Source organism: Fringilla coelebs (genome assembly GCF_963513975.1).
Source record: "Fringilla coelebs genome assembly, chromosome: 1".
Lineage (NCBI taxonomy): Eukaryota > Metazoa > Chordata > Aves > Passeriformes > Fringillidae > Fringilla > Fringilla coelebs.
Window position 1 is genome coordinate 12,081,505 of NC_140028.1, and position 288,358 is coordinate 12,369,862.

At 41.0% G+C, this 288,358-nt stretch overlaps 4 protein-coding genes across 4 annotated transcripts in view; 1 reads left to right on the plus strand and 3 right to left on the minus strand.

The window, feature by feature from the left end:
* Positions 1–12,243: 12,243 nt before the first annotated feature.
* On the minus strand, positions 12,244–18,469 carry TRIB1 (tribbles pseudokinase 1). Its single transcript, XM_084216380.1, has 3 exons — positions 17,130–18,469; positions 16,444–16,736; positions 12,244–14,446 (listed from the first exon to the last, which is right to left on the minus strand). Exons 1-3 carry the CDS (start codon positions 17,433–17,435, stop codon positions 13,978–13,980), a joined length of 1,068 nt encoding a protein of 355 aa, XP_084072506.1. The 5' UTR covers positions 17,436–18,469; the 3' UTR covers positions 12,244–13,977.
* Positions 18,470–26,764: 8,295 nt separating this feature from the next.
* On the minus strand, positions 26,765–152,770 carry NSMCE2 (NSE2 (MMS21) homolog, SMC5-SMC6 complex SUMO ligase; the record flags this gene model as incomplete). Its single annotated transcript, XM_084220714.1, is given in 8 exon segments — positions 26,765–27,174; positions 30,348–30,454; positions 30,756–30,841; positions 92,833–92,986; positions 126,082–126,188; positions 148,953–149,100; positions 152,567–152,746; positions 152,750–152,770. Coding segments are annotated over 8 exon segments (924 nt in total). The 3' UTR covers positions 26,765–27,053.
* An 11-nt stretch (positions 152,771–152,781) lies between these two features.
* Positions 152,782–178,836, plus strand: WASHC5 (WASH complex subunit 5). The gene is made up of 29 exons (XM_084220727.1): positions 152,782–152,884; positions 153,717–154,017; positions 156,507–156,652; positions 157,704–157,788; positions 158,061–158,161; positions 159,073–159,265; positions 159,817–159,969; positions 162,464–162,577; positions 163,666–163,837; positions 164,624–164,751; positions 165,063–165,192; positions 166,017–166,129; positions 166,765–166,931; positions 167,568–167,643; positions 168,366–168,476; positions 168,591–168,731; positions 170,145–170,225; positions 170,890–170,991; positions 171,580–171,759; positions 172,168–172,292; positions 172,677–172,839; positions 173,544–173,646; positions 173,757–173,836; positions 175,154–175,257; positions 175,715–175,844; positions 175,952–176,048; positions 176,451–176,604; positions 177,231–177,318; positions 178,396–178,836. The coding sequence occupies exons 2-29, from the start codon at positions 153,832–153,834 to the stop codon at positions 178,450–178,452; spliced, it is 3,480 nt and encodes a 1,159-aa protein (XP_084076853.1). The 5' UTR covers positions 152,782–152,884; positions 153,717–153,831; the 3' UTR covers positions 178,453–178,836.
* Positions 178,837–282,133: 103,297 nt separating this feature from the next.
* Positions 282,134–288,358, minus strand: part of SQLE (squalene epoxidase) — a gene marked incomplete at its 5' end in the record, with an annotated part of 13,835 nt that continues 7,610 nt past the window's right edge. The window contains 7 exons of the mRNA XM_084202127.1: positions 282,134–282,343; positions 283,131–283,218; positions 283,675–283,771; positions 284,561–284,703; positions 285,273–285,368; positions 285,988–286,159; positions 286,944–287,057. Coding sequence (XP_084058253.1) covers positions 282,151–282,343; positions 283,131–283,218; positions 283,675–283,771; positions 284,561–284,703; positions 285,273–285,368; positions 285,988–286,159; positions 286,944–287,057 — 903 coding nt within the window. The 3' untranslated portion in view covers positions 282,134–282,150. The remainder of the gene's footprint in view (positions 282,344–283,130; positions 283,219–283,674; positions 283,772–284,560; positions 284,704–285,272; positions 285,369–285,987; positions 286,160–286,943; positions 287,058–288,358) is intronic.

Consider the following 288,358-nt stretch of genomic DNA (forward strand, 5'->3'; position numbering starts at 1 on the left):
AGTTGGGGCTGTTCAGCCTGGAGAGAAGGATACCCTCTGAAGACCTTGCAGCACCTACCAGTACCTACAGGAGCTACAAGAGAGCATGCAGTGATAGGATGAGGGAGAATGGTTTTAAACTGAAAGAGGGTATGTATGGACAGAAGGAAGAAATCCTTTACTGTAAGGGTGGTGAGACAGTGGAACATGTTGCCCAGAAATGTTATGAGTGCCCCATCCCTGGCAGTGTTCAAGGCCAGATTGGATGGAGCTTTGAGCTGCCTGGTCTGTTGGGAAGTCACCCTGCCTGTGTTGGAACCAGAGGATATTTTAAGGTCCCTTACAACCCAAACCATTCTGTGGTTCTATGATTCCATTATTTTATTACCCTTTTACCAGACCCTCTCAGGACTCAGAGTGTGAGGTGCACAGGTCCTTCATGCATGCACGCATCCAACAGCATTTTTGCTTTGCTTTGTGCCTGCAGCCTGTAATGCTGCTCTCAGGTTACATCTGAGTGGGGAAAGCCCAACATAGCAGCTGCCTGATCCCAATCTTCAGTTAGTATTTATCCAACAATTCCTCCTGGAGAGATTCTCCACTGGCAAACAATTTCCCTCATGTCTTTTTCCCTTACACCTGTTTTGAGGCTGAGAACATTCAGAAGGCAATCCTGATCCCAATCTATATTGTAATCCTTTAGCCCAGCACAGGATGGTGTGAGCAATCTGTTTGCTGACAGTCATAATACCTGGAGGATGATTGTGTGCCTGAGGTTACCCTGTCATGTGCAGTGCTGTTGTGTCACAGGCCAGGGGGTAGGAAAGGGAGTAAAAGGCTAAAAGTAAAAAGCTCCTACACAAATCCAAGATTTTCACTAATCCTGAAGCCCTCCCATTGTCTGCTCGTGCTTGAAAGCCCAATTAATGAGTCCTAGGGTGCTCCTTTGTGTTCATTAGACTGGGTGCACCCTCAGAGTCATGCAAGCACATTCCTTGCTACCCCTTTTCCTCCCTTCCCCAAACTGAATAACCCAGGAGGCTGAGCTGCAGGCACTTACTGAAACAAGGGGAAGCAGGAGCAAAGTGGCCAGTGGCCTGGCATCACTCACACAACTGTAAAATAGAACCAGCATTCCAGGCACTCCTGGTGTCACCTGGAAAATTCCCACCCTCAGTTGCTTCAGTCCCAGGTCTCCCCTCCACACTTCCACTCTTCCTCCCCCTGCCAAAGCACTGATGAGTTCTCGAGCACGTCTTGTGCCAACACACACCCTAACACAATGCAACATTTCCAGAGCCAGAGCATCTCATGGTGCTGAATAGCTGAATATGGGTGTTCCCATGCCTCTTAAACCTCCATGAGCTGGCTTTACTTTCAGAAATGGCCATGCTTCTCTTATTTTCAGTCATTTGCAAGTGAAGCTGCAGCTGAAGAGCCCAGAGGATGTCTCATTGCTGAAAGTAGGCTTTGAAGATGTTTTTGGGAGCAAAAAGAGATTCAAACCCTAAGTCTAAATCTCAGAAGCTGTTTTGAAGTACTAAGGAGCCATCCAGATTTATCTGCAGTGAAGGGAAGGGAGTTTGAACCAAAACTAATCAAAGCTCTTAAAAGGATTAAAACCCACTCCTACTTAACACCCTGCCACTGGCCATCATGCTGATTTTATTCTAAACCCAAAAGAAATTATTCATGTTTGTGCCCAGGGGAAATAAAACCAGTTCTCCCTGAAAATATGCCTGGATTTTCCTGATGGGCTGTGACCAGATTTTGGTAGTGGGAGGCTTCAAGGATGGCTGCTGTAAGAAGCTACCAGAAATTTTTCCAATGTCTCGCAGAGCCAGCGCCAGACAGCTCCAGGATGGACTCGCTGCTGGCCAAAGCCGAGCCTTCAGAAATGAAAGACCTCTGTGACAACATATTTAAGAAGGAAATGAAGTTACTGTGCAGATGTAATTGCAGCCAGAGACGAGCAAGGTGAGAACATGTGAGAGAAACAGCTCTGCAGACAGCCAGGTCAGTGCAGAAGGAGGGACAGGAGGTGCTCCAGGCGCCAGAGCTGAGATTCTGCTGCAGCCCGTGGTGCAGCCCGTGGTGAGGGTGCCTCTGCAGCCATGGAGGACCACGGGGATGCAGAGATCCACCTGCAGCCCGTGCAGGAGACCTAGGCTGAAACAGGGGGATGCCCGAAAAAGAGCTGTGACCCTGTGGGAAACCCATGGCCTGTGGGCAGGGACCTGGGGAGCCACGGGGAGAAGAGTCACCCTGGAGCAGGCTTCCTGGTACAGCCTGTGACCAGGTGGGGGACCCGTGCTGAAGCAGCTTGTCCCTGAAGGACTGCACCCAGTAGAAGAGTGACCCACCTTGCAGCAGTCTGTGAAGAGCTGCAGCCCAAGGGGAGATTCACACTGGAGAAGTTTGTGGAGGACTGACTCCCGTGGGGGGCCCCATGCTGGAGCAGGGGAGTGACTCTCCCTGAGTAGTGACAGAAACAACCTGTGATGAAACTACCATAACACCCATTCCCATCTCCCCATGCCACTGAGGGGGAGGAGGGAGAACTTGGGATGGAGGTAGGGATGGGGATAAGGTGTTTCTAAGGTTTATTTTACTTCTCATTATCTTGCTCTGATTTTGTTAGTAGTACATTCAGTTAATACCTCCAATTTGAGTCTGTTTTGCCTAAGATGGTATTTGGTGAGTGATCTCTTCCAGTACTTCCATGGGCACAACAGGGCTGCAGTGACTTCTCAGTGCTGAGCTTGTCCTTCCTGTCACAGCAGCCACAGCCAGACACCCATCCCCACTGCCCAGGCTGGACAGGGAGCCATGGGACTGCACAGTGCAGGTTTACAAGTCAGGGTCTGAAACGTGAAACAAAACATCATCAAACTCCAGCAGTGCTGGCATCTCCTGTGCTCTACTCTATATTAACAAGTAGTAGCACAGTAAATTCCAAGATGCAATGGAGTAATTAAAACAATAAAATCTTTAAGATTGAGATTATGCCTTTTATTGTCCACCCACAAGGTGAACAGAAAAAGAGATCTTTATATCTGTATCAGCTCTTCAAAAGAGATTCCTGAAAACAGCCTAGGAAACAGCACCCTTTCCTGGCATAGAAACAAGGAGGGACAGAAAGGACAGAAAGTTCAGTCCTCTGCAAGGCTGTAATCCTGTCCTGCTCCTTCCCATCTCCTTATCTCATGCCCTGGTTCCCCCAAAGCCTCCCCAATAACCCTTCCACACTGGGATTCATTAGATCTGAGATGAGCAATTCTTGCATTTTGCACGTGGCTGAATTTCACTCCAGTGAGTAAAAAAAAACAAAACCCAGCAGCTGAATTTGGTAAAAGGAACTTCCCATCTGTGTGTCAAGTATGGGAAGAGTCATAACTTCTGCCCTCAGCTCATATGGCTCTGCCCTGGACAGAGAGCCCAGAGCTGTGCTTTACTTTGCACAAAATGCTGATGCCAACAAATACCATAGTAGTGGAAGTAGCTTTGACAAAACCCTGCTGCTAGCACAGCCCTTCTGAACCCCAGCTGCCTTTTCTTTTTTTTCCTTTTTTTTTTTTTTTAATTGTTTTGAAAGTTAATTGTTGAGCCTCACAAAAAAAGTAAGAAATTGGAGTTAGGCAACTATGCCAAGGTTAAATTGGGTCAAATCCTGAAATCTTGACTTCAGGCCAGACTCTACAATTCCCACTGATTTATACAGGAATGTTGCATGCACTGGAGAATTTCTCCCTGGTTTGCTCCAAGGGCTCTGCTGGGTGAAGGCTGACTTTGAATCTCTAGGTTTGACCCCGTAGAATGGCATCACAGAGTGCAGGCCAAGCCTGATTTGCTTCAGATTACAGTGGTTGTGTTGTAATTTATGCCAGAGCAAAACTCCTGAGTATACACTGAATGTAGCTGCCTTATGTCAGAGCAAAATTTCTAGATAGACCCTTACGATCTGGGTGGGGATTTTCTGCATGTGGGATCTGTGGAACTAGATACCCCAAGCATGGAAACTGGATCATCCCTGCAGAAGGCTTGGGGGAGCTTGCCAGGGTTTAGTTGCAGCTCTCTGCTTGCTCAGAGGCATCTGGTTTGAGTGAAGCCTCTTGAACTCCCACCAGTGGGGACCCACAAGGGCTCACAGCAGAGAGCTCCGTGCCCTGCTGGTCACTCCTATCCCTGGCTGTCTTTGCTTCCATAACTCCTTGGCATTTTTTAACATTTTGCTAGCAAAGGAGGAGAAACTGGGATTGGAGAGGGCTCTATTGGTACCGTGCTGTGTGTCCTTGTCACCAGGAGCATCCTCAGCTGGCCCATAAAGGAAAGACCCAGCTCCCTCATGCTGCCCAGCATAGTAACAGATATGAGATGAAAAGGTATTTTTGCATGATTTCTGAGCATGTATTTTCTATACACACTCAGTGTGACTTATTTCTCCTTCTTTTGAACAGCTGCAGCAGTCTGGATAAGGCTGTATCACTATCCACATACATTTTTTTTATTTGGTTGATTGCTTCTCAATTTAACTCCTTCCTATTAGATCTTTAAATGAAGAATTTCTCCCATTGTTTTTGAGGACAACCCACATCCCTTGGTAGCTGCAAACATATGTAAGAAAAATGCATTATCCAGTCCATTGGTAGCTTATCCTGTTGGGTGTTTTATGTGATGATCACTGGAAGAATTCACAGTGCTGAACTGTACATTTTCTGTGTTTGGCATGTGGCGAGACTAAATAATCCTGTCTGTTACAAAGTCACTCATGCTAGTTGTTTCCAAATGAATCAATAACCCTTTTAAAGCCACAGCTCTGAGACCATCTACTGCTGTGATCCATCCACCTCTGGCATTTGAACTGCCTACAGTCATACCCAGCATCTGTTACTCTATGCAAGTCATCCCATTGACTCCAAGTGGAGCTGGGGGTGTTCAGGGCTTTGTGTTTAAGTGGCAAACCATGGACACGCTTCCACTCCTCTGGTGCTGGGAGTCCATTGCAGCTGGCATGCTTTCCAAAATGATTCATCCTGACCTTTGCTCGAGACATACAATGGCTTCCTAGCAAAGATGAACCAGATTTCTGGAAGAAACACTTTAAAACCATAGTGGAAATTTTCTAGAAATAATTAAATGCAATAATTTGCAAGGGTCAAAAGCTCTGGACACCTGATTCCTGGAAAAGCAGTGAGGAGGGAGGGGGCAGCTGGACCATCGCTCTGCTGACCCAGTGCCCAAGGAAGATTAGCACCTGGGTAAAAGGCAGGTGGCAGGTGCTGGAGACAGCAAGACTGAGGTCAAAGTGATGGGAAAAAGAGATAAAAAGATTGTATTGCTTCTCTAGAGGCCTCTACACAGCACAAAATAATGCAATGATTTCTGTGGGTAAGGACCTTAAGTGTCATCTTGTTCCAACCCCTCTGACATGGGCAGGGAAACCTTCCATTAGACCAGGTTGCTCAGAGCCCCATCCAACCTGGCCTTGAACACTGCCAGGGATAGGGCATGCACAGTTTCTCTGAGCAACCTGTTCCAGTGCTTCTCAAGCTTCACCGTAAAGGTTTTCTCCCAAATTTTTAATCTAAATCTACCCTTCTTCAGTTTAGAACCATTCCCCCTTCTCCCATCACTACACTCCACAACAGAGTCCCTTCTCAATATTTCCTGTAAGCCCCCTTTAGGTAGAGGAAGATGCTGCAAGGTTTCTCCAGAACCCTCTCTTCTGCAGGCTGAACAGCCCCAGCTCTCTCAGCCTGGAAAAGTGCTCCAGCCCTCTGGTCATTTTCAGGACCATCTCTGGAATATCTCAGCAGGTCCATGCCCCTCTTATGTTGGGGGCCCCAAAGCTGAATATGGTATTTCAGGTGGGGTCTCACAAGGGCACAGGGGAATGCATGTGGCTCTGATCAATCTCTGTCTGCCTTCTTGCTGTGGAGACTCTCAGCAGCTCGGGGTGTGTGTGCTGGGAGCCCCCAGCAGCTCCTTCAGCTCTGAGATTGCAGATGCTGAAGGCAGGCACTGAGCCACCTGGACAAACCCAGCCTGTGGAGGTTCCATTGAACCTCTGGCTATGAGGTGGGAGGCCCGGTTAGCATCAAACCCATTCCTGCATGTCACAGGTGCAGGGATTTTGCCAAGGGAGGATGTCAGCTGTAATAAGCAATCTCTTCTATCAGCACACAGCCTGAGCTCCCTGCACCACTCTGCCTGTCACTGGGTGAGGCCTTTTCCTCTCAGGCTCTGACTCATGCCCACATGCGTGAGCAGGATGTGCATCACGGGCCAGCCCCAGGTCAGCGGCTCAGCCCACGGCGCCCTGCAGAGCAGCCCTGCCAGGACCAGAGCCATGCCCAGGGCTGGGGACAAGCTGCATGCCACTGCAGCACCTTCTCTGCAGCACACCTGGACATCCCAGGACGGACCATCTCCTGCTGGGGCTAATACTGGCCATCCTGTCTGTCTGCAGGCAGCAAGGCTTGCCCGAGGAGCCTGCAGGCAGGAGGGTACCTCCTATCTGGGGTCCAGACCTCATCCTGACACAACAAAAGCACTTTCTCTGCAAAGCCCCCCCTGCTCCTTGCTGGAGATCGCTCAGGGCTTTGGCCGCAGTTGGCACACAGACGTGCAGAGCCTTGGCCACAGCACAGCACGTAAAGGTGCTCCCTCTCCACTCAAAACACAAATCCTGCTTTTCCCCATGTGCCCAGAGAGAAAGAAGAAGAGAAGATTGGGAAAAACATTACTAAGTCAGGAAATCATTCTGGAGGAGGGGCAGCAGTTCCTCTAACCTTGCACATGGGGAAAGAAAACTATTTGCTGACTTTGCCTTATTTTTTAATTTATTGTTTTGCCAGCTGCTCAGATGAAAGGACAAAACTGCCTGCTGTAATGAGGCAGCCAGTCAAGCATGTCTTTGCAGCATGAAGCATCTGGCTGGGACACTAGTAACGAGCAGGGAATAGTCCAAAGGGTTCATGGGACACATCCTTTCAAATCTCTCTTTGAATAGAGAAACTGGACATTTGCTTGTTTTTGCTCACCTGAAAATCCAAAATCTCCTGGAGATCAGTGCCTTCAGCAGACAGAGCCCTTACATATCAAGGATCACAAGACTCATGATGAAAAATCCCATGAGTTTGCTGATTAAGCCTTTCTGCCCACTGGGCTCAAGTCCTCACCACTCTGGGGGCTGTGGCTGCCTCAGAAGGCTCCTGACCTGCACAGAGCCTAGTGTCACCTCCAGTCCCCATGGGGACTGAGGGCAGCAAAAAGATCCTCCAAAACTGGGCCAGCTGCTCCTCTTTAGTCATTCCTGTTATATTGTTGTTGTTTGAAACACATTCCCCTTCCAAGCACGGTAATTTATTGAAGCAGTGCCAAGATCTGCTGTGGAATTCATTGCTGCAGGATTTTGAGACCTCAAGGTAGAGATAGAGTCAAAGCAAAGGCCAAGCAAGGCTTCCAATGATAGGATGGTCCTTGGAGGACGCTTAAATACCAAGGTGGGTATCAGTGGGCCACAGTGTCATAGAATCATGCAATGCTTTGGGTTGGAAGGGACCTTAAAGACCATCCAGTTCCAAACCCCTCACTGTGGGCAGGCACACCTTCCACTAGACCATGTGGCTCAAAGCTAATCCAGCCTGGCCTTGGACATTGCCAGGGTTGGGGCATCCTCAGCTTCTCTGGACAGCCTGTTCCAGTGTCTCACTACACTCACAGTGAAGAATTTCTTCCCAACCTAAGCCAACCCCTTTCAGTTTAAAACTGCTACCGCTTGTCCTATCACTACAGTCCCTGAAAAGGAGTTCGTCTCCATCTTTTCTGTAGGTCCCCTTCAGGCACTGTGTCCCTGTGCTGCAGGGAAACAGCACAGGAGGTGCCTGCTGGACACCAGCCACAGTCCCATGCACATCTGTAGGCATCAGGCGAGGGCACATGCTTCTCCTGGGGCCAGATGGATCTGACAGCATCCTGCCTTCCCCCAGATCCAGGCAACTTGGGCACAGGCAGGAGGGTGGGGAGGAGCAGGGCTCCCCACCATACTCGTCAGCCAGCAACTTCATAAATGCACCAGGTGGGTTCTGCACTTTCACCTGATGTTTGAGGATTGTTGCCCCCGCCCTGCTTAGCAACAGAGGCTGCTGGCTGAACTTTGTGAGCCTAACTCTGCTGCCATTAGTCACTGGGGGAAATGCTCACACCATGCATCCCACTGCCCATCTGCAAAGTCATTCTCACTGTGTGTGCAAGTCTTGCCCCAAATTATGTGAGTATTTTGTCTCCAGTTGTTAGTGCTGCAAAGGAAACTGGTGGTATTTGAGCCTCAGTGAGGCTATGAATCTGACAAGTTGAGACTTGACAGGGATGTTATCACAGGGCCCAACAATGGCTTTACACTCAATTACATTTATGGTTTCTTCAATTCATCTAAATGTTTATGGCTTTTTCACTACCAGGAAGTTAAGGAAATTTTTTTTAAAAATCATGAAAAGGAAAATAAATTTCTGCAATGAACAATTTGCTGGTGCAAGGCTCTGAGACAGGAAAGAAAATGAGCAACTATCTTGGGTGGTGGGGAAGAGTCATTTTCTGTGGTGACCAGAGCTATATTTGATTTCTTAGGCAATGTCAGCTTTTGCATGCTACATTCTTTGGCTAATTGCCAGCACGATGTGTAATACTTTAGCCACACTGTTGTTACTTAATCCTTTCCTAATCTGCAATTTGCGCAAGAGGAGTAAAATCTAAGCAAAGCCACTGAGAACATCTCCACTAATAATTTATCAAACTCAACTTTTGTTGTTGGCAGGAGACGGCAGCTGATGGAGGTGAATGTTTTCCCACAACAGCGCCGTATCATAAACACAGGGCAGCTGATTCACGCCACACTTATTTTCTGTCATCCACCCTTCGTGTCACCCTGATATTTCTTCGAATGATAAGCCTGTGTGTGTGTGTGCTCACAACACACCGCCGAGGCCCCAGTTTCATCTCTTTGTGCAAATTACACATTAATTAACCATTAATAACAGTGGGAGTTGCAGGCAGAAATCCACACCCGCCGTGATGAGACCGTGCCCTTGGTGAGCAAGTGCCTTATTAATCACCTGCAGCTCAGCTGGAGCTCCTGCACAGCCCTGCGAGACAAACGCCCCGCAGAGGGAAGCGCCCAGGCGCTCGCCAGCCCTAATCCTGCCTTAAAGAAAAGCCTTACCTCTTGCTCTATGAATTTTATTTATTTTGGTCCTCTGGGCAGTGCTTGCTGTTGTTAGAAACATGATTGCTTCATACAGTTATGTTAATGTTTGCATTTGACAGAATGTAATTGATACTTCGGCCGCTCCAGTTTCAAAGCCAAATTAGGAAATGAAGTGCTGCACATTAGCTTGTTTAGCTGGTTAAATACTGTAAATAAATACATGCAGGGCAATGAAAACTAATGAGTTTTCTTTAAGGCATTTTCTAAATAGCTGGCTTCACAAAGAGAAGAAAAAGATGCTGCTGTGAACTCATATCCTGAAGGATTTCTCATTTTGCTGCAACAGAAGTTGATCCTGTCTGAAATCTGAACACTGGATTTCACTCGGAAAAAAGGATTTTGCAAGTTATGGAGGAATCATGGCAAGAACTGTTGCAAATTTCACGGTACTTTTATCAACAATACTTCTGTGACATTGCATTTAACAAAGCCATTTTTTGCAAGGGATTAATTCAGACCGTGGTTATATGTCAAGTTATTCTTCTCAATGCTCACTAGAAAAACATCTTTGTAAGAAGTATTTGTGCTGCTAAATCTGTGCACTGCCATAAGGCTGAATGTTAGGTTTTTTTCCTGACAGAATGCAACAGCATGAAAAAAGTAAGGGAAAAAAATTTGGTTTTCTATCAAGAGATAATCTGTTGAGAATTGCTTGACAGAGTGCACTCAGCACTACTGGAATAATAAGTGTTTCTCAAGTTATCTGTCAGGCCTGCCCTCAGTGCGTTAAAGGAGAACTAGAGGAGAGTATTGCACTGGCGCTGTGATCCAGCCACGGGCAATGAATTTTCCTCTTGTACATCTATAAAATAACCCTGTTCTTTCACCCCTTTGCTTTCATAAATACTACACTGATGCAGAAGTGCCTTTGCCTAACTTTAAGGTGTCCTACTAGAATGAGGGCACTGTTTAGCATAGGTAGAGGTGAACCTCTACCAGTCCTTTTTGACTGCAAATAACCTCAGCAGTATCACCTCCTTGGCAGAGATGCTGACCTTAAACCGGAGCTTGCTGAGCTGGCTGTTTTACCTGGCACTTTCAGAGGAAGCTGGTTTACAAATTCTGCTGTGCTACTTCAAAAGAAAATTATTGAACTGGTGCCTAAAATGCAGCTGAAGTATTGAGAGTTGATAAAAATACATATTTAGGATGTAAGATCTATCCTGACTGGAAGGCAGTTCAATGCTGGCTTAGGACGGAGACCAGGATGTTGTGAAAAACCTCAACTTTTCCTGTGTTTTTAGCAACAACAGAGGACTGAAGTCTCACAGCACTTTTCAGAGAGGGCAATTTCAAGGTGAAAATGGTGACCTGGTCTGCAAAATACCTAAGAGATTTATGTGGTCCTCAGCCAAAAGGACCATTTAAAAATAGACAAACTATGACTCTCTCAAAAAGAAATGTGTGCATTGCATAAATCAAAGTTCTCACACCCACCATCAAAGTTTAATCACTTAATATGCTGGTTCTTTCAACACGTTCTGAAACTTTGTATACAATAATACAAACGATGGGGTAACGAAGCAATAGCAATTTATTCTGCTGTACAAACGGATGTTGCATTATAATCCCTAAAGCAATACAGAGGCTGTTTGCAGATGTTACTACAATTTGGCGTTTATTTTAATTGCTCTGCAGCACAGCTCATGTGAAACAAAGTCACAGGATGACCTACACGTTCACCTACTGAGGGTGACTTAACTGCAAGAGGGAGAAAAAAGTGTTTTGAAAGTTTTCGAGGTTTCACTTAAACACGAACGTCCTGCAGCTGTTTTGAAAAGATGCATCAGGGCTTCTGTCCAAGCCTGAAAGCATGGTAGGGCAGGGGGTAATTTAATCAGCCAGGCTATGCAGTGCACATATTTTTACAAGTCTTGCAAGAATGACATCAGTAAAGTAACTTGAGATATTTTGGTGTCTGACATTCACTCAGCAAGTGCTAAGAAAATATGCTTACTGCACAGATCACTGGCTTCACAGAGTGGGAGTCAAGGTAACTCATGAAAGTCAGCACACTTGGCTTTATCACTGACCAGGTCCTTATTCCCTCCTTTTCACTTTCCACTCCCCTTCTAAAAGTAAAACTGGTTTTTAAGTTGCTCCTGCTCAAGGAGCTGCCTAGAAGCAGTTGCTCCACTAAACAGATTTCAAGCAAAAGGACAAAGTTAAACATGAGGCAAAGTATAAATAAAAATCAAGACTCTCTTCCTCCTCCTTTCCACTTGTGAGCGATGATCTCACCGCTCCGGGTGGATTGCAAGGGTGGCTTGATCTCTTTCAGGAAAGCACATTCTCTAACCTTGATACTGCAGCTATTTATACTTCTCTCTTCTCACCACAAAGAAAAGCAGCTCTAATAGTCTTTCCCTTCATTTTAATGAGAGCACTGTGCTGCCTCCCAGCAGCAGGGTCAAGCCTCTGCCCACAAGCTCTAGTTCCCTGTAACACCAATGCTTTTGCTTACTGCCTCTCCTTCTGGCTGCTCACTTTTAGACATCTGAGATCGGATTTTCCACTGGCTGAAGCATCACATTGCCAGGCACACAGGTGCAGGATGACAGCCCTGCTGTGCCACAGCATCTTCTGCTCACAGGGCATAGAGGGAAACAAATGCATGGGATGAAAGACGAGAGGGTTTCAAAAATTCAGAGGCAGAGCTCTAAAACACCTCTCTCCCTTAAGAGTAGGATATCCCATTTCACATAACCCTGGGGACATCCCAAGCCCTTTCCACCTCACAAGAGGCAGGATCCATCCCCTGTTCCCACTCTCCCTGGGGATTCAATCTCAGGCTGAGTTGAGGGACTTCAGGCTAAGGCATGATGGAATGCATATATAGACCACAGAGGAGCTGATAGTCTCTGAGGCTAAACCCCATTTTTTCAGATTAAACCAGACACACTGACCTGCATCCTCCTGAGATACTGCAAGAATTGGGGACAAACATTATGAAACCAAGTTTATTAAAACTTTCTACAAGTCAGACTTTATCATCCAGGTTTCCACAGACATATACATATGTACAAATTGGACATAGTGTTTTTAGCTTTTCTGGCAGAATTTTCTACCAATATATACAAATGTACTGTTTTTCATAGAAGGGTTAAACTGTATCACAGATACAAATGTCAAGCAATCATGAGAGGTTTAGTGCAACGGAGAGCTGGAGCGCTCTGCTCTTAATGCTCATGATTCTGTCAAGTTAGTATTGCCTACAATAATTCACATTAAACTGCTCTTCGACACCTCTTATTAAGACAAAGTACAACAAAACAAGAAAACAAAACCCCAAACAGTAAGGTATGTACAAAGTACACAGTCCATGAGGTATACATTGTATTCTTGCAATGCATGGTGGGACTGCAGCTTGCCAGGGTTAACCCTTAAAATTACTTCACTCAAACTGGGTGGTGTTGGGAACGTGCATCACCCACCTCATGGCCATTTTAGAAGCCGCACTCTTGCCTAAGGTGAATGGACATCTCTGCATAAACCACTGGACACACGTGAAACTGAGCAGGAATTTTAGGCAGGACTAAGCTTTACTTACCCCCAACCCAGGAAGCTAATGATTCAGATATATTCATTATTCATACATATTGGAAAGACTATGAATAATCATGCAAAATAAAAACAAAACAAATTTAAAAAAAAAAAAAAAAGAAAAAAAAAGGCTGGGAAGGCTGGAGGCAAACAGCATACCTGAATAATCAACTAAGGGTGTACGGAGATTTTACTCTTAAGACTAACTTTTTGTGGGGGTGGAGAGGGAAAGAGGAGGTGATGTGGTATTTTAAAGAGTTAAGCCTGTTGAAAAACATAGCCATGTTTACAGGTACTGTACAAGACACCCCTTACCCTTTCCCAGGGGAAGGTGCCCCAGCCGATAGTGTTACAGTTTGGTAAACGGATACATTTTGGCACTCGGAGCTAACGAGACCTGCTACTTGACAAGCTCGCTGAGGGCATGAAGTTATATAGGCTACACTGTGGTAACACGAGGCTTAAGTCTATTTAAAATGCTTTCCTGGACAGTGAATGGATTCAGAAGGGATCCAGCTGGGAGATCCACTGGTTTCTGCTTCAGAAAGAGCCACAGCAGTGATTTGTCTTACGGGTGGATCTAGGAGCTTCATGCCTCTGAAAGCAGGATCAGCAAGAGGAGCAGCAGCGAGCAGAGAGCTGGCCGTGGTGGGTGAAGACCTCCTTCCCTCATTAATGTGTGCTTACAGTCAGAGAGCTGCTTTGTGAGCTGGTTTCTGGGGCACGCCGAGTCGATTCCCCTTTTAACCACTTCTGTCAGATTTGATCAGGCAGAGGTGCACCATGTGCCCCTCTGCACCTACACATCGCGGCCAGGGCTCCACACCTCTGCAGCCACTGCAGGAAAGTGGAAGGAGCTGCCTTTCCATCCCACACCTTGCCAGATGTAAGACTGCAGCCGAGATGCGACCAGTTACACCGGAGGAGAATGCGGGAGGCAGAAGAGCCAGACAGTTCTCACAAGGCTGCACAAGTCCTCTGGGGCTGGTGGGACTGACCAGCAGAGCAAGAGGATGGAACTCTGAGTACACTTAAGGAGTGGAGACCTCCAGGGTGGCATTCATTTAGACAAGGTCACTTTTCTGACCATACTGGCACTTTAAGATGCTGTTGAATTTGCAGAAGTGGAGAAATGAAACCCTACAAAGATGCCGAAGGTAAGAACTGACGAGGTTTTTGAGATTTCGGGGTTAGCAGAAGAAGGAACTAATATCATCACTGTCTCCATGATATTCTGGGACAATCTGATCTGAAGTTCCCGTCTCCTGGTCTGTATATCCAGGCTCCAAGACTGCCTCGAACCAAGGGTGAAGCAAGATCTCTGGAGCAGTGAGTCTTTCGGAAGGCTCCCGCCGCAGGAGGCTGCGGATGAGGCAGCGGGCTTTGGGGGAGACGTGGTCAGGAATACAGAACTGTCCACGCCGGATTTTGGAAAACAGAGTGCTAGGGTCCGAGTCATGGAAGGGATAGCGTCCCACCAGCAGGGTATAAAGCATCACTCCCAAACTCCACACGTCGGCCGATTTTCCAGAGTAAGTCCCCGTCGTGTTTAGGATCTCGGGACTGACGTACGCCGGGCAGCCGTGCTTGTCCGAGAGTGCATCGTCTTCACCTTTGATGATGTGTGTGTCTTCCAGGCTCTCTAGACGCAGCTGAGTCCTAGGGAGGGCAGGAGAGCAAGCCACAGGTGAGAAATAGCAACAGTAGTCGTGAGCAAGCACAGCAAGCCCCAGCCATGGCCCCATTCTCTCTCGCATTGGCACTGAGAAAGGAAACACCTCAACTTGCAGCAGAGAAGTTGCCCAGACACCCGGGAATGTGTAATGAAGTGCTGCTGTGTGCATTGGGCCAGCATTCAGTGACGCTCATGTTTTTTTATTAACTGGAGATTTTAACAACACAGAGGACTCTTGAGGAACACCAAGTCTCCGCTACCCTACCCACGCAGGTTGCAGTGCCCCTGCAGGGGGTTAATTGGTGACATGGCACTTTACAGCCACTGTGTGCCGTTCAGGCTTTGAGCAAACAGCATCCAGCTGTGCGATTCCACAAACCACAAAGCTCCCCTCTGCACTGGGGATCATTGCCTTCCCTAAGCTTTTTTTTTTTTTCTTGATTTTTTTTTCCCATTTTAGTTCATAATTTATTCTTTTTTGCCTTTTGGAGCCACCATCTCCAGGTGGAGATGGGTCCACACCAACCTCCTATTTTGGAGGGTAAGGGAAGCTCCTGTCGGCAGGGAAGCCACCAGCCAGCCCTGGAAGGGCTCTGCACTGCCTGGCAGCCTGCTGGGGTGTAGATATGTTGGCTTCAGCCTGTCCTCAGCCTGACCTCGGCAAATACCCATTGGTTCTGCAAACGGAAAATATGACTCAACGAGAACCGTGGGCCCGGGATTGGCTGCGGGAGCCCTGAAACTGCACCTGTGCGAGAGCCCGCGTCGCCTGCCATTGCTTAACCCTCTTCTTGCCAAATGTGATGCACATGACATCGCCTGTGCAACACGTTATTTCCAAATGAGCGAGACTGTGTGCAACGTAACATTTCAACAAATGTTTCATCTTCTTATGGGAGGGAAAAGCTGCAATAGTTTCCTTCAAAGGAATAGCTTTCTTTACGTGTCAACATATGGCTGTTTCAGAGGAGCAGTGCCGGTTAATTTTCTTATCACATTCGTAAAAGATATCCTGAAGAATCATTAGCCCAGTTTAACAAAAACAAAATCCCTTTTCTTTTGCATCAGCAGTATCACCTTATATTTTTATGATATTAAGCACAACTCCATTACAGCTTTTACTTAGTTTTTTAACATTCCTTGGGATAAGCAGCTAGTCAGGAGTCAGTTTTGCTGTATTTCTGACTCTGCCACGTGTGGTGAAGCAAACACTCCAGGGGAATACTGAATTATTTCCCTAATCTAAATTTAACAACTAGATTCTATGATCTCCTCTATGAACCTAGGCTTTAGGCTAAGTTTTACTAAAGTGATTTTCTTTGATGCAGGATTCCCAAAACATTATTTAACCATGTCCACCACCCTCCTGTGTGTGCCCAGGATCCACAGGCATGGGGGGCACGGGAAGCCCGGCAGTGGAGGGGGCATAAAAGCCTCGAAGGGCTCAGCAGCATCACTCTCATCAGCAGAGTGGTTCAGCAAGGAGACCGTACCCAAGTGCTGGGGCTCCGCTGTGGGTCACAAGGCAACTCTCCCGAGGGACCAGAGCTCCAGCTCCTCACACCTCCTGCTCCCCCAGCTGGGCTGCTTCCTCCCGCCGGCACAACACCTCAGCCTCCCCTCTCCCTCTCTGCCTTTTATTCATTTGACACTGAATGAGTGGCACACATGACATCTTCTGGCGCTAACGAGCATCTGAACTATCATCCCTTTGTCTGCCAGCGGGTTTCACTGAACTTCTGCTGAATGAGAGGAAGCTCCCCGCGAGCTTCCTCCCTTTCATCAGTCAAGATCTAAGAGGGAGTGCGCCCCGGTTAGATCCGTGACCTACTACACACACGTGATGAGGACCTACTCGGATTGCTCGCAGGTGATGCGGCTGACGGGGCTGTTTCCACTCCCTGGGACGCTTTTTGTGTCTCTGGATGCGGCATTCCTCCCTCCCCACTCACCCCAGGGCTGGCTGCTGACAGCCACTTACCTTTCTTCATTAGAGAAGACAAATTTCCTGAGCTTGAGGTCACCAAGTACGATGGCTGACTGGTGGCAGTGAGCTACAGCGGAGACAATCTGCTTGAACAGCCGGGCAGCCTCCTCTTCCCTCAATCTCTTGCAGCTCCTCACGTAGGAGTGCATGTCCCCAAAGTCCTTTTCAAAGAACACATAGGCCTTGGTGTCCCCGAGAATGACTTCGACAACCCCGGTGATGTTTCTGTGTGACGGCAGCTGAATGTAAGGTCGGATCTTGTCCTGGTAGTGTTTGAGGGGGAACACCTGTATAGAGGAAATTAAACCCAAATTCATTCTCAAGGGCGTTGAAAGCTGCAGCTCGCGTAGCAACTCTCCCCAAACAATGACGAGAGAGCTGGAGGGGAGCCAGGGCTCGGCAAGACCGGCAGAAGCGGCTACCGAGACCCTTCCTGTTCGTTGTATACTGAAAGGCTGGGGGGGAAACTAAAATAAACCACCATTCCCACAGCCTCTGGGGGGAAGGCGCTCCGAGGTAAGCCGGAGTCCCGGATCACTCGCAGGCGTGCAAACGCCGCCGGGGGCTGGCCGGGCGTTCCCAGCCGTGCAGCAGCGGGAGGATGTTCGGCAGGGCTGTCCCCGGGCCGGGCGCCGGGCGCGCCGGCAGGACCCGCTCCCCACCCGCGCACTCCCGCTCACCTTGCAGCGAAGCTCCCGGCCCGAGCTGACGCTCAGCGCCCTGGACACCTGCTCCCGCTCGGCCAGCGGCAGCAGCAGGTACGAGGCGATCAGGCTGGGACCCGCCGCGCCGCCGCCACCGGCGGGAGAAGCGGGGGCACACGGCGACCCGGGAGCGCTCAGGCAGTCCGGGGGGCCGCATTCGGCGAGCCGAGGGCACTTGGCGGCCGGCGCTTCCTCGGCGGGGCCGTCGTGCAGGGGCTGGAGGCGCTTGGCCGGGGCGCTGCGGCAGCGGGCGGCCGGCAGCAGGGACGCGGGGCGGCTCATGGGGGGAGCGGAGCGGGCGCGGAGCTACAGGCGGGCGCTGCGCGCTGGGCGCATCCCTTCGCTCTCCCCGCCGAAACCTCGGGCCGTGTCCACCATCTGCTGCCGAGTCCGCGCTAAAGTAGTTGGAGGCTTTTAAAAAAAAATTAAAAAAAAAAAAAAAAAGGTGATTCTCCTCCTCCTCCCGGCCCTGACGCACGGGGAAATGGGAGGAGGGAGGCTGGACACGCCTGCTCCGCTCCGCCCGCTGCTCTCCGCGCCCCGGCCCCGTCGCGCAGCCGGGCGGGGCGGCGGGGGAGCCGCCGCGGGACTTGAAGGGGCCGGGCGGGGCGGCGGGGACCCCCTTCGACCTTAAATAATTACGTCGAGAAAGCGAGGCCACCTTCCTTTCCAGGATCTTCTCGTCCATCCAATTGCAGGTTCCCAGCCCCAGTTCTTACTTTTCACTAATCACTAAATAACCATCCCTCACCCCAAGGTTTGCATCACAGCGCTGTTGTGTGAGCATAAGCGTTTACTCATAAGCGTAGACGTAACGTGCACCATCAGAAATACTTGGCACTGGGTGTTTCCCATGTTAAAACTATATCTGCTGTCCGAAAAAGGAATAGCTCGGAGAGCCAGGCAGCAGCCAGCAGCTGCAGTGACCTGCGAGGAGCAGACTGAGAGGAGCTCCACACAGCTCAATAGCATGGCTTAAAGGAGTAGTAAATAGACTGTCAGCCGGGATTGGTAGTAAATGGAAAAGAAAAAAAAATAGAAGAAAAGAAAGAGAGACAAAACCAGACAACAAATCATCCCTGGGAAAAAAAAAAAAAAAAAAAGCAGACAGCTGTAGTTTTGACAAGAATGCTTCAGAAGGAAACCCTCCAGTTTTCTGTTTATATATATGCAAATTTTCTGTAATTTAGCGCTGAAGCTTCCCTAATATTAACACAGGGACCCTGAGTTTTGTTATTCAGTATATTCTGTTTTGGTTTTCCCAATCCAGGGGAAGAGGCAGAGAGGGCCAAGGATGGGCCCCCCAGCTCTGTGATGCCACGTGTGCAGGTATTTGCTCAGATTCCTGATAGATAACTGCACAGCAACCCCATGCATGCCTTCAGCTACTTCTAGTGTATTTTAAGAAACACATGAAACTCTGGTGCGGGATGACTCATAGCATAGCAGTCCCATTAATGCATTTAAACATAAAACGCATATGCCATAAAGGGATATCCCAGGGCCTGCATTTCTTTCTTTTTTTTTTTCCCCCCAGAAATAAAATTCCGTTAATGCCTGCAGATTGTTTCTGAGTGATTCACCACAACTCTCAAAGCACGCTATTTTATTTGGTTCCTCTTATAGGTAAAACACATGCAAGTATCTATCAGACCTTTTGTTTTACTTCTCCCTTCCTGGAAGTTTAATGATTGGAATGCTGCTGCTGTTTGAATTTAGCTGGTAGGATGCCACATGTGTGGGCTGCTTCCTGCATCTGAGACAGCACAAGGTGCAGGGTGGGGGTAAGGGTATCAGTACCTTTGAGGACAGGGGAAGGGTGCAGACAAAACAGCAATGGACCTGCATACAGGTTCTCATGGGCATTCGTAGTGTGCACTGGTGTCCCCTGTAGCTCTCTCAGAACTGAGATGCAGTGTGAGCAGGAATGAAGGTGTCAAGTGTTCCCACCCTACCAAAGACCGCCCTCTCTCAGCTCCTGTGTCAGATCACTGTCCCTGCTGAGGAGAAGGGCTGTACCGTGGATCTGCTGCATACATTGTTGGAAGCTGTGTCCTTCATCTGCCCAGCCTCCCATCCATTTAAAACCTCTAGGTCCACACCACAGGGACACAGTGGCACCTGAGCACAGTGCTTGGTTCAAGCTACTGGTAGCCAAATGGGGGATGGCACCCACTGGTCCTGAGAAAGGGGAAAAAGCACCTCTTGTCATCCTGGCTCCCCCAAAAACACCTGGCACGTGAGGAGAGCAGAGGTACACGCAGCATTGTACCTCACAGTCCTGCCACATTCCCCTGGTGCATGGGCAGCCTTTCCTCACAGGGATTCCAGCAATTTCATGCTCTGTATGTCTGTCTCTGCTAACTGGAGCCCTAAAACGGGGTGTGCAGTCCCCAAAGGCCAGGAAAAGATAACCCCTGGGGCATTCATCCCAGAAGTACTGGTGGGTGCCCTCTTCTAGTTGGACTGTATATACTGAACTACAGTTGACTGTCTATGTGTGACTGAGACAAAAGCTTACACCTACCAGGTCTTTGAAAAATGGGTAAAGTTCTTGACAGAAGGAAACTTTTGTTGCTTCTTCAAAATGCCTGGCATGCTTTCAGGTACTCAAAGCCTTAATGCTATGGCTGAACATATAGTAGCAATTATTACTCAAGTTAGTATTATGTTTTGGGTACAGAACATAGGAAAAGGTCCACATCCTGACTCCCCTCCATACCCACCTGAAATGAAAATTCATTTCAAGATGCAGAGCAGAGAAGTTATTCCCACTTAGGCTTTTCTGGTTTTTCTAATTTTGGCCAATCCCCAAAATGGCAAAAAAAAAAAAAAAAAAAGCAATGACCAGCATGGCATGCTCTTTTGCTCTTTCTCAAAGGGCTGAAACTTGTCCTCCTTGCCCATCTCTGCCAGTGCTTGCATGCAGCCCTGGTGTGGTTAGGAACCAGTGCTGAGAACAGGAGGATTCCCGGAGAAATTTGTGAAAAACTGTTGCAACATTTCAGTATTATAAGATTTTTGCAGAAAATGGAGCTACCACACTTGACAGCAGCCCTGTGTTTGTTGCCATCACACCACTGGCTTTTAAGCATGCAGGCTTATCTCCTGCACTAGTCTCCTCCTGAATTCAAAAGCTATCTTTTGGGGTCTTCCTTTTATTCCCTGCATAAGCCTTCATCATTCCATCTCCCCCTTCCCCAGAAAAGTCTTTTCAGGTTCTACCTGCTTAGCATGTGTGATGAATGCTGTCATGGTAATTCCCAGTTGTGCCTGTGGTGAATTTGAGCCTGAATAGCTTTACAGCCCTTCAAAATGAACCAGGGCAATGTTACACATCTCCAGTGGACAGCACTGAAAAACATTGTGGAGCACAGATCAGTGCACAATTACAGACCTAATGCTGGGATAAAACATGGACTCTGTGGATGAGTCCTGCTATCCAAGTGCCAGAAAAAATAAACTGCTGTGAGCCAGAAGAATACAAGGAACCAACACTCAGATGTTCCAAAGGGACTTGGTACCTGTGAGATGGGCAGGGATGACCTTTGGAAGTAGAGTTCAGTAGGCTTCATGCTTGGCAAAGGATAGCAGTGTGCAACAGGCATCATCCCAATACTACCAAAGTCTGAGGAGCTCTCAGTCAAAGGACATTGCAAAATCATTACAAAAAGTAGATCCTGCCTTGGAAAAGGCCAGTCAAAGCAAGCAGGACTGCTGGCTGTCTCCTCACTTCCTGGAGTCCCAGCTGCTAGGCTGGGATCTGGGCCTGCAGCAGAAGAAAGAGCCCGTGGGATGTGTATCACAGAACGGGCACGTCCTAGCAGAGGGAAGGGTCTTACCCAGCACAGATTTGCCAGAACTGTGGCAAGGTGAATATTGCTCTTCATATATTTTTTCTCTTTTTTGAAACAGACAAGCAGCTTAGTGCATCTGTGAGATGAAGACTGAAAAATCCAGAATTCCTGGTGCTCAGGCATTGATCCTCTCATTCTTCTTATTTTATTCAAGGGAATTTTTGTTACGTGGTTTTCAAGCATCTACCTGCTTTGCCCTCAGCCAGTGCTTACCCTCGCCTGAGCAGCTGCTTTTCCTTAGATGCTCACAAAATTATCACTGTTGCTCCAGTTCTCTGACCCTTTATCTCTGTAACTAGAGCAGCCAGAGGCAATGAGAATTGTGTAACCATCTCCCCACTTCCCAAATGCTTGGGACAGGTCTGGTAACTTTGATAGTATGTCTCATGGGACACACAGAATAAATCTCTATTAGATTAGGGCACTTATAAATAAACTGGCTGCTTGCTACAGAAAAAAATGAAAAGGTCTTTATTTTAGTTACCAGATGAGAGAGGCAAGGAACACAAATATTTTGGCGAATATTAAACTATTGGTAAACGATGAAAAATCAGTATCTTTATTTTTAAAGTTATCTCAAGACATGTAATGAAAATTGAACTACTGCCAGATTGCAAGCTAACAATTTAAAACCAGCATGTCATCTATAATCTAATGGTGTACAGAATTACCCTGCACAGATGGGGCTCAAAGAGTAGTCGTATGGCCAGGTGATAAAGAACTAAAAGTAATGTTTTTTATAGCAGAACAGCATCTGTGATAACCCACAGCCATCCTCAGACACTGTGGAACTTGGCGGCAGATTCACCGCTGAGATATAAAACACATGACGAGCACGTAGTGACATCGAAAGGAGTGCAATGTAATGGTGTTCAGATGTCTCCCCTCAAGCCCACACAAAAGCTGCTCTCAGGGCTGCTGTAGCTCAGAACTCTCAATAATTCCCTTTTGATAAGCCTGTTGTTATCAAATCCAAGGAGTCTTATGAGCAGCACCTCCTGACTTTGTTGCTTTGCTAACTGGAGAGCATGAAGGCTTCTTCTGTTGCCTGAAAGACGTGTGAAGGTTCAGGTTTTAGACCTCAAATCCTGTTTTTACTTCAGAAGTCGATTGCACAAGCGGACAGTGAATGAGTGTCTCCGTTTCCCTTGCGGTCAGAGAAGATCCTATTCATACTGAGTTTACAAGCAAACACTTCCTTTGGTAAGCTTCCCATGCAATTCAATTCATGTGCGTGCTTTCAGGCTCTGTCTTTGGGTCTGGACTAACATCAGAACAAGCAAGAGAGGCAGGCTCTCTTCTCAGCCCACCACAGCCTTTTCTGCAGTGCTTTGAAATGATGAAACACTCTGTGTTTTCTGCACACTGCTGCAGTCCTGTCAAGTCACTGCGATTATTCATGCATCAAGAGGCTAAGCACATACATGGGTATCTACTGGATGATGTACACCCATTCCAGAATTTTACTTGCTTAACAATCAATCTAATGTTTTTGCTCTTTATAGCTACTGGCTGGGAGCCTAGAATCTGCTGGCACCTACACACAGGATTCTCCTCTGAGCATTCTGTGACCACGTCAGGTGTTTGAGATATTATGTACTAACAATAAGTACTTTATGACCAGCAAATAAATTATTATTTATGGAAGACTTGGAATTTGCCATCAGTACTACTCTGTACCTGTAGTGAGGAGCCATCAGCTTAAGGCTTTGGCTGTAGTAACAGAAATGTAAGAATGTCCTTGGGATATTCTTACATTTTCCGTTCCAGGAAGCCCTTTTCTAAGCGCATCTTCTTCACTGTATAATAAAGCACTATCCATTAGGCAAATGTTTAGTTACTGGACACAGCAGGATCCATACATTAAGATTTTTAAGGAAGGTGAAGATTAAGATTCACCTGAAATGGCAGTGAAACTTAATAAAGTTGCACAGTGAATTCTAAGCTAGTTCTGGCCACAATACTAGAGCTATTCTTGAGAAAAATGTCATGAGGTACTTGTGACCACAGGTAGGTAAGACCTTTGTCATCAGCCACTCATGAGGAAACATGAGTATCCAAGAGGACATTGTCTAAAATAAGGCAGTGTGTTGGCCTTGGCTGTTGAGTCATCAGTATCACTTCCTGCAGCCCCTGCTTTTGCTCCGGGTATTTCTCAAGGGAGCACTGACTTAGTCTTTTTGATTCTTCTAGAATGAATAAGATCACAGCTCCAGAGCAGTAATGATGAATATGTCCTTGATTCAGAGGAATGTGCACTCCTTTTAGCAGGAGTGTGCTAAATCTTCCATGAGATGCCTGCCTGATTAGCTTTTATCTTTATTCCTCATGGCTTCACTGATTTGAAAACTTCAGACTCTCTAGTTGTAAAATGGAGAATTCACAGGAAGAATCTGTTCAAGTGAGAGAGCAAGCTTAAGTGAGCAAGTGCTAATGGCTTGTGCCTCAGGGTACTACTGAAAGCTGTTGTATGTGGATCTCTCTTGCCTTTAATTCACTATTTGCCTAGACATTTCTTTAAACCTTCAAAATACTACGTGGAACTCCTTTAGCAGACACAGATTCTCACCAGTTTTCAGTGACAAATCCTTCTCAGCTACCCTGAGGTTTGCTGCATTTGTAAAGCACACCTTACGGGGGAAAAGAAAATAAAAAACCAACCACCTGACCTCTGAATTTCTTTTTAAAAATATTGCAAAATTTCTGACGTCAGACAAGGAGACACAAATTACCCTGTGAACTGTTAACATATGCCTGTTTACATATGATATCTTATAGCCAAAGCAGATTAAGATTTGAAGGTTTAACTGCTGTTGAGTTTCCACTATGTGAATCATACAGATCATACAGCTTATTCATCACAGGCACTTATTTTTACTCTTTAACTCTTTCAAGCTACTTCTTCCCAGAGTGGAGTTTAGGGGGAACGTGGGATGCACAACAAAAACCCCGAACTTTGCAAATGAAAGAGCAAAGAGCTGCCATTAGCTGCAGCCACCCCAGTGAATCAGTAGTGGTTTGTATCTTGCACCAGGTGAGCTGACAGGCACAGAAGCCTTCCCCAGCTGCCACTGTTAGTCTGTCCTTCCACCTAGTTAAGAGCCAGCTGCAATGGATGCTGATGGCCAACCCTGGAATCTTTCCATTTAAGGAGGAAAATTACTTTTAAGAACCAACAGGAGAGAAACTGGCCATGACAAAATCAACAGGATGGCTCAAGTTCCAGGTTCAAAGAAAAAAAAAAAAAACATTCATCATACTAGGATGCTATGTTATAGTTTAAATTCAGAAATGCCAAACGTTTTGGTGAAAACTTCATTGATTTCAGTAAACACAGGCAGTTTATTCTAGCACTTGAATCTGTGGTGCATCACTGATTCTAATGGGACTCCAGTACTCTCACTAGCAACACTGGCACGAGTATCGGTCTTTTTCTGGGTAACATGGCCATATTTCAAAAGAGGCATCTCTGCTGATAAAAGAAAGAAACCTACCTCTATTAAAATACACATGCCTATTCACCTCAGATGTGATTGTTATTAAAGCTAGGCAGGCCAGTGCTGCCACAAATCAGTCCATTTCTTTCAGGTGAAACCAAGAAGGATTTCAGAACTGCACTTGCTGTTCAAGTTCTCTGCTGTTCACTTCATTTGCTGTTCAGCTTCTCTGATTCACTGACACTGCCTGGCTCAAGCTAGCAAAGGAGAGAAGGAAGATGATGTAGTTTGAAGCAGGAATATGAACATCTAAAAATACCTTTCCTCTTGGAGTGGCCGTAAGTGACTTGTTTGACTATTTGTTCTTTTCATTCAAAGTGTTGCTTCAGATTTGTTTGGTTTTTTTTCTCCCAGCTGCATCATCTTAAGCAGGCAGTCCACCTTATTACCTGTGGATTAGCTAACAGAGGCTGAGTGCAGAACTGTGATGGGTCAAGCCTCTTTTTCACGTAGGACAACAAGGTGTAACCAAGACAGCAATCTCCCTCACAGCATTACTCACTGCAACATGAGGGCAACGAACCATATCAGGAAATGCAGCAATCCAAGGCTGTACTGGTACAAATGCCACAGGTAGCAAAAAAACCTGCTGCCACCAGTTTGTTGGTAGGAATCTGGGTATAATTTACCATTTATAATGTTATATGTTATTGGAAGGCACACTCAGACACCAACACAAGCTTAATTTGAGGTGCAACACTTGTGGCCATGGAAAATGTATGTACATCTTTGCATCTAACAACTTGGGAGGCTGGTTATCACTAGGGATTGAATTAGATCCAAGAGGGCAGTCTTAATGTACCTCTGCCAGAAACTGCAGAGCTTGTTTAACCAATGCAAGTTTCTGACTATTCTACTTAGAAATGGTTCAAGAATAAATTTAACCACAAACTTAAAGATGAAACAAAGAGGACATTCCCTCCCCCTCCCTGTTTTTTTCTTGAAAAATGCTCTTGTTAACATCCTCCTATGTGGTATTTAACTGAAAAACAGTGACCCACCTTAAAAACTACAGGTTTGAGCCCTGAGGTGTTTTAAAATGGACCTGATTTTACACACAAAAATACAAACAAGTGCATACTGCTCAACCACCCCCCAGTCCCTTTCAGCTACTTCAGCTGGGCTTCCATGGCAGAAGCACCCACACTCGCTGCAGAGCTGGGAAAGGATGGACCTCAGGGGTTAGACCACATAATGAAAATTAGCCAGCCAATTCCCATGAAGTGTTTTGAACACAAAAGCCCAGTGCAAGTAATAATGGTTCAGTTCTCTTTTTCAGCTATGAAATCAGCTTGCAGATTAATATTCTTCAATTACAAAATAACAATTTTCAGCTTGAAGTGGTTTGTGCTCTTAAGTGCAATTGGGGTTAATAATGGTCTATGAAAGGAGAGCTGTTAGCAAACAGTAACCCAGAGTGAAAACCTTAGCACACGGCTACCTCAGCTACATTTTACATTAAATGTCAGATTATAAATTCAGAAAAATTACACAGCAAAACACAATCTAGCCCACTAAGGATCCCAAAGCTCAAAGAAACCTGTGTTTTCTGCTTACATATGCTAAGAGATAATTGTCATCTGACTGCCAAGGCAGCTTCTTTTACCTGTGGCTATTTTTAACTCATGTATATATATGCCTTATCTGCCTGATGTGTTCAGATCAATTTAGGCAATAAATAGTGTCACAAAGTTTAAGTTCTTTACTGGATCTGTGCCCAAAAGCATAGATATCTGAAGCTTACATAGAAAGATTAACTGTTTTTCAACCCAAGGCATAGGGTTACAATATATTTGTACTATCTGAAATTTAGTTATTGGAATACCTCTGTAAATAATTGGAGTCTTCTAGCCTACAATATTAAGGTAAAGCCTTCTGGGACTCCCATATGAAAAGAGCCTGTATTAAATGCTTCTGAGTTTCAAAAGAAAAACCTAAGTCAGGGCAGAGAGTTCAAAATTATAAAAAACAAGGCCAAATCCTCAAAGCTGAGTGGTTGTTCTCTGTGGCCACAAATAAGGTATAAGTGTGCAACACTTTCTGCAAATTCATCTCCAAGGTTTGTGTTAAAACATGGGTAAGGTGCCAAGCACTGAAAATCCTTGGTCACAGTGCCCTACTCCAACCATGCCCAGTAGTTAGAGAGACAGTAACAGAACTATCTGCAATACAGAGCAAAGCACTCATTATTGCATGCTGGCAGGATCTGCATCTCTAATACGCTGAAGAAACTAGCACACTGAAAAGGAAGTTTAAATGCTGCAAAACATACTTTATTTACCAAAAGCAAGCTTTTAGAAATTCAGGAAGGTAGAAAAAACCCAAACAAGTTTAACTGGAATTCCTTATATTCCCGAGTTCAAAAAATGCTTTCAGTTACAGTGGAGACCTTCAACTTTGGCTATAAATGAAACATTTAACAATGATTTACCTATAAATGAAACACTTAACAAATAGCAATCAGTCATACAGCCTATTTAGAATTAGCAACTTATCTCACAAGACCTCTAATAACAAATTTTCTTTTTGTCAGTAGCATATCCAGCTCACGTGTCCAGTGTTGACCAGCTTTGTTTTTTCTGACTGTCAATCAGTCTTTTAAGTATTTCATCTCGTACAAGATCTGATCCTTTTACATCAACATGGCTACAGCCCATTTTAGGGCATCTGTTAAAAAGAAAAGAGAGACTCCATTAAATTGGAAGAATTGTATTTGTCAGATATAGGTTTTTGCATAACACCTGCTAGTTTGGGGTTTTTTTCACTATTTCTCTCAGTTCCTTGTTACCTCTTGTCCTCTTCACCAGCTCTATGTGGGGAAAAATAAATCTGTCTCAACTGGTGAGAATCATCAGCTGAAGGAAGGAAAGAAGGTGCACAGTGAGAGATGGAGCCTTTAACCTGTAGATCACTCTCTTGCTGCAAGCACACAAACTGCCTTCATCAGCAATGATATCAGCACTGCATGGACACCTTTCTGTGTTGCTTTCTCTCTCTGCAGTCCTCTAAAAACTGCAGGTAGATACTGCTTACCTTACTAAACTGCAGTGGAGAAATATAATCTTCACTGGCAGATAAGTAGGGAAATTATTTTCTCGGGAAACAAAAAGGAGTGAGTCTTGCCATGACTGACTCATGAATCAGTGGACTATCTTGCTGGTGTAAAAATCAACTTGACTTTTTATGAGCTGTGAAAGCTCAGAAAGGAGAAATGGGGCCAAATTAACAGCCTCTAGATGATAATCAAATACAAAATTTCTTACAACTACTTGAAACAGCCAGATAAAGACAGTAGGGTAAAAGATATTCGGGACCAAAGGTCATTCTCCTTTGGTGGCAGCCCAAACATACACAGATGGTATCTATAGCAAGAAGTAGCACTTTTCCTGAAATTTTTCCTCTCTTAAAGTAACATTTGTCTGAGGTGCTGAACTTATTTACACTCAGTACTCATAACTTTTACTCCAGATTCGTCCACAGGTTACTGTGTTTGTCATAGATCAGTCATTTAATTGCTCTGTGCCTCAGTTTTCCCATTTATCACCTTAATACAGCAATAGCTTGCCAGATTAATGAATAACAAGGGCTCCAAAAGCTTCCCACATTTCCTGTAAGCATAAAGTATTAGTATGTCCTTCCAGGCAGTGGAAAATAGTGAGCAAACCAAGAGACGTAAGAGTTGCCTCAAGGAGTGTGTGACAAGTCTGTCAGCACGGGCTGTGTGTACGTCAGCTGAAGGGCTGGCAGGCAGGCACTGCACTGCCAAGGGCACTGAAGGCATCCTGGGGATTCCAGCTGGGAAGTGCTTGTGAGGAAACAGCCACTCTGTGTCTGCAGAGTGAGCAACAGCCCCGACTCCAGAGCCAGGCTCGCGAGGATCCTGCCCTGCTCTGCCAGGACACCTGCTCCCACAGGAATACCCCTGGCAGAGCACAGCCCAGCAGCCACGCCATCAGACTGGGATACCGAACAGGGAACTTGCTGCAATAGCTGGCCTGTCTTCCCACCACAGCACATGATGGGCTTGCAAAGTAACTTCATTTTCATGAGAAAGTTTAAAATTAGAGTAGGTTGGTCAGGCTGGGCAGAGAAAACCAAGGAGTCCTTCTTAATTTAGTTACAGTGAAGCTGTGGTATTGCTGTGTGTGTGCTTTTCTAGCACTGGAATAACTGCTGTAAAAATGGTAAGGCTGCCAGCTAAAAGCTCAATATTAAGAACTGCCAGTGTTCAGACTGCACAAATCATTTTGGTTGGGGGATAAGGGAGCTTTTAAAGCTGGGTGTTGTACAGCTGATATGATTTTTTTAACTCCAGAGTTTCTCCCATTTCACAAAAGGTAAAGTCAAATTCAGTCATGTGACCCTATTTGTTTTTCAGCAGAGCCGAAACTTTTGATCCACTACAACAATTTATCCTAAAGTGACATTGTTCTGATGGATTTAACAACATGGAGAAATATTTAGATACGAACATCCTAAATTCAGTATCAGAAAAAGTATTCTTCTTGGCCTGTTGAGCACATGCTTTTTAGCCTCTCCCTATCCTCCAGAACACTCACTTTCTTCCAGCTTGAGAGCTATTACCAAATTCCTTTATCCAGCCAAGTCTCTGTCCATCCATGTTGCTAGTTTTGTTGTTATTCCCAGTATATTGCACCCATTCCAGATTTTTCTCTACATTTTTTAACACAAGCAAGTTGCTTCCATCTAGTTCTTCAAGCTGTCGTGACACTGAGATAGTGGCTGGGCATCCCAACTGATGCTTGGTTTTATTGCAGTGCTTTCCTGTAGCAGGGAAGGAGCATGGAATAAAAACTCCAGCTCCCCCTTTGCAACCCTCATGGAGGACTGTGTAGAGCAGAACAGAAATACCAGAGCAACAGATGGAGGAAATAAGTTGCCTGTGGCATTATCTTCAGGGAAATCAGGTTGCTGGTCCCTAACAGACCTTCCTAAGCAACCTGCACATTTATTAAGAAGTCCACAACTGGTAAGTTTCCATGAAGTCATCAGCCCCAAAGCAGGAGGGTCTAGCATAAGTGGTGTAAAAACAAAGGTGAAATCAATGATGACATTGTATGTCCTCTCAACTTGCTCCAAAAAGCACTAGTGTTCAAGCTTCTTCTTTTTCTACTTTTTTCTGTTTTTTTTATTAAAATCATTATCATTTTCAAATTTATTGTGTAGAATTTGAGGTTTAAAAATTCATCTGTTACATCTCTTCAATCAAAAAAAATTTAAAAAAATACGTCCCATGTGGAAAAGTGACAGACTATTTTGGTGATATAAGGAAATAATTATTTAACTGCATCATGGTAGGAACTGCACTGCACTATCTGATCTCATTCTTAAATTCTCTTCTACCTAAAATGTTGTGGTTTAATATTTCTCATTTTAACATTCTGTTGTTAAAATGTGTGCTGTATTCTGAGCTGTATCAGAATATAACTGCCAAAGAAGGTGCACGGAGGAAATTTTTTTTCATTTACTTCAAGGCTTGCTACATAAGCAGTGGGAACAAATCAGCAACTAAATTTTAGGAAACTGAGGTCTCTCTTTGTTGGTCATGGCTATATAAAATCTCTTTACTTCTGTTGTGCAGCTACAAGTAGCTGTAACTTCCCCACACAATTCCTGCATATTTCTTACACACTGTTTTCATCAAAAAGAAAAGCACCTTCATGTGTCTAGTACTAATGAGGAGGCTGTGACTTGGGCAGATGCTGAAGTTTTACTTCCTGCAGCCTTTCCAATCCAAATACATTCCCTAGAACAAGTGAAGTAAAATTCCACTTACACAGCAAAGCAAATAGCCTTTCCACACATTCTTTTTAGCTTACCGGAGTATTTTCTTTTTCTGCTTTTGAGTCTGGATCATTTCTAGAATGGCATCTTCTTCATAAATATGTCCACAGACCTTGTTCCTCACTGGCCTCTTCATTGTGACCTGTAATCAGTAAGGATTGATTTAAAGCAGCTGACAATGCCCATGAAAATGTTTCTTCTGAGATTTTATGTGAAACAGCAGGAAGTCTGCCACTCATACATGGCATTCCAGTCAAATCTGAGGTCTTGCTTGGTAAATTGCATTCCCACTTACATGGGTTTCCTTCCCAAGCAGTATTGCTCTTTTCTGAAAATGCTTAAAATTTATAATATTGTAGTTATATATAATGTCATAATAAACACACCAATGAAGAATATGAAATAACTATTTCCCTGTCAATTACTGTAGCAGTGATACATACCTGTGTAATGGGACAAATAAAGTTCATCTGACTCCGAGTCACAGCTATATCTTCATCAATTTGTTCAATGGCGTCATTAACATGATCTGATTTATGAGAAAGTAGAATGGGAAAAAAAGAAGAAAGTGTTTCTTATTTAATGTAGATTGCCAATACTTAAAATAAGCTAATAAAATCCAACATTTGCCAAGCACTATCTCACAGTGATATCTAAAATACCACAGTATGTTTCTGCACCACTCCATGAACAAGACACTGCAAAAAATACTGTACTAGAATGTCTTTTAAAAAATGTGGATTTTTATATTGTAACCACTCTCTGTGTGTGTGTGTGTGTGTGTGTGTGTGTGTGGCTATTTACAGGCAATGCCAGAAAGAAAGGTTGGGAAGGAGAGCAGGCTGGCCTGAAGACATGCAAAACCTTTGGTATTCACTATTCAAGTTCACCAAAACCCAGTTACACACAGATGAATCCCCAGAACCTAACAAAAGATGCCGTGGAGCAGATCTGGCAGTCCTACCCTCAATATCAGTTTGTATTTGAGTGTCATAAATGGGCTTGCTGTATAGCCTGTACATACTGTACACACTTTAAAAGGAATTTGTACTGTTTATCATAATGCATCATTTATAAAGTGATGCTGTTGTATTTTGATAAGACTATAATTAGTGAAAAACAAAAGCCAAAAAGTGTCACAGTCAACAGAACTGTTATTGAAGTAATCTGAAAAAGGAGAGGCAGAACAAAATTTCTGACAATTCCCAGAAAACACCCAGTGGCCCAATGCCAGGGAATAAAGGGCAGACAAATGAGAATAAATCCATCTAGAGTGGGAGGAGCTGCCAGTCTCCACCTTTACCAAAAGAAGAAAGCAAGATATAAGGAACTCTGTGCACCCAGGGGCACACCAACTAGTGTTCCATGCAGAAGTTAGTTAGCCAAAGTCAAAAGCTGAGATACAGGAGCAGCTAAGGAAGAGACAAATATGTGTGTGTATATATATATATATATATATATATATATATATATTTAGAGAGAGAGCTAAGTATAGCCTTAATGAATTACATACATGTTGTTTTATCTTCTAGCTCCTCTGTTATTGTAGATCTAGGCTTTTAGTTGAATGCATTTGTTTATCTTTGAATCTTATCTGGTAATAACAGCAAACTTAACACCTGCCATAGCTTTCCATTCCTTTGGGGTAGTTCTGCAATGCCTTTGCAGAGGCAGAGAAGGGCCCTGGGGTGCAGTCCTCAAGGTGTCCCAAGCAAAGGGAACGTTTTTCTTTCTAGCTGCACAAGCTGCACCCCAAGGGAGGAGTGAGAAACACCAGTGAACAGAGAGAGTTTAGAATTACTTCATGATTTGCCTTCTACAGTGCCTCAGCCTAGGTTCCCTGCGCTGCTGTTGCACACTATCAGCCAATCTTTGCCTCCCTGGTATTCAGTCTTCCACATCTATTAAGGACCAGTGTTTCCTAACTTATGGTCAGTCCTGCATGCCTGTGTGATACCATCACCTTCCGGATGATACCGGCAGACATCACCCATGGAACAACCAACACCTCTCACACCCAGCCTAGGCTCAGCTCGCTGCCCTGGGAGCCAGCACAGCCCAGCCTGGGGGACTCCTGGCATTGATGTTGCAGCCATTGCTCCACCACAGCACCTCTTGGTATGCCAAGCCTATTTCCAGACCTTCCTCCTTAACAGAGCTTGCCTTTCTTTCCATTTCAATATTCCATGTATTTAGGAATGTTTCTGACCCAGGTGCTCTTACCCCAGGTATTGGAGCTGGAACTAGATGACCTTTAAGGTCCCTTCCAACCCAAACCATCTTATGATTCTACTCCTGTGAATACCACAGGAATACTCAGGCATTCATCAAGGATATTTCTATGTCTGCTACTAAGGTCTCATGCAATCAACAGGGTGTGGATTCTGGGGGAAAGGAACTCAAATGTCCAATGTCAATCGTAATTTCAAGACTTTAATCTCCAAGAATATTAACATACCTTCATCAGATAGTGACCACTTAACAAAGGCAAACACTTGCAAATAAGAAGGAGAAAGTGGGCACAATTTAACCATAAATACCAAAGCTGCAATGGTATGGACACCAGAAATGCACTTGTGTTAGTCACCAGTTTTCAGAAAAAAACTCTGGGACATATTATTCTTAAATTGCTCATATATATGGCTTATTCTATCATAAGCACATAGTATTTGAGGAAAGCACAACTTTTGCACAACTTTGGAAAAAGGTTTTTTTTAAATAAAGCTTTTGAGATACTAAGCAATGGGTGAAATCCCACTAAGACAGCAAGGCTAAGCAATATTGGAGCTATTGGCAGGCGGCAGCTTTGGAAAGAGCAAATTATCCCAGGCTGGGGTAACTTTTTCCCATACTGGCTTTGGAGGTGATCCAGATGCCTCATGTTTAATGGTTGAAATTTCATGAGTTGAGACCTAATCCTTGTAGGTGGGGTATATTAATCTTCTTGGATTCAAACTGTCCTCTTGCTGCAATCTTATCTTAAACACTTCAGGTTGCACTTCATTTGCAAAGATTTTGTATACAGCCTATCAGAGTGGGGCCCTGGCTTCAAGAGGTGATCACAGCCCAAATGAATCATTATTTAAAATATTTCCTTTTCATAAGCAGCTAATATTTTAAAAAACAAATATGCAAGACTGGGATGATGCAAGTAATACCTCAAGCATGTCAATAGCAAATTACCATAAATCAGATAAACCACCCACAGATTTGTTGTTATTGCTTGATGTTCTACATTACAGGAGAAGAAAGGAAAATCACTTTTTTCAGTGACAGTAAATTTTGCAGACATTACACAAGACACACACACACATCCTAAGCTGGTCAGAAAGATGGTCTAAACTATAAGTCTGTATCTGTAGCCTCATATTGGAAGATGTTTCCATTAAGGTCAAAGGGATTTATTTTACCAAATGAAATGTATGAAAATTTGGAGGATCTAAATTGCAAGTCTGCCTATTCTACAGAAAGAAATAGAAACACTGGATCACACATACTTTAGCTAAGTCAGGTTATATTTTTATAAAATTGAGTTTTCCTTGCAAATTAAAACCAGATGTAGAAAACACTAAGTTATTGTTCCCAAAATTCAGATGTTGCCTTCAGTAACAGAAGTGCATACATCTATTTTGGTAGTCTGAGAGATCACATATTAAATGCCTTAACAGTTTGTAGTTTTCCATTCCAGCCAACTGAAACATGTTATGAGTATTAATAACACATTTTCTATCTCGCTATCTCAGCAATGATGTTTACAGCTGTTGTAATAAAACTGCATTCTTATAAAGGTATCTATTTTTGGTAACACATCATAATGAATTTTGCAACTGCCAACTTTTTTTTTACTTATTCTATTTTAATTAAAAGCTGGTATTAATTTATATCTCTATCACTTTCATCTCTTGATAATATTGTGACTAACATGCCTTTGCTCAGTTTTTACTTACTCTGCTGAGAGAGACTCAGAACTTTTAAGCCAACTTTTAAAAATAGGAAAACCATAGTGCAGAGATATTAACTGCTAGATTGTGAATTATACTAAGCATAGATAATATACATGTTAAAAAAACATGTGAGGAAAAATCCTTTCCACTGTCATTGTTATTTCTGTGACCAAGAGACTGCTGTCTGCTCACTGCTCCCAGTGTCAGCAATGCCCTCTCCCCAATTTCTGTTTCTCTAACCTGGTTCTCACTGAGTACATGTTGCAATGTAAACTCAATTGATTTCTTTCCTTTTATGCTGGGCTGTTCTGCCTTCTCACCTGCCACAGTCAGACACTAATCCTGAGAATCAAAGGGTAATGTTAAGCATGTGGGATTGAGTCTTTGTAAGCCTGAGCCACCAGACAGACAAGGTCTTGGCTCCCAAGAGGGTCTATTGTACTGCTGACTCCATAGAAATAACAGCAACTCATCCAGGCTGGGAAAAATCCTATCTCTCAGAGCTCCAAGAAAAACACGAATGTTATGAGGACAAGTGAGATGCCAAGTGTTCCTGCCAGCAGGGCACAGAATAATGAAAGGTGGGGGAGGTGAAGGACATTGTCACATCCAAGAGTTGTGCTCTAGGAGTCAGAAGACATCTGGGGTGAGGAAAGGCCAGGGCCAAGTCTAAAGGAAGGACCTGACACTGCTGAGAACAGCAGGTAATGCTTGAAAGTGGATCAGCATGCCCATCACTGCTCTGAATTTGGGTTAGCCTTCAGTCCAGAGAAGAGGACCAGAACTGTCCAGTGTCCTTCCCTAGGGATGGATCTGCAGTAAATGCTGTAGGAGTGAAAGAAGAAGGGAAGCAGAGAGTAATACCTTCCTGGCAAACTCTCCAGTCTCTAGCAACTTGTGGCCAAGGACTTCCTGAGTCAGAGGTGGTATCTTCATACTTAATAAGCCCTGGAGTTTTCCTTCAATGAATTTGTCTAAACTTGGAGAGGGGAATTTCGTGCTGGACCTTTCAGCTTGATTAGAGACAGTTATCTTTGCTAGAAAGGTTAGCAACAGTTTAATTTTCCTTGAAAATTACTGCAGAGGCTGCAGGTTACAGTATAATTTGATTTTTAAGAGGGAAAATAAGGTGTGCAAGCTACAGCTGCAGTCAAACAGTTCAAAGGCTTTGTGCTTTTTGCCAGAGGCATGTGATAGTTTAATTTGCCAACCAAGCCAAACTAGGCTTTGCATTGAAGTACATTACAATTTGATTACTTGCTGGTGTTGCAATACAAAGTTGATCTAAGGAAGGTGGCCTCTAACATGTTGCTCCAGATTGCAATTGCAAATTTACTTGCTCCTGCCCAAGCCAAGCAACTTGCTGGTAATTTACTGCCAAGTGCTTTGTATGTGCCCTGTTTGACAGATACTTGTGTAAAAAGCACACAGAGGTGCATTTGGTCAATCCAAAATAAAATAACAATCCTATAAATATAAGCCATTCTTACTTTCCTGGAGTATGAAATACAAATTAGATTAAGGTATTAGCAAATTTTTAGTTCCTTTACATAATATGAAGAAGGAAAGGATCGTGTCTTGCATTAAATATCAATCCTCTAAAAACTCCTTTAACGCCATCAAATTCAAGCACTTTTTTTTTTTTACAGTATTTTTTCCCACTACAGGTCTTTTAAAATACTCTTTCTAAACGGAAATACTGTTCCCATTTTACCCATTCATTACTGGGTAGAGCTGCTTGATGCCAGCTTTCCAGAATGGCCTTTAAAAGAAGAGAAGCTGTGATTTGATGGAAATGTTATTGGACAACTCTTACAGAAATAATGTAAGTGAAGGAGATTGAAAGACACTTGCAGCTAGATACAATTTTCTGTTTAATATATTAATAATAAAATGTGACTACAAATCCTAGGGAAAGGAAAAACAACAAGAATTCCAGAAAACCCTGCGAAATCTCCAACTCACACACTAATCAAAGTGAGAAGAGCCCAACTTTGCTTCTAGATTTTGGGAAATCAGATTGTACCCACTGAAATTCAGTGAGAACTGTGTCTGTAGAACAGAAAGGATTTCTTTGATTATAAACCACACAACTCAAACAATTTGGTAGGCAAACAGAGAGGCAGCTTTCTTGCTCCTTCCGTTATTGCAAAAAAACCCATGAGAAATCCACACTTCAAAGTCCTCGGATGACATTTTAGTGTGGTTTCCTCATTGCTGCTGCTTGGACTCAACCTGAAGAAGCTGCTGGAGGAGATGAAGATTACCTAAAAAGATGTAATGAAGGCACATCAGTAAGCTCAGAGGAGCTACTGTTTCTGGAAAACCTAATTCGTATTTTTCCATCTTAACTACCATCACCCCACGATGACATGTAAACTTAAGAAGCAGGTTAAGTACCAGAGACTTGCTGAAAATAAACCAAACTGATAAACAGTTTAAGTTTCCTGCTTAAATAACCAGGAAACTCTAGGTCTACATGAATGCAGGCCAGGCATGTGACAATGGAGCACAAGTATGAAGGATGCCACAGTATGAGCGAATAGTGAAAACAGGAACATCTTATGAGGAAAAAATATATCGGACACAAACTACTAAATTGTAAATATATGTAAAGAACATTTTTATTACTTGGGCTTTCTCCTGCTCTTCAGAAGAAAAAAGGCTGAGCAATCACTGCTTCATGAAGTGTAATTTAGAAAGGCAATTGCCATGCTTAGAGAGCATAATTTCATGTATCAGAGATGAGAAGAATATCACACACATTTAAAAAATGAAGAAATTCACTCCAGGCACATGAAAGAAAAAGTTGCAAAAGATGCAACCAGGAAAAAAAAAAGCCTACCATTTCATTAGAAGATGAACCACTTTCCATTACTAACATTGTGGTCAGAATCTGGAATGTCACTGATGCAATGCTAACCATCAAATGACATGAACATGTAGGGCTTGCCTACACAGGGAAGTTGTTGCAAAATAAGCGAGGGTGTGAATACAGAATGCATTAACTACTTGGCACTAACTCAGTGTGTGGACACTTATTCTGCACTAGGAGTGCCTTTTGGCTGTTTAGCCTAATCCACTTCCACACTGGACTTGAGGAAGGCACTGTTAGTCTTGGGCTGGAGTAGTGAGAGGACAGCTGTTGGTATCAACAGCAGAGGGGAGGCCCATCCATTTTTGCAGAAGTCCCTAGCAGTCCCTGGATGGTCTACTCTGTAAATTTAACTCGTATTTTTTTCAGAACAGTCCATTGCAAGTATCCTCTACAAGCAGAAATCATGTCTATGACAACTGTCAACAAAAGCTAACATCATGTATCTCCTAACCCCTGTGGCAGGGAGTCACTTTGCCTATTTCAGTATGTCATTTGTGCTTTCTTGTAGACATTCACTTCCAAAAAGGTGAACTGGTGAGGGTTTTTCAGGTGGAACAAGCTTCTGCTAGAATATGCTCCTGAACAGAACTGTTCCAGGATAAAAGACAGAAAATGCAAGAGCAGTGATGGGGCAAGCAGGCCAGGTAGCAGTGGTCCCTAGCAGTCCATCCAACAGGCTGCTATGGAACCAGGGAGCAGAAAACCCCCCAGCCACACCAGATTATCAGACCCCTAGAAAATTATCACTCAGATTGAAATGGCAATCTGTCTCGTCACATTCTCCTCACAAGACTTTTTGACAAAGACTTCTCTGTTTTCCTATTCTAAACAGCTCTCTGAAAACACCTTAGAGTAATGTGCCCTGGTGCCAGGAGAGTTGTGAATACAGACACATGGAGTTTGTCACGTGTTGGGGGCACAGGCAGGAATATTTATAAACTACACCATGAAAGGGATGAGGCTCTAATCCCTGAAGACTAACCTGTTGATTTTGTGATTGGCAAGAATGACACAGGCTCAGCAGCTCTGAAACTGCAGAAAAAGCACAGGAATGAGCAAACTGTCACCTTTGAGAATGGGCAGATTTATAATAGAGAAAACCAGCTCCACTACCCCTTTTACCCAAAGAAAGGAGGGGAGAACAGATGTGCTTCTCTTTACCAGAAGACTGATATAAAATATTGTTCTTGAATAAAGACATGAGTACAAATAAGAAAATGTGAAAACAAAATGGTGGGAACAAAATGCCCTTTTTTCCACCCCATAAATGTTGAAGCACTTGAAAGAAATTTTTAGGTGCTATATTTTATTTTAAAATTAGTCTTAATGAAGACAGCATCTGGAATTTTCCTCTTAGTGATACATTTCAATACTTTACAATGCTTTGTAAAATTCTTACCTACATTCAGAATGAGTTTACTTAATTTTAAAATTTAACATCAAATGAATATAATTCAATGTGCAGTGAAGCACTATATATATTCACATAACCTTTCAAGCTTTATTATTAGGATGCATTAAAAGAGGAGTTGTGTTAATTTCCCAAGTTTTTTAATAGAAATATTTTTTTCTGTATTTTCCATATAAACTTCACCATTCCAGTTGTTCTGAATTCTGCAGCTTTGCACAGCCTGGAACACCTCTGGGACAGCCTGTCACTGCTTCAGACACTGGCTGGGTACTTGATTGGGGCTGCACCTCCTGCTCTGCTCCTGCCTTGGTTACCAGCCCACAGTCCTGACAATCTCCTTAGAAGAGGAATTTTTCTTAAGCAACAAAGCATTTGTAGAAGTACTAACACCCTTCTGCTTCTCTTGAACACAAAGCACTCCAGAAAGAGGTCAATTATACAAGTGTGACCATTTCACTGGTGGAAAACTGAGGCACAGAGCAGGAATACATCCAGAACCACCAGCACCCATTGTCTTTCCCATTAGACCACACTGTCTTACCCCTGAGTAACTAAGGCTACAAACGATTTCCAAATACATTCTTAGTGAATGCATCAGTTCCACACTAACAGCAAAAAATACAACACAGAAAAATCCCAGTATGTTCTAGCAATTGCACAATATCTGGTTGTTTATTCTAAGAACACCAACACTTGCACTGGAGAACACATGGTAATTTTCTAGTAAGTCATATTTATAAAATAATACATCTTTGCTAAGCTACACGAAAAAAGAAAGAAGAAACAATAATTCATATCAAAACAAAATAAGAAATAAAATGGAGTTGTTGTTTAGAGGGGTTTTCAGAGGGACTTACAGCAACTGGCCATTGCTCAATCATAAAACTGCATGGTTTCCATTTAGATTAAAGCAGGGTGACATATTGCCTGTGTGTGTACAAAGACATTCTGCATTAGCAGATCTTCACTGTAATAACCCTCAGTAAAATGTTCCCTAAAAGAAACAAAAAAATGTTCCTAATCCCAGTATATAGAGCATTGTCCAAAACAATGTCATGGTGGTCTTGTGTAGCCAAACATAATGTTGTCATTGGTTTGAGATGATTTTTCTCAACCTGTCCTGTGATGTAAGATTAGGCTTCTTGAGTTGCAGTCAGTAGAAAAAATGCTAGAGCCCTGAGCTATAAATACTCATGGATTATAACTGCAGAAGCCTAGTAGCTTCTGATGGTAATTAGTAGTTAATTTTAAGTCTGATTGATATTTATTTTAAATCTCTTTCTGCAGATTCTTAGGTGCCAAGAGTGCAACTGGCAGAGTGCATCTTCTTTAATGCTACATGCATCAGAAAACTCTTATCATTCTATCACTGTCAATTATATCACAAAACGTGCACTTCTGACTTCACCTTGACATTCTGCGTGGTGCAGATAACAGACAATCTGGAAATGACTGTGCTTTATGGCAAACATGCTGAGATGACTGTGAGGGGCTTAACTAAGGTCCAACACTAGGCAGAGTCTTTTAAACCCTCAAGGTCCCTCTGTGCCTACGCTTTCTTCTCCAGATCAGCTTTAATAGGGGAGCGAACTGGGATAGAGAAAGGACTTGAACAGCCTCAGCACAGATGCACACAGCAGCAGAAACAAGAATGGCAGAGAAGGACAAGCAGAAAAAGGGAATCTAATGTTGAATCGATGGGACAGCAGTTGCAGTGTCACTGGTGCTTTGTAATAGGGGTAATGAGCACACAGCTAAATCACAGGGCACCCTGCACGGTCTTCATCTTTCTAGCAAAGGAGTTAACGTTACACTCGTTATTTAAGTCTCATTACCAGAATGGAATAACATTATAGTTTACTTCTTAAGAACTATTAACTTTTCTTGCACTACTTGGTTGGCACTTCAGCCCTTGTAGAAACACATAAAATCCTTATATGATGCTGAGGAAGATTGAGGGTTTCTTTCTCAAAATAAACAGTTTAATATAAGTGAAACAATCAAACTGCATTAATTACAGAAGGAAACCAAAACTGAATACAAAAGAGCTACTCCAAGGAATCACCTTTTTGTCAGTGCTTCTTTCACATCAGAAATCAAGCAGATTGTAGCCTTACAACCCAGAATTTAGATTAGCTCAGTGTTTCTGGGACTTTCTGGTTTGTAAAGGTAGTTTAAGATTCCTCCTTTTCTATACATTTGTATAGAGCTAGTAAAAATATGGGGGAGCTGGGTTCAGTAACTGGAAGGAATGGAAAACTTTTAAGGACTAAATCAATATATTAAGGGGGATCAGAAGAAAGTTGGAGAGAGACTTTTACCAGGGCCTGCAGCAACAGGACAAGGAGCAGAGCTTTTAAACTGCAAGAGGACAGATTAGGTTGGGTGTGAGGAAGACATTCTTTACTGTGAGTGTGGTGACACACTGGAACAGAAGAAGCTGTGAACGCCCCATGCCTGAAAGTGTTGGACAGGTCTTTGAGCAGCCTGATTTTGCAGAATATATCCATGGGAGAGGGGTTGGAATTAGAGGGTGTCTAAAGGTCTCTTAAACCCAAACCATTTCCCTGATTCCAAGGTTTTATTTACAGATACCAGTTCTGGCAGATAACAGTTCTTTGAAATCAAATACCACCTTGGCATGGCATGCATGCCACCACTAGAACATGTAACCCAATTTAGAACATTATTTATTAGATCAAGAAAATGAAAGGCACTTTTAGTAAAGACCAAAAAGAGAGTCTCTCCTTTAAAAAATGGAACAATAGAAAATTCTAGTCACAGACAAATGGCACAGTTAAGCTCTCCCCATGACAAAACACATTCAGCTTGAACTGAAAAACAGCCAAGATCATACACTTCCTAGAGGTGTCCTGCTAGATTTTTCATTGCAGAGCATATCAAGGTATAGCATCCCATTTCATGTAAAGGAAAACATAAAGTATCAAAAGGACTCTTCAGAGAGCACATACTTGAATAATAACTATTTCTAGCCTGGGAGTACAGGGGAATCTGGAAAACAGAAGCAAGTGCATGCTGGTTTTGTAAACATAGGAAATGATCACTTCCAAACTTTCAGCTGCTTGAGGTGCTGGCCACCCATATATGACAAACCTAGCAGGGAAGAGTCACCGTATTAGTGACACCCACAGGTATGTGGAAAGGGCAGTCATTTAGCAGTAAGCAGAGTTCCTTGGGAAGTGACAGTCTTTGCAATCACACATTCCTGGGTTACTACATTTGGCCTCTGGCTTGTACAGCACAGAGCTTGAAACCAGGAGCTCGATTATCACTGACAATGCTGATCTGGAATTTCAGGAATGGGTTGTAGTGGGTCCCAGGAAGCAAACAGCACTTATGAAGTGAAGAAGCACTCTATGCCTTTGCCAACAGAGAATGTTATGTTGCTCTGAGATGTTGCAAGAGCATGAAAGCAGTGTGGGAAAAGCGCAAACAGAGCTGGTGCAGTAGGAACTACAAACAGAATCACATTATTAACCAGAGAGGCAGGAAGGTGTACGGAAATTCACACCACACAGTGCCTGAAAATTTTCTTTAGCAAATTTTCTTTATTGAACAATTGGACTGTAAGCAGCTAAAGGATAACAAGGTAGTAGGAGACAGTCAGTAAGTTTATTGACAAATCAGATCATGACAAACCGACCTAACCGGCTGCTCTGATAGATGAACTGTCCCTGCTGGACAAGAGAAGTCAGCTCACATACATATCCTGATCTTAAATACAGCTTTTGGTGTTTTCCACATGACAGCCTCCCAAGTAAACTAAAGAAATCAGTATAAATCTTCACCCAGATCCAAGAAGCAACACAATAATTAGACTTTCTTCTGATTACAGTTTCTTTCTTTGCTAAAACAGAACACTGGCGTAACAATCATTACAGCAATGCCTAAAAACCATAATAGAGATTAAACAAGATTGTACAGGACATTATACACATTCATGAAAAGACAATTCTGGCATTGCAGAGCTACAGTCTAAACAATCAGGACAGACAAGGGAAATATTTCACCAGCACTGTCAGAGATGGGAAACTGAGGCAGAAAAAGATTAAGAGCCTGATTTTCAAATGAGCTCAGCCTATTTCTTGCTGAGCTTGCTTGAAATTCTGGCCATAATCAACATCATGGAAATCACTAGATACTGAGCTCCTTTGAAAACCAAACTTCAATATGAAAATTTGGCCCCAGAGGTCTTTTGAAAATCAACATCAAGAGGCTTACCCAAGGTCACCCAGGAAGTCAGTGGCAGGGCTGGGAACTGAACTTACATCTTCTGACTCCCACTCTGGTGCATAACTAATGTCGCCCTGTGTTCTTGTTTTAATTAGCTATGGGGAGATCTCAAACCAGAGAATGCTTTTGAAATGAAAGAAAAGAAAACCCTCACAAGTGCATTCAGTTCCCTTTGAGAAGCATCAGCACAATGGGCTTCCAGCAACTCACAAGCAGGAAGGATTTCTAGCTGCTTTAACAAGTTTCTGTTTTCCTCCGAGAATATGCATTGTTTGTTGTTTACTTTACATATATAAAGGGATTCATTGGTGAACATTTTTTCTCTATTTTTTTTTTTAAATTGCAGTATGCCTGTGACCCATACAAATATTTTTGCAGTGACAAATGAGGATAGAAAAAGGAAGCCTGAAGAGTGCAAAGGCTCCTAAGGATTAGTAGGCAACCTCTGGGGCAAGGAGTGGAGACTTCTGCTATTGCTTATTATTACTACATTTTTCCCTAGGTAGAGAGAGTTGTTTGAAGTGGTTTCCTTGCTAATGCAGTGGCAGAGCAAACTATTTACTTTGCATGTATATGTGGTTGCTTCAGTACCTCTCCTGCTGTTCCTGTGGAACACCTAAGATGCACTGCAGCAGTCCACAAGTGCTTTCTTGAACATCTAGATTGTCCATATTTTCCCTGGCTTTGGCATCATCCATAGGTCTCTAAGCACCTTCCCTGACAAGACTTTGCTGGAGAACTACTGAAGCCATCTCAAGAACAATGAAATATATAAAATTATTGCAAAGGTAGAAAACACGCCAAGTTTGTAACAGCTCCTTTTAGTTCAACACATTTAGCTAAATCCTAGATGTGCAATTATTTTGTCAAAGACAGAATAACAGCTTAGTATTTCTATTCTTATTTTTTCCATTGAAAGCTTCAGCCTACTTTTCTGCAAAAGACTATAGAGGTTGATCTGCCAGAAGAACTCTTCAAAAGGAGAAGTAGGACATTTCCTTAACTCTAACCTTAATATGCTCTCTGTGATCACAGGTGACTCTGCATTTACTGGGAATCTCACTGACAAAAGCCAATAAATTTTGCTCAGTTTTCCTCAGGCAGAAAGCTAATCAGTAGATGGAAATGGAAACTATGGCTCATGCTGATGGCTGGAGATCTCATCAAAGAAGAGCTGCATGGTACAGTATTCCTAGATTTCTCTCAAAAGAAGAAAAATGTCTTTCTTCTTTTCAACCTTCATTCTTTCTGTACCTCTTCAGTGCTATTTTCAAATCTGCTGTATCCTTTGGGATATGTTTCACTTAGGTTTAGAACAGAATCTTACTTCTCTGTCAAAAGCACCTTCTACTTTTCTTCTTTGTAATTTTCACTGCTACAAGTTTATGTGTCCAGCTGCAAAGCTGTGCAAGTTTAAAACCAACTTTATCTAGAGAAGCCAAGAAACACTTCACTAAAGACAAAGCAATAGTTATGGGAAGCAAACAGATGGTGGAGTGAGAGTGATTGTGTACAAGCAGTATGTTTGTTTCTACAGATTAGCTGGGCATACAGCTTTTACTTATAGAGCATTTTTAGTTTCTTTTAATCAGCAAAAAGATATTATTAGGGTTAGCTTAGTGCTGGTTCAGGGACTGTGTTTCTACAACAGAAGTCATTGAAGGGGGAGTTTGAGGGAAGGCAAATATATTTTACAGGGCTCCCTTTCTGCTGGAGAGTGTCTCATGAAGGGGGGGGCATGAGAGAAAGCAAAGGGACACTGGAGTAAACAAGTGAGGCTGAGAGCCAAGGCTCGCAGCGGTGCCCCAGCAGAGGGGAAGTGGGTGATGCCTTGGAGCACCAGCACAGCCAGGTGTGGCTGCAGTCGGGAGGTCCTCACAGGCAAAGTGCTCCCAGAGCCTGCTCCTTCCTATCTGTCAGGTTCTTTTTTGCCATCTTATCTGTCTCTTGTTTTACTCCACACCCTCCTCGTCTAATATGGCTTTCTCATTGTCTCCTCTCACTTATCTTGGATCGCAAGATTCTGGGGGAGGGAACACATCTTTATATAGTAAACAGGCAGTGCTGTTATGCCACTATATACAGAATTAATAATAACTCATGCAGTTTATAAAGTGAAACTTTTCAAAAAAGCTCAATTGTCTAGAAGAGGGGATCTCTCCAGTTAATGGAAAATATTCCTGAAAATCTTGGCATTTAGGGTTAAATTGCATGCTTAAACAAACCACGACCACTGCTGAACACGCAGGCTGCACATTCTGGAATGCTGATTGAACAGGCTTATGTGGGATCATCCAAAAACCTTTGCAAGCTGATAAATCTGAATAATTAAGCTCTCCCTCATTACAGGTCTCCAGAGCACACTAATCAGGTCTCCACAAGAGTAAAGTTCACTCTGGAAACAGGAATACATCTTTGACTATTTTTCTGTTTTGATTGGCTGGATTTGGTAAACTGAGGCTGCATTTCAGATATTGGGGTTGACCATATACACTGTTGTATGCTGCCATATAAGTTATGCATTCTGCTGTCTGCACACTGACCCAGCAATAGATCTAAGAATATACATGTCTTTTATCTCTTTTTACTTTTGACAAGCAATAATTTCCAAGGGCCTTATGAGATACTTTCTCCTCCTCCAAGAGAATTACAAATAGAGAGGGTTCTTTTCATTTTGGTTTAGTTTTGAACTAGGGAATTTGACTCTATATTACAATCCTTACTATGAAGTGAGCTGCACAAGGGCAGTACCAGCAGTCTTGCTAATTGTGTTTCACAGACACCTTGTTGGTCCCTAAACTCACTGAAGGATGGAAATCCCTCTTTACATATACTGCTGTCATGCCCAAAATCTTGAAAAAAAATTTTCTAGTCTGTTGATCATATAAAATTTAGAATTTAAGTAACACTTAGACAAAGAATAAAATGCTTTTGAAGATGCAGGGGAAATTTTATTTGAAATAATTTAATTAGAACCCTGCTCATACTGATCTAAAAGCCTGAAAAAAGGATAAAAAAACTGGTATAAACCAGTAGCATCAGCACCACCCTACTGCACTCTCACTTTAATCCTGCAAACATGTCTGGCATAGGTAGCCACAGGCATCTTTTCTAATATGCAACATCATAAAGATTTAGTTATTGGATCTTTGAATGTTTAAAGCGGGTTAAGGATTATACTATTGTAAAAACAAGTCTCTAACTGGAATCTTAAGTTAGCAGTACAACATTACAAACTTCTTTACAAAAGTCCATTATGTGTGAGATAATACACAGCTTTTTAATGTTCTATGTAAATTTTTTTGAAATAGAGTACTTAACAATATTAGAAACATATATTCAGTATGATTGGAAATGATGGAAACTTTCTTATCAGAGGCCAACAGAAGATTTAATCCACAAGTAGATGGGTGAAAATGCATAGAGTTATTAACACTTGAGAAATCAGAAAACCTTATAATCAAAACATTATTTTACAAATTGATTTAAATACAGAATATGTTCAGGCAGGTCTTCTATTTCAGGCTTGTTATTTCCCTTTGAAACTTAAGAAAAAGAAGAAGCAAAAGAGGACAACAGACATGTCAATGGCTGAACGGGTGGGTCAGTCTTCCTGGGAAATGAATCACACTTTTCATTCAGTTTTAAGAAAGCCTTGCTTTGAGCATGCCTGTAATTACTATTTGTTGCAGCGGCACACCACTCAGCCACGCACTCCAGTTCACAAGGATTAGGTAGTTTTCTGAGGGTTTTCTGAGGTTTTCTCTTTCAGGACACAAATTACAATGTGATTCCTTTTTCCAGCATGCAAATGAAGGCTGGGAGAGCTGATAAAGGAATTTTCGTGTAGGATGGTCAGGAAGGTTCTTATATTAGAACCTCTTATACCATTATAGTAGTCCAACTTGCTAATTGAAAATGCACAGCAATCATCAGTATGGACTGAGATAACCAAATCCTGTGGCCAAAATTAGGTCTGCCTCAGAACTGGTACTACAAGGACACACAAACTAACCCAGATTATGGCATGTCTATATCAGTTGTGATATTTTATACAAGTTTTTATTATTGCCTCGCTTGAGTACCTGCTATGTAAAACTGAAAGAGATTCTTCTGTAGGTGATTCCAGCAAGGGTGCCCAGCCACTGTGTTGGCAGAGAGAGCACCAAGTCAGGTGCTGGAAAGTCTTACACAGTGCCTCAGGAAAGTCAGCTAAGCAAAGGGACCTACAACTGTTTGTAGGGACCTTGTAACTGCTAAAGATTCACAGAGCACATGTTGCTAACAGCACTTTTGATCTCTCATATTTGGGGGTTTGGTGCTTTTTTCTGCAAAAGCGTCCTACCATCAGAGATTTTGAGTTCTAAGGCTTTTTTAGAGTCCAAAACTCTTTCTTTCAAAATACCAGGAGACAATATTGTTTCTTTCAAAATATGCCAGGAACAGAAAGCAATAGCAGCAGTCTTTCCCTTTCTTAGTAACTAAGAAGTAGGAGAAAAGTTCAACTACTCTTGGATAGTTTGCAGCCCTACTAAGGAAAGAGACACTGACATCTGCTGAAGCAGGACCACTGTGCAGCTGAAGCAACAGACTGAAAACCAGAGCCAAAAACCTTGAGAATGACTGTTTGGCTCCAAGAGCAAGGCATTCAGCTGGGAGAGATAAAGTTTTAAGCTTTTTCCTTTGCTTCCTGGGTTTTTTCTAGTCACATGCTGTCTAATGTAAGATGCAGCTCCTCAGTACCTTGAAAGCAGTACCAGTGCCAGTACCTGGCTGCAGACCATAACCACTAATCTTTTAGCACAGATTTGTGTATTCTATGCCAATCCATTTGAAGTGTAGACTTGTGCTCGTTACAATGAAAAAAATTATAACACGGGGAAAAAATAAGAGAAGAGCTACAAAACCTACACTTGCTTAGAAACAAACTGTGGAAAAAATACAGCTGAACTATACCATACTGACCAATGCATTCAAGCAACCTTTTCTCCTTTCTGCAGCTATAAAGGCTGGAACATACTTATTAAAATATATTTTTTTTGTTTTCAGTTTATCTGTGTTTTATATATTCAAAATATATGTCATTTAAGCAAAACTTGAATCACCATCTCATTTTTAAGCAATTATAGTTTCTTTAGAGGCAGCCTGAAAAGAAAAAACCAACATAAAACTTTTCACAGACTATATTTACAGAATTCTGCTGATTTAACATTTTTGTGTCATAGAGAAAATACATGTATTTTATTCTATCACTAGACTTTTGTCAGTGAGTGATTTCAACCAGTCATTGTATTTGAAGTTTATACATGTGTCTTTGCTTTTCTAACCTCCTTCTTTTCACCTGGTCATGTATCTCAATATATAAAGGCTGGGTGGACAGTGGGTTAAGAGCAGCCCAGTTGGGGAAGACTTGGGGGTGTTGGTTGATGTGAAGCTCAACATGACCCTGCAATGTGCACTTGCAGCCCAGAAAGCCAAATATGTTCTGGGCTGTTACAAAAACCCCGTGGGCATCAGGTCGAGGGAGGTGATTCTGCCCCTCTGCTCTGCCCTTGTGAGACCCCACTGGGAGGGCTGTGCCAGCCCTGGGGCCCCTAAGACAGGAGGGACATGGAACTGCTGCAGCAAGTCCAGAGGAGGTCACAAAGATGCTCAGAAGGCTGGAACAACTCTCTCATGGAGACAAGCTAAGAGACTTAAGGTTGTTCAGCCTGGAGAAGAGAAGGGTCAAGGGTGACTCCATAGCACCTTCCAGTACTAAAGGGGCTACAAAAAGGCTGGAGAGGGAACATTTACAAGGGCATGGAGTGACAGGACAAGGTGTAAAGGCTTTGAAATGCAAGAAAGTAGGTTTAGATCAGATGTTATGAAGAAATGCTTAACATGAGGGTGATGAGTCACTGAAACAGGTTACCCAGAGAAGTTGTGGATGCTCCTTTTCAAGTTGGATGTGGCTTTGAGCACCTGGTCTAGTGGAAGGTGTCTCTGCCCATGGCAGTGGAGTTGAAACTAGATGGTCTTTAAGGTCCCTTCCTACCCAACGCATTCTATGATTCTATAATTCTCCCCCTTTCACATATCTCAACAATGAGAAGGACATAGAAAGGGCTGAAATGCAATTTTTAGGCAGAATGTACAACTCAGATTTGCACAATAGCCTACAAAATGAGGAATAAGAAAGAAAAATATTTAAGCTCTCTAGAATTCAACACCAAACATGAATTTGAGAAATCACATTGTCTGCCTGAACCTGAAGGGCTGTTCTGAAACCTGGTGATGCTAATCAGGGATGCCTTTAAAATTTTGACAGTTCTAAGGAAGCCACAGAATCATTTGTTTTGCTTTATTGAACTGTGAGTTTAGTGAGGGAATACCTGTTTTACATTGCTATTCAACAAGCAACTCTTGAATGTAAACTCATGAGAGTCAGAAGACAAAGTGTATAATAGAAAACCTACAGAAAAGAAGAGCAACAGCTTGAAACTTGTCTAACACATCACTTGCAAACTGACTTTTAGGCACCTGAACAAAAATGTCCTCATTCACAGGGTGCTCTTATGCAGAATTTCTTTCACTTGTGCCTCTGCTGAAGTCAGGAGGCCTACTGCCATGTCTAAACACGGGGCCAGTTTGTGCCAGTAAATGCCGTAAGAGTCAATCAGCATCTCCTCTAAGAAATGGTATTGCTGATTACCTCATGCATTGAATGAAACCTTATGGTAAAGCTGGCACTCAGATTAGAACATTAGTTATCCACAAGCTCAAAAGTATCTAGCCATATATTATTTTCCTGTCTTCACACAAAACATTCCAACAAATTCTACATATTAGTGCAATTATTTACACAGCCTCCTTCTGCAGACTTGTGTGAATGACAACAAAATCTTGAAAAGTAAACAGTTACAGTTACCTAAGTATTTTTGGCATGCAAGAGCATATTAACACAAATTACTGATCTCAGATGGCTCAAGATCATTCCTGAAGTCGAAGGGAAAACTACAAAGAAAGTTAAGTATTCCTGCCATATTTCTAAAAGCACAGTTAGAAATGTTTGAACTTCTTCCGAGCTTTTAAATATTTTTGTTCACAACACAAATTAGCATTGTTTGCTCTTAATGATTTTCTCTCAGAGGATTTGCTCTCTGCATCCTGCCAATGGTTCCTGGCAAAGCTCAGTAAGGCCATGGAACAACTTCTCTGCCATTTGTGGAGGCCTGCCAGAAGAGGCCAAACAGAAGTTAAGCCCTGATTTAAACAAGTCTCAGTTTCCGTACAGCTGTGATTAGATCCTTTGGTTACCACCACCATAAATCATATCAGAGAATTATGTTCTGGGGTAGGCAGAGTGAGAAAATGGAAGGGGGGGAGAATCACTATGTATTTTACCTAGTAGATACATGAAGAATTTTAAATGCAGGATAAGAAAAGTGAATTCATTTTTCCTGCTCCATGGTGAAAAGACACTTTTCTACAGTTACAGCAGATACAAAGACTCTCTAATACTCTCTGCCCCTCTAAACTCTCTGCCCTTCTAAAACTATTGAAGTAACATATGATTTTGTAAGGATTCCTGGACCTCCCTTAGACCAGAATAATTTTCAAGAATGATGTTTCATCTGAATTAATTAAACTTTGCACTAACAATGTGAATTATCTCCCTTTCTTCTCAAATTATGATTCCAAAATTTTATACCATTAATCCTTTATTCCCAGCAGATTCATAGTGTGAACTAACCAGAAGAAATCATGGGCAGTATTAGAGTAATTTTCAGAAGATACAATACTGTGAAATTGTAGGGATCCAGACAGTAATTTTCTGAGCCAGCTGCCTGACTGATACGTATGTTTTGATACCAAATCCAGCAAACATGATGTGAGATTAAATTATGCCAAGACACACAGTAAGAATTACAAAGTTAGCAAAATTGTGTTATAAATAATGATTTAAAAAAATATCCCATATCAGATATTTGGCAATGAAAGGGACAACATCATGTCATGGGTTTGACACTCAGCATTTCCACTCAAAAATGGACATGATAAATGCTTAGCAAGAATAATAAAAAAAAAATTATTCATATCTTACTAAGTTATTATTACTTAGGAAGTTAATATTTCCAAGAATTTCCTCACAAGCAGGAACTGAGGTGTCGGAGGTTTCACTTCAAAGATTATTAAAAAAATATTATTTCTGCAGGATTATGGAAAGATGCTTTAATGTACTGAAAACTGGAAAAGAATCAGCAGTAGGGTCCATGATCCCTTCTAGGGATCTTTGTTGGAACCAATTTTAGTCAATATTTTCAGCAATGACACAGAGAAATGAGAAGGTTGTGACATCTCCAAGAGTGAAGAGTCCATTAAACTCAGGGAGCCAAGTGCTGTCCTGATAATGAGGAACTACATTAAAACTTCACAAAAGTAAGTGGTCAAAAAGGTGGCAGAAGAACTTCAGTGGAGACAAATGTACAGTGATTAATCTAGGGAAAAATAATCTAAACCATCTGCACAGTGCTGGACCCAGACCTTGTAATTCCAAATTAGAAAAGAGATCCTGGAGCAGCTCAATGCACAGGACTAGGAAGCCAAGAAGCTGATGTGCATCTCTGGCAGTGGCTTTAGGAACATGGCACTGGGACCTTCCTGCCTGGACATCAAGCACTGGTGTCACCTATTTAGGGAGCTATGTGCAGTTCTGGTTTTTGCAACTCACAGTGGAGTTACAAAAGGTACAGGAAAAGGCCACTAAAACAGTGAAGGAGAGGGGGAAAGTGCTTTATGTGGAGAGACTAAAAATGCTAAAACCTGTAGCTTAGAACCGAGTCTGCAGAGACTGTGAGTGAATAAAAACAGAGAACCAGGCATAGGAGAAGAAAGTGGAAGGGAAGCAGATTTGGGTAACAAGTAAAGTGGCACATGGCAGATGAATTGGGCAAGAATTAGGATGGTAAGATGAAAAATACTGTAGCACTTGGGTTGCAGAATAGGTGGGAGTGACATGCACAAGCACAGGCTGGGCAGGAGAATGTCAGGAAAATCTGGAAAGGGTAGCAGGATGAAATACCCAAGGCTGCAAGAGAAGTTTCTACAAACACATTATGTTTTCCCAAAGTCTGAAATGAAACTTGAAACTCCAGAACCTCAGCACTGGGAAAATCTCTCATTAATGGCTAGTCAGAAAACAACCATAAAATCTTGTTTTGCTGTTATTTCTTAGTCTTAATTGCAGGGAACATCTTATACCTAAATGTTTCACATGCAGGCTCTATACAAATTTATCCTTTCAATCTTTTCTGGATAGTTCCATGTGAATTAAATTGCTTGTAGTAACATATTGAAAAGAAATTTCTTTGACAGTTCTTGACCCCACTCCTCCAGTGGGTTTGCAGGTATCTTCTCCAGAGGTGAAGACCCACCTGCACCATTCTGCTTTATTGCTTGGAATGGAATACAACTATTCAAATTTCTGGCATTTCTTTTCACACACACATACCACCCTCACGCCCCCCTCCTGCATGAAAATAAGTCAAGTTTGCTAGTTTTCATTCTGAGTCAGAGTGAAAAGATGGATTATTTTTTTCTTAACCAATTCTAATCTTAATATATCTGACATGAAAATCAATAAAAAACCACAAAACCCAACAAAACGACAAAACAACCGCCAAATTAAAAGCAATACTTCTTAAGTTTGAGTTCTAAAATTTTCCTCTTTCAAGTCTTGTACACAAGTTTTGTCTTGCTCAGGCTCGACAATACAGATGAAGTGGGGTAGTGGGCTAGCAGAAGGTTGGTAGGTGGAAAAGAAGGGAGGAGTAAGGCATAACAATGAGACATATTTCTTAAGTTTTATAAGGCTATTTCTGTGACATTTCAATGAATCATTTTCTAACACCAGTAAAACTTACAAAATACTCAAGCCTGTTTATTAGCCATTGCAATAATGGATAATAAACCAACAAGGGATTCCTTACATCCCTAAGAGAGAGTTGTCTAAGTCCACATATGCTACTTAGTATACAGTCTTCATGAAAATACAATAGCTTTTGTTCCATTTTAAAAAATTAAAACATTAAGACTAAAAAATTCCCCTCATTTTGAAAATATCTCATTTTTCAGTTGAAACACTCATACCATTTGTGGTGAGCACTCCTTAACCCCTGTAGAAAAATGGGAAGCTCTGCATAATCCTGATAAGATCGGTTTTACAAAAGAATGTGTCTAAACACTGCTTACAAAAATTTCAGTTTACAGGAAAGAAAGGAAATCCCCACTGAAGGAATTGCACAAGATGTAGCAATAACAAGGTATAATGTTATGACATAAGGATCTGTTTTTATTTTGATTTCTGATGACCATATGAACTGCAAAGGCAAGACTTCATCAGGTTGCATCCTGAGCATGTAGCTGGTGTCAGCAGGCAAAAAACTCATTTCAGCCACTTTATACAGACAGGTAAGTTTATTATTCCTACCATTTGTATGAGAAGAAATGGGGACTGAAAAAGAGAAGTAACACTTGTAAGTATAAAATACAAAACTCCAGGCAAAACATTACAGAATCGATCACCTTTTTCCTCTCATGAGAAAACCAGGAACTAGATGAAAACTGTGACACATATAGTTCTATGAACTGCTTACATACTTTTTAATAAAAAATATTCCCAAGTAGAAAATAACACTTTCCTATAACATAAATGGCTGAAAATTTTACTGAAAGCAAAATAAAAGAACCATGAACATTAAAAATGTTGAACTATGTAAATATATTTGGTTTCTCTAGAACATAGAATGTACCCTTTTGACCTCATGTCTACGTAAATAAATGTCCTTCTTCAAGCTATTAATAAGCTAAAAATCTTAAGTTGATTATCCATATCTAAATATAATTCCATTCATACTTATTCATATCTATAGTTTTGCCTTGAATAACAAAATATTTCATAACAGCAAGTGTGATTAAATACTTCCACCTTGAAGTGCTTGAATTATGCAATACTCTTCTGAAACATCTTGCTAGAATACTCCTTGACACCACTTGCATGATTTCCTTTGTATTAAAAACATGCAATTAAAAATGTATTCATCAAAATTTGCTGCCAGTTTTAAGTACCTCAGTGTGTTCACTCAGAAAGACATTATCTACCCAAGTAACCAATATAAACTATTTTCTGTATTTTCCTGAATTATGATTCATTATACTGGGATTTTTTGTGTTAGATTTTTGTAAGTCTTGAAACCTCAAGGAGAGAGTAGGACATGTCATATCAAAAATATTTTTTAACAGGATAACTTCATAAAGTACATAATTTCTTAACAGTTTTTATACACATCATAAAACCCTCGGGCAGCAAGAGAAATCTATCCAGTTCCTACAAAGAGAACTGTATACAAACTCAATTAACTACTTCTTCCTAAGATTTTAATGACTACTCATCTAAAATTCAGTGATGTAAAACATCAAATAGATTTTAGTAATAGCTACACTGTATTCACTACATGAGAGTCCCCCAGTCCTCCATTCCCATTACCACCTAAATATTTCACAATCATTTTGAATAGATGAATGGGAAGAGCTATCTAACTTTGACAAGGCTATCATCTCCAAGAAGGATGCCTTAAGAGCTATCTAATAGTTTTGGCGTTCTAGATGCCTTCGACATAACTTCATGCATCAACTTTTTCCCAACTACCCTCTCAGGTTTTGTTTTGCTTTGGCTTTTTTCATATTAAAAGCTTCTATGGAAGCTTAGTTTTTCTTTTTTTATTAAGGAAATAATTTAACTTCTAGGCTTATTTTCTGACTTATTTTAGTTTATTCCTCTTATTTTACATATCTTATTTATCTTTTCGGAAAAATATATTTGTGTTGTCCTTGTGTAATTATCTTGTATTTTTTGTCTATTTCCTGCACGGACATTTTAAAAAAATAAAACACAATTACATTAGACTACATTAACACTATGAAAAAGAAACTCACTGATTTCTGCACTTTTTTTGAGGAATCTAAATTTGGGAGATTAGTGCTTGTCCATAAATTCTCCAGGAAATTATGAAAAGAAGGAAAGCTAGTGAGCTTCTAATATACATAATTTATGGTTTGGTTTTTAAAAACCAAGTGCATTTGACTTTTGTACTTGAAAATAAATTAAGTTTTTATATTGGTTTTACAAATCTTGAATTGATTTACTTGCATATTCTGAATGACAACAGTGGAGCACATAAATAACACCACCCTCTCCTGAAGATAACCTGTCACGTGCATTATTAAACAGTCCTTTAATTATACAGTTTCATACTCCAAAAAAAATACAACATAGCCTGTGTTATTGTCAGCACAAGAAGGCTGCAGAGCAATAAATAGATCAGTCTAACATTTCATTCTATCATTGTGACTCACTCAGTGTGTGGTTCAGTGTCTCATTCACTAGAGACACCAAAACCAGAATTACACAAAGACCCATTTCCTCCTAGGCTCTTCCAGATGCTGCACTGACTGGTGGGGTGACCTTCAGAAAATAAATTTCCCTTCCACGGTCTGAATTTCATCATTTGAGATGCCTTTGTTGGTAAAACACATGAAGACCTAGTGATTAAAACCAAGGTATTTATGCAGTAGTAATTAAGTAAAAGCCAGCTACCTTGTACATATGGTGCCCACAGAGCCACCAGCACACTCACCAGTCTGGGCACAAGGACCCATGACAGTGACTACTGGCTTTGGTATTACATGACTACCAAAGAAGTTATCTTCTGTACACATGCTGACAAATACCAAATTAGAGTGAGGAAATTCAACATGAGGTAAAGAGGAACACTAAAAGCAATGGACTCCTGAATGCTCATTCATCCTTCACTTTGTGTTCTCAGTGAACCTGCTGATAAGGAACTAATTTTACTGCCATTTTTTTCCTGCTTCCAGCTTCCAAAGAAACTCAAAAATAGACTCAACATATTTAACGTAGTTGTATGTACAATCTAAAGACAAAAATACAAACAGTAGCAGTGAAAGAAAATAACCAACTACTGGGGCTTACTGCTGGTTCTCATCCAAAAAAGCCCAGCTGTGTGTGGACTCAGTGGCAACAGTGATGGACAAAGGTGCAAGAGGGAATAGAGGAGCAGGAACTTCATTGTTGCCACCCACTACATCCTCACAGATGATCTTTTTGCATGAAGATATATTCTATAGTGCTAATACTTTCTGAATCATAAAATGACAAAACTGCTGCTAGAAAAAGGGACTGCTGGATATTTAAGAATATCAAAGAGAGCTGGTATTACAAAAGACTCGGAAAGGATGTGAAACCTCACTTCCAAGTACTTATGAAATAAAGCATGCTTGAAGAAACTTCTGCTAAAAATGAGTAAATAGCACATGATTATGCTTTGCTTCTCTATTTTAATATAAACTCTCCAATCCAAAAAGCTGACTTCAGTTGAGAAATTATTTCTGTGATGCTTAGGGTTCTGCTTTACAGTTTCTTAGAGTATACCTTTGCTTATTTAATTTAGATTTGGACCTTCCATTCACTATTTTCTACCTTCTTTTAAGAATATGACTTCAAAATAAGACTCCAAGTGTGTAATAAAAATTATTTACAAAACCAAAAAAAAAGCCCCTTTATATGAAACTCTCCTCCTTCAACAAATGCAAAGTAATAATCAGAAAAAAAAAACCAAAATAAAATAAAACCAACCCAAACATAAATTAGTAGCAGCTGTCAACAGTACTCTCAAGAAGTGTCTTGAAACAAACATCAATCTTCTTGCAAAGAAATAGGCTGGGACTTAGAAGATCTGGGCATTATCAAGTGTAACATTTGCGTTCGTGCTTTACAGATATTAGGAAGATAACTGAATTTCTCACTGTTCTGTATCTAGACTTAGTTTATTCTGAGTGGGGATTATTTCTTACAAAATACATTTGTGCAGCACCCGGTCTGATGGGATAAGCATCTTAATTAAGATGGATAGAATTTATTCCCGTGAAAACTGTGAATGAATACATAAATATGAATAGCACAGCAATGGGAACAGATTGGTGGGTGGGGATGAACTTGAAAATGTATGCAGTAAGAACAACAAAGCAATCACTCAAGACAATTTGCCTAACTATGCTGACAGAAAAATACAGGTAGGGGGCCTTAGTTTCTACAATTGGAAATACAAATAGGCACATGAACAGTGCAGAACTCAGTGCTACTGACATTGGTCACAGCACTGCTATGGCACAAATACATGCAGCATTCATAGATTTCTGAGAAGTCATGATATTGAATTATGCTCCCCTACTTTTAATGTATGTTTCATCCAACTTTTAAAAAGTATAGCACTGTTTTTCTCTCCATAACCCTCCTGTTCTCTTATTGCAGCAAACATCTACAAATGTCAGTTAAAGGTTCATTTATTTCCTTGCTGATTTCCTGTAAAACTCGTGACTCAGCATGTCATCTGAACCTGTTACTCGGTGTACCGAGAGGACATTGAACACTTTTGCAACCGTGCTCCAGCTGCACACTTTCCACCTCCTTTTTCTGTGAGCAATGCAAAAGTCATCGCTGAGCCTGGGCTGATCATTACCCTGTGACTAAACCGAGCCCTGCATGTGAGAGTGCACGCACACTCTCTGCTGGAGCCATTGGCCTTCTTATTCACTAGAAATGCAGCTACTTCTTCTCTGATCACTACAGCAGAATGCTTTCTTTTCTCAAAATAGTTCTGATGTTCACTACACTCCTGAGGGATTCCCTTGCATCTCTGTCCTGCAATAATTCTTTCTGAATGAGATCAGCTTTAAAAACATAGATATCTTTTCAAAAGCAGCCTAGAATGATTCAGATGTTACCTTTTGAGTACTTATAAGAAATATTTGTAAGATTCTCCTTTTCACATGCTTATGATGAACCCCTTCAATCTGAATGCCTGGCTATTTAGCATCAGAGACCTAGGACTAAAACCATTTCACTCTTAAATCAATCTTTCTCCCATGACTTCCTCTTATTTGGTCTTTGAATTTCTAAAAAGGTTTGTTCTCTGGGTTTACAGAATATCTCTTGTTTCCTAATGTAACTATTTTGGGAAGTTACTTATAAAGGTTTTTGGGGTTTATTTGAGGAGGCATTCAAAAGACATACTTCAGTTTTTGGGTCCAATATTGTATTACTCTGAGTTTCTGCATTTAGGATAAAGAGAGTGCTTCACTCTGCAGGTTTAAACTGAGTCTACTTGAATACTGTAGAGCATATCTCTATCCAAAACAAGAAGATTGTGCTCTCTAATCTGTTTTCTTGGCATGATTTATCACTTTACAAGCCTTTCTTCTGTCTTTTCATTTCCAGTCTAGATCTCTTCATATGGGAAAGTATTTTTGTGCTTTTAATAGGTTTTCCTGCCTGCCTCTGAACTCTAACTGCCTTCTCTTTGAAGATAAAATCTCTCCAGAGGAATACAGCATTCATGATGAGGATTCATAATCTGTATATGATCTCTCAGCTTTCGCTATTCATTTTTAATATGATCCTTTTCCTCTTTCTGTACCATGATGAGCCTGATTTGGGGGATCCAGAAGAGAAAGCACTCATTATTTTGGGCTCTTCTTGTCCCTTTGTCAGTAACAAAAGTTCCTGCTGGAGAGGTTTAGGCTGAAATTATTTCTGCTTCTAAAGAGCTCGGGAGAATGACCCTGCAATGGAGACAGCTTTACCAAGGACCCTAGTGTATTGCTGGGATCAGTTCTTGGGAGGGTCAGAGCTCTCCTCCACAGAGTGGATAACACAAGTGCAGAATAACAAAACCATCTGACTGTAACATCTACTTGACCTTATAAGATGGCTCTGTTTTGAAGTGTATTTTATACTGACTTAAGTAGGAAAATTTCTGGCAGAAAAGAACTTAATTTCTCTTTCTGCAATGCCTTGATTTTCTGTACCACATCCTTTGGAAGAAGAGACTGCTGGCGGCCAAGGAGAAGCCCCTTATTGCATTCCTTGTGCTTGTGCCAGGCTGTGGGACCCAGCTGACACTTCCCAGATGTCCTGTGGGCAGACAGGAGGATTTGAGTTTGATCACACCTCTGCAGACGTGAAGTTCTCTTTTCTGTAGGCATTACCCCTAAACTTATCTGTGCCAGCTTGAACTGATCCAAGGTATGCTTACTTATGCTTACTACTGCTCACAGTGTTTCTACTCTAGACCAAGTATATCTTTTTTTTTTTCATTTACTCAATAAGTTATTTTGTTACGTCTTTTTTTTTTTCGGAATGGACCTCCAAGTCACCTCAAACTGACTCTCTTTCATGACAAAATGTGTTACTTATTTCTGCTTAATTTATCCTCTCCTGGTACATGTTTAATTGCTTTTTGAAATAAAATGCTTCTAGTGTGGCATAGAAAGGAGCTTAATTTTTCCAAATCTGATAAAGACTTTATTAACCACAACAATTTCAGATTTTGTGCCATGGGTCAGGAGACCAGACTAATTCCATATTTCAATAGCACTCTATTGAAATTATTCTCATGCTTAAAAAGTTCAACATTGTTAACCTGTTTACCACCTGAACAGAAATACTTCTAAGGCTTTCTGAAATCTTTATGGGTTCTGGTACCTTAATTCTGAAAATTGTCTCTGTTCATTAGGGCTAAGTTTCACTTGCACAACTTTACTCCTGGTCAGCAGGCATTTTACTGGGGCTCCTTCAGGCCAAAGTTACTGTACAGCAAGTACTCTCCAGGTTTATGTTCTGCTTTAAGGTGTGTAAAAAGACTGTCTAACAGGGGAAATAAAGAAACACTATGGTTAAAAAAAGGATGATTTGAAAGAAAAGGTATTAGCTTGTGACAGAGGAGAAGTGGATTCTGACTCTGTTGAGACACACTTTCTGGAAGCTACTGTACAAATTACTACAATTTACATCCACAAAGAGAATGATATGCCTAACTCCCCGTGAAACTCCTGACAGTTAAGCCCCCCCCCCGCTTTTTTTTTCTTTGAAAGTAAGTCTTCTTTTTCTGGGTCTCCAGTATCCATCTACAAAATAGGCATTACTATAAAACAGCATTCCTTCTGAAGCAGCTCACATATTCCAATTAATATCCACAGTATAGAAATCCTAGACTGTACTGGCTGTGTGTGGTAACTCAAACAGAGAGGAGGAAAAGAGACCTAGAGAAATACATTTCAGTCCCAAAGCTGTACTTGTCTTTAAAATAAACAGTCCCAGTGTTTCAGCAGTCACAGTTTCTCTGACACACGCTGCTGCACTAGGAAGATTCCAGAAGTACGAAAACCTTAGTGACTCTATTAGGATGGAAAAAAACTACCAGCAAGAGTATAGGAACCTATCCTTCCTTTAAAAAAATTAATAGAAAAAAGAAACATTTCTACATTTGAGACAGAGTCAAAGATTTTCTGCCAAAATATTGCTGTCATTAAGTTTTATGCATTTGATTTACTGCTGCTTCCTGCTGTTCCTATTTAAACTCTCCTTTCCAGCAGGCATGTAATCAAAAACATACTGTGTTCCAACAGATTGCTTGTCATGGCTATTTATAGGAAATAATTACTGATAGAAACTTTCAGAGAAAAATAAAGTCGTACACATGCAATTATTTGGAAAATACTAATCAAATTCAGTTGGATCAACACTTCACTACAAGAGCTGAAGCTCAAGGCAGAATTGAGTCACATTTTATTTATTTTTAGCAGCTATTTCACATTGCCTCACTAAGAATCTACAGTGCAGTTGAATCTTAGCATGTCACAGAGATGTGAAGTTGAGAGACATTTTTTCAGCATCAAGTTATCTCATTAGGTATGAAAAAAGTTTTCTCTTTATGAACTCTCACACTGGTGAGAGCAGTTGTCATTTGCTCAATTTATTTACAATCTATTCTAATAAACAGTGTAAAACAGGTCTTAGGTTTGATGACAGCAAAAGTTTTTGAGAAGACATTCCTTGAAGTTCCCAGAGTTTGGAACTTTCATGTTCTGCTCAAAAATAAAATGTGCTTGTTAAAAAGTTCAGTAACATAAAATGGAACAAATCACCATGTATGGTGTTCAACAATCTGCTGAACAGATGGAGATTTAAGGCTGCAAGACTGCAAATTAAAGAGCACCCAAACATTTTCAAGAAACATTAATACAGCAAGCTTGTTGACAGCACCAAAACCCCTTACTTTAAGGCTTTTCAAGACTTAAGCCTCTTGTTTCATGATGAAATTGTCAACTGCATCTTTTCAAGCTAACTGTCTCAGTACACTAAAATTGTAATGAGACAGTGATTTAAGGAGACATGGCAACAGACTGCAGGAGGTCAGATACCATGAGTGCATGTGCCTACAGATAGAGCTAATGAAGGTTTCATGTATTAGATACCCTGATGTGAGGGAAATGGATACCAGCATGAAGAACTCCAAGGAAACTGGCTGCCAGAACCCACTCCATTATTAAGAGATGGTGCAACCCTACAGTTAAACTGTTCCTCTGGTAAGAGTTAGTATAAGGAATCCAAACCCAAGTCACATCCATAAAGGTGCACAGAAACTGGAGAGCAGCTGTGTTGGTCAATCAACAAATTACAGGCAACAGGAACATCCATCTGTCCATCAGAGCTCTGATGCATAAGGTATATGCTGCTATTCTATTACCAGCAAAATAAACCACAAAGTACAAATTGGGTAGTGAGAAAATATACATCCTGGCAATCCAACAGAAGATTTTCTATCAACAGGGCAAGGTCCTAAGAACTTCTGGGATTTTTAGCTTGGCTTTGTGACCTGTGAACACATACTTATTAAATAAACAGGGAGACAAAGAATAAGCTTCCCTCTATCAATGACCTTCACTCAGCAGCACTTTATTTTTTCCAGGGTTGAAAATAAGGCAGGTTTAACACAGCCAGTTGGCAATATCACCCAAGTATTACTCCATGGGAGATGCTGAACTTACAGGTTCTTCTGTGTAAAGAGAGACACGTCTGTATTTCACCAGCATACTGATGAGGCTGCTTTCTAAATTCTGAAGCGATGGCTCTACAAAGCATCATCACAAACTACCTGTGAGACAGAATATGGCCTTAAGGACTGCCACATTTCAAAACAGTTGATGATGACATACAGCTGTCTGCCAGCACCTGCTAAGCCTTTCTCAGAAGTGCATGAAGAGCAAGAAGAATAGCCTCCAACCTATCAGCAATGTCCCTCAGTCACCAAAGCAATAAACCACAATCAAACGTTCTTTTTGCCATTCAGCAGAAACGCGATGATGAGGAAACCTAGATCTGAGAACGAAGAAATTAAAGCAGACAAAGCACCTAGTACAAAATACACAGCAAAGCTGAACTTGGCCTACAGCCTTTGCAAATGTCCTTGACAGGCAAATTCAAACTATTCTTTACTCTTTTTTTCCAAATGGAAGAAATCTTAGTATTGCTGAAGTCAAAAGCTATACTCTCCATTTAACAGTGCCTGTAATTCATCTGCAGGAAATTAACTGCCAGGCTTTAAAGCATTTTTCCTCTTGGGTAATACTTGGAACATTCATCAACTCTGTAGCAGGATCCCAGCATTTCTGTTTAGTTTTCCTCTTGGTAGTTAAACATTGCAGCAGCTTCTATGTTGCTACATTTATTTACATTTTTAATAACCGAATAATAAACTTTCTACTCCCCCTATCTTGACGGCCTGTTTTCAGTCTGAGCCCTTCGTGACTCCTTCATGTTTCTGTGGCTGCTAGTTAAGTGAGAAGCTGCTTTGGATCATTTCGAGCGTTCCGCCACTTTCTGCTCAAGAAACATGATTCTAGGAACAGACAAGGCAGCTGTCAGGAGATTATTTCACAGATGCAATTGGCATAATGTGAAGCCATTTTCAGCTGGCAATAGCTGGAATAAATATGTAATACCACCACAGAAAAACAGCAGGCTTAGGGAAAAAGTGATGATGAAATCAAGAGTAAGCAAGAGCACTGCTGAACAGTGTTTTGGTGTTCATAATGCCCTTCCAGAACTCTGCACATATCTTAGTTCTCTTTAGCTCTAAAGGTCCACCCTCCCTTTCATGAGGCAACAAACACAGAGGCAAGAGGAGATTTAATAGACCAGGACAGGGACTGACGTAAGGCTACCAACAGCTTAGGTCAGTGGCACATCAAGCTGTGCCCATTTAGTGCCTTGTTTTACCTATCAAACTCCACTTTTATAGGGCAATAAAAATATTTCCTTGATTACACAATAGGTGGACATTCAGTTTTGCTGTTTACATCAGGAATTTGCTTATGCTCCAGTTTCGGTTGTGTTAACAATTATGAGACTCACAAGCCAAAGTGTGGAGAACAGAGATTTTAATGTTGAACACTCTCTTATCTTGCCATCCAGAGTCTACACTGCAGAGCGAGTTTGATTACAGACAGGTAACATTTCTCACTAGCATGTTTAATAAGATGAAATATTTCTGGATCACTTTGTGTAGCTGGAAGAGAATAAGTGAGTTTATTATTTGCTACCTTCCAGGTTTATCTGTATTCAGGTAGCACCCAGCTGTGAATAGTGTTTTACCTGAAAGTTTTGCTCATGTTCTCCCAGAGCAATTCCTAATCAAAGGAAACACAATAGAAGAAAGATTCAGCTTATATACAATTCAATTAAGCACTTTTTCTTCAAATAAGAGGTTTATTCACAGTGCTGTAAAAACAGACTGAAAATGCACACTGTATTGTGTGGATACAGAATCCATAGCTAATCCTACACAAATGCACTAAAGTGAAAATTCCAGAATTAACAAACAATGTGCATTTTCTCTTGCACATCACATTCCATAAAGCATTTGTACTGTAAGCTGCTTGGAGCAGAGACCTGACACTGCTAATTAATCTATAAGAACCATGTATGTTAGGGAGCACATTTAAGACTTTTTCTTCTTTTCAAAGTTCAGTAGATCGGATTTGATTTTACAGGTCCACTATGAATTAGCGGCTAAGGAACAGAAAGCAAAATCTCATTTTAAATAATGTAACTGATTACTTGGGGTTTGTTTTTGTGATTTTTAAAAATTTTGTGATTTACCTTAAATTATAGGAAAGCAGTTTTGGGGGTTTGGGTTTAATTTTCAAAAAGGTGTTCACATCTAAAAACCTCAGTCTCTTCCAGCTACACCACCTGCTAGTATCTGGAAGAACATTCAGGATATCCTGAGCTATAGCCAACATTCACAATTTCTACAGTCATTAAGGGATAAAAAACATCTCCTAGAGAAGAAGCTTTTGTTAAATCAAACACTTGGTTGGGGTCTCCAGAAACAAAAATTACTGGAACACCACATTTTGCTGAACTTTGGACTATATATATTTCTTCTTAGAAAGAGATACAACAAAATTACAAACTTCCTTAAAACTCAAGAAGAGGAAATTAAAATCTGCCAGATGCCCAAATTCATAACTAACTTTAAAAGTGAATTTTGAGAACAAATAATCAAAATCATGAACACATTATGCCCTTATTGTTCCTCCCATTCTGCTGACCACACTTGTAATACACTCCAATGCTCTTTTAATACAACTCAAAAGAAGCCAATCCAAAAGGGCAAAAAATTGAAATGCAATGGGGGAAAAAAAAAAAAAAAAAGAGAAGAACCAGACTGGCAAACATATTTTTCAAAATCTGATATTATGTGAGTCTATAAATCAAAATTAGTTGCTGTTGTTTAATAGTTTTCACGAGTTACTTCCATACAAAGAGTATAACATCAATTGAAGTGTTCCAACTACAATATACCTTTGCCCAGATATTTTCTTCTGAGATTGTTAAGAGGATAAAATAGCATGGACCAAATGCAAAATTCTTTGATGTAGAGGTACATCCATGATTGCTTATCTCTTGAAATCAGCCTCTCAGAAATTCAGAGCTTCCATACAGATGTAATTGCAGTAAATCAGACTATTCTAATTTATGATAAGAAAGGGCTCCCACACCTGCAGCTTTGACCACATTCCCTTTACCCTTTCCAATCCACTCCTTCTCAAGCCATTCCAGCATTACCTCTCCCCTGAAACCACTTGTTTGTCAGAACTGCAGCATTTAAGATTCAAAGCCAAACACTCCCTGAGGGAGCTGAATACTCTTTATTCCTATGAATATATATCATTATGAATACAAAACTATCATGAACAAAAGCATTTTTTCAAGAGCAAGCTTTGAGTGTATTTTGCTACAGCAAATAGAGAGCTATTGCAAAGGCAAGTATTTTGAACAATAGGTGTCTGCACTGCACACCTGGGAAGTTCACAGTCAAAATGCAGGCAATTAGCAAGTACAGAATGTAATGTTCCTTTAAAAATCTCAAAATTCTAATCTGGACAATTAAATTTAATGGCTATTTATGTAGATCTGTATGATCAGAATGTGTAAAACACTTGTGAATTTTTCAATTCTGAAAGTTATATTTGTAGTTTAGTACTATTTATAACACCAGTCCTGAAATGCTATTCACTACTGCAGTGCTTTGTGCATCCGTGCTACTTCAAAAAATATTTAAAACTAATATTTCTTTCTTCAAGGATTTCCAAGATAAGACTCCATTCATCAACAGGCTGTATGCCAGTGGCCTTCAGTCTGTGATCTGTGACACTGTAGGGTTCAACCAAACTTATCCTTGTGAGGCTTACTTGTTCTTGAAGGGCCAACACCTATAGTGTGTGAAGATTGCATTTGAAATTGTTAACTACTACGTTAACAAAAGATAAATCCCACCTATATTAGCAGGATGAAGATCTATGGACCAGCCCTCCAAAAAAAAGAGAAGCTCCTTTAAAAGATGCCAAGTATTCTGGATTTCCCTTAATACTCTCTTCATTATTTAGTCCATGCCATCTACTGGATTTACTAGTTTGTCAGGCTGTCTTATAGGGTGGGCGTAGACTTCAGCTTGTCGAAAAAAATTTCACTACCTGTGACTTTTCCTGCTTCAAAAACTGAGAAGACATCACTGTTCTCTGGAAAAGGACTAACTGTAACATTCTCTACTGTTAAAATATGGATAAATTCTGAGCTCTAATCTTTCCAAAGTGCTACAAGATGATAATCACTGGTCATCACAACTGGATGCTGTACCAGCCCCCACTTTGCCTGCAGATACTCAGGTTTCTTTGCCACTTTTCTGTTGCACCTGAAAGGAAAAACCTAAAACACTGTACTGTAAAGAATGCAACAAAAGAGCAGCACTTCAATAAAAAATATTAATTACTAAAGAAAAATATATAAATTTCTTTCATGTCCCCACTAAAGCCATCTGACAAGGCTAGTATCAAATAAATTAAATTGATGGTACTTTGTTCTCAAACATATGCACAAAGAGATCACATTCAGCGGTTTCAGCAGAAATAGCATTTTCAGTAATACAGTAAAATAGGGCTTACAATTTTCATCAATGGTATCAACTTGGACTGAAACTGATTGAATTTCAGTCAAAAAAGTACATCCAGACACCAAAATCACAGAGCCAAGGAAAATGATGCAATTTTACCTCATAATTCTGACAACTTGTTCTTTGGACAGCTCCATTACCCATTTGTGCTAACCAGGGACCTGAAGTTGAGCCCAAGTGTAGGGAACAAATTTTTTGTCTTTCCTATAAGGCCTGTCCATTTTACTCAACATCAGCTTTCTGAAAAGCCAACACATTTGCTTCTGAGCTTAGTAATATTGAGATGTAATCTAGACTAGGCATGAGTCCAGAGAGAAAAAAGGAATATGATCATCTCCCTACCTTAGCTAAGTGGACTACGTGAAGAAAGAAACTTTCTGATCAAAGCGGGATAAGATGGAAGCCTTGAGGAGGAAAGGACAAGATTGGGAAAAGCAGCCTGAGGGGGATGGAATGAATAGAAGACTGGCAGGGAAAGGAAAAGGGAAGTTAGGAAGGGAGTTTCCTTATTCCAAATTTAGAAAAGGAGTGATTTGAGATGACCTATGAAACCTGACGCAAGACTGCAGTCTGCTTTGCATAAACCCTGAAGTCAGTGGGAACTGTGTGCCACGTAACAGCTCTGATAGGATGTCCTAGGTTTCTCAAAAGCTACCCAAAACATTTATGTTAATCTCTCTAAATTTCAGTTTCCCATCTGTCAAGTAGGAATAATAATAATCCTCTCATATGGATAATGTAAAAACAAATTCATTAATGCTTGCAGATACTGTAATAATGAGGATCATTAAAAAGCACAACAGAAATATTAACTCTGCATTAGGAACAGAGTTTAATTACTCTATAGTAAACAACAAGTGGGACTTTTGTTCTCTATGTTTATATCTTAGCAAAATAAAATCTTGGTATTTAAGAACTCACAGACTAAGCAATACCTGTAAGAGCAGTAAGTAAAAGGGACTGACCATATAGCCAAGAATGAAGACAATATTCAATAGTGAACGAGAATTGAGAGGAAAAAGTAAACTGTGATTGTAACTTAAAGGCTATCTGATTGCTTATGTGAGGGAGAAGTAGGAACGGATAAAACAATAATTGAATTCAGAAACTTTTTAAGATTGCAGCTTTCTTAATTGCCTTTTAACTCCAATAATTGCCTTTTAACTCCACATTATGTGTGTGCCTATACTGACGTTCATTCAGGCACTCATGAATCTCCCACACTGACACTGTGTGCACACCTGTATATATATATATATATATATATAAAAAGTAATTTTCAGTTAAACAAAGAAAACACATCCAGAACTAACGTATTCAGTGCTGCTTCATAATTACGTTAACAAATTCACTTGTAGCATAAATTATTCCTGTACAATAGCAGCTTGAAAATATATTTTTCAATTCTTTTGAACTTAGGCTAATCTTAAAATAACAAATGATGAAAGTTCAAACAAAAGCTAATTTTATTTAATGAACTAACCAAGGAGGTATTGTGAAACTATTGTGCAACCAAATGCTAAGCTAATTATTGTGAGAACAAATAACTGTTGCCATAGTTACTGGACAGTGTTTTCCATAATCACTTTTATCTCTTCAATAAATCTTTGTGACGCAACAAATATAAAAAGTTGACTGTAAAATGACTATTATGTTTTGAACACCATTTAGGTATGAGTGATCTGTCATTGTACTTGTGTTCCCATGTTTGTCAGGGGATAACAAAAGACAGGTATTTGCTCAAGTTAACAGGGAAACAATTACAGCTATAGCTTGGCATCTGGACTGCAGTTCATGTTGCTGATTTTTAGCATAGACATTTTCTTTTTTGTATCAAACACATTTGTGTTGGTTTGTTTGTCTTTAGACTGTAAAGTATCAAGAAGGCTGGGTTGTTCTCTCTTTTCCCCCCATTAGTGTGTTATACTTTTATGTTAGTTCACATTAGGTGATGCAGTGAACTCTACAGTAACTGAAAGCTAAAACCAAAATTTGGGTCACAAACAAGTGAACATGAAAGCCAACATCAAAAGCATATATTACTGCTGATTGAAACAAACTCCTCTGCTCTGACTGAATGCTCCTGTAAGGGAGCTCAGTCTGTATTATGCTATAGATTCCACAACTGGCTTCTGCAAAAAGTGTCCTGAACTAATAAATATTCTATGTTTTCCACATTTTTATGTCCACAGTTACACCAGTAGATTCATGACTAAATCTAATGCCTGTAATTAATCCCAGTTTAAAAGGTCTTGAGAAAATACTAGTTTTGACCGGCAAACCCCAGAAAATAAAGACAAGTAGGGATACCACAGAATGGCTATCTATTTGGAATTTTCCAAATTCAACATTTGAGCATAGACATTGAAATGAAATCCCCAATATTAGAAAATAAATGTCTTTAAGACATTTGTATTAAATGGCATTTCTCTGCTTCTCTGATACCCTGAAATTTCATGTAACTCCTGCCATCTTACATAGGATGCTGCAGATAGTCCCACAAACCATATGTGGCTTTAAACAGGTTTCTGTCTTAAATTCATGAGTAATTGATTATCACCTAAAGCTAGCCACAAATTCTAAAATGAAAACATAATGTTGACCAATTTCATATGTTTAATAAAAACATCTTGTGTATTCATACACCTTTGTTTCATGTCCCCAGCATGTTTCTGGTTTTTTGAGGAGTTCCTGGAGGGGAAAGGAACTTCTCAAACATACCACAATCTCATTGTACAAGGTGCTCCAAATTTTCAGCTCCAGAGGCAGGAAATCTGGCCACTACAAGGTCCACAAGATTCAAAGCCGTGTTACATGAGAGGGGCTCTGTTGCCTTTATAGTTTCTCTGACTGTCCCAACAACAGACTGTAGGTGTTCCAGGACTGGGAATATGGCAGCCCAGAGAGGCAGGAGGAGGTCTCACAGGGAGGGGTTGTGTTAGAGCAGTCTTAGGGTTCCTGAAGCTAAAAGTGCAATTCCTGATTGTTTCATAATGTTTACATAAACAAGAACATCACACTTCAAGTGAATACTGGGAAACTGTGTTTTATTTCAGATCAACAACTTGTCCATGTTTTCCCAGCAAGTATTTTCACAATTTTCAATACATAAGAAATCTTCTATTTTAATCAGTTCAGCAAACAAAAATCATATTTTTGGCCATTTTCACCATATCTGTCAAGCACAAGGACAAAAGAGAGGTGGAATTTACAATCCAAAGGAACTTCATTTCTATATTAAGCCAAACAAAAAGTTGCACTGGTTTCTATCAAGTTCAGATCTCTGCAGATTCCACAATGTTCTTTAAACTTTGCGGGTCAAAACACCACCACTGCTCCCTGAGGAAGCAGCACAGTCACAGAGGGGATGACTGGCACAGGCCATCTTCACATTTCACTGATTTTTGCTGTTCCTATTGCCCTCCAAAAGTCTCATGGCACCTGTGCAGCTCAGATCTGAGCCTAGAACTGGGACTCAAAACTCTGTGCCATTTATCTTCCAGTTTCTCAGCTGCATCAGAATCTAATGTATTGCATTAAGACAAGAAACAAGATGCATAAAAAAGCATGTAATCAGATGGTTAACAGAGGAATAGGGTAAGTGAGAAGGCCCAGCATAGAAAACAATCACTTATAAAATAAGATTTGAAAACAGCAAAGGACAAAGAGGAAATCAATTCTACAGTACTACAGTAAAGAATATTTGTAGTAGTCTAAAAGGGACTCTAAGTGCTGAATTTTGGATCACATGTTAATGACTCATGCATTCCTGGATAATTTTTTCCTCCTTTCTAACTTTTTCAGCCCGGTAAGAAGCTTCATTATTAATTTACCTAACTTGAATGCTCAACTTAAAACTAACCTTTAGCATGCTTTTCAGTGTTTCTGTAACAAAATCACCATCTGGACATCACTGCCTGCACTGTCACTTACTAAAACTATTTGTCAGATAGAAAATAAAACACTGTATCTGTTGCAAGGATAACTGTTTAAAGGAGACAACTGGGTTAATTATATTCATATCACCTTGTAACAATGAATTTTTAGAAAGCTAAAAAGCCTTGAACAAATAACCAATAATACATGCTGCTAGTTGCCTAAATAAATTCTCACAGTCCTTACTCATGGCAAATGTGTTTTGTAAACAGAAAGGAAGAATTGTATTGCAAAAATTGTATTCATAGGAATTACAGGACCAACTTATTTTACATCAATTCTATACAGTGATTGAGAACATTCATTGTTTTAGTCCAGGGTATGCTGGAGATGGAGACACTTCCTGTAGCCAATAAAACTTTTTCGGTTTTCTTTTACTATTGTTCAACTTGTTCATTTGACTACAAGACTGTGCAGATCTCATGCTGCAATGGGTTTCAGCTTTGCTGGTATTAAACTGCAAAGTATTCAGTGTATTACACATAAACTTCACGAGGTCAAAAAATCCAGTCTGCACTCCCTGGGCATGGGAGCTCATTTTCTGCTGGGAGCTGTGATGCACTTCTCAAAAAATTTTGATTGTTTTTGCTTCTTAGAACACTTAAGTTCACAAAGCTACACAGACTTACACAGTGCATCTCAGAGACAGCATCTCTTTCTCCATGCATCACATAGACCCTGATTTAACTTTGAGCACCAGCTTGTAGGTGATACTGAAGCTTGTTTCTCCAGTAATGTGACAGAAAAAAATCCTTATGAACCCAGGTGATAGGACTGGATAACCTCTGCCAATACAAGCCACATCATGCTGCCAGACAGCCCTAGGATGCAGCCCTAGGATGCCCATTCAGTGGGCAAAAGAGGTGAAGTCAGGAAGGAAAGTTGAACAGTAGCTGAAAGAAGGAATTCAGACTCCAGTAGCTGAGGAGATTATTAGATCTAGGTCAACAGCCTCACTGGAGTGATTCCTAAACCTTTCTTTCATAACCTCACTTCTAGGATTACAACCCTATTTCGACCGCAACTTTAAATAGTGTTCATACTTACAAATCATATCTCTTTATAGTAATTTTGAAGTTTTCATAACATTTTGTAAAGTCATTCCAAAGCGTTAAACACAGAGAAACAAAATACACAACTCCTAACTCTGCAGACACTTTCATCACTTGTTTAATGGAACTTCCCTTGAATTCTATGAGTGTAAATGAAAAGGGGGACAAGGCCCTGCATCTCTTCGATAAATAGAAAACATTCCTTGTACCAGTCCATAAAATTTACTTTGCAAAAGACTTCTTCTAAAGCTTTTTCACTATTTTACTTATTTCCTTGCCTGATTAGCTTTTAACCAAATGTAGATGTTTTCCCTGACCTATTTTCAAAGCTAACTAATCACTAAATCCCCCAGTTATGCAATCCTGAAGGATTAAACGTTTGTCATGAAAGACTCTGGATTTGTTTAGACTGAATAAATTTCAGTGGTTTACATACAGTTCATTGATTAAACTACATTCATAGAATGCTGGCTCTTGTCACAGGAAGTCTGCCAAAGTAGGTCTATTTAGATGTATATAACTTCTGCTCATAGTTAAACACAAAAAATATTAGCATGTGGTGCACCTTGAAAAAGAATTAGGCTCTTTTTATATATAACAATTGTTCCACCTCTGCAGAAGTACTACCATAATGTAATATCTATATTGCAGTACCACCTGAATGCCAGCCTGGTCACAAAACCCCAGTGTTATGTAAAATTACAATCTTTGCTCCAAAGCAATCAACCTAAAGGGCAGGACAAACCAGGCAGAGGAGATAAACAAGTGGGTTGGTCTGGGGATGGAGGCAAGGACAGGGTAACAAATAATAGGATGCACAGGATTTGCAGCCAGGGAGGAAGAACAATCCCAATGTGCCATCTGCCCACCCATAATTAGATTAGAGGTCTTTTATGCAGTGCAGCAGAGCAGTTTTGAAGAGACACTTGGAGGAGACCTTCTCCTATGTCTTGAAACTTCTCCTGTGCCTAATAAGGTGTCATAAGACAAATTAAATAAAGATGTCCAGGAGATGCCCAAGTGTCATGGACCTAGTGAGGTAAGAGGTCACAGACAGAAAGGGCTAAATCACCACAAAGGTATATTCTGCTTGTTTTTTTAAGGTTTTGCTCACACAGTAAGAACATTCTTTACAAGTCACCTTCATGGTGGTTTAAGCTAACTGGTTTTACTTCTCATTTACAGTGAGCTGGGAACTGCTATTTCCAGTTACACAATCTTAGTTAAAAAGGTAAAACCTCAATTTCTTGGCATTGAACAGTTGCTTTTTACTTCTTAGAACACAGTGAGATCATCTGCAGAGAAATTAAGATGTCTTTATTATAAGTATGAACACCAAGGGAGTGATTTAGAAGAACTAATAACATTTTTTTTTAGGGTATACATTAATGCCTCTAAATGAGGAAGTCAATAGTATTTTTCTTCCTCAGAAATAATGATCCCTGCTTGAGTTTCTGTCGTTTCTTCTAAAACAGTATATCTGTCTGTCTTGGGACAGGAAATCAGAATACATGATCTGCTTTCATCAAATGCTGCTTTCACCTACTGTAGCAATTGCTGTTTTAAACAGCTGAAATAAAATGACCATATACAATTCACCTTCAAACCTTCTAAATATGTAGAGTCAAATTTAATGTGTCTAGATTAGTTCTTCACCTTCAATTCTGAAGTGAAGAACTTGGGATTTTGTTTTCAATTCATTCTGATAAATAAATCACTCTACAATGTGAGCAGGGACTATGCAGTAAATAGCCATGGAATTCAAGTTTAGCAGAAACAGTTAAAGCATTGCAACATATCTACTGAATATAAAATGCAAAAGTAGTACTTTCCATGTTCTTTAAATTTTCTGTAAATGCAGTGTTTTCCACAATTACATGCTCCATTCTTTCTGGAAATGTAAGTAATTTTCAGTTTCTGCTAGGACAGGAAAAACAGCTCACTGAACTTGCGGCCTCAGTATTGCAAAATTCTGTATGGATAAGCCAGCTCTTAAAAAGAAAGTCACACTACTTGTTCACATTATGGGTGGATACCCTGAGTGGCTGCAAAATATGACTGAAACCATTACCCTGCAGATAACCACAGCTTTACAATAGGTACTGACAGCTGCAGATTTGCTGTATTTAAGACAAAATCTGGGGGAAATTCATAGCTGACACAGCTGTGTGCCTGCATTTGTAGCATCCCAAAACAAAAATACTGATCAAGGATGAAAAATAGCTGAGTAAAACTGACAGCAGAAAAAAAAAAGACAATAGAAAATAATGGAAATTAGGGAAATTAAAATTAAGGGAAACTAAGCATGTCTAAGGCCTTGAGGAACAAAAGGAACTAGTGCTAGTACATCTGTCTTGTGCTGGGCAGCCTCTTCATGCTAATGCTCATCAGAATACAGATTAATCAAAACAAGTTTAAAAAAATCACAAGTGGTGGTGAGCAAGAAAATTAATACAAAATCTATTTCCTTGAAAATTAGTTCGCAAAGTAAACAAAGAATACAATATTAATAAAAAAGCAGCAAAGGCTTTTTTTGTGTGTTTTACTTTCCTAACTTTTAAAGCATGTATTTTGATCCTAAAAATTAGGGGGTATTTTTTCCTAAACACATACAGTCACCATACGTTATCAAATCAGATTTATTTACTATTACACAAACTAGACTGCACATAAAACAGCTTTTACTGTAGGCTTCATCCAGAAGAGCCTTGCTCTTGGCTGGATTACCAGCAGAATTAGCAGAAAGTTACAGGACTTGTCATTAGGGATTTCTCAGAGTAACTCCAGGCTGAGGCATGACCCTCCCAGGACCTAAGGACACACCACAGGGGCACTGGGTATCCAGGTCCTCAGCAAGGTCAAACAAGACTGAATGTATAGAGAGGGCTCTGGTTCCAGGCTGTTTCTCAAGGAAAGGATCTTCTACAAAGATGTCAAGCTGGGATCTAGGTGGAAGGCAGTACCACTGTGAGAGCAAAACTTCAGAACACATTTATCAGCCATTGACCAGAAGAGGAGAGACCACAGGGCTGTAAAGCAGGAAGATGAGATACGGGCACTGGAGGGAAGTGAATCCCCAGGATTGGGGGATTGGCACAACACTCAGCAGGAATAAGTGGCAGACACAGCTACAGAAGTGGATGTATACACAGCACATAACATACATATGGTATTTGAAAAACTTCAGGAAAACAGGAAAAATCCTGCTTAGACTGGTATTAATGGTAACTATAAAAGACCTTAAATGCAAGTTTAAAGAATAATGGGGCTGGGTCAAGTTCTACAGTAGATGTGGGCACATGCTTAGCTCGTGTATTCTGCATTCTTCGGTGTTTCTGGACAGACTTTGAATTACTTGATAGTACACTCAAATTTAATGCATGTAACTCCTAACAGCTTTTAAATACATCGGTATTTCCTTTCATGTGTGCCTAAAATACTTATTTCTGAATGTAAAATTCATGTATCTCATCCAAGAAAAGAAAGCCATTTCTACATTTACTCTGAAATCTCAGCAGAATACTGTACTTTGCTAGATTCTGGAGGAAGAGCAATCAAATAGCTTCCAGTTCTACTTTTGAAGAAAAGGTAACTGAGAAGTAAAAATGACTGTCAATGCCAAGAGTTACAACAGGATCTGGGGAAATGACATTGTCAGGGGTTACAAAAGAACGCACACGCACAATGACCAACCAGATGAAAGATGCAATTTCTCAAAAAAAAAAAAAAAAGTCTTAACATTTCTCTGCCATGTTTAAGTCACCAGGTTTAACTTAAATATTAATTTTTACCTGAAATAATGCTGAAACCAAATATTAAGCCAAACATATGTGGAACTTTTGAAGGATCACTGTAGAGTAGGGATGACATTTACTTCAGTGTTGACCAGCATAAAGTCTTGGCATATGTTATGATGGTGTGAAATGCTTGCTGTGACACATATTTCCTGCACTGTCTCCTAAGCTTTAGTCCACGCAATATGCAAGGTTTTCCAGATTAAATTCTAGTGTTCCATATCTGAAACATCCCTTATTATTTAATTATTGTTTATTAATTAAATTCTAGAGGGATGTTATGTTTTCGCATTACAACAGGATTATAAATTTAAAGACAGATATCTAGAAAAAGAGCAGGACAGAAAACATAATTTCAAGTCAGCTCTTTTGTTCAAGACTTTGGTTGTTTATTTTAAAGACAGTATCCTAAAACATTTTTTTGTCTAATGACTGCTTTTCTATTTTAAACCTTAAACAGTCTGTTCCATGAACCACCTGGGAAAAAATGTTTTGAAAAATAGCTAAAAACATCCCTTCATTATAATTCCTGGAAAAATGTGACAGTCATTATCTATAATGAGACTTTCATATTTACAAAGAGTTAATTTAAATATCATGCTGATCTCCCCTCTCCAAGGAGCACTGAATTGATCAGATTTCATTATGTTGCCTGTTATAATGCTGTTATTTCTTGTTATAATGAAGGCAGCACAAAAACCACACCAGAACAGAAGATACACCTGGTAAAACTGAAATGTCATTTTACAAAAATCTTTCCTCTACTCCTCATACTCGGGTCAGACCTGCACTACAAGGCACTGCCTGAACACTGACCAAGCTTTCATGATCCACTCTCAAAGGCTGACTGACCCACAGAGATAATATCAGAGGTTCTATTACTCAGCCACACATCCTAATGAGAAACTTTCCCATTTCTGCACCACAACCACTGGCAGGTTGGCTCACAGACACACCTGTCTATGCCTCATCCAGGCAGGTCAATGGTTTGTACAGATGGTCTGAGACTACCAAGGCAGAGGAGCCAGGGAATGCTGCAGTGCCTTTCGTTTCATCATGGAGCTGTTCTGGGCTTTTATGCAACTGCATCTAAGGAGGTTAAGGAGCTGTAATTAGCACACATCACCTCACTGTCACTGCAGCTAATCAGGCTGAAAAATCCCAAGTGTCTCCACTCCTGAGCAGTCCTGCTTCTTGCAATGGAATTTTCAAGCTCTCTTGCTAATTGCTTACAGTGCTTTCAGACTCTCTGGCACCACGGAAAGCTTCCTTTTGGTGTGGAAATAGGGGGGTGGGGGGGCGAGATTCTCACTATGGAAGTGACCTTTTCTCTCTGCTGGGAATCTCAGCAGAGGCATGGACTCTTCTGAAGACATCCATTGATATAAACAATACAGACCAATTTGAAGCTATATTCATTTAATTCTCACTGAATTTAGGGGTAATCCTGGGCTCTGTCTACACTGTAAAGTGAACAGCTACTAAAAACAACATGTTTTAGGTGTCACATCTGGTACCACACTGCCAGTTGCCAACACAGCTGTGTCTCAGGCTCAAAGCATCCACATCATGATTACAAATAGCTGAGGTTATGTGATCTGCTGGTGAGTTGTGGTTGTTAGATGCTCAAGTCTTCCTTGCAACTCTTCAGATCAGACCACATGATTGACAGCTTGGGGTCAGGATAGCAGCCTCAAGCTTTCCTCATTGAGAGCATCCTCCCAGAGTGCACCAGAGCAAACCCAACATACACAAGGTGGATAATGGGCAAGTCTGTAGCTGAGAATGGGCTTAATAGCTCCTTTGTTATCTTGAACAGCCATTTACTCAAACTTGAGAATCTGTAGCCTATTAAATTGATGCCTGCTCAGTCTAAATGTGACGTTCCCACATCACAGACACAGATTATCTAACACCCAGCTGTCGTAAGTAGCCATCCAACCAGCTGCTCTTTCCTGGTGATGGACAGTGTCTGTTGGTCTTCTCTCTTCCTTGCCTTCCCAGGATCAAAGGTAAAATATTTTTCATTGCAGGTCTGGCCTTGTCAGCCTGCTCTCTTCAGGCTGTAGAATACTGTCTTGATTTATCAGCTTCAGAGTAATTTTTTATTGAAGTAATTTGAAGATTACATGACTGTTTCACAATATGAGGTACAAGTGTACTTGTAGCAGAGTCACTATTTAGGGAATGTCATAAGCATAAAAAAAATTCTAACAGCCAAGAACTAAATACTGTTTAGATGTTTATATCCTTTTCATATCACATCATGTTAACATGATTTTATTTTTGTTTTGTGGCTATCCTTGCAACTGTATAATTTTTAGAAATGAGGTTTCATGAGTTCACCTTGAAAAAAAAGAGCCCCTTATCAACTAAATAACAAATAATTTTGTTGTGTTGCTATGCCAGATGGATGATATATAAGTTGCTACAGGAAAACATACTTTTAATGTCAGTCACTCAGTATAAGAATTAATTTTTTACAATTGGCTGTATTGCCAACATAAATGGAAACCTTAAGTAGACCTGCACATTAGAGATTAATAAAAACATAGAAAACACAAAAGCTTCTAATGTTTTTCTAGAGGACATAGTTTAAAAATGTCAAGGACAAATCCGATATGTAAAAATAGGGTAGTGCCCTATATAGTCATTGAATTTTTTAAGTTAAAAAAAAACAAACAACCCAACAAAAAAACAAGCTAGCAATCTCCCTTTTTATTGAAAGGTCACTGCAATGCAATAGGACTCAGTAAGCAGTTGTGAAATTAAGCCCTCCAGAACCTGGTTGCAGCTTTGGAATGTGACCATTGTTGTGCAATGGAGTTTGTCACCATCATATGAAAACCCAATTGGGAAATACATCTTTTGTTTACCTGCTCATCACAGATAACCATCAACTGATTCACATTCTGTAGTATTTTACTAAGGTCTACTACAATACCCAAACTCCAAACATGATCTTTTTCATTAAACACCTTTATTCAAGAAATTTTAGAATAAATTTCATCCATCCTACACACAGAATGTTTTCTCTTTTTCTGTGTTTCTCTTTAAAGAGGAGGTATGTCAAGAGGCTCACAGCCTCTTAAAAGTTTCTCTGTTCTTGCTGCCTAATTTTACCCGCCTAAAAAAATACAATAATGATGCTGAGCTGGATATTCAGTGGAATATTAATCATGCTGATGTCTCAAGCAGAGGCTTCACCTCTGCTCAGTAGGAACAAGTACCAAAAGCAAATTAGCCCACACGTTGAGACATCTATATAAGCAGAAGTATGAGCACATTGTTCTAATTACAATCTCAGTTCTCTGGAATTCTGGTGAATCTCAGAGCACATCTACACAGGTGTGTGTAAACAGAGCTCCTCTGCCCATTCCCTTGGTTGAACTGATGGAGACTAGTGCTGATTCAGAATTTGTATGGCCACATTTGCATGGCACTGGCCTGGCTAGATGTAGAGACAAGGCAGGCAGAGGAACTCAATATGTCTGCACATGTCTGTAGACACTCATCCTGAGGTGCAGACCTTCCCCATCCTACAGAGGACAACATAATAAAGATGTTAATCAAACTTCTCAATGAGGGAGCTAAAGACATACTCCAAGTTTATATATAAACTAAAAATATGGCTCCAGACTTAGATTTCTAAATGTGGATTTAGGAAATTAGCTTTGCAATATGCAGTGTTGATGCATCAAGTTAACCTTCAGCATCTTAATTTCCTCACATAGCACAATTGATCTGAAATACTAGTTATGCTTTAAAGGAGGAGTTTTAAACTTGTTTAGTGAAAAACCTTTGTCTTCACTCCCATCATCTTTGGTGACTTGACTGCCCCCAGACTAAGGACTCTCATGACTTGGAAGTTCTCTTCATTTGTGATTTGATCTGAAGTTAATCTCAGGGCAAATTTGTCCACTAACATATCACAGATACACCTGCTACAAGAAGTATAAAATGCTTGCCATAGGTTTTAAGTGTGCAAGGAACAAAAACCAGAGGCAATGAAATCTGCTAGACTAATGGCTTTTGAAAAAGGAAAGCACTTGGCAGCTTTAGTTTAGAAATGAGCATTTTAACATTCAGACTCTTTACAAAAGGTGACAGTGATTAACAGTTCAGTGATGCCACTGGATCTTGTATGACTATGCTTGTGAATCAACCTTGGGCAAACTGTAGCCAAAAAGGGCTGTTTTTAAGATTGAAGGCTCACAGGACAACCTTAGTCAAAAAGGTTGTTTCTAATAGGGAAGTCACATAGAAATTGTGCAACAGACAACAGTTTTTTCTGGCCATCTGTAGCTCATGCTGTGCAAGTAATTTAATGGCAAATTTGTTTAGTAATAACTATATTATTCATAACTCCATGGGAATAAGGAATTACACCCTCAGCATCCTATCCATTCATTACATATGAAAGAGTTCCCCAGGTTAGATATACCTGATAAAATCAATTTGAAGGGTGGGGGGGGAAAAGCCTCTACTCTGCTGTTGAAAGAAGTGCAGGACCTGGATATATCCACAGAACCTAATTTGTTAGTCCAAAATTCCTGTCACTTTTCTGTTGACAACTCACAGACACTATGGTGCCAAATACTGCACCTCAAGCACACTTCAAGACTCAGGGAAAGAATGCAGCAAGATCTTCATCCTCACAGCCTGCAGTGGTTAAGTGGGTATGAATTCTCTCACACTCTGCATGATTTACAGCTTTCTATAATGTGTTCTGTTTGCTCTATCATGTGAAAATATTAAAGAAAATAATCTTGGATTCATAACTGAAACAGCAAGTAATTGGAGAACTGAGAATTTTCACCTGTCATTTTAAGATGAACATATACCAGGATGCTGGTTTCACTTTAACAGACTATTTCGTATGTATTTGTGGGGAAAAAAAAAGTTAATACTTTGTAATAAAGTTGTCATTAAGTTCTAGACTATGCTTCCATGTGTCAATCTAGAACTCAGCACATGGTCTTTTGATCTGTCCTAGAGACTTCACTGCCTGGCTCTGTCAGTGTGTGAACATGAACATGGAAACACTGCATAAGGAGGGGAATAATTTGCTATAGCTTAATAGAGACATTACTTACACGACGTGTACAGAGATGCCCAAGAGATATCACGCCTTAGGCAGCTCCAATCTTTCTGATGATCCTCTGAGCAGAAAAACCTCCTACACAGAGCTGTCTTTTAAAAGGCACAGTCTTACTCCTAAATTCTCATGTCTATATTCTGCCTAACATGCCTGGAGGTGGGGCTGAGGCACAGCCTATTCAGGAGCTATGAAGAGATTGCTAAAGAGCATACACCATGAGTAATTACTGAAGCCATTTTAATAACAGGGATTTGAGGGTCACTGTCAAGGAGTTAACACAAAAATAAACCAAAATCCTTTCCCACTTTATGATGTTCCCCAAACTTTATGCTGTATGATGTAACACAATCATTTTTGTATTCTAGGTTTAGGAAAAATAACATGGTATCATTTTTAGTATGAATTGTTAGTCAGGAAAACAAAGAAAAAAATACTTAAAACTTATTTAGTTGAATTTACCGAACAATTTTAAATTTTAAAGAGAAGTCTTCAGTGCAGTGATCACAAATTCATGTTGAAATTAGACAGAAGAGTGCATATCAGGACAATGCTTAGGATGTCACTGTTAAGCTTAATTAATCATTCTTATTTCTCTCTTGAGTCATCATAATGAGATTTTTTAATAGGGAAACCACTTCAAGAGAAATTTTTGAAGTTGATGTTCTAAGAGATTAGACAGAGAAAATGCTTTAGCTTACAAAGATCCTGCACAGCACATATTATTAAATGTACAGATGAATGTAATTTACAGTGTCTATTTCCATAATCTGTAGTTAAAGGAAGAGATACATAGGAAGCTTCTCCATACCAAAGGGTGTGGGATTTTACAGTTGTAGGTGTTTTGAATTTACAGTATTAATATTTTTGTTTGATTTTTAGTACCTCCTCTGATCACATGCAGAAGGTTGAATGCTGGTAGCAAAGATTTTTCTTCAATTATCATAACAATATTTTTAAGTAGGAAAAAAAGGAAAATATTAAAGAATTTCCTTATCTATTGTTCTAAGAAGTGGCTTTTAGTTGGAAATAACACTTAGGTGGAACCAAAATTTTAGCAGAATGAAAGTGATATTTGGCTCTGCCATTTTGGGATCTCATCACATGGTTACTTCAGCAAGTTGCTTTTGGTTTCAGCCCTCTCTCATTACCCCTTCCCATCTGACTGAAATCAGCTGATCTTTTTAGGCATTCCCACAGCCGGCCAACAGACTACTCACTGTCAGATACCCAGCACCATATTTAGGGTGTGCCTTTCACACACAGAGGCCAATAGGAACGCAGTTGCCTCATTTTGTCTGCCCCTTCAGAGCTGTCTGCCCTCCCACCACAAAATCCTTGCCAATTCAAGAGAAAACATTCTCAGCCTACAGGCTTGGCTTTCTGATTCTACATATACCTTTGCCGACAATGTGAATCAATAACAATAATAAAGGTATTTTAATATATTTTAAATATATCTTACATAATCTGAATAAAATGTAATTAACTTTTAACATCATTGCAATGATTTCATTATTGCAGCTAAAAAAATAATTCTCAGAATCCATCTCTTCCAGAATCTCCAAGAAAAATACTCTTTGTTTCACAGTTTTCTGATTAATTCGACTTTGGAAGGAAAATAAACACATTGCTGTGTTCAATATTGTTGCACAAGAGAATTCACAAGAATGAAATGTGTTCAAAGTTCCTAGAAAAAAATGCAGCAATGCAGGCTGCCAACTTGTTCAATGTCAAGCTCTAGGCAGTATAGCAGGACTAGCAGTAAATGACTCATAGTGAGTCACGCTTTAGCTATTTTTGCTTTTAAAGTAATGCCAGGCGCTGTGTTAATATTCAACCCTGAGTAAATTTAGCAATGCAAGAAAACAAGTGTTTCCATGGTTGCTCCTTCACAATGTTTATGGTATATACACAGCCATTAGGCACAGGAATTAAGCCAAATTAAGAATATGGAAATGTTCCTCTTTCATTTACAACTGAATTTTGCCACACTGGCTTTCATGACTCACACAGCTACTAGTTTTTCCAACTCTAACAAAAATGTAAAGCCATAGCTAGCACACCACTGTTATGTTAGTGGTCAATAGCCACTACTTTCCTCTAAATTACAGCTTGTGCTGCGTACACTGCTGAGCTGGAAGCATGATAATGAAGTATTTTTTTCAGGACACGACAGGACTGGCAGGAAGGCCTCACTAGTGAATCTAAGTACATCCATCGTGGGTAAAATGTTCTGTGATACTTCTAAGAAGGAGCTGCCAAAGCCAAAGCCAAAGGGGAGGACTGAAGGGAGGAAGGAGGTTGTGGCATCACCTGAAAAGGGAAAGCAGCTCCAGAAAAAGGAGGAAGGATGTTGATTGAGGCTGGGGAGCAGTTGGGTAAAATAAGAGAAGTGGTGATGACAGAATATGACAGAGCTGGAAAATATCTTTTCATGACATAGCTGTGATATGACAAAACCCATATGCAGGCATGATTTCAGTGCAGCAATCTACACAGCCATGTCTTCTTAGGTGAGTAGGTATTTGTGGAATTCTGGAATATGAGCCCAACGTAGACATATGACAAAACAGATATAGACATCAAAACAAAATTCTTCTGGGGATCAGAAAAGAAGAATTCAATCTGCACTGTAGGAAAAAAAAAGGCCCACAAAAAACCCAAAGCAATAGATGCTGCAGCAAAGGTTAGGTGAATAGCTTACTTTGCCCACACTAATAACAGAGCTGCCAAATGACTACATATGATTGCTAGTTAAACTTTTTTGTTCCCATTTTAATACAGTGATTTATTCATTAGTCTTAAATAGCAGTAATTACTATTTTTATTGTAGAAGCTGATAAAGCAATCAGAAAGCTTTTACATTTTTTCCCTCGAAGGAAACTCTTCAGCTTTTCTGCATGAAGTCTTCCATCCTGCAATAAGCAAGGATTGTTTTTCTGCGTGTTTTCCTATCTGACTATAAACTAGCCACTTAGTTTATACTGGGAGCTCAGATAGATCCTGATGAACAGCCTTCCTGCAAAAACCTCTTTTGATTTCACTAAGTCTCAGATTGACCCTTCAACTTTCAAATAGGAAGTGAGAGAGGGTGGGCCAGATCCAAAGAACTGAAGCAAAATACTAAAGTCCAAAATGATGAAAAAATCTGTTCCATGGCCTCTTAACCCTGAAAGTATCTGTATCCATTAAGTCTCTCCCAGGTTCTCCAGGGATCTGAAGATCTGAGTTCTGTACTTGTCCAGAGCTGCCCCAGCCTGAAGATCTAAGAATACATTGTTTGTCCTGCAACCCCTGGCTCTTGAAAGGAGGCACAGCTCCATTCAGGTGGAAGAAGAGAAGGTGATGATGGAGATGTACAGAACCTAGATTTCCTTCAATTTCTTGCTGCAAGTTAACTATTGGGAGTACACAGTCATGCATTCTCTCCCAGCCCACTTCCACTTCCAACTGCACATGGTGGCATTTTGCTACAACTGAAGGACTGCAGAGTGCCCTCTGCACACCTGCCTGCGGGTTGCTGAAAAGCCTATGAGCAATTATGTGATGTCAGATGTAACCTCCATCCCATCCAGCAGCCTCTGATGATGAGTAATGAAAATTGCTACAGAGGGCACGAGGCAGGGAAAGCCAACAGCAATGTTTTCCTGGTATCGTCCAGTCTCCAGTAATGCATTCAGGGGAGGATTCAGAGAGGAGTCAAACATGTCATCTTCCTCAAAAGGATTTTTTTTAGGTGCCTATTTGTGAATTTATTGGCATCGCTTCCTGGGAAACTGCTGTAGTCACAAGGCTATGGTATAAACCATGAGCACTCTCACCCTCATTCCATTAACTGCTTCTCTCCCTCAACAGGTATTTTTAGTGCCTGTTGGAATACCTGTTAAGCAACTTGTCTTTAATCCTAAAATCATTCACTGCAAGTCTGGTAACACAAATCTACATCCACATTTGAGATGATACAACACGATAAACCTATCCACACTTGTACAGTCAGATGCTATGTCTGAAATCAGAGCTAATAACTGCTGAAAGGTGACAACTTAAACCACTCCTCAGTTGTGACAAAATATCTGAATGCTCCCAGCCTATTTAAGTGTTAATGCCAACAAAGGTGTTTGATTTCTTTGACTTTGTGCTAATGGAGATTGAAAGCAACATCTCTTAGGTTACCCCTGAGAAACAGTACATAGAATTAGCACTTCAGCTCCCCGATAACATCAGTAATCTTTGAGAGCCTGAAATTCTAAATCTACAGATTAGAGCCATGGTCCATTTCCTCTCCAGCTACATAACACAAGCACAGGTGCTCAGAGTCACAGTAAAAGAGATTCATTACCTATGTGTTACTTTAAAGTTGGCACATTTTTAGTCTACTTGTGCAATACTGTGATTGACATACAGATGTAAAGCACTCTGTGCTGACAAACAGATTTGTCACTGAACAAAGCTGTTCAAGCAGGTGTGCCTAGATCTCCTCCTGGGAGCCAAGACACATAACTCAAGGCTCCAGCATCCAGTCTGAGGTCCACAGACCTAAAAGATGGGTGTTGCAGTCCTTTAGTGCTTCTCTAGCTTTATTCCTCCAGTTCAACTTAACATCTAACAGATTTGGGGGAGTGTGAAGATGATCTCCAGTATATTAATGGCATAAAATTCAAGTTGGAAAGAAACCAGGCTCTACTGTGAGTTGAAGAGGGAAATTAAATAATATGGATATCAAAAATTACAGGAAGCAGCCAATGCACATGAACATCTGATATGTTTATTAATCTTGCTGTATACTACTATTTTGTATGTTATTATATGTTGCAAGTATAGATCAGGAAAAAGAAAAATTCCACTGATTTCAGACCTACACTGGCACTTACCAAAGCAAGGTCTACCTCAACCTGCCACACTCTGAAGGACACACCAAAGAGCCACATGGCAAAGTTTCAGGACCCATAAAAGCACCAAGAGTTTTACTTTCTCTGAACTGGAGTATTCTGAAGTCACCATGCAGTGTGATATGCACTGGTGGTTTATTATTTAGTCAGCATTATCTCAGAACTACTTGCCTGTTTCTCCTCAAATGTGTTTTGTCCTAGCAGTCAAATGCATACAAATGCATTACTTGAAGTAGTAGAGTTCTACTTGAATTAGAATTTCCACTGATCCTCGTGCATACTGATGGCACAAAATCCCACCACACAAATGACTGAAATTAACTTACAGAAAGAGTGAAAAAACCTACCATCCCTCCAGATAAATATTCAAGTAACAGAAAAAAAAAAAGTAAATAAAACAAAGTTCTCTCATTTTAAAGCTCCACTAAGCTTTCTTTTTCTCCTTCCTCCTCAATATACTAACTTCAAAATGAGAGCATTTCATTAAAAAACTTTAACACTGAGATGTTTTCCCTTTCCTCTTTCTTTCATTTTTTTCTCCTTGGACTTTTCTTCACCTGTTTTTTTGTGATCACACTTAAATTTTAAACTGTAAGCTCATGGCAAAGGATTGGAATACCCATATCATCTAACTTTAAAACCTTTCTGAATACTGGGCAATAAATGTAATGGCAAGTAAAATTGTACTTAGATGACAGAAGCAGTCCTTGTATTTTCACAGCTCAGATTTGCAAAATAGTATGCATTAATACACCAGGAAAGAAGTGAATAAAAACTCTAAGTGAAATCACAGAAGCCAAATTATTACCAGAAGGCAAATTTCCCATAGAGTATAATACATCTATTTAACATTTCTGAATTTTAGATACAGTCAAGGTTTATTACCTATCCCCAAACTTTTCACTCATCTGAAATTTATAAAATATTTCTGATGCGTTCAAGTATGGTCACAAGACATGAGATTTTATAAGTTTCCATGTTGCATAACTGGATTATCATAGAGTCAAGAAAGACAGGAATTTACTGAATTGAACTAAACTCCATTGAGGAAGAGCATCTCTGTAAGCCAGGGTATAGTGCTGGAACAGGAACAGTGAGCAAAAACTTGATCACAGACTTATTTTGCTTGAAAATTTCTCACCATCTGAGCAAAGTTCTAAGGTTTTTCATCATCCTTCTGAGAGAAACAACAAAGAAAAAATTAATATATTTTAAGATGGCATTTTATTAGATATTGTGATTAAATGCAACATCGAGGGAATAGAAGCAGCATCTAGAAGCTCCCTTCCTGACCTATATATTCATATGAACAGTAAAAATGCCATGCTGGTAGCCATCAATGTGCTCAGTTAAGAGAGAATTATCCCATAGCAGTAACAATAAATTAACCTAAGTATTATCCCTAAGTGTATAATAATAATAAAAAGTTATTTCCATGTAACACTCTATTTCCTTTCTAAATTTTATAGACTCAGTGCTGACCTGAAAGCGAGGCGGATATAAAACCAAGAATTACATCCTGAAAAGACTTTTGCAATGGAATAAAATGTAATTCTTTAAAAAATATATGTATAGGTTAGATGACAGACACAGAAAGAGATAAGAAGATCTTATCCTCAAGCATCTGCTGATTAGAAGGGCAGATATTTATAACAGGAGAGACTTACATCAGATGCTCTTTCTGATTTAGATATGTCCTCCCTAAACTGAGTGCTTTACTATAGGACTAAAAAGTCAGTGTCTCTCAGTATTTCCTTCTGCAGTTGTTGCCATTTTGATACATAGTTAAATACACTGTGGACAGAGAGAGAGGGAGAATGATTCCAGAGTTACAGATCAATCACTTGGTAGGCCCAGAGTCAGTTAAGTTCTGATTTTAAATCACCAAGACTGAAACTCAGGTGTCTTATACTCCAGGTTACTCATAATGGTGAAGAGTTGTTGGAGGGGGTGGGTTGATTCCTCTTTAACTCTGAATTACATGTCAGAGCTCTAAATGCCAAAGCAAGAAACTTCTTATTTCAATCGATTGCATTTGAGAGGCAATCATTTCATCAAAGAAACCCTCACCAGGTCTGTTGGCAATGAATGTTCTTCATTAATCCACTAACACAGTTCTTGCATTTTCAGCAAAAAAAAAAAACACCACTAATTTTTATCCCAGAAAAGTCATCCAGATTGCAGAAGGAAACTTCTGATGGTTTCATTCATTCTGGTCTTCACAAACTAGCAAGGATAGTAGCTGTAATGGTAATTTTGCACTCTGGATATTGTTCTTGGGTACCATTACAGGTCCATTGCTATATTATGTGAGCATCCCATTTATCTAGTTTATTTCTCTAGCTAATCTTTCCAAAAACTGTGACACAGAGTAGTATTGACTTGTTCCATTATCAGGCCCTCATCTCTTAATCCTTCAAAACTACAAGTGGGCTAGCTCACTCCTGAGCAAATCAACTAGTTCTTTCCAGGAAATACCCAGACAGGACAGTCCCAAAAGGAAAAGCCATGCCAAGTTTCTCTTCTCAGGATAGTCCTTATGCCCTACCCACAATCAGCTCTCACTCACACAAATGCCTCTTGACATACTTATTTTACTCTTCTGGGGCTGCAGCTTTCCCCCTCAGCATCATGCCATGAAAACATTACTCTGGCACACTAAAACACACTTAGGTTATTACCTACAGTTCTTTGAACTCAAAAAATCACAAAAACATAATAATGCTGCTTTAGTGCCACTAGAGAAGCAGGGCAATTGAATGTTTTGCACTCAATTGCACATGGCTGCTGTGCTCCACAGGCTACCAGCCCAGAGCAGCAGGATATGAGCCAGCCCAGATCTCCTCTTGCACAGTCCCCAAACACAATACACCCAGAACTGAATTCCAGACTTGGGTGTAAGGTTCAGACCCACAAAGTTTTCAGGGACCTAACTCCCAGTGATCTCTTCTGAAACTAAATGACTTGATCTAAGACAACAAAGTAACAAAGCCAAGACCTAAACCAAAGACTCCTAAACTTCAAATGACCTTCTCAAGTGCGGGATCCTCTTTCATTTCTTTACTAGTCAAGGGGCTGTCTGTAAGGGATTTTATGTAAATGAAAAGTGCATATCCCACACACATCACTGAACTGTCATAACACCAATCCCACTTTCAGCTGGAACTTTCAACTCTTGTGCTGAAGTTGTTTTCTCATAATTAGTCAGTAAGGGGATTTAAAAATATTTTTTCACATTGAAAATATAAGGAAAAATACACTAACATTACTTTTCAGCTGATTCTCTGCCATCACAGCTAAGTATAGGGACAAAATAGGCCAACTAAGAAGTAAACTACAGCTGAAGAGAAACCCAGATCTGCAAATCAGTTATGTGAGTCCATACAAGTAACTTCAACTATTTCCTCAAATTTCACCACTGCTGTGTGGTAAGAAGTAAAATTAACTTGCCTACCTCAAAGTGATGTTGTGAGGATTAACTGGACAAAATTCATCAAGCAATATAATACACAGTATCTTGCTGCAGCTTGTTTTCTTATCCTACTAAAAGCAAATCAAAGACCTTAGTGTTTGCTAGAATCTGTGATAGAGTGTTTTAAAAATTTAAAGATAATTTCTTTCATAGTGACTATTCCAAACTGTATCTAAAAAAACATTTTTTCACACCATTATTTCTCAGCATATGCATAACTTAAAATACACATATCAACAGGGCATATGGCATCTACTTGAACATTAAATTTAAAATCTTCTTCTTTCAAAATATTTCCTTATTAATAATCACTATAAATCCATACTAGCAAAATGATACATACTTTTTCCTTTTAAAGACTCAGACTTCTTTTTTCTTCAATGGAGAATGCAAGAAAGATCCTAACAACTGCAGCATAGCTACTTTCCAAACTACATTACAGTGACTGGTTTCCTGTGACAAAAACTTGCCTAGACTACTATTGAGTCTCAAATTATTTGTCCCCCATCAAAAAAAAAAAAAAAAGAAAAAAAAAAGAAAAAAAACCCCAAACTTTTCTGCATTTGCCAAATCCAGTCTTTAACTGTTTGGCATAACCAGCAATATTGTCATTCACTCAAATCTTATCAATTTCCACAAAATCACTACTGAAACATGCATCTGTTGTGTGTTTGCAGAACCTGCAGTTATCAAGGATTCCAAAGTGCACATTATCAGCTGCTACAAAAGGGCTATGAAATCTGTCATCCTTTGTGCACCAAACGTGACACTAAATAACCTTCAGCAAATACACTCGTGGCAGCTAGGGTCACAGGAGTAGAGATTACACCTTCTGATTAGCTCTCCATACAGAGTATCATACATTTAAACTGATACATGGAGAATAAAGACAGCTCTTAGTTTCATTCTGTGAAGACAAAATTTCTCATATTTTCTGCCAGAAGATAGGTGCCTTTGATATGTGTATATGTATGTGCATAAATATATGCATATATATATATATTCTGGCATGAAATAAAAAGACTCAGTAATACAACTTCAAACAGAAGGTGGGATTTTAAACTTACAGAAGACATAAAATGCAAAGTTACAATTCCTGCATGGTTTAGTTCCTATGGGCTCACTCCTGCAAGGCTCTGTACTGTGGTCATGCTCCAATAAGGAAGTGAAACACACCAGCAATCTCACTCATTTCAAAGGATCTACTCATAAAATTTAATTTATGCAACTTGCTTAAGCATTTTACTTAATCAAAACGAGAGCACTAAGCACTTTGCAGATCTAGGACTCTTATGTCTAAGGACAGCATCAGTCATCAGTCCTGAATTGCTAAGGACTCAAAAAAATTTCCTTACCACACATGCAGTCATTTTGAACTTTCTTGTATTACCAAATTTAGTGAATACTCCTCCAAGTACTTAGTTATTTGGAAGTCACTTAGGGGTACAAGAAATGGTTAAAAAAAGGAATAATCAACCAACAATCTTTCCAACTGCTTACAGTCTAAGAAGGTTTGAGTGGAAAAATGAAACTGTTTTCCATTAAAAATAAGAAGTGGGAATTTAGGAAACTAAGACAGTTCTGAAAACAGACTTCAGAAAAATCACTTGCTGTTCACATAAAACCTGTCTGACAGTGTTTTGACACATATCAGAGGTGAAGATTTTTCACCACTTCATAAACTCTAGCTAAAGTAGCTGCATAATAAAGGCTCACAGATTGAGAGAAAATGTCTGAAAACTGTCTGAACGATGAGCAGAACAGGAACTGCTCTGAGGCATGATCTCATCCTTACTGCCACAGAGATGTACTTGCCCAATTTCATTTCTGCACCTTGGCTGCTGCTGAAGTTCAAAGCTAAGAAGGTCTCCTTCCCACAGAACTGCCAAGCTGAAGGTGACACAGCACCATTCTCCTCCCTGAGTATTAAAGCTACCCCTATGGCACTGCCTGTCACCTGTCAGGTGACAGGGAACAACCAGGCACCTTCTTTTCATCATGTGGCAGCAAATATCCAAAGAGAAAATATATTAGCTTAATTTTCTGTTAATATAAGGTTGTATTTAACTGCTTCACGCTTTGCACCATACCTAAGAACTGTGTTGAGAAAGTTTTTCTCCTCCAAATCTCCGTTAATTTCTAAGTAGCAAGACAATGCAAGAATGTAATATTTCCTTGTTCAGCTGTTCTAGAATACAGATGTCAAACTTTGCATAAAAGATACATAATCATTAATGGTAACTCATCCTAGAAAGGAAATCATTTTAGTATCTACCCTGTCTGCACCTTTGAGATAGAAAAAATTGGAACAAAAAAAACCAACCAACCAAACAAACAAAAATAAAAACCAAAACAAAACAGGAAAGCCCCCCTGAGAAAACCTGGCAGGAGTTTTTATGTTTTATCTAACTGAGCAATAAAACCAAATTCCAGAAAAAAAGCTAAAAACTGAACCTCAGCGGTGTATGTGTTCTTGAAAAAAGCCAGGAATTGTGAACTAAGTTGCACCTGGCAAACAAAATATTAACCAGCAGCTGTTGATGAGGTTATTGATACATGTAACTCACATCCAGCAGTTCTCAAGTGTGTCCCAAAATCTTCAGACACATTATAATGTGCTGTTAAAATGAGGCCAGAATTGTAGGACTCATGCTTTTGAAATCACAACTCATACAGGAGAAGGTAAAGAATACACAGATAACTCGGCTTAAGCATGAATGCTGAAAATTTACCAGGATGACCTTAATTTTGTCTTACAAAATGACCCCACCAAAACCACATGTATATATAGGATGTTTTAAGGTGAATCACCAGCTTATGGAAACTAGTAATATCTTTTACAGATTTTATTAATCTTCAGCTCAGCTGGTATTGCAAGTGAAGCATTTAATAAGACAAATCTGGATTTCAGGCAGCAGTAGCAGAATTATGTCCTCATATTTTTTAAAAAATATTTTCCATTGTGTTTATTTTTGGTTTTTTTTCCAACGGGTTGGCCAGTTAGAACTGAATGTATCACTAGAGCATACACCCCTTCCTCAGGCAATTACAAGGTAGAAAGTAAATTCAAAGTCAGTTATCAAGATTTTTATCTTCTCAGTTACAAACACCTGGAAATTAGAAATTACAACATAATGGTGGGGCAGTAGTAATTTCATGGTTATGCAGGGAGTGAAAATTACACTGTTTTGCGGTCTGCAACTTGGTATGTTCATTCTTAGAGTAGTGCCAAGAGCTTTATTAAACTCAGAGATCAGTGCTAAAATGCATAAAGATGGGAAACAAATATATTAAGCCTTCAAGCTCTAATCCTAGGGAGTCTTGAGATATCAGATCTGAAATTCAACTTGTCAAGCATGTCCTATAAATCTCTATAGGGAAGCAATCCAAACTCCAGTGGGAAAATTCTTTCCACTGGTTTCTTTGGGTTTTGGATAGGGCTTCAAAAAAACCCAGAACTCAAGGAGAGCTACAGGAGAGCACCCAGAATATCATTTTCCACTGGTATAAATCATTAATCTATGACTCCTGAAGTTCCTGAGATACCAGTTTATGTTGAAATCAAAATGTAAGATGGGAGGGAATAGGTACAGGGGTCAAGGGGTCAAGGGACAGCAAGCAGAAAAATATGATTTCAGAACATAATCATGATTAGGGAAGAGCAACACAAGTAGTGTCAGAGCCCATGAACTTTCCCAGTAATCAGGGTCATATTTTAATGACTGCTATATGTGCAGGGCAATAAAAGCAGACAATTTTTTTGCGTTGCATAAATAACCAAACGGTTTACTATTCAACTTTTCTGGTAATTTAAGCACAAATAATTTAAAATTTTAACACTTGAAAAATTACTTGAATTTGGAAAAAATGGATTTTAGTAATCTGCAGTGTTGGACAGTGCGTGCACAGAAGCTATAAACCTGAGAACATGTACAGTAAGCATTTTCCAACAATACAGTTCTACCATTAAAGCAAAGGTCTTCTTAGTGTTGCAACACATCCTATGTTGTGAAACAGGAGCAATTTGTTTAAGTGACAAATGAAAACAGCTTACCTAATCCTTTTAGGAGATCCTATCAGTTAAGAAAATAAATGCAAAAGGTCTTCAAATGAAAAAGCCCACCTTACCAAAAAAAAGTGGTTTTCATTATATTTGTGTTCAAACACAGCAGGAGTTGTAGGAGTCTAAATAAAACTATCAAGGTAACTACACTGGTTTTTTTCTACACAGATATCAATTAAAGTAAGTTTTTAAGTTTTTAAGAATACTCACATCAGTTTGAGCCATAAGTGGCAGTTCTGTATTTCAGGGCAGTTAGTCAGATTTTACTGTTTAGCATTCAAAGAATCATTTTTAAAAAATCAGACTTACATTGTTTCTTCATCTCCTTAAGTTGATCCTTAAAATACATATATTTTTCGTTCCTTTCGAAATCTGAGTCACTGTTCATGCTCTCCATTTCAAGGAATTTTTCTTGTGCCAAGTTTTCTATATCTGGTAAATTTTCTGGTTTTTCTCGTTTTACCTGTAGGGAAGAAGAAATAGAATGTATTCATTATGATACATTTTAATACAAAGCAGAAGACATCAAGCAAAACTTCATTAGCATAATCTCAGTTCCTTTGACTACAGTTAGGCTTCCTGCTCTGAAGCCATAACCTCCAAATAACTCATTTCAGTAAAAGTAAGTATGAAATGTAGATATTAGCTTCTCAGTGTCATTTAACTCATTTTCTGGATATTTCTCACACTAGCAAAAGGGAAAACTGAACCTTGCAGTCAAATTTACCTCTGTGAGTGGTGGAGGTAAACATGTTAACAGGAACCAGTTTAACACTTGATGAGAATGAAACCAAAGTCTACAACCCTGTCCAGAAAGCAAGAAGATAACAGAAAATCCAAAACAACTTTTAAGAGTTTTGCAAAAACCTCCACTCTCATTACTTCAGAATCAGGTTTACAGAAGCCTATAATCTACATGCAAGATTAGTGTGATAACATTAGCAAGAACAGTACAGCTAATGTAAAAGGAAACACCTCAATTTATTTTTGCTGTGTGAACAAGAAGCATTAAGCCACACAAGCAGGCAAAAACACACTATCTTGAAAAGCACTTACAGCAAATACATCTAGAATGACCTGAAGAATAAATACCCAGAAAAGGGAAGTCATCACATAGACAAAATTAAGATATTCTAAGAATGCAAAAAGCACTTTGGGAACCCCCTAGAATCAATAATTGGAGTTCTCTGTTTCTCAAGGCAACATTAAATTCTAGTGAAGTGTAACTTGGACAGTTCTTCATAAGAACTAGCTCAGGGACTGTGCTGTGCAATGAGGATCAGCAACAGCACCAAGTCAGAAAGAAGGTGGACATCTGTCAAATCCTTAATGCTAAGCATTTTCTGAACCAGAAAAAAGCTACTTCTATCCCAAAATAATCATGTCAAATATGACAATCTGAAAAAAAAAACAAGGAGGTAAGCACCATTTCTGCTGAGCCACTCTTCCCCAACCACACATACTAAATTCTGCCCTTCACCAGACCATGACACTATTCATTGTGAAAGACAGGAAAAAAAGGAGCCTACTGAGAAAAAAAAAAAAAACAGTCCACTTCATCAAATCATTTACAGGTTTAAAAGTTTACAGAGACCTTGGACATCCCACAGAATATATTTTTTTTCAGGAGCCAAATAAATAAATGTTCACATAAAAATGGACTTAGCAGATGCATAGAATGAAAAAAAAAATCCAACTTTACTATTGCTTAAGCAATCCATAGAACTATTACTTCTTCCAAAAGCAATGCCAGTTTGGCACATTTACTTTCAGCAGATGCAAGTTGTGGCAAGAAGAAAATTAAGAAAAGAATTTGCACTGCCAGGTGATAGCATGAAGTTTTCAAAGGCACCTCGAGATGAAAGATCACCTACCACAACACCCAGCTGTAAATGGGAAAGACTCAGTAACAGTTTGGTACCAAAGGAGCACAGTGACTATGAAAGACCAACAGCATGTCATCAGAGATGCTTGGACTGCTGCAGGGGCCAGGCAGGAATGTAGAGTCCTTATCCCATGGAACCTGACCAAAGGAGTAAAGGAAAACAGAGCATCCTGAGCCCAGTGCAGTGAGGACAATCATTCACACTCCAATGGTTTGCCTGTGCCAGCATCACAGCACACTGCTGCAAAAGAAGACCTATCACAACCCCAACCAGCATTGTTCAGTACTCAGCTGGAGAAGAAACTTGGCTATCAAGTGTATGCAAGAACAAAAAGGCACTTACTAAATCAAAATTCATTTAAAATGCAAGACATTATAAAAGGATGCTTTGATCAGGACTCATGTAGTGCAAACGTACTCCTTTCTGCAACATCACGCTGATTTTACTGAAATTCTCTCTTTAACATAAAAGTAACATGTAGACACACACAAGAATAGTCCAAATAACAACCCACCACTAAGATCTGCCCTCATGACAAATGAGAGCACTGTAGCCATATAGAAGATCCAGCTGTGTATACTAAAAATAACCCTGAAGTGCTTCTAAGTTGCTGGGACTGACACCAAGAGTAAAATTAATTATGTGGACATTCATCACAGGCATCCATCAGCAGTAAAGACAACGTCAATAATCTTTTCCTCTTCACAGGGACCACATTACACATTGATAGAGTTACATCAGGATCTCTTTATCTTTTTCTTGACTCATGGAAGATTTGAGTGCAGATATGCATCAACATAACATCTTCAATCATACCCTCAGACTGAGAGGTGAAAGGAAGGGCACAGTCAATGTTAGCTCAAACAGTGGTTCTCAACTCCAACTTCCAGAATTAAATTACACATATGAGCAGAAAAAAAAGGTAGGAACTGTAACTCACAGCATTATGTTACCAAAAAGAACATGTTTGAGAAGGTGTATTACATCACTCTGTGCTGGAGCTACCTCACCTCAAGTGCTGTGTGCAGTTTTGGGCACCACAATGCAAGAAAGATATAAATCTGTCAGTGAGCACCCAAAGTGGGGCCACAAAGATGGTGAACAGCTTAAAGGAGGAGCTGTATGAGAAATGGCTGAGGTCAGCCCAGAGAAGAGGAGACTAAGGGGAGAACCTCACTGCAGTCTGTGGCCTCCTCACGAGGGGAAGTGGAGGGGCAAGTACCAACCTCTGCTTTTTGGTGGCCAGCAACAGGACCCAAAGGAGCAGCATAAAACTGTGTCAGGGGGATTTAGGTTGGGTATTAGCAAAAGGTTCTTCACCCAGAGGCTGGCCAGGCACCCGAACAGACTCCCAGGGAAGTGGTCACAGCACCAAGCCTGACAGAGTTCAAGAAGCATTTGAACAATGCTCTCAGACACATGGTGGGATTCTTGGGGGTGTCCTGGGCAGGGCCAGGAGCTGGACTCGATGGCCTTTGTGTCTCTCTTCTAGCTCAGGATGCTCTTATGATTGTATGATATCCACACGAATAACTTTGTCTGTGCCACTGTGGAGCTACAAAAATTTGCATGAAGACATCTCACTAACCTCAAGAGAATGCTTACATAAAACTCTCCCTCAGCACCTCAATCACACAGCTTGCTGCCATAGGTCTATTAAAGTAAGAGTAGCCTGCTATTTGCTAAGGGCAACATGAACAATTCCACCAGCTATCGAGAGAAAAAAAAGTCATTCACACCAGCTAAATTCCCAACTGCAACACATTACTAGATTGTGAGGACAGCCCAGCAATGCAGCACATATGACAAAGGCTCAGACAACCACTTCATACAGAAACCTAGAGTCAGATGTGAGAGATGCTCAAAGAATGCACTTTCTTATGGTTTAACTTCTTTCATGTTCACAATTTAAATTCAGTTTCTGTTCACTTCCACATGATTGCTTTCATTAAAATGATTAGTAGAGACACCATTCCTGACCACACTCAGTGCTGTACCACACACATGCTATTACTGAAATGCCAGGTAGACCTTCTGGAAGGTCAACACATCACAGGTGAATAATAAGGCATGTCCACCCACTATAATAACAAGCAAATACATTTTGCTCTGCACAAGCAATTTCTTTTGGGTGCTGCATATCCTATGCCTCAGAAAGGGTTAGAAGAGGGTTGAGAATGGTCTACACAAGAACATAAATGAAAACAAATGAAAGAAAATGTCCCATCAGTCCTGGATCCTCACAGTGGGACAGAATTACAACATCTTACACACTACATCAGCACAACACCTTTACAGGTTCATTACAGTTTTCTTTAGCTCTTGCCACCCACCCACTCCTACTCTACAGATTCTGGATGGATATAGGAATGATGAGATCAGCATAACAAAATGTCTGAGGGCAATACAAGCATAGGGTATGGCTAAAGGGACGAGGCAAAATTATCAGTGTTCAGGGCAGCAAAGTGGGGTCAGGCTCCTTCTTGGTCTCAGCAGCATGTCAGATAAATGCTTACCAGCAGACCTAAGTCACTGACATGTTCAATTCCTCAGAGTAAGTTACTTCACATGAGAACCATGAAAGACACGTTAAGCAAACAACTGTTGGTTTAGCAGCACTGTCAGCCAAAACCAGCATGCTAAGTAACACCTTGCAGCCATTAGTCAATCCATTGAGAGCTACATTGATTTTGAAATGGGGTGGAGGCATACACACCCTACAAAGCATCCTGGAAATTACATGTAACGATGAACTGGGAGTGTTCAGGACATATGGTGAAAAGAAGTATCAGTCACAACATCTTGTTTACAGCAACAGAAAAAGCAAAAGCATCTGCTGTGCTGTACTAGCAAAGAACCACACAGGTTTCTACACTGGGGTCAGCAACAAGGAAAACAGACATGTTATATATAACATACATATACATACATGATCTACCAGCAATCCTGATAAGAAAACACATTTGCAAACGCTTAACACATAATTGTTTAGGAAAACATAGCTGTAGTTAAACTATCAAAAGATCCATTTACTCATGGCCTCACACCACACCACCTGGTCAGAGCCATACGTGCAAAAGGGTTTCTGTGTTTGACTGGCAGTGCTTATGCAATGAGCCACTTCATGACAGGTCTTCTGCCAATATCTGTCTGTAAGGATACACCTTCCTCTCATGGATTCTTCCATGGAGTCTGTCTATTCTATGCCTAAACTGTTAAAACTATGCCTCCAAAAACCAGGCTTTTTGGAAGGCCAGTTTGCAGAGCCTAAGGGAAGAGTAAATGCAGGGTATTCCAAGGGACAGTCTGGGGAATCTTTATTTCATCAATTACCATAACCACCAAGTCAAAAATAAATTATTCTGTTCCAGACCAATCTCAGAATGAGTAAGGTCAAAGGTAGCATAGACTAAAATTGGACCAGTTTGCGGTATTAGTCTCCATACAGCAAGGGATCAGTGTCTAGAAAGGCACTAATTAGCATAACCCTGCATGCTGCACTGCAGCATTTAATAATTGTCCTGCCCAGTCCCAAAACACTTCACAAACATTAAAGAATTTAGCCTCAAACACCCATTGTGACGTACCATGTATTTTACAAATGGAGAGGCTGTGGCATTAGGAGATTAATAACTTGGCCTAAGGTTGCACAAGGAGACTGCGGCAGAACCCAGAATAAATAAATCCCAGTTCTGTGCTTTGAGCACAAAGCCATCCTTTTACCTTTTCCTTTAGCTGAGGGAAAGTTCAAATTAACATGTGCATTTGGTTCACCCTCTATAAAGAGGCTTGAAACAGCTTCTGGCTGCTTGGCAAACCTTGTGATAAAAGAACAGCATTCTGCCTGTCACAGAAATGCTCCACTGGTCTTTGCATTGCAGTGGTTCAGCATGTGACACACAATGGTTATTTTTTAGCCTTTTTGTTCTTCTCTCTCTCACAGAAGTCCTTTAGCTGCATATTTTTATCCTGTCACTGTTCCAAGGTACTCTTTCTCAGGGCTATCTTTTATGTCCCTGGTATTTGGAAGCTTGGCAGTACCATCCATTTTATTTCTCAGAAATTTCTTGCCATACCTGAACTATGTTGCAGTTTCCTCAAATCTGTGACACAATCTACAAAAGAACTGTCTTTTCATAGAACTCTGAATTCTCACCAGAGTCTTTCAAACCATGCATTATTTGTTCCCTGTAATTTAATTCCTGCAAAATATGAACTTTTGAAGTTTAATTTATGGATATTATTGACATTTGAGTTTTGTGAGGTATAGAAACATTCCTGCTTGCTAATGAACTTTTAAAAGACTTTTAAAAGTCAGCTGACAGGGCAGAATTTCTGCATTTTCCAGATTCTTTGTTGTTTCATTTCTGAAAGGGAGGGTGATTAGTCACTCAGTGCTATAAAGCTCAGAGGTATGTAGTTATTTAGATATTTATATTCTTTTGGGACAGCACAAAAAAGGATATGGTGATGTTTCCATGTTCAGATTAATTTATACTGTATTTACACTACAGCCATGTTCCTGTGCATTTGGTTATCAAACACTGACAGCAGCTGCATCTTTTGAAGAAAAACTTCTTATAGTTCCTGCTGGGACCTAATTTCTTACCTTTGTTAATTTGATTTTGTGAAGGAACTCAATCGATTTTTCAGCCAGCCACCTTCAGGTCCTTCAGGAACAGTGTGCCAGCCTACCACATCCTACAAAGAGCCAGTTCAGAACATGGGAGCCTCACATTTTCTGAACTGACATAACTTCAAAATGTCTGAACCAGACATGGACATAACTAAATCTGCTTATTGCAGAGAACAAATGCCAAGAATTGGCTGAAAACAACAGTAAGAATGTCAAAACAGCTTCTCTGAGCATCTCAAATCATAAAGGAACTATTCTTCCCTTATTTATCTCTCCTATGCAACAAAAGCAAACAGAAATGCATGTCACCTTTCTTTCTTGTTTAACAATTTCTACATCCTATTATTTCATCCTTACCCCACTAAATAATTTATCATTACAAATATGCAGCCTTTCAACACACATATTTATTTTACCTCAGGGTAAGTCAAAGTTTGCTGTGATTATTTATTATAACCAATTTTTTTTTTCACTGAGAGGGAAAATAACATGGGAGCTAAGTAAATTTGTGGGTTGAGTCACCCATACACTTTGTGAATCATGTGAGAACCAACTCTGAGTCACCACTGTAACTGAATCAGGCTGCAAAATTTCAGCTCAACCTAAACAGTCATTTATTATTCTTCAATGGCTAGATACAAACCCTTAGCAAATATCAGATCATTTGTTGATGCACAAATAAAACACTGCACTTGGAAACATCTGCAAGGACAGTCAAATAGTATATCATCATTCAGCAGCAGGAGCTGCAGTGTGAACACAGCTCAGCTGCAGCCAGGATTGCCTAAGGGCCCAGATCTGATTCAGGAGATTCAACACCTCTGTACATCATGGCTGCAGGGCTGGGACTCCAGTTGAGCAACACCTTTGCAGACTATTGTGCAATACCAAGAGAGGCAGATTTGTAAGGGCTGACCCACACTTATGACACATACTGCCTTAATAAACCGGGCCAGCACAACAGAAAATCACTGTCAGCAGGATTCAAGTATCCCAAATACTGCTAAAGTAACAGTATGAAGGTGAGGCAGTGTTGCCGGGGTTCCAAAACAGCACATCAACGAAGTGGTTGCAGCTAGGGTGTCCCCAAAATAAAATTGCCTGTACCTTCCACAGTTTCCTTCCCCTACTTTAAACACAGCTGCACACGTTCAACCCTTAAAAAAAAGTAAGCAGTGAGAGGCACACACTGCTTCCAGGTGTACTGGGGTGTATCCAAGCAAACTCTCTCAACTCCTGGCACTCGACAGTCATTTCAGTAAGGCTATTAATGGACTTTGGCCACCCTGGTTGCTGTCTCCTGTTTAGAAAGGAACCATCTATATAGGGTGGGATTAATGTAAATGAGCACCAGGTGAAGAAACAAAACTGCCTGTGTGCGTGCAAAGTTTACAGTCTGAACAGCATCTCTTGGGATTCCTGTATGTTAGAAGTTTCACCTCAAGCAAAATGCTCTACTCCACATACATTTTAACAGAAAAAAACCACCCATTTGTATTTACCCCAGTTACTGACTGTGGCAGAGAGAAGATGGTGAACACCCTTTTGTTTCTCCCCAAGACCCTTTGTGCAATGCTTTTCAAAGTGCAAAGGGGTAAAAAAAAGCAATGAAAGGAGATTTTATTGAAATACCAGCATTAAAAGTACCTGATACCAACAACATAAAAATGGGTCACAAAATCAGCAGTAAATGTGAGTATTAAAGGTGTGGTTTTCCCAAGGTACCAAAATGAAGAAAGCTCAAGGATATTTAGCACCTTAAGCTTTTCAGCATTTCTGAAAGCCTGTCATTTGCTGTAAGGGTTGCACTAAATATTCTTAATGACTTTAACAAAACAGAAGTCTGTCTTCATCTTGTTTTCTGAATGTTTTATTCTACATATAAACTATGACTATGACAAAGCAAAAACTTTGCTTTGGAAATGCTACACAGTTGGCATTAGTATCTGCATCTTAGTTCAAAGCCACCTTGCTTCATATCCTCCACAATAAAGGGAACCTGAAAAACTGTGAGCAGTGTAAAGAACTGCAATTGAGCACAATAGCAGCAATAGCAATACCTAACTGTAAAGTGGACTGGATGAAATCTGGTAGCTGACTGTAGAATAGGAAGCACAGAAGAAGAGTTTTTAAAAATTCAGGGATATTTGTTTTGCAATCCTCTTGCAGTTCATACACAATATTATGGTTCAAGACATGGTAAAGGAGCAAGGCTATCTTCTTCTCCTCATACCTAAAAGTTCTGCCATAAATAGAGTTTATATGAAAATTAATTTTGGTGCACTAGAGATACACAGCTAAGTGTGTAAGCTAAGATTTTGTGCTAAGTAGTTTTCCCTGAGCACAGATGAAGGCATGTAACAGCAAAACCAACTTAAAATTTTATTCTTATAAAAATGTTGCTTTGTTTTAACAGTGTTTTAGAAACTGTGAGGCAGATGGTGCATCTGTTTTGGCAAGGTTGATTCAGCAAATGCATCAGGCTGCTGAACCAGTTTACCAAGCTGCTGATTAATTCTCATATTTAGCAAATACATTAACATGGATATTAGAGCTATTTTTCTTTCTTTAATATCCCACTCAAACTGATGGGAATTTAGACATTGATTTCAGTGGGAGCAGAAGAAGGCCCTAAGGTGATTTCGGATTAACAACTTGTTTACTCTTGTATGGCTCTGCTTGTTTGACTAAGATCACTAAAACCTATGTTTTCTACAGTATGGAAATAAAGGGCTAAATCCTAAAACAAGTACAGTTTAGGGTTATCTTCAAAAGCTCCTACAAAACACTGATTTATGCCAGATATCTAGCTTATTCCTGTATAAATACAAAGTGTGACTTATCCTTCAAAGACCTTCATACAGCAACCATTTTTGAAATCTGTTATTTTTCCAGAGGGATGTTTTCCATATTCTCTGGGTACCTCCAGTGAAAATCAGACAAGCTTTTTCAATGTTTACCCCTCCTGGAGTTTTTTTTTTCATTCATCTGATGAGATTCTTGTCCTCAGAAAGTTCTTCAGCCCTGACAGTGTTTCTTCTTCATACTCTCCAAAACAGCAATGTGAGTCATGTCGTCATTTTTCATCAGGAGTAAATGTAACCTTTATAGTTCCAAGAAACAGCAATAAGATATCTTAAGTAGAGATTCATGCTTAATTCTAATTGACATTAGTTGAAAAACACAAATCCTGGTTGAAACTTGAAGCCTAGACTCATCAAATTAATATATCTTTATTAATCAGGATGGCAATAATTCCATCAGAGTGAGCTCCACCTTGAACACAGAGCAGTGAATTCAGTGATAGCACAGGGCTGCATTAAGCAAAACAAGCAAAAAACCCAATGAGTGCAACTGGACTGAGCCTCCCAATTTCCTTATAAACTGGGAATACCAACCTTCCTTATACTCAGTCGGTACAAATACCACACTTGTCCCAGTCTGTGGGTGGTGGCAGAATTGCCTTGTATTTTGCACTTCACTACAAATGCTGGGGAGACAAGTCTCTCCTTTGAGCCTTTCTACATACCACATTCTCCATCCATATTAGTGATGTTTACTTATCCAACTTCCTATTGGGACAGCCCTCAATGGAGTTATTAGCCACTAAATCCCAGGCCTTACTTCTAGTCTTATCCTTCTGGATTTACCAGTTCTGGGTGACACCTTGCACCTCTTCCCTTGTCTTGCCAAACACTATGTGCCCTCCTAGTACATGCTCACCTGATTCTTTTCCTTGCACTGCACACTCTGAAATGGCAACATCCCCTTTCTGCTACATAGGTGTAACAGGATATCCCCATTCAGTAATTTTTACAGGTTTCCTGCAGGCAGACAGAGAAGGATGTTTTCAACTGCAATTCTTTTCCTCCTCTTTGCTTATAGGTCCATCTTTGTAATTTAGCTTCAGAAAAAGAACTGGATCAGCAAAATGAGCATTTCAACTTAGCCTTTGCTCCTGGTATGCTAGCTAGATAATGTTGCTGTTCCTCTGTAGTCACCAGTTTTTGCAAAGAGAAGGTGTGCTGTGTGACAGCTTGGATTAATCTTGTTTACATAACCACCCTACACATCCTTCCCATTGACCTTCCAGAATCCTTAGAGTCTATCCACACCTTTCCTGTTATCTATCACAGGATCAAGAGGCTGATTCGTGCCATCAGATAACTGATGATGCCAGTCTCTGTCACTCTACCTGTTTGATTTTCAAAACAACTGTATTTACACTCTCTCTCTCCTGGTCCTCCTACGGTAGGAAAGCTCCTAACATACATTTGGGAAGCTATCTTTAAATCCTCTTCAAAATCCTTGGTTTAGATCATTTTCCTTTATTATGACGCCAAAAAATGCTTTCACAACTGATTGTTTCTGTGCCAGCTGTGTGTCCTGCATGACTCAGCCCAACTTCCTGATTCCAGCACATCCCTTTTGTACAGAGTCTCCAAAACTGGGTCCTCAGAACTTTGACAAAAGCTGAACACTTTTTTTGTGATAGGTCGTTACATTAGTATCTGCATCTTAGTTCAAAGCCACCTTGCTTCATATCCTCCACAATAAAGGGAACCTGAAAAACTGTGAGCAGTGTAAGGAACTGCAATTGAGCACAACAGTAGCAATAGCAATACCTAACTGTAAAGTGGACTGGATGAAATCTGGTAGCTGACTCTAGAATAGGAAGCACAGAAGAAGAGTTTTTAAAAATCCAGGGTTATTTGTTTAGCAATCCTCTTGCAGTTCATACGCAATGCCTTTTCAAAAAGCTAAATGCAAATTATCAATCCAGGTTTAAAGTTATGACTAGAAATTAAATCATATTCCAGCTCTCTAGCATGTACAGGCTCCCCCATTACACACAAGCCCTTGATTTTGTTGTTGGAAGTAATTAAAATCCAACTTTGTCTTCAAAATGTGACAGCAGGGTGAGAAGAAGCAGGAAAAAAAGAGAGCCCTCATCTGCAGTTCTAAGGCTGAAGGAAACAGTTCTGCCTGAGAGTCTGCAGGGCAATAGGAAAAACAGGAGCAGGAACCAGAACAATTCTTAAGTGAAGTACTCTTCAGATACACTGTTAAAGTGCTGTTTGTAAAAGCAAAATAAATTAAAAAGCTTAGCCTTAAATATTGATCTGGATGACAAGAAAAGGTGTTAAGAGTAGAAATCTTATTTGTCTCTCCAAGAACTTACTTACACAGGAGGCCACACCACTACAAGTTTGGACATAATACTGAAGAAGAGAATCAGTACTTTTTTGACTATCAAAAACATTCTCCTTATGCTGTCTGATACTCACAGAAATTTTATGCTGTCCATGATTAGAAACTGTCATTTACCATAAGATTTAAAAGCATAGAAAAGTAATTTTTTCTAAACTTATCTCTGTGTGACTGCAGGTATTTTCTTTCTGTTACTTTTAAATTCAATAGATAGATTTTTTTTTGTCTTATTTCTCAGTTTCTGCAAGGCTATCACATTTGTCCCCCAAGTTCTTTCAGGCTGCTAGCACAAGCCCTCTGCTAGCCAACTCTCTTGGTAACACCTCTCCTGCCATTTGAACTTCTCCCTACATCTTCCTGAATTTACAGCCTTCTTATATTTAGGTTTTGAACTCATTCTTTCTCATATAACTTTGCTTTCCCTTTTTAGATTCTTTTGACACTCATCTCATCACCATTCATGACAGTTTTTAGTATTGCACTTTCATTCCTATAACCCTATCAAACTTGCTTTTCCTTCATTTCTCTGACTCACTGTCTATCACATGCTAAACTGATTCCTGCTTTATTACTAGCCCTAATTATGGGATGCCTCCATTCTTCCTTTTATATATTACATTCTCACCGAACACCTGCTGAGTCACTGGCAAAGGATTTAGGGAGCAGATACAGATGCAGGTTGCCTCCCCTGCACACAGGGGTCACCAGTCTTGCAAGAACAGCAGTTTACACTGAGCTCCTCACAGGGGTCTTGTAGTGCTTTCCCTCCCAAGTGCACCCACTGGTGCCTAGGATTATTTTGCTCTGAGTGCTTCTGCTGCACAGTTTCCACACTGTCAGTGACCTCTTTAAGTTCACCTCATTATAAAGTGAAAATACACCATCCAAAGTGGAGCAGTATAACTCAGTGTAAGTAATTAACCTTGTAACTGCATCTCACACTTCAACAGGAATCTTCCTTATGAGTACATGTCACAGTAAAATATTTAATCTGGTTCTATCCAGTAGTTATTTGCAGTGAGCTGAAATTTCAGTTATATCTCAGCCAATCACTTTATATTTTGGTAAGTGCCTGTAGTATAACTATTATCAATTCCCGTCATAGAATCATTAAGGTTGAAAAAGACCTCCAAGATCAAGTCCAATTCCTGACAATCACCATGTCAAACTAGATCATGGCACTAAGTGCCACATCCAGTTGTTTCTTGAACACTTCCAGGGATGGTGAATCCACCACCTCCTGTTCCAAGGCTTAACCACCCTGTGCAGCCTGTTCCAAGGCTTAACCACCCTTAGGAAGAATTTCTTCCTTCCAGCGAAGAAATTCTTCCTAATATTCAACCTGAACCTCCCCTAGCACAGTTTGAGACCCTATCCTCTTGGACATGGGCAACCATGTCTTTGGTTGCCCATGTGAAGAGGCCAACCACCACCTGGCCACAGCCTCCTTTCAGAGAGGTGTAGAGAGTGGTAAGGTCCCCTCTGAGCCTCCTTTTCTCCAGGCTAAACATTCCCAGCTCCTTCAGCCATTCCTCATATGACTTACTCTCTAGACCCTTCACAGCTCCCCTGTCCTCCTCTGGACTCACTCCAGCACATCAATGTTCTTCCTGAATTGCAGGACCTAGGACTGGACACAGGACTTGAGGTGTGGCCTCACCAGTGCAGGGGGACAATCCCATTCCCCTTAGTTTTTGTCTTCTGCCATGCCATATAGACTGATTATAACATTTATTGCTTCATTAATTTCTCTTCTTCTCTAACCTCAGCAGCCCATCCTCTTGTTCAAGGGATTTTAGTTTTGACAGGATATACAGCTCACCTCTGAAAAATACAAGGCAGTTGATACATGACCTTGTTCGTTAAGTTCATGACATAATTCCTGTGACGAGCAATGAGGAATCTCATCTTGTTATATAAAATACTATATGGAAAAGCATCCAAGAAGAACAGGACAAACAACTCTCCAAGGAAGTTATGGATTGCAATCAGTAAACAAATGCATCATTAACTGGTCAACCATGTCACTGTTTGCATGACAGAATAAGACGTGCCTACTGCAAACCTGGGTAACAAATCTGGGGAAAAAAAAAAAGAACACCCAACTCACTGGCAGAAGAAAAAAAACACTCTTTTGCAGAGTCACTAACTCAAAATGGAATAATTAAAACTCCCACTTCAGAAGCTGCCACTTTGAAGTGGAACTGCAGATCTCTATTTGCATATTAGGAACGCTTGTGTCGATTTCCATGCTCCATCTGGGCGAGAGATTGCAGATGAGGATGACAAGGCTCTGAATTAGGACAAATCAAGTGGATGCAGACTCATGAAATCCTGCAGAGATAATTATCAGTCTCAAGATGATGTAATTAGTATATTAGCATGGTTTCCTCCTTTAGCAGTAAATACATTTTAACAATATTTAATGTCTTTATGTCTCCTATTTAATATGTCAGCCTTGCTTAAACTCCTTTGCATCCTTCTGTTTGGTCTGTTGCACTATTGTAACTCCCTACTTTGTCGCAGACAGCTAACTAAATGCACAGAAAGACTATGTTGTAGCAAAGATGCAAACTGTAGTCTGAAGCTTTAGAGATCTGGCTATCCTAAGAAATCCCCCCCCCCCCCCCCCAAATTAGACATTCAGACCTTGTATAAAATAGATGGAGAAAGTCAGTGTCAAAGAACAGGAATCACAAAAGCCAGCTATCGAAGCAGACTGTCTAAGAGACAGGGAGTTCTACTCCTCTAATGGCAATGGGTGCCTCCTCCACAAACCCTTTCCTTTAGTCACTTGCTTAAGCCAGACAAATTCTTCCTCATAAACAATGATGAGAGAAATCCACATACTATCAGATTTAATATCTCAGCGGTTAAAACAGTCATCAGTAAGGTGACTGACCCGTTTTCAAATCTCTGCTCATCCCATATTAGTTGTCCTAGCCCATAGGCTATTGGGTATTCAGGGGCAAGACATCTCGATCTCTCCTGTTTGAAGTTGTTCCACTTTGTATAACTAATTAAAAGATAATTGCAGCAAGCATTTGAACCTGACTCTCCCACATCCCAGGTTATTGCCTAACCATTCAGCTGTGGATTCAGTTTCTCATTTTGTTTCTTACATCATGTAAGCACTTTTGAAAATCCTGCTCTCCATATTTTACATACAAATATTTACAGAGCAGAAAGTTATTTTCATTTCAGAATTACCACTACAAATATCTCCCATTCTTCTCCTGTACAGTCCCAGCTCTCTTTCTCAGTGGTGAAAACTAGGTGGTTTTTTTGTTTGGTGGTGGCAGGTGTTCCTTTGCAAACCCTTTCTCACCATACAACCCCATTGTGCAAGTACAAAACCAACTTTTTCTGTGGCTCTTGACTTTGATTCCTTGCTTGAAGAAGGCGATGAGAAGCCTCAAGCAGTATTCATAGATAGCTGAATAAAAGGATATTGATATTTCACAATGATTGATGATCACTCCTTGGAGTCTAAAAATATGGTATGTGCTGCAGCAAGCACATGAGGTGATGAGCAGCTCTCTGCCCTAAAGAGCTCACAGAGTAAATGATGGAGCTGGCACAAAAGCAAAGACATGGTATCAACCACACATCGGGAGAAACACAGATTACAAATCCAGCATAATGATGCACAAGTGAAAGCTTGCAAGGTGTTTCAAAATAAGGAGAGCCTGGCAAAACAGGCATTTTGTTCAAGGAATAGAAGGGCATTGTAAGCTAGGGGAAAAGGGCATCAGACTAGGGAAAAAGTACTTCAAGAAGTAGTGCACATGACAAAGTAATTCAAGGAAGGCTGTTCAACTGGTCCACACAAGCAATGCATGTGTACATTTATTTTACAGTTATCCCAGTATAAAACTTGCAGATTCCTTTTATTTCAGCTTACATGCCCTCTATGAGAATTACAAAAAAAAAACCAAAATAAAGGAGAATCCTACCAAAAAAAAAAACCAAAACCAAAGAACACAAACACTTACGAGAAAAGCAAGACTGCAGAGAACACTGATATAACTATTTTAATTCTGTTACTGGCAAAACCACCCCCATAAACAAAGCCCGAGTTTCAAAATGTGAAGTAAATATAGTCTGAGATGAGGGAAAATTTTAGAAATGTTGGGTGAACACTGAGTTAGGAAAAACTATGACTGCAACACCTATTGTGAAATGTTAAATGCAACATAACACAGCAAGCAGATGAAGAACTGATTAAAAAAAAAAAAAAAACACCACATTTTGGCTGTGCAAAGACGTACTGGCTCCTGTATGCTTTCCCAAAATGTTTCTGCAATACAGCATCCTGTTATCAGGTCCAGGTCACAGGAATTCTTCCCCTTAGTGGAGGTTTGTGGTGATACAGGCACAAACTCCCAGAACAAAATGTTAGTCTTTTACAATATTTAATTTTTGTAGAGACTTACACATTTAAATATGCCATTACAAAATTAAATGACTCAGTATAGATGTAATTCAGATGTACCAAAATGTATTAGTCATTCAATAAAAGAGGCACTGAGGATTTACTAAAAATACTTCACAGAACAAAATAACAACACATATTTACTTTACTGAATGGTTGTTGTGAAAAGCATATAAAACTAAATCCTAGATAAACTGCCCTAATTTGCCTACCCTGAAACTAGGAGTTCTAGTTCTTGACCTGAACCAGCACAGCTAACTCACATCCATCTTCCAACCCTTGTTTTGAACAGCAGAGTAAGAGAAGCAATGTGTGATGTGATCCCAAGGCAAACATACTGGGCAGGAACTCACTAACCAGCAGCAGGGAGCTCCCTGCCAGGAGGGAGTCTCACCAGGGACAGCAGTTAACCTCCATCAGCTTCCTATTCATCTAGAGGAGATGGTGTTCCTTAGGGAACACTACCAACGAGGAGCCTTGCCATCAGGGCACAAAACCAAGCAATGCACTTAATATGCCAGGTGGATTGCAGGGAGTGTAAAAGAAACCCCAGGGATGTCACCAAGAGAAGCTGCTCCCAAACAGTGGTGAACACAGCACATTTCACCAGTGGTCACCGCTGCAGTCTTCTTGGTACTTTGTCAACTCCTTGGAAGTGGTGAGGGTACATTCTGCCATCCAGAGCTTGGACTGCTCTGCTGCCCAGTGCTCCTCCCAAACAAAGCAGTCATGGAGCCATGCTTAGATCAAATCCCTGTTCTGCTCAGTGAGGAGCAGCCAAGAGGAGCCAGTGGGCTTCACTTCAGGGGTGCTGCTCAGGAGAGCAGTAGGATCTTTAAAAAAATTTCTCCAAGGTATAAACTTAAGCTCCACTGGAATAAGAATTACAGATGTCTGCTAGAAATACTACACAGGAGAGAAGGAACAGTCCAGGAGGTTCTCAAGTGTGTGGGAGAGAACTTCCTGACAAAACTGTGAGGGAGCCAACAAGGGAAGGCACCAGTTGGACCTGCTGTTGTGGAGAGAGAGGGACTTGTGGGTGATGTCACAGCTGGAGGCTATCCTGGGCATGGGGATCACATGACAAACTATAAAGAAAAGGCAGAGATATTTAATAAGATCTTTGCTTCAGTCTTCAATAATCAGACTGTTTTTTCTCAGGGGACCCAGCCCCCTGAGCTGGAAGAGAGGGACAACGAGCACAATGAAGCCCCCATAATCCAAGGGCAATTGGTCAGTGACCTGCTACAGCACTTGGACACACAAGAGTCCATAGGGCCAGATGGGATCCACCCAAGAGTACTGGGGGAGCTGCTGGAAGAGCTGACCAAGCCACTCTCCATCATTAATCAGCAGTCCTGGCTCAGTGGGGAGGTCTCAGTTGACTGGAAGGTAATCAATATAACACCCATCTACAAGAAGGGCAGCAAGGAGGATCTGAGGAGCTACAGGCTTGTCAGCCTAACTTCAGTGCCAGAGAAGGTTACAGAGCAGAGCACCTTGAGTGCCAACACCTGGCACATAAAGGACAACCAAGGGATCAGGCCCAGACAACATGGGTTTGTGGTGAATGGAGTTAGATCCAGCTGGCAGCTGTTCACAAGTGGTGTTCTCCAGGGCTTGGTATTGAGGCCAGTCCAATTTAATATCTTTATCTATGATCTGGGTGAGGGGATCAAGGGGCACCCTCAGTTAGTTTGCAAATGAATGTCGAGACTGAAGTGCTGGTGCATGTCCAAAGAAGGGCAACAAAGCTGCTGTTGGGCTGGGGGTGTTTAGCCTGGAGAAAAGGAGGCTCAGAGGGGACCTTATTGCTCTCTACAGCTCCCTGAAACAAGGTTGTAGCCAGATGGGGGTTGGTCTCTTCTCCCAAGTAACAAGTGACAGGAGAAGACAAAACAGCCTGTAGTTGCTCCAGGGAAGGTTTAGATTGGATATCAAGAAACATTTCTTCACCAAAAATGTTATCAAGCATTGGAACAGGCTGCCCACTTGGTTGAGTCACTGCTCCTAGAGGTATTTAGAAGACATGTAGATGTGGTACATATGAGTTAGGGGTGGAGTAAGCAGTGTTAGGTTTATGACTGGACTCCAAGCTCTTAAGAGTATTTTCCAACCTTAATGATTCTATGAGTCTGTTCTATGGTTCCAAGCAGAAAGGTATGACTGAAGGACCAAGAAGCAGATAAAAACTTGCATTGTTTGGAAACTGGAATCCCATGACTTCAGGTAACAGGAATACAGCTCTGCTTCCTTTTCCAGCTGTGCCAAGCTAACAGTTTCAGAAACAGCTGGAGTGTTTGGGGACAAAATTCTGAGGGGGTATCTCAAGTCTTTGGACTAGTATCAGTACTAAAGAAAGCACTGGTGTTAGTGGCTTATGATGCTTCTCATGTGAAGCCAAAGAATCCATCCCTATCCATGTGAGTCTGCTGCTTGCCTACAACCTGGATCACTGATGCTGCAGACAAACTCACCCAGCCTCCAAATTCTACCTCTTGCTGCCATCCCCTGTGGGAGAGAAGTAACACAACCAAGGGAAACCCTGAGCAGCTCAAATGGAAGAAAGTGCTCAGAGCAGATACGAGATGGCAGAAATCCCAGTGCTGCTCTCCTCAACCCTTGTAGTCCAGGGAGAGGCTTGGCCAACAGATATAACCAGTAGACTGATGCCTGTCTGCACAGTGCTGTCAGCAGCAAGGCTTTATTTCTTTGACTACTATGTCCCACTCAATGCAAATGGACTGTTAAGAAGATAAAGCCACCTGACAAAAATAGTTCTGTGTCAAGATTACAGTGCTAGTGAGGATGACTTTAAACTAAATTCATTGAACAATGGGGCAGCCCAGAGGTAAAGAAAGGAAGGATAAAGTCTGTGTAAGAAAAGGGCACTTGGAAAAGTTACACATTTCTGCTTTGAGGGAGGGCATGCACAGGCTAACCTCGGGTGTCTGGGTACTAACACACAGAGCTCGGCCTACAAACAAGAAGAACTGGCAGTCTGTGCACAGTCAAGAGTGCTCTGACGTCATCGGGATCATAAAGGTTAAATGGGATAGAATCCATGACTGGAAGAGTGTCATGGAGGCTACTCATGGAGCGCATGGAGAAGAATGGCAGTTGAACTTTCTTACAAAGCATCTCCTTGTCTATGCTGAGGTCCAGTGTGAAACCAGAGACTTATCTGACAGGACACTCCTGGTCAAAAGCAAAGGCAAAAGAAACATGAGCCATGTTCAAGGGGACAATGAACTGGATAATGCTGTATACAAACAACAACAAAAAGCAACCCAATTACCAGACTTGGTCCTCACTACAGCCACATGGCATTGTGCAAACAATCTAGGGTATTTCTAGACCGGATGAGTGATAACTTTTTAATGCAAATGCTAGAGAGGACAAACAAAGGTAATATCCTATGTGACCTCTGTACACAAACATGGAAGAAAAGTGGCAAATGTGGTCACAGATAGTAGCTTGGGAGCAGTGACCACAAGCTGATTCAGGATCCAGAAGACTGGGAAGATAAGGAGAAGAAACAGGACTAAGGATTTTATGCAAATGGCCTTTGGATTATACAGGACATGGTTCCTGGGACATTGAAGCAAAAAGTGCCATATCTTAGCTGATACATTTTTGTAGAAAACTTACTGCCAACTGAGGAAGTAATGATAATCCTATTTTACAAGAAGACTGGCATTTCAGTAGAAGACTCACTGACTAAGCAAGGAGTTTCTTAATAAACTGTAATGCAAAATGGCAGCATACAGCAAACAAAAAAAAAGAGTACAAAACCACTACTTTGGTACTTAGGAACAACACTGAGAAAATGAAAGCACATTCAAAATGAAAACAAGTGATGGATGTAAATAGTAGCAAGACAGAGTTGTGTAAATTCAGAGGCAATGTGAGGATGTTGCTTAATGGAGGAGATAACCCAGTGGTTGTGCACATGAAAAAGGCTGAGGTAATGAATACATTTTTGCCTCCATCTTCACAGGCAAAGATTACTCCTAGATTTCCAGATGTACAAAGATGGTTTGAGAAGAAACATTTAAGGGACATGTTAGGAATGAGTTAGAACAGCTGATGTATTCAAATCTATGTGGACAGACACAATTAATCTGAAAGTGCTGAAAGTCAGCTGATATGTCACTAGACCTGCCTCTCATCTCTAAAAAAACATGATCATTGAGGCAGACACCTGAAAACTGGAGAAAGGCTAGCACTGTGCCTGGCTTTAGCAAAGACATAAGAAAGGCAACTACAGGCCAGTCAGCCTACCCCCAGCCCCTGGAAGGATTACATACCACATCCTTCTGGAATCTACCTCCAAACATGCAGAGAACAAAAAGGTTATCAGCCACAATCAGCACAGACTCACAAAGGGCAGATAATGCTTGATGAAACTGATGATTGCTTCCTGTGATGAACTGACCTAAACTGCAGATGTGGGGAGAGTGGTGGATGTAATCAAATGGTCTGTTGGGTATACTGAAAATTACTGGGCCAGCCAGCTCAGAGGGTAACGCTCACAGCAAACACCAGTTTGCCATCCAACTGGTAGCCTGTACCAAGAAGTGTACTGTAGTGCTGAACAGAAGAGCTGAATGTGTTCAATATCCTCACCAAAGGCCGGGATGATGCAACCAAATGCACTCTCAGTAATCTTCTAGGCATAATTAACCCAGCAGCATTTAACATATCAAGCAGTAGAGTTTTAATCAAGAAGGACCTTGAGGAAAATCAGAACTGCCAAGCTCAAGAAGAAGGGTTCTACAGCTTTTCTGGGGGCAGGATAACCCCAGGCATCAGTAGATGTTAGGGACTGACTGGCTCTGTAGCAGCTCTGCTATGGTAGATGCCAAGTGAAATTTCAGGAAACATTTTCACCTCTAATTAGCAAATTGGATTCGGCTACGTCTGGAGCAGCATGGCCAGCAGGACAACAGAAGTTATTCTTCCCCTCTATGAAGCACTGATTAGGCAATAGCTGAAATACTGCATCCCATATCAGACTTCCCAGTTCAAGAGGCATTTGGAGAAACCCAAATCTGGGAAGGGGCCATGGGCTCATGACTGACAGAAGCTGAAGAAGGTGGGTTTTTTAATATCCATAAACATGAGGCTAAGAGAGGCAAAAAAACTATTTGAAGAACAGTTACAAAAATGGTGGAGCCAAGCTTTCCTCAAGTAATGAAAACACACATAAAATTGTGGGGTTTTTTCTGACAGTGCTATCAACTTATTGTTTTCTTTTTTAAGAAGCAAGATATGCTTTGTTGTCTCTTATCCAGTATCTCCAGTACAAACTAACCAGCCCACAATCACAACTTAGTTGACCAAATTTATAAATCCCAGTTGGTTCACATATCTATTTTATGACACTGTTGATGGGGATATAAGAGGCATTTTTATATTCACCAATCCAGGAATCTCAAGCACTGATCTTAAAATTTTCAGATTACGATCTATCAAAATAGTTTAAAAACCTACATTGTATTTTACTTAACCATCCAGGAAAACACTTTATCCCATTTGGTGTGGTTGAGACCAGAGCAGATACTTCAGCTGAAATTTCATCAAGTTTACAAAAAGGGGTCCTAGCAAGTACTCACCCAGAGCTGTAGTTCACCTCCTCCCATCAGTACTACAAGAAGATTTGTTATTTAGAACAAGTTATTAAGGGGTTTTTTTGGGCATTAAGGGAGAAAACTGGCTGCAATCAAGGATCTAGCCGAAGATTCCTCCCTTTTTTGGTCCAAGTGGGTGTAGCTCTGCAAACTTCAAGTTGGATTTTATCTGCTAGTACCTAATTATTAAATGGTTTATGTGGTTTTGCATTATATGGATTTGAAATGGGCTTTCAGATTAAGAATTTTTCAATTATGTAACAATGCCCAGAGCAGAAACTGTTCATTTACTTATTTTTTAAATCATCAACTATATAAGTAAGAACAGAGAGATAAATTATTAGATATCCTGAAAACTTTCCAAATATTAAAATAATGGAGGTGGAAGGTCGTTTTTAGATAGAATAATATTCCAAAATAGGTTTGAAATAGAGAATAAATGTGATTTATCTAAAGCTCCATAGCCATTTAACATAAATTTCAGGGTGCACTAGTGCTTGTGGAGACTGGGTTTTCTATGCAGTTTATTTTCTGCTTCTTTCAGATTTGGTACTTCACATCAAAGACCCATCCAGCATATTCTCTTTCCTTTAACAATGGCAGAAGAAAAAAGCTGGAGTAGGAATCTAATGACCACCAAATAGAAAGATCTTTCCCTGTTTCTCACCGTATCCTTTCCCTACAACTAACAACTTGCAGTTTAGGGATTTACCAAGACAGTGACTGTATTTGAATCTTTGCATCTAACAGCTGTCAAGGATTTTTTCTTCTATTAATTTGTCCAGTAGCTTTTGGAACTCATTAATGATTTGGTCTCCATAACATCCTGTGGCAACTAATTCCACAAAGTAATTATTCACTGTGTAAAAAGTACTTCCTTTTGTTGATTTAAAACCTGCTGCTGGATAATTTCATTAAATGGCTCTTTATGTGACACATGGTGAACAAACACTTCTGTTCCATCCCTGACTACACACTGCTATTATAGTCACCTCTTACCTGAATTAACTGACAGTTTCTCCTTGAGCATAAGCCACACCTGTAATCCTGTATAGGCGCTTTTTGCTTTAGCTGGATTTTCCCCTTACCATAAAACAATCTCTCACTATTAAAAATTTACCAGGTAAATAACTGCTGAAAAGAACTAGTACAAGAAGGGACTAACAGAAGGAGTTTGGGTCTGAGTTTTGTGGGGCTTGGAAATGGCCAAGTGTAAACTCACACTGAACTGTAGCAACCATTACAACTACAGTGACCTATGCTGTGCAGGTAAACCTGGTTGATAGGATTTGTCTGATATTTGTTTATAAGCCTGACTGACGAAGGCGGCCAGGCATCTGCCAACCTAACTGATTGATTGAGGAGGATGGCTCACTAAACTCAGGTCGAATTAGTCCATAGAGGGTTGGTAGAGACACACATAACTGATGGGCCAGCTCTGTGCAGAGGCAACTGATGGGCCAGATTCTCCTAAAATACTGTTCAGTGATACTTCCACGTGCTCTGTCTGGTTATACCTGCCAAGAGATACAAAGCACTGCTGTCAGTGGGAGAAAAGGCAACAGCGCTGAGTCTTCTCCAAGGGCAGGTGGCCAACCAACGACAGCCAACCGCGGGTTACACCAAAAGAAGGTAAGAAAGAGATTCCAAAGCCTAAACAGGATGAAAGAGGGGAAGCAAGAGAAAAGGCAGAGAAGCTGCCCACCAATCTGAACACCAGCATTCCATTGAGAGGAGGTGGTGGTGAGGGCTATGGCTCATTGTTAGTGGAATTTAGCAGAGAGCAGTGGGGAAAGGTGGGGCTGTTTTGTGAGGACTGAGGGCATGCAGTGGGGTTGTTAATGGCTTCTCCAGAAACTCCCTCTTTCAAGAGACAGTTTTACTGAACTGGACCAAACTGCCTCTAGCACAGCCCAGCCTTTACCTGCATCCCTTGATCACCTCCAACTAAGCATAAAAATATCCACGGAGAAACATTTCATTTACGGCCCACACTTTGTATTACAACAATTATCACACCCCACAAAACCACACCCTGTATGTTTTCCCTTACCAGAGTTGCCATCTTCCCAGCAACTCTTGTAAACTCACCACTGCATCCAAGCCCTCGCTATCCAATCTTCTCCCCACACAACACAAGAAAACAAAGCATCATAACAGCTTTGAACAGTGGATGAGTACCCAGTTGAACAAACACTGTGAATTGTTCACACAGAAGCAGTGGCAATGCAGTGAGGCACTAACATTTGAAGAGTGCCAGAAAAGTTAAGAGTAACAACAGCACTGAGCTTTTAATTTCTCTGGTTTTGTAGAATTTATCAGGTGTGATATGTGTGAATACACGTAAACATGGGAACTTTACACTTCATGAGGAAGTCTGGAGTGCATCTGATGTACACACATTTCCTTAAGTCTTTTATAATATTTTTCATTTATTGACACAAGTCTAAGGACAAAAGAAGTACTTCTGCTGGTGAAATCAGCTTGCTCAAGCTATGCACGTAGCTCAGATAAAAAAGATGAGAGCCCAGAAATTAGCTCAACTTGCCAACACTTATTATCAAGCACACTGTTTGTAATTCACAGTAGGTTATCAACAATGGGGCCACATTTGGGAGACACTGTGACATCTGGTATTGATTTCTGGCAGGATTCAGGTATTTTTTGAATCCTCTTCTACAAATTGGAAAGATAATAAAATGCATACATACTACTAGACAGATTTTTTTATTTTTTTAAATTTCAGTAGGCACTGGAATGGGCAGAGTTACATACTGCAGCACATCACAAGCACAAAGAAGTCATGCTGCTGCGTTGGAATCTCAGCACTAGCTTTCCTCAACAGGAGCAATGTGGAATATGAGAAACAAAAACAGTCTGACATTTGCAGCACAAGTTGAGCACATGTGTTAAAAACTGTGAGAAACCCATTATTAAATTTAATGAAATAAATGTCAAAAAGCTACTCTCAAGTCCCAGCATCAAAAAATAAGCAAAAAAATGCTCTCCATTTTCAGAAAAGCCCTAAATACACAGTTCTGTAAAAGTGAAAACATTCACTATGAAACCATACTACAAAGCTGTATGACTTTGGTCTATTCTAAATGACATGCAATAAGTTGCATGCACACTCCTGTTTACACCCCATAATGAACAGCTCAACAAATAATATAATTCATGAGGAAGCTAGAAATGAGAGTTGCAGCTCCTACCACCAACTCCTTCTTAGCTGAAATTCTTTAATGAAAACAAATTCACTGAAGTAGCAGCAACAAAAAAAAAAGTGTGATCTAGTCAATGCTGTAAGCAACATATTGAATATATAATGAATTATATGAATAATATAATCTGTGATTCATTATAAATCTGCTAAGAATTTTGCTGAGGGATAATCTGGGTAACTGAGTATTTTTATTGATAAGATCAGTTTAAAAAAGTACTAAGAGAAAAAGTAAATGTTTTTAAACGAGAGACTTAACATTTAAAATTTTGGAGAAGGAATTCTAAAGTATCCAACACATATATACAACTTCTGGAAACAATTACTTTAATTAAAACAATACTCAACCTTTGGAGGGAGACATTTTATGGATGGCATTCCAGAAACTGCCTCCCCACTGACAGTGATCAACTTGGGTGTGTTCAATTAACAGGAGAAACTAATTTAAAGCAAAACTCCTGCTGTTGAGAATCATCCCGGATTTAACACTCAACCTTCACCCCTGGCTCCAAGGATTTAAATCCTTGACTGTCAGCAGGAGCTTTCTAGATGAGACGATTAATTTGAAATACTATTTTCACTCCTGAGCAACTGAAACTGCAACACCAGTGTTTCCAGTAATAAATTTCATCTACCAAAAAAAAAAATTACATTATTAGAGATTAAGATATCTTTTTAATCTGGCTATTTTACCTCAACCCCTACTAGTTTCATTACATTTCAAAATTTTATCTTCTTTCTCTAGGCTAGGCTAAACCAGACAGAGTTAACTCACAGTGATTCTGAAATGCAGACACTGCCTAGAAAAGTAAGGATACAAATCACAGAGACTTTTAGCTGCCCTATGGGTGACCTTCTGGAATTTCAGAAAAAATTCAGATTGCCAATTGCATCTTCAGTGTTAAAATAAAATCATTAAAAACTGAATTCAAAAAGCTTTGAATTCTTCAGGTAGAAAAAAATATAAATCTCTTACAGACTCTCCTACAGACAGTGATATGAGATGGTGTCCACATGACTGAGGTCGTGGTTGAGTGAGACGGTAAATTCAGTTTCAGGATGCCTCGTATGAGATCAAAACCACCACAGCTGCATGACACACCAACTGAGTGTAACCCACACTGCCAATTCTAATTTTGCACAGTTAAGCTCCATCAGGTAGTGTCTGTCCTGCAGCCAGAATGCAGCCAGCATAAACAGTATCATGTGATCTGGCTTAATTGATGAGCATGTGCTACCAGGTGATTTGGAACTGCACAAATGCAGTGTTAATAAACAGGACCACAGCCCAAAGTACACAGTGAAACAATTTGTCAAGGTCAACCACACAAGCTGCGAGTAGACCTGAAAATAGCATCCAGTCCTCCTTCATCGCAGGCTAGTTTGCTACCTACTGGGCAGCACTGCTGCCCAACAAAGCTGACACACTTTTCAAATTATGATGTGGTTCTCAGGACTTCTCTGGCACATTTGTTCTTAATACTACCCCTGCTGCCACCATATCTACAGAGGTCCCAGTCCCATGTGATGGCCCTCAGTCCAGAACATTTCTTTTCACCCAAATCTTCACTGCTATACAGCTGTGGCCCCTGCTGCCCCACTCCTACCCACACAAGCCAAGGGCCATTTCAGCAACTACAATGTTGACACTGCAAATATTTAGGAAAATGTTTGGCTTGGCCAATGTAAGCAACCACAGTGAAGTCAAACAAACCTATGTCCATATGCAAGAGGTTCCAGGGTTTATTCTCCAAAAAGCAGGACACATTTTTATGCTTGCTAGGACACACTAAGACACACTACTGAGGATGTGCTATATAACCCACATAAAATTAAACACTATTCCTACTTCTTTATATGCTACTCGCTAAAAAAAATATTTTAATAGCAGCTCACCAAATGTTGACTCTAACATATTACCGTAGAGAACTACACACATAGATCACAATTCTCAGAAAGTTAAAAGCGGCCTCAATCAAATACTTAGCCCAACACATACAGAGACACAGAAAAAAGTAAAGCAAATATTATAAAGTAAATATTAGAAAAGTGTTGAAATGCATCTTTGTCCCAGTTTCTGCAGGAAGCAGAGAACATGCCTACAACAGTGCTGTATTATTTGAATTACTGTTTGGAGATGGCAGTAGGACAGAGCAAGAAATGTATTATTGATTAGAAATTGTATCAAAGAAATTGTACTGAAGAAACTTTAAAATATTAAAAAATTCCATAGCTAGCTAATGCTAGAAATAAGCTTGCCTGTAAAAGTTTCAGTAAGTCCTGTGGCATTATATATATACATAGATTCAGAGGCATAATTATAGAGTCACATATTATTTTCCTCTATTATCCTGCCAAAATCATTATAATCAAATTTAATCCAATGCCCACATTTTGCTTATTCTGTAAAATGAATGATCAGTCTCAAGTGGCTTCATTAGTAGATAGCAAGTAAACAAGAACTGAAGAGGAATTCCAATTAGAATTCAAGGTGTGAAAATAATGGCCAAGAGGAGATCCATTGCTAAAGAAAACCTCTAAAGATGAAGCAAGGTCTCCAAAAATCTTCAGACATTGGCATTGGTACAACATCTTTTATCAGGCTTTTGACTTGCTGCTGCTGATGGTGCACTTCAGTATGCTCTGAGTGAATTTCAAGATAGAATCGCTTGCTTTTACAATTAGAGAGTCAGGATAAATGCAGCAAAAGACTACAAGAGTTCTTTTATTCTCTCTACCAGCTCAAGAAAAGATATATCCATTCCACTAAACCCATTTTTCTGGTACTTCACAAAGACCTTCCTGAGCAATTTCTGTGCAGCAGAGGACCTTTTTGATAAAAAACAAGGTCCCAAAATTGTCACGGCTAATAGACAATATTTCAGAATCAAGAAACACTGATGTCAGAGGAAATGCTCTGAGCTCAGCTGTACAGTGAAGGTCACAGTTACAGATATGGATATCATCAGTGGATTTTGCCCTAAAACCTGTTGTCATGACAGTGTAGCAAGAGAGAAAAAGAGGAGCAAAGTGCTTATTAAGAAAGTGTCAGCACCAAACAAGGTTGTTTGTTCCAGGAAACTAGAAAGTTCCATGTCAAGAATTGTTTCACTGATAACACTGTAATGAGTGTCACAGTGCCAGTCACTGTCAGAGAGTCCTGAATCAGCTAAAACACATGAATCCCTTGGGATTCACAGTCTTCCTGGTACTTATCCCTACAGAAAACTAAGTGACAATCTGGTTTTTAAGCACAGCCCTGTCTCTAACAGGCAGCAGCAGTCACTGATGGCCCTGCTGGCACTTGCTACATACACTGAATTCAGTCACCACACTAGTTCTGTTGCCATAGCTGTGCCAATGAAGATGGGAGCTGGCTGGAACCACGTCCTCTGCTTGTTCTTACTGGTTCTTCCAAGACCACTGCAAATGGAGCTACCACTGCAGAAGTGTTTTGTTGCTTTAGTTTACTTTTTCAAAAGAGACAACTTGGACATATTGGCAGAACCTTCTCCAATAGGACTCCTGGCCTACAAAGTTATGCTGGCAGAGGCTGGTTAACAGAGGTGTTAAGTCCCTTTCACTTTTATGAGACCAAGAAGTCCATCCAAGTCACTACAGCATTATACCACAAGTTTTAAGTGAGGAAACTAGAATTCTGCTACAAAGGTTGTAAATCAGAGACCATGAATTTAACTGTACTGTAGTTTTCAAACAGGATTTTTTACTTTTCTGCTTTAGATCACTCACAAGCTGCACACTTAGAATACAACCTACATCACTGAAGGGAATTATCCCTCTGCAGGATTACAACCTACACAGTTTGCCACTAAAATATACTGCTCTAAATTACTGACCCATTGGACAAACATCCCCTCTTATTCACAGTCCAAGGACCCTGCTAGTCTAAAGGGAAGAACCATTATTCAAAATACAAAACAATTTTAAGAGTAATTCCTTTGTATCCTGTAGGGACAAAATCACTCTTGTAAAAGGAACATGGTGCACCCCTCACCTTTGAAAAAGAAGAATGAACACTTGACAAGGTGTGAAGTCACACAGGCATAAATGACCAACACATCCAGACTTCAAATCCTCTCAAGACATACATCAGTTGTAGGTAGTAGTTTTGCAGATAAAACCCAACAAAGAACATTTTAATTTCACTTCCTGGGTTCAAACTATAATTAAGTTTGAATTAAATTACAATTATAATTGCTCAAATCAGTCTCCATGCAGGATAATCAGGAAACAAAGATGCCAGCAGCCACTGACTGTGATAGATATGATTCACCAAGAACAACATGGGAAAGCTCTAGCAGAAGTAGGGATAAAACCCAAGCACCAATGCAACATCAAGTATTTCCATCTTTTCTTTAGCCCAACACCATCTCCTTCCTAGCACTCTTTCAACCAGTCTCTTCCCCATATGTCTATGTGATCTCAAGATTTTCCAAGCCCATGTCCTTTACCTTCTCTTGGTTTTTTTCTTAAATATGTCTCCTCTGTATTTCTTCCACCTTGCTAAGGTTTGGATTTGATTCTGTCACAGTGCTCAAGTTTAGCAAAAGGCAAACAAAGTGATGTTTGGCAAAGAAGTAACTTGCAAAAGGAAGCACTAAGCAATCCTTGCCAGAGATGCCATTACCACATTCAACAATTTCCTGTCACCTGCAAAAGAAACAAAATAGCCCAGGTTCTCTTTCCCTAAAGGAGAAGAAAAGAGAGGTGGGAATAATGTAACTTTAGAAGTTAGTCTTGCCTTCCTTGTTCTCTAGTTTGATCTACAATACACTGTAATTCATTTTATCCGGAGAAGTCTGGGGACTTCAGAAAATTTACCCCAGCTTTTACCCAAAGAAACCAAATGCTTGAAAAGCTGAGAGAGTGGTCAGTCCACCACCACCATCATCCCTGCTAAGCCAGAGAGCAGAGCAGAAGTGAGGGAGCTGTTGAAATGAAGTACCATGAGACTGTACAGGAGAACTAGACCTGCAGGAACCAAGAGCCATGACCCAAGAAGCAAGAACAGGAGGACACAATAAATCAAATTACAATGCCAAGTACAACTTTGCTTGAACATTACGCTCATTAAGTAAATTCAGCATAACACCTGTCTGTAGGGTACAACCATGCCCTGCTCACATAAGCCACTTCCTCAGAGAGCACACACAGTAAAACAAATGTGCACTGGGTCTTTACATGCAGACAAGAGAATGTAAAGCCAATGACTACAGTTAGGTTATTACATATATGGGAAATGCCATTTTTTTATTGTTCACAGTGTATAAAAATGAGTACCTGGTATATTGAAGATGTGTTAGCTTTATGGATTCACCACCTAGAAACTGTTCTGTGCACAGACATGAAATAAAATCAACTATCTTGACTCTGTGTGTGGATTGTCTTCCGGCACACTGGATGAAAGAATCTGTATTTAGGACAACACAATATGCTGGCATTCTGGCCACTTGAGAACTCCATCAGAGTAGGGAACACTTGAGCCTGGGTTCCAATCATTTGAGTCCATTTCAAGAGTATAAAAAATTTCTGCAAGAGATACTGCAGCTCCATCAGTCTTTCATTGTTACACTAAAAATAAGAGTGCTGTCTGAACTTTGCATGGTAAGGACCCAAATATTGTCTAATTTCTTTTTAAAATACCCATTAAAAATGAAAGAAGAAGCAGCAACAGAAGTCCAGTCATTACACAGGTACAAGAAAATCCAGTGGCACAGGGAGTTTCCACAGACAAAGGATTTCCCACAGCCTATTGTTGGAAACACTGTGATTCAACTGCTCACTTCTTGCTCAACAGGCTGCTGATTCAACCAGAAGAGGATGCTGGTATGTCTCACCTTCTGCATTCCACCTACTGCAGACTAAATCAACAAAAAAACTGGCTTTGAGAAAACATGTGACTGTATCTCATGCTGGTTTCAAGTTATTTACATTACAATCCTTTGGTTGTACAATATCAGCTTTTTGTTAATGCCATTTAAAGATACACATAATAAAATAAAACATCAGGAATTTTAACTGCTGCTGTCTCTTATCTTGCTAAATTCCAGTTGGATATTTCACTAGAAGCAGCTGGTTAGAAGGGGAAACACAGACTATAATATACTTTCAGATTCACTGCTGTATGAGGAAACTACAGACCAGAAAAATCATCAACATACAAACTTATAAAATAATCAGATAAAATGTGTTTTACAGCTGGAGACAAATCCGGTCTATGAAGAACAATCTGCTTGTGAAAATTAATGACCTGCTGCAACTCCCCAGAGAAAGCCCTCAGGTAAGGAATTCAGATGGAACCAGGGAGCAAATCAGCAGAGGCTATTTTAAACCCAAGCTATTCTACAGCTACTTCCAGGTCCAGCCCTAAATTCAGCAACAGGATCTGTTTCCCAGAAGCAGATTTTAAGCTGTCTCTGACAGGTAACTGGAGATGGGCAGTGCAGCTCCAGAGGCATGGCATGCAGCTAGCCTCCAAAATAAAGCATGAGCTGTTATTTTTCAGAGAACAGATTGTTCTACAGCAGAAGTTATATACATTTCTTTATACTCAGAGAGATTTGTTCTGAGTGCTGGAAGGGAAAAGGACAAACAATTCCTTAGAGTGAAGTAGGAAGCAGAGACAGGAGAAGTGTGGCTAGAGGCTAACAGATTAGCCATTACCAAATTTATAATCTATGTAGACTCTAAAACAAGTTAAATATCTTGGAGCAGCATTTTTAGCACCTTAGGAAATAACAGGAAATGAGCTTGTTTTAATGACACAAAGAAGCTGCATTAGAGGAAAAAAAGAGGGCGGAAGGAAAACGAACCCTTCCAGGTGTATTTTTTTGCACACCAGCACAGATATGCACACAACAGATACTGCTGAATTCAATCCTAAAATTCACAAATGTATCACTGCTCTGCCAAAACCAATAAAAATACCTTCACTTCAATGAAGCAGTTGCACCTGTGCTCCACTTAAAATATCATGAGTGATGCATCTGAAGTAAACAGGACTTGAGTGTTTTGTTGGTGAAGGCACAGATTTGCTCTTTATAGTCCTAAACTTGAAAAAAATGCTGATAAATGGAAATAATGAAAGAAGTTAAAAAGTCATTGTTTAAAATTACTTGAAATTCCTATTATAACAATAACACATCAATTATCAATTGGCTTATAATCAAAATATAAACCAACTGTGTTTTGCTCAAGTCTGGATATATATCATTAGTCTCTAACAATGAGGACTGTGTTACAATTTACTAGGAAAGCTTTAAAAATCATGAATAGTCCAAATAAAAGGAAAAAGTTCTGAACCATCCAATATAAAGTAGGAGGTCTGCAATTATGGTGACATCTGAAATGAAATGTATATTTAAAGACTACATGGGGAACAGTGCCTGGTATCTACTGCCGTCTAACACTTGCCGATGTAGACATAGTTTTGAACTCCTTTTAAATATCTATATTTATATATCTGAATGAAGATTTTTAAGTCAAGCATTTGATCAGACAATTTTAAAAAAATTAAAGGAAAACCTTTCTAAAAGAGAACAACCATGCAAGCATCTCAACAGAACTAGTGGGAAATGCATTGCTCTGCTCTCCTTTTACTGCTTTTAGAAGAACCAAAAGCAATAGCAAGAAAATAGCAAGGCGGGTTTAATTGAAAAGCTCCACTGACTTAACATTTTGAAAGACCGACTTCCCACCTTGAAGGGAAATCAGGGATGTGCTTTTGCCTGTTCTAGAGAAACCCACAGAAAACCGACAGCGAGAAGTCTCTGTGAGACACACGCTGCAGGGAGCTGAGTTCTGCCGGCACCGACGTGCCCTGAAACTGAGGTTCGGCCGCCCTGGAGCTGGACCTGCCCCGGCCCGGCCCTGCCGCGGAGCCGCTGCGCGCTCCCGCCGGGCCGGGAACGCGCCGAGCCCGGGCCGGGAACGCGCCGAGCCCAGGACGGGCAACGCGCGGACGCGGCGCCCCCTGGCGGCCGCTCTCAGCGCTGCCACCGCGCCCGGAGTTAGTCCGTCCTTTGTCCGTCCTTTGTCCAGGGGCAGAGCGAGGCCGTGGTTCATAGAGCGAGCAATCTGCCAGCTCACCCTCCACACGCAGCAGCCAGCTCAGGTGGCAGGAAGGCAGTGGGAAGCAGATTTAAAACCTCGGTTCTCTGCAGCCACAGCCAGTGGCTCCGTTTGTTCCTCAAACCAACTGGTGCACTCCCGTCTTCAGCAATACAGAGCTGGTATCACCTGAGAGTGCACTGTCCATACTAGAGTGTCCTCAATCCTTCCCAAAGCACTACCCATAGTCCTAATGCTGCGGGTTTGGTGGGGGGAAGTTAAAAACTCGGCCACCCTGTAGAAACTGGGAAAAAAAGTTGAGTTGTACTGGCAACTTCAGTATTTTATACCTGCCAAAGAGCTGTCTTTCCAATTGTGTATTGTTTAAATGTAACATTCATGTCTTTTGAAAGATAATATTTAAATAAGGGTATGTTTTAATAACTAAATGAAAAGAGATAATTTACCTGATTTATGGTTTCTTCAAATGCTTTTATATAATGATTAAGTTCTCTGTCCATTGTAGCATATTCTAACATGACTTTTTCCATATTGTTAACATCTTCTTCATCATCTGCAAAATAAAATACGTGGAACATGAGTGACCAATTGTATTATTTTCAGACAGCATTTTTTCTTCACAAATGTTTTTTTTACAAGTATTCATGCCGTGAATATCTAATGCATTTGTAAGTCTCAGCAGGTGTTTTCAAGCTACTCAAACATACACTTTTTTTCTCATTTTGCAACTGTAATCTTTGACATTTCTTGGGTAACTTGAAAAAACAGCTTACTCAGAAAGACACTTCCCTGGTTTCATGTGAACAAGAGAGAGTATGTGTAATTTCATCTACCAACACCTAGTCATTAGGCAATCAGGATATTTTCTGCAAAAGTTGTATTTCATGACTCATCACATTGCCTCAGAAATAGTCAGAAGAAACTTAACTGCCCTCGCAGTACAGTATAGTTCACAGCTATAATTAGACCTCTTATCCCCAATAAACACAGCTACAGGAAAATCAAAACAAAGCTAGCATTTTATAACACAGGAAATAATGGAAGAATGGATAGCATTTGTGATTCAAGCAGTAAAATTCTAATAACCAGGAAAAATCAATTAACACAGGTCATGTGATTAGTAATTCATATCTACTTTTATTCTCTTCTGCACGCCTCCTAATTCCACTCCTTTCATCTCTACACCTCTGCTTTCCCATTCTCACGCTGCTGTGCATCTGCTTAGATAAGGGCCCTGTGTAGATGCTACAAGGCTGAACAGCCACAGCTGTATATTCCTGACCCAGCTGCATGTACCACACCAAATGCTGCCAACTGCAGGAGGACAGCCAGCCACAAGCCCTGAATCCATGCAGGAAATCAGGAAGTTAGGAAACCTATGTTTCCACTTCTGCTACTCCCATTTATTCCTATCCTGTAGTTTCCAGGCATAGAGAACACAGCTGGAAGCAGCTAGACCCTGTGAAAGAGCCCCAAAGTCTGCCATGCAGCACTAAGGGTCGTCAGTTGATGGAGCATTCTTTAAAAGCACTTAAGTAGCCAATCTGTGCTGCTTTTAGGAAGAAAATTGTAGTACAGCTTTTCAAATTACTTTTTTTTTTGTGAAGAAAGGAAAATTGTCTTCTGATCTGGCAAGCTGGCACATTGCTTAAGTTGCTAACTATATTATTATGTTAGAATATAAAAACCTATCTCTGCAGAAAGCTGACACAATTGTATATGGCCATCAGTTTGGGAGCAAAATCTGAAACCCGCCTCTCAGAGACAGAAACATCACACCATATTGAAACAGTGATGGATCAAGGAGACAAAGGAAAAGTGCTAAGATATATTTACACAAAAGAAGTTACATAATAAGCTATGCTATTTTGTGAACATGACAATTACAGTTGTGACATTTCCCTTAATTATATATATAGGCTTGGTATGTATCCATTTTTCATTAAGTAGATGAATGGATACTGCAGACAAAATCTTGGCATTCCTGCAACTTTCTTCTGAATAATCAGCATTTCCCTCTCCCCTTTCCTTTCCCTCCCACCCAGTTTCCATGTCCTATCTGGTAACTATGATCACACTATTTTTCCTTCCTGCTAGGAAGCATATGAAGTGCCTCCTTCAAGGCTGACACAAAGGACACTCCATGAATCACAGGAAGGTTTGTGTAGCAAATAACTGTCATTCTCCTCCCATGGCCAAAATGAATCATATTCAAAGAAACGACAGTAGCCTAAATATTTTAAATTTTTTTTTAGGGGAAAAGAAGTGCATTGCTAAATGCCAAGAGAGCTGTACAAATACTGTCTTTCCTAATAGTATAAAAATAACTTCAGGTGAAGAGTAATAACGTTGCATGCAACTTGAGAGATGTATTAAAATAAAGCTCAAAGAGGCGAAACACATCTCGGCAAGAGGGACATTATCTCCAAATACATCCTACTCCACATTTTTCCTGTACTGACCATTGCACCCATCCACCAGTCTGCTTTAAGTCTCAATACTGTTCCCTGCTGTTTCCCTGATGCTGTTCCTTCACACGTTACACACATCCTGGGAAATTGCTGAACATGTTACTAACACACAATCATATCCTGCCCTTGGAGGCACTATGGACATACAGATGGATCTGAAGGACTGTGTACAGGTCAGTTGTTGTCCATACCCTATTTCTGCCCATTGACAGACACTACAGTCCATTTTCTGTCTGAAGTTCAATCCATAGGGTGCTGCGAGCTAAGAGTAAATATCTAATGTTGTATCCAGCCACTTACCTCCCTATGTCTTAAACAAGATTTAAAAGAAAACTTACATTACAAGCTATTCTATTTGCCTTTTAAAAACTCTCATTGTTCTACATTACACACAGAATAACCTGCTGTGCAAGGCTCCTCTGCTTCCTCTTCCCCTGAAGAACCACGAGCATTTCTGCCCCACACTAGCAGGGAGCAGATGAAGGGCAGAGCTTGGGTGCACATGATAAGAAACTGTGAGTGACTGTATGGGGGTATGAAGTTTTACAGCTCACCAAGGCAGGGATCCCAGCACCTTCAAGGTTTCTTTACAACAGACTCTACCATGGGCTAATCAGAACACACCAGTTGACCTGATCTTACTGAGGAACAAGAAATTAGAAAAGGCTTTTCTCTCCTCAACACCATCCCACAAAACATTCTCACAAATCCCACCAACCACTGGTTTAGCAGCACTACAGTATCAAAAATAATTAAAATGTAATAATTACATCAGGCTTTTGAAATATTCCAAAGGCATTGTCTGTTATTCACTCTGCAAGCCCTGCTGCTGCTTTTGTTTCATAGGTGAGGGTGACAGTGGAGATCCATGGTAAAGAGATTCAAGGCACCGACTCCCTTTCAGCTGACCACGAGCACACTGACTGCTGAATTCCCTCCAGCCAGACTCCAGCTACAAAGCCAGACAACTCTCCAAAGTACTCAAACCTTGCACTCTGCAGACCAACAACCTAGCTTAACACCAAAATCAAACACTTTGCAAGTGCTGGATGAGTGCCTTTCTATTATCTAATCAAAAGTTATCCTAATCTTATTTCTAATTCATATCTAAGGAATGCATTCCAAACTGTCTGCATATGCTTTTTGCTACTGCCACAAAATACCATTGAAGTGCATATTGTAGTCTCCTTCTTATCTAGGCTAAATATGTTGAGTTTAGTAACCATTTCTTCACAAGTCATTTCCCTTACCACTCAGAGATTATACATTTTGCAATATTACATTTTTTACTCACAGAAAGCCCAGTTCAAGGCCATAATTTCATTTTCAAAGGCCCATGTGGATCATGTTAAAATTAGCTGGCTGAATATGCAGTTTGCAGTTATGAATTCCAGCTCGTACAACTTTATGATCTCTAATTATAATGGAAACAGGGATATTATTCTGGAAAGTCTCCCTAAATATTAAAGAACAAAGTTGCATAAAGTGACTAGCAAGTGTTCAATTTCTCACTTCTGAAGAGACCAATCATGCTTAGGTGCCTTAATGCTGATTTAAACCATAATCAGTCAGGACTAAGTTATGTATCATGAACTCACAGTGTTAAAACAGAAGTTGCAACAACAGAGTCCAGTCAGCACTGCTTTAATACATCCTATAGTAACACTCATCTAAAATTTATCCAAAACTTGCATTTCCTAACATCTGAGTTCATATTTACTTTAGTTTCCTGTATATATCCACAAGTTAGCAGAATTTCTGAAGATTTTTCACAACTACCTCTTTCTGTGCAAAAGTTACCACATCAGTATTTGTTATTTAGGGTATTACAGCTGTGCTGCAGCCATTAGACACCAATCTAAATAAGCATTTGCTTCCACTGCAGACTATCTTAAACACAAAATAGCCTGGAATACCATGAAATTACAGGAAGGCTCCAAACTTAGAAATGTACTTAAAATGAATGCTTAAGCACAGACAATGTGGATTAAGATGAATACATACATACATACATACTTTCATATCTTTATATTATTTGCTAACAAAAGTCAAAATTTCAATTTAAAGAAAGCAGGACATGTCAATTCTACCTCTGGCACAGTGTATTTGTTTGTTTTGAAATTCAAGGCTACATGGTGATTTTCCCATGATTCAAAGCAGAAGAGGAATGGTATACCATCACCTGGAAATTTTGACAGTAGATTTCAGACTTTTAAAACCCATCACTTGAGCCATTAGCAACAGTGGTAGTAGGCAGTTGTCTTCCTATGCCCCAGCAGCAGATAAAATACACACTTTTTGCCAGCAGGTTTCGTTACTGCTGACAGCAGAGGAACACAAGCTCTCTGACTCCCTGATTTAGTTCTACTTTTTGGAGGAAAAAATACAGTCCAAATTCAAGATAAAACAAAGTATTTTTGCTGTCATTTTTAGTAAGTCTTCATTTATAGATCCAAAAGTGTTAAGACTACCCTCTGCATCCCCAGTTCTACTGGGTCTACTCAAAGATGTTGATAATTCAAGTTGGACAGTAGATCTTGAAAAAAACTCTTAACCAACCCACACTCTTTAAGAACAGATTGACAACACACTTGGAGGAGACACTAGTGATGCTCAGCAGTGAGAGGACACAAACCTATGTAGGAGAGCACTGTCTCATCTCCTCCCTCCATCTACACAGGAGTGAAGCTTGCCACAGCACTCCAGACTATACAGACCAAGAGGAACTTAAGCAGGAGACTGACTGCTTTTGCAGCACTGAGGGCACATGGTCACTTTTTCTCCTGCAGATACATGGTCAGCTCCTCAAAAAACTTTCATCAAAGATTTCTCTCAAAATCTCATTTCCCTGATCTGCAACATACTTTACTTATTAGGCTGCAGAAAGAGCAGCTTACAGAAAATTCTAAACAGAAATACAGAAAATTCTAAACTAAAGGAAATGAGAAGCCATACAAAGGAACAGCAAAAAAATGGAGAAAATCAAATTCATCTCCCAAATGCAGGTTTCTTAACACAGAGAAATGGTTGAAAGTAGAACACCCAAAAAATCTTCATGGAGCTGTCTGGATGAGGCACTAACCACTGCAATTCATAAGAGAAGAAAAATTACTGATGATAAGAGGAGCAACAACCATACAGGGAATGGCAATTGGTGGAGTAAAGAGGAATGTGGGGCAGTAATTGCAAAATTTCCCTCCATGCAACAGTCAGAAGCTACTTACTGCTGAAGCTAGTCATAATGAAATCTCCAACTTCAGGAAATGCCTTAACTAAGCTTTAGAGAATTTGAAGCTCTATTTCCCTCAGTGTCCACTAACAAAGCCACTCTTTCTGCATAGAAAGTTTTCACACACACAGAGTTAGAGACTGAGCATGCATTTTAGAAACCAATACTTCCACCTACATACCAGACTCACAAAATGAAATTACATGAGTGACAGAAAGAGAAACCTACACCAGATGAGTGGGCTGGCTTGAGTGGAGGACTGGGGAAGATGACCTCCAGAGGTCCCTTCCAAACTCAGCCATTCTGGGTTTCCATTACATTCTTCAATATTTGACAACCTCATCTCTAAGCCATTTTTCTGAAAGATGGTTTAAGTGAGTTCAAGTTCAAGTCCTCTCAAGGAAAGAAGGAATTGCAATGTGACTTTCCAGCATTCTACCAAAGAAAAAATCTAAGTAGGAGGAGTAAAATTGAGAGGAGAGTGTGAGGCAGGACTACCAGTACTTGTAAAGGAAAGACAAGCACAGAGAACAAGAACACAGGTAGCACCAGAACTATCACTTGTGAGTGATTTTTAGAGTTACATCTTATTTTCTATTGGGCTTCTGTTAAGAAACTGCAAATTAAACTGCAATACTTGAATTTAGGTCAAGCACCTTCCTGTTCCTGAGTAAAGTCTTCTGAGGTTGTATTTTAGAAAACAAAGGGGTGTGCTTTTTAGTCTGGATTTAAACATTTCCTTTATCTGCCAACTGATGGGAAAAAAAATCTTCAATTATCTGTTTCTCTTTGCTTAGGTTTCTTTTTTTTTTTAAAGTCAGTTGAGCCAAGAGTATGTCTGTTAGATTACAAACTATGCCTGATGAAAAAGCCCTTGTCCTGTATTACAAACCATTTCCCTGTAGGCTATGACTGTTTGAAATAGGAACAGAGTCAGTGGCCCAGGAGACTCCTACCAATCCCGTGGAAAAGAAACCCAAGTACATTACATTGTAGAGAACCAGAATTTCAATGGAAACAGACCATGCATGGTCTGAACACCCAGCTTGAAACATCTCAGGGGGCCAGTATTTCCAGTGAGTGGGTGTTGCACACATTCTGAAAGCAATCAGTTCAGAGTGGGCACAGGGAAACTGAGGTACTTGACATTACTAACCACTTTTCAAATGAACTGTATTATTTTATAATAATCACAACACTTTGCCTCAACCTGAAACTCCCTTAAACTCTATCGCCAGCAGAACAAGGCCAACAGTGCTTTTGAAAGCAACTTCCTTACAGTATTTTTTTTTCTCCAGACTACCAGGGGAAGACTAAAAAGCTAAAAAGATCCCAGTTTAGACCAGAGAGCAGTAGCAATGATCTATTTAACCAGGTATATCAACCATGGTACCCATACAGACTGCAATGTAAAGAATGGTATTATCTCTGAACACCAAATGACACTATGTGAGCTAATAAAATAAACAGGTTCTCACACAGAATGTGATGTAGCAAAACACTCCAACATGTGCTGACTCGTTTTGCTGTATAAAATCCAAAGTAAAATATTATTCAACACAAATGGAGATGGTTTAATTTAGGCTGAGGCACACAAGCAATACAAAGACACAAACTAAACTCTCATAGAAGTAAACATTTACTACAAACCAGAAAAATAGTTTTATAGATGTGTGCATATTTTTTGCTATTGTAAGCTCTATACTTGATGCCACGTGCAGCACCAAGACATGAAGACGGGTAGTATGCACACAATTTTCCTAAAGAAAAATGGCATTTTGCTTGACTAAACACTAAGGCCTGTACCATTCCCAGACTATTTCCCACCCTTCTGACAAGAGACCAGGCCTTGACCAGCATCTCTTTTCTCCTTACTAAATTCCTAGGTCATGGTGAGGATAATCTTTATTTTACCAATAAATGCCTACTTCATTTCGCAGAAAGACCAATTTAAAGTTAACAGAGACAATATAACTAGTAAGCAGAAGCACTGAAAGGAGGATAAAGCATTTACAAGATGCAATAGTTTTGAGAAGCAACTCAAGCTCTGCACTATCACAATTCAATTGGCATTACTGTGATATCCATCCAGAATTACAGTTCTCTCTTCAGCAAATGACAAAATCAGCATTCCACAACACTAGTACAACACAAGCCCAAGAAGAACAGAAACACAAGTTATGTTGACAGACAAGCAGCAAGAAAACAGCAAGGCTGAGGTTCACATACATTTTCTTTGGCAACAAAATGAGTTTCACAGGTCATTTCCCCAGGCACTCACTCATCCCTGATGTTGCTGTTACATTCCTCCTCTGCTGCCCATCAGCCAGGATAATATAGTCTTTCATAGGGTCACACTATAAATTGGATTAATGAAACAATTCAAGCTAAAAATAGCAATCTGTCCTCCAAACCCAAACCCATGCCATTCCAGTAATGGAACCTGGAGTGAGGATATTCACAGTTGTACCAGTACAATTAAGGGAGTAGCAAGTTGTAGTACGGTGGAGATAGGGGGGAAAACTTCATAAATCAACTTGTTTGCCAAGAAAAAGGTAAAACAACCACACCTGTGTATTTTCAATGTGAGCAAAAGGCATACGTAATCTTCTCAAAGAAATCTGACTAATCTCTCATAAAGTAAATAAAAAAACCTTCCCCATGTTTTCCTAAATATATATATATATATATATATATATATATATATTTACAATATATATAAAATACATACTTATAAATACACACACACTCACACACTCACATATCACTCTCTTCCCAGTGGATTTTAACATATGATGAAACTAAGGCTGAAAACAACATTTACAACTAATTTTAATGGGAAAGAATTTTCCTATGACTAACAAAATGTTTCTTGCCTCTGGAAGCATGGACATGTCTGCATCACACAATAGAGCCTGGTTCAGTGCCCCGAGCTGCTGCTGACCTTGCCTTCTTCAGAATGAGAGATGTGAGGGCTGGGAATATTTAAAACTAAGAGTTTTAGTGCTGTCCTTCTTCTACCCAATTTGTCCTCTCAGAACTTGATTGGAATTTGGGAAAAACTTTCCTGAAATGTTTTCCCTTAGAAGGAACAGCAAAATATTTGTTAAGGCTTTGTAATTGCTATTATTTGATCTTGCGGAATACTTTGTAAAACCAGTATTTAAAATGAAGAATTTCATTTCAAGACTTTTAATGAGTCTTTACCATTCTATAAAAGACTCACAGGCTGCTTTATGTATGATTTCCCCTGGAAATTACTATCAGCAAAATATTTTTTTTTATTATTCCAACAAGTTCAAGTTCTAATTTCTAAATTGTTAGATCTTTTTTAAGCAAAATTTCTTCTGTATTACTGGCACATTATGAATTCTACAGAGATAATCCACGCAGTTTTTATTTACAAATCAACTGTATTAATGCTTTCTCTTGCCAAAACCCCATTCTTCTCATATTTTAAATTGCACTGACAGGTGAAAAACAAATATTTTAGTGTGAAGTGCAAGTCTGTCTCTAATAAAAGGCATGAGTGTTATGAGCCAGCAGTAAATAATACCATTAGGTTTTTCTCAAGAAAAACATTGCTTCTGTTAATGAACCAATTATATTTCTCATCTTAGAGAAGCTCATTCAAGGAGTGCCTTCATTAAAGTAAATGCAGTAATTATGTAGAATTTCCTCCATCTAAGGGAAAACAGGAAATGGGTTGGAAAGACTTTTCAGAAAAAAAAAATCAGTAAGATAGGAAAACAAGCCCTTTTCACCCAAGATCTTCAAAATTCTCAGAAACATTACTGCTCTGTCCCAAAGTAGAGGCAGCCTAGCTCAGAGCTAACAAGCCCTCATCAGAGCTTATTTAATCACTGTAATGTTTCATTAAATGTAGCTGTATTGGCTCTGGGCTTAAGCAACCATAGTTTCTGAGTCTGGTGCAGCTACATCTGAGCTGAAATCCAGTTGCAGGGACAAGACTTGTGGCACTTCAGGAAACAGGAGGCACATGGTACATCGGCAGTGTGCTGGCTGGACACGGCCGTGACCTGGGACACAGCATGGCAGCCACCTCCGAAAGTGGCCAAGGGCTGTAGCATGCACAGGTCTCACCCCAGACCCTCACTGCACATGGGGTCCTGCTGCTGTGCACAAAGTGCTCAGCTAAGCCAAGTGACCACTGAAGTGCCCACCAAAGCTCAGGGACCTGCTCTCTGCAGTGCACACAAAGCCCCATGAGCAAGCTGCAGTGTGCAGGAGCCCTAGTAGAAGGGAAAGCAACAGAACATACATCAAACAGGAGGGTAAGACCAAGATAATCCCCTCACTCCAAGACAATCCATCACTGTCTTACTTCAGCACAGTTCAGTGGTCATAGCTACATTCACACACATAAAAAACCCCAAAGAATCCAAACTAAGCTTCCACAACCAACTGCAACAGCTTCATGCAGACACAAACGAACACTCATCAAGCACTTAAATGTTAACATTACCAACCCAAAATGAAACAGATGGGGGAGGAAAAATGCCAAAATATGTCTGGTTTTTCAATGCCCAGTATTTTGATTAGATGCTTAAAAACATTTTTTTTCCTCTGAACCCACACAGCCTCCCAATCTAAATTTTGGTATTTCTGCTTCTACAACCCTTGGCATTCCTGACTTCAGAATTTAGAGAAGGTTATCAGTAGCCCCAGACAGAGCACGGCTGCTCTTTTCCTAACCAGCTGGGGCATTGGCTGTACTGCAGCTGAGCAGCAAGCTCAGGGTGGGAAAACAATCCAGTTTTATAGGCAGCCTTTGAGACAAATCTGGCTGGCAGCAACTCCGCATTTTGCACCACTGTGAACAAAGCAGTGAAGTCTCTTAAAACAGAGCTGACACTGGTTCATACACATAAATGAATTAAAACAAAGACAATTCAGATTCATTATATACAGCTGACATAAGAAAGGTTGGTGTTTTAAAATCAGAAACACTGATCTGTAAGATTCTCAGAAATGTGAAGGTTACTTGAAATTGATATGAGTATCATCTCCAAAATTAATTTTTGCAAATGCAAATACTTCCATGAGCTTTGGATATTTTCCAGTTTCTGAAGAGAAGTGACAGACAGAAAACAATCAAGGTTAAACTAAAGGAATCTAGAAAAGCAGTGTCTCGTGCAAGCAAAGGTCAGGTGATGTTCCCCAAGCAAACATCCAATTCACTATGAATCACATATTGATGCAGCACTTGAAGTGCTAACCATGCCACAGTACTAAAGCTACTGCTTTCAGAGCCCATAATTCCTCAAAATGACTGAAAAAAACCCCAAAACCCCAACACAAAAAAACCCAACCCACATAATCCTCTTACACAGACAAGGCAAAGGCAAAGACTGCACACAAACTTTAAGTGTAATGAAAACCAGCATTTCTTTCTGCCTCTAGCAGGCTTCCTTTGCATAAAACCTCTTATGTGAATTGGCAATCTCGTCTTTTTGGCATGAATTGCTGGTATGTGGCATTCATTCTGCTGCTTGAATGCTGGTAAGTGACAGAGCTAAATCTTTCCATTGCTGAAATTTCACTTACCACAAAATTCATATAAAAAGTTGTCATATTACAAGGAGCTGCTACTTTCTTATCATGTGGAAAATGCATATCTCTGTGCAAAAAAAAAAAAAAAAAAAAAAAGCAATGCAACTCTGTATTGCCTAGGTCTCTCATACACACACAAATATTTATGATTTTGAGAGGAAACAGGAATTGTTTGATGGCTTACAGTACACCACAGATGATGGCCTCTCAGCATGTTTTTTATATAATGCTGTTATCTTTGTCCATAGTAGGAAAGAAGGAGGGGGGCCTCCTTCTTGAGGGGCCTCATGGCTTCTCAAAGGGTAGTTTTGAAAAAAACAGGAATATAAATTGAAACTGAATGTGGAAATGTTCTGTAACCAGATAAGACGTAAAAGGTTGCCTCTGTTTCAACTTAACCAGAACTGGTAAACTATGACATAACTATTAGTCAGGAGTTATTAAAATAAATTAAATTCAGAACCATAGAACTATGGTTGAGATTTGTGTGGCTAACATGCACAATTTGAGAGAATTTCCTCTCCTTTATACTGATATGTTTTTGCATTTTGTTCCATTTAAAATCTGTTTTTCTATAAGAGTGATTAGGCCAAGTCTGTATACAAAACTATATTCAGCAGAGAAGCCTTGATTACCGTGAGACATCAGACCAGACTACACACCTCTAACAAAGCATAGATAAAATATAAAAATACCAAGAAAATATAGAATTTGAATGAGTTATGGCACACCTAATTCCCTCAAAAACAGCTGTGAATTAGATCCACACCCACAAGTAATAAACTTCAAAAACTGAAGTCTTTTGAAAATGTCACATTAATCTACCCATGCAGTAAATGTCTACTCACCCACTGCTTACTAAGATGATTAGTAAGGAAATCACAAGTTAAACTTTATTCATCTGAAGAAAAATAGGAAAGAGGTTGCAAGGTTGATTTAACTCAGAAGATATTATTGTCACTTGACATTTACATGCAATGTATAATTCCATTCCCACTTACAGTCTGGGGAAAGCCTGTTAAAATTACTTCCTTAATGTGTGAACACTTCTTTGAATTGTGCTCTCTTCATCTGCCACCTTCTCCCTAAGCCAGCTGCCTCCTTTTGTTAAGTCTTTTTTAATAGGAAAGTTCATTATATGTAATTTAGGGAGCAGTTTGAGATTGTCACCTTCTGTTGAGTGCTACTGCAGATGCATATTTCAGAAGCACTCTATAGCATCTGTTGATAATGTCAAAAAGGCAAAAGGTTCACACATACATATGCTGAACAGCTTTAGCATGGGACTAATCAGAATGACCACATCTATCTTCTCATTTTCATCCACATGGACCAGTCCTCCTTCCATTTATATGCCAAACTACTCTTCCCCTTTGTAAAAGCTAACACCTTTGTGGCAACTACAGAAGTTGCTTACATGGAAACACTATTAGGAAGGTATTCAATTAAGTTTTGTCATCTAGAGACTGATCAGCATACTGTCCCGCTTAATACTGTTGATGTGGCTTTCTTATTTCTTACTTTTCCTTGTCCTTCATTACACATTTCTTTACCACTTATTCCTCTTCCCTTCTATTCCTTCTCATCCCGCTCCCCCATTCCCACTTCTTTTCTCCTTAACACTTGCTAGCCAGCTTTTTGATTCTTTCTCTGCATCCAAGTGCTGTCTTCCCAGTGATCACCATCTTTGGGGGTCACCTCTCACTTTCTCCCATCCTTTTATGTAATAGCAACTCCAACAGACTCATAACTGTTGATTTTCTTTTATTTGGCATAAAGGTCCATTAGCAACAAAAAAAACCCCAAACTGAAACAACAATAAGAAAAAGGGCATAAGTTCCCCAGTCATTAGAGGTAACTGCAGTGTACTGCAGTTTGGGAACTCACCAAACATAAACACTGCCTGAGGGTGGCTGGGCAGCCTGAGTGACAGCAGTGACTTGGTTACTACGTGCCCTACACACAAGGTTGTGCTGTATCATGCTCATCAGTAATGTCAGACCCTTGTTCAATGCCTAAGAGGGGTATAGGAATTGTTCTGGTTTTTAGATTTTTTTAAGAAGGGGTTGACTGTATGCTGACAATTTGGCAGATGCATCCCTATCTTTAACAGCACATAGTGTATAGTTCAGGCAAAGACTCTAAGTAAACAAGCATAAGACTAAATCCTGCTAATTGCACTGTCCTTCAATAAGGTCTCTCAATTCAAAGAAAGAACAACACAAATTATTCATGCCTGGAAAGTGGGTCTTACACCAAGACTGACTAAAGCAGTTGAACTTGTGAAGTTGAAGATGCTAAAGGTGACTTGCTCATGATCTACCACTAACATCTTGAAGATTTCTGAACATATTGGGCTCTTTGATTATCAGATAGAAATGTAAGATCCAGTGCCTGAAAACTGCAACAGAAAAGAAAACACAAGGTTGAACAGTTTATTCAGAGATAGGATGGATTCTTCAGGCGACCTCTTGCTGAACTGTGGGTTTCACTGTAAATTTTCTTTCTGTGAGAAGCTCTAGTAGCACATTTTTTGAATCAGTGTAAAATTTTCTCTCTTCACATAGTATCATCCCACTAATAAACACCAGACTACCCTCCTGTAGACATGGCTGTGTCTCACTCATAAACTTCATCTAAATGCAAATCTCCACTTAGTGCCCTTTGTACATTTTAGTGGTTCAAACCATTTCATATCACCTGTAATTGTGGGATCACACCTACAGTTGTGACACTTCCTACTTGTCAATTCACTAAAAGGCAAGAATGATATCTTTGCTGGTCTGTTGTCTTCTGCTGCCTTTTATTTCTCCTGTACACATATTTTTCCTGACTACATATCTCCTGCTTTTTCCAATCACCTACCACCATTACAGACAATTCACATTATTTTTAGACTCTTGTAACATAATTTCCCCAGGCACAGATGACATAACCAAAACCAGAAGTGCATAACTACAGAGGAGTTTGAGATATTCCTACATCCTCACCAAACATTCCTGACACCTTTTTCATAGAAAGCAAATTCATACTTTGTGAACTCCAGTGACTTTCTGAAGGCCACAGTGTGATGCCAGTTAGAAAGCACACTTAGTCCCAGCCTTGAGGACTCAGAAAAATTAGACTCAAGAGTACCTCAGTTATTTTATCTCATTCATATAATGCTATTATGTGTTCCTTGTTCTTCTTCAGAGAAAATGGGTGAACAAAATGAGAAGGGAAACAAAATAATCTTTGAAAATTATAATTTAAAATATTTTAAATCTCCAATTCAGACCACCAATACCTGCCTATCCTCCAAAGGATGGCATTTTTCATAGGTTTCAGTGTCAGTAAGGAACACAAAAGTCTTACATGCAATTCTAACTGAAAAAGCAAACATTCCCCTTTCAATTCCTAGAATTTAATCAGTACATATTACAATATTCATTCTTCACTGGAGCATCAGTGCCATATAACATTGGTATAAATTTCACAAAACATGTTATAAATCCTGGAATTAAGTCAGAGGGTTTTGTTTTAACTGAAAGTATTTAAAACCTCTAGCAATTAGGTCTATGTTCCCTTACAAAAAAAAGTTATTTGAATATCAAAAAAAACAAGGTAAAAACTAGTCAACTAGTAACAAGGTCTTGAATTCTTGAAGAGACAAACAAAGAGACAGGAAAAAAAACGAAAAATATAAAATTTTGAAAAGTGTCCTGTGTCTATTCATAGGGCTCTGGATGAAGTTTCAGAATGATCACATCTACGTAAGGGCTCCTTTCATGTTTTGACCGAACACAAAGAACATGTCAGCACAATGCTCACTTTTTACCCAGAAAAATCTTTTCCTAGTGGAAAGAATCAAGAAAAGAAATACAACTGCTTTATATTCCTAATCTTTCTGAATGCTGCCAACCCCAGGTTTTTTCCTACTTTTGTGGCTTCCTCCTCCTTCCCTAATTTTTTATGCACAGAATTAGATCACTGAAAGCTGAATTCCGATCTACTTAAATTGACAAAAATTAAAGCCTTCAGTGGGTTCTTCAAAGCCCACACTACTTTCTATATATACTGTATGCCTCTACATTTAAGCAGGAGTTAGTAGTATTTTCTTATTGCCACATTTCTGTAGCAGAAATATGATGATAAGAAAATGACAGATTTATATACTACAGAGAATATTTTCATACAGTAAATTACTCAGATAAAATAGTCCTCTTTGGCTTTTGTTCAAAAAGGTAGATTTATCTTTGTGCTAAAGAGCCCACACAGGACCTCTGCAGTACTTCATAGTATTTCTAAGCTGCAGCAGACCATCAGCATCATTCTGCTCTGATCTCATGCATAGCAGAGGTCAAAGAACCTCACCCAGCAATTTCAAGCCTATAACTCACAGCCGTAAGCTCACTCATTCTCTCAAGGTTAACATCACTACTGCACAGAGGGTCTCCAAAAAGGTCTGTACAGCATTTAAATCCCACTTATGATCTATTTTGAAGACTACTGAGATTTTATGAGGTCTAGGACAGAGAAATTTATAGTAACTATGGGTACATGAGGTAACCCACCAGGTGACTGCAAATCTCTCTGACTCACAGTGACCTTTGGGGGAGAAAACTACCCACTGCCTTAGAAAAATACATAAGAAAATGGAATACATAGTCACACATACATATGCATGTATTTGACATCAGACACTATGTAAATACCACCTACCTTTCAAAAGCTGTGAAATAAAATTGTGCAGTTTTTATCTGAGCACGCATAAGAGTTCTGACAAAATCCAGGACTGTCCAGCTCTGACCTTCTGCTCAGGTGCACACTGTCAGTACAGCTCCATGAGAACACACTAAGGACAGTTATTCTGTCCAGTTATTCAGCTAAGCTTTAAATCAAGTCTGGATTTCACTCTGAATGAACACTCCTAGATCAACCAGAACACAGCAGCTTCATGCAGGAATAAATGTATAAAATGCAATGATCTGTATTGATCTGATAATACAAATTCTCTTTCTATTCGTCTAAATCCTCTGTTTATATTCTATTGTCACTAAATGCAAGAGTATGCAGCAACACCACTAGATCCATTCTAGGAGTGAATTCCAGAGTGCCACAGCCGGTGAAGCAAAAACCAAAGCCTCTGCTGCCACCTATAGGGTTTCTCGAACTGCTGAAGTTGAGGAACAAAAATACTTGGATGCACCCAGCTTAATGAGCACCCAAACTGAAAAAGAGCTATCAGAACAAAAGCATGCTGTTTAAGACAATAATATAGCTGCTTAATATAGCTTATTACAGCTAAATTTAGCTGCTTTCCCCTCCCTGCACTGTGCTCTTCTTGCAGTCAAAATTACAGCTAGGAAATAGTAACAACACTACATATTTGTTTCTTCCCACTTTGTAAGATTACAGACTACAGTCAGAGTGGGTTTGGATAAATATAAAAGAACAAAAATCTTTCATTACAAGTCAGATTTTTCCAGATTTTGAAACAAGACACATTTCCAAATTCTCCTTTTTTGAACTGCTTTGAAGAACAGCTTCCAGAGCCAACCAGTGCCTTCCAGCAATGGGCTCATCAGTGCTGGATATAAACACTGCAAGTAAAGAGAGGTAAAAAAAATAAATTAATCCAACTCTCTCTTCTCAAAATTTTTATATTGACTGCAGAGCATAGTGCAAAAAACGTAACTTTTTGTTTTCAGAAAAGCATTTCACAAGAACTCAACCAGTCTTTCTTGTTTCAAAGAACAAAATTATTTGAAGAAGAAATACTCCAAGTGTAACACCATGTATTTACCCACTTCAAAAAATCATATCTTTCTCCTTGTTAGTTGAAAGGTTAAATATCTGTAAAACAATACAAGAAGCACAGCACAAGAGAAGCATAAGATTAAAAGCACATCCTCCCTTAAATGATTAATCTTAAACAAGGGATTTGAAGAAAAGGAAAATTAGTATTTTTGAGAAAGGAATATGGAACATTTTATTTCCCATACCACAAAATATAAGCTTACTTTGGACAACAGGAAAAGAACTTCCCAAGAAAGATGCAATATTGGTGCCTACACTGAGTTTGTGCACATCACCAATCAGGACCACAGACACTGGTGTAGAACAAAGCAGATCAGTGAACAAACAGCTTCTGGCAGAGAAATTAGAATAAAACTTCCTCTGTGAACAGCATGGTATCATGAGGGAATTCTTGCAGCTTCACAGGGAGCATCTAGCAGAGTCTAACACAGAAGGATGAACTTCATGCATTGCTGGCTTCTCTTCAATTTTATACCTCCTCATAACTAGTAAACATTTCTGTATCAGCAAGTGTCAGTGAAAAGCCATTTATCTCCATTTATTTCACATTCTACACTTATATTCTCCAACAAGAAAACAGAAAAAGAAAATCTACATTTAGGTTCTCCACTAAGAAAAAACCTGTACTCCTACAGTGTATATAAAACTGGTTGCTACTTTCTTCTCACAAGCGCCTTCATAGATATATGGACCTAAGAGTGAAAACCAAGGTCTGATTTCTCATGAACTCTCCCCGCAGCACAGACCACAGCTTTGACCATTCCAAGGCCACTGTGAGGAGACTTGACCAAATCAACATTTGTATGGGACAGAAGGCAGGATGTGCAAGAAAACATCTTGACATAGCTTATCTTGCCTGGACAAGAACAGGGCAGCAAGGCAAAGTTTATTCTGCTTATTTCCTCAGTCAGAGGACCTTCATGCTCACACCTCTTACTCAAGCAAGTCACAAAGTGTCATTCCAGCCTATTTGCTACAGCCTGTTGTCAGTACCTTAGGTTTGGATTATTTTTATGAAGTACAATGATCTCTAACACCATGGAAACTAAGAGACCATAAACATTTTAGAAGCACAGGTGTCAGCAGGTTGATTTCTGGATCCCAAAACAATTACATCATAGTTATTTCATGCACAAGAACTTTATCAACGTCAAGATTCATGTTACGGAACGATACTGCAGGAACCCTGCATTCGAATTTACAAGGAAGAAAAGGAACAAAGAAAACAAATTAACCAAATCATTTGATATTCAAGCACAGCTACAGAGTCCATTTTCATACTGGAGCTTATACCATTCCACGTAGAAGTTTTAGGTCAATGACAGAGAAACTTGCATAGAAAGGGCCTCTCTTTTAGGGATGAACAAACTTAGAATGTTCAAGTCTGACTGGTTTAGGCTGTTGCAATGGGTTTAGAAAGTCACTGCAAAGAATAGTGGATATTCCATATAAACTCATCCAAATGTCTATCAAAAGGCCAGCAATAATTTCATAAAACAAGGCTAACTGCCACATCTGTAAGCTCCACATTTCTTCCCATGTCAACAACCCTCAGCAACATTTAGAGCTGTTCTTGTTAAAACCATTCTAAATGAGCAGTGATATAAGTCAAAGTAATGTGGATAATCTCACAGGGTTAGAAGATCCTACATTATCAAGTACTGGTTAATTCGTACTGAACAGGCTCATGAACAGTACTGAACAGTGTCATGATGACACTGGATCTCAGTCAACTGGAGATGAGAAAGCAGCCAGAAAAGGAGGGCATTGCACATATGAAATGCAGTGCTGCACACGAAAAGTGCAGAGGCAGCCCGGGGACAGGGAAATAGACAAATGGAGTAAGCAGACAGAATTGAGGTAAACTCTGCTGGCAGAAAGAGCAGGTTATGTAATGACCAGACAAGAAAGAAAAGCCAGAGCTGTAACTCTAACTTAATCTGGGGAACATGCCAAAGAATTGTATCACTGACATTTTTAAGACCCCTGGGCCTGTTCTGCACACAGTGGTGAGCAGAAAAACCCTTCAAAGGATGGTAAGAAAACACAGAGGAATTCTCAAGCAGATCCGGATAGTGCTACAGGAGGATCACTGCTCTGTAATACAGATGGCAAACAGCCATGGACAGCAGCTGACCATGTCATTTTCAGCAAGTTTTTGAAGAAAAGGAAGCTCTTTTTTTTTGTCCTCAACTAAGATTAGAATTCACCTGCAGTAATTGTTTCCCAAAAACAGCTATTCCACATTTCATGGCCTCTACACTTCACACTGGGAAAGTGATGTGTGATTGAAAGAATGTTCCAGACATCAAGGAAGCATCTTGCTTTCTACTAGAAAACCCATTCAGCTAATTAGACAAAACCTTACTGTTTATTCTTTAAAATACTTTTCAAAAGTTTAGTGCTAAGAAATTCTTGTCTTGTATACTAACTACTTGTAGTTAGTATACTCTCCAGACATCCCAGTTATTTCCCATTTGTACTGGACAATCTCCCAGCTTGCACTCCAGCCCAGACAAAATACCCCATCGACAGAGCAGCTGTTGGACTGGAAGCAGCTGTTGGACTGGAAGCCTGGAGATGACCATGAGTTAGATTTCTTCATTCAAATATCCACAGCCCTCCATACTTTACAATCCCATATTCTTGAGAAAGTTCTGTTGAAGAGTCACCTGAAACTGCCATCCTCAGCAAGCTAACCAAATTTACATCCAAAAATTTTGAGCAAAGCTGGGAATGGATGTCTGTCATGGATATGACAGATTTGTCCTGGGCCAGCATATTCTTACCATAATCAGCACATCAGTCAACAAGGAATTGCAGGTTTCACTAATTCCAAAAATACAGAATAAAACTTATCGTTCAAGTATTTGACATGGACATCCATCAGTGCTTTCTAAGGCTACAGAACTACTCCAAGTAGGTATGTAAAGCAAGTTCAACCTAGAGAAGTTAAATTAGCAGTGCAAACAGCTGCTCCTCTGCGTGCAGAGGGGCAAACACACAGCTCAAAGTTCAATACTGAGAGCATTACAATTCAGAGATGTTGCCAAACAAGTACTTGTGACAAGTGACTTAATGAATTCTCTTTCTGCAATCACACCACTGAAGCTCAAAACCAGAATAAGGCAAATTTAGGAAGACACAAATTATAGTAGAACTGAGAGGATTTGATTTGCATTATAACTGATTTTGAACAGTGACATCTTCAATTTCTCAAATCTATTAAGTCTCCAGTCCAGCAAAGGACATAAGCATGTGCCATAGCTTTAAAATATTCATACCCTTGGAAGGCTGGTGGACCACTCACAAATATCAGTGTGTCCTTTCCTTCAGCATTTTACTAGCCTGGGCCACAGAATGTCCAGGAGTATTTTGAGCATAGGCAGGACATACTGAAACTAAGTGTGCACAATCTGGTTTTTTGCTTACATAATTTATTTATACAGTAACTTTTCAAAATGCTCCCATACAACAACAGTGTTCTGTAAAGAAATGAAAAATACAACCATTAGACAATGTCAGTATCTAAAAGATAATCAGTAGAAAGACTGAGAACAAAAGGTTCATCTTTCTTTTTCACTCATTAAATAAAATGAGCTTTTAAATTGTTTCTCTTTCACATTCAGTTTGCTGAAAATAATTTTCACCTCTAGATCCTTAAACCCTTCCAGGATCTTTTAAAATTCTGTCTCTTTGTCAGCACATGTTCATAACACCAATGTTCAATGCTAAAAGTCAGCAGGTTCTCAACTGACAGGGATATCTAAATCAACAATTTAACTTCATGGACATCCACAAAACCCCCTAAAAAATAAGAATTTTTCATGATCAAATACATTAAAATTATTCTGCACTCATTTAGCTATTATTAATAATAGTCTTATTAATAAGAAATAGCCTTATTTTTCTAGAGGTTGTACAGGTTCATAAATGAGCAATGCGTGACCCAAACATCGAACACCAGTAATTTATTTTCATAAAGCTATACAGGAGTAGAACAAAAGAAACATTTAATAAATACATTTAACAGGAAATGTTTTCAGGATTTTGTCTGTGGAGAATAGGAATTAAGAGAGAAAAAATCACTCACTGAACTAACTTTTCTGTCTTTTCAGTTACCTTAAGAAGCAAATGTAATTTTTTTCTCATGTACTATGTACGTACTTGCTATGTACTTCATTACTATTCACAAAAAAGCAGCATTGTCCATTATGAAAGACTAAAGGAACAAAATAAACACACAGAAAAAGTGCTTGTAAACTAAAACAAACAGTTGCAACAGAATTCCTTGCTTCCACAAAGCCTGGCAATGAAACCTGTCAGAAGCTGGACAGCCAAATTTTGCAAAGGAAATTAAAGCAAATTACAAACAAGACAGAAAGAGAAACACAGAAATATATTATCTAACTCTGTCTCAAAATTAAATTAGTATTTTGCCTTAGAACATGAAGGCAAAGGAGGATAGATGAGCAACAGCTTTAGAAACAGAAATTGCCACATATGGGCTGGAGGTGAGAGCTGAACAGTCAAGTCCAGCAGATCAGATGATGCTAATTCTAAAACACCAAGAGTTTACCAAGCATGTCATGCCACAGAAACCCGGTATCTTTCCTGATGGCATTCTGCAAGGAGCACAAGAACTTGAAGTTCAAGCAGAGTAGTCAGGGGAATGAAAACCAAACCTTAGACCTTCACTATCTGTTCATTCCATGTACATACATCTGCAAGGAAAGGTGTAAGAGTGAAGAAGACAACTGTTGTAGGTAAAAATGTAATTTGGGAACACTAGACCAAAGAAGTATGACCTACAAATCCGGAATACCTTCTCTGTAGTGCAATGGGATGTACTATGATAATAGATCATGCTTGGTAGTTCTGTAACCATGATTCAACAGGAAAGTTGCCTCTGCTAGAATAAAATGTGTTATGGTCTAGGTAGGAGCTATTTTCCAGCCACATGATGTTACTTAACTGCAACCAGGTATTTCATCAGGAGTAATCTCCTCTCAGGATAAAATGCTAAAAATGGTCCTTTTGGTTACTGAGTTAAGTGAACAAAATAATTTCAAGCTTTTAATTAAAGATTAATGTGTCAGAAGCAGGTAAATAAGGAAGAGACATTTCCTAGGAGTACAAGGCACAGACTTGCAGCTGCAGCCCTCCACAGTTAAATTACCTTATACCCTTCCCAGTAGGAGTGCAACAGGGGCTTCTACTGAAAAGTGAAATTAACAAAAAACTTTTAATTTTTGTATAAATAATTAATTTCTGCGGTCTTGGAGATGAAAGACTTCAATACATTCAATGTATTTCTATGCATTGCTTATGACAAAGTAGGAGAGATGGTACTGCTAAAGCAGAGGGAAAATGGAACTGGTTACACGAGTTTTACGTCAAAGGGAATCCCCAGGTGACTGTTCAGACAAGCTTTCCATTTCCTCTTCCTGCTAGAAATGGCATGTCAATTGTCTCTGACAGCAGTATGGATAAAAAGGTGAAAGGAGAGAGAACATCACACTAGACAATGAGAAAAACATTAATCTTGATTGTACGTAATCCTTGGCTTACTTGAGTGCAAGATTTATAATGAACAGCAGAGCTTTTCTTTCAGGAGATTCTTGTTCTCCACTCTTTCTTAAAACTGTCAGGAGTTTGGAGCTTTAAATTTAAATAGTAAAAACATTAACACAGATCCAAGATAGGGAAATGGGTCAGCTAATGCTTGTCCTTGAAAAGTAGCTTTGCAGTGCTACTTTTATTGTGAAATAGCAATGACAAGACTTTAAAAACCTGCATCCCCTAATGGGTGTCTCAAGCTTTGTATTCAAGATCTTTAGCATTATTTTAATATGTTTTGCCCTGAATGTCAAATAAAACACACACAAAGAAGCAGTATGATAATGAAAACTCGTTTTATTCAGCCACTTGAGGGGCCTTCTCCATCTCATTCAGCAATATTAAAGCTTCTACAAAGCTGTAGGGTAACAATCACTGGAACACAATTAGTCTTGGCTATCACAAAAGCAGGGATAATGTTTGCCAGGTATTTATGTTTTCACTGAATTTATAATTTAAATGAAATTTTTCATTTAAGTGAAATGACTGCAATGAAAACACCCTGGCCAAGCCAGAAGAGCTATAATAAAGATTGATATTAATAGTAACTAAGTCAAAATACATAGGTCTGGGACTCATCTGCCCCAGACGATTCAGGATGCAATACAAGAGGGAATATACTTACTGAGACTTTCCACAAGGTCAAGGGCAACCTGAGTAGCCACATCCATTCCAGAGTTGATGTAGGACTGGCAGTTTTTCAAAGAAGAAAGAGCAGAATCAATTGCATTGAACGAGATTCTTGGACCACCTGACATCTTGAAATTGTTACTCTAGAAACAACAGGGAGAACAAATTAAAAGCAGTTTGCACACAAAGAATTTGGGAGAGAAAACATAAGTTCTAATAGATAGCTAAACATAAAGCAGTGTCAACAGAACCACTGAAGCATTAGGGAGCAGGAATGAAAACTTAGCTCCCAAGATGTCAGTAATTTCAGTGAAAGTGCAATTCATCACAGGTTTTCAATTCCCCTCCTATTCAGTATTAAGCAAAACTACACCACTAAAAGCAACTGGCATTTTCCTCTGCTCATTTCTACCACTAAACCACAGTGAAGGTCAAACTCTACAGTTACATCTGCATGAAAACTACTGTTCTATTTCAGATGCAAAAGAAGATCCAAAAAAGCCTACATGCCCAAAAACTTGTCTGGGTTATCTAGGCAAATAACCAGTTAGCCTAGGAAGAAATATGGTTTCTCACCTTCAATTAAATTTCACCAAGAGCTGGCCCTTGGAAAAAATAATCTAACGAAGAGTCACTCTACTAAGAGTGTACTTGAGAGTAAAATATCTAGCATAATTTTTAAATAAAAGCCCATCTTTAAAATGCTGCCTACTTCTGCCAAAGATGCTACAAACTTTTGGTACCCATCTTCCATTAGCACAAAATTAAGTCACCCAGGTACTATTGTTTATCTTCTTTAGCACCCTCTGGCTCTCCAATACACACTCACAGCCCACACCCTTGTGGGGATTAGCTGCTCTGTCATTAGAAATTTCAAATCCACACTGCTCACATCCATTGGTTTATTCTCAAAAATCCCCAATTTCTGCTCTTCCTTCTTCATGCTTTGCCATAACCCCCTCAGACATGTAGCTACTGTGAGAAACATGAACCTGGAATGCAGAATTTTATACTTCAAGTTGCAGATCAGAAAAATTCTGCTTCAGCTTTAGATACACCAAAAAAGAAAAAAAAATAGACACAGCAAAGCAGACCTCTTAGATATACAGAAATACTGCATTAGTCCATGTAAAGAATAATTAGTATGTTCAAGGACTATATTGAGATGCCATTGGAGGAGAAAAAGAGCAGAATCCACAAACAAATCTGGGGTATACCAGAAGGGGAAGATTTGTTCTATCAATAACTGCCTTTGACAGGCTATAATCCAACAGCAATCTGGACAACATGTATAGAAAGTGCAGTGCTTTTCCCAAGCTTTGTATACCTAAGGCTGTATCTCTTTCTACTGCTTTCCCTGAGACTTCAGAACTACACCTTGTGCTCCCCCTAACATGAACATTGCCACATTCCTCACAAGTACCATGCAGACTATGAGACCTGAATACCTGCTGTCTCCTAATGTTTCTTTCCTATCATTTTCTTTTTTTCCATTTATCAAATGTGCTTGGCCAGTCAATACCATCTTTTAGTATACCATCTTTAGGTCATGTGCTTCCAGCAACATTTTAACAACAGCTCAACCTCACCACAAATTGAACTTCTTAATTACATGCAAATTTGTCTTCCTCTCTATCCCCTTCTAAAGGTACATCTTTCCACAGATGCAGCAGGCTTCAACTACAGCTCTTGTTTTGTCAGCTCAGGTTCTCCCTGACAGAAGACTGTGACTGCTGTCATTAAAGATCTGTAGAGACTGTCAAACTAACAACAGAAGACAAGGGAAAAGTTCCTTACAGAACTCCCTGAAAGAAAAAGGATACTCTTGAATATTTAATAACAAATTCCTTCAGCTAGTATATTATTTAACTTTTTTTTAAGGTGGTTGTTTGCCATCTTAGCAAGACTGTTTGTATAGAACCTCTGTGATCCAAACACACACTAGTGAAGTCACATAAAATCACGTTAGCAGCTTTATCCTTCTGAGCCCATTTTGTGTATCAAAATTAACAAAGAGAGCCTGATTCCCCTCTTGAAATTGGTAGATCTCACTGAGAAAGTCTGCTGTTCTTTTGGAAATTTCACAGATACACACTGTGAAAGCAGGAATCTGAAAAAAAAAACCAAAAAAACAACAGTGAAAAGCTAAAAAGGCTCCTTCATTCTCACAAGCAAACTGCACAGGAGCAGAAGTTACTGGTTATGACATTAAATCATATCATTGCAGTGGTAGGTTCACCTCAGTCTGTCTTTTGGAAAATAATTTCTTTTGGATAAATTTTCTTCTTTTTTTTGTTTTTCTAATAAAAGATTATTTTTCTTAGAAACTGGTTACAATCCTGCAATGCCCCAGAGGAGGGGTTCAGAGGAAGGCAGTGGGATACACCCTGGGCAGTGCATGGGAAAAGCAACCAAATTACCAGGAGACTCAATAACAACTTTTATTTGCAAACTTTAGAACATTCAAGTAAAATAAGGTACTTGGCAAATTTTAAAACATCCAGACAAAAATAAAGCACTTCCCAAACTTCAGCTCAGCAAATTTTAACTTCTCCAGACACAAGAAGACACTGGAAGTTTTCAGTCTGACTTACAACACATTTTCAGGAGAAGAAGAATATCTAAGAAAACCAGAGAAAGAAAGAAAAAGCAAATGGGGAGAGAAAGGTAGATGGCCACCACCCCAGGATCCAGCATTGTCTCGGCAGCTTCTAAACCCCTGGCAGGGGAGTGTTTGGCACGTGTGCTGTTTCCTTTTACCTCCTACGCTCTGCTATTCCAGGGCTTACAGGTCCTGTTCCCCCATCACTTCCAGCTGAGCCAGTCAGCTGCTCCTCAGGTCTCCTATAGATCACAAGGCAAAGATTTCACTCCTGAACTTTCTAAGTGAATTCTTCAACTTCAGCTTGGAGCTGTCCATTCTACCTTCCAAGGGAGGGGCACATTCCTCTCGGGAACTGGTTTCACTGCAGTGTTTCCACCACACTCTTTTCTGCCAGGAACGTCTTCAGTGAGTGCCTCAAAACACTTCTCATGTGGAACCCCCAGCCCCCTCACGTCTGGAAAACACAACCAGCAAACTCCGTGCTGAACGGGAAACTACTGATGACATTTTTTTTTTTCTTTCAGCAAGTGATGAAATGGTCCAGACAGGATAAGAACAAAAGTACCTACAGTTTCTATTCTGTTCGCTATTTTAAATATTTGAGGAAAGTACCTAAACTTTCTACGCTTCAATATCTCAAACTATGAAGCAGAGGTAAGAAAAAAGTATTATTTGCTTCTGTAACAGCAGCTCTACAGGTGTCAAGTGCTCTCTGAGCACCAGGATCAGTGTCCAGCCCCAGGCACACTCGGTGATGAGCGGCCACAGGGAGATGACCCTTCCCTGTAGGGGCAGGGAGCAGCGCCCGCCGAGCAGACGCCCCGCGCTCCCAGGGCCTCTCGCCGCCTCAGCCGCTCCGGGGCAGGCCGGGCAGTCCCGCACGGAGACACGGCCCCGCACCCGTCCCGCCGCCGCTCCCGCGCCCTGGCGGGGAGCGCCGCCCTCGCCCGCGGAGGGGACGGGGCCGGCGGGGACAGCCACCCTCGCCAGCGGCCGCTGCTCACCTCGTCCCCGCAGCTGGAGAGTGCAGCTGTCCCGGGGGCGGCCCCACGCCGCCCTCCCGGCGGTAGAGGCAGGCGGACGGTAGCGCCGGGCACCGGGGCAAGCGGAACCGCCTCATCAGCCGGCGCCGTCATGTGATGGGAGGGCTCGGCTACGTCGTAGGGAGCGCCGCCGCCTCCCTCTCATCCTTCACACCCTCCCTCCATCCTTCTGTGCCCGCCGCCGCTGCTGTCCCTGCCCGCAGGCGCTGCCGGAACAAGATGAGCGCACCGGGCGCCGGCGGGAGCCGCTGAGGGAGCGGGGCCGCCCGGGTGCAAACTGTGAGTTCGGCGGCGGCGGAGGGAACGAGAGACGGGACGGGACAGGTCCGGACCGGACCGGACCGGGTTCGGAGTCTGTCCGGCCGCTGCCGGTCTGGGGCCCGCTGTGCGCCCTGTGGAGCAGAGCTTGCCGCGGCACTGGGGACCTGGGAGGGCTCCGGACGCTCGTTCTGGGTCAGAACTGTCTTGGGACAGCTCACTGTCATCTTAAATTTATCTCAGTGGTTCGGAAAGTGTTTGCTGAAGTCAAGACTGATCATAACTTCACGTAAATGTTTCTGAAGCATAGACCCTTATTTTTGGTGGTGCACGCCATGTCCCGCAGGAAACGTAGGAACAAATAAAACTGAGCAGGAAGCGCAAGCACAGCATGGAAGGTCGTCCTTCAGTAATAAATGAAGGAACGGAGCTGTGTCATTTCCATTTGCTATGAAATTTTTCCTTATTGCTAAAACCCATTATGATCACTTTGGTTGTATTTTTAAAGGGGCTCTTAAAAACACATTTTGTGACGTGGTTTTGCTTTCCTTGGGCCCAGTCTCCTCCCCTGGTCATAACTGCTTCACTATTTGTGACTGTTTCATTCTTCAGTAGTGTTCTTCAGCTGTTCTCCAAAAGATCACACTTCCCCTGCCTGCTCACACAGGTCATTTCTCGAACTCAGTGTACATGCTGAAAATTAATTCTGTGCATTTCTTTCATTTTACAAAGCTGTGGATAATTTAGATTTCATAATTTGAAAGATTGGAGAGTATGCTTAAATATCCACAAATTAAACTATCAAAAACATGAATATAAATCACTCTGGATGTGTGTGGGTTTGTTTTTGCAGGTTATTAATGGCGCACCTGGTTTCTTCGTCAGCTCTTTTGCTTCCAGTAACCTAAAGAGTAAGGATCAGAATCAGACTGCAGGACTTCTGCTGCTCTGTCACATCCAGCTCCACCATGGTGGATTTTCTGGCTGAAAACAACCTCTGTGGTCAGGCAATTCTTCGGATTGTTTCCTGTGGAAATGCCATCATTGCAGAACTTCTGAGACTTTCTGAATTTATTCCTGGTGTTTTCAGACTAAAGGACAAGGCTGATCAGCAGAAGTACGGAGATATCATATTTGATTTCAGTTATTTCAAGGTAAATCCTCATATTGTTCAACTTCTCCTTAAAGCATTGCTGTCCCACATGAGGATGTTTTGGGTTGTGAAACAGCCATTCCTGACTATTGTGTTTATTACTACTGCATCTTCCAAAATGTTTGATGGGTTATCTGGCCTGTGAATTTTGATAGATACCAATTATATAAAATGTGAGGATAGGATTCTGGGGAGGCGTTAGTAGTAGTGGTGGTAGTAATTTCTGCAGGAGCACTAAATTAAACTTCCTCCAGCAGGTTCTGAGCCTGCATGGTTGGTTGTTTTCCTTCAGAGCAGTGCCTTGGGCAGTATGCCCATCTTTCTTCTCTTAATCAGTAGCTTATTCTTTGCAGCCATGAAAACTGCTTTCTGCTTTCCTGTCTGACAGTGCTGTGATTGTTCTTCCTCTGGACTTGTCACATGCACTGAATAAATAAATAAATAAGTCAAGGAGAAGTGCCCATGGAAAGCCCTTCTTTCTCTTTTAGAATTAAGCTTACAGTACTAAGTTCTCTCTGTCATTTTCCAGCATGATTAAGAAGGAACAACAGAGACTATCTAATCAGACTTTATTTGGACTGTACAATACAAGAAATGGTAATAGTAAAGCAAGGGAGGCACTTCTAAAATTAAATTCAATTGCACTGTGAAGCTTAGATACTGCAAATCCAGAGCACAGATGGTTTCACAGTTACCTTTAGATCTAAGTGCTTGGTAGAAGTCTTTTTTTTTTTTTTAAACACCAATTACTTGAAAATTTAAAAGCGATACCTGTAATTGGTAAGAAATACACTAATCCTTAAAGCCTCAGTATTTTTGAATGTTAAGAGAGCATAAGTGTGCTGTTCTTCAATGTTAAAACCAAATAAATCCATAGAAGTCATACTGATAAAGCAGAAATTAGAGAATTTATAGATATTTTTACTGCAAATGCACCCCTTCTGTAGACATGTCTTGGTTTGAAAAGACAGGTCTGTGCTAAGGAATGCAGAAGCCTCCCCTAAAATGGAAAATGTAAACCACCTCCCTCTGAATTGTTATAAATTTGAAATTAAGGGGAACTCTCAGGCAAAGATACGGGAGCAGGAATAACAGTTCTTTATTAGGGAAGAAAATAAAAATAAAATAGACAATGCAGTAAAACAAAACAACACTGACAGAGTCAGAATACAACCTGACACCCTCTGGGTCAGGGTGTTGGTAGCAGTCCAGTTGGAATGGTGGCTGCAGTCCTCCTGGAGGGTCAGGTGTGGTTCTGCTGGTGCAGGGATCCTGCAGAAGGGTGTAGTCTTCCTCTGAAGATCCAGTGGAAGAGGCAGCTGCTCCTCTGGGAATCCAATGGAACGGCTGCCCTGGTGTCCCAAAATACCAGATTATATTCAGGTAGGAATGCTTGGCTCCTCCCCCTGAGTGGAGCATCTCAGAATGGGATGCTGTAGTTTTTATCAGCCATACAGTGATACTCCCTGCACATAAACAGCAGATGTCTCCCCAGAGGGGGGGATTGTTTTGTGGAAGAGATAAAGAAAACTGCCCAATTAACAGAAGATAACTGCCATCTAACAGATGGCAAATAGAATACACATTGCTGTGCAATCTAGGAAAATGCATAATTCTTAGAATTTCTTAATGAGGAGAGATTTGAGATTTCAAAAGTTGAAACTATTTACTGTGTCCATTTGAACTTCAGTGGCAGTTTGGCACCTGCTTTTATCCTTTATTTTATGTAGATATTTAGCACAGAAAGAGAAGCAGAAGAGTATTTTTTAAAACTCAAATTGTCAACCGGGTATTTTCAATTAAATTTTAATAATATTTCCAATTAAACTTTATTTTCATTTAGTTGGTGATGGTAAGATTGCATGGTGCTTATGAGAAATATGACAGTGGTAAAGGGTTAGAAAAGTTGTACTATTGCTTTAAGGAAGTCAGGTCCTTCATCCCAACTCTTTTTGCCCCATGATCATTAATGACCAAGTTTCTGCATTAATTCAGGAGATGAGTGCTGAGCTAGATGGAGAATCTGTGGAAAAAAACATGTCAAATATTTTCATGTCAAATATTTTGAATATATGAGAAATTACTAAGCTTTGTGACCCCTCGATGCTATGGTTTTTATCTGAGAAATCAACCAGAAGAAATGTGTAAAGGAAAAAATTCCATCAGGGAGATAGCACTACAGAAAGCACCCAGTGCCTTCCGATGTATTGGGGCTTTACTGAAAGCATTGGCTAGTCTTTTCCATTGGTTACATTGGATAAATCATATTTAAAGTCATTGCAGATTGTAACAATGTGTAAAACTCATCTTTATGGAATCAATATTTAACCATAAAGTAGGTTACAAAGCTACAATCCTTGTTTTGGTAAGAAATGGTAACTCTGGCTTGCACATGGGGGTGGTTGTACATGGTCTGTACAAAGAACAAAACAGAAATTTCTCTGTAGAGAAGTCAAGTATTATCTCTAAAGGTGAGTTTCTGTTTTTCAGGGGCCTGAGACATGTGAAGGCAAACTGGAAGCCAAACCTGAGTTACTGGATTTAGATGAAGAATTTCGTGAAAACAACATTGAAATTTTGACAAGATTTTATTTGGCTTTTCAGAGTGTACATAAATACATTGTAGATTTAAACAGGTATGGTATCTTAAATACATATGGATTTCAAAGACCAGATTACTGTTTTGTCTTATTGATGAGAAGCTTTTTCCTTAGAGACCCAATATACTCCTTGTTGAAGCATATTCATGTGCACCAGCAAACCTGGGTTGCTGGAGTGAACACTAACTTTTACTCCAACAGTTCCCTACCAGGTTAATATCTGACTTGAAAACATTTACCCTCTCTACCTCAATTTCTCAATTGTAAATTTGAGTTAGTTTTTCTTTATCTTAGAGATTGTCCTGAAGATTTATTTTTTTAATAAAAGAAGAATCCATATTATTAAGCTAATTTTTTTTGGTCTTACAAAACAGAATATCAGATAGTTTGGGGCTTTTTTTAACTTTAATTGGCATTATTTTCTTGAACTTAATTTTTCAGTGAAGTTGCCATATTCATACACTATTCTAAAGTTTGCTGCTCTGATATGTAAAAAACAAAACTAAAACTTCATGAAATGCTCTAAGAAAAAGTTACTGAGAATCTTAAACATGAGAGTTGGTTTTCTTATTGATGTTATATGAAAGGATCAAATGTTTGATATTACTTTTAGGTAGTGTTGCTGGAAAATCCTTTAATAGGTATAAATCTTATGTTAATTCAGGTGAACATACACTATTTCTAGCTCTACCTTCCAAACTGCAATTAAGATCAGTTTATGGTATTTCCAGGAGGCATACTTAGGTTACTTGAAAATATGGCAGTTCTACTACATTATTGCATGGCAGCCTTCCCAGGCTGTATCCATCCATAGGAGGATGAGCTGTAAGCTGCCAGGTATCTTCCAGTGTCTTTCACATACACTATCAGGATATGGAAGGAAACTTTTGCTAACTGGTTGGCACTAGCTAGGGGTTCCAATCTCTCTTTTTTAGGAGAGCCTGTCTTCTTCTTTGTCTGAAGAATACCATGCTGCTTGTTCTAGGGAAATGTTTTGATTCATCTGTTGGCTTTCAGAGAAAATGTCACTGAGTTTTAGTTTGAGAGCAAAATAGTCAATGACCAAAGTTTTTGTCATGATTCCTAGATACTTAGATGACCTCAATGAAGGAATTTACATTCAGCAAACATTAGAAACCGTCCTCCTTAATGAAGATGGAAAACAGCTTCTAGTGAGTATTGACTAGTTTTGTAATAGTAGAAAATTACCCCACTCAGTAAGAGCCAAACTAGACAAAAATTTAAGCTTACCAAATGTGTGGAAGTGCTGTGACTCACTTCAAGGAGGACAAAGAGCAAAAATCCTCATCCTGCCACTTTTCATGTTGTGTTGAATACGTAGCTGACATTGGGTTAGTTTGTGAATGCATGTTTTTGCTTTAGATGTTGCTGCAAAACCATGTTTATGTGATTTTCTTTCTTCATTCTATCTCTTTCCAAACAGTGTGAAGCCCTGTATTTATATGGAGTCATGCTACTGGTCATTGACCAGAAGATTGAAGGAGAAGTCAGAGAAAGAATGTTGGTTTCCTACTACCGATACAGGTTGTGTATATAGGTGTAGAGAAGCAATCAAGGCTGAGATGTGTGACCTGCAGTATGTTCAGTAACCTAGGTCATTGAATTAAGATAAATGGAAATGTTGACACCTTTTTCATCAACTGACTTTATACAGATAATTCAGCAGAGCTCTCTGAATATTAGTAGAACTCCTTGCTTTAGCTTTTAGCTGTGTTTGCAAGTTCAGCTGCAAAATAAGCAATAGATTTTTCATTCTGTTACAACAGACATTTGAAGTCCACAAATAAACTTTCAGCTAAAGCTTTTGGGCTGCAAGTGCCAGCTATGAAAGTGTCACAGGTTGCCAAACGTGCAAGGAAACTTTCTGCAAAGTCCTGACGATCTAGGTTACAAATGTATTGCAAGTCAGACTTCTTGTAGCACTTTATTAGGTAAATCAGTAACAAGTTTTACAGGGTAGGTTCTCAGCATCAAGGTATAACAGCTGGGGTTTTAAAGGGTATCAGTGCAAATCCTTCCACACATAAAGCGATGTTTTGACTATGTTTATGCCTCCCAGTATATAATGAGAGGGTCTTTAACTCTGGAATGCAGAAGTGAATTGACAAGGGGAATTCAGAAATGGGGAGAAAGAAAATTATTTTTTTTTTAAAGGGGAAAAAAAGGAACAAATTCTTCTCTGAATATAAAGCTCCTTCTTTCTGTTCCTGAGTTTAATTTTCTGTTTGTGTTTTTTTGCTTATCTGGAATTTCAGTATGGACATTCATCAGTGTCCTTTAACATGATATCAATGGAATAAACAATCAAAAGCCTCCTTTAGACTTAAGTATTTGTTAATTTTCTTGTGAGAAGGGTGTGGTCACAAGGGGTGGGAGAAAAGGAAATTACTAGGTCATACAGCTCATATTTTTGTTCCTCTTTTTTTGTGAAACAGTGCAGCCCGATCCTCTGCTGACTCCAATTTAGATGATGTTTGTAAATTGCTTCGAAGCACTGGATACTCGAGCCAGCCTGGAGCTAAAAGACCTCCAAACTACCCCGAGAGTTACTTCAGCAGGGTTCCCATAAGTGAAACGTTCATTAGCATGGTTATCGGCCGCTTGCGGTCAGATGACATTTACAACCAGGTAAGTCACCCTGAGATAAAAGAGGGCTTTAAAGGGGAGCATCAAATTGATTCTTAGGTCAATTAGTCATGAAGTACAGAAAAAAAATAAATTACAGAGGTTGTAGGGACTCTTGAGGTCAGCTAGTGTGACTTGGCTCAAGCACAGTCAGTTGGAGCAGGTTGCACTGGGCTATATCCAGTTGGATTTTGAGTATCTCCAGAGGTACAAACCACAGAACCTCTCTGGGCAATCTGCTGCAGTGCTTGGTCAGCCTTGCAGTAAAAAGCACCATTTTTGTTTAATGTCTTATGATTGGACATGTCCTACTTGACTCCTTTACGCATAGTAAAATCTTACTGTAGCCTGTTAAAAGTAGCATACAGTCGACTTTTACACTCTGGAAATACATCTGGTAAATATGCTGTATGACTAGGCATGTCCAGCTTACCTAAATAAACTTCTTGCCCTGTAGTATCTATACACTGCACTCTTTAATGTGTCCCATAATATTTGCAGGTGCTTTATGATGCACTGTGTTATGTTCAGCTTTGTTTTGTTATTTTTTCCAGGTTTCAGCATATCCATTACCAGAACACCGCAGTACTGCCCTGGCTACTCAGGCTGCTATGCTCTATGTGATACTGTATTTTGACCCTTCTATTCTTCACACTCAGCAAGCAAAAATGAGAGAGATTGTGGATAAATACTTTCCAGATAATTGGGTAAAAATTAATTCTGTTTTAAAACCGTTCCCTGGATTTAATGTTATAAGAACAATTGAAATTATTTTTACAGTATGTGTTATAGAAATGTAATAATAACCAAAAACTAGAACAGATGCTTCTCTGTGGAAATTTTACTTTGTTCAGAAGGAAGCAGTCCAAGTCAAACACTCTGGATAAGCATGGAAGGCTGTCCTTTGAAAGTGTAATTTATTGTCTTAAATGCTTCAGTCAGCTATAATCTAATACCATCAAGATTAGTAAGTCCCAGGAAAATGTGTGATGGAAGGCATTTTAGGCATCTTCTAGTCCAGCCTTCTCCTCAAAGCAGGGTTGACTTGTAAGCTAAATCAAGCTGCTCAGGCCTTGCCCAGTTAACTTTGGAAATGTCTAAGGTGAAGACTCTGCAGCCTCTATGGACACCTGTGGCTGTGCTTCATCATTCTTGTGGTGAAGAATTTCTTCTTCTGTACCACTGGAATTTCCTTTGTTATAGCTTGTGGCTCTTGCTTCTTGTCTTTTCACTGTGGACCTCTGAGGTGGGTCTGGCTGTGTCTTAATTATAACTTCCCTTTAGGCAGTGGAAGACCACAGTCAGATCCTTTGACATCTTTCCTCCAACTTAAGCAAACCCTGTTCTTACATACTGGGTCCCCACAGGTGTGTTGGTGGCCTCCTGTTCACTTCATTTCAGTTTGTGCATGTCTGTCTCATATTGAGGAGCCCAAATTTGGGTCCATTTCTCTCAATAAGACCCCATGAGAGCTGACTAGAAGAAAAGATTCCCTTTCCCCAATCTGCTGGCTGCAGTCTGTCATAGTCCAGTGTCTGATTTTTCTTTGTTGTCATAAGGCTACGTGTCTGATTCATGTTTGGTTTGTCCAGCAGGACACTTAAGTCCTTTTCTGCAGAATTGTGACACAGGCAGCCAGTTGTGTTGTTGCAAGGGTTTGGGTTTATCCCAAGTACAGGACTTTATTTGTCATTTCTGACCTTCATGTGGTTTCTGCTGGTGAATTCTACCAGCATGTCAAGAATGCTGTAGAGGGCAGTCTTAGTCCCCAACAAATCATCCCATACTGATGTTCTTTGAAAACTTGTTTAAGTATTAGCTTTGTGCTGTTGTCCAAATCACATAGAAGCTAAAGCTGTCACTACGTGTGCTTCTATAGACCTTTTCAGGTGCAGTAATTAAAATGGAATTACTGTGTTTCAGTACTGAGATTTAGGATTTCCAACCAGAACCCCTAGTCTGCAAAAACTGCTGTTGAAATAGGCTGGCATATAAGAAGGGAGTCCCTAGGTTGTCTATATCAAAGGGAATCAGACTTAACAAAGAAACTGTACATTAATTGTGTATCTCTGTTGGTTTCAAGTTGTATTCTTCTGTACCATAAGGGAAGCAGGTAGGGAAGAAACTAGGCAGCAATAGCTGGCTATTTCAGTAGACATTAGAATCCCTCTGTTTTTGGAGAACTACAAGCTTATTTTTAGAAATGACAACTTGACACTGCAGATTTTTTGATTATGCCAGCATTTTTATTAACTTGAGTTCGTAGCACAAATTGATATTTTTAGACAACACCTATCTTCTTGTGGTCAGGTATGGATAAGTGAGCTGTGTAATACAAAATACTTGACTCCTGATTTCAAATTATTCTTAGCAGCTAAGTGTAGCCTTTTGAGGAACTGTCATCTACAGGAAATAATGAGCTTCACTTCAACAATATGAGAGAGATCCTCATATCAGCACACCTGAGTCCCATTTGCCTTTACTTGACACTGCCAGAAGAGCTCAAAGGCTGACAGTGTCCCCCTGATGTGATCATGCCTGTATGGAGGAATATTGGAGCATCAGTGTGACAAAGCTCAAATTCCCACAGCTCTGTACATCCTTCATCTGTCAGTAAACCAAGTCTTCCATTTTCAATCAATTATCTTACAAATACTCACAGTTCTGTATTTTTAATCATGCTTAAACTTGTGCAAGGAGTCTGAAATCAGTTTCTCTTTGCTCCTCAAAAATCATACTATTTAATCATAATTTCTTTCTGTTGTGTCACTGTGAAGGATGCATTACAGCTTAATTTGGTCCTTTGGGCATCCTCAGAGTGAGATTAGTTCATCTCATTTTGCCCTCCCTATCATAGGTTTTTTTCCCCAATTGCTTTTATTAATCTTCTTTAGAGCATCATGGAAATGAAAAATCAGTCATTAATTAATGGAGAAAAAAACTGAGTATCATATATAGTGACTGAAAGAAATGTCATCTTGTTTTCAGAACTAAGCTTCTAATTAATTGTGTGCCTTTTGTTTCAAAGTCGTCTTCTTGCTTTCCAAAGGTGGTACACCAAAAAGTACTGCTACCAAAAAAGCTCAGTTATCTCTTATTTATACCCACAGCATATCCCTTTCTGTCATATTGCTAAATGCAAACTTTGTCTTTTTCTTAATAATAACATAAATACAACTTCTTTTCTGCTTCCAATTTTAGGTCATTAGCATTTACATGGGAATCACTGTCAATCTGGCAGAAGCATGGGAACCCTACAAAGCTGCTAAAACTGCCCTCAACTACACACTGGATCTTTCAAATGTCAAAGAGCAGGTACATAAGCCAGCATTAAGTATTTTTTGCAAGATGCAAGATGTGTGGGCATCTGAAGTATATGGCCTCAATAATGCATAGGTCCTTTCTTCCTGCCTACAATGTATGTACTATATTGTATGGCAAACTTAGGGAATATGAGTAGAAAGTTTTCCTTCATTTTTAGATAGAACTCAATAAATAATAAGTGTGGAAGGGGCTCACAGCTGGTCTGTGAGTCAGAAGGGGTTAGTGAAAGAGAGGAACTGATAAGAGTTGCCTTTGCTCCTGAAAGAAGCTTTACCAAGGCCATCAGCCTGGAAACAAAGGAGAGAGAGAGAGATAAACATGGGGCAGGGTACCTTGCTCCAATGAATATTATGTTCCTTTATTCTGACCAATGAAGAAGTACAAACTTTGTGAAAGAGTATAAAAAGACAGCATGCTGTAAAATAAATATAGAGAAGCCTTCTTAAATACAGTGTGTTCTTCAGTTTGTTATGACCATCTCAACAGCAACAAATAAATATCTCCATCCTATGATAGATTTTTATTGTTGTTCTTTCCCATTAGGCAATAAAATATTAGTACCATTTTTTAGGAAAATTCCTAGAGAGTATGTAAGTGGATATGTAAAAAGTCTGCATTTTTGAAACATTATGCTTCCTGTGTAGCCTGGACTCTGTAACTACTTCCTGTGGGAACATGTGTGCTATGTGTGCAGGCTGTTTTCTGATATAGGAAAACTGCTTATCAAAGTCTTCACTCAGTTCTATGTGTCTGCTTTTAGCTTCTGGGTCTCTTTGGGTCATTCTAGAGTTTTATTCCTAAGGGTTTTCACCCTGACCACCTATGAGAAATACTTACGCAGCACCTACTTCTTGTCTTTCTCACTTTACTTTGAGAGCTATTTAAATGTTAGACAAGTATTGCCTTGCTTTTATCTTGCATCCTTTGCCACGCACTTGCAGTGTATAATATTGCCTACTAGTAATGATAATAATTTTTATAGCACTTTTTCTTAACTGTGTGCCCATTAAGTTCTCAGGACCATGGTGCATTCCAGTTGAGGCAAGGATTTTATTGATGCAGGCTTTGTGTGTTTCAAGGCCAGCAGATACGCTGCAGTCATGGAGCGAGTGCACACGCAGGTGCAGCAGTTCCTCAAGGAGGGCTGTCTGAGGGAAGAGCTGGTGCTGGACAACATTCCCAGGCTGCTGAATTGTCTGCGAGACTGCAACGTGGCAATCCGCTGGCTGATGCTGCACACTGCAGACACCAGTAAGACACTGCTGAGCTCTCAGTCCTGCTCCACTGGGGCTTCACTTTGGGCCCAGGGGGAAGTTCAGTTCTGCTCCTGCTGAAGTCAGCAGTTTCCCCTGCTGTTTGGAGGAGATTGTTGAGCTGTTGTTTTGCAAATAGTCTCCTAAAGCTTTGTCCTCCGTTCTTGTGAGCTGAACACAAGCACAAAAATTAGTAGAAGTCATGATTTTGTTGAATAATATTCTGCAGAAAAACATCATTCTGAAAGTTTTACCTGGCTCCAAAAAGAAAGCAGTGGCCAACCTCTTAATATGTTAGTAATTAACAGGTTGAATCTAAGGTTTTTGTTCTGTTGAACTGAAATTCAGCTGAAACTGTTGAGTAATGTCTCTCATGTGAGTTTGGGTGTGTAAACTGACTTATTTAGACATTCCCTTATTTGAATGCTTGTGCTGTCTTTGAGGCTCCTTGATATGCAAGAGGGTTTCTGTTAACAGCTCCGTACAATTTTTGTAATGGTTTTAGAAATACTGATCTCAGGGCTTCTTGATCAGGGGGACTAAATTCACATTTAGTTTCAGAAGCCTGCAGAAGTTTTAAGATGGCTGAAGCACCATGGAAACCTTAATTATATTCTATTCAAAGGAAGAGTTACTCCATGTAAATGGATAACAAGGGGGGATTTACATACCAGAGCAAAATGTTTTTGCCTTCAAGCTATTAAAAAAGAATGTATTTGCAAAGATTGAAAAGTTTGGCCAAATTCTGTGTAACAGTGGAGAAATGTTGTCTTTCCGTTTTCAGCTTGTGATCCAAATAACAAACGTCTCCGCCAGATAAAGGATCAAATTTTAACAGACTCAAGGTACAATTCCAGGATCCTTTTCCAGCTTCTTCTGGATACAGCTCAATTTGAATTCATTTTAAAAGAGGTAATGTGCTGCTAACCAGAGTCTTCTAAGATCTCTAATATGAAAAATTCACTGGGTATTTTTAAAAGTGACTAAAAATCTAAAATCTGCATTGTACTGTTCTATAAAATTCACTAAACTTCTGTCACTGTATGTCCATCACACTGTCTGTATTGCTTAATATTTTAATTTTGTTTTTTAATATTCTGGCAAGATCTTGAAGTTATGTAGTAATCACTTAGTCAATTCCATCTGTTTTCAGTATTTTATTTCATCTATTGTAATATGCCTCCTTGCCAGTTTTGTAAACCAAATGCTTTGGGTTTCAGTAGATGTTCAAGCAGATGCTGTCAGAAAAACAAGCAAAATGGGAGAACTATAAAAAAGAGGGATCTGAAAGAATGACTGAGCTTGCTGATGTCTTCTCAGGAGTTAAACCTCTTACTAGAGTGGAGAAAAATGGTAATTATTAAAAATTATACTGTGGGGGGGAAAAAAGTTATTTCAATTTATATTTCTAAAGTGATACCAAAATAAAACACATTATTCTAATAGTGATAATATAGGAGCAATTTTCGTGTCCCTCAGCTGCCAAAGAGGTCTCTATCTCTTGTCTTGTTTAGGTTTTCAGCACATATTTCATATGTAAGCAATATTTAGGTACTTAATATTTAGATGGCTCTATTTTTAAAACTATTTTTCATTCCTTTATTTAGATATGCCAGTTAAAACTATAAAATATCAATTCCCTTCTGTATATGTAACGGATCTCACATTACCATATATACAAAGGAGTGAGAAAACCATGCCCATTAAATTTAGTGATGGTTTAACCTCTTCCCTAATTCTTTCCCTGGCTGGAACCTGGATTTCAATTGTCTCAGTATTTTTCAAAAGAAGAAAACCTTCTTTTACTTGTCCTCTTCACTGAGTGGTATTCTCCAAGATCTCTAATGACTTTAAAAGTCAAATCTGTGCTTCTTTCCAAATCCTTGCACTGTTTTTTGAAACACCTACTATTTTCTCTAGAACTGGTGGAAATAAGATTTTTTAATGCCCATTTATATTGATAGGTGTTTTTAATGTTGCATGTGCAATTTACCTGAGCATTTGCCACTTTACAAGTGTACATGTTGAAAGACTATAAATGTACCAGTGAAATAAGAACTTGTAGAAATAATCTCCTGTGCGTATAGTTTGTTTGTTTTGACTAGCAGGTTCCCTGTATTTTTGGTGTCTATCATACATGCAGAGATTTCTTTCATTTTTTCTTAATCCTTTCATAGAAAATCTCCAGGCTTGGTTCAGAGAAATCTCCAAGCAAATAATGTCTCTGAACTATGATGATTCCACTGCAGCAGGCAGAAAAACTGTGCAGCTAATACAGGCTTTGGAAGAGGTATGGCAAAGATATTTTGAGATAAATGACCTTGTCCTTCTGGAACAGCAGCATTTTTTACACATGTAGTAACTTCTGATAGCAGAGATGCAAAACAGATCTGCCTTTTAACAACTGTTGAAATCTATTAGATCTTTGCTTTTAGATATCTACAGTAAACAGGTGTTTTGTATAAACCTTGGTATTGTAAAATAAGGGATATAGTATGAAAGGTATGCTACCTGTAGCTGAGGGTTTGTAGGTTTTTTCAAAGACATTAATTCAGTATTTAACATTATTTGGCAATATTACTCATTTTTAGAAGTGCTGAAAATAAATTAATTTGAAACTAGAAAGGGTGATCTGAGAGGCAAAATTAAAAAAAAAATCTGCATTTTTTCTGTGTGTGCTTCTTCTATTTCTAGGATATAAAAGAGTATTTAGAATGGCGTTTCACAGTACACTTCCTTTAATTACTTTGTGAAATTTATTGTTAATACACTCTATAACAGGCCAGGATTTAAGTGTCTTACTGCTGCTAGCATCCAGAAGTGTCAGTTTACTGATTCTGTTTGTAGTGCTGTCTTTAAAAATGAATAGGAAACAACAAAAAAGAGTCCTTTTATGAGGTTTTTTTTGTTTGTTTTTAAATACAGGTCCAAGAGTTTCACCAGCTGGAAAGTAACCTGCAAGTTTGCCAGTTTCTGGCTGACACCCGCAAGTTTCTCCATCAGATGATCCGAACTATCAACATTAAAGAAGAGGTCCTGATCACCATGCAGATAGTTGGTGATCTTTCTTATGCTTGGCAATTAATCGACAGGTACGTTAGCAGGACCTTTTTCTTCCAGTCAGTGACCATTTGTAAAGCTTGTGGGAAATCACATGCAGAAATGTTATTAAGGCTATCAACACTCCAATTTAAAAGCAGTCTTGAAGCATTGTTCTGTGAATTGTTGAGTATACTGAGTTATAATCAGCTTGAATAGGAATTAACATCCATCCTTCTCAGGTTGTTAACTGCAGGTTAAATGGTAGTGTAACTTTTTACTGTCTATCCTGTTCTAAGTATAACAGCTTTGTTAATGTCCTGTCTCCATCCTTTAGTCTTATTAAGTGTTCTCCAAAATACTGGAGTTCATTTTTCTATTAAAAACAAATGAGGAAAGACTAATGCTCAAGAACTCTGTTTCCATGGTGGGGTTTTGCTGAGCTGCTGCTTCACTGCTGTGGCTGATAACACTCCCTGTTGCTTCATCTTTTGTCCCACCTCCCCTTTTTCCTACAGGGTTTTTTTAACCAGTATCTCTTCAGACCTAAATCCCCCTTTAGTGAAGTTTGTTAGTGATCTCCTGTGCCATTTACACATTACACTGTTGCTGTTGACATACAATTAAACAGTTGAAAATAACAGTTCCAGGAGAAGAAGCTGATTTGTTTTGTTTGTTTCCTACACCAGCTTTACATCTATTATGCAAGACAGCATAAGAGTCAGTCCATCTATGGTAACTAAACTCAGAGCCACCTTCCTAAAGGTAAGTATGATCAACAGTAAATGTACTTGAACACTGCAGGTCAGTTCAAGCAGTTTGTTTAAAAGGCCTTAAACTCTGAAATCAGTTAAGACTTCCTTTTACCAGCATCTTCTATGTCTAGTTTTTTTAGACAGTATTGAATTAACTCAAGGTTAGTTTTTAGGAAAATAAAACCAAATTATGCATGTTTTTATAATGCAACAATTGTGTTCCTGCTGTTAAGCAAATACATCTTGTTGTCCATTCTCTACTTATTACAGCTATTTTCTGGAGGCATTGGTGGACAGATGGGATCTTCTGCATATGGATCAGAGCAGGCTGAAGGAATTTTAAGAGTTATGTTCTCTGTTCCCTTTGTCTTTCGATGAAGCTCTGGCTGCAGATGAAAATATCATCTGCAGAAATAAGAATGGGGGTTAGTGTGAGTGAGAATATAAAATTACAACTGAAATGTCCCATGCAGCTGTTAAGATGTTAACAGTCTTAGGGAAGGTAACCTGATGAACTTCTTTGGAAGTCTTTGGACTTCTTTGGACTTAAGACTTGGACTTCTTTGACTTTTAACAATTTTTTTTTTCTCTTGTAAAGCCTAGTATAACTCTGCTCCTTAGGAAGAATCTAGGACTTTAGGTTGTAGGATAAGAGGCTGAGCAAGAGAATTCAAGCATATAATTTTCCTCAGAAAAACAAATGTGAAGTTAAAGTGTTAACTTTATCTCTAGCTTGCTTCTGCTCTTGATTTGCCACTCCTCCGTATCAATCAAGCAAACAGTCCCGACCTCCTCAGTGTGTCCCAGTATTACTCTGGAGAGCTGGTTTCCTATGTGAGAAAGGTGGGTGCTCGTAAGGCATAATTGCTTTGTTCTCTAATTATTTTTTCTTAATTGAGGATTATTTTCTTAAAGAGAATATGCTGACTGTGGGTGTTTCTTCTCTCATTTACAAAGGTTCTACAGATAATTCCAGAAAGCATGTTTACATCTCTTCTCAAAATCATAAAGCTCCAGACTCATGATATTATCGAAGTGCCTACTCGCCTTGATAAGGACAAGCTACGAGATTATGCTCAGCTGGGACCACGATATGAGGTGCAGTTAAAACAGGGAATTCTGAAAAAGCAAACCTTCTAGGTGGCCAACTTTAACATAAGTTTAAATCTGTACATCTCCATAGAGTTACAGTTTAACAGTGAATTTAGATTTGTTGACTTAAAGTTAAAACTGATGGGTGTTATTGTGAACATACCTTAAGTTTCACAAGGACAGATGAGTAACTTTTGAGGTTCTGTTTGTAGAAGTTTAAATTTTTGGTCTTGTAGAGAAGGAGAGGAAAAAAATCTAAATAAATTTATAAGTGAGCATAAGTATATATTTATTTATTGGAGAGGATGGAACCTTGAAAACCTGAGTCTGAAACGAAGCCCTCCACATTTGGCATTCTTGTTCCAAGAGGAGAAGGTCAAAGACTGATTAAGCCAGCAAGGTTAAGCTTTTTGCTGTTCTCAAATGAGGAGAGGATGGAGGCACATTGATTTGACCAGATAAAGCTGCTGTTGCTCATTTTGTCTCTGGTTTTTCTTCTGCATTGTAACCAGTCTGGAAGAGTGAGCAAACATTAAAATTACGCGGTTTTATTTTCAGTAGAGGAATCTGTGACACAAAAAACCTGAGCAGATCAGTAAATCTTTCCCCCAGAGAATCTAATAATCAGTTAAGATCCCAGCTTTTCCAGCTTTGGAGATTTTGCCCAAGTGCTCACTTGTTAGGTGTTTTCTGCAAACAAGCAGTGATCTCTGATTAAGCTGATGTTCAGTCCTGAACATTAGGTTTAAACTCCCCCATGAGACTTTTTAAAGTGAGTCTGGCTTGTGTGTGGGTGGGAGTGAAGGAGATGGCAGTGTTCAGTAATGTTTCATTTTGAGACAGTGAAAGGAAAGCAGATTATACTAAAGCTGTTTATATTTCCAGTTTCTGTTGAACTGTAGATGTGAAGTGTCTTCTCTATTGTGTAAACACCTGAAAGGCAGAAGACTGTCTGAACTCTGAGCATAAGGATAATAATAATTGTAAATAATGGTAAAACTTCAAGTGAATGTGCTACCATATTGTATCAGTGGAAATACTGAGGTGGACTCACGGTGGCAGCAGGCTTTATTATAGAATAACTCCTGTGAGCTGTGTTCCCAGCCTGCTCAAAGGTACCAGCTCAGAGTTTTGCCCATAATATTTGTGCACACAAGATATGGCTGGTCTTCCCTTCTCTAATCCCTCTGAAGCCTCTGAGAGGTACCTGTTCTTTCCTACTGCTAATACACTTCTATTTATCTGACTAAAAGAAAGGTAATTTTATAAGTAAGTCTAGAACAAGATGTAAAGTTGAAAGTATATCAGTGCAATTTATTTAAATCTAAAATAGGAAGCTACCACTGGGAAACATGGAATTTTTTTTGAGTAATTATTTACATCCCTTGAATCACTTCAGTGAATTTTTTTCTGTTACAGGTTGCCAAGCTAACCCATGCAATTTCAATCTTCACTGAAGGTATCCTCATGATGAAAACTACCTTAGTTGGTATCATCAAGGTAATGATCCTTTTCAATAGGAAAAGGTTATTTGGTGGCAGTTAGTACTTTAGCACAGATTTCAGCACAATATATGAGACCTCAAGGAAAAATAAAAAGGCAAGAAAATATAAGTTTGCATACAAATTTTCAAACAGTGATGCCTAAACTGGCGGCCAGATAAGAACTATATTTTTTTCAGGTTCCTAGGAACCCACAGTCCCCATTGTTAATAGATTCATCCACTGTACTTGGTGATCATTGGAGGTTTTTCCTGCTGGAAAGCTTTTCTAAAGAGCTGTTTCTTCCATTGCTGTAATCTGTCCTGCAATTTTACATTAAGTCTACATTGATACCTCTTTGAGAACTAGAAGCAAGTATTCTTGAAGAAACATAAACTTCTTAATGCATACTGGCTTTTTAGAATTGTACAACATTCTCAGTGGATCATGAACAAAATTTGAATCTGGGAACTACAAACCTTTGCCTTGAACTTAACATACTTCTACTAGAGAAGAAATTCTTTCATTTTTTATTCTTTGAACAAGCTCTGGTGGTTAAGTGCATCTGTTAACAGTGCTTTCCTGTTTATCAAAAGTATTTCATATCTTCCTTGCTAAAAAATAAATCCTTTATATTTTTTATACCTTTCTGACTTTAAAGGAAAAGTGTTTATTCTACTTAGGTGGACCCAAAACAGTTACTAGAGGATGGAATAAGGAAGGAGCTGGTAAAACGGGTGGCCCTGGCTCTTCACAGGGGACTCATCTTTAATCCTAGAGCCAAGGTTGGTTTCAATTTTTTATGTGTCTTGGGTGTGCAGGGACCTCTTTTATTATACTGCCTTCTAAAAAATAATTTATGCTTTTATGTGCAGATTTTCTTTTTATGTAAAAACATTTGAACTACTGAAGGTTATTTAGAATTCTTTATTTGATATTCAAATGAGTTTATAAACTGCCCAGAGTACATAAAATTTAAAAACATACTTTTATTCTATTCCAAACTGTCCTGTCAATTCTGAATTCACAGTACTGCCTTTGTCTGTGATGACTGACAGGTCACATAAGCCAAGTAAGCATAGACAGGAAATGATAAAATAAGGAGTGACTCCAGATTTTGTCCAGATTGCTGAATCTCCTAGATCAATCAATAGTACCACTGAAGGCAAAAATAAATACAAAAAGTGGGAGGAAAAAATATTTAGTAAGAATTAATTCAGATATCAAACTTCGATAAATTTCTTTTCGGATCTGGCTGCACCACAGTGAAATCCTCTAGAGGTTGTTCTATAAGGGTATTTGGAAGCCTTTTACATTTTCTTTGAATTCTACATGTTCACAGTTCTGGTTTTATCTTTTTGTTTTGTCTCCAGCCAAGTGAACTCATGCCCAAACTGAAAGAAATGGCAGCTACAATGGATGGGTTCCATCGATCATTTGAATATATCCAGGATTATGTCAACATATATGGTTTAAAAATTTGGCAAGAGGAAGTGTCTCGTATTATTAACTACAACGTGGAGCAGGAGTGCAATAACTTCTTGAGAACAAAGGTGCTACTCAAACTCAAAAATAGCAAATACATTGATAAATATCTTTAGAGGTGGCTGTTAGAGCCTGTGACTGATGGAGCATGTGTACCCATTGTTCATACCACTGTGACTTCAACTGAATGTGCTAACTACTGAGTAAAAATCTACCCCCAGCTTATTCTGAAATGTTGCAGCATCTCTCCTGCATTCTTTGTACATAAAAGGAAAGTACCCAAAATAGAATATTTTAGTATAATTTCATGAGATTCATTCTTCTCTTTGCTTTATTCTGTTTTCTGTTCTGCTATGTGTAATTTACAATATTGTGTTACAGTGTGCTCCTTTTAAATCGAACAAAAGGAAAATTTCTAAGCAAATTAAAAAGGTGCAATGGGAACACTACAAATTACTTTAAAAATTATTTTTCAGATTCAAGACTGGCAAAGTATATACCAGTCTACTCATATTCCTATACCAAAATTCACACCTGTGGATGAATCTGTAACATTTATTGGTCGTCTTTGCAGAGAAATCCTGAGGATCACAGACCCAAAGTAAGTACTTGGTGTCACCATGCATTGGATAGCTCCAATTCCACCATACACATACCAAAATACAAGAGAGAGTTTTTCCTTAGCTGTCATATCTTTATCTAAAACCAGATTTACTCAGTCCATCCTGTACACTTTAAAGGTTAGTCTAGAAAAGTGGTGATTTTAGTCTAAGAAGGAAAACAGTGTGTTAAACAAATGGAGGAGAGAGAAATCAGGAACAGGTAACAGAACACTGGTGGAGATAGGAATAGCTAAACATCACCAGAAGTACTTGGAGAGTCTTTCTCAGTCTTCCTCATCTAAGAAAGGTAACTCATTACTGAGAGTATCACAGGAACTGTCTGCAGCTTTTTCTGAAGTTGTTTGCTGATTTTTTTCCCTCAGAATCACGTGTTACATTGACCAGATGAACACCTGGTATGATATCAAAACTCATCAGGAAGTAACCAATAGTCGTCTCTTCTCAGAGATCCAAGATACTTTGGGTACCTTTGGTCTCAATGGCTTGGACAGGCTGCTGTGTTTCATGATTGTAAAGGAGCTGCAGGTAATTTCTGAACTTCAGTTTCTCAAGGCCACAATGCTTTATTGTTTAATAATGAAATAAAAAAAATCTGTTAATTACTGAAAGGATAAAATTAAAAGCATTTGAAAAATGGTTGTTCAGCTGCAAAAGTGAAAATTTCAGTTACAGATAAAATTATGGAAGTTGGTGCTCTTAAGTAAATGGTGCTGTGTAATTCCAGGTTGTGTGGGGAAGCTTTCTGAAGGTGTACACTGTGTGTGTACTTAAAAGCTGATTTCAGGTCATCTTCTATTTTTCTGTCTAGATATCAACAAAGATTGTTTGGGTCTACCATGATACATAAGGTGTCAATTCTGTGAAATTACTGTTTCCTTAGTACCTGTTATGTGAAACCAAGTTTTTTGGTTTCCTGAGAAGAATCTAGTTCTAGCCTGGTTAGAGATTTTAAGGAAAATAAGTATCAACAAACACAGTTCTTCCTGAAAATTGAATTATTACTTGTGCATAGTGGATATATACTGACAAGGGGGATCTTCTTAATGTCCTAACATTGATTAACATAACTCCAAAAAGCAAAAATTGTAACTACAGAATTCCTCGACTCTTCGTTTATGGAAGTAGTCTTCCCCTGCTGTCAAAAAATTATTATGGCTCCAGTGCCATCAAGATTAATCATGGAGTGCATGTGTGATAATTTTATTTACTTATTTCTTTCTTTTATTTAGAATTTCCTCAGCATGTTTCAGAAAAATATATTGCGTGACAGGTCAGTGCAAGATACCTTAAAAGCACTTATGAGTGCTGTCAGTCCCCTCAAAGGAATCATAGGTAAGTGCTTACTGGTTAGGATGGAAAAAAGCATCTGTCTTTGTACATTTGCATTTATTTCTCTTCTTTCTTGTTCTTTTTTTAACGCCTCACCCTTCTTCTTTTCTCAGCAAATTCAAACAAGGTTTATTCTGCAGCAATTGCAAAAACACAGAAGGTCTGGACAGCTTATTTAGACTCCATAATGAAGGTAGGTTCACGCAGCTTACTGTTAGTCAGAATTCATTCAAGGCTCTTTGGTTATATTGGCCCCTCCGTTCAGGAGGGACATGGAGGGCCTGGAGCATGTCCAGAAAAGGGCAACAGAGCTGGTGAAGGGTCTAGAGGGTAAGTCCTGTGAGGAGCAGCTAAGGGAGGTTGGGGTGTTTAGCCTGGAGAAAAGGAGGCTCAGAGGGGACCTTGCCACTCTACAACTCTGAAAGGAGACTGTAGCCAGGTGAAGGTTGGCCTCTTCTCCCAGGTAACAGTGACAGGACAAGAGGACATCGCCTCAAACTGCACCAGGGGACGTGCAGGTTGGATATCAGGAGGAATTTCTTCATAGAAAAAGTTGTTAAATATTGAAACAGGCTGCCCAGGGAAGTGTGGAGTCACTGTCAAGTGTTTAAGGACAGACTGGATGTGTTACTCAGTGCCAGGATTAGTTCACAAGGTGGTGTTTGGTCATTAGTTGGACTCAATGATCTCAAGAGTCTCTTCCAATCTTAATGGTTCTGTGATTCTGTGATATTTTAATCTGCCTATTTTACTATGTTATACTATATTGAATTGGAATTATGTAGCATCACAAGTGAAGCAGGCTTGGGTTTGCAAGAGCTCCTGAGCTTCATTTGTGTGTGCATCTCACACTCCCCAAAGTGCTTAGCACTGAGATTCATAAGAAATCATTCACCAAAAGCAGAGTGTGGCACTAGGGATCTGATCTGAGCAGACTAAGTTAGTGTTCAGCTCTGGAGCCTCCTCACAGTGCCTTGTGACCATGATATACCCAAGGATAAAGTTTGGAGCAGGAGCATTTGCCAGACCTGCCTTGCCACAGAAGGCATTGTACTGTGCTGGAGATTTAAACAAGCTGTCCCACTATCTTGGCTCTTTATCTTGTCTCTGTAATGATATATTGGGACCAGCATTTCTCAGAGTGCTGTGGATGTTTGTGTTACTGGAGTGAAGACGAAAGGCCAGGGAAGGAGAAGGTTGACTGCAATAAGTCTCTCTGATGTTTTCTTCTCCTGCTATGCTGACCCTAGGATATACAGAGAGGTGGGAAGCGGAGTACAGGCATTTTCACTGACCAATGAAAAGCAAGTAACTGGGGTTTTACACCTGGAACCTTTTTTGTGCCCTTTTCCCTTGGCCTCTACCTGCGACCAGGAACTGTGTAAACTTCAAGCACTGTGACAACATCTCTGCTCCAAGTGCACTGTGCAGTTGGGGTCAGTCTTTGGCTCCACTCTTTCTTCATTGCATTCAGTATAACACACCACCCTTTTTGTGTTTGTGTCAACAGGTTGGTCAGATGCAGATTTTAAGACGACAGATTACCAATGAATTAAATTATTCCTGCAGGTTTGACTCCAAGCATTTGGCTGCTGCTTTGGAAAATCTCAATAAGTAAGCAAAATGTGCTGAAGAGCTGCTTGTATCACTGTGATGTAATTGTTATCAGCCTAGCAATCCTTAAAATCTAAATTACAGCAAAAGGTGGCATCTGATTTGTGTGCAGGTTTTTATTGATCAGTATTTGAATTTTAACCCAGCAAAAACGTTAAAAATAAATACTTGGCAAGTAACCACTTTGAACATGCTGTTTCTAGTAGCTTTTGGTTATACTGGTTCTGAACTCATATTTAGATGAGAAAAAAGAACAGAATATGTGTGGTGCTGATTTTGAATCAAATATGATGTTTGTAAAAAGACACTCCAGAAAAGGTGTTTTACTCTTGATTGTGGCTATGTAGAGTTTTTTTGTATCTTTGAAATTTTTATATTAGTATGACGTGTGGCATCATGTAAGATTTATTCAGGGATAATTTAAAAAATTATTTAATATAATCTGTTTTCCTTTTAGAGCAATACTGGCTGACATTGAAGCACATTATCAGAACCCATTACTACCTTATCCTAAAGAAGACAACACTCTTTTATATGAAATCACAGCTTATCTGGAAGCTGCTGGCATTCACAATCCATTAAATAAGGTCAGGCACACATTCTGGTGTTTGGTGCAGTTTGCTTTTTCTATTTTTTTCTTAACTGAGAAAAAAAAATGTAGAAGACCTGTACTACTCTTTGTTTTTTCCCTCAGATCTACATAACAACAAAACGTCTGCCATATTTTCCCACCGTCAACTTCCTATTCCTCATTTCCCAGTTTCCCAAACTTCAGTACAACAGAAATTTAGGTAATGTGTAAGTTGCTGTTTGTCTAAATCTAATTAAAACCTATGTGAAATTATCTGTAGAGAAGATAGTAAAATTACCTGCATAGAAAATACACAGTTCCTGACTTTATGAGTTCAGTTCAGACAGTTTTGTTATACTATTTAAGCCAAATACAGTAGGGTAGGAAACAGAATCCAGACTCCTGGGTTTCTCATTCTGTCCTATACCTCAGTTAATATAATTAAGCCATTCACCATGGAAGACATGCAGTTGTTACATTAGTTTTGGACTTTTTTTGTGTGGGCAAGCAGAAGGGGAGACAGCAAAAAAAGCCATGAAGAGTACATTACCTAAGTTAGCCTGTGCTATCAGAACATGTTCTGGTTTATAAACATGTATTGTTTTGGGTTTTTTCTGTGCAGGAGTGGTGTGCAAGCGGCCAGCTGATCAAATTGACTGGCTTCCTTTGGTTCTGGGGCTCCTTACCCTGTTGAAACAGTTTCACTCAAGATACACAGAACAATTTTTGGTTCTGATTGGTCAGTTTATTCGTTCAACAATGGAGCAGTGCACAAGGTATCCATGTTTTACTTTTTACCCAAGTATCACCTCTGTGAAGAGGACTTCAGCAGTGAAAAAGCACTGCTTTTTCAGTATTTTTGTTCTAGCAGAGGATAGTTGACATTTGCAGTCTTTTGGTACTTGAAGGAATCTTATAAAAAAGGTGGAGAGGGTCTTTTTACATGGGCAGACAGGGACGGGAAAAGGAAGAATAATTTAAACTAAAAGAGGGGGTACACTGAGATTAATGTTAGGAGGAAATTCTTTCCCCTCAGGGTAGGGAGGCACTGGAATGGGTTTCACAGAGAAATGGTGGATGCTCCATGCCTGCAGGTGTTCAAGGCCAGGTTGGATGGGGCCCTGAGAAAACTGGTCCAGTGGAAATTGTCCCTGCCCATGACAGGGCTGTTGTAACTCCATGATCTTTAAGGTTCCTTCCAGCTCAAACCATTCCATGATTGCATTAGACAATAACAACAATTTTTACTAAATACAAGATTAAAATACTATTTCTATTTATAATGGAATCACATGACACCTAGTGGAAAGGGTGTTATTTGAAGGCTGGCATTTTCAGGTAATTTAATCCAAGTAACTGGTTGATTAGTGAGAGTGTGATCTCCCTGGTGGTTTAATTTTAGCCAGAAGATTCCAGAAATGCCTGCTGATGTAGTGAGTGCCCTCATGTTCCTGGAAGATTACATTCGATACACCAGGTTACCAAGAAAGGTAAGAAAGAATTCCATGTCTCTAAATATGCCCCTAAACACCCCAACCATTTTCCCTGAAAAAAGGAGCAGGGAATGTGTGCTCCCACGCCATTTTAGCCAATGAAGGGATCTGGCCAGGGAGACACTGCCCACGCCTTCCATTTGTACTACAAATGAGCCAACTTAAAAAAAAACAACTCAGGGTCCTGCTGATGCAGAAGCAGCCCTGGTTTGTAGAGTTCAATCCCATTACTACAGGAATAAATAGATGAATACTAATAAATAAAGGATTTCACTTCTGTGCTAATTTCAAACAAGTCTGCTAAATTTAATCTTCGTTGTATAATGCTGGGGGCTATTGGGAAGGCAAGAAATAAAATAGAAGTTCCAAGATATTTCCAAGTAATACTAAACTTAGCAGTATTCTAAATACAGGGCAAACAGCTAATTAGAAAGTCCAAATTTTGGTGAAACACTGTATCCAGTCTTTCCTTCACTTCCTGCCAAAGCCTGATTTCCCAGGCAGCTTCCTTGTCTCACATGCAAGGGAAATGCTAAAAATCGACTTGTTTCATGTTTACTTTGACTTTGTTTCATGTTTAAATGCAACTTAACTACATTTGAAGATTAGATATTATTTATATATAGTATTCAAAATAAGTCATAATCCTGATTGCTATATATAGGCTGTACCTCTGTGGTTCTTGAAAAAGCATTCAATAGCCATTTCCCAGCTAATAGTCAGGATGAAGAGAGTGAGATTCTTCCAGTCTCCTCTTCCCAGCCCACAGTTCTGTGTGGTGGAAGGTCCCTGTGTCAGTCCTGCAGCTGTAGGTGATGCTGTGTGGAGCCCAGCAGAGAGCTCAGCAGCATTCCTCCAGTCCTACTCTGTCCCTGTGCTCCTGGCATCTCCTCAGAGCCCTGGCTGGGCTGTTCCTTCCTTGCTTTGAGCACATCCAGGAGCACATCCTGATGCCAGGGTGGCTCAGGTCAGCAGTGTGTGTGCTCGAGTCATGGGTCAGATATGCTGTTAATGGATGAACGGACAACAAATGGAAAATGCAAATGTCCCACTGTGCCTTCCTTTGTCCCTCAGGTTGTTGAAGCACACGTGCCAAGCTTCATTTTTGATGAATTCAGAACTGTTCTATGAATATGGAGAGGGACCAAGGCTTTTCTCCAAACCTGAAATGAGGCTTTTCTCCAAACCTGAAATGAGGAGTTGGGGCCTGAGGATGAGGCAAGTACAGCTGTTCAGAGCTGTGTCTTTTCTTTGCTTCAAGGCAGTGCCTACAGCTGTCTCTGTGAAATGTAACCATCAGCACTAGTCTATATAACCCTTGTTTAAATCTTGGCATGATACACAGCGTGTATCTCCTCTAAACAGTGTACAGTTTGTACTGCACATTATAAATGCTGCATGTAATTCTTTATGTATAAATCATTTAGGTTTTTTGTTCTGAAGAACTATCTGTGTAAGTTTGACTTTTGTATCAGAAATGAACAGTGAAATTGGAAATAAAGGTGTTGGATAGTTTGCCAAGACTGATGATTCCAAATACAATTTTCTTTTTAAAAGAACCAGGAGTGAGAATGCATGTATAGTGTAAAGAGGTTTGATGTCTGCCTGTGTGCTACAAACAGTTAGTGTAATTCTGTAGAGGACATAAAATAATTAAATATTTACAGCTGAAAAGTCCTGTTAGGCTAAATAAAGGCACAAATATTAATGTAACTGTAACATTTCTAATGTTGGGAACAAGATGCTTAGTCACATAATTTTCACTCATGGTACATGAAATGTCCCAGCCTTAAGGGGAAGGGAGCACCCAAGATTCACAGATGCTCGTGGTCAAAAGGAATGACAGAAGTAAGAGGGTCCACGAAAACTCACAAAGTTTTATTAGTAAATTACACATTTGGCTTGGAAATTGATATGTTAGTCCCTGACCTCCTACCTAAGCACACAGCAGTGGGGCTTGAAAAGGAGTGGGATGAAAGGGATGGAGAAAGAGAGATGGATTAGAGGGAGGGGGAGAGAGAGAGAGAGAGAGAGGAAGAAAGAGAGAAAAAGCGATGACCAGTCCTGGCTTCAGCACCGATCCAGCTGATGGGGTGTCCTTGGGTGCACACCCAGGCTTTGTGGGGGTACTTTTTTATAGATAAGTTTTTCCCACCCTAGAGATAACTTTCTTGACTGCCTTGTGCTTATCTCCATGAGCTAGAACAAGGACATTTGTCTCAGGCATCACTTTCCTTCCTCCTATGGCCCCTTTTCCAGCCACAACAGTCCTTGGCTGTTATTACAATAATCCTTGACTGGCTCAGCTTTTAGAGTTTGCTACATACACAAGCCCCCTTATCTTCCAAGCTTCCACAGTATGAAACATTTTACACCTGGCTTAATTATCATGCATGGGGCTGCTGTGGAATTGGCAGCAGGGGATGTTACCCTATCATAGGGACAGCCTGGTGATTATCAGACTGAAACAGAGGAGGCAGAGGCCACAGCTAAAGGGAAAGTCCCATGTTGGGGGGCTGTCCAGCCCACGCTCCTGCTTAGAGCAGGGCAGCTGGCACAGGATGGTCAGGGCCACAGCCAGTTGAGTTTTGAGTATTCCTGGGATGGAGGCTCCACAGTGTCTCTGAGTAAACTGCCCAGGTGTTTGACCACCTAAACAGAGAAAGAAGTTTTTTCTTATGTTCAAATGGCATTTCAAGTGTCTCAGTTCTTCCCCATTGGCTCCTGTCACTGTGCACCACTGACTGTAACTGACTGTCGCTCTTCTTTCTCCTTCCATCCATTGAATATTTGTCCACACGAATAAGATCCCTTTTAGCCTCCTCTTCTGCAGGCTGAGCAGTCCCAGCTCTCTCAGTCTCTCCTCGTATGACAAGGGCTTCAAGCTGTTAATCATCTCCATGGCCCTTCAATCTGTCCTTGTCTGTCTTAGTGGGGAATTCAGCTCTGAACTCAGCACCCAGATGTCTCTTGCCAGGGCTGAGCCAACAGAAGGCTCATCTCTCCCTCACCTGCTAGCAGATGTGCCAGCAGCTCTACCCAATGCAGCCCAACTGGTGCAGGAGTGAACTGACTTTTTCCTAGGATTCCAGGGAAATCCAGGGGGAAGCAACTTTTCCCCAGGAACAGCTTGTCTGCTAAGTTGTTTTCCAGAAGTTGCTGGACTTCATGAACTTTGTGTTGGACCACTTCTCCAGCTTGTCCAGGTTCCCCGAATGGCAGCACAACCCTTGGCTCTGTAAGCTGTTCCTTGTGTGTTTGTATCACCTGCAAACTGCTGGGGGTTCATTGCCCCAGTCATTAGCAAATACATTGAATAGTACTGGCCCCAGTATCACCCCCCCAAGTGCTCCACTAGGAACTGGCCTCTAGCTGGACATCATGGTGCACAGCACAGTCCCCTGGGCCCCACTGTTGGGCCACTGCACTAAGTTTGGGTTTCCCTTAGTAAATCCATGCTGAGTACTCCCAAGCACTTTCTTGTTCTTTGTGTGTTTGGGAATGGCTTCCAGGTCTGTTTGTCTCATCCCCTTCCGGAGGTTTGTGGTGAGGTTGGCTGTCCTACAAGCTTTCCTCATCCTCCTCCTTGCTGTCCCTGAAGACAGGAGTGATGTTTAGGCCTCAGGATCACCACCACCATTCACAGGACATTGAGAGTAGCCACTCTCTGACACCTGCCTGCTCTCCTCACATCCAGGAATGTATCCCAGCAGCTCCCATGGAGTCCTGAATGCCCACATTGTTTAAATATGTCCTGGTCCTCCTCTGCTGAAGGACTGAGTTCTGATCTGCGGGGTTCAGCACCACTGGGTGTTGTTGTTTCACCTGTTACCAAATCAGCCTTTGCAAAAGCTGAACCCATGCCACAGTAACCTAGTTTTCAGGGGGGGGGAAGGATTTTAACTCCTACATTCTGTGCCAGCAGCTGTTTTAGGAGTACAGCCCTTCTCTCTGCAGCAGGCAGGGGCTTGCCCAGCACCATCTCCCTGCCCACCCACACAAGAGCTTTGATGCTGTCTGAGACACTGCAGCTTCCCCTGGCAGCCAGTGCCCTCCTGGCCTCCACATCTCCCTCCAGGTGTGCTCTAGGTGGATGAACAGCACAGTGGTTCAGGCAACTCTGACAAGAGCCCTGAGGCCAGCCCTGCTGTACAGATCTGCAGAGTTGTGCTGGCTTACACATTTCCAGGAATGGAGGAGCCTGGGCTACCTCTTACCAGGAGTGAAGAGAATTGGCTGAGCTGAGGGTGGACATGATTAACACAGCAAGGGCTGCACTCCTGCACGTACACCAGAGGTGGGGCAGGCTGTGAGTCAGTCATTTTATAAAATTCTGCACAGCCCATTCCCCTGAAGGGCAGCACAGCAGTGATCTCCCCTAAAGCACAGAATCACAGGATCAGTTGGGTTGTAGAAGATCTCCAAGATGACAGAATCCAACCTTTGACTGAACACATCCATGTCAAATAGACCATATCACTGAGTTCTGCATCCAGTCTTTTCTTAAACACCTCCAGGAAGTGACAGCTTTCCTTAGGCCCAGAGTTGTACCACATCCTAGTGACATTTTCCAGCTGTTGTTACAAGGGTAACACGCAGCAGTGTATCACTGTGGGAATCATTTAAGTCATCCTCAAGTCACAAATTCAGCTATTGCCCTGTGGTGGAGTTGACATTGGCTGGAGGCCAGGTGCTCATCCAGCTTCTCTATCACTTCCTTCCTCAGCTGGAAAGGGAGAGAAAAAAAGATGGAAAATAACTTACAACTTGAGATGTCAGTTTACCAAAGCAAAAGCAGAAGTTTGCACATGCACAAGCAAATAAAAGCAAAAATAAAATTGTTCTCTACTTCCCATCAGCTGCTTCCCAGGAAGCAGGGCCTCAGCAACAGAGCAGTTGCTACAGAAGGCCAACATTGTAAAAAACAAATGCACCCTCTTCCTCCTCATTTTTGTAGCTGTTCTGATGCTGATGTCATGCAGTATGGAATAACCCTCTGGTCAGTCTGAGTCAGCTGTCCTAGCTTTGTCCCTCCCAGGATCTGGCCCAGCTCCAGCCCCTTGGTGGGCAGGGAATGTTGGAGAGGCAGTGCTGGTGCTGTGCCAGCCCTGCTCAGCAGGAGCCAAAACTCCAGGGTGCTACCAACACCTTTCAGCTGCCAATGCAGAGCACAGCCCTGTGAAGGCTGCTGTGGGCAAAATGAACTCCCTCTGAGCCAGACCCAATATATACCAAATCACTCTTTGATTACCATTTGATTTTCATTCAGATATCAATGAATCACCATGTGTTCATTGTTTGATCACTAATAAAAGCCTTTTAGTTAATTCCATGCTGATTGCTCTTCATGACTCAACTTTGAAGCCAGATAAATAAATGAAGCTGTAGAGCAGAAGAAAGGGAGCACCATGGTAAGACAGCACAAAAAAAAAAAGAGAAAGGAGAAGGTGAAATGGGTGAGGTGGGAAGTCGGGTGTCACCCCCCATTAACAACCTGAAGTCTTAAATGCTTAACCCACACAGAACTATGTACTTCTACTTTAACAGGTAGGAAAGCAAAGACTAACAGTGGGAAAATACAAATTGGTGTCACACTCTTTTTTTCTCTATTTCATTTCATTTTAAAGCTTTTCCTTTAGAAAGCTCTAAACTTTCTCCAAATGACTGCAAATATCCTGTCCCCACAGTAGTACAGTTTCCTGTACACACAGAAAGCTCTTAATGCATTAAGACTTACATTACTAATGCAATTATTTATGATGAAGCTTCAAATTTTAGGCAAGAACAGCTACAAGGGGCATTCACTGACAGTGCACATTCACTGTCAGTGTACATTACATTGCTGGAACTCAGAAAGTAGAAAAATCAATAATGATATTATTAAGGAAACTAAGGTTCACAGACCAGAAAAAAAACTCTGGAAAAATAATTGTAATTAGTTTCTGCATCTGAAGTAGCTCATAAACATCAGCAGGAATCTTTCCTGTGTTCCAGATCATCACAGTATTCCTCAGCAGGGATTATAACCCTGCATTTCTTCTTCTGTATTGCACCACAGTCTGATTTATAAAGCCCTGACTCAGCTAATCTGCTTTGAGGTATATCCACAATGCCTGGGTTAACTGGCTTTCCATCCAGAAATGACCAGATCTCCTGCCTCATCTGGATAAAAACCACCAGTGCAAGGAATCCCTTTCACTCCTAGCAGGTACAAACAGACCAATGCACAGTGTGCCACAGAAGTTAAAATGCAATTAATACCGATTTTAATTATGATGCTTAATTTTAACTCCTGTGGCTCTTCAGATGAAACTATAAAAATTAATATTTAGAATAATTATATAGGTGTGACTCTAGCAGATATCAATTAATTATACTCATGATTAATGTCTCATCTGTCCATAATTAAAATAAGTAGAAATCCATGAAAAAAACCAGATCATTTCTTCATGCTTGTGTCTTTTAAACCTTGTCCTTTGAATGCCATGTCCATGTCTATTTTGCATTTAGAAAATAAGCACCTTCACCAAATAGTGAGGTAATGAATAATCAAGATATTTCCTTCTAGAGGTATGTCATTTCTTAAAAGCAGATTGTAGGGATATTTTGAAGCTGTGCAGCTCCCCACAGTATTGAAATCAAAAGTCTTCTTAGCAGCACTGAGCAGTGGTGACTGGTGTTACAGCTGCCTCCTCGAGCCAGGTCTAATAAGCTTTTGGAGGCCTAAAGCACACCCAAGATAGCTCAGCTACCTTTGGAGGCATAAAAATTAGCAGGATGGCTTCTGTTGCAGTGTTGGAAACAAAAATGTTTAATAAAAGGCAAAATAACAAACAGAAAAACTAAGCCAAGCGCCAGACATTCTTGATCCTGGTAAAACACTTTACAAAAACAGTTTGTTTCTTTGTTCTCTTCTTTTTCTAGTTAATTGCCTCAGCAAAACTTTTTAACTTCTATCCAATTAGCTATCTTTAAGTTTGAAATAAAGTCCTTTAAGCCTATGAAGTAATTTTTTTTAGCTAATCAAAGAAAGAAACTTTTAAGCTTCTTTGCTTTTTTAAAAAACAAAAAATAATTTTGTCACTCCATCAACAAAAAGCACATTCCTATAGACTGCTAATGCAGAAACTTGAGAAATACCTCCCTGTTCCAGGCTTTATTTTATCTGGTTATAAAGGTGGTATGTGACGAATACAGTAGCTGACAGGTGAAAGGAAACAGCAAAGTCTGACACTGCAGAAAATTCTTGGGGAGCACAGAACTTGGATTACACACTATGTGAGAACAGAAAAAACATCCTCTTTCTTCGAAAGCCTGCAAAGCCTGAGGAAACTAACCAGCTGTCAGGCTGATGGATTTATTGCAGGCCTGCAGCCGGGTTGTGTGCGAAGGACTGAACAAAGATTCCCACACAAAATGTACAAGTACTGTCTTAACTCTGCAATAAAGAGATTCATTTTGCTCTCAGCTGCTGAGTCTCATTTTCATAAGCTACAGACAGGTGCTGTGTGTAGGCACTGTGTGGTGTAGAGTGATGCTGGGTGATGCTGATGTGATCTGACACATGAAAACAAGACAGGTCTGATTTAATTATCCCAAGCTGGGCTTGCACATAACATCTATATGCACTGTCTGTTTGTAGATTTCATTTGCAGGAGAAACTAGCCTGTATGGGATAGAAAATGTAATCACCAAATGCATTATAGAGAGACAGAGCTGCTCCACGTATGCTCTGCAGCAACCAGCATGCCCTTTGTGTACAAAGATGTGCTGGTCTTGGCTGCAGTAGAGGTATTTTTTTCCCGGTGTTTTGGATTTATGCTGAACACAAGGTTGAGAATATAGAGATGTTTTTGTTATTGCTGAGCAGGGCTTTGCACAGAGCCAAGGCCTTTTCTGCTTTTCCTACTCACGCTGGTGAGGAAGCTGGCTGTACAGGGGAGGCTGGGAGGAAACACGGCCAGGACAGGTGACCCAAACTGACCAGAGGGATATTCCAGAGCACATGACATCATGCTCAGGATATAAAGTGGGGGGAAGAAAGAAGAAGGAGGGGATGTTTGGACTGATGGTGTTTGTCTTCCCAAGTCACTGTTACATGTGATGGGGCACTGCTCTCTTGGAGATGGCTGAACACCTGCCTGCCCATGATAAACAGTAAATTAATTCCTTGTTTTGCTTTGCTTGTGTGCATGGCTTTTGCTTTCCCTACTAAGCTGTCTATCTCAACCCATGAGTCTTCTGGCTTTTACCCTTCCAATCCTCTCCCTGATCTCACTGGTGGGGCAGTAAGTGAGCAGCTGACTGGGGCTTGGCTGGGGTTAAACCACAACAATAGGAAACTGTAGTAAGTGAACACCCAGTTTCCACCCCCGTAAATACCTGTGGTTGCCAAGTTACTGTATGGCCAAACCCAAGCCACAGTGGTGCCACTTTAGAGCTCATCTTTGGCACAGAAGAACTAGGGTACTGCATCTGATTCTTGCCCGTTGATGTCAGAGATGGAGACCTTGGAGCAGAAAGCTGTATAGGCAGCATTTGTCAGGAAACTTTCCTAGCATCAGAAAAGACACCAGGGAGCACAAGTGACTGCCAGCATCCCAAGAGAGCCTGTTGCAAAAGTTTATCTCGCTTCCTGTTGATTCCAAGTTGAAAACTTGCCTAGAAAAAGCAGTGTAAGGCTCAAGGTTAACTGAATTATTAAGGGCTCAAGAGCAGATGGAGGCAGGGGCTCTCACCTACAGAAGGTTTCCTATAGGTGACCCTATGTCATCTCAAATCTTAATGGACTTATGTGTCTGCAACAGGTTGTGCATCAAGATGGGATCCTCATCACCAAAATACATTTCAATACACATTTTAAAAAGCAAAGGAAAAATTAGCTGAAATCTGTGCACATCCACCACATTCCCAAAATAGTAACCAATTTCTTGTTACCAATGACCTCCTCTGCAAGAGTTTCCTCCAGCAGACACACGAGCAAAGCACTGTTGTGGTATAGGAAATGCAGAGGCAGCAAATAGATCCAGTCACAAGGAAGGTGATAAAGCTTTGTAACTTAAAACCTTAATAGCAGGGTTTTATTTATGTTGAAATATAGGTGAGGGGTACATTTATGCCATACATAAAAAGTTTATGAACCAGTGAGAAGTCATTCCCTTGGTAGCCCCTGTTCAATACACTGGTGGTAGAGCTAGTCCTAGAACCTTCCAGCTCTTCTCCTATCAGACAAAGCATGAGTTATGTAAAAGTCAGAATTTAGGAGAAATAGAGAAATTTTTAGAAGCATGATGAGAGCTACGTTAACATCCCTTAAATTTGTTCCTACTGACCTCCTAGATCTTTTCTGGTGCCTGCTTGCCCAGTCAAGAAGTTGAGTTACCATCCATTTAAAAGACATGCAGGGGGGGCAGTTATGGACATGGTTTAGCGGTGAACTAGGCAGTGCTGGGCTAATGGTTGGACTTGATGTTAGAGGCCTTTTCCAACCTTGATGATTCTCTAAGTTTCTTTCTCTAGTTAATATTTATCTTGCAGAGACGGTGGAACATCTGGTTATCCAATGATTATAGCACTACAGCTCCAGGATGCTATTCTTCATTGTCCTGGAATAAATTTGGCTGAGTTCAGTGGAGTTATTATTTCACTGCCAAAGCAGTACCACTCTGTCTCTCTCCTCTTCTTCAGTTCAGTATCCTCTGGATTATTATAGACTCATGCTTCCCACCAAAGTCTAGCAGGTGTAAGAACTGTGTCCCTCCTGCTGTTGTTTGAGTCCACTCCAGCTAGCTGGGCCTGGCCCACATGGCCTTACATGGACGAAAGCAAAAGACGAGAAGCGCTCTTCTCCACATGGGGACGAGTGTCCTGTTTATCGGCTTGGGGAGGAACACCTCAGACTCTGGCAACCTCCCAGGTAGGAAAGAGGGTGTTGCCTTAGTGTAAGGGATGTTTATACCCAAGGGAATGGGGGCAGGGGAAGAGGACTGCAGCCAATGGATACCATTGAGGAGGGGCGAGGGGAGGGGTAGCCAGGGGACAGACCACCAGGGGGTATAGGGCAGAGGGATCACCCAGTGCAAAACAACAACTAAATAAACTATTTTGTGCAATCCAACACCAGTGCTCAGCACTATGCCCAGGAGCCCCACATCAACCTTTGGGTCCAGGATCTTGATTCACAACTGCATAAAACATGTCAGGACCCATCCTGTGGTGCAGCATTGCCCATGCCCAAAATACAGCAGTCTGGTTCACCCAGTGCTGGCAATGTTCCCTCCTCCAGGCTATTCCCCTCTCCCTGAAGTCATACCCAGGAGGAGGCTGTGCCAAGGCCCTCATAGGCAGAGCACCACCAGTGAGGGACAGGGGCAACCATTGTCCTTGGGTGTCTCCCAGTGCAGGTGAAGCCTTCAGGCTAACAAGCCACAGCAGGGACTATGGACCCTTATCCCTCTGCAAGCTTCCCCTGCCTGTCCTGCCCTTAAAGAATCCAGCCTCACAGCCCAGAAGTACCCGTGAGGTCAAACTTACACCACCAGTGCTTCCATGAGTGTAGCGACACCAGTTAGAAGTCAATGCTTGTACATACAATTCTGTATACTTTTACTAGGCAAGACAAATTTTCAGGACCATGTAAGTATCAGCCCCTACATCAGGGCTATCAGAAACCACACCAGGGAAGAGAGCGTTAACATGCCCATGCCTGAATGAAGCATGTGAATCTGCGCCTGAAGGACACCAGGTTCATCACCTGAAAAAGCTGTAGTTGCGTAAGAATGGCTCACAGGTAAACAAGGTGTTGAGCCAAAGAAAACTTGCATGTTCCCATGAAAAAACAAATTAGCTACTCTAATAGCATAGGTGGAGCCATCTAAAATTAGATGAGCATTCAACACACCCCACTGGGTGCTTCTCAAGAGCTGCTGACTACCCATGTTCCTATTGCATTAACATTAACAAGTATTTCAGCGTTTGACCCATGGTTCTGCAGTTCGTCATTGCTGGATTGGTAACCTGTGCTTGAAGAGGGTTTTAAACTCTAAAACCTTGAAGCAATACCAGAATTCCCTTCTTCCATGTCCCTTCAATATCTCAACCTTCTGAAAATAGCAGCAAAGGCCAAACATTTCACTCTGGAGCTTCTCTTGACTCTATCTGAAGCTCCTGCCCTACCGTACACCAGCCAGTACGAAGGCCTATTTCAAGCAAAATTATCATGTGCTTGCTTTAGCCCTTCCCTAACAATTTCCAACATCCTGTTTACCTTTTTATATGGTGCTGACAACTGGGTGGAAGCATGGAGAGAACCAGTAATGGTGATTCCAGGACACTCTCTGTTGGGTTCCACCATCGTCACTGGTATAGGACAGAAGCACAAACAACGCCTGTGTGACTAGATGGATGATTTGCTCAGACCGGTGGCACAGCTAAAGAGAAGAAGCAGGATGGTCAAAGAGCATCAGGGAGTCTGAGAAGGAGACAGACTAGAAGAACCTGCCTCCCTGAGACAGGAACAACCACCAGAAAAAGAATATGATCATGGGATTCCTGTATCTTCCCCCCATCAGGCAGAAAACAGTAGCATCCCATTCATTTTGACGCCTTTCACTTTGGCGACCAGTTTTTTGATTTTTGCTGATATTTTTCAGTATGCCTGCCATGTCTGTCATATCTTGCCCTGAAAGTTGTGTCTTCTTCCATGTCTTCTTCTCCTGATTTTGCAGCATCAGTGAGCTCAATTTTGGGCATCTTTTGGCCCTTTGCACTGCACGGCATGTCATCCTGCTCCTTTTGCTCCTAGTCACAAAATTGACCAATTTTCTCGGTTTTTTTCTTGAATTGCATTTCCTTGGATGATTGCTCCATTCCAGAGCGTTTGTAAGTCCTTCTTTTTTCTTTCCAGGCTTTCCTTGGGCTCCAATTTTTTCAATCCGTGCGCTATGTCCCTGCACTTGATGGCATCCCATGCCTTTGGATGGCTTTCACTTAAACAACGATTTTTTTTTAATTTTTTTTTCCCCTCTCCCTTGCATGTCTCTCATATATTCCCCTCAATATTGTGTCTTCCTGCTTGACATTTTTCCCAATTTTGCAGCATCTGTGAGCTCAGCTTTGCATGTTTTGGTCCTTTGTGCTGCACCTCATTTCCTCCCAGAGCATTTTCTGGTACTCACTAAATGTCCCAGTTTTGGGATTTTTGGGATTTTTTTCGGTTGCACTTCATTTGATCCTATCTCCTTTGCAGAGTGTTTGTCAGCCTTTCTTTTGAGGTTCGCAAGATTCCGTTTCCCTTCCCGAAAGGAAATGAAATTTCCTTTCGGGAAGGGAAACGGAATCTTGCGATTTCAATGGAGACCAATTCAGGAATCTTTGGTCCATGTCCCTGCACCTGATGGCATCCCGTGCCTTTTGATGCCTTTCACTTTGGCGACCAGTTTTTTGATTTTTGCTGATTTTTTTCAGTATGCCTGCCATGTCTGTCATATCTTGCCCTGAAAGTTGTGTCTTCTTCCATGTCTTCTTCTCCTGATTTTGCAGCATCAGTGAGCTCAATTTTGGGCATCTTTTGGCCCTTTGCACTGCACGGCATGTCATCCTGCTCCTTTTGCTCCTAGTCACAAAATTGACCAATTTTCTCATTTTTTTTCTTGAATTGCATTTCCTTGGATGATTGCTCCATTCCAGAGCGTTTGTAAGTCCTTCTTTTTTCTTTCCAGGCTTTCAGTGAGCTCCAATTTTTTCAATCCGTGCGCTATGTCCCTGCACTTGATGGCATCCCATGCCTTTGGATGGCTTTCACTTAAACAACGATTTTTTTTTAAATTTTTTTTTCCCCTCTCCCTTGCATGTCTCTCATATCTTCCCCTCAATGTTGTGTCTTCCTGCCTGACATTTTTCCTGATTTTGCAGCATCTGTGAGCTCAGCTTTGCATGTTTTGGTCCTTTGTGCTGCACCTCATTTCCTCCCAGAGCATTTTCTGGTACTCACTAAATGTCCCAGTTTTGGGATTTTTGGGATTTTTTTCGGTTGCACTTCATTTGATCCTATCTCCTTTGCAGAGTGTTTGTGAGCCTTTCTTTTGAGGTTCGCAAGATTCCGTTTCCCTTCCCGAAAGGAAATGAAATTTCCTTTCGGGAAGGGAAACGGAATCTTGCGATTTCAATGGAGACCAATTCAGGAATCTTTGGTCCATGTCCCTACACCTGATGGCATCCCGTGCCTTTTGATGCCTTTCACTTTGGCGACCAGTTTTTTGATTTTTGCTGATTTTTTTCAGTATGCCTGCCATGTCTGTCATATCTTGCCCTGAAAGTTGTGTCTTCTTCCATGTCTTCTTCTCCTGATTTTGCAGCATCAGTGAGCTCAATTTTGGGCATCTTTTGGCCCTTTGCACTGCACGGCATGTCATCCTGCTCCTTTTGCTCCTAGTCACAAAATTGACCAATTTTCTCGGTTTTTTTCTTGAATTGCATTTCCTTGGATGATTGCTCCATTCCAGAGCGTTTGTAAGTCCTTCTTTTTTCTTTCCAGGCTTTCCTTGGGCTCCAATTTTTTCAATCCGTGCGCTATGTCCCTGCACTTGATGGCATCCCATGCCTTTGGATGGCTTTCACTTAAACAACGATTTTTTTTTAATTTTTTTTTCCCCTCTCCCTTGCATGTCTCTCATATCTTCCCCTCAATGTTGTGTCTTCCTGCTTGACATTTTTCCTGATTTTGCAGCATCTGTGAGCTCAGCTTTGCATGTTTTGGTCCTTTGTGCTGCACCTCATTTCCTCCCAGAGCATTTTCTGGTACTCACTAAATGTCCCAGTTTTGGGATTTTTGGGATTTTTTTCGGTTGCACTTCATTTGATCCTATCTCCTTTGCAGAGTGTTTGTGAGCCTTTCTTTTGAGGTTCGCAAGATTCCGTTTCCCTTCCCGAAAGGAAATGAAATTTCCTTTCGGGAAGGGAAACGGAATCTTGCGATTTCAATGGAGACCAATTCAGGAATCTTTGGTCCATGTCCCTGCACCTGATGGCATCCCGTGCCTTTTGATGCCTTTCACTTTGGCGACCAGTTTTTTGATTTTTGCTGATTTTTTTCAGTATGCCTGCCATGTCTGTCATATCTTGCCCTGAAAGTTGTGTCTTCTTCCATGTCTTCTTCTCCTGATTTTGCAGCATCAGTGAGCTCAATTTTGGGCATCTTTTGGCCCTTTGCACTGCACGGCATGTCATCCTGCTCCTTTTGCTCCTAGTCACAAAATTGACCAATTTTCTCGGTTTTTTTCTTGAATTGCATTTCCTTGGATGATTGCTCCATTCCAGAGCGTTTGTAAGTCCTTCTTTTTTCTTTCCAGGCTTTCCTTGGGCTCCAATTTTTTCAATCCGTGCGCTATGTCCCTGCACTTGATGGCATCCCATGCCTTTGGATGGCTTTCACTTAAACAACGATTTTTTTTTAATTTTTTTTTCCCCTCTCCCTTGCATGTCTCTCATATCTTCCCCTCAATGTTGTGTCTTCCTGCTTGACATTTTTCCTGATTTTGCAGCATCTGTGAGCTCAGCTTTGCATGTTTTGGTCCTTTGTGCTGCACCTCATTTCCTCCCAGAGCATTTTCTGGTACTCACTAAATGTCCCAGTTTTGGGATTTTTGGGATTTTTTTCGGTTGCACTTCATTTGATCCTATCTCCTTTGCAGAGTGTTTGTGAGCCTTTCTTTTGAGGTTCGCAAGATTCCGTTTCCCTTCCCGAAAGGAAATGAAATTTCCTTTCGGGAAGGGAAACGGAATCTTGCGATTTCAATGGAGACCAATTCAGGAATCTTTGGTCCATGTCCCTGCACCTGATGGCATCCCGTGCCTTTTGATGCCTTTCACTTTGGCGACCAGTTTTTTGATTTTTGCTGATTTTTTTCAGTATGCCTGCCATGTCTGTCATATCTTGCCCTGAAAGTTGTGTCTTCTTCCATGTCTTCTTCTCCTGATTTTGCAGCATCAGTGAGCTCAATTTTGGGCATCTTTTGGCCCTTTGCACTGCACGGCATGTCATCCTGCTCCTTTTGCTCCTAGTCACAAAATTGACCAATTTTCTCGGTTTTTTTCTTGAATTGCATTTCCTTGGATGATTGCTCCATTCCAGAGTGTTTGTAAGTCCTTCTTTTTTCTTTCCAGGCTTTCCTTGGGCTCCAATTTTTTCAATCCGTGCGCTATGTCCCTGCACTTGATGGCATCCCATGCCTTTGGATGGCTTTCACTTAAACAACGATTTTTTTAATTTTTTTTTCCCCTCTCCCTTGCATGTCTCTCATATATTCCCCTCAATGTTGTGTCTTCCTGCTTGACATTTTTCCCGATTTTGCAGCATCTGTGAGCTCAGCTTTGCATGTTTTGGTCCTTTGTGCTGCACCTCATTTCCTCCCAGAGCATTTTCTGGTACTCACTAAATGTCCCAGTTTTGGGATTTTTGGGATTTTTTTCGGTTGCACTTCATTTGATCCTATCTCCTTTGCAGAGTGTTTGTGAGCCTTTCTTTTGAGGTTCGCAAGATTCCGTTTCCCTTCCCGAAAGGAAATGAAATTTCCTTTCGGGAAGGGAAACGGAATCTTGCGATTTCAATGGAGACCAATTCAGGAATCTTTGGTCCATGTCCCTGCACCTGATGGCATCCCGTGCCTTTTGATGCCTTTCACTTTGGCGACCAGTTTTTTGATTTTTGCTGATTTTTTTCAGTATGCCTGCCATGTCTGTCATATCTTGCCCTGAAAGTTGTGTCTTCTTCTCCTGATTTTGCAGCATCAGTGAGCTCAATTTTGGGCATCTTTTGGCCCTTTGCACTGCACGGCATGTCATCCTGCTCCTTTTGCTCCTAGTCACAAAATTGACCAATTTTCTCGGTTTTTTTCTTGAATTGCATTTCCTTGGATGATTGCTCCATTCCAGAGCGTTTGTAAGTCCTTCTTTTTTCTTTCCAGGCTTTCCTTGGGCTCCAATTTTTTCAATCCGTGCGCTATGTCCCTGCACTTGATGGCATCCCATGCCTTTGGATGGCTTTCACTTAAACAACGATTTTTTTAAAAATTTTTTTTCCCCTCTCCCTTGCATGTCTCTCATATATTCCCCTCAATGTTGTGTCTTCCTGCCTGACATTTTTCCTGATTTTGCAGCATCTGTGAGCTCAGCTTTGCATGTTTTGGTCCTTTGTGCTGCACCTCATTTCCTCCCAGAGCATTTTCTGGTACTCACTAAATGTCCCAGTTTTGGGATTTTTGGGATTTTTTTCGGTTGCACTTCATTTGATCCTATCTCCTTTGCAGAGTGTTTGTGAGCCTTTCTTTTGAGGTTCGCAAGATTCCGTTTCCCTTCCCGAAAGGAAATGAAATTTCCTTTCGGGAAGGGAAACGGAATCTTGCGATTTCAATGAAGACCAATTCAGGAATCTTTGGTCCATGTCCCTGCACCTGATGGCATCCCGTGCCTTTTGATGCCTTTCACTTTGGCGACCAGTTTTTTGATTTTTGCTGATTTTTTTCAGTATGCCTGCCATGTCTGTCATATCTTGCCCTGAAAGTTGTGTCTTCTTCCATGTCTTCTTCTCCTGATTTTGCAGCATCAGTGAGCTCAATTTTGGGCATCTTTTGGCCCTTTGCACTGCACGGCATGTCATCCTGCTCCTTTTGCTCCTAGTCACAAAATTGACCAATTTTCTCGGTTTTTTTCTTGAATTGCATTTCCTTGGATGATTGCTCCATTCCAGAGCGTTTGTAAGTCCTTCTTTTTTCTTTCCAGGCTTTCCTTGGGCTCCAATTTTTTCAATCCGTGCGCTATGTCCCTGCACTTGATGGCATCCCATGCCTTTGGATGGCTTTCACTTAAACAACGATTTTTTTTTAATTTTTTTTTCCCCTCTCCCTTGCATGTCTCTCATATATTCCCCTCAATGTTGTGTCTTCCTGCCTGACATTTTTCCTGATTTTGCAGCATCTGTGAGCTCAGCTTTGCATATTTTGGTCCTTTGTGCTGCACCTCATTTCCTCCCAGAGCATTTTCTGGTACTCACTAAATGTCCCAGTTTTGGGATATTTGGGATTTTTTTCGGTTGCACTTCATTTGATCCTATCTCCTTTGCAGAGTGTTTGTGAGCCTTTCTTTTGAGGTTCGCAAGATTCCGTTTCCCTTCCCGAAAGGAAATGAAATTTCCTTTCGGGAAGGGAAACGGAATCTTGCGATTTCAATGGAGACCAATTCAGGAATCTTTGGTCCATGTCCCTGCACCTGATGGCATCCCGTGCCTTTTGATGCCTTTCACTTTGGCGACCAGTTTTTTGATTTTTGCTGATTTTTTTCAGTATGCCTGCCATGTCTGTCATATCTTGCCCTGAAAGTTGTGTCTTCTTCCTGTCTTCTTCTCCTGATTTTGCAGCATCAGTGAGCTCAATTTTGGGCATCTTTTGGCCCTTTGCACTGCACGGCATGTCATCCTGCTCCTTTTGCTCCTAGTCACAAAATTGACCAATTTTCTGGGTTTTTTTCTTGAATTGCATTTCCTTGGATGATTGCTCCATTCCAGAGCGTTTGTAAGTCCTTCTTTTTTCTTTCCAGGCTTTCAGTGGGCTCCAATTTTTTCAATCCGTGCGCTATGTCCCTGCACTTGATGGCATCCCATGCCTTTGGATGGCTTTCACTTAAACAACGATTTTTTTTAAATTTTTTTTTCCCCTCTCCCTTGCATGTCTCTCATATCTTCCCCTCAATGTTGTGTCTTCCTGCTTGACATTTTTCCTGATTTTGCAGCATCTGTGAGCTCAGCTTTGCATGTTTTGGTCCTTTGTGCTGCACCTCATTTCCTCCCAGAGCATTTTCTGGTACTCACTAAATGTCCCAGTTTTGGGATTTTTGGGATTTTTTTTCGGTTGCACTTCATTTGATCCTATCTCCTTTGCAGAGTGTTTGTGAGCCTTTCTTTTGAGGTTCGCAAGATTCCGTTTCCCTTCCCGAAAGGAAATGAAATTTCCTTTCGGGAAGGGAAACGGAATCTTGCGATTTCAATGGAGACCAATTCAGGAATATTTGGTCCATGTCCCTGCACCTGATGGCATCCCGTGCCTTTTGATGCCTTTCACTTTGGCGAGCAATTTTTTGATTTTTGCTGATTTTTTTCAGTATGCCTGCCATGTCTGTCATATCTTGCCCTGAAAGTTGTGTCTTCTTCCATGTCTTCTTCTCCTGATTTTGCAGCATCAGTGAGCTCAATTTTGGGCATCTTTTGGCCCTTTGCACTGCACGGCATGTCATCCTGCTCCTTTTGCTCCTAGTCACAAAATTGACCAATTTTCTCGGTTTTTTTCTTGAATTGCATTTCCTTGGATGATTGCTCCATTCCAGAGCGTTTGTAAGTCCTTCTTTTTTCTTTCCAGGCTTTCAGTGGGCTCCAATTTTTTCAATCCGTGCGCTATGTCCCTGCACTTGATGGCATCCCATGCCTTTGGATGGCTTTCACTAAAACAACGATTTTTTTAAAATTTTTTTTTCCCCTCTCCCTTGCATGTCTCTCATATATTCCCCTCAATGTTGTGTCTTCCTGCTTGACATTTTTCCTGATTTTGCAGCATCTGTGAGCTCAGCTTTGCATGTTTTGGTCCTTTGTGCTGCACCTCATTTCCTCCCAGAGCATTTTCTGGTACTCACTAAATGTCCCTGTTTTGGGATTTTGGGGATTTTTTCGGTTGCACTTCATTTGATCCTATCTCCTTTGCAGAGTGTTTGTGAGCCTTTCTTTTGAGGTTCGGAAGATTCCGTTTCCCTTCCCGAAAGGAAATGAAACGGAATCTTGCGATTTCAATGGAGACCAATTCAGGAATCTTTGGTCCATGTCCCTGCACCTGATGGCATCCCGTGCCTTTTGATGCCTTTCACTTTGGCGACCAGTTTTTTGATTTTTGCTGATTTTTTTCAGTATGCCTGCCATGTCTGTCATATCTTGCCCTGAAAGTTGTGTCTTCTTCCATGTCTTCTTCTCCTGATTTTGCAGCATCAGTGAGCTCAATTTTGGGCATCTTTTGGCCCTTTGCACTGCACGGCATGTCATCCTGCTCCTTTTGCTCCTAGTCACAAAATTGACCAATTTTCTCGGTTTTTTTCTTGAATTGCATTTCCTTGGATGATTGCTCCATTCCAGAGCGTTTGTAAGTCCTTCTTTTTTCTTTCCAGGCTTTCCTTGGGCTCCAATTTTTTCAATCCGTGCGCTATGTCCCTGCACTTGATGGCATCCCATGCCTTTGGATGGCTTTCACTTAAACAACGATTTTATTTTAATTTTTTTTTCCCCTCTCCCTTGCATGTCTCTCATATATTCCCCTCAATGTTGTGTCTTCCTGCTTGACATTTTTCCTGATTTTGCAGCATCTGTGAGCTCAGCTTTGCATGTTTTGGTCCTTTGTGCTGCACCTCATTTCCTCCCAGAGCATTTTCTGGTACTCACTAAATGTCCCAGTTTTGGGATTTTTGGGATTTTTCTCGGTTGCACTTCATTTGATCCTATCTCCTTTGCAGAGTGTTTGTGAGCCTTTCTTTTGAGGTTTGCAAGATTCCGTTTCCCTTCCCGAAAGGAAATGAAATTTCCTTTCGGGAAGGGAAACGGAATCTTGCGATTTCAATGGAGACCAATTCAGGAATCTTTGGTCCATGTCCCTGCACCTGATGGCATCCCGTGCCTTTTGATGCCTTTCACTTTGGCGACCAGTTTTTTGATTTTTGCTGATTTTTTTCAGTATGCCTGCCATGTCTGTCATATCTTGCCCTGAAAGTTGTGTCTTCTTCCATGTCTTCTTCTCCTGATTTTGCAGCATCAGTGAGCTCAATTTTGGGCATCTTTTGGCCCTTTGCACTGCACGGCATGTCATCCTGCTCCTTTTGCTCCTAGTCACAAAATTGACCAATTTTCTCGGTTTTTTTCTTGAATTGCATTTCCTTGGATGATTGCTCCATTCCAGAGCGTTTGTAAGTCCTTCTTTTTTCTTTCCAGGCTTTCAGTGGGCTCCAATTTTTTCAATCCGTGCGCTATGTCCCTGCACTTGATGGCATCTCATGCCTTTGGATGGCTTTCACTTAAACAACGATTTTTTTTAAATTTTTTTTTCCCCTCTCCCTTGCATGTCTCTCATATATTCCCCTCAATGTTGTGTCTTCCTGCTTGACATTTTTCCCGATTTTGCAGCATCTGTGAGCTCAGCTTTGCATGTTTAGGTCCTTTGTGCTGCACCTCATTTCCTCCCAGAGCATTTTCTGGTACTCACTAAATGTCCCAGTTTTGGGATTTTTGGGATTTTTTTCGCTTGCACTTCATTTGATCCTATCTCCTTTGCAGAGTGTTTGTGAGCCTTTCTTTTGAGGTTCGCAAGATTCCGTTTCCCTTCCCGAAAGGAAATGAAATTTCCTTTCGGGAAGGGAAACGGAATCTTGCGATTTCAATGGAGACCAATTCAGGAATCTTTGGTCCATGTCCCTGCACCTGATGGCATCCCGTGCCTTTTGATGCCTTTCACTTTGGCGAGCAGTTTTTTGATTTTTGCTGATTTTTTTCAGTATGCCTGCCATGTCTGTCATATCTTGCCCTGAAAGTTGTGTCTTCTTCCATGTCTTCTTCTCCTGATTTTGCAGCATCAGTGAGCTCAATTTTGGGCATCTTTTGGCCCTTTGCACTGCACGGCATGTCATCCTGCTCCTTTTGCTCCTAGTCACAAAATTGACCAATTTTCTTGGTTTTTTTCTTGAATTGCATTTCCTTGGATGATTGCTCCATTCCAGAGCGTTTGTAAGTCCTTCTTTTTTCTTTCCAGGCTTTCCTTGGGCTCCAATTTTTTCAATCCGTGCGCTATGTCCCTGCACTTGATGGCATCCCATGCCTTTGGATGGCTTTCACTTAAACAACGATTTTTTTTTAATTTTTTTTTCCCCTCTCCCTTGCATGTCTCTCATATATTCCCCTCAATGTTGTGTCTTCCTGCTTGACATTTTTCCTGATTTTGCAGCATCTGTGAGCTCAGCTTTGCATGTTTTGGTCCTTTGTGCTGCACCTCATTTCCTCCCAGAGCATTTTCTGGTACTCACTAAATGTCCCAGTTTTGGGATTTTTGGGGTTTTTCTCGGTTGCACTTCATTTGATCCTATCTCCTTTGCAGAGTGTTTGTGAGCCTTTCTTTTGAGGTTCGCAAGATTCCGTTTCCCTTCCCGAAAGGAAATGAAATTTCCTTTCGGGAAGGGAAACGGAATCTTGCGATTTCAATGGAGACCAATTCAGGAATCTTTGGTCCATGTCCCTGCACCTGATGGCATCCCGTGCCTTTTGATGCCTTTCACTTTGGCGAGCAGTTTTTTGATTTTTGCTGATTTTTTTCAGTATGCCTGCCATGTCTGTCATATCTTGCCCTGAAAGTTGTGTCTTCTTCCATGTCTTCTTCTCCTGATTTTGCAGCATCAGTGAGCTCAATTTTGGGCATCTTTTGGCCCTTTGCACTGCACGGCATGTCATCCTGCTCCTTTTGCTCCTAGTCACAAAATTGAACAATTTTCTCGGTTTTTTTCTTGAATTGCATTTCCTTGGATGATTGCTCCATTCCAGAGCGTTTGTAAGTCCTTCTTTTTTCTTTCCAGGCTTTCAGTGGGCTCCAATTTTTTCAATCCGTGCGCTATGTCCCTGCACTTGATGGCATCTCATGCCTTTGGATGGCTTTCACTTAAACAACGATTTTTTTTAAATTTTTTTTTCCCCTCTCCCTTGCATGTCTCTCATATATTCCCCTCAATGTTGTGTCTTCCTGCTTGACATTTTTCCCGATTTTGCAGCATCTGTGAGCTCAGCTTTGCATGTTTAGGTCCTTTGTGCTGCACCTCATTTGCTCCCAGAGCATTTTCTGGTACTCACTAAATGTCCCAGTTTTGGGATTTTTGGGATTTTTTTCGCTTGCACTTCATTTGATCCTATCTCCTTTGCAGAGTGTTTGTGAGCCTTTCTTTTGAGGTTCGCAAGATTCCGTTTCCCTTCCCGAAAGGAAATGAAATTTCCTTTCGGGAAGGGAAACGGAATCTTGCGATTTCAATGGAGACCAATTCAGGAATCTTTGGTCCATGTCCCTGCACCTGATGGCATCCCGTGCCTTTTGATGCCTTTCACTTTGGCGACCAGTTTTTTGATTTTTGCTGATTTTTTTCAGTATGCCTGCCATGTCTGTCATATCTTGCCCTGAAAGTTGTGTCTTCTTCCATGTCTTCTTCTCCTGATTTTGCAGCATCAGTGAGCTCAATTTTGGGCATCTTTTGGCCCTTTGCACTGCACGGCATGTCATCCTGCTCCTTTTGCTCCTAGTCACAAAATTGACCAATTTTCTCGGTTTTTTTCTTGAATTGCATTTCCTTGGATGATTGCTCCATTCCAGAGCGTTTGTAAGTCCTTCTTTTTTCTTTCCAGGCTTTCCTTGGGCTCCAATTTTTTCAATCCGTGCGCTATGTCCCTGCACTTGATGGCATCCCATGCCTTTGGATGGCTTTCACTTAAACAACGATTTTATTTTAATTTTTTTTTCCCCTCTCCCTTGCATGTCTCTCATATATTCCCCTCAATGTTGTGTCTTCCTGCTTGACATTTTTCCCGATTTTGCAGCATCTGTGAGCTCAGCTTTGCATGTTTTGGTCCTTTGTGCTGCACCTCATTTCCTCCCAGAGCATTTTCTGGTACTCACTAAATGTCCCAGTTTTGGGATTTTTGGGATTTTTTTCGCTTGCACTTCATTTGATCCTATCTCCTTTGCAGAGTGTTTGTGAGCCTTTCTTTTGAGGTTCGCAAGATTCCGTTTCCCTTCCCGAAAGGAAATGAAATTTCCTTTCGGGAAGGGAAACGGAATCTTGCGATTTCAATGGAGACCAATTCAGGAATCTTTGGTCCATGTCCCTGCACCTGATGGCATCCCGTGCCTTTTGATGCCTTTCACTTTGGCGACCAGTTTTTTGATTTTTGCTGATTTTTTTCAGTATGCCTGCCATGTCTGTCATATCTTGCCCTGAAAGTTGTGTCTTCTTCCATGTCTTCTTCTCCTGATTTTGCAGCATCCGTGAGCTCAATTTTGGGCATCTTTTGGCCCTTTGCACTGCACGGCATGTCATCCTGCTCCTTTTGCTCCTAGTCACAAAATTGACCAATTTTCTTGGTTTTTTTCTTGAATTGCATTTCCTTGGATGATTGCTCCATTCCAGAGCGTTTGTAAGTCCTTCTTTTTTCTTTCCAGGCTTTCAGTGGGCTCCAATTTTTTCAATCCGTGCGCTATGTCCCTGCACTTGATGGCATCTCATGCCTTTGGATGGCTTTCACTTAAACAACGATTTTTTTTTAATTTTTTTTTCCCCTCTCCCTTGCATGTCTCTCATATATTCCCCTCAATGTTGTGTCTTCCTGCTTGACATTTTTCCTGATTTTGCAGCATCTGTGAGCTCAGCTTTGCATGTTTTGGTCCTTTGTGCTGCACCTCATTTCCTCCCAGAGCATTTTCTGGTACTCACTAAATGTCCCAGTTTTTGGATTTTTGGGGTTTTTCTCGGTTGCACTTCATTTGATCCTATCTCCTTTGCAGAGTGTTTGTGAGCCTTTCTTTTGAGGTTCGCAAGATTCCGTTTCCCTTCCCGAAAGGAAATGAAATTTCCTTTCGGGAAGGGAAACGGAATCTTGCGATTTCAATGGAGACCAATTCAGGAATCTTTGGTCCATGTCCCTGCACCTGATGGCATCCCGTGCCTTTTGATGCCTTTCACTTTGGCGACCAGTTTTTTGATTTTTGCTGATTTTTTTCAGTATGCCTGCCATGTCTGTCATATCTTGCCCTGAAAGTTGTGTCTTCTTCCATGTCTTCTTCTCCTGATTTTGCAGCATCAGTGAGCTCAATTTTGGGCATCTTTTGGCCCTTTGCACTGCACGGCATGTCATCCTGCTCCTTTTGCTCCTAGTCACAAAATTGACCAATTTTCTCGGTTTTTTTCTTGAATTGCATTTTCTTGGATGATTGCTCCATTCCAGAGCGTTTGTAAGTCCTTCTTTTTTCTTTCCAGGCTTTCCTTGGGCTCCAATTTTTTCAATCCGTGCGCTATGTCCCTGCACTTGATGGCATCCCATGCCTTTGGATGGCTTTCACTTAAACAACGATTTTATTTTAATTTTTTTTTCCCCTCTCCCTTGCATGTCTCTCATATATTCCCCTCAATGTTGTGTCTTCCTGCTTGACATTTTTCCCGATTTTGCAGCATCTGTGAGCTCAGCTTTGCATGTTTTGGTCCTTTGTGCTGCACCTCATTTGCTCCCAGAGCATTTTCTGGTACTCACTAAATGTCCCAGTTTTGGGATTTTTGGGATTTTTTTCGCTTGCACTTCATTTGATCCTATCTCCTTTGCAGAGTGTTTGTGAGCCTTTCTTTTGAGGTTCGCAAGATTCCGTTTCCCTTCCCGAAAGGAAATTTCATTTCCTTTCGGGAAGGGAAACGGAATCTTGCGATTTCAATGGAGACCAATTCAGGAATCTTTGGTCCATGTCCCTGCACCTGATGGCATCCCGTGCCTTTTGATGCCTTTCACTTTGGCGACCAGTTTTTTGATTTTTGCTGATTTTTTTCAGTATGCCTGCCATGTCTGTCATATCTTGCCCTGAAAGTTGTGTCTTCTTCCATGTCTTCTTCTCCTGATTTTGCAGCATCAGTGAGCTCAATTTTGGGCATCTTTTGGCCCTTTGCACTGCACGGCATGTCATCCTGCTCCTTTTGCTCCTAGTCACAAAATTGACCAATTTTCTGGGTTTTTTTCTTGAATTGCATTTCCTTGGATGATTGCTCCATTCCAGAGCGTTTGTAAGTCCTTCTTTTTTCTTTCCAGGCTTTCAGTGGGCTCCAATTTTTTCAATCCGTGCGCTATGTCCCTGCACTTGATGGCATCCCATGCCTTTGGATGGCTTTCACTTAAACAACGATTTTTTTTAAATTTTTTTTTCCCCTCTCCCTTGCATGTCTCTCATATCTTCCCCTCAATGTTGTGTCTTCCTGCTTGACATTTTTCCTGATTTTGCAGCATCTGTGAGCTCAGCTTTGCATGTTTTGGTCCTTTGTGCTGCACCTCATTTCCTCCCAGAGCATTTTCTGGTACTCACTAAATGTCCCAGTTTTGGGATTTTTGGGATTTTTTTTCGGTTGCACTTCATTTGATCCTATCTCCTTTGCAGAGTGTTTGTGAGCCTTTCTTTTGAGGTTCGCAAGATTCCGTTTCCCTTCCCGAAAGGAAATTTCATTTCCTTTCGGGAAGGGAAACGGAATCTTGCGATTTCAATGGAGACCAATTCAGGAATATTTGGTCCATGTCCCTGCACCTGATGGCATCCCGTGCCTTTTGATGCCTTTCACTTTGGCGAGCAATTTTTTGATTTTTGCTGATTTTTTTCAGTATGCCTGCCATGTCTGTCATATCTTGCCCTGAAAGTTGTGTCTTCTTCCATGTCTTCTTCTCCTGATTTTGCAGCATCAGTGAGCTCAATTTTGGGCATCTTTTGGCCCTTTGCACTGCACGGCATGTCATCCTGCTCCTTTTGCTCCTAGTCACAAAATTGACCAATTTTCTCGGTTTTTTTCTTGAATTGCATTTCCTTGGATGATTGCTCCATTCCAGAGCGTTTGTAAGTCCTTCTTTTTTCTTTCCAGGCTTTCAGTGGGCTCCAATTTTTTCAATCCGTGCGCTATGTCCCTGCACTTGATGGCATCCCATGCCTTTGGATGGCTTTCACTAAAACAACGATTTTTTTAAAATTTTTTTTTCCCCTCTCCCTTGCATGTCTCTCATATATTCCCCTCAATGTTGTGTCTTCCTGCTTGACATTTTTCCTGATTTTGCAGCATCTGTGAGCTCAGCTTTGCATGTTTTGGTCCTTTGTGCTGCACCTCATTTCCTCCCAGAGCATTTTCTGGTACTCACTAAATGTCCCTGTTTTGGGATTTTGGGGATTTTTTCGGTTGCACTTCATTTGATCCTATCTCCTTTGCAGAGTGTTTGTGAGCCTTTCTTTTGAGGTTCGGAAGATTCCGTTTCCCTTCCCGAAAGGAAATGAAACGGAATCTTGCGATTTCAATGGAGACCAATTCAGGAATCTTTGGTCCATGTCCCTGCACCTGATGGCATCCCGTGCCTTTTGATGCCTTTCACTTTGGCGACCAGTTTTTTGATTTTTGCTGATTTTTTTCAGTATGCCTGCCATGTCTGTCATATCTTGCCCTGAAAGTTGTGTCTTCTTCCATGTCTTCTTCTCCTGATTTTGCAGCATCAGTGAGCTCAATTTTGGGCATCTTTTGGCCCTTTGCACTGCACGGCATGTCATCCTGCTCCTTTTGCTCCTAGTCACAAAATTGAACAATTTTCTCGGTTTTTTTCTTGAATTGCATTTCCTTGGATGATTGCTCCATTCCAGAGCGTTTGTAAGTCCTTCTTTTTTCTTTCCAGGCTTTCCTTGGGCTCCAATTTTTTCAATCCGTGCGCTATGTCCCTGCACTTGATGGCATCCCATGCCTTTGGATGGCTTTCACTTAAACAACGATTTTTTTTTAATTTTTTTTTCCCCTCTCCCTTGCATGTCTCTCATATCTTCCCCTCAATGTTGTGTCTTCCTGCTTGACATTTTTCCTGATTTTGCAGCATCTGTGAGCTCAGCTTTGCATGTTTTGGTCCTTTGTGCTGCACCTCATTTCCTCCCAGAGCATTTTCTGGTACTCACTAAATGTCCCAGTTTTGGGATTTTTGGGATTTTTCTCGGTTGCACTTCATTTGATCCTATCTCCTTTGCAGAGTGTTTGTGAGCCTTTCTTTTGAGGTTCGCAAGATTCCGTTTCCCTTCCCAAAAGGAAATGAAATTTCCTTTCGGGAAGGGAAACGGAATCTTGCGATTTCAATGGAGACCAATTCAGGAATCTTTGGTCCATGTCCCTGCACCTGATGGCATCCCGTGCCTTTTGATGCCTTTCACTTTGGCGAGCAGTTTTTTGATTTTTGCTGATTTTTTTCAGTATGCCTGCCATGTCTGTCATATCTTGCCCTGAAAGTTGTGTCTTCTTCCATGTCTTCTTCTCCTGATTTTGCAGCATCAGTGAGCTCAATTTTGGGCATCTTTTGGCCCTTTGCACTGCACGGCATGTCATCCTGCTCCTTTTGCTCCTAGTCACAAAATTGACCAATTTTCTTGGTTTTTTTCTTGAATTGCATTTCCTTGGATGATTGCTCCATTCCAGAGCGTTTGTAAGTCCTTCTTTTTTCTTTCCAGGCTTTCAGTGGGCTCCAATTTTTTCAATCCGTGCGCTATGTCCCTGCACTTGATGGCATCTCATGCCTTTGGATGGCTTTCACTTAAACAACGATTTTTTTTAAATTTTTTTTTCCCCTCTCCCTTGCATGTCTCTCATATATTCCCCTCAATGTTGTGTCTTCCTGCTTGACATTTTTCCCGATTTTGCAGCATCTGTGAGCTCAGCTTTGCATGTTTTGGTCCTTTGTGCTGCACCTCATTTCCTCCCAGAGCATTTTCTGGTACTCACTAAATGTCCCAGTTTTGGGATTTTTGGGATTTTTTTCGCTTGCACTTCATTTGATCCTATCTCCTTTGCAGAGTGTTTGTGAGCCTTTCTTTTGAGGTTCGCAAGATTCCGTTTCCCTTCCCGAAAGGAAATGAAATTTCCTTTCGGGAAGGGAAAAGGAATCTTGCGATTTCAATGGAGACCAATTCAGGAATCTTTGGTCCATGTCCCTGCACCTGATGGCATCCCGTGCCTTTTGATGCCTTTCACTTTGGCGAGCAGTTTTTTGATTTTTGCTGATTTTTTTCAGTATGCCTGCCATGTCTGTCATATCTTGCCCTGAAAGTTGTGTCTTCTTCCATGTCTTCTTCTCCTGATTTTGCAGCATCAGTGAGCTCAATTTTGGGCATCTTTTGGCCCTTTGCACTGCACGGCATGTCATCCTGCTCCTTTTGCTCCTAGTCACAAAATTGAACAATTTTCTCGGTTTTTTTCTTGAATTGCATTTCCTTGGATGATTGCTCCATTCCAGAGCGTTTGTAAGTCCTTCTTTTTTCTTTCCAGGCTTTCAGTGGGCTCCAATTTTTTCAATCCGTGCGCTATGTCCCTGCACTTGATGGCATCTCATGCCTTTGGATGGCTTTCACTTAAACAACGATTTTTTTTAAATTTTTTTTTCCCCTCTCCCTTGCATGTCTCTCATATATTCCCCTCAATGTTGTGTCTTCCTGCTTGACATTTTTCCCGATTTTGCAGCATCTGTGAGCTCAGCTTTGCATGTTTAGGTCCTTTGTGCTGCACCTCATTTGCTCCCAGAGCATTTTCTGGTACTCACTAAATGTCCCAGTTTTGGGATTTTTGGGATTTTTTTCGCTTGCACTTCATTTGATCCTATCTCCTTTGCAGAGTGTTTGTGAGCCTTTCTTTTGAGGTTCGCAAGATTCCGTTTCCCTTCCCGAAAGGAAATGAAATTTCCTTTCGGGAAGGGAAACGGAATCTTGCGATTTCAATGGAGACCAATTCAGGAATCTTTGGTCCATGTCCCTGCACCTGATGGCATCCCGTGCCTTTTGATGCCTTTCACTTTGGCGACCAGTTTTTTGATTTTTGCTGATTTTTTTCAGTATGCCTGCCATGTCTGTCATATCTTGCTCTGAAAGTTGTGTCTTCTTCCATGTCTTCTTCTCCTGATTTTGCAGCATCAGTGAGCTCAATTTTGGGCATCTTTTGGCCCTTTGCACTGCACGGCATGTCATCCTGCTCCTTTTGCTCCTAGTCACAAAATTGACCAATTTTCTCGGTTTTTTTCTTGAATTGCATTTCCTTGGATGATTGCTCCATTCCAGAGCGTTTGTAAGTCCTTCTTTTTTCTTTCCAGGCTTTCCTTGGGCTCCAATTTTTTCAATCCGTGCGCTATGTCCCTGCACTTGATGGCATCCCATGCCTTTGGATGGCTTTCACTTAAACAACGATTTTTTTTTAATTTTTTTTTCCCCTCTCCCTTGCATGTCTCTCATATCTTCCCCTCAATGTTGTGTCTTCCTGCTTGACATTTTTCCTGATTTTGCAGCATCTGTGAGCTCAGCTTTGCATGTTTTGGTCCTTTGTGCTGCACCTCATTTCCTCCCAGAGCATTTTCTGGTACTCACTAAATGTCCCAGTTTTTGGATTTTTGGGGTTTTTCTCGGTTGCACTTCATTTGATCCTATCTCCTTTGCAGAGTGTTTGTGAGCCCTTCTTTTGAGGTTCGCAAGATTCCGTTTCCCTTCCCGAAAGGAAATTTCATTTCCTTTCGGGAAGGGAAACGGAATCTTGCGATTTCAATGGAGACCAATTCAGGAATCTTTGGTCCATGTCCCTGCACCTGATGGCATCCCGTGCCTTTTGATGCCTTTCACTTTGGCGACCAGTTTTTTGATTTTTGCTGATTTTTTTCAGTATGCCTGCCATGTCTGTCATATCTTGCCCTGAAAGTTGTGTCTTCTTCCATGTCTTCTTCTCCTGATTTTGCAGCATCAGTGAGCTCAATTTTGGGCATCTTTTGGCCCTTTGCACTGCACGGCATGTCATCCTGCTCCTTTTGCTCCTAGTCACAAAATTGACCAATTTTCTTGGTTTTTTTCTTGAATTGCATTTCCTTGGATGATTGCTCCATTCCAGAGCGTTTGTAAGTCCTTCTTTTTTCTTTCCAGGCTTTCAGTGGGCTCCAATTTTTTCAATCCGTGCGCTATGTCCCTGCACTTGATGGCATCCCATGCCTTTGGATGGCTTTCACTTAAACAACGATTTTATTTTAATTTTTTTTTCCCCTCTCCCTTGCATGTCTCTCATATATTCCCCTCAATGTTGTGTCTTCCTGCTTGACATTTTTCCTGATTTTGCAGCATCTGTGAGCTCAGCTTTGCATGTTTTGGTCCTTTGTGCTGCACCTCATTTCCTCCCAGAGCATTTTCTGGTACTCACTAAATGTCCCAGTTTTTGGATTTTTGGGGTTTTTCTCGGTTGCACTTCATTTGATCCTATCTCCTTTGCAGAGTGTTTGTGAGCCTTTCTTTTGAGGTTCGCAAGATTCCGTTTCCCTTCCCGAAAGGAAATGAAATTTCCTTTCGGGAAGGGAAACGGAATCTTGCGATTTCAATGGAGACCAATTCAGGAATCTTTGGTCCATGTCCCTGCACCTGATGGCATCCCGTGCCTTTTGATGCCTTTCACTTTGGCGACCAGTTTTTTGATTTTTGCTGATTTTTTTCAGTATGCCTGCCATGTCTGTCATATCTTGCTCTGAAAGTTGTGTCTTCTTCCATGTCTTCTTCTCCTGATTTTGCAGCATCAGTGAGCTCAATTTTGGGCATCTTTTGGCCCTTTGCACTGCACGGCATGTCATCCTGCTCCTTTTGCTCCTAGTCACAAAATTGACCAATTTTCTCGGTTTTTTTCTTGAATTGCATTTCCTTGGATGATTGCTCCATTCCAGAGCGTTTGTAAGTCCTTCTTTTTTCTTTCCAGGCTTTCCTTGGGCTCCAATTTTTTCAATCCGTGCGCTATGTCCCTGCACTTGATGGCATCCCATGCCTTTGGATGGCTTTCACTTAAACAACGATTTTTTTTTAATTTTTTTTTCCCCTCTCCCTTGCATGTCTCTCATATCTTCCCCTCAATGTTGTGTCTTCCTGCTTGACATTTTTCCTGATTTTGCAGCATCTGTGAGCTCAGCTTTGCATGTTTTGGTCCTTTGTGCTGCACCTCATTTCCTCCCAGAGCATTTTCTGGTACTCACTAAATGTCCCAGTTTTTGGATTTTTGGGGTTTTTCTCGGTTGCACTTCATTTGATCCTATCTCCTTTGCAGAGTGTTTGTGAGCCCTTCTTTTGAGGTTCGCAAGATTCCGTTTCCCTTCCCGAAAGGAAATTTCATTTCCTTTCGGGAAGGGAAACGGAATCTTGCGATTTCAATGGAGACCAATTCAGGAATCTTTGGTCCATGTCCCTGCACCTGATGGCATCCCGTGCCTTTTGATGCCTTTCACTTTGGCGACCAGTTTTTTGATTTTTGCTGATTTTTTTCAGTATGCCTGCCATGTCTGTCATATCTTGCCCTGAAAGTTGTGTCTTCTTCCATGTCTTCTTCTCCTGATTTTGCAGCATCAGTGAGCTCAATTTTGGGCATCTTTTGGCCCTTTGCACTGCACGGCATGTCATCCTGCTCCTTTTGCTCCTAGTCACAAAATTGACCAATTTTCTTGGTTTTTTTCTTGAATTGCATTTCCTTGGATGATTGCTCCATTCCAGAGCGTTTGTAAGTCCTTCTTTTTTCTTTCCAGGCTTTCAGTGGGCTCCAATTTTTTCAATCCGTGCGCTATGTCCCTGCACTTGATGGCATCCCATGCCTTTGGATGGCTTTCACTTAAACAACGATTTTATTTTAATTTTTTTTTCCCCTCTCCCTTGCATGTCTCTCATATATTCCCCTCAATGTTGTGTCTTCCTGCTTGACATTTTTCCCGATTTTGCAGCATCTGTGAGCTCAGCTTTGCATGTTTTGGTCCTTTGTGCTGCACCTCATTTCCTCCCAGAGCATTTTCTGGTACTCACTAAATGTCCCAGTTTTGGGATTTTTGGGATTTTTTTCGCTTGCACTTCATTTGATCCTATCTCCTTTGCAGAGTGTTTGTGAGCCTTTCTTTTGAGGTTCGCAAGATTCCGTTTCCCTTCCCGAAAGGAAATGAAATTTCCTTTCGGGAAGGGAAACGGAATCTTGCGATTTCAATGGAGACCAATTCAGGAATCTTTGGTCCATGTCCCTGCACCTGATGGCATCCCGTGCCTTTTGATGCCTTTCACTTTGGCGACCAGTTTTTTGATTTTTGCTGATTTTTTTCAGTATGCCTGCCATGTCTGTCATATCTTGCCCTGAAAGTTGTGTCTTCTTCCATGTCTTCTTCTCCTGATTTTGCAGCATCAGTGAGCTCAATTTTGGGCATCTTTTGGCCCTTTGCACTGCACGGCATGTCATCCTGCTCCTTTTGCTCCTAGTCACAAAATTGACCAATTTTCTTGGTTTTTTTCTTGAATTGCATTTCCTTGGATGATTGCTCCATTCCAGAGCGTTTGTAAGTCCTTCTTTTTTCTTTCCAGGCTTTCAGTGGGCTCCAATTTTTTCAATCCGTGCGCTATGTCCCTGCACTTGATGGCATCTCATGCCTTTGGATGGCTTTCACTTAAACAACGATTTTTTTTTAATTTTTTTTTCCCCTCTCCCTTGCATGTCTCTCATATATTCCCCTCAATGTTGTGTCTTCCTGCTTGACATTTTTCCTGATTTTGCAGCATCTGTGAGCTCAGCTTTGCATGTTTTGGTCCTTTGTGCTGCACCTCATTTCCTCCCAGAGCATTTTCTGGTACTCACTAAATGTCCCAGTTTTTGGATTTTTGGGGTTTTTCTCGGTTGCACTTCATTTGATCCTATCTCCTTTGCAGAGTGTTTGTGAGCCTTTCTTTTGAGGTTCGCAAGATTCCGTTTCCCTTCCCGAAAGGAAATGAAATTTCCTTTCGGGAAGGGAAACGGAATCTTGCGATTTCAATGGAGACCAATTCAGGAATCTTTGGTCCATGTCCCTGCACCTGATGGCATCCCGTGCCTTTTGATGCCTTTCACTTTGGCGACCAGTTTTTTGATTTTTGCTGATTTTTTTCAGTATGCCTGCCATGTCTGTCATATCTTGCCCTGAAAGTTGTGTCTTCTTCCATGTCTTCTTCTCCTGATTTTGCAGCATCAGTGAGCTCAATTTTGGGCATCTTTTGGCCCTTTGCACTGCACGGCATGTCATCCTGCTCCTTTTGCTCCTAGTCACAAAATTGACCAATTTTCTCGGTTTTTTTCTTGAATTGCATTTTCTTGGATGATTGCTCCATTCCAGAGCGTTTGTAAGTCCTTCTTTTTTCTTTCCAGGCTTTCCTTGGGCTCCAATTTTTTCAATCCGTGCGCTATGTCCCTGCACTTGATGGCATCCCATGCCTTTGGATGGCTTTCACTTAAACAACGATTTTATTTTAATTTTTTTTTCCCCTCTCCCTTGCATGTCTCTCATATATTCCCCTCAATGTTGTGTCTTCCTGCTTGACATTTTTCCCGATTTTGCAGCATCTGTGAGCTCAGCTTTGCATGTTTTGGTCCTTTGTGCTGCACCTCATTTCCTCCCAGAGCATTTTCTGGTACTCACTAAATGTCCCAGTTTTGGGATTTTTGGGATTTTTTTCGCTTGCACTTCATTTGATCCTATCTCCTTTGCAGAGTGTTTGTGAGCCTTTCTTTTGAGGTTCGCAAGATTCCGTTTCCCTTCCCGAAAGGAAATTTCATTTCCTTTCGGGAAGGGAAACGGAATCTTGCGATTTCAATGGAGACCAATTCAGGAATCTTTGGTCCATGTCCCTGCACCTGATGGCATCCCGTGCCTTTTGATGCCTTTCACTTTGGCGACCAGTTTTTTGATTTTTGCTGATTTTTTTCAGTATGCCTGCCATGTCTGTCATATCTTGCCCTGAAAGTTGTGTCTTCTTCCATGTCTTCTTCTCCTGATTTTGCAGCATCAGTGAGCTCAATTTTGGGCATCTTTTGGCCCTTTGCACTGCACGGCATGTCATCCTGCTCCTTTTGCTCCTAGTCACAAAATTGACCAATTTTCTGGGTTTTTTTCTTGAATTGCATTTCCTTGGATGATTGCTCCATTCCAGAGCGTTTGTAAGTCCTTCTTTTTTCTTTCCAGGCTTTCAGTGGGCTCCAATTTTTTCAATCCGTGCGCTATGTCCCTGCACTTGATGGCATCCCATGCCTTTGGATGGCTTTCACTTAAACAACGATTTTTTTTAAATTTTTTTTTCCCCTCTCCCTTGCATGTCTCTCATATCTTCCCCTCAATGTTGTGTCTTCCTGCTTGACATTTTTCCTGATTTTGCAGCATCTGTGAGCTCAGCTTTGCATGTTTTGGTCCTTTGTGCTGCACCTCATTTCCTCCCAGAGCATTTTCTGGTACTCACTAAATGTCCCAGTTTTGGGATTTTTGGGATTTTTTTTCGGTTGCACTTCATTTGATCCTATCTCCTTTGCAGAGTGTTTGTGAGCCTTTCTTTTGAGGTTCGCAAGATTCCGTTTCCCTTCCCGAAAGGAAATTTCATTTCCTTTCGGGAAGGGAAACGGAATCTTGCGATTTCAATGGAGACCAATTCAGGAATATTTGGTCCATGTCCCTGCACCTGATGGCATCCCGTGCCTTTTGATGCCTTTCACTTTGGCGAGCAATTTTTTGATTTTTGCTGATTTTTTTCAGTATGCCTGCCATGTCTGTCATATCTTGCCCTGAAAGTTGTGTCTTCTTCCATGTCTTCTTCTCCTGATTTTGCAGCATCAGTGAGCTCAATTTTGGGCATCTTTTGGCCCTTTGCACTGCACGGCATGTCATCCTGCTCCTTTTGCTCCTAGTCACAAAATTGACCAATTTTCTTGGTTTTTTTCTTGAATTGCATTTCCTTGGATGATTGCTCCATTCCAGAGCGTTTGTAAGTCCTTCTTTTTTCTTTCCAGGCTTTCAGTGGGCTCCAATTTTTTCAATCCGTGCGCTATGTCCCTGCACTTGATGGCATCCCATGCCTTTGGATGGCTTTCACTAAAACAACGATTTTTTTAAAATTTTTTTTTCCCCTCTCCCTTGCATGTCTCTCATATATTCCCCTCAATGTTGTGTCTTCCTGCTTGACATTTTTCCTGATTTTGCAGCATCTGTGAGCTCAGCTTTGCATGTTTTGGTCCTTTGTGCTGCACCTCATTTCCTCCCAGAGCATTTTCTGGTACTCACTAAATGTCCCTGTTTTGGGATTTTGGGGATTTTTTCGGTTGCACTTCATTTGATCCTATCTCCTTTGCAGAGTGTTTGTGAGCCTTTCTTTTGAGGTTCGGAAGATTCCGTTTCCCTTCCCGAAAGGAAATGAAACGGAATCTTGCGATTTCAATGGAGACCAATTCAGGAATCTTTGGTCCATGTCCCTGCACCTGATGGCATCCCGTGCCTTTTGATGCCTTTCACTTTGGCGACCAGTTTTTTGATTTTTGCTGATTTTTTTCAGTATGCCTGCCATGTCTGTCATATCTTGCCCTGAAAGTTGTGTCTTCTTCCATGTCTTCTTCTCCTGATTTTGCAGCATCAGTGAGCTCAATTTTGGGCATCTTTTGGCCCTTTGCACTGCACGGCATGTCATCCTGCTCCTTTTGCTCCTAGTCACAAAATTGACCAATTTTCTTGGTTTTTTTCTTGAATTGCATTTCCTTGGATGATTGCTCCATTCCAGAGCGTTTGTAAGTCCTTCTTTTTTCTTTCCAGGCTTTCCTTGGGCTCCAATTTTTTCAATCCGTGCGCTATGTCCCTGCACTTGATGGCATCCCATGCCTTTGGATGGCTTTCACTTAAACAACGATTTTATTTTAATTTTTTTTTCCCCTCTCCCTTGCATGTCTCTCATATATTCCCCTCAATGTTGTGTCTTCCTGCTTGACATTTTTCCTGATTTTGCAGCATCTGTGAGCTCAGCTTTGCATGTTTTGGTCCTTTGTGCTGCACCTCATTTCCTCCCAGAGCATTTTCTGGTACTCACTAAATGTCCCAGTTTTGGGATTTTTGGGGTTTTTCTCGGTTGCACTTCATTTGATCCTATCTCCTTTGCAGAGTGTTTGTGAGCCTTTCTTTTGAGGTTCGCAAGATTCCGTTTCCCTTCCCAAAAGGAAATGAAATTTCCTTTCGGGAAGGGAAACGGAATCTTGCGATTTCAATGGAGACCAATTCAGGAATCTTTGGTCCATGTCCCTGCACCTGATGGCATCCCGTGCCTTTTGATGCCTTTCACTTTGGCGAGCAATTTTTTGATTTTTGCTGATTTTTTTCAGTATGCCTGCCATGTCTGTCATATCTTGCCCTGAAAGTTGTGTCTTCTTCCATGTCTTCTTCTCCTGATTTTGCAGCATCAGTGAGCTCAATTTTGGGCATCTTTTGGCCCTTTGCACTGCACGGCATGTCATCCTGCTCCTTTTGCTCCTAGTCACAAAATTGACCAATTTTCTTGGTTTTTTTCTTGAATTGCATTTCCTTGGATGATTGCTCCATTCCAGAGCGTTTGTAAGTCCTTCTTTTTTCTTTCCAGGCTTTCAGTGGGCTCCAATTTTTTCAATCCGTGCGCTATGTCCCTGCACTTGATGGCATCCCATGCCTTTGGATGGCTTTCACTAAAACAACGATTTTTTTAAAATTTTTTTTTCCCCTCTCCCTTGCATGTCTCTCATATATTCCCCTCAATGTTGTGTCTTCCTGCTTGACATTTTTCCTGATTTTGCAGCATCTGTGAGCTCAGCTTTGCATGTTTTGGTCCTTTGTGCTGCACCTCATTTCCTCCCAGAGCATTTTCTGGTACTCACTAAATGTCCCTGTTTTGGGATTTTGGGGATTTTTTCGGTTGCACTTCATTTGATCCTATCTCCTTTGCAGAGTGTTTGTGAGCCTTTCTTTTGAGGTTCGGAAGATTCCGTTTCCCTTCCCGAAAGGAAATGAAACGGAATCTTGCGATTTCAATGGAGACCAATTCAGGAATCTTTGGTCCATGTCCCTGCACCTGATGGCATCCCGTGCCTTTTGATGCCTTTCACTTTGGCGACCAGTTTTTTGATTTTTGCTGATTTTTTTCAGTATGCCTGCCATGTCTGTCATATCTTGCCCTGAAAGTTGTGTCTTCTTCCATGTCTTCTTCTCCTGATTTTGCAGCATCAGTGAGCTCAATTTTGGGCATCTTTTGGCCCTTTGCACTGCACGGCATGTCATCCTGCTCCTTTTGCTCCTAGTCACAAAATTGACCAATTTTCTCGGTTTTTTTCTTGAATTGCATTTCCTTGGATGATTGCTCCATTCCAGAGCGTTTGTAAGTCCTTCTTTTTTCTTTCCAGGCTTTCCTTGGGCTCCAATTTTTTCAATCCGTGCGCTATGTCCCTGCACTTGATGGCATCCCATGCCTTTGGATGGCTTTCACTTAAACAACGATTTTATTTTAATTTTTTTTTCCCCTCTCCCTTGCATGTCTCTCATATATTCCCCTCAATGTTGTGTCTTCCTGCTTGACATTTTTCCTGATTTTGCAGCATCTGTGAGCTCAGCTTTGCATGTTTTGGTCCTTTGTGCTGCACCTCATTTCCTCCCAGAGCATTTTCTGGTACTCACTAAATGTCCCAGTTTTGGGATTTTTGGGGTTTTTCTCGGTTGCACTTCATTTGATCCTATCTCCTTTGCAGAGTGTTTGTGAGCCTTTCTTTTGAGGTTCGCAAGATTCCGTTTCCCTTCCCAAAAGGAAATGAAATTTCCTTTCGGGAAGGGAAACGGAATCTTGCGATTTCAATGGAGACCAATTCAGGAATCTTTGGTCCATGTCCCTGCACCTGATGGCATCCCGTGCCTTTTGATGCCTTTCACTTTGGCGAGCAGTTTTTTGATTTTTGCTGATTTTTTTCAGTATGCCTGCCATGTCTGTCATATCTTGCCCTGAAAGTTGTGTCTTCTTCCATGTCTTCTTCTCCTGATTTTGCAGCATCAGTGAGCTCAATTTTGGGCATCTTTTGGCCCTTTGCACTGCACGGCATGTCATCCTGCTCCTTTTGCTCCTAGTCACAAAATTGACCAATTTTCTTGGTTTTTTTCTTGAATTGCATTTCCTTGGATGATTGCTCCATTCCAGAGCGTTTGTAAGTCCTTCTTTTTTCTTTCCAGGCTTTCAGTGGGCTCCAATTTTTTCAATCCGTGCGCTATGTCCCTGCACTTGATGGCATCTCATGCCTTTGGATGGCTTTCACTTAAACAACGATTTTTTTTAAATTTTTTTTTCCCCTCTCCCTTGCATGTCTCTCATATATTCCCCTCAATGTTGTGTCTTCCTGCTTGACATTTTTCCCGATTTTGCAGCATCTGTGAGCTCAGCTTTGCATGTTTTGGTCCTTTGTGCTGCACCTCATTTCCTCCCAGAGCATTTTCTGGTACTCACTAAATGTCCCAGTTTTGGGATTTTTGGGATTTTTTTCGCTTGCACTTCATTTGATCCTATCTCCTTTGCAGAGTGTTTGTGAGCCTTTCTTTTGAGGTTCGCAAGATTCCGTTTCCCTTCCCGAAAGGAAATGAAATTTCCTTTCGGGAAGGGAAAAGGAATCTTGCGATTTCAATGGAGACCAATTCAGGAATCTTTGGTCCATGTCCCTGCACCTGATGGCATCCCGTGCCTTTTGATGCCTTTCACTTTGGCGACCAGTTTTTTGATTTTTGCTGATTTTTTTCAGTATGCCTGCCATGTCTGTCATATCTTGCCCTGAAAGTTGTGTCTTCTTCCATGTCTTCTTCTCCTGATTTTGCAGCATCAGTGAGCTCAATTTTGGGCATCTTTTGGCCCTTTGCACTGCACGGCATGTCATCCTGCTCCTTTTGCTCCTAGTCACAAAATTGACCAATTTTCTGGGTTTTTTTCTTGAATTGCATTTTCTTGGATGATTGCTCCATTCCAGAGCGTTTGTAAGTCCTTCTTTTTTCTTTCCAGGCTTTCAGTGGGCTCCAATTTTTTCAATCCGTGCGCTATGTCCCTGCACTTGATGGCATCCCATGCCTTTGGATGGCTTTCACTTAAACAACGATTTTTTTTTAATTTTTTTTTCCCCTCTCCCTTGCATGTCTCTCATATATTCCCCTCAATGTTGTGTCTTCCTGCTTGACATTTTTCCTGATTTTGCAGCATCTGTGAGCTCAGCTTTGCATGTTTTGGTCCTTTGTGCTGCACCTCATTTCCTCCCAGAGCATTTTCTGGTACTCACTAAATGTCCCAGTTTTGGGATTTTTGGGATTTTTTTCGCTTGCACTTCATTTGATCCTATCTCCTTTGCAGAGTGTTTGTGAGCCTTTCTTTTGAGGTTCGCAAGATTCCGTTTCCCTTCCCGAAAGGAAATTTCATTTCCTTTCGGGAAGGGAAACGGAATCTTGCGATTTCAATGGAGACCAATTCAGGAATCTTTGGTCCATGTCCCTGCACCTGATGGCATCCCGTGCCTTTTGATGCCTTTCACTTTGGCGACCAGTTTTTTGATTTTTGCTGATTTTTTTCAGTATGCCTGCCATGTCTGTCATATCTTGCCCTGAAAGTTGTGTCTTCTTCCATGTCTTCTTCTCCTGATTTTGCAGCATCAGTGAGCTCAATTTTGGGCATCTTTTGGCCCTTTGCACTGCACGGCATGTCATCCTGCTCCTTTTGCTCCTAGTCACAAAATTGAACAATTTTCTCGGTTTTTTTCTTGAATTGCATTTCCTTGGATGATTGCTCCATTCCAGAGCGTTTGTAAGTCCTTCTTTTTTCTTTCCAGGCTTTCAGTGGGCTCCAATTTTTTCAATCCGTGCGCTATGTCCCTGCACTTGATGGCATCTCATGCCTTTGGATGGCTTTCACTTAAACAACGATTTTTTTTAAATTTTTTTTTCCCCTCTCCCTTGCATGTCTCTCATATATTCCCCTCAATGTTGTGTCTTCCTGCTTGACATTTTTCCCGATTTTGCAGCATCTGTGAGCTCAGCTTTGCATGTTTAGGTCGTTTGTGCTGCACCTCATTTGCTCCCAGAGCATTTTCTGGTACTCACTAAATGTCCCAGTTTTGGGATTTTTGGGATTTTTTTCGCTTGCACTTCATTTGATCCTATCTCCTTTGCAGAGTGTTTGTGAGCCTTTCTTTTGAGGTTCGCAAGATTCCGTTTCCCTTCCCGAAAGGAAATGAAATTTCCTTTCGGGAAGGGAAACGGAATCTTGCGATTTCAATGGAGACCAATTCAGGAATCTTTGGTCCATGTCCCTGCACCTGATGGCATCCCGTGCCTTTTGATGCCTTTCACTTTGGCGACCAGTTTTTTGATTTTTGCTGATTTTTTTCAGTATGCCTGCCATGTCTGTCATATCTTGCTCTGAAAGTTGTGTCTTCTTCCATGTCTTCTTCTCCTGATTTTGCAGCATCAGTGAGCTCAATTTTGGGCATCTTTTGGCCCTTTGCACTGCACGGCATGTCATCCTGCTCCTTTTGCTCCTAGTCACAAAATTGACCAATTTTCTCGGTTTTTTTCTTGAATTGCATTTCCTTGGATGATTGCTCCATTCCAGAGCGTTTGTAAGTCCTTCTTTTTTCTTTCCAGGCTTTCCTTGGGCTCCAATTTTTTCAATCCGTGCGCTATGTCCCTGCACTTGATGGCATCCCATGCCTTTGGATGGCTTTCACTTAAACAACGATTTTTTTTTAATTTTTTTTTCCCCTCTCCCTTGCATGTCTCTCATATCTTCCCCTCAATGTTGTGTCTTCCTGCTTGACATTTTTCCTGATTTTGCAGCATCTGTGAGCTCAGCTTTGCATGTTTTGGTCCTTTGTGCTGCACCTCATTTCCTCCCAGAGCATTTTCTGGTACTCACTAAATGTCCCAGTTTTTGGATTTTTGGGGTTTTTCTCGGTTGCACTTCATTTGATCCTATCTCCTTTGCAGAGTGTTTGTGAGCCCTTCTTTTGAGGTTCGCAAGATTCCGTTTCCCTTCCCGAAAGGAAATTTCATTTCCTTTCGGGAAGGGAAACGGAATCTTGCGATTTCAATGGAGACCAATTCAGGAATCTTTGGTCCATGTCCCTGCACCTGATGGCATCCCGTGCCTTTTGATGCCTTTCACTTTGGCGACCAGTTTTTTGATTTTTGCTGATTTTTTTCAGTATGCCTGCCATGTCTGTCATATCTTGCCCTGAAAGTTGTGTCTTCTTCCATGTCTTCTTCTCCTGATTTTGCAGCATCAGTGAGCTCAATTTTGGGCATCTTTTGGCCCTTTGCACTGCACGGCATGTCATCCTGCTCCTTTTGCTCCTAGTCACAAAATTGACCAATTTTCTTGGTTTTTTCTTGAATTGCATTTCCTTGGATGATTGCTCCATTCCAGAGCATTTGTAAGTCCTTCTTTTTTCTTTCCAGGCTTTCAGTGGGCTCCAATTTTTTCAATCCGTGCGCTATGTCCCTGCACTTGATGCCATCCCATGCCTTTGGATGGCTTTCACTTAAACAACGATTTTATTTTAATTTTTTTTTCCCCTCTCCCTTGCATGTCTCTCATATATTCCCCTCAATGTTGTGTCTTCCTGCTTGACATTTTTCCTGATTTTGCAGCATCTGTGAGCTCAGCTTTGCATGTTTTGGTCCTTTGTGCTGCACCTCATTTCCTCCCAGAGCATTTTCTGGTACTCACTAAATGTCCCAGTTTTTGGATTTTTGGGGTTTTTCTCGGTTGCACTTCATTTGATCCTATCTCCTTTGCAGAGTGTTTGTGAGCCTTTCTTTTGAGGTTCGCAAGATTCCGTTTCCCTTCCCGAAAGGAAATGAAATTTCCTTTCGGGAAGGGAAACGGAATCTTGCGATTTCAATGGAGACCAATTCAGGAATCTTTGGTCCATGTCCCTGCACCTGATGGCATCCCGTGCCTTTTGATGCCTTTCACTTTGGCGACCAGTTTTTTGATTTTTGCTGATTTTTTTCAGTATGCCTGCCATGTCTGTCATATCTTGCCCTGAAAGTTGTGTCTTCTTCCATGTCTTCTTCTCCTGATTTTGCAGCATCAGTGAGCTCAATTTTGGGCATCTTTTGGCCCTTTGCACTGCACGGCATGTCATCCTGCTCCTTTTGCTCCTAGTCACAAAATTGACCAATTTTCTGGGTTTTTTTCTTGAATTGCATTTCCTTGGATGATTGCTCCATTCCAGAGCGTTTGTAAGTCCTTCTTTTTTCTTTCCAGGCTTTCAGTGGGCTCCAATTTTTTCAATCCGTGCGCTATGTCCCTGCACTTGATGGCATCTCATGCCTTTGGATGGCTTTCACTTAAACAACGATTTTTTTAAAATTTTTTTTTCCCCTCTCCCTTGCATGTCTCTCATATATTCCCCTCAATGTTGTGTCTTCCTGCTTGACATTTTTCCTGATTTTGCAGCATCTGTGAGCTCAGCTTTGCATGTTTTGGTCCTTTGTGCTGCACCTCATTTCCTCCCAGAGCATTTTCTGGTACTCACTAAATGTCCCAGTTTTTGGATTTTTGGGGTTTTTCTCGGTTGCACTTCATTTGATCCTATCTCCTTTGCAGAGTGTTTGTGAGCCTTTCTTTTGAGGTTCGCAAGATTCCGTTTCCCTTCCCAAAAGGAAATGAAATTTCCTTTCGGGAAGGGAAACGGAATCTTGCGATTTCAATGGAGACCAATTCAGGAATCTTTGGTCCATGTCCCTGCACCTGATGGCATCCCGTGCCTTTTGATGCCTTTCACTTTGGCGACCAGTTTTTTGATTTTTGCTGATTTTTTTCAGTATGCCTGCCATGTCTGTCATATCTTGCCCTGAAAGTTGTGTCTTCTTCCATGTCTTCTTCTCCTGATTTTGCAGCATCAGTGAGCTCAATTTTGGGCATCTTTTGGCCCTTTGCACTGCACGGCATGTCATCCTGCTCCTTTTGCTCCTAGTCACAAAATTGACCAATTTTCTCGGTTTTTTTCTTGAATTGCATTTTCTTGGATGATTGCTCCATTCCAGAGCGTTTGTAAGTCCTTCTTTTTTCTTTCCAGGCTTTCCTTGGGCTCCAATTTTTTCAATCCGTGCGCTATGTCCCTGCACTTGATGGCATCCCATGCCTTTGGATGGCTTTCACTTAAACAACGATTTTATTTTAATTTTTTTTTCCCCTCTCCCTTGCATGTCTCTCATATATTCCCCTCAATGTTGTGTCTTCCTGCTTGACATTTTTCCCGATTTTGCAGCATCTGTGAGCTCAGCTTTGCATGTTTTGGTCCTTTGTGCTGCACCTCATTTCCTCCCAGAGCATTTTCTGGTACTCACTAAATGTCCCAGTTTTGGGATTTTTGGGATTTTTTTCGCTTGCACTTCATTTGATCCTATCTCCTTTGCAGAGTGTTTGTGAGCCTTTCTTTTGAGGTTCGCAAGATTCCGTTTCCCTTCCCGAAAGGAAATGAAATTTCCTTTCGGGAAGGGAAACGGAATCTTGCGATTTCAATGGAGACCAATTCAGGAATATTTGGTCCATGTCCCTGCACCTGATGGCATCCCGTGCCTTTTGATGCCTTTCACTTTGGCGACCAGTTTTTTGATTTTTGCTGATTTTTTTCAGTATGCCTGCCATGTCTGTCATATCTTGCCCTGAAAGTTGTGTCTTCTTCCATGTCTTCTTCTCCTGATTTTGCAGCATCCGTGAGCTCAATTTTGGGCATCTTTTGGCCCTTTGCACTGCACGGCATGTCATCCTGCTCCTTTTGCTCCTAGTCACAAAATTGACCAATTTTCTTGGTTTTTTTCTTGAATTGCATTTCCTTGGATGATTGCTCCATTCCAGAGCGTTTGTAAGTCCTTCTTTTTTCTTTCCAGGCTTTCAGTGGGCTCCAATTTTTTCAATCCGTGCGCTATGTCCCTGCACTTGATGGCATCCCATGCCTTTGGATGGCTTTCACTAAAACAACGATTTTTTTAAAATTTTTTTTTCCCCTCTCCCTTGCATGTCTCTCATATATTCCCCTCAATGTTGTGTCTTCCTGCTTGACATTTTTCCTGATTTTGCAGCATCTGTGAGCTCAGCTTTGCATGTTTTGGTCCTTTGTGCTGCACCTCATTTCCTCCCAGAGCATTTTCTGGTACTCACTAAATGTCCCTGTTTTGGGATTTTGGGGATTTTTTCGGTTGCACTTCATTTGATCCTATCTCCTTTGCAGAGTGTTTGTGAGCCTTTCTTTTGAGGTTCGGAAGATTCCGTTTCCCTTCCCGAAAGGAAATGAAACGGAATCTTGCGATTTCAATGGAGACCAATTCAGGAATCTTTGGTCCATGTCCCTGCACCTGATGGCATCCCGTGCCTTTTGATGCCTTTCACTTTGGCGACCAGTTTTTTGATTTTTGCTGATTTTTTTCAGTATGCCTGCCATGTCTGTCATATCTTGCCCTGAAAGTTGTGTCTTCTTCCATGTCTTCTTCTCCTGATTTTGCAGCATCAGTGAGCTCAATTTTGGGCATCTTTTGGCCCTTTGCACTGCACGGCATGTCATCCTGCTCCTTTTGCTCCTAGTCACAAAATTGACCAATTTTCTTGGTTTTTTTCTTGAATTGCATTTCCTTGGATGATTGCTCCATTCCAGAGCGTTTGTAAGTCCTTCTTTTTTCTTTCCAGGCTTTCCTTGGGCTCCAATTTTTTCAATCCGTGCGCTATGTCCCTGCACTTGATGGCATCCCATGCCTTTGGATGGCTTTCACTTAAACAACGATTTTATTTTAATTTTTTTTTCCCCTCTCCCTTGCATGTCTCTCATATCTTCCCCTCAATGTTGTGTCTTCCTGCTTGACATTTTTCCTGATTTTGCAGCATCTGTGAGCTCAGCTTTGCATGTTTTGGTCCTTTGTGCTGCACCTCATTTCCTCCCAGAGCATTTTCTGGTACTCACTAAATGTCCCAGTTTTGGGATTTTTGGGGTTTTTCTCGGTTGCACTTCATTTGATCCTATCTCCTTTGCAGAGTGTTTGTGAGCCTTTCTTTTGAGGTTCGCAAGATTCCGTTTCCCTTCCCAAAAGGAAATGAAATTTCCTTTCGGGAAGGGAAACGGAATCTTGCGATTTCAATGGAGACCAATTCAGGAATCTTTGGTCCATGTCCCTGCACCTGATGGCATCCCGTGCCTTTTGATGCCTTTCACTTTGGCGAGCAATTTTTTGATTTTTGCTGATTTTTTTCAGTATGCCTGCCATGTCTGTCATATCTTGCCCTGAAAGTTGTGTCTTCTTCCATGTCTTCTTCTCCTGATTTTGCAGCATCAGTGAGCTCAATTTTGGGCATCTTTTGGCCCTTTGCACTGCACGGCATGTCATCCTGCTCCTTTTGCTCCTAGTCACAAAATTGACCAATTTTCTTGGTTTTTTTCTTGAATTGCATTTCCTTGGATGATTGCTCCATTCCAGAGCGTTTGTAAGTCCTTCTTTTTTCTTTCCAGGCTTTCAGTGGGCTCCAATTTTTTCAATCCGTGCGCTATGTCCCTGCACTTGATGGCATCCCATGCCTTTGGATGGCTTTCACTAAAACAACGATTTTTTTAAAATTTTTTTTTCCCCTCTCCCTTGCATGTCTCTCATATATTCCCCTCAATGTTGTGTCTTCCTGCTTGACATTTTTCCTGATTTTGCAGCATCTGTGAGCTCAGCTTTGCATGTTTTGGTCCTTTGTGCTGCACCTCATTTCCTCCCAGAGCATTTTCTGGTACTCACTAAATGTCCCTGTTTTGGGATTTTGGGGATTTTTTCGGTTGCACTTCATTTGATCCTATCTCCTTTGCAGAGTGTTTGTGAGCCTTTCTTTTGAGGTTCGGAAGATTCCGTTTCCCTTCCCGAAAGGAAATGAAACGGAATCTTGCGATTTCAATGGAGACCAATTCAGGAATCTTTGGTCCATGTCCCTGCACCTGATGGCATCCCGTGCCTTTTGATGCCTTTCACTTTGGCGACCAGTTTTTTGATTTTTGCTGATTTTTTTCAGTATGCCTGCCATGTCTGTCATATCTTGCCCTGAAAGTTGTGTCTTCTTCCATGTCTTCTTCTCCTGATTTTGCAGCATCAGTGAGCTCAATTTTGGGCATCTTTTGGCCCTTTGCACTGCACGGCATGTCATCCTGCTCCTTTTGCTCCTAGTCACAAAATTGACCAATTTTCTCGGTTTTTTTCTTGAATTGCATTTCCTTGGATGATTGCTCCATTCCAGAGCGTTTGTAAGTCCTTCTTTTTTCTTTCCAGGCTTTCCTTGGGCTCCAATTTTTTCAATCCGTGCGCTATGTCCCTGCACTTGATGGCATCCCATGCCTTTGGATGGCTTTCACTTAAACAACGATTTTATTTTAATTTTTTTTTCCCCTCTCCCTTGCATGTCTCTCATATATTCCCCTCAATGTTGTGTCTTCCTGCTTGACATTTTTCCTGATTTTGCAGCATCTGTGAGCTCAGCTTTGCATGTTTTGGTCCTTTGTGCTGCACCTCATTTCCTCCCAGAGCATTTTCTGGTACTCACTAAATGTCCCAGTTTTGGGATTTTTGGGGTTTTTCTCGGTTGCACTTCATTTGATCCTATCTCCTTTGCAGAGTGTTTGTGAGCCTTTCTTTTGAGGTTCGCAAGATTCCGTTTCCCTTCCCAAAAGGAAATGAAATTTCCTTTCGGGAAGGGAAACGGAATCTTGCGATTTCAATGGAGACCAATTCAGGAATCTTTGGTCCATGTCCCTGCACCTGATGGCATCCCGTGCCTTTTGATGCCTTTCACTTTGGCGAGCAGTTTTTTGATTTTTGCTGATTTTTTTCAGTATGCCTGCCATGTCTGTCATATCTTGCCCTGAAAGTTGTGTCTTCTTCCATGTCTTCTTCTCCTGATTTTGCAGCATCAGTGAGCTCAATTTTGGGCATCTTTTGGCCCTTTGCACTGCACGGCATGTCATCCTGCTCCTTTTGCTCCTAGTCACAAAATTGACCAATTTTCTTGGTTTTTTTCTTGAATTGCATTTCCTTGGATGATTGCTCCATTCCAGAGCGTTTGTAAGTCCTTCTTTTTTCTTTCCAGGCTTTCAGTGGGCTCCAATTTTTTCAATCCGTGCGCTATGTCCCTGCACTTGATGGCATCTCATGCCTTTGGATGGCTTTCACTTAAACAACGATTTTTTTTAAATTTTTTTTTCCCCTCTCCCTTGCATGTCTCTCATATATTCCCCTCAATGTTGTGTCTTCCTGCTTGACATTTTTCCCGATTTTGCAGCATCTGTGAGCTCAGCTTTGCATGTTTTGGTCCTTTGTGCTGCACCTCATTTCCTCCCAGAGCATTTTCTGGTACTCACTAAATGTCCCAGTTTTGGGATTTTTGGGATTTTTTTCGCTTGCACTTCATTTGATCCTATCTCCTTTGCAGAGTGTTTGTGAGCCTTTCTTTTGAGGTTCGCAAGATTCCGTTTCCCTTCCCGAAAGGAAATGAAATTTCCTTTCGGGAAGGGAAAAGGAATCTTGCGATTTCAATGGAGACCAATTCAGGAATCTTTGGTCCATGTCCCTGCACCTGATGGCATCCCGTGCCTTTTGATGCCTTTCACTTTGGCGACCAGTTTTTTGATTTTTGCTGATTTTTTTCAGTATGCCTGCCATGTCTGTCATATCTTGCCCTGAAAGTTGTGTCTTCTTCCATGTCTTCTTCTCCTGATTTTGCAGCATCAGTGAGCTCAATTTTGGGCATCTTTTGGCCCTTTGCACTGCACGGCATGTCATCCTGCTCCTTTTGCTCCTAGTCACAAAATTGACCAATTTTCTGGGTTTTTTTCTTGAATTGCATTTTCTTGGATGATTGCTCCATTCCAGAGCGTTTGTAAGTCCTTCTTTTTTCTTTCCAGGCTTTCAGTGGGCTCCAATTTTTTCAATCCGTGCGCTATGTCCCTGCACTTGATGGCATCCCATGCCTTTGGATGGCTTTCACTTAAACAACGATTTTTTTTTAATTTTTTTTTCCCCTCTCCCTTGCATGTCTCTCATATATTCCCCTCAATGTTGTGTCTTCCTGCTTGACATTTTTCCTGATTTTGCAGCATCTGTGAGCTCAGCTTTGCATGTTTTGGTCCTTTGTGCTGCACCTCATTTCCTCCCAGAGCATTTTCTGGTACTCACTAAATGTCCCAGTTTTGGGATTTTTGGGATTTTTCTCGGTTGCACTTCATTTGATCCTATCTCCTTTGCAGAGTGTTTGTGAGCCTTTCTTTTGAGGTTCGCAAGATTCCGTTTCCCTTCCCGAAAGGAAATTTCATTTCCTTTCGGGAAGGGAAACGGAATCTTGCGATTTCAATGGAGACCAATTCAGGAATCTTTGGTCCATGTCCCTGCACCTGATGGCATCCCGTGCCTTTTGATGCCTTTCACTTTGGCGACCAGTTTTTTGATTTTTGCTGATTTTTTTCAGTATGCCTGCCATGTCTGTCATATCTTGCCCTGAAAGTTGTGTCTTCTTCCATGTCTTCTTCTCCTGATTTTGCAGCATCAGTGAGCTCAATTTTGGGCATCTTTTGGCCCTTTGCACTGCACGGCATGTCATCCTGCTCCTTTTGCTCCTAGTCACAAAATTGAACAATTTTCTCGGTTTTTTTCTTGAATTGCATTTCCTTGGATGATTGCTCCATTCCAGAGCGTTTGTAAGTCCTTCTTTTTTCTTTCCAGGCTTTCAGTGGGCTCCAATTTTTTCAATCCGTGCGCTATGTCCCTGCACTTGATGGCATCTCATGCCTTTGGATGGCTTTCACTTAAACAACGATTTTTTTTAAATTTTTTTTTCCCCTCTCCCTTGCATGTCTCTCATATATTCCCCTCAATGTTGTGTCTTCCTGCTTGACATTTTTCCCGATTTTGCAGCATCTGTGAGCTCAGCTTTGCATGTTTAGGTCGTTTGTGCTGCACCTCATTTGCTCCCAGAGCATTTTCTGGTACTCACTAAATGTCCCAGTTTTGGGATTTTTGGGATTTTTTTCGCTTGCACTTCATTTGATCCTATCTCCTTTGCAGAGTGTTTGTGAGCCTTTCTTTTGAGGTTCGCAAGATTCCGTTTCCCTTCCCGAAAGGAAATGAAATTTCCTTTCGGGAAGGGAAACGGAATCTTGCGATTTCAATGGAGACCAATTCAGGAATCTTTGGTCCATGTCCCTGCACCTGATGGCATCCCGTGCCTTTTGATGCCTTTCACTTTGGCGACCAGTTTTTTGATTTTTGCTGATTTTTTTCAGTATGCCTGCCATGTCTGTCATATCTTGCCCTGAAAGTTGTGTCTTCTTCCATGTCTTCTTCTCCTGATTTTGCAGCATCAGTGAGCTCAATTTTGGGCATCTTTTGGCCCTTTGCACTGCACGGCATGTCATCCTGCTCCTTTTGCTCCTAGTCACAAAATTGACCAATTTTCTCGGTTTTTTTCTTGAATTGCATTTCCTTGGATGATTGCTCCATTCCAGAGCGTTTGTAAGTCCTTCTTTTTTCTTTCCAGGCTTTCCTTGGGCTCCAATTTTTTCAATCCGTGCGCTATGTCCCTGCACTTGATGGCATCCCATGCCTTTGGATGGCTTTCACTTAAACAACGATTTTTTTTTAATTTTTTTTTCCCCTCTCCCTTGCATGTCTCTCATATCTTCCCCTCAATGTTGTGTCTTCCTGCTTGACATTTTTCCTGATTTTGCAGCATCTGTGAGCTCAGCTTTGCATGTTTTGGTCCTTTGTGCTGCACCTCATTTCCTCCCAGAGCATTTTCTGGTACTCACTAAATGTCCCAGTTTTTGGATTTTTGGGGTTTTTCTCGGTTGCACTTCATTTGATCCTATCTCCTTTGCAGAGTGTTTGTGAGCCCTTCTTTTGAGGTTCGCAAGATTCCGTTTCCCTTCCCGAAAGGAAATTTCATTTCCTTTCGGGAAGGGAAACGGAATCTTGCGATTTCAATGGAGACCAATTCAGGAATCTTTGGTCCATGTCCCTGCACCTGATGGCATCCCGTGCCTTTTGATGCCTTTCACTTTGGCGACCAGTTTTTTGATTTTTGCTGATTTTTTTCAGTATGCCTGCCATGTCTGTCATATCTTGCCCTGAAAGTTGTGTCTTCTTCCATGTCTTCTTCTCCTGATTTTGCAGCATCAGTGAGCTCAATTTTGGGCATCTTTTGGCCCTTTGCACTGCACGGCATGTCATCCTGCTCCTTTTGCTCCTAGTCACAAAATTGACCAATTTTCTTGGTTTTTTCTTGAATTGCATTTCCTTGGATGATTGCTCCATTCCAGAGCATTTGTAAGTCCTTCTTTTTTCTTTCCAGGCTTTCAGTGGGCTCCAATTTTTTCAATCCGTGCGCTATGTCCCTGCACTTGATGCCATCCCATGCCTTTGGATGGCTTTCACTTAAACAACGATTTTATTTTAATTTTTTTTTCCCCTCTCCCTTGCATGTCTCTCATATATTCCCCTCAATGTTGTGTCTTCCTGCTTGACATTTTTCCTGATTTTGCAGCATCTGTGAGCTCAGCTTTGCATGTTTTGGTCCTTTGTGCTGCACCTCATTTCCTCCCAGAGCATTTTCTGGTACTCACTAAATGTCCCAGTTTTTGGATTTTTGGGGTTTTTCTCGGTTGCACTTCATTTGATCCTATCTCCTTTGCAGAGTGTTTGTGAGCCTTTCTTTTGAGGTTCGCAAGATTCCGTTTCCCTTCCCGAAAGGAAATGAAATTTCCTTTCGGGAAGGGAAACGGAATCTTGCGATTTCAATGGAGACCAATTCAGGAATCTTTGGTCCATGTCCCTGCACCTGATGGCATCCCGTGCCTTTTGATGCCTTTCACTTTGGCGACCAGTTTTTTGATTTTTGCTGATTTTTTTCAGTATGCCTGCCATGTCTGTCATATCTTGCCCTGAAAGTTGTGTCTTCTTCCATGTCTTCTTCTCCTGATTTTGCAGCATCAGTGAGCTCAATTTTGGGCATCTTTTGGCCCTTTGCACTGCACGGCATGTCATCCTGCTCCTTTTGCTCCTAGTCACAAAATTGACCAATTTTCTGGGTTTTTTTCTTGAATTGCATTTCCTTGGATGATTGCTCCATTCCAGAGCGTTTGTAAGTCCTTCTTTTTTCTTTCCAGGCTTTCAGTGGGCTCCAATTTTTTCAATCCGTGCGCTATGTCCCTGCACTTGATGGCATCTCATGCCTTTGGATGGCTTTCACTTAAACAACGATTTTTTTAAAATTTTTTTTTCCCCTCTCCCTTGCATGTCTCTCATATATTCCCCTCAATGTTGTGTCTTCCTGCTTGACATTTTTCCTGATTTTGCAGCATCTGTGAGCTCAGCTTTGCATGTTTTGGTCCTTTGTGCTGCACCTCATTTCCTCCCAGAGCATTTTCTGGTACTCACTAAATGTCCCAGTTTTTGGATTTTTGGGGTTTTTCTCGGTTGCACTTCATTTGATCCTATCTCCTTTGCAGAGTGTTTGTGAGCCTTTCTTTTGAGGTTCGCAAGATTCCGTTTCCCTTCCCAAAAGGAAATGAAATTTCCTTTCGGGAAGGGAAACGGAATCTTGCGATTTCAATGGAGACCAATTCAGGAATCTTTGGTCCATGTCCCTGCACCTGATGGCATCCCGTGCCTTTTGATGCCTTTCACTTTGGCGACCAGTTTTTTGATTTTTGCTGATTTTTTTCAGTATGCCTGCCATGTCTGTCATATCTTGCCCTGAAAGTTGTGTCTTCTTCCATGTCTTCTTCTCCTGATTTTGCAGCATCAGTGAGCTCAATTTTGGGCATCTTTTGGCCCTTTGCACTGCACGGCATGTCATCCTGCTCCTTTTGCTCCTAGTCACAAAATTGACCAATTTTCTCGGTTTTTTTCTTGAATTGCATTTTCTTGGATGATTGCTCCATTCCAGAGCGTTTGTAAGTCCTTCTTTTTTCTTTCCAGGCTTTCCTTGGGCTCCAATTTTTTCAATCCGTGCGCTATGTCCCTGCACTTGATGGCATCCCATGCCTTTGGATGGCTTTCACTTAAACAACGATTTTATTTTAATTTTTTTTTCCCCTCTCCCTTGCATGTCTCTCATATATTCCCCTCAATGTTGTGTCTTCCTGCTTGACATTTTTCCCGATTTTGCAGCATCTGTGAGCTCAGCTTTGCATGTTTTGGTCCTTTGTGCTGCACCTCATTTCCTCCCAGAGCATTTTCTGGTACTCACTAAATGTCCCAGTTTTGGGATTTTTGGGATTTTTTTCGCTTGCACTTCATTTGATCCTATCTCCTTTGCAGAGTGTTTGTGAGCCTTTCTTTTGAGGTTCGCAAGATTCCGTTTCCCTTCCCGAAAGGAAATGAAATTTCCTTTCGGGAAGGGAAACGGAATCTTGCGATTTCAATGGAGACCAATTCAGGAATCTTTGGTCCATGTCCCTGCACCTGATGGCATCCCGTGCCTTTTGATGCCTTTCACTTTGGCGACCAGTTTTTTGATTTTTGCTGATTTTTTTCAGTATGCCTGCCATGTCTGTCATATCTTGCCCTGAAAGTTGTGTCTTCTTCCATGTCTTCTTCTCCTGATTTTGCAGCATCCGTGAGCTCAATTTTGGGCATCTTTTGGCCCTTTGCACTGCACGGCATGTCATCCTGCTCCTTTTGCTCCTAGTCACAAAATTGACCAATTTTCTTGGTTTTTTTCTTGAATTGCATTTCCTTGGATGATTGCTCCATTCCAGAGCGTTTGTAAGTCCTTCTTTTTTCTTTCCAGGCTTTCAGTGGGCTCCAATTTTTTCAATCCGTGCGCTATGTCCCTGCACTTGATGGCATCTCATGCCTTTGGATGGCTTTCACTTAAACAACGATTTTTTTTTAATTTTTTTTTCCCCTCTCCCTTGCATGTCTCTCATATATTCCCCTCAATGTTGTGTCTTCCTGCTTGACATTTTTCCTGATTTTGCAGCATCTGTGAGCTCAGCTTTGCATGTTTTGGTCCTTTGTGCTGCACCTCATTTCCTCCCAGAGCATTTTCTGGTACTCACTAAATGTCCCAGTTTTTGGATTTTTGGGGTTTTTCTCGGTTGCACTTCATTTGATCCTATCTCCTTTGCAGAGTGTTTGTGAGCCCTTCTTTTGAGGTTCGCAAGATTCCGTTTCCCTTCCCGAAAGGAAATTTCATTTCCTTTCGGGAAGGGAAACGGAATCTTGCGATTTCAATGGAGACCAATTCAGGAATCTTTGGTCCATGTCCCTGCACCTGATGGCATCCCGTGCCTTTTGATGCCTTTCACTTTGGCGAGCAGTTTTTTGATTTTTGCTGATTTTTTTCAGTATGCCTGCCATGTCTGTCATATCTTGCCCTGAAAGTTGTGTCTTCTTCCATGTCTTCTTCTCCTGATTTTGCAGCATCAGTGAGCTCAATTTTGGGCATCTTTTGGCCCTTTGCACTGCACGGCATGTCATCCTGCTCCTTTTGCTCCTAGTCACAAAATTGACCAATTTTCTCGGTTTTTTTCTTGAATTGCATTTCCTTGGATGATTGCTCCATTCCAGAGCGTTTGTAAGTCCTTCTTTTTTCTTTCCAGGCTTTCAGTGGGCTCCAATTTTTTCAATCCGTGCGCTATGTCCCTGCACTTGATGGCATCCCATGCCTTTGGATGGCTTTCACTTAAACAACGATTTTATTTTAATTTTTTTTTCCCCTCTCCCTTGCATGTCTCTCATATATTCCCCTCAATGTTGTGTCTTCCTGCTTGACATTTTTCCCGATTTTGCAGCATCTGTGAGCTCAGCTTTGCATGTTTTGGTCCTTTGTGCTGCACCTCATTTCCTCCCAGAGCATTTTCTGGTACTCACTAAATGTCCCAGTTTTGGGATTTTTGGGATTTTTTTCGCTTGCACTTCATTTGATCCTATCTCCTTTGCAGAGTGTTTGTGAGCCTTTCTTTTGAGGTTCGCAAGATTCCGTTTCCCTTCCCGAAAGGAAATGAAATTTCCTTTCGGGAAGGGAAACGGAATCTTGCGATTTCAATGGAGACCAATTCAGGAATCTTTGGTCCATGTCCCTGCACCTGATGGCATCCCGTGCCTTTTGATGCCTTTCACTTTGGCAACCAGTTTTTTGATTTTTGCTGATTTTTTTCAGTATGCCTGCCATGTCTGTCATATCTTGCCCTGAAAGTTGTGTCTTCTTCCATGTCTTCTTCTCCTGATTTTGCAGCATCAGTGAGCTCAATTTTGGGCATCTTTTGGCCCTTTGCACTGCACGGCATGTCATCCTGCTCCTTTTGCTCCTAGTCACAAAATTGACCAATTTTCTGGGTTTTTTTCTTGAATTGCATTTCCTTGGATGATTGCTCCATTCCAGAGCGTTTGTAAGTCCTTCTTTTTTCTTTCCAGGCTTTCAGTGGGCTCCAATTTTTTCAATCCGTGCGCTATGTCCCTGCACTTGATGCCATCCCATGCCTTTGGATGGCTTTCACTTAAACAACGATTTTATTTTAATTTTTTTTCCCCTCTCCCTTGCATGTCTCTCATATATTCCCCTCAATGTTGTGTCTTCCTGCTTGACATTTTTCCTGATTTTGCAGCATCTGTGAGCTCAGCTTTGCATGTTTTGGTCCTTTGTGCTGCACCTCATTTCCTCCCAGAGCATTTTCTGGTACTCACTAAATGTCCCATTTTTGGGATTTTTGGGATTTTTCTCGGTTGCACTTCATTTGATCCTATCTCCTTTGCAGAGTGTTTGTGAGCCTTCCTTTTGAGGTTCGCAAGATTCCGTTTCCCTTCCCGAAAGGAAATGAAATTTCCTTTCGGGAAGGGAAACGGAATCTTGCGATTTCAATGGAGACCAATTCAGGAATCTTTGGTCCATGTCCCTGCACCTGATGGCATCCCGTGCCTTTTGATGCCTTTCACTTTGGCGAGCAATTTTTTGATTTTTGCTGATTTTTTTCAGTATGCCTGCCATGTCTGTCATATCTTGCCCTGAAAGTTGTGTCTTCTTCCATGTCTTCTTCTCCTGATTTTGCAGCATCAGTGAGCTCAATTTTGGGCATCTTTTGGCCCTTTGCACTGCACGGCATGTCATCCTGCTCCTTTTGCTCCTAGTCACAAAATTGAACAATTTTCTCGGTTTTTTTCTTGAATTGCATTTCCTTGGATGATTGCTCCATTCCAGAGCGTTTGTAAGTCCTTCTTTTTTCTTTCCAGGCTTTCCTTGGGCTCCAATTTTTTCAATCCGTGCACTATGTCCCTGCACTTGATGGCATCCCATGCCTTTGGATGGCTTTCACTTAAACAACGATTTTATTTTAATTTTTTTTTCCCCTCTCCCTTGCATGTCTCTCATATCTTCCCCTCAATGTTGTGTCTTCCTGCTTGACATTTTTCCTGATTTTGCAGCATCTGTGAGCTCAGCTTTGCATGTTTTGGTCCTTTGTGCTGCACCTCATTTCCTCCCAGAGCATTTTCTGGTACTCACTAAATGTCCCAGTTTTTGGATTTTTGGGGTTTTTCTCGGTTGCACTTCATTTGATCCTATCTCCTTTGCAGAGTGTTTGTGAGCCTTTCTTTTGAGGTTCGCAAGATTCCGTTTCCCTTCCCAAAAGGAAATGAAATTTCCTTTCGGGAAGGGAAACGGAATCTTGCGATTTCAATGGAGACCAATTCAGGAATCTTTGGTCCATGTCCCTGCACCTGATGGCATCCCGTGCCTTTTGATGCCTTTCACTTTGGCGACCAGTTTTTTGATTTTTGCTGATTTTTTTCAGTATGCCTGCCATGTCTGTCATATCTTGCCCTGAAAGTTGTGTCTTCTTCCATGTCTTCTTCTCCTGATTTTGCAGCATCCGTGAGCTCAATTTTGGGCATCTTTTGGCCCTTTGCACTGCACGGCATGTCATCCTGCTCCTTTTGCTCCTAGTCACAAAATTGACCAATTTTCTTGGTTTTTTTCTTGAATTGCATTTCCTTGGATGATTGCTCCATTCCAGAGCGTTTGTAAGTCCTTCTTTTTTCTTTCCAGGCTTTCAGTGGGCTCCAATTTTTTCAATCCGTGCGCTATGTCCCTGCACTTGATGGCATCTCATGCCTTTGGATGGCTTTCACTTAAACAACGATTTTTTTTAAATTTTTTTTTCCCCTCTCCCTTGCATGTCTCTCATATATTCCCCTCAATGTTGTGTCTTCCTGCTTGACATTTTTCCTGATTTTGCAGCATCTGTGAGCTCAGCTTTGCATGTTTTGGTCCTTTGTGCTGCACCTCATTTCCTCCCAGAGCATTTTCTGGTACTCACTAAATGTCCCAGTTTTGGGATTTTTGGGATTTTTCTCGGTTGCACTTCATTTGATCCTATCTCCTTTGCAGAGTGTTTGTGAGCCTTTCTTTTGAGGTTCGCAAGATTCCGTTTCCCTTCCCGAAAGGAAATGAAATTTCCTTTCGGGAAGGGAAACGGAATCTTGCGATTTCAATGGAGACCAATTCAGGAATCTTTGGTCCATGTCCCTGCACCTGATGGCATCCCGTGCCTTTTGATGCCTTTCACTTTGGCGACCAGTTTTTTGATTTTTGCTGATTTTTTTCAGTATGCCTGCCATGTCTGTCATATCTTGCCCTGAAAGTTGTGTCTTCTTCCATGTCTTCTTCTCCTGATTTTGCAGCATCAGTGAGCTCAATTTTGGGCATCTTTTGGCCCTTTGCACTGCACGGCATGTCATCCTGCTCCTTTTGCTCCTAGTCACAAAATTGACCAATTTTCTTGGTTTTTTTCTTGAATTGCATTTCCTTGGATGATTGCTCCATTCCAGAGCGTTTGTAAGTCCTTCTTTTTTCTTTCCAGGCTTTCAGTGGGCTCCAATTTTTTCAATCCGTGCGCTATGTCCCTGCACTTGATGGCATCTCATGCCTTTGGATGGCTTTCACTTAAACAACGATTTTTTTTAAATTTTTTTTTCCCCTCTCCCTTGCATGTCTCTCATATATTCCCCTCAATGTTGTGTCTTCCTGCTTGACATTTTTCCCGATTTTGCAGCATCTGTGAGCTCAGCTTTGCATGTTTAGGTCCTTTGTGCTGCACCTCATTTCCTCACAGAGCATTTTCTGGTACTCACTAAATGTCCCAGTTTTGGGATTTTTGGGATTTTTTTCGCTTGCACTTCATTTGATCCTATCTCCTTTGCAGAGTGTTTGTGAGCCTTTCTTTTGAGGTTCGCAAGATTCCGTTTCCCTTCCCGAAAGGAAATGAAATTTCCTTTCGGGAAGGGAAACGGAATCTTGCGATTTCAATGGAGACCAATTCAGGAATCTTTGGTCCATGTCCCTGCACCTGATGGCATCCCGTGCCTTTTGATGCCTTTCACTTTGGCGACCAGTTTTTTGATTTTTGCTGATTTTTTTCAGTATGCCTGCCATGTCTGTCATATCTTGCCCTGAAAGTTGTGTCTTCTTCCATGTCTTCTTCTCCTGATTTTGCAGCATCAGTGAGCTCAATTTTGGGCATCTTTTGGCCCTTTGCACTGCACGGCATGTCATCCTGCTCCTTTTGCTCCTAGTCACAAAATTGACCAATTTTCTCGGTTTTTTTCTTGAATTGCATTTCCTTGGATGATTGCTCCATTCCAGAGCGTTTGTAAGTCCTTCTTTTTTCTTTCCAGGCTTTCAGTGGGCTCCAATTTTTTCAATCCGTGCGCTATGTCCCTGCACTTGATGGCATCCCATGCCTTTGGATGGCTTTCACTTAAACAACGATTTTATTTTAATTTTTTTTTCCCCTCTCCCTTGCATGTCTCTCATATATTCCCCTCAATGTTGTGTCTTCCTGCTTGACATTTTTCCCGATTTTGCAGCATCTGTGAGCTCAGCTTTGCATGTTTTGGTCCTTTGTGCTGCACCTCATTTCCTCCCAGAGCATTTTCTGGTACTCACTAAATGTCCCAGTTTTGGGATTTTTGGGATTTTTTTCGCTTGCACTTCATTTGATCCTATCTCCTTTGCAGAGTGTTTGTGAGCCTTTCTTTTGAGGTTCGCAAGATTCCGTTTCCCTTCCCGAAAGGAAATGAAATTTCCTTTCGGGAAGGGAAACGGAATCTTGCGATTTCAATGGAGACCAATTCAGGAATCTTTGGTCCATGTCCCTGCACCTGATGGCATCCCGTGCCTTTTGATGCCTTTCACTTTGGCAACCAGTTTTTTGATTTTTGCTGATTTTTTTCAGTATGCCTGCCATGTCTGTCATATCTTGCCCTGAAAGTTGTGTCTTCTTCCATGTCTTCTTCTCCTGATTTTGCAGCATCAGTGAGCTCAATTTTGGGCATCTTTTGGCCCTTTGCACTGCACGGCATGTCATCCTGCTCCTTTTGCTCCTAGTCACAAAATTGACCAATTTTCTGGGTTTTTTTCTTGAATTGCATTTCCTTGGATGATTGCTCCATTCCAGAGCGTTTGTAAGTCCTTCTTTTTTCTTTCCAGGCTTTCAGTGGGCTCCAATTTTTTCAATCCGTGCGCTATGTCCCTGCACTTGATGGCATCCCATGCCTTTGGATGGCTTTCACTTAAACAACGATTTTATTTTAATTTTTTTTCCCCTCTCCCTTGCATGTCTCTCATATATTCCCCTCAATGTTGTGTCTTCCTGCTTGACATTTTTCCTGATTTTGCAGCATCTGTGAGCTCAGCTTTGCATGTTTTGGTCCTTTGTGCTGCACCTCATTTCCTCCCAGAGCATTTTCTGGTACTCACTAAATGTCCCATTTTTGGGATTTTTGGGATTTTTCTCGGTTGCACTTCATTTGATCCTATCTCCTTTGCAGAGTGTTTGTGAGCCTTCCTTTTGAGGTTCGCAAGATTCCGTTTCCCTTCCCGAAAGGAAATGAAATTTCCTTTCGGGAAGGGAAACGGAATCTTGCGATTTCAATGGAGACCAATTCAGGAATCTTTGGTCCATGTCCCTGCACCTGATGGCATCCCGTGCCTTTTGATGCCTTTCACTTTGGCGAGCAATTTTTTGATTTTTGCTGATTTTTTTCAGTATGCCTGCCATGTCTGTCATATCTTGCCCTGAAAGTTGTGTCTTCTTCCATGTCTTCTTCTCCTGATTTTGCAGCATCAGTGAGCTCAATTTTGGGCATCTTTTGGCCCTTTGCACTGCACGGCATGTCATCCTGCTCCTTTTGCTCCTAGTCACAAAATTGAACAATTTTCTCGGTTTTTTTCTTGAATTGCATTTCCTTGGATGATTGCTCCATTCCAGAGCGTTTGTAAGTCCTTCTTTTTTCTTTCCAGGCTTTCCTTGGGCTCCAATTTTTTCAATCCGTGCACTATGTCCCTGCACTTGATGGCATCCCATGCCTTTGGATGGCTTTCACTTAAACAACGATTTTATTTTAATTTTTTTTTCCCCTCTCCCTTGCATGTCTCTCATATCTTCCCCTCAATGTTGTGTCTTCCTGCTTGACATTTTTCCTGATTTTGCAGCATCTGTGAGCTCAGCTTTGCATGTTTTGGTCCTTTGTGCTGCACCTCATTTCCTCCCAGAGCATTTTCTGGTACTCACTAAATGTCCCAGTTTTTGGATTTTTGGGGTTTTTCTCGGTTGCACTTCATTTGATCCTATCTCCTTTGCAGAGTGTTTGTGAGCCTTTCTTTTGAGGTTCGCAAGATTCCGTTTCCCTTCCCAAAAGGAAATGAAATTTCCTTTCGGGAAGGGAAACGGAATCTTGCGATTTCAATGGAGACCAATTCAGGAATCTTTGGTCCATGTCCCTGCACCTGATGGCATCCCGTGCCTTTTGATGCCTTTCACTTTGGCGACCAGTTTTTTGATTTTTGCTGATTTTTTTCAGTATGCCTGCCATGTCTGTCATATCTTGCCCTGAAAGTTGTGTCTTCTTCCATGTCTTCTTCTCCTGATTTTGCAGCATCCGTGAGCTCAATTTTGGGCATCTTTTGGCCCTTTGCACTGCACGGCATGTCATCCTGCTCCTTTTGCTCCTAGTCACAAAATTGACCAATTTTCTTGGTTTTTTTCTTGAATTGCATTTCCTTGGATGATTGCTCCATTCCAGAGCGTTTGTAAGTCCTTCTTTTTTCTTTCCAGGCTTTCAGTGGGCTCCAATTTTTTCAATCCGTGCGCTATGTCCCTGCACTTGATGGCATCTCATGCCTTTGGATGGCTTTCACTTAAACAACGATTTTTTTTAAATTTTTTTTTCCCCTCTCCCTTGCATGTCTCTCATATATTCCCCTCAATGTTGTGTCTTCCTGCTTGACATTTTTCCTGATTTTGCAGCATCTGTGAGCTCAGCTTTGCATGTTTTGGTCCTTTGTGCTGCACCTCATTTCCTCCCAGAGCATTTTCTGGTACTCACTAAATGTCCCAGTTTTGGGATTTTTGGGATTTTTCTCGGTTGCACTTCATTTGATCCTATCTCCTTTGCAGAGTGTTTGTGAGCCTTTCTTTTGAGGTTCGCAAGATTCCGTTTCCCTTCCCGAAAGGAAATGAAATTTCCTTTCGGGAAGGGAAACGGAATCTTGCGATTTCAATGGAGACCAATTCAGGAATCTTTGGTCCATGTCCCTGCACCTGATGGCATCCCGTGCCTTTTGATGCCTTTCACTTTGGCGACCAGTTTTTTGATTTTTGCTGATTTTTTTCAGTATGCCTGCCATGTCTGTCATATCTTGCCCTGAAAGTTGTGTCTTCTTCCATGTCTTCTTCTCCTGATTTTGCAGCATCAGTGAGCTCAATTTTGGGCATCTTTTGGCCCTTTGCACTGCACGGCATGTCATCCTGCTCCTTTTGCTCCTAGTCACAAAATTGACCAATTTTCTTGGTTTTTTTCTTGAATTGCATTTCCTTGGATGATTGCTCCATTCCAGAGCGTTTGTAAGTCCTTCTTTTTTCTTTCCAGGCTTTCAGTGGGCTCCAATTTTTTCAATCCGTGCGCTATGTCCCTGCACTTGATGGCATCTCATGCCTTTGGATGGCTTTCACTTAAACAACGATTTTTTTTAAATTTTTTTTTCCCCTCTCCCTTGCATGTCTCTCATATATTCCCCTCAATGTTGTGTCTTCCTGCTTGACATTTTTCCCGATTTTGCAGCATCTGTGAGCTCAGCTTTGCATGTTTAGGTCCTTTGTGCTGCACCTCATTTCCTCACAGAGCATTTTCTGGTACTCACTAAATGTCCCAGTTTTGGGATTTTTGGGATTTTTTTCGCTTGCACTTCATTTGATCCTATCTCCTTTGCAGAGTGTTTGTGAGCCTTTCTTTTGAGGTTCGCAAGATTCCGTTTCCCTTCCCGAAAGGAAATGAAATTTCCTTTCGGGAAGGGAAACGGAATCTTGCGATTTCAATGGAGACCAATTCAGGAATCTTTGGTCCATGTCCCTGCACCTGATGGCATCCCGTGCCTTTTGATGCCTTTCACTTTGGCGACCAGTTTTTTGATTTTTGCTGATTTTTTTCAGTATGCCTGCCATGTCTGTCATATCTTGCCCTGAAAGTTGTGTCTTCTTCCATGTCTTCTTCTCCTGATTTTGCAGCATCAGTGAGCTCAATTTTGGGCATCTTTTGGCCCTTTGCACTGCACGGCATGTCATCCTGCTCCTTTTGCTCCTAGTCACAAAATTGACCAATTTTCTCGGTTTTTTTCTTGAATTGCATTTCCTTGGATGATTGCTCCATTCCAGAGCGTTTGTAAGTCCTTCTTTTTTCTTTCCAGGCTTTCAGTGGGCTCCAATTTTTTCAATCCGTGCGCTATGTCCCTGCACTTGATGGCATCTCATGCCTTTGGATGGCTTTCACTTAAACAACGATTTTTTTAAAATTTTTTTTTCCCCTCTCCCTTGCATGTCTCTCATATATTCCCCTCAATGTTGTGTCTTCCTGCTTGACATTTTTCCCGATTTTGCAGCATCTGTGAGCTCAGCTTTGCATGTTTAGGTCCTTTGTGCTGCACCTCATTTCCTCCCAGAGCATTTTCTGGTACTCACTAAATGTCCCAGTTTTGGGATTTTTGGGGTTTTTCTCGGTTGCACTTCATTTGATCCTATCTCCTTTGCAGAGTGTTTGTGAGCCTTTCTTTTGAGGTTCGCAAGATTCCGTTTCCCTTCCCGAAAGGAAATGAAATTTCCTTTCGGGAAGGGAAACGGAATCTTGCGATTTCAATGGAGACCAATTCAGGAATCTTTGGTCCATGTCCCTGCACCTGATGGCATCCCGTGCCTTTTGATGCCTTTCACTTTGGCGAGCAGTTTTTTGATTTTTGCTGATTTTTTTCAGTATGCCTGCCATGTCTGTCATATCTTGCCCTGAAAGTTGTGTCTTCTTCCATGTCTTCTTCTCCTGATTTTGCAGCATCAGTGAGCTCAATTTTGGGCATCTTTTGGCCCTTTGCACTGCACGGCATGTCATCCTGCTCCTTTTGCTCCTAGTCACAAAATTGACCAATTTTCTCGGTTTTTTTCTTGAATTGCATTTCCTTGGATGATTGCTCCATTCCAGAGCATTTGTAAGTCCTTCTTTTTTCTTTCCAGGCTTTCAGTGGGCTCCAATTTTTTCAATCCGTGCGCTATGTCCCTGCACTTGATGGCATCCCATGCCTTTGGATGGCTTTCACTTAAACAACGATTTTATTTTAATTTTTTTTCCCCTCTCCCTTGCATGTCTCTCATATATTCCCCTCAATGTTGTGTCTTCCTGCTTGACATTTTTCCTGATTTTGCAGCATCTGTGAGCTCAGCTTTGCATGTTTTGGTCCTTTGTGCTGCACCTCATTTCCTCCCAGAGCATTTTCTGGTACTCACTAAATGTCCCATTTTTGGGATTTTTGGGATTTTTCTCGGTTGCACTTCATTTGATCCTATCTCCTTTGCAGAGTGTTTGTGAGCCTTCCTTTTGAGGTTCGCAAGATTCCGTTTCCCTTCCCGAAAGGAAATGAAATTTCCTTTCGGGAAGGGAAACGGAATCTTGCGATTTCAATGGAGACCAATTCAGGAATCTTTGGTCCATGTCCCTGCACCTGATGGCATCCCGTGCCTTTTGATGCCTTTCACTTTGGCGAGCAATTTTTTGATTTTTGCTGATTTTTTTCAGTATGCCTGCCATGTCTGTCATATCTTGCCCTGAAAGTTGTGTCTTCTTCCATGTCTTCTTCTCCTGATTTTGCAGCATCAGTGAGCTCAATTTTGGGCATCTTTTGGCCCTTTGCACTGCACGGCATGTCATCCTGCTCCTTTTGCTCCTAGTCACAAAATTGACCAATTTTCTTGGTTTTTTTCTTGAATTGCATTTCCTTGGATGATTGCTCCATTCCAGAGCGTTTGTAAGTCCTTCTTTTTTCTTTCCAGGCTTTCCTTGGGCTCCAATTTTTTCAATCCGTGCACTATGTCCCTGCACTTGATGGCATCCCATGCCTTTGGATGGCTTTCACTTAAACAACGATTTTATTTTAATTTTTTTTTCCCCTCTCCCTTGCATGTCTCTCATATCTTCCCCTCAATGTTGTGTCTTCCTGCTTGACATTTTTCCTGATTTTGCAGCATCTGTGAGCTCAGCTTTGCATGTTTTGGTCCTTTGTGCTGCACCTCATTTCCTCCCAGAGCATTTTCTGGTACTCACTAAATGTCCCAGTTTTTGGATTTTTGGGGTTTTTCTCGGTTGCACTTCATTTGATCCTATCTCCTTTGCAGAGTGTTTGTGAGCCTTTCTTTTGAGGTTCGCAAGATTCCGTTTCCCTTCCCAAAAGGAAATGAAATTTCCTTTCGGGAAGGGAAACGGAATCTTGCGATTTCAATGGAGACCAATTCAGGAATCTTTGGTCCATGTCCCTGCACCTGATGGCATCCCGTGCCTTTTGATGCCTTTCACTTTGGCGACCAGTTTTTTGATTTTTGCTGATTTTTTTCAGTATGCCTGCCATGTCTGTCATATCTTGCCCTGAAAGTTGTGTCTTCTTCCATGTCTTCTTCTCCTGATTTTGCAGCATCAGTGAGCTCAATTTTGGGCATCTTTTGGCCCTTTGCACTGCACGGCATGTCATCCTGCTCCTTTTGCTCCTAGTCACAAAATTGACCAATTTTCTTGGTTTTTTTCTTGAATTGCATTTCCTTGGATGATTGCTCCATTCCAGAGCATTTGTAAGTCCTTCTTTTTTCTTTCCAGGCTTTCAGTGGGCTCCAATTTTTTCAATCCGTGCGCTATGTCCCTGCACTTGATGGCATCTCATGCCTTTGGATGGCTTTCACTTAAACAACGATTTTTTTTAAATTTTTTTTTCCCCTCTCCCTTGCATGTCTCTCATATATTCCCCTCAATGTTGTGTCTTCCTGCTTGACATTTTTCCTGATTTTGCAGCATCTGTGAGCTCAGCTTTGCATGTTTTGGTCCTTTGTGCTGCACCTCATTTCCTCCCAGAGCATTTTCTGGTACTCACTAAATGTCCCAGTTTTGGGATTTTTGGGGTTTTTCTCGGTTGCACTTCATTTGATCCTATCTCCTTTGCAGAGTGTTTGTGAGCCTTTCTTTTGAGGTTCGCAAGATTCCGTTTCCCTTCCCGAAAGGAAATGAAATTTCCTTTCGGGAAGGGAAACGGAATCTTGCGATTTCAATGGAGACCAATTCAGGAATCTTTGGTCCATGTCCCTGCACCTGATGGCATCCCGTGCCTTTTGATGCCTTTCACTTTGGCGACCAGTTTTTTGATTTTTGCTGATTTTTTTCAGTATGCCTGCCATGTCTGTCATATCTTGCCCTGAAAGTTGTGTCTTCTTCCATGTCTTCTTCTCCTGATTTTGCAGCATCAGTGAGCTCAATTTTGGGCATCTTTTGGCCCTTTGCACTGCACGGCATGTCATCCTGCTCCTTTTGCTCCTAGTCACAAAATTGACCAATTTTCTTGGTTTTTTTCTTGAATTGCATTTCCTTGGATGATTGCTCCATTCCAGAGCGTTTGTAAGTCCTTCTTTTTTCTTTCCAGGCTTTCAGTGGGCTCCAATTTTTTCAATCCGTGCGCTATGTCCCTGCACTTGATGGCATCTCATGCCTTTGGATGGCTTTCACTTAAACAACGATTTTTTTAAAATTTTTTTTTCCCCTCTCCCTTGCATGTCTCTCATATATTCCCCTCAATGTTGTGTCTTCCTGCTTGACATTTTTCCCGATTTTGCAGCATCTGTGAGCTCAGCTTTGCATGTTTAGGTCCTTTGTGCTGCACCTCATTTCCTCCCAGAGCATTTTCTGGTACTCACTAAATGTCCCAGTTTTGGGATTTTTGGGATTTTTTTCGCTTGCACTTCATTTGATCCTATCTCCTTTGCAGAGTGTTTGTGAGCCTTTCTTTTGAGGTTCGCAAGATTCCGTTTCCCTTCCCAAAAGGAAATGAAATTTCCTTTCGGGAAGGGAAACGGAATCTTGCGATTTCAATGGAGACCAATTCAGGAATCTTTGGTCCATGTCCCTGCACCTGATGGCATCCCGTGCCTTTTGATGCCTTTCACTTTGGCAACCAGTTTTTTGATTTTTGCTGATTTTTTTCAGTATGCCTGCCATGTCTGTCATATCTTGCCCTGAAAGTTGTGTCTTCTTCCATGTCTTCTTCTCCTGATTTTGCAGCATCAGTGAGCTCAATTTTGGGCATCTTTTGGCCCTTTGCACTGCACGGCATGTCATCCTGCTCCTTTTGCTCCTAGTCACAAAATTGACCAATTTTCTCGGTTTTTTTCTTGAATTGCATTTCCTTGGATGATTGCTCCATTCCAGAGCGTTTGTAAGTCCTTCTTTTTTCTTTCCAGGCTTTCCTTGGGCTCCAATTTTTTCAATCCGTGCACTATGTCCCTGCACTTGATGGCATCCCATGCCTTTGGATGGCTTTCACTTAAACAACGATTTTTTTTTAATTTTTTTTTCCCCTCTCCCTTGCATGTCTCTCATATCTTCCCCTCAATGTTGTGTCTTCCTGCTTGACATTTTTCCTGATTTTGCAGCATCTGTGAGCTCAGCTTTGCATGTTTTGGTCCTTTGTGCTGCACCTCATTTCCTCCCAGAGCATTTTCTGGTACTCACTGAATGTCCCAGTTTTGGGATTTTTGGGGTTTTTCTCGGTTGCACTTCATTTGATCCTATCTCCTTTGCAGAGTGTTTGTCAGCCTTTCTTTTGAGGTTCGCAAGATTCCGTTTCCCTTCCCGAAAGGAAATTTCATTTCCTTTCGGGAAGGGAAACGGAATCTTGCGATTTCAATGGAGACCAATTCAGGAATCTTTGGTCCATGTCCCTGCACCTGATGGCATCCCGTGCCTTTTGATGCCTTTCACTTTGGCGAGCAGTTTTTTGATTTTTGCTGATTTTTTTCAGTATGCCTGCCATGTCTGTCATATCTTGCCCTGAAAGTTGTGTCTTCTTCCATGTCTTCTTCTCCTGATTTTGCAGCATCAGTGAGCTCAATTTTGGGCATCTTTTGGCCCTTTGCACTGCACGGCATGTCATCCTGCTCCTTTTGCTCCTAGTCACAAAATTGACCAATTTTCTGGGTTTTTTTCTTGAATTGCATTTCCTTGGATGATTGCTCCATTCCAGAGCGTTTGTAAGTCCTTCTTTTTTCTTTCCAGGCTTTCAGTGGGCTCCAATTTTTTCAATCCGTGCGCTATGTCCCTGCACTTTATGGCATCCCATGCCTTTGGATGGCTTTCACTTAAACAACGATTTTTTTTAAATTTTTTTTTCCCCTCTCCCTTGCATGTCTCTCATATATTCCCCTCAATGTTGTGTCTTCCTGCTTGACATTTTTCCTGATTTTGCAGCATCTGTGAGCTCAGCTTTGCATGTTTTGGTCCTTTGTGCTGCACCTCATTTCCTCCCAGAGCATTTTCTGGTACTCACTAAATGTCCCAGTTTTGAAATTTTTGGGATTTTTTTCGCTTGCACTTCATTTGATCCTATCTCCTTTGCAGAGTGTTTGTGAGCCTTTCTTTTGAGGTTCGCAAGATTCCGTTTCCCTTCCCGAAAGGAAATGAAATTTCCTTTCGGGAAGGGAAACGGAATCTTGCGATTTCAATGGAGACCAATTCAGGAATCTTTGGTCCATGTCCCTGCACCTGATGGCATCCCGTGCCTTTTGATGCCTTTCACTTTGGCGACCAGTTTTTTTATTTTTGCTGATTTTTTTCAGTATGCCTGCCATGTCTGTCATATCTTGCCCTGAAAGTTGTGTCTTCTTCCATGTCTTCTTCTCCTGATTTTGCAGCATCAGTGAGCTCAATTTTGGGCATCTTTTGGCCCTTTGCACTGCACGGCATGTCATCCTGCTCCTTTTGCTCCTAGTCACAAAATTGACCAATTTTCTGGGTTTTTTTCTTGAATTGCATTTCCTTGGATGATTGCTCCATTCCAGAGCGTTTGTAAGTCCTTCTTTTTTCTTTCCAGGCTTTCAGTGGGCTCCAATTTTTTCAATCCGTGCGCTATGTCCCTGCACTTGATGGCATCTCATGCCTTTGGATGGCTTTCACTTAAACAACGATTTTATTTTAATTTTTTTTTCCCCTCTCCCTTGCATGTCTCTCATATATTCCCCTCAATGTTGTGTCTTCCTGCTTGACATTTTTCCCGATTTTGCAGCATCTGTGAGCTCAGCTTTGCATGTTTTGGTCCTTTGTGCTGCACCTCATTTCCTCCCAGAGCATTTTCTGGTACTCACTAAATGTCCCAGTTTTGGGATTTTTGGGATTTTTTTCGCTTGCACTTCATTTGATCCTATCTCCTTTGCAGAGTGTTTGTGAGCCTTTCTTTTGAGGTTCGCAAGATTCCGTTTCCCTTCCCGAAAGGAAATGAAATTTCCTTTCGGGAAGGGAAACGGAATCTTGCGATTTCAATGGAGACCAATTCAGGAATCTTTGGTCCATGTCCCTGCACCTGATGGCATCCCGTGCCTTTTGATGCCTTTCACTTTGGCGACCAGTTTTTTGATTTTTGCTGATTTTTTTCAGTATGCCTGCCATGTCTGTCATATCTTGCCCTGAAAGTTGTGTCTTCTTCCATGTCTTCTTCTCCTGATTTTGCAGCATCAGTGAGCTCAATTTTGGGCATCTTTTGGCCCTTTGCACTGCACGGCATGTCATCCTGCTCCTTTTGCTCCTAGTCACAAAATTGACCAATTTTCTCGGTTTTTTTCTTGAATTGCATTTTCTTGGATGATTGCTCCATTCCAGAGCGTTTGTAAGTCCTTCTTTTTTCTTTTCAGGCTTTCCTTGGGCTCCAATTTTTTCAATCCGTGCGCTATGTCCCTGCACTTGATGGCATCCCATGCCTTTGGATGGCTTTCACTTAAACAACGATTTTATTTTAATTTTTTTTTCCCCTCTCCCTTGCATGTCTCTCATATATTCCCCTCAATGTTGTGTCTTCCTGCTTGACATTTTTCCCGATTTTGCAGCATCTGTGAGCTCAGCTTTGCATGTTTTGGTCCTTTGTGCTGCACCTCATTTCCTCCCAGAGCATTTTCTGGTACTCACTAAATGTCCCAGTTTTGGGATTTTTGGGGTTTTTCTCGGTTGCACTTCATTTGATCCTATCTCCTTTGCAGAGTGTTTGTGAGCCTTCCTTTTGAGGTTCGCAAGATTCCGTTTCCCTTCCCGAAAGGAAATTTCATTTCCTTTCGGGAAGGGAAACGGAATCTTGCGATTTCAATGGAGACCAATTCAGGAATCTTTGGTCCATGTCCCTGCACCTGATGGCATCCCGTGCCTTTTGATGCCTTTCACTTTGGCGACCAGTTTTTTGATTTTTGCTGATTTTTTTCAGTATGCCTGCCATGTCTGTCATATCTTGCCCTGAAAGTTGTGTCTTCTTCCATGTCTTCTTCTCCTGATTTTGCAGCATCAGTGAGCTCAATTTTGGGCATCTTTTGGCCCTTTGCACTGCACGGCATGTCATCCTGCTCCTTTTGCTCCTAGTCACAAAATTGACCAATTTTCTCGGTTTTTTTCTTGAATTGCATTTTCTTGGATGATTGCTCCATTCCAGAGCGTTTGTAAGTCCTTCTTTTTTCTTTCCAGGCTTTCCTTGGGCTCCAATTTTTTCAATCCGTGCGCTATGTCCCTGCACTTGATGGCATCCCATGCCTTTGGATGGCTTTCACTTAAACAACGATTTTATTTTAATTTTTTTTTCCCCTCTCCCTTGCATGTCTCTCATATCTTCCCCTCAATGTTGTGTCTTCCTGCTTGACATTTTTCCCGATTTTGCAGCATCTGTGAGCTCAGCTTTGCATGTTTTGGTCCTTTGTGCTGCACCTCATTTCCTCACAGAGCATTTTCTGGTACTCACTAAATGTCCCAGTTTTGGGATTTTTGGGGTTTTTCTCGGTTGCATTTCATTTGATCCTATCTCCTTTGCAGAGTGTTTGTGAGCCTTCCTTTTGAGGTTCGCAAGATTCCGTTTCCCTTCCCGAAAGGAAATTTCATTTCCTTTCGGGAAGGGAAACGGAATCTTGCGATTTCAATGGAGACCAATTCAGGAATCTTTGGTCCATGTCCCTGCACCTGATGGCATCCCGTGCCTTTTGATGCCTTTCACTTTGGCGAGCAATTTTTTGATTTTTGCTGATTTTTTTCAGTATGCCTGCCATGTCTGTCATATCTTGCCCTGAAAGTTGTGTCTTCTTCCATGTCTTCTTCTCCTGATTTTGCAGCATCAGTGAGCTCAATTTTGGGCATCTTTTGGCCCTTTGCACTGCACGGCATGTCATCCTGCTCCTTTTGCTCCTAGTCACAAAATTGACCAATTTTCTCGGTTTTTTTCTTGAATTGCATTTCCTTGGATGATTGCTCCATTCCAGAGCGTTTGTAAGTCCTTCTTTTTTCTTTCCAGGCTTTCAGTGGGCTCCAATTTTTTCAATCCGTGCGCTATGTCCCTGCACTTGATGGCATCCCATGCCTTTGGATGGCTTTCACTTAAACAACGATTTTTTTAAAATTTTTTTTTCCCCTCTCCCTTGCATGTCTCTCATGTATTCCCCTCAATGTTGTGTCTTCCTGCTTGACATTTTTCCTGATTTTGCAGCATCTGTGAGCTCAGCTTTGCATGTTTTGGTCCTTTGTGCTGCACCTCATTTCCTCCCAGAGCATTTTCTGGTACTCACTGAATGTCCCAGTTTTGGGATTTTTGGGGTTTTTCTCGGTTGCACTTCATTTGATCCTATCTCCTTTGCAGAGTGTTTGTGAGCCTTTCTTTTGAGGTTCGCAAGATTCCGTTTCCCTTCTTGAAAGGAAATTTCATTTCCTTTCGGGAAGGGAAACGGAATCTTGCGATTTCAATGGAGACCAATTCAGGAATCTTTGGTCCATGTCCCTGCACCTGATGGCATCCCGTGCCTTTTGATGCCTTTCACTTTGGCGAGCAATTTTTTGATTTTTGCTGATTTTTTTCAGTATGCCTGCCATGTCTGTCATATCTTGCCCTGAAAGTTGTGTCTTCTTCCATGTCTTCTTCTCCTGATTTTGCAGCATCAGTGAGCTCAATTTTGGGCATCTTTTGGCCCTTTGCACTGCACGGCATGTCATCCTGCTCCTTTTGCTCCTAGTCACAAAATTGACCAATTTTCTTGGTTTTTTTCTTGAATTGCATTTCCTTGGATGATTGCTCCATTCCAGAGCGTTTGTAAGTCCTTCTTTTTTCTTTCCAGGCTTTCAGTGGGCTCCAATTTTTTCAATCCGTGCGCTATGTCCCTGCACTTGATGCCATCCCATGCCTTTGGATGGCTTTCACTTAAACAACGATTTTTTTAAAATTTTTTTTTCCCCTCTCCCTTGCATGTCTCTCATGTATTCCCCTCAATGTTGTGTCTTCCTGCTTGACATTTTTCCTGATTTTGCAGCATCTGTGAGCTCAGCTTTGCATGTTTTGGTCCTTTGTGCTGCACCTCATTTCCTCCCAGAGCATTTTCTGGTACTCACTGAATGTCCCAGTTTTGGGATTTTTGGGGTTTTTCTCGGTTGCACTTCATTTGATCCTATCTCCTTTGCAGAGTGTTTGTGAGCCTTTCTTTTGAGGTTCGCAAGATTCCGTTTCCCTTCTCGAAAGGAAATTTCATTTCCTTTCGGGAAGGGAAACGGAATCTTGCGATTTCAATGGAGACCAATTCAGGAATCTTTGGTCCATGTCCCTGCACCTGATGGCATCCCGTGCCTTTTGATGCCTTTCACTTTGGCGAGCAATTTTTTGATTTTTGCTGATTTTTTTCAGTATGCCTGCCATGTCTGTCATATCTTGCCCTGAAAGTTGTGTCTTCTTCCATGTCTTCTTCTCCTGATTTTGCAGCATCAGTGAGCTCAATTTTGAGCATCTTTTGGCCCTTTGCACTGCACGGCATGTCATCCTGCTCCTTTTGCTCCTAGTCACAAAATTGACCAATTTTCTGGGTTTTTTTCTTGAATTGCATTTCCTTGGATGATTGCTCCATTCCAGAGCGTTTGTAAGTCCTTCTTTTTTCTTTCCAGGCTTTCAGTGGGCTCCAATTTTTTCAATCCGTGCGCTATGTCCCTGCACTTGATGGCATCCCATACCTTTGGATGGCTTTCACTTTAACAACGATTTTTTTAATTTTTTTTTCCCCTCTCCCTTGCATGTCTCTCATATATTCCCCTCAATGTTGTGTCTTCCTGCCTTACATTTTTCCTGATTTTGCAGCATCTGTGAGCTCAGCTTTGCATGTTTTGGTCCTTTGTGCTGCACCTCATTTCCTCCCAGAGCATTTTCTGGTACTCACTGAATGTCCCAGTTTTGGGATTTTTGGGATTTTTTTCGGTTGCACTTCATTTGATCCTATCTCCTTTGCAGAGTGTTTGTGAGCCTTTCTTTTGAGGTTCGCAAGATTCCGTTTCCCTTCCCGAAAGGAAATTTCATTTCCTTTCGGGAAGGGAAACGGAATCTTGCGATTTCAATGGAGACCAATTCAGGAATCTTTGGTCCATGTCCCTGCACCTGATGGCATCCCGTGCCTTTTGATGCCTTTCACTTTGGCGACCAGTTTTTTGATTTTTGCTGATTTTTTTCAGTATGCCTGCCATGTCTGTCATATCTTGCCCTGAAAGTTGTGTCTTCTTCCATGTCTTCTTCTCCTGATTTTGCAGCATCAGTGAGCTCAATTTTGGGCATCTTTTGGCCCTTTGCACTGCACGGCATGTCATCCTGCTCCTTTTGCTCCTAGTCACAAAATTGACCAATTTTCTCGGTTTTTTTCTTGAATTGCATTTCCTTGGATGATTGCTCCCTTCCAGAGCGTTTGTAAGTCCTTCTTTTTTCTTTCCAGGCTTTCAGTGGGCTCCAATTTTTTCAATCCGTGCGCTATGTCCCTGCACTTGATGGCATCCCATGCCTTTGGATGGCTTTCACTTAAACAACGATTTTTTTAAAATTTTTTTTTCCCCTCTCCCTTGCATGTCTCTCATATATTCCCCTCAATGTTGTGTCTTCCTGCTTGACATTTTTCCTGATTTTGCAGCATCTGTGAGCTCAGCTTTGCATGTTTTGGTCCTTTGTGCTGCACCTCATTTCCTCCCAGAGCATTTTCTGGTACTCACTAAATGTCCCAGTTTTGGGATTTTTGGGGTTTTTCTTGGTTGCACTTCATTTGATCCTATCTCCTTTGCAGAGTGTTTGTGAGCCTTTCTTTTGAGGTTCGCAAGATTCCGTTTCCCTTCCCGAAAGGAAATTTCATTTCCTTTCGGGAAGGGAAACGGAATCTTGCGATTTCAATGGAGACCAATTCAGGAATCTTTGGTCCATGTCCCTGCACCTGATGGCATCCCGTGCCTTTTGATGCCTTTCACTTTGGCGACCAGTTTTTTGATTTTTGCTGATTTTTTTCAGTATGCCTGCCATGTCTGTCATATCTTGCCCTGAAAGTTGTGTCTTCTTCCATGTCTTCTTCTCCTGATTTTGCAGCATCAGTGAGCTCAATTTTGGGCATCTTTTGGCCCTTTGCACTGCACGGCATGTCATCCTGCTCCTTTTGCTCCTAGTCACAAAATTGACCAATTTTCTTGGTTTTTTTCTTGAATTGCATTTCCTTGGATGATTGCTCCATTCCAGAGCGTTTGTAAGTCCTTCTTTTTTCTTTCCAGGCTTTCAGTGGGCTCCAATTTTTTCAATCCGTGCGCTATGTCCCTGCACTTGATGGCATCCCATGCCTTTGGATGGCTTTCACTTAAACAACGATTTTTTTAAAATTTTTTTTTCCCCTCTCCCTTGCATGTCTCTCATATCTTCCCCTCAATGTTGTGTCTTCCTGCTTGACATTTTTCCTGATTTTGCAGCATCTGTGAGCTCAGCTTTGCATGTTTTGGTCCTTTGTGCTGCACCTCATTTCCTCCCAGAGCATTTTCTGGTACTCACTGAATGTCCCAGTTTTGGGATTTTTGGGGTTTTTCTCGGTTGCACTTCATTTGATCCTATCTCCTTTGCAGAGTGTTTGTGAGCCTTTCTTTTGAGGTTCGCAAGATTCCGTTTCCCTTCCCGAAAGGAAATTTCATTTCCTTTCGGGAAGGGAAACGGAATCTTGCGATTTCAATGGAGACCAATTCAGGAATCTTTGGTCCATGTCCCTGCACCTGATGGCATCCCGTGCCTTTTGATGCCTTTCACTTTGGCGAGCAATTTTTTGATTTTTGCTGATTTTTTTCAGTATGCCTGCCATGTCTGTCATATCTTGCCCTGAAAGTTGTGTCTTCTTCCATGTCTTCTTCTCCTGATTTTGCAGCATCAGTGAGCTCAATTTTGGGCATCTTTTGGCCCTTTGCACTGCACGGCATGTCATCCTGCTCCTTTTGCTCCTAGTCACAAAATTGACCAATTTTCTTGGTTTTTTTCTTGAATTGCATTTCCTTGGATGATTGCTCCATTCCAGAGCGTTTGTAAGTCCTTCTTTTTTCTTTCCAGGCTTTCAGTGGGCTCCAATTTTTTCAATCCGTGCGCTATGTCCCTGCACTTGATGCCATCCCATGCCTTTGGATGGCTTTCACTTAAACAACGATTTTTTTAAAATTTTTTTTTCCCCTCTCCCTTGCATGTCTCTCATATCTTCCCCTCAATGTTGTGTCTTCCTGCTTGACATTTTTCCTGATTTTGCAGCATCTGTGAGCTCAGCTTTGCATGTTTTGGTCCTTTGTGCTGCACCTCATTTCCTCCCAGAGCATTTTCTGGTACTCACTGAATGTCCCAGTTTTGGGATTTTTGGGGTTTTTCTCGGTTGCACTTCATTTGATCCTATCTCCTTTGCAGAGTGTTTGTGAGCCTTTCTTTTGAGGTTCGCAAGATTCCGTTTCCCTTCCCGAAAGGAAATTTCATTTCCTTTCGGGAAGGGAAACGGAATCTTGCGATTTCAATGGAGACCAATTCAGGAATCTTTGGTCCATGTCCCTGCACCTGATGGCATCCCGTGCCTTTTGATGCCTTTCACTTTGGCGAGCAATTTTTTGATTTTTGCTGATTTTTTTCAGTATGCCTGCCATGTCTGTCATATCTTGCCCTGAAAGTTGTGTCTTCTTCCATGTCTTCTTCTCCTGATTTTGCAGCATCAGTGAGCTCAATTTTGAGCATCTTTTGGCCCTTTGCACTGCACGGCATGTCATCCTGCTCCTTTTGCTCCTAGTCACAAAATTGACCAATTTTCTGGGTTTTTTTCTTGAATTGCATTTCCTTGGATGATTGCTCCATTCCAGAGCGTTTGTAAGTCCTTCTTTTTTCTTTCCAGGCTTTCAGTGGGCTCCAATTTTTTCAATCCGTGCGCTATGTCCCTGCACTTGATGGCATCCCATACCTTTGGATGGCTTTCACTTTAACAACGATTTTTTTAATTTTTTTTTCCCCTCTCCCTTGCATGTCTCTCATATATTCCCCTCAATGTTGTGTCTTCCTGCCTTACATTTTTCCTGATTTTGCAGCATCTGTGAGCTCAGCTTTGCATGTTTTGGTCCTTTGTGCTGCACCTCATTTCCTCCCAGAGCATTTTCTGGTACTCACTGAATGTCCCAGTTTTGGGATTTTTGGGATTTTTTTCGGTTGCACTTCATTTGATCCTATCTCCTTTGCAGAGTGTTTGTGAGCCTTTCTTTTGAGGTTCGCAAGATTCCGTTTCCCTTCCCGAAAGGAAATTTCATTTCCTTTCGGGAAGGGAAACGGAATCTTGCGATTTCAATGGAGACCAATTCAGGAATCTTTGGTCCATGTCCCTGCACCTGATGGCATCCCGTGCCTTTTGATGCCTTTCACTTTGGCGACCAGTTTTTTGATTTTTGCTGATTTTTTTCAGTATGCCTGCCATGTCTGTCATATCTTGCCCTGAAAGTTGTGTCTTCTTCCATGTCTTCTTCTCCTGATTTTGCAGCATCAGTGAGCTCAATTTTGGGCATCTTTTGGCCCTTTGCACTGCACGGCATGTCATCCTGCTCCTTTTGCTCCTAGTCACAAAATTGACCAATTTTCTCGGTTTTTTTCTTGAATTGCATTTCCTTGGATGATTGCTCCCTTCCAGAGCGTTTGTAAGTCCTTCTTTTTTCTTTCCAGGCTTTCAGTGGGCTCCAATTTTTTCAATCCGTGCGCTATGTCCCTGCACTTGATGCCATCCCATGCCTTTGGATGGCTTTCACTTAAACAACGATTTTTTTTAAATTTTTTTTTCCCCTCTCCCTTGCATGTCTCTCATATATTCCCCTCAATGTTGTGTCTTCCTGCTTGACATTTTTCCTGATTTTGCAGCATCTGTGAGCTCAGCTTTGCATGTTTTGGTCCTTTGTGCTGCACCTCATTTCCTCCCAGAGCATTTTCTGGTACTCACTAAATGTCCCAGTTTTGGGATTTTTGGGGTTTTTCTTGGTTGCACTTCATTTGATCCTATCTCCTTTGCAGAGTGTTTGTGAGCCTTTCTTTTGAGGTTCGCAAGATTCCGTTTCCCTTCCCGAAAGGAAATTTCATTTCCTTTCGGGAAGGGAAACGGAATCTTGCGATTTCAATGGAGACCAATTCAGGAATCTTTGGTCCATGTCCCTGCACCTGATGGCATCCCGTGCCTTTTGATGCCTTTCACTTTGGCGACCAGTTTTTTGATTTTTGCTGATTTTTTTCAGTATGCCTGCCATGTCTGTCATATCTTGCCCTGAAAGTTGTGTCTTCTTCCATGTCTTCTTCTCCTGATTTTGCAGCATCAGTGAGCTCAATTTTGGGCATCTTTTGGCCCTTTGCACTGCACGGCATGTCATCCTGCTCCTTTTGCTCCTAGTCACAAAATTGACCAATTTTCTTGGTTTTTTTCTTGAATTGCATTTCCTTGGATGATTGCTCCATTCCAGAGCGTTTGTAAGTCCTTCTTTTTTCTTTCCAGGCTTTCAGTGGGCTCCAATTTTTTCAATCCGTGCGCTATGTCCCTGCACTTGATGGCATCCCATGCCTTTGGATGGCTTTCACTTAAACAACGATTTTTTTTAAATTTTTTTTTCCCCTCTCCCTTGCATGTCTCTCATATATTCCCCTCAATGTTGTGTCTTCCTGCTTGACATTTTTCCTGATTTTGCAGCATCTGTGAGCTCAGCTTTGCATGTTTTGGTCCTTTGTGCTGCACCTCATTTCCTCCCAGAACATTTTCTGGTACTCACTAAATGTCCCAGTTTTGGGATTTTTGGGGTTTTTCTCGGTTGCACTTCATTTGATCCTATCTCCTTTGCAGAGTGTTTGTGAGCCTTTCTTTTGAGGTTCGCAAGATTCCGTTTCCCTTCCCGAAAGGAAATTTCATTTCCTTTCGGGAAGGGAAACGGAATCTTGCGATTTCAATGGAGACCAATTCAGGAATCTTTGGTCCATGTCCCTGCACCTGATGGCATCCCGTGCCTTTTGATGCCTTTCACTTTGGCGAGCAATTTTTTGATTTTTGCTGATTTTTTTCAGTATGCCTGCCATGTCTGTCATATCTTGCCCTGAAAGTTGTGTCTTCTTCCATGTCTTCTTCTCCTGATTTTGCAGCATCAGTGAGTTCAATTTTGGGCATCTTTTGGCCCTTTGCACTGCACGGCATGTCATCCTGCTCCTTTTGCTCCTAGTCACAAAATTGACCAATTTTCTCGGTTTTTTTCTTGAATTGCATTTCCTTGGATGATTGCTCCATTCCAGAGCGTTTGTAAGTCCTTCTTTTTTCTTTCCAGGCTTTCAGTGGGCTCCAATTTTTTCAATCCGTGCGCTATGTCCCTGCACTTGATGGCATCCCATACCTTTGGATGGCTTTCACTTTAACAACGATTTTTTTAATTTTTTTTTCCCCTCTCCCTTGCATGTCTCTCATATATTCCCCTCAATGTTGTGTCTTCCTGCCTTACATTTTTCCTGATTTTGCAGCATCTGTGAGCTCAGCTTTGCATGTTTTGGTCCTTTGTGCTGCACCTCATTTCCTCCCAGAGCATTTTCTGGTACTCACTGAATGTCCCAGTTTTGGGATTTTTGGGATTTTTTTCGGTTGCACTTCATTTGATCCTATCTCCTTTGCAGAGTGTTTGTGAGCCTTTCTTTTGAGGTTCGCAAGATTCCGTTTCCCTTCCCGAAAGGAAATTTCATTTCCTTTCGGGAAGGGAAACGGAATCTTGCGATTTCAATGGAGACCAATTCAGGAATCTTTGGTCCATGTCCCTGCACCTGATGGCATCCCGTGCCTTTTGATGCCTTTCACTTTGGCAACCAGTTTTTTGATTTTTGCTGATTTTTTTCAGTATGCCTGCCATGTCTGTCATATCTTGCCCTGAAAGTTGTGTCTTCTTCCATGTCTTCTTCTCCTGATTTTGCAGCATCAGTGAGCTCAATTTTGGGCATCTTTTGGCCCTTTGCACTGCACGGCATGTCATCCTGCTCCTTTTGCTCCTAGTCACAAAATTGACCAATTTTCTTGGTTTTTTTCTTGAATTGCATTTCCTTGGATGATTGCTCCATTCCAGAGCGTTTGTAAGTCCTTCTTTTTTCTTTCCAGGCTTTCAGTGGGCTCCAATTTTTTCAATCCATGCGCTATGTCCCTGCACTTGATGGCATCCCATGCCTTTGGATGGCTTTCACTTAAACAACGATTTTTTTTAAATTTTTTTTTCCCCTCTCCCTTGCATGTCTCTCATATCTTCCGATCAATGTTGTGTCTTCCTGCTTGACATTTTTCCTGATTTTGCAGCATCTGTGAGCTCAGCTTTGCATGTTTTGGTCCTTTGTGCTGCACCTCATTTCCTCCCAGAGCATTTTCTGGTACTCACTAAATGTCCCAGTTTTGGGATTTTTGGGGTTTTTCTCGGTTGCACTTCATTTGATCCTATCTCCTTTGCAGAGTGTTTGTGAGCCTTTCTTTTGAGGTTCGCAAGATCTTGCGATTTCAATGGAGACCAATTCAGGAATCTTTGGTCCATGTCCCTGCACCTGATGGCATCCCGTGCCTTTTGATGCCTTTCACTTTGGCGAGCAATTTTTTGATTTTTGCTGATTTTTTTCAGTATGCCTGCCATGTCTGTCATATCTTGCCCTGAAAGTTGTGTCTTCTTCCATGTCTTCTTCTCCTGATTTTGCAGCATCAGTGAGCTCAATTTTGGGCATCTTTTGGCCCTTTGCACTGCACGGCATGTCATCCTGCTCCTTTTGCTCCTAGTCACAAAATTGACCAATTTTCTCGGTTTTTTTCTTGAATTGCATTTCCTTGGATGATTGCTCCATTCCAGAGCGTTTGTAAGTCCTTCTTTTTTCTTTCCAGGCTTTCAGTGGGCTCCAATTTTTTCAATCCGTGCGCTATGTCCCTGCACTTGATGCCATCCCATGCCTTTGGATGGCTTTCACTTAAACAACGATTTTTTTAAAATTTTTTTTTCCCCTCTCCCTTGCATGTCTCTCATGTATTCCCCTCAATGTTGTGTCTTCCTGCTTGACATTTTTCCTGATTTTGCAGCATCTGTGAGCTCAGCTTTGCATGTTTTGGTCCTTTGTGCTGCACCTCATTTCCTCCCAGAGCATTTTCTGGTACTCACTGAATGTCCCAGTTTTGGGATTTTTGGGATTTTTTTCGGTTGCACTTCATTTGATCCTATCTCCTTTGCAGAGTGTTTGTGAGCCTTTCTTTTGAGGTTCGCAAGATTCCGTTTCCCTTCCCGAAAGGAAATTTCATTTCCTTTCGGGAAGGGAAACGGAATCTTGCGATTTCAATGGAGACCAATTCAGGAATCTTTGGTCCATGTCCCTGCACCTGATGGCATCCCGTGCCTTTTGATGCCTTTCACTTTGGCGACCAGTTTTTTGATTTTTGCTGATTTTTTTCAGTATGCCTGCCATGTCTGTCATATCTTGCCCTGAAAGTTGTGTCTTCTTCCATGTCTTCTTCTCCTGATTTTGCAGCATCAGTGAGCTCAATTTTGGGCATCTTTTGGCCCTTTGCACTGCACGGCATGTCATCCTGCTCCTTTTGCTCCTAGTCACAAAATTGACCAATTTTCTCGGTTTTTTTCTTGAATTGCATTTCCTTGGATGATTGCTCCCTTCCAGAGCGTTTGTAAGTCCTTCTTTTTTCTTTCCAGGCTTTCAGTGGGCTCCAATTTTTTCAATCCGTGCGCTATGTCCCTGCACTTGATGCCATCCCATGCCTTTGGATGGCTTTCACTTAAACAACGATTTTTTTAAAATTTTTTTTTCCCTCTCCCTTGCATGTCTCTCATATATTCCCCTCAATGTTGTGTCTTCCTGCTTGACATTTTTCCTGATTTTGCAGCATCTGTGAGCTCAGCTTTGCATGTTTTGGTCCTTTGTGCTGCACCTCATTTCCTCCCAGAGCATTTTCTGGTACTCACTAAATGTCCCAGTTTTGGGATTTTTGGGGTTTTTCTTGGTTGCACTTCATTTGATCCTATCTCCTTTGCAGAGTGTTTGTGAGCCTTTCTTTTGAGGTTCGCAAGATTCCGTTTCCCTTCCCGAAAGGAAATTTCATTTCCTTTCGGGAAGGGAAACGGAATCTTGCGATTTCAATGGAGACCAATTCAGGAATCTTTGGTCCATGTCCCTGCACCTGATGGCATCCCGTGCCTTTTGATGCCTTTCACTTTGGCGACCAGTTTTTTGATTTTTGCTGATTTTTTTCAGTATGCCTGCCATGTCTGTCATATCTTGCCCTGAAAGTTGTGTCTTCTTCCATGTCTTCTTCTCCTGATTTTGCAGCATCAGTGAGCTCAATTTTGGGCATCTTTTGGCCCTTTGCACTGCACGGCATGTCATCCTGCTCCTTTTGCTCCTAGTCACAAAATTGACCAATTTTCTTGGTTTTTTTCTTGAATTGCATTTCCTTGGATGATTGCTCCATTCCAGAGCGTTTGTAAGTCCTTCTTTTTTCTTTCCAGGCTTTCAGTGGGCTCCAATTTTTTCAATCCGTGCGCTATGTCCCTGCACTTGATGCCATCCCATGCCTTTGGATGGCTTTCACTTAAACAACGATTTTTTTTAAATTTTTTTTTCCCCTCTCCCTTGCATGTCTCTCATATATTCCCCTCAATGTTGTGTCTTCCTGCTTGACATTTTTCCTGATTTTGCAGCATCTGTGAGCTCAGCTTTGCATGTTTTGGTCCTTTGTGCTGCACCTCATTTCCTCCCAGAACATTTTCTGGTACTCACTAAATGTCCCAGTTTTGGGATTTTTGGGGTTTTTCTCGGTTGCACTTCATTTGATCCTATCTCCTTTGCAGAGTGTTTGTGAGCCTTTCTTTTGAGGTTCGCAAGATTCCGTTTCCCTTCCCGAAAGGAAATTTCATTTCCTTTCGGGAAGGGAAACGGAATCTTGCGATTTCAATGGAGACCAATTCAGGAATCTTTGGTCCATGTCCCTGCACCTGATGGCATCCCGTGCCTTTTGATGCCTTTCACTTTGGCGAGCAATTTTTTGATTTTTGCTGATTTTTTTCAGTATGCCTGCCATGTCTGTCATATCTTGCCCTGAAAGTTGTGTCTTCTTCCATGTCTTCTTCTCCTGATTTTGCAGCATCAGTGAGTTCAATTTTGGGCATCTTTTGGCCCTTTGCACTGCACGGCATGTCATCCTGCTCCTTTTGCTCCTAGTCACAAAATTGACCAATTTTCTTGGTTTTTTTCTTGAATTGCATTTCCTTGGATGATTGCTCCATTCCAGAGCGTTTGTAAGTCCTTCTTTTTTCTTTCCAGGCTTTCAGTGGGCTCCAATTTTTTCAATCCGTGCGCTATGTCCCTGCACTTGATGGCATCCCATACCTTTGGATGGCTTTCACTTTAACAACGATTTTTTTAATTTTTTTTTCCCCTCTCCCTTGCATGTCTCTCATATATTCCCCTCAATGTTGTGTCTTCCTGCCTTACATTTTTCCTGATTTTGCAGCATCTGTGAGCTCAGCTTTGCATGTTTTGGTCCTTTGTGCTGCACCTCATTTCCTCCCAGAGCATTTTCTGGTACTCACTGAATGTCCCAGTTTTGGGATTTTTGGGATTTTTTTCGGTTGCACTTCATTTGATCCTATCTCCTTTGCAGAGTGTTTGTGAGCCTTTCTTTTGAGGTTCGCAAGATTCCGTTTCCCTTCCCGAAAGGAAATTTCATTTCCTTTCGGGAAGGGAAACGGAATCTTGCGATTTCAATGGAGACCAATTCAGGAATCTTTGGTCCATGTCCCTGCACCTGATGGCATCCCGTGCCTTTTGATGCCTTTCACTTTGGCGACCAGTTTTTTGATTTTTGCTGATTTTTTTCAGTATGCCTGCCATGTCTGTCATATCTTGCCCTGAAAGTTGTGTCTTCTTCCATGTCTTCTTCTCCTGATTTTGCAGCATCAGTGAGCTCAATTTTGGGCATCTTTTGGCCCTTTGCACTGCACGGCATGTCATCCTGCTCCTTTTGCTCCTAGTCACAAAATTGACCAATTTTCTTGGTTTTTTTCTTGAATTGCATTTCCTTGGATGATTGCTCCATTCCAGAGCGTTTGTAAGTCCTTCTTTTTTCTTTCCAGGCTTTCAGTGGGCTCCAATTTTTTCAATCCATGCGCTATGTCCCTGCACTTGATGGCATCCCATGCCTTTGGATGGCTTTCACTTAAACAACGATTTTTTTTAAATTTTTTTTTCCCCTCTCCCTTGCATGTCTCTCATATCTTCCGATCAATGTTGTGTCTTCCTGCTTGACATTTTTCCTGATTTTGCAGCATCTGTGAGCTCAGCTTTGCATGTTTTGGTCCTTTGTGCTGCACCTCATTTCCTCCCAGAGCATTTTCTGGTACTCACTAAATGTCCCAGTTTTGGGATTTTTGGGGTTTTTCTCGGTTGCACTTCATTTGATCCTATCTCCTTTGCAGAGTGTTTGTGAGCCTTTCTTTTGAGGTTCGCAAGATCTTGCGATTTCAATGGAGACCAATTCAGGAATCTTTGGTCCATGTCCCTGCACCTGATGGCATCCCGTGCCTTTTGATGCCTTTCACTTTGGCGAGCAATTTTTTGATTTTTGCTGATTTTTTTCAGTATGCCTGCCATGTCTGTCATATCTTGCCCTGAAAGTTGTGTCTTCTTCCATGTCTTCTTCTCCTGATTTTGCAGCATCAGTGAGCTCAATTTTGGGCATCTTTTGGCCCTTTGCACTGCACGGCATGTCATCCTGCTCCTTTTGCTCCTAGTCACAAAATTGACCAATTTTCTCGGTTTTTTTCTTGAATTGCATTTCCTTGGATGATTGCTCCATTCCAGAGCGTTTGTAAGTCCTTCTTTTTTCTTTCCAGGCTTTCAGTGGGCTCCAATTTTTTCAATCCGTGCGCTATGTCCCTGCACTTGATGGCATCCCATGCCTTTGGATGGCTTTCACTTAAACAACGATTTTTTTAAAATTTTTTTTTCCCCTCTCCCTTGCATGTCTCTCATGTATTCCCCTCAATGTTGTGTCTTCCTGCTTGACATTTTTCCTGATTTTGCAGCATCTGTGAGCTCAGCTTTGCATGTTTTGGTCCTTTGTGCTGCACCTCATTTCCTCCCAGAGCATTTTCTGGTACTCACTGAATGTCCCAGTTTTGGGATTTTTGGGGTTTTTCTCGGTTGCACTTCATTTGATCCTATCTCCTTTGCAGAGTGTTTGTGAGCCTTTCTTTTGAGGTTCGCAAGATTCCGTTTCCCTTCCCGAAAGGAAATTTCATTTCCTTTCGGGAAGGGAAACGGAATCTTGCGATTTCAATGGAGACCAATTCAGGAATCTTTGGTCCATGTCCCTGCACCTGATGGCATCCCGTGCCTTTTGATGCCTTTCACTTTGGCGAGCAATTTTTTGATTTTTGCTGATTTTTTTCAGTATGCCTGCCATGTCTGTCATATCTTGCCCTGAAAGTTGTGTCTTCTTCCATGTCTTCTTCTCCTGATTTTGCAGCATCAGTGAGCTCAATTTTGCGCATCTTTTGGCCCTTTGCACTGCACGGCATGTCATCCTGCTCCTTTTGCTCCTAGTCACAAAATTGACCAATTTTCTCGGTTTTTTTCTTGAATTGCATTTCCTTGGATGATTGCTCCATTCCAGAGCGTTTGTAAGTCCTTCTTTTTTCTTTCCAGGCTTTCAGTGGGCTCCAATTTTTTCAATCCGTGCGCTATGTCCCTGCACTTGATGCCATCCCATGCCTTTGGATGGCTTTCACTTAAACAACGATTTTTTTAAAATTTTTTTTTCCCCTCTCCCTTGCATGTCTCTCATGTATTCCCCTCAATGTTGTGTCTTCCTGCTTGACATTTTTCCTGATTTTGCAGCATCTGTGAGCTCAGCTTTGCATGTTTTGGTCCTTTGTGCTGCACCTCATTTCCTCCCAGAGCATTTTCTGGTACTCACTGAATGTCCCAGTTTTGGGATTTTTGGGGTTTTTCTCGGTTGCACTTCATTTGATCCTATCTCCTTTGCAGAGTGTTTGTGAGCCTTTCTTTTGAGGTTCGCAAGATTCCGTTTCCCTTCCCGAAAGGAAATTTCATTTCCTTTCGGGAAGGGAAACGGAATCTTGCGATTTCAATGGAGACCAATTCAGGAATCTTTGGTCCATGTCCCTGCACCTGATGGCATCCCGTGCCTTTTGATGCCTTTCACTTTGGCGAGCAATTTTTTGATTTTTGCTGATTTTTTTCAGTATGCCTGCCATGTCTGTCATATCTTGCCCTGAAAGTTGTGTCTTCTTCCATGTCTTCTTCTCCTGATTTTGCAGCATCAGTGAGCTCAATTTTGGGCATCTTTTGGCCCTTTGCACTGCACGGCATGTCATCCTGCTCCTTTTGCTCCTAGTCACAAAATTGACCAATTTTCTCGTTTTTTTTCTTGAATTGCATTTCCTTGGATGATTGCTCCATTCCAGAGCGTTTGTAAGTCCTTCTTTTTTCTTTCCAGGCTTTCAGTGGGCTCCAATTTTTTCAATCCGTGCGCTATGTCCCTGCACTTGATGGCATCCCATGCCTTTGGATGGCTTTCACTTAAACAACGATTTTTTTAAAATTTTTTTTTCCCCTCTCCCTTGCATGTCTCTCATATCTTCCCCTCAATGTTGTGTCTTCCTGCCTTACATTTTTCCTGATTTTGCAGCATCTGTGAGCTCAGCTTTGCATGTTTTGGTCCTTTGTGCTGCACCTCATTTCCTCCCAGAGCATTTTCTGGTACTCACTGAATGTCCCAGTTTTGGGATTTTTGGGATTTTTTTCGGTTGCACTTCATTTGATCCTATCTCCTTTGCAGAGTGTTTGTGAGCCTTTCTTTTGAGGTTCGCAAGATTCCGTTTCCCTTCCCGAAAGGAAATTTCATTTCCTTTCGGGAAGGGAAACGGAATCTTGCGATTTCAATGGAGACCAATTCAGGAATCTTTGGTCCATGTCCCTGCACCTGATGGCATCCCGTGCCTTTTGATGCCTTTCACTTTGGCAACCAGTTTTTTGATTTTTGCTGATTTTTTTCAGTATGCCTGCCATGTCTGTCATATCTTGCCCTGAAAGTTGTGTCTTCTTCCATGTCTTCTTCTCCTGATTTTGCAGCATCAGTGAGCTCAATTTTGGGCATCTTTTGGCCCTTTGCACTGCACGGCATGTCATCCTGCTCCTTTTGCTCCTAGTCACAAAATTGACCAATTTTCTTGGTTTTTTTCTTGAATTGCATTTCCTTGGATGATTGCTCCATTCCAGAGCGTTTGTAAGTCCTTCTTTTTTCTTTCCAGGCTTTCAGTGGGCTCCAATTTTTTCAATCCGTGCGCTATGTCCCTGCACTTGATGCCATCCCATGCCTTTGGATGGCTTTCACTTAAACAACGATTTTTTTAAAATTTTTTTTTCCCCTCTCCCTTGCATGTCTCTCATGTATTCCCCTCAATGTTGTGTCTTCCTGCTTGACATTTTTCCTGATTTTGCAGCATCTGTGAGCTCAGCTTTGCATGTTTTGGTCCTTTGTGCTGCACCTCATTTCCTCCCAGAGCATTTTCTGGTACTCACTGAATGTCCCAGTTTTGGGATTTTTGGGGTTTTTCTCGGTTGCACTTCATTTGATCCTATCTCCTTTGCAGAGTGTTTGTGAGCCTTTCTTTTGAGGTTCGCAAGATTCCGTTTCCCTTCCCGAAAGGAAATTTCATTTCCTTTCGGGAAGGGAAACGGAATCTTGCGATTTCAATGGAGACCAATTCAGGAATCTTTGGTCCATGTCCCTGCACCTGATGGCATCCCGTGCCTTTTGATGCCTTTCACTTTGGCGAGCAATTTTTTGATTTTTGCTGATTTTTTTCAGTATGCCTGCCATGTCTGTCATATCTTGCCCTGAAAGTTGTGTCTTCTTCCATGTCTTCTTCTCCTGATTTTGCAGCATCAGTGAGCTCAATTTTGGGCATCTTTTGGCCCTTTGCACTGCACGGCATGTCATCCTGCTCCTTTTGCTCCTAGTCACAAAATTGACCAATTTTCTCGTTTTTTTTCTTGAATTGCATTTCCTTGGATGATTGCTCCATTCCAGAGCGTTTGTAAGTCCTTCTTTTTTCTTTCCAGGCTTTCAGTGGGCTCCAATTTTTTCAATCCGTGCGCTATGTCCCTGCACTTGATGGCATCCCATACCTTTGGATGGCTTTCACTTAAACAACGATTTTTTTAAAATTTTTTTTTCCCCTCTCCCTTGCATGTCTCTCATATCTTCCCCTCAATGTTGTGTCTTCCTGCCTTACATTTTTCCTGATTTTGCAGCATCTGTGAGCTCAGCTTTGCATGTTTTGGTCCTTTGTGCTGCACCTCATTTCCTCCCAGAGCATTTTCTGGTACTCACTGAATGTCCCAGTTTTGGGATTTTTGGGATTTTTTTCGGTTGCACTTCATTTGATCCTATCTCCTTTGCAGAGTGTTTGTGAGCCTTTCTTTTGAGGTTCGCAAGATTCCGTTTCCCTTCCCGAAAGGAAATTTCATTTCCTTTCGGGAAGGGAAACGGAATCTTGCGATTTCAATGGAGACCAATTCAGGAATCTTTGGTCCATGTCCCTGCACCTGATGGCATCCCGTGCCTTTTGATGCCTTTCACTTTGGCAACCAGTTTTTTGATTTTTGCTGATTTTTTTCAGTATGCCTGCCATGTCTGTCATATCTTGCCCTGAAAGTTGTGTCTTCTTCCATGTCTTCTTCTCCTGATTTTGCAGCATCAGTGAGCTCAATTTTGGGCATCTTTTGGCCCTTTGCACTGCACGGCATGTCATCCTGCTCCTTTTGCTCCTAGTCACAAAATTGACCAATTTTCTTGGTTTTTTTCTTGAATTGCATTTCCTTGGATGATTGCTCCATTCCAGAGCGTTTGTAAGTCCTTCTTTTTTCTTTCCAGGCTTTCAGTGGGCTCCAATTTTTTCAATCCGTGCGCTATGTCCCTGCACTTGATGGTATCCCATACCTTTGGATGGCTTTCACTTAAACAACGATTTTTTTTTAATTTTTTTTTCCCCTCTCCCTTGCATGTCTCTCATATCTTCCCCTCAATGTTGTGTCTTCCTGCTTGACATTTTTCCTGATTTTGCAGCATCTGTGAGCTCAGCTTTGCATGTTTTGGTCCTTTGTGCTGCACCTCATTTCCTCCCAGAGCATTTTCTGGTACTCACTAAATGTCCCAGTTTTGGGATTTTTGGGGTTTTTCTCGGTTGCACTTCATTTGATCCTATCTCCTTTGCAGAGTGTTTGTGAGCCTTTCTTTTGAGGTTCGCAAGATCTTGCGATTTCAATGGAGACCAATTCAGGAATCTTTGGTCCATGTCCCTGCACCTGATGGCATCCCGTGCCTTTTGATGCCTTTCACTTTGGTGACCAGTTTTTTGATTTTTGCTGATTTTTTTCAGTATGCCTGCCATGTCTGTCATATCTTGCCCTGAAAGTTGTGTCTTCTTCCATGTCTTCTTCTCCTGATTTTGCAGCATCAGTGAGCTCAATTTTGGGCATCTTTTGGCCCTTTGCACTGCACGGCATGTCATCCTGCTCCTTTTGCTCCTAGTCACAAAATTGACCAATTTTCTCGGTTTTTTTCTTGAATTGCATTTCCTTGGATGATTGCTCCATTCCAGAGCGTTTGTAAGTCCTTCTTTTTTCTTTCCAGGCTTTCAGTGGGCTCCAATTTTTTCAATCCGTGCGCTATGTCCCTGCACTTGATGCCATCCCATGCCTTTGGATGGCTTTCACTTAAACAACGATTTTTTTAAAATTTTTTTTTCCCCTCTCCCTTGCATGTCTCTCATGTATTCCCCTCAATGTTGTGTCTTCCTGCTTGACATTTTTCCTGATTTTGCAGCATCTGTGAGCTCAGCTTTGCATGTTTTGGTCCTTTGTGCTGCACCTCATTTCCTCCCAGAGCATTTTCTGGTACTCACTGAATGTCCCAGTTTTGGGATTTTTGGGATTTTTTTCGGTTGCACTTCATTTGATCCTATCTCCTTTGCAGAGTGTTTGTGAGCCTTTCTTTTGAGGTTCGCAAGATTCCGTTTCCCTTCCCGAAAGGAAATGAAATTTCCTTTCGGGAAGGGAAACGGAATCTTGCGATTTCAATGGAGACCAATTCAGGAATCTTTGGTCCATGTCCCTGCACCTGATGGCATCCCGTGCCTTTTGATGCCTTTCACTTTGGCAACCAGTTTTTTGATTTTTGCTGATTTTTTTCAGTATGCCTGCCATGTCTGTCATATCTTGCCCTGAAAGTTGTGTCTTCTTCCATGTCTTCTTCTCCTGATTTTGCAGCATCAGTGAGCTCAATTTTGGGCATCTTTTGGCCCTTTGCACTGCACGGCATGTCATCCTGCTCCTTTTGCTCCTAGTCACAAAATTGACCAATTTTCTTGGTTTTTTTCTTGAATTGCATTTCCTTGGATGATTGCTCCATTCCAGAGCGTTTGTAAGTCCTTCTTTTTTCTTTCCAGGCTTTCAGTGGGCTCCAATTTTTTCAATCCGTGCGCTATGTCCCTGCACTTGATGGTATCCCATACCTTTGGATGGCTTTCACTTAAACAACGATTTTTTTTAAATTTTTTTTTCCCCTCTCCCTTGCATGTCTCTCATATCTTCCCCTCAATGTTGTGTCTTCCTGCTTGACATTTTTCCTGATTTTGCAGCATCTGTGAGCTCAGCTTTGCATGTTTTGGTCCTTTGTGCTGCACCTCATTTCCTCCCAGAGCATTTTCTGGTACTCACTAAATGTCCCAGTTTTGGGATTTTTGGGGTTTTTCTCGGTTGCACTTCATTTGATCCTATCTCCTTTGCAGAGTGTTTGTGAGCCTTTCTTTTGAGGTTCGCAAGATCTTGCGATTTCAATGGAGACCAATTCAGGAATCTTTGGTCCATGTCCCTGCACCTGATGGCATCCCGTGCCTTTTGATGCCTTTCACTTTGGCGACCAGTTTTTTGATTTTTGCTGATTTTTTTCAGTATGCCTGCCATGTCTGTCATATCTTGCCCTGAAAGTTGTGTCTTCTTCCATGTCTTCTTCTCCTGATTTTGCAGCATCAGTGAGCTCAATTTTGGGCATCTTTTGGCCCTTTGCACTGCACGGCATGTCATCCTGCTCCTTTTGCTCCTAGTCACAAAATTGACCAATTTTCTCGGTTTTTTTCTTGAATTGCATTTCCTTGGATGATTGCTCCATTCCAGAGCGTTTGTAAGTCCTTCTTTTTTCTTTCCAGGCTTTCAGTGGGCTCCAATTTTTTCAATCCGTGCGCTATGTCCCTGCACTTGATGCCATCCCATGCCTTTGGATGGCTTTCACTTAAACAACGATTTTTTTAAAATTTTTTTTTCCCCTCTCCCTTGCATGTCTCTCATGTATTCCCCTCAATGTTGTGTCTTCCTGCTTGACATTTTTCCTGATTTTGCAGCATCTGTGAGCTCAGCTTTGCATGTTTTGGTCCTTTGTGCTGCACCTCATTTCCTCCCAGAGCATTTTCTGGTACTCACTGAATGTCCCAGTTTTGGGATTTTTGGGATTTTTTTCGGTTGCACTTCATTTGATCCTATCTCCTTTGCAGAGTGTTTGTGAGCCTTTCTTTTGAGGTTCGCAAGATTCCGTTTCCCTTCCCGAAAGGAAATGAAATTTCCTTTCGGGAAGGGAAACGGAATCTTGCGATTTCAATGGAGACCAATTCAGGAATCTTTGGTCCATGTCCCTGCACCTGATGGCATCCCGTGCCTTTTGATGCCTTTCACTTTGGCAACCAGTTTTTTGATTTTTGCTGATTTTTTTCAGTATGCCTGCCATGTCTGTCATATCTTGCCCTGAAAGTTGTGTCTTCTTCCATGTCTTCTTCTCCTGATTTTGCAGCATCAGTGAGCTCAATTTTGGGCATCTTTTGGCCCTTTGCACTGCACGGCATGTCATCCTGCTCCTTTTGCTCCTAGTCACAAAATTGACCAATTTTCTGGGTTTTTTTCTTGAATTGCATTTCCTTGGATGATTGCTCCATTCCAGAGCGTTTGTAAGTCCTTCTTTTTTCTTTCCAGGCTTTCAGTGGGCTCCAATTTTTTCAATCCGTGCGCTATGTCCCTGCACTTGATGGTATCCCATACCTTTGGATGGCTTTCACTTAAACAACGATTTTTTTTTAATTTTTTTTTCCCCTCTCCCTTGCATGTCTCTCATATCTTCCCCTCAATGTTGTGTCTTCCTGCTTGACATTTTTCCTGATTTTGCAGCATCTGTGAGCTCAGCTTTGCATGTTTTGGTCCTTTGTGCTGCACCTCATTTCCTCCCAGAGCATTTTCTGGTACTCACTAAATGTCCCAGTTTTGGGATTTTTGGGGTTTTTCTCGGTTGCACTTCATTTGATCCTATCTCCTTTGCAGAGTGTTTGTGAGCCTTTCTTTTGAGGTTCGCAAGATCTTGCGATTTCAATGGAGACCAATTCAGGAATCTTTGGTCCATGTCCCTGCACCTGATGGCATCCCGTGCCTTTTGATGCCTTTCACTTTGGCAACCAGTTTTTTGATTTTTGCTGATTTTTTTCAGTATGCCTGCCATGTCTGTCATATCTTGCCCTGAAAGTTGTGTCTTCTTCCATGTCTTCTTCTCCTGATTTTGCAGCATCAGTGAGCTCAATTTTGGGCATCTTTTGGCCCTTTGCACTGCACGGCATGTCATCCTGCTCCTTTTGCTCCTAGTCACAAAATTGACCAATTTTCTTGGTTTTTTTCTTGAATTGCATTTCCTTGGATGATTGCTCCATTCCAGAGCGTTTGTAAGTCCTTCTTTTTTCTTTCCAGGCTTTCAGTGGGCTCCAATTTTTTCAATCCGTGCGCTATGTCCCTGCACTTGATGGTATCCCATACCTTTGGATGGCTTTCACTTAAACAACGATTTTTTTTTAATTTTTTTTTCCCCTCTCCCTTGCATGTCTCTCATATCTTCCCCTCAATGTTGTGTCTTCCTGCTTGACATTTTTCCCGATTTTGCAGCATCTGTGAGCTCAGCTTTGCATGTTTTGGTCCTTTGTGCTGCACCTCATTTCCTCCCAGAGCATTTTCTGGTACTCACTAAATGTCCCAGTTTTGGGATTTTTGGGGTTTTTCTCGGTTGCACTTCATTTGATCCTATCTCCTTTGCAGAGTGTTTGTGAGCCTTTCTTTTGAGGTTCGCAAGATCTTGCGATTTCAATGGAGACCAATTCAGGAATCTTTGGTCCATGTCCCTGCACCTGATGGCATCCCGTGCCTTTTGATGCCTTTCACTTTGGCGACCAGTTTTTTGATTTTTGCTGATTTTTTTCAGTATGCCTGCCATGTCTGTCATATCTTGCCCTGAAAGTTGTGTCTTCTTCCATGTCTTCTTCTCCTGATTTTGCAGCATCAGTGAGCTCAATTTTGGGCATCTTTTGGCCCTTTGCACTGCACGGCATGTCATCCTGCTCCTTTTGCTCCTAGTCACAAAATTGACCAATTTTCTTGGTTTTTTTCTTGAATTGCATTTCCTTGGATGATTGCTCCATTCCAGAGCGTTTGTAAGTCCTTCTTTTTTCTTTCCAGGCTTTCAGTGGGCTCCAATTTTTTCAATCCGTGCGCTATGTCCCTGCACTTGATGCCATCCCATGCCTTTGGATGGCTTTCACTTAAACAACGATTTTTTTTAAATTTTTTTTTCCCCTCTCCCTTGCATGTCTCTCATATATTCCCCTCAATGTTGTTTCTTCCTGCCTTACATTTTTCCTGATTTTGCAGCATCTGTGAGCTCAGCTTTGCATGTTTTGGTCCTTTGTGCTGCACCTCATTTCCTCCCAGAGCATTTTCTGGTACTCACTGAATGTCCCAGTTTTGGGATTTTTGGGATTTTTTTCGGTTGCACTTCATTTGATCCTATCTCCTTTGCAGAGTGTTTGTGAGCCTTTCTTTTGAGGTTCGCAAGATTCCGTTTCCCTTCCCGAAAGGAAATTTCATTTCCTTTCGGGAAGGGAAACGGAATCTTGCGATTTCAATGGAGACCAATTCAGGAATCTTTGGTCCATGTCCCTGCACCTGATGGCATCCCGTGCCTTTTGATGCCTTTCACTTTGGTGACCAGTTTTTTGATTTTTGCTGATTTTTTTCAGTATGCCTGCCATGTCTGTCATATCTTGCCCTGAAAGTTGTGTCTTCTTCCATGTCTTCTTCTCCTGATTTTGCAGCATCAGTGAGCTCAATTTTGGGCATCTTTTGGCCCTTTGCACTGCACGGCATGTCATCCTGCTCCTTTTGCTCCTAGTCACAAAATTGACCAATTTTCTCGGTTTTTTTCTTGAATTGCATTTCCTTGGATGATTGCTCCATTCCAGAGCGTTTGTAAGTCCTTCTTTTTTCTTTCCAGGCTTTCAGTGGGCTCCAATTTTTTCAATCCGTGCGCTATGTCCCTGCACTTGATGCCATCCCATGTCTTTGGATGGCTTTCACTTAAACAACGATTTTTTTAAAATTTTTTTTTCCCCTCTCCCTTGCATGTCTCTCATGTATTCCCCTCAATGTTGTGTCTTCCTGCTTGACATTTTTCCTGATTTTGCAGCATCTGTGAGCTCAGCTTTGCATGTTTTGGTCCTTTGTGCTGCACCTCATTTCCTCCCAGAGCATTTTCTGGTACTCACTGAATGTCCCAGTTTTGGGATTTTTGGGATTTTTTTCGGTTGCACTTCATTTGATCCTATCTCCTTTGCAGAGTGTTTGTGAGCCTTTCTTTTGAGGTTCGCAAGATTCCGTTTCCCTTCCCGAAAGGAAATTTCATTTCCTTTCGGGAAGGGAAACGGAATCTTGCGATTTCAATGGAGACCAATTCAGGAATCTTTGGTCCATGTCCCTGCACCTGATGGCATCCCGTGCCTTTTGATGCCTTTCACTTTGGTGACCAGTTTTTTGATTTTTGCTGATTTTTTTCAGTATGCCTGCCATGTCTGTCATATCTTGCCCTGAAAGTTGTGTCTTCTTCCATGTCTTCTTCTCCTGATTTTGCAGCATCAGTGAGCTCAATTTTGGGCATCTTTTGGCCCTTTGCACTGCACGGCATGTCATCCTGCTCCTTTTGCTCCTAGTCACAAAATTGACCAATTTTCTCGGTTTTTTTCTTGAATTGCATTTCCTTGGATGATTGCTCCATTCCAGAGCGTTTGTAAGTCCTTCTTTTTTCTTTCCAGGCTTTCAGTGGGCTCCAATTTTTTCAATCCGTGCGCTATGTCCCTGCACTTGATGGCATCCCATGCCTTTGGATGGCTTTCACTTAAACAACGATTTTTTTTAAATTTTTTTTTCCCCTCTCCCTTGCATGTCTCTCATGTATTCCCCTCAATGTTGTGTCTTCCTGCTTGACATTTTTCCTGATTTTGCAGCATCTGTGAGCTCAGCTTTGCATGTTTTGGTCCTTTGTGCTGCACCTCATTTCCTCCCAGAGCATTTTCTGGTACTCACTAAATGTCCCAGTTTTGGGATTTTTGGGATTTTTTTCGGTTGCACTTCATTTGATCCTATCTCCTTTGCAGAGTGTTTGTGAGCCTTTCTTTTGAGGTTCGCAAGATCTTGCGATTTCAATGGAGACCAATTCAGGAATCTTTGGTCCATGTCCCTGCACCTGATGGCATCCCGTGCCTTTTGATGCCTTTCACTTTGGTGACCAGTTTTTTGATTTTTGCTGATTTTTTTCAGTATGCCTGCCATGTCTGTCATATCTTGCCCTGAAAGTTGTGTCTTCTTCCATGTCTTCTTCTCCTGATTTTGCAGCATCAGTGAGCTCAATTTTGGGCATCTTTTGGCCCTTTGCACTGCACGGCATGTCATCCTGCTCCTTTTGCTCCTAGTCACAAAATTGACCAATTTTCTCGGTTTTTTTCTTGAATTGCATTTCCTTGGATGATTGCTCCATTCCAGAGCGTTTGTAAGTCCTTCTTTTTTCTTTCCAGGCTTTCAGTGGGCTCCAATTTTTTCAATCCGTGCGCTATGTCCCTGCACTTGATGCCATCCCATGCCTTTGGATGGCTTTCACTTAAACAACGATTTTTTTAAAATTTTTTTTTCCCCTCTCCCTTGCATGTCTCTCATGTATTCCCCTCAATGTTGTGTCTTCCTGCTTGACATTTTTCCTGATTTTGCAGCATCTGTGAGCTCAGCTTTGCATGTTTTGGTCCTTTGTGCTGCACCTCATTTCCTCCCAGAGCATTTTCTGGTACTCACTGAATGTCCCAGTTTTGGGATTTTTGGGATTTTTTTCGGTTGAACTTCATTTGATCCTATCTCCTTTGCAGAGTGTTTGTGAGCCTTTCTTTTGAGGTTCGCAAGATTCCGTTTCCCTTCCCGAAAGGAAATGAAATTTCCTTTCGGGAAGGGAAACGGAATCTTGCGATTTCAATGGAGACCAATTCAGGAATCTTTGGTCCATGTCCCTGCACCTGATGGCATCCCGTGCCTTTTGATGCCTTTCACTTTGGTGACCAGTTTTTTGATTTTTGCTGATTTTTTTTAGTATGCCTGCCATGTCTGTCATATCTTGCCCTGAAAGTTGTGTCTTCTTCCATGTCTTCTTCTCCTGATTTTGCAGCATCAGTGAGCTCAATTTTGGGCATCTTTTGGCCCTTTGCACTGCACGGCATGTCATCCTGCTCCTTTTGCTCCTAGTCACAAAATTGACCAATTTTCTTGGTTTTTTTCTTGAATTGCATTTCCTTGGATGATTGCTCCATTCCAGAGCGTTTGTAAGTCCTTCTTTTTTCTTTCCAGGCTTTCAGTGGGCTCCAATTTTTTCAATCCGTGCGCTATGTCCCTGCACTTGATGGTATCCCATACCTTTGGATGGCTTTCACTTAAACAACGATTTTTTTTTAATTTTTTTTTCCCCTCTCCCTTGCATGTCTCTCATATCTTCCCCTCAATGTTGTGTCTTCCTGCTTGACATTTTTCCCGATTTTGCAGCATCTGTGAGCTCAGCTTTGCATGTTTTGGTCCTTTGTGCTGCACCTCATTTCCTCCCAGAGCATTTTCTGGTACTCACTAAATGTCCCAGTTTTGGGATTTTTGGGGTTTTTCTCGGTTGCACTTCATTTGATCCTATCTCCTTTGCAGAGTGTTTGTGAGCCTTTCTTTTGAGGTTCGCAAGATCTTGCGATTTCAATGGAGACCAATTCAGGAATCTTTGGTCCATGTCCCTGCACCTGATGGCATCCCGTGCCTTTTGATGCCTTTCACTTTGGCGACCAGTTTTTTGATTTTTGCTGATTTTTTTCAGTATGCCTGCCATGTCTGTCATATCTTGCCCTGAAAGTTGTGTCTTCTTCCATGTCTTCTTCTCCTGATTTTGCAGCATCAGTGAGCTCAATTTTGGGCATCTTTTGGCCCTTTGCACTGCACGGCATGTCATCCTGCTCCTTTTGCTCCTAGTCACAAAATTGACCAATTTTCTCGGTTTTTTTCTTGAATTGCATTTCCTTGGATGATTGCTCCATTCCAGAGCGTTTGTAAGTCCTTCTTTTTTCTTTCCAGGCTTTCAGTGGGCTCCAATTTTTTCAATCCGTGCGCTATGTCCCTGCACTTGATGCCATCCCATGCCTTTGGATGGCTTTCACTTAAACAACGATTTTTTTAAAATTTTTTTTTCCCCTCTCCCTTGCATGTCTCTCATATATTCCCCTCAATGTTGTTTCTTCCTGCCTTACATTTTTCCTGATTTTGCAGCATCTGTGAGCTCAGCTTTGCATGTTTTGGTCCTTTGTGCTGCACCTCATTTCCTCCCAGAGCATTTTCTGGTACTCACTGAATGTCCCAGTTTTGGGATTTTTGGGATTTTTTTCGGTTGCACTTCATTTGATCCTATCTCCTTTGCAGAGTGTTTGTGAGCCTTTCTTTTGAGGTTCGCAAGATTCCGTTTCCCTTCCCGAAAGGAAATTTCATTTCCTTTCGGGAAGGGAAACGGAATCTTGCGATTTCAATGGAGACCAATTCAGGAATCTTTGGTCCATGTCCCTGCACCTGATGGCATCCCGTGCCTTTTGATGCCTTTCACTTTGGCGAGCAATTTTTTGATTTTTGCTGATTTTTTTCAGTATGCCTGCCATGTCTGTCATATCTTGCCCTGAAAGTTGTGTCTTCTTCCATGTCTTCTTCTCCTGATTTTGCAGCATCAGTGAGCTCAATTTTGGGCATCTTTTGGCCCTTTGCACTGCACGGCATGTCATCCTGCTCCTTTTGCTCCTAGTCACAAAATTGACCAATTTTCTCGTTTTTTTTCTTGAATTGCATTTCCTTGGATGATTGCTCCATTCCAGAGCGTTTGTAAGTCCTTCTTTTTTCTTTCCAGGCTTTCAGTGGGCTCCAATTTTTTCAATCCGTGCGCTATGTCCCTGCACTTGATGCCATCCCATGCCTTTGGATGGCTTTCACTTAAACAACGATTTTTTTAAAATTTTTTTTTCCCCTCTCCCTTGCATGTCTCTCATGTATTCCCCTCAATGTTGTGTCTTCCTGCTTGACATTTTTCCTGATTTTGCAGCATCTGTGAGCTCAGCTTTGCATGTTTTGGTCCTTTGTGCTGCACCTCATTTCCTCCCAGAGCATTTTCTGGTACTCACTGAATGTCCCAGTTTTGGGATTTTTGGGATTTTTTTCGGTTGCACTTCATTTGATCCTATCTCCTTTGCAGAGTGTTTGTGAGCCTTTCTTTTGAGGTTCGCAAGATCTTGCGATTTCAATGGAGACCAATTCAGGAATCTTTGGTCCATGTCCCTGCACCTGATGGCATCCCGTGCCTTTTGATGCCTTTCACTTTGGCGACCAGTTTTTTGATTTTTGCTGATTTTTTTCAGTATGCCTGCCATGTCTGTCATATCTTGCCCTGAAAGTTGTGTCTTCTTCCATGTCTTCTTCTCCTGATTTTGCAGCATCAGTGAGCTCAATTTTGGGCATCTTTTGGCCCTTTGCACTGCACGGCATGTCATCCTGCTCCTTTTGCTCCTAGTCACAAAATTGACCAATTTTCTTGGTTTTTTTCTTGAATTGCATTTCCTTGGATGATTGCTCCATTCCAGAGCGTTTGTAAGTCCTTCTTTTTTCTTTCCAGGCTTTCCTTGGGCTCCAATTTTTTCAATCCGTGCGCTATGTCCCTGCACTTGATGCCATCCCATGCCTTTGGATGGCTTTCACTTAAACAACGATTTTTTTTAAATTTTTTTTTCCCCTCTCCCTTGCATGTCTCTCATATATTCCCCTCAATGTTGTGTCTTCCTGCTTGACATTTTTCCTGATTTTGCAGCATCTGTGAGCTCAGCTTTGCATGTTTTGGTCCTTTGTGCTGCACCTCATTTCCTCCCAGAGCATTTTCTGGTACTCACTAAATGTCCCAGTTTTGGGATTTTTGGGATTTTTTTCGGTTGCACTTCATTTGATCCTATCTCCTTTGCAGAGTGTTTGTGAGCCTTTCTTTTGAGGTTCGCAAGATTCCGTTTCCTTTCTTTAAAGCTATTGAAATTCTTGGGCAGCAGATGGAGTCCCTCCCTGTTCACCTCACTTTCCCAGGTGCGTCTGTACAGTATGTTTGAGGCTCTTCAGGTGGTATGGTAGTCAACATGTGATGAGGATGTATGTCCAGCTATACCAGAGGCATTTGCAGAGTCATAAATTCCTGAACAGGACATCACAGCCACCCCTGGATGTAAGAAAATTATGGTTGTAGTTTTAGGTGCTTCCATTCTAAGGGGAACAGTGGTTCTAATATGCTGGATAAATGCTCCTCTTATGAAAGTTTGATGCCTCCCTGGTGTCCAGGTTCAGGACAACTCCAGGAAACTTCCTATCCTGACACAGCTCTATTTCCCATTACTGGTCTTCCATGTGGGTGGCAGTGAAGCCACAACGTCCCAATCCAAGTTCATACAAAGAGACTTGAGCGCTTTGGCTTTGCTGGTTAGGGAATGTGGAGCACATAATTTTTTCATTATCCTTCCAGTTGCTGGCGAAAACAAGAAGTAAGAGACAGATGAACCCAGTCTAATTCATGGCTCTGTGGCTGGTGCCAGAGTTTTGGTTCCTTTGACAATGGGATTGGCTACACAGCACCAGGCTTACTGCCATCAGGTGAGATTCACCTTTCTTAAAAGAAGAAGGGGTTCTTTGCTCAGGAGCCAGGGGGGCTCATTGATAGAGCTTTAAACTAGACATGCCAGGGAAGAGGGATAATATCAGGCTTGCCTGTGACAAGCTGTGGGATGACACACCAAGGTTAAAGGGACAGAGTGCTAGTGAGGGCCCTCAGACAAGTGGCTCTAGAAGGGTTGTCCACATTGGAGAACACTGTAAATCTTACAGAGATGAGCGAGGGACACCTGGGGTAATAGATGCAGTCAGGGAAACATCAGTGAAATACCTCAAAGGAAATAAGGGGTGTCCCTCCAAGAAGGTGACACAGCTGACAGCCCAGCTGAAGGGCCTCTACACCAATGAACACAACGGACATGAGCTGGAAGGCACCGTGCTGCTAGAAAGCTGTGACCATTGCTGAAACTTGGTGGGACAGATCCCATGACTGGAGTGTGGCTATTGAGATGGGAACCTTGTGGTTGTTGTCACTACAAGACCCTGCAGAAGGGGAACCAGCTGATGAAGCCTTCCTGCTCCAGCTGCAGGAGGCATCGCACTCTGTGCATTCACGTTCTCTGAAAAATTCCTTTGCCCGGGGTTTTTCTCCTGGGAAACTGAAAGGCAGCGAGAGAAGTCTCAGAGAAAAGGAAAACAATTCTTATCTCGTTTGCTTCTTCTGTGTTGTGCTTGTCTGGAATGTATTTGGAGATTGTTTACCCACAGGTGATTGTTTCATTGGACTCCAGTGTGAGTTGTTTTGACTCATTGGCCAATTAGGGCCAAGCTGTGTCAGGACTCTGGAAAGAGTCATGAGTTTTCATTATTACCTTTTTAGCATTCAGTAAGTATCTTTTCTATATTCTTTACTATAGTTTAGTATAGTATTCTTTAATATAATATAGTATAATGAAGTAATAAATTAGCCTTCTGATGGAGTCAGATGCATCATTCTCCTTCCCTCGTCGGTGAACCTGTATTTACAATAGCACTCACGGACTCTTGTCCTGTGGGGGACTTCAACCACCCTGACATCTGCTGGGGAAGTAACACAGCAAGCTGTAAGCAGTGCAGGAGAATCCTGGAATGCCTGGAGGGCAACTTCTTCAGGCAGGTAATAGCCAGCCCTGCCAGAGGGGATACAATGCTGGACCTGATGTCCGTGAATGCAGCGAGCTAATCTGGGACATCAAGATTGGAGGCAGCCTGGGCTGCAGTGATCAGGCTGGGGTGGAGTTCACACTCCTGAGGAACATGGGTCAGGCAAAGAGTAAAATCTGGACCCTGAATTTTAGGACAATAGGACCCCCTGGAAACTGCCCTCCGGAGCAAGGCAGCAGAACAGAGCTGGCAGATCTTAAAGGATCTTTCCATAGACTGTGAGACCTCTTAATCCCCAGGAGCAAGAAATCAGGCAAGGAGGGCAAGAGACTGGTGTGGCTGAGTAGGGACTTGCTGGTCAAACTACAGGGCAGGAAGCAAATGAACAGACAGTGGAAACAAGGACAGGTAACCTGGGGAAAGTATTGGGATGAGGTTTGGTTGTGTAGGCACGGGGTGAGGAAGGCCAAGGCACAGATGGAACTGAAACTGGCAAGACTCAAAGAATGACAAGAACTTTTACAGGTTTGCTAACCAGAAAAGGAGGGTCAAAGAAAGAAGCAAGGCCATGGAGCTGGTAACAAGGGATGAGGAGAAGGCTGAGGTACTCAACAAGTTTTGCCTCAGTCTCCAGTGGAAACCTCTCTTCCACGCCTCTCAAGTGAACAGACAGCAGGATGGAAACTGAGGGAACAAAGTGATTCCCACTATAAGAAAAACTCAGGTTTGTGAGGAACCTGAGGAGCCTGAACATACAGAAGTCCATGGGACCCAACAAGACACCTGCCAGAGTCCAGAGGGAATTAGCTGATGTAGTTGCCACTCTCCATGATATTCAAAAAGTTATGGCAGTCAGGTCCATACAACTGGAAAAGGGGAAATGTACCCGTCTTTAAAAAGGGTAAAAAGGATGGGAACTACTGACAGCCTCGGAACACCATGGAACAGATCCTCCTAGAAGCTGTGCTAAAGCACATGAAGAAAAGGGAGGTGATTCAGGACAGCCAGAACAGCTTCACCTAGGACAAGTCCTGACTGACCAACCCAGTGTCTTTCTGTGGTGGGGTGCATTCATCTGTGGACAAGGGAAGGATTACGGATGTCAGCTCTCTGGACTTCTGTAAGGCCTTTGACAAGGTCCCCCACTACAGCCTTTTTAAATTGGAGAGCTATGGATTTGGTGGGTGAACAGTTCTGTGAATAAGGAACTAGTTCAGTGGTCACACGCAGAGGGTAATGGTCAATGGCTCAATGCCCAGTGATGAATGGTGTCTCTCAGGGGTCTGTACGGGCACCAATACTATTCAATATCTTTATCAATGACACAGTACACTCTCAACAAGTTTGCAGATGAAACCAAGCTAAGTGGTGCAGTTGACACACCTGAGGAACAGGATCCCATCCAGAGGGACATTGACAGATTTGAGGACTGGGCCCATGGAAAAGTCATAAGGTTCAACAAGGCCAAATGCAAGGTCCTGCATATGTATTGAGGAAACTCCCAGTATTTATAAAGGCTGGGGAACAAATGGCTCGAGAGCAGCCCTGCCAAGAAGGACGTGGGGGTGCTGGTAGATGGGAGTCTGGCCACGACCTACCAGCATGCACTCACAGCCAGAAAGCCAACTGCATCCTGGGTTGCATCTAAAGAAAGCAGCAGGGCCAGGGAGGTGATTGTCCCCCTTTGCTCTGCTCTTATGAGACTGTCCCTGGAGAACTGCATCCAGCTCTGGAAGGACAACTCAGACCTGTCAAAGCAGGGCCAGAGAAGGGCCTGGAAGATTATTAGAGAATGCAGTCAGTCTCCAATGAAAACAGGCTAAGTTATTCAGCCTGGAAAAAAGGCTCCAGGGAGACCTTATTGAGGCCTTCCAATACTTGACCATCTTCTCTAAGAAGGATGGGAACAAACTTTTCAGCAGAACCTGTTGCAATAGGACAAGGGACAATGGTTTTAAACTGAAAAAGGGCTGATTTATACTAGCAATAGGAAGAAGTTTTTACAATGAGGATGTTGACACACTGAAACAGGTTGCCCACAGAGACAGAGGGTAGACACCCAATCCTGCAAACTTTCAGCATCTCGCTTGACAGGGCTCTGGGCAACCTCATCTAGCTGAAAATGTCCTTGCTCATTGCAGTGGCATTGGAGTAGATGAGATTTAAATATCCCTTCCAAAACAAATTATTCTATGATCAGGATTACTTTTCCTATTTACGTTACTTTGCTTATATTAACAGTGGATTTCAGTTACCATTTAAAATACCCTGCAAGCTTTTATTGTCAGTACCTTGAGCAATTTCATCTCAGCAAGTTCAGTCATGCCTCTGTTCACTCTGCACAGCACAGGAGCTGCTGCAGCTCTTTGGAGCTTCACAGGGAACTGTTTAGAAACTGTTGGCACTATTTTCCATGTAGTACTGTGTCATGCTGAACAAACCAGAATTTCAGGATGAATAATTTATCAACTGCCCATATTTTTTCTGGATTGAATGGATTTCACTTTTCTCCAGAATACACAAGCTGGTTTCAGAGAGAGAGAACAACATGTACAAGGACTATGACCCAACAGTAAATTAATGCCCTACTGACACAAAACAACCCATGAGCACCAACAGTATTGCAGCAAAGACCAACACATAGAGATGGCTGGTGGAGATGTGAGCAGCCTTTGAAGTAGCAAAGGTCACAGTTTACACCTGGAAAACCAATGCAGGCAGCATGCTCCACACACCTTTCCCACCTACCCCAGTGCAGCAGCCGAATCTGTGTCCAGTCTCAGGCCCCTCACTACAAAAAGGACACTTAGGTGCTGGAGTGGGCCCAGAGAAGTCAATGGAGCTGGGAAAGGTCTGCAGCACAAATATTGTGAGGAGGTGCTGAGGGAGCAGGGGGTGTTTAGCCTGGAGAAAAGGAGGGTCAAGAGGGACCTTATCACTTTCAACAATTACCTGAAAGGAGGTTGTAGCCAGGTCAGGGTCTGCCTCCTCTCCCAAGCAATCAGTGACAGGACAAGAGGAAATGGCTTCAGGCTGTGCCAGGTGCAGTCCGTGTTGTGCATCAGAAAGTTTCTTCACTGGAAGAGTGGTTATGCACTGGAATGGGCTGCTCAGGAAAGTGCGGACTCACCACCCATGTTGAAGAAACAACTGGACATGGAATTTAGTGCTGTGGTTTAGTTGACACAGTGGTGTTCAGCCAAAGCCTGGACTTGATTTTGGCAGTCTATACCAAAGTTAATGATTCTATGATTCCATACTGTTTCCTCTTTCCACTAGAAGTTTTCATACTCCTGCACCATGTGAACATCTACAAACCCACCATTATGTAGCTACTTCTCTTCCATCCTCTACCCTCTCCAGCAGCTGCAGCTGCACCAGTCCTGTAAGAGACAAACACATCCCACAAATCCTGTCTCCTTGTGCCCACAACACCTAACGGCACAGATTGCCTTAAATGTCGCAGTGTAGAAATCCTTTGAGTTAACATCTTCAGAGTTAGGAAATAGATAGACAACTCACAAGTTGCATCAAATATGCATGTATTCTGCTCCTCTCAGATCCTGAATCATGCCTGTGACAAAACCTTCCTTGCATGCTGCTTTATTTGTGCCATATAGGTGTAGAGAATGAAAATCAGGACTCTTAGACCATCTGCTGCATGCTGTGGCTTAGCACCAGGTGCTGTTGAATTCCATTTTTGGCTGTTTTACCTATGGACATCACTCACTCACTGCCAGCTTTACTCTTCTTAGTCTCAGCTGACTCAAGAACTACTTTTCTCGTGACTTCCCCACCACCACCCAACATCCCTCTGCTTCCATGAGAAAATAACTGCGGTCAGGGACCACAGAACACAGCTTGAAATTCTGCCCTGCAGCTCTTCTCTGGGGCAGAGCTGGTGGGATACCACCAGCTGGAGTAGGCACCCAGCCAATGTACTAAAGACCAGATCATCAGCAATCTCAGCCAGAAGCCCCATCCTGTGTTGCTCTCTGTCCCAACAATCCCACTCTGTCTGATAATTCAAAGTAAGCCTTTCCTCTTGCCCTGAGGACAAGGCACACAGCCATTTCACAGTCACATTTTCAGGTTGATCCTTTTTACACACACACACACACACACACACACACACACACACACACACACACACATATCTGTCTCTCCCCCAGCAATTTCCAATAAGTGATTGCTACCCTGATCAAGACAGTTAACCAGGGACTGAATTCAGGACAAGAAAGGAAAAAGTCCTTACATATATATTTGAATTTAAGCAGATAAATTAACAAAACTCTTTAACCAGAGACACACAACAAAAATAATCTACATATATAATAACTTTTTATTTACGTAAGCTGAAGATGTGTATTTGGCTCAGGACTTTTTATCCATGATTTTAAAGAGACTGACTGCAAATAATATAAAAAAATAAAAAAATGTAAAATTAATCAATATTTTCAAAATTGTCACAAATTTTGAAAACACTTGTATAAATCCTGCAAACTTTGTGTACCCTTAAAGGGGCATAATTTAGTTACCCTATATAATGATATTTGACAATATTAGTACTTTGCCCTAAAGTTTCAACATAGACATATTCATGATGAGTGTAATTTCAAGAGGGTATCAAAAGTGATCATGGTTAGAAAAATATACATACTTTTGCTTCTGGAAAAGAAAAGGTCATTTGAAATATCCATCAAATAAAATACTAAATAAAGTCCCTCCACAGATTTTTTTCACAGTCCAAGATAAAATGTATATTTATACACAGCTTATGCAATCTGTCATTTTCAAGGTAGAGTCACAGTTTCACCAGTACAGAAGAATAAAAACCTGTTACTACTCTCCAGACTGCTGGCTGCACCCACGTGTGATTGTTTAGGCAAGCCAAAAGAGCAGAGCCATACAGTGATATCCAAACAGATCACAAGAAAGGTAGAGAAAATGCAGATGCACAAGAGCAAAGGAAATTACACTGGTAACATCGAGAGGAATAGTGACCAATAGGAATAGACATGAACTCTTTAGTAGCATGCAGTAATTCCTACAGGAAAAATAATCCCACCACACTCCAAGTATTAAAAGGACACTTTCATGGTGCTTTTCATTAATTTTCAGAAGTAATATTAAAGATTACTGTCTACTGGAAATAGCCTGGACTTAATTTGTTTCAGTGGATACAGTTTGTTGCTGTGCTTCAGTTTGTGGCAGTGTTAAACTTCAGTTGCACACACACCAAGGAGAACAACCCCAAACTTTCAAGGTTTCGAAAGGAAATGAGATAAGAAGAAATTTTCAAAAACATGTGCTTTCACTACCTGAGTGCATTGCAGTAGCCAACAAAGCAAAGATTTGGTTATTACTTGTTAAAATGAATTCTGGTGTAAAGAAGGAACTCAGAAGAGTGACATGGCACTTGCAACAGTAACTGAAATTAAAGATATAGTGACACATCAAGAGGTGACATCCTTTACAGTGTCCTTTTAAGTGTCAACAGACCAGTATATTAGCTGCAACTGAAACAGAACAGATGCAAATCCTAATGAAATAACCAAATCAAGAATGTTACCCTATTTCACAGTAATAAAGTCTATGGAATTACTGAACAGAAAAAAGCATGAAGGATAATAGCAGCATATGGTTTACAATTTTCACTTCTCAGTTTATTAATATTAGTGGTGCACTCAGCAATGCATAAAGCAAGGAAAGAAATTCTGTCAAAACTGGCAATTACCTACCACGTCAACACTTAATTATGGTCCTTGTAAACAGCTAACTCCGTTTTGAACTTAAATTGCAAAGAAAATAATATTTACATATAATATATAGGCATATAACCACAAAACCAAAATTAAGTTAAAATCTTATCAAGGAAATTGCATTTTGAGGAGAACATGATACAATATTAAATAATACATGTCCAAAGATTTTGAAGGCATCATGATTTTCATGCTTTCTTCCTCCAGTCACTTTACCCTGGATTTTAATAGACTAAATACTTCATTTCAGAGTAAATAAGTGGAAATATTATAGAACAGCTCCGGTAAAGGATAGCTCCACTACTGAAAATTGCTCGAGGCGTGGTGATCCAGGACTCTGATTTAAAGCAAAAATAAACAGCATACAAGGCCACAGCAAAGAAGTGGCCAATCAGTACCATTGGTTTGGGAGATAACCTGCATTAAAAATAAACAGATACAACTAGTAAATAAACAGCTTCAGAAAGAACTGAAAAATTTCCATTTTTCAAATACAGATCTCCATTCAAGATCACACACCCCCTTCTGATTTAGGCAGATCTGGCCCTGGCAACTCAACTGAAAAATACAAACTTGGGTCTCTTTGGGCTGCTCCACACTCTGCATTCCTTTCTACAGTACACCCAATGTACACTGCTGCTTTCTCATCATTTCTAGTACTCTTTGACTACCTCTTACTCTTTGTCTTCCCCCAGAGGAATATTTTAAACAGGCTTTTCAGTTTTAGCTCTCAGTCCAAAAGGAGAGAAATATAAAAGCACACATTCTCCTGTGTTCAGAATAGTAGGGTTTACTGTGCATTCAAAGTTTCTGAGGGGTCACTCAAATATCTTCCTAACTAGAGATTTCCCTGTTCCTTACAGCTTTTTATGGGAGGCCTCACCCAACACTACTCTCAGTTTATCAAGTAAAAAACATCTCCACCAGCTCCTCTGGACCTCTCTACCTTATTAAAATTCCTGTGCCACTTACATTAGGGGCCACCAGCTTTTTAGCAGCCCTTTTTATTCAGGAAAAAAAAAAAGAAGAAAAAAAAAAAAAAACCCAGCACTTAAAGACACAATTTCCAATTAAGCTCCAACCTTCAGTATAATCTTAAAACCTAGGCTCAGGTGGACTATCCTCCCTGTGTTGAGAACCTGATGGGGAGCAAAGCAGATCTCTCAGGGGTTCACAATAACCACTGCCAGCACAGTGAACTTACACTGAGAGCAATCCAACAGGACCTGCAACACATTCTCCTCCAAGTCTGAAGTAATGGAAACAGGCTTTCTTTAGCTGATGTAAGGAATCTACAAAATAAATTAAAATTAATAAAATAAATATAATCAACACATACTGAAACATTTTTCTGCATGAACAATACTGATATTAAATCCAGGACTTTGGTAGCTGTTGTTCTGTTCAGTTCAGCTGCATTTTAGGCTGCTTTTATTTATACAAAGTATAGTCTTACAGAACATCTACATATTTTTGTATTAACTGACTATTGTTTTCTTTAGAGTTTTTCTTTGGTTTGTTATTTAGTCCTAACTCCAGACTCATCTTCACATTGATAAAACTCTGTCTAAGAAACTAGGCAGAGAACACAAGAAAACTCATTAAAATTCTTTGATTTATATATTTTCAATATATAACAATGTTCATACATATATTTACACACACACAGAGACACAGACATCCCCTTCCCAGTCATATTTATTTACCAACTTGTAATTAATCAGAGCTTAACTTTAAGATATATTTACCATCTGTGGCAGCAAAGAGCTCATAAAGTGCCTGGGCAAGAACATTCACTACAAAAGAATGAGATTTTTTTCTTGACCAGTAAAATGTTCTTTTAGCCTGAAAAAAAATAAGAAAAAGAAATATTTCTGTCAGTAAATACAAAGGAACATTCAAAAGATTACCAAGTCCTCAACTGTCCTGGCATTCCGGGCTCCTCTAAGTGCTTCTCAATTTTCAAATACACTTTTGGAATCATGTACTTGTAGTCTACAATTATACTACCTGTAATTTAGCCAAGACAAAATGCCTAGCCCCGTTAAAAACAGTAAACAAATAAATAAATCTTATTATCTACTCATCAGAATTTTGGGAATAAGTATCACAGAAAAAATAAACCTTGCATGAACACTGATGGAGCAGATCCTGGGAAGGAAAGATCCCTTCTAATTTACTACTCGGATTAATGCAGCAGGCAAGAGTGGAGGCTGAGATGTCTCCTGAAAGACTGGGTACATAAGCTCATTATTATCCAAGTTCCACTCACACAAGTGTAATGGTTCAAACCCACCACATTTGGGATCAATCTGGTTAAAAATGCCCTATTAAAATGGGAATATCAGGTTATCCTAGCAAAGCATCCTGACTAGACACAGCACACCAGTCTCCTTAAGTAAAACACAGCAGGTCAGTGTGCAAAGTTTTGAAACTGCCTCTTGCCACACAGCACAGCAGTTAAAGGCCACAGCTCCACTGGTGAATGCCTGATATCTGATTATCCTAGCCAAAGCTTTGAAAACGGCTGTGCCTCACCAATAACTCACTTGTCCCTGAGTTGCATAAAACTTAGAAGTGTGCAACTGAACTGCAGCAGAAGCTGTCTAAAATAAGTCTGAAATAAAGGATCACCTTAAGAATATCAGAATCTTCATAAAGGTCTGGGATATCCTGAAGCAAACTTCTCCATATTTTAACATCATTTAAAATAACACTCATTCCCCCACCTGTTAGAGGGTGTCTTATATTATATGCATCTCCTAAAAGAAGAACACCTAGGTAGAAGAGAAAAAACAATAGGATCAGCACAATCCTTATGGAATCTTTAAATCCAAATCCTTTATTAAAAAAAAAAATTAAAAATCAAACTTACTAAGAATTCATTCCTACCAGAAAATAAGATGTTTAACAACTAGAAAATAAAAACCAAAACCCACAAAGTATATCTTTTAATTTAAAGGCTTAAAACAGCTTTAAGATAATCAAGGTCAAACTATTTTTTCCCCTATAGGTATGCGTGTTCATGCATCAAAGAACACACTTTTTAAGTTAAAATGATAAAAAAATTAAAGAAATTTTCTCAGAAAGGCAACACTTGTAAAAGCTTGAGCAATTGAGTAAATTAAACTTATAGCTAAAGCAGGCATTAATTTAACATCTGGTGTCAATTTAAACATTCCAGTTAAATATTGCCCAAGGCACACATTTTCAAAATATTATTTTTTATAGAAGATCTGTGAGACAGTTATATTGAACAACAAATATACATCCAAGACAACAAAGTCCTATGCCCCAGAAGATGCTTATAATGCCTTTTTTCTTCCTTTTATTTCATAATACCCACCTTTTTTGTTTACAGCTGAGGGAGGCAGGAAACTGGCTGGCATAGTCCTTAAACGATCATTCTGAACTGCTATTAAGAATGGTTCCTTTAAATGATCTGCAACAACCAAATATTTTAGTTACAGTAGTTGGAGAAAGACACAAATAATTTGTACACAATCCATTTTAATCTCTTTCAGACATCACAGAGTCATTGAATGGTGTGGGTTGGAATAATTTGTTCCTAATATCTAATCTAAACTGACTCTCTATTTGAACTCATTCCCCCTTGTCCTGTCACTGGTGCCCATGTCAATAGCTCCACCCCATCTTTCTTGTAGATTCCCTTCAGGTACTGAAGGCCACACTTAGGTCTCCCCAAAGCCTTCTCTTTTCCAGACTGAACAAAGCCCACTCTCTGACTCTCCTCATAGGAGAGGCCCTCCATCCCTCTGGTCAGCTTGGTGGCCTCTTCTGGACTCATTCCAACAAGTCAATGTCCTCCCTGTGCTGGGGACCCCAGAGTTTTATACAATCCTGAACTGCTGACCTCACAGATGTGAGCTGAACAAACTTCTGTGTTGTGTGGTGTGGAACCAAAGAAGGGTAAATGGCTCCTGAAATAGTGACTCTGCAAATGGAAAAAGCCACACAGTTCTATCAATCCAATAAAATGTGTCTCTTTTTTTTTGACTTATTTAAATGTCACAATTCTCGAAAAGTCTTTCCAGACTTACCGGGTAGTTGTGGATGAATGGTCTCAATCATGTACTCTTTTAAATTTTTTGGCATTTCCCCTCGAATATCAACAAGGACCCGAGTTTCAGTTGAAGAAATCTTATAGATTAGCACTGGACTCGTTTTAGCTAAAACAAGTTCAGCATAATTAGCTTTAAACTGTGATGCATCCTTAAAAAGAAAATAAGGGGGAGAAAGATTGAGACTGATTAATGAAAGGGTATTGAACATCAGACATACAAAATAACTTTCTAAAACACTTTAAAATAAAATCCTCTATCATATTAAGCTTGCGTTATTCTCTTATATGAAGAAGTGTTTTCAAAAAGAAAGTTCTGAATTTCAGTGAAGCAACAATTCTTTTGCCAATACATTTTAATATTTACTAGAATCACTAACTTATCCATTTCAATTGAATGCTTCACCAAGATTTAATATATGCCATTAAAAACCTGTAACATAATCAATGTAGTAGTTTTCAGAAAGATTCTTTATGAAAAGAAAACAAAATTAAGTCGTGGGAGGGAAAGAAATGCACTAGTCTAAATATAACTACTTGGAGACACCAACTGAAGAAGATCTAATGAGGTCTTAAAGGAAATTCCAAAAGTAGACAAACTTGGGCAGTGCTAACTGGATTAGAGACCCGAAAAGTACTGAAGTTCCTACGAGTCAGTGTTCCCAGACTAGTGAAAATTCTGATAGCTTCTGTTCATTCTCCCTTAATTATTTTTGCTGTTAATGCAGCAGACACAGAGTGAAAAAGCCAGACAGGATTTCTACCTGGACTCTCCAACCACCCAGCTCCCAACCCAGATTCCCAGTCCAAAACCAGGACACCACCTTCTCTCTTGAAGTTTGTAGGTCCTAAAGGCAAATGTGTTCATATGGGTTACAAGGTACCCCACCTTCAGCAACAACACAGTGGTTTATATAGTATTATACTTGAAGTTACCTTCAAAATGCAACCAACAAAATGGGAGGAAACAGTAACTTTGCTGGATATCAAGTTTTTCCTGAATTTGGAGAAAAGTCCATCAGCTACAACTGTAAGTGGAGCATGAAGTTCCTGCAGTATAAATTAAAAATAAAGATAAGACACTGTCAATTTTGCTACAGAACAATGAGAAGCAATTCCCGACATAGGTATCAGAAATACTGTGGGGTTTGCCTTCCTTGTATTTATACTTATCAATTTGCTACACAAGCTGATCTAACAATATACTCCAGCTTTTTTAGAAAACACAGCTATGGGAACTGTGTAGAAATTTGGATTAAAAAATGCAACAAAGAAGAGTATTTGCTCCCTTCAGGCTGCAATGCTCTTCAGAAGAAAAAAGAAGACCAAAAAGAAATTCAAATTAAAGAACTACGTATAAGCAGCTATAGAAAACCAAACCAAAGTACAACAAACTGACAAGCTGTAAGCACAAGGGCTCTTCTTTTAAAGACTACACAGGGAGCTCTGAGTGGTTCCAAATTTACTTAGGAACTAGACAAAGAGTATGTATATATATATATATATATATATATATATATATATATGGACAAAATACAAATCTGACTAAACTGATCAGGTTCAGCCTGAAGGTCTGTGCAAATTCCTCATGTTTAACATATACATTCTTCTCAAACATAAGCAAATAATTCCAGTTACTAAAATGTACTTTTATGCCTTTTACTTTTATGGTCATATAACAACACTATTATACTAGGAACCATTTAAAGGTAGGTGTTTCCTTCTATCTACAGCTTTCTCAGTGTCAATATGTTCAGCGATTGAACTCAAATGACAATAGATTTACAATAAGCATTAGTCCTTAACTTTCAGTGATTTCATATGCTTGGCATAAGCAGTAAAAAATATTTTTCCTTTTAAGCTTTCAGTTTATAAGTAAGGCAAAAAAAGCACACTGTGTTTCATTAGTACTCCTAGGAAATCTTTTACTATTGTATGGGTGAGTCACTCTGTGAGTGAGTTCCTCTATGAGCAGTTGCCACCAGCATTGGAGTGAATTCATAAAATCATAGAATATTCTGAGTTGGGGGGAGTCACAAGAATCTTCAAGACTGACTCCACTTGGCCACACAAACCTTAACATCTTTTGCTGTGGGAAGGAAGTTGGACAAAATGAGATGACAGTAGATGTGAGTAGGTAAAAAATGTTTTATGTGTCTGTGCTTATAGAAGTGACCTCCTGAGAAGAGTTACCTGTACTATGGATTCACCTCTTTGCTATGGATTCCTAGCTTGGATGACTGCAAGCTCTAATTTTTCCTGCAATTAGACCGAAGTCATCTGTCCATATCAGTTTCCTGCTGTCTAATGAGTAGAACACTCATGCTACAGTTCTTCCACAGTCAACACAA

Coding starts and splice junctions, on each gene's coding strand:
- TRIB1 (XM_084216380.1), bottom strand. CDS start 17,435: ATGAGCCGCCCCGCGTCCCTGCTGCCGGCCGCCCGCTGCCGCAGCGCC. Junction 16,737..17,129: donor GCCGGGAGCTTCGCTGCAAG/GTGAGCGGGAGT, acceptor TCCTCTATACAG/GTGTTCCCCCTCAAACACTA. Junction 14,447..16,443: donor GTCTTCTCTAATGAAGAAAG/GTAAGTGGCTGT, acceptor TGCCCTCCCTAG/GACTCAGCTGCGTCTAGAGA.
- WASHC5 (XM_084220727.1), top strand. CDS start 153,832: ATGGTGGATTTTCTGGCTGAAAACAACCTCTGTGGTCAGGCAATTCTT. Junction 171,760..172,167: donor ATAACTTCTTGAGAACAAAG/GTGCTACTCAAA, acceptor ATTATTTTTCAG/ATTCAAGACTGGCAAAGTAT. Junction 175,845..175,951: donor TTCACAATCCATTAAATAAG/GTCAGGCACACA, acceptor TTTTTCCCTCAG/ATCTACATAACAACAAAACG.